The sequence below is a fragment of the Aquarana catesbeiana genome, linkage group LG10 (assembly GCF_042186555.1).
Source record: "Aquarana catesbeiana isolate 2022-GZ linkage group LG10, ASM4218655v1, whole genome shotgun sequence".
In the NCBI taxonomy this organism is placed as follows: Eukaryota; Metazoa; Chordata; class Amphibia; order Anura; family Ranidae; genus Aquarana; species Aquarana catesbeiana.
Genome location: NC_133333.1, coordinates 44,272,794 through 44,546,362, shown reverse-complemented (window position 1 = coordinate 44,546,362; position 273,569 = coordinate 44,272,794). Strand labels below are relative to the sequence as shown.

The 273,569-nt window shown below is 43.9% G+C and overlaps 2 protein-coding genes across 3 annotated transcripts; both read left to right on the top strand.

The window, feature by feature from the left end:
• Window positions 1-53,617: 53,617 nt before the first annotated feature.
• LOC141110632 (cell adhesion molecule CEACAM7-like) lies at window positions 53,618-142,694 on the top strand. The gene is made up of 8 exons (XM_073602079.1): window positions 53,618-53,733; window positions 64,321-64,623; window positions 99,506-99,781; window positions 119,362-119,478; window positions 124,809-124,888; window positions 130,443-130,475; window positions 135,489-135,553; window positions 139,221-142,694. Exons 1-7 carry the CDS (start codon window positions 53,682-53,684, stop codon window positions 135,546-135,548), a joined length of 921 nt encoding a protein of 306 aa, XP_073458180.1. The 5' UTR covers window positions 53,618-53,681; the 3' UTR covers window positions 135,549-135,553; window positions 139,221-142,694.
• An 11,149-nt stretch (window positions 142,695-153,843) lies between these two features.
• Window positions 153,844-241,919, top strand: LOC141110631 (cell adhesion molecule CEACAM1-like). Of its 2 annotated transcripts, XM_073602077.1 has the most exons (11): window positions 154,188-154,478; window positions 165,072-165,377; window positions 177,865-178,143; window positions 179,896-180,177; window positions 197,533-197,826; window positions 203,156-203,395; window positions 213,949-214,074; window positions 218,367-218,446; window positions 228,015-228,047; window positions 230,384-230,433; window positions 238,152-241,919. In XM_073602077.1, the coding sequence occupies exons 1-10, from the start codon at window positions 154,427-154,429 to the stop codon at window positions 230,429-230,431; spliced, it is 1,740 nt and encodes a 579-aa protein (XP_073458178.1). In that variant the 5' UTR covers window positions 154,188-154,426; the 3' UTR covers window positions 230,432-230,433; window positions 238,152-241,919. The 2 variants fall into 2 exon arrangements, with proteins under 2 accessions (XP_073458179.1, XP_073458178.1); XM_073602078.1 differs by lacking the exon at window positions 213,949-214,074 and having other exon boundaries at window positions 153,844-154,478.
• Window positions 241,920-273,569: the final 31,650 nt, after the last annotated feature.

Genomic DNA, 273,569 nt, shown 5'->3' with positions numbered 1-273,569 from the left:
ACACATTAAGCTGAAAAAAAAGACATAGAAAAATTAAACTTTGCAGGGATGGTGAAAACCCCTCCTACAGATATTTGCAATACATATTAGCTTCAAGTGCAACAACTTTTTAGCTGGGAGATTGTTACACTGAATTTTATATGTTTTAGTCACTATTATAATGTGATTTATTGCACTTGAAGTTAATTTGTATTGCAAATATCTGTAGAGGGGTTTCCACCATCCCTGCTACGTTTAAAAAAATTGTATTTCTTTTTCTCCTTTTGATGTGTATTACATGTGAAATCACATATCACTGGAATTATTGCAGTTGAAGTTGAAGGAGTTGTAAAGGCAGAAGGTCTTTTATCTTAATGCATTCTATGCATTAAGATAAAAGACCTTCTGTATGTAGCAGCCCCCCCAATACCCCCTAATTACTTACCTGCTCCCCTTCTCTCTGCAGTGATGTCCACGAGTGTCCTAGCTGTTCTAGACACTCCTCTTGATTGGCTGTGAGACCACGACGGCGCCATTCGCTCCCATGGCTGAGAGACCACAGCGGTGCCATTGGCTCCCATGGCTGTCAATCAATCAATCAACCAATCAGGAAAGAGAGGGGGCGGGTTCGGGGGTCCGTGTCCGAATGGATGCACGGGGCTCTGGCTTGGGTGCCCCCTGTAGCCAGCTGTTGGCTGAGGGGGCACTCACCAGGAGGGAGGGGCCAGGAGCAGCAGAGAGGGACCCGAGAAGAGGAGGATCCAGGCTGCTCTGTGCAAATCCAACTGCACAGAGGAGGTAAGTATAACATGTTTTTTTTTTTTTGTTTTTTTTTTTTTGTTTTTTTTTTAACGAGCCTTTACAATAACTTTAACCACTTCGGAAGATTTGGCTGCTCAATGACCAGGCCATTTTTTGCAAAACAACACTGCGCCGCTTTAACTGACAATTGCGCGGTCGTGCAACGCTGTACCCAAACAAAATTGACATCCTTTTTTTCCCACAAATAGAGCTTTCTTTTGGTGGTATTTGATCATCTCTCCGGATTTTATTTTATGCACTATAAACAAAAAAAGCAATTGCTCTAATAAATATCCCCAATTTTTTTTTTTTTTTAAAAAAGCTATTTTTTTTTTCTCAGTTTAGGCCGATATGTATTCTTCTACATATTTTTGGTAATAAAAATCGCAATAAGTGTATATTGATTGGTTTGCGCAAAAGTTATAGTGTCTACAAAATAGGGGATAGATTTATGGCATTTAATTTTTTATTTTTTTGACTTGCAATGGCACGATCTGCGATTTTTTTTTTTTTTTTTTATCGAGACTGCGACATTATGGCAGACACATCGGACACATTTTTGGGGCGATTGACCATTATACAGTGATCAGTGCTATAAAAATGCACTGATTACTGTATAAATGTCACTGGTAGGAAAGGGGTTAACTGTGTTCCCTCGTGTGTGTTCTAACTGTAGGGGGAGGGGTCTGACTCTAGGAGATGACAGATCTTGGTTGCTAGCTATTAGGAACTCAAGATCTGCATCTCCTCTTCTCATATCACAGGGATTCGTGTGTTTACACACACACAGTCCCTGTTCTACCTCTCGTGCCCGCGATCGCGCGTGGCCGGTGGTCATCGCGACCGCCGGTTACGAGCATTGGCACCCCCGCAGTGCAGCGCCGCGCGCATCTGCTATCCCGCTTAAAGGATCTGACGTACAGCTACAATGGTTCGCGCGATCGTGCCAAACTGCCGCAGTATAATGACGGCGGATGGTCGGCAAGTGGTTAATCTGTATGGCAAAATATCCATAGGAGGGGTTTTCCACCATTCCTGCTAAGTTTCATTTTTTTATGTCTGAAAATAAGACCTAAAAAATGAAACTTTGCAGGGATGGTGGAAACCCCTCCTACAGATATTTTGCAGTGGACAGTGTCAGTCAGTAGATCAGTGGGTGGTATGAGTAAGGTAGTGGACAGTGTCAGTCGACAATGATGGCTCATTACAGTGCAATGTGATCGACTGTGTCCAATCACAGCTGACCACAGGTAAACAAATGCCGGTCATTGCCATTTCCTTTCCTTAACGCTGTCACTGTGTGAGGAAAGGAAAACCGATAATCGCCTTTCCTGTGACAGGGGACATTTACACTGATGATCAGGGCACTGATCATCAGTGCAGCCATATCAGTGCCCATCAGTGGAGCTTATCAACGCCCATAAGTGCAGCCTCATGAGTGCCCATCAGTGCAGCAGGGATCACAGAGAGGAATTGGGAGTATTTCCGGCTGGATCACACGGAGCAGGGATCTCCCACTGTAACACTGCTTGGCAGGGGCCAGCGTTTCAGCTCCAAGCTAAGTCCCGTCTTCTGGACTGCCTCCTATAATAAACAGCACACTAGTCCAATGCCAGTCCAGGAGGCGGGGCTTGACATGGGCCGGTGTTTCAGTTCCAAGCTGTGATACAGCGGGAGATCCCCGCTCTGTGTGATCCAGCCAGAAATCCTCCAGATTCCTCCCTGTGATGTCTGCTACATTGATGGGCACTGATGAGGCTGCATTTATGGGCACTGATGAGATCTGGCACTCTGTGTGATCTGGCTGGCAATCCTCCTGATTCTTACTGTGATCCCTGTGCAATTTTTTGGAAAATAAAGAAATTTAAAAAGTGCAGTATAGTGTTATATAACTGGTGTGGTGGTGATCAAGAACGCTGACTGGTGACAGTACAAAAAAAAATGTATGTGTGTATATATATATATATATATATATATATATATATATTATAACAAAGTAATAATAATGATAAAAAATATTTTATTATTATTACTTTAGCAATATATAATATATAAAAGATTAATATATTAGACAATTATTGATATAGCATATTGTTTCTTATTATATTACTAATTATTATGTTATTATGACAATTTACTCATGATTATATGTTTTTCATTCATTATTATTACCTACAATGGCATTCCTCATGCAAAGTCCCACCTCTTTTTATCAATATATTCAGGAATGGAGGCATGACTTTATAGGTTGTAACAGGTCTCGTTCATCTCTAGTTGTCTATCAATCAACTGTGTTTACTCTTTTTAAATCATAATGGCAACTGTAGGGGATCAGAGGGGTGAAAAGCCAGCTCAGACAGTTCAGTAAAATAAAAATTGCTTTATTCAGCAAAACAAACAGAAGAAACGACAGTGGAAAAAGGGGAAATACCGCGCTCCTAACAAAATAGGTTAAACTAAAAGTGAACATAAAGCAGCAACTATTATATGGAATACATACATATAACATCAAATAGGAGAGAAATAGCTGCGCTAGACAGTGAAACCACTAGTAAAGAACAAGTGCTAAGTGAATATATATATATATATGAGTGTATATGAATATAAAAAATATTTAAAAATACAGGTGACAACACACAAAATGTTTACATAAATAAAAAGTCCAAAAGAATGTAATGTCAGAGTATCAAAAAGTGAATGTGAAACTTAATGAAAAAAAACATGAAAAAAACAAATGTTAGACAAAGTCCAAATAATCAACTAAGATAATGTGATATAAATGTGCAATCTTCCATCACCATTGAGTGCTGATCACCGTGAGAAATGCACGCTTACCGGAAGGCAAGCAAAAGACAGCTTGCGGCTAAACACCCAGCCAGGGCCTTGTCCTAAGGGATCCAGGATATACAGTTCAGAGGGCATCAAACCAGGACTCAATGCGGCCAATAAACCACTATAAACCAGATGACGTTATCTTATGACGAAACGCGCGTCGGGTGGACAGGACGTGCTGACGTCATCGTTTTTGATCTTCTGAGCGAACGGGCGTTCACATGCCAGCCGGCTGTTCATGCTCACGGTGATCAGCACTCAAGGGTGATGGAAGATTGCATATTTATATCACATTATCTTAGCTGATTATTTGGACTTTGTCTAACATTTTTTTCATGGGTTTTTTTCATTAATTTTCACATTTACTTTTTGATACTCTGACATTACATTATTTTGGACTTTTTATTTATTTAAACATTTTGTGGGGTTTTTTTATATTCATGTACACTCATATATATATTCACTTAGCACTGGTTCATTACTAGTGGTTTCACCGTCTAGCACAGCTATTTCTCCCCTAGAAGAACCGACAGGCTTGTCTTGTAACACAGGTGCAGATATAGGAAAAGTTCAGTTTCTCTAGCCAACAGGCTGATATATAGACAAAGTAGTACACGGCTCTAGCCAGAGCTACAGTCTCTGATAGGGTTTTTGCTCACCCCAGCAGATACACAATCCAGCAAAGGATCCTCTCACACAGCATGCTGCTGTGTCTCTCTCTCTCCAAACACACTGCTCCTCTTTGACATTTTAAGCTCAGCTGGCAATAAGCAGGTCTGAAGGGGAAGTACCTGCCCTCTTTAATTAACCCCTTCTTAACCCTGCCCCAGGCTGACCCTCTACACAACATAAACTACCCAAATGACCCTGATCAAAAGTTTACATACCCCAGTTCATAATACCATGTATTGCCCCCTTTAACATCAATGACAGCTTGAAGTCTTTTGTGTTATTTGTGGACGAGGCTCTTTATCTTCTCAAATGGTAAAGCTCCTTATTCCTCTTCGCAAAAAGCCTCCAGTTCCTGTAAACACTTGGGCTGTCTTGCATGAACTGCACGTTCAGGAGACTGAGATGGCCACTCCAGAACCTTCAATTTATTCTGCTGTAGCCAATGACAGGTCAACTTGGCCTTGTGTTTTGGATCATTGTCATGTTGGAATGTGCAAGTACGTCCCATGTGCAGCTTTCTGGCTGATGAATACAAATGTTCCTCCAGTATTTTTTGATAACATACTGCATTCATCTTGCCATTAATTTTGACCAAATTTACTGTGCCTTTGTAGCTCACACATCCCCAAGACATCAGCGATCCACCTCTATGTTTCACAGTAGGAATGGTGTACCATTGTTGACTCCTTTCCAAATGAAGCGTTTATGGTTTTAGCCAAAAAGCTCAATTTTGGTCTCATCACTCCAAATGACTTTGTGCCAGAAGGTTTGAGGCTTGTCTCTGTGCTGTTTGGCGTATCGTAAGTGGGATACTTTGTGGCATGTGCGTAGTAATGGCTTTCTTCTGGTGATTCGACCATGTAGCCCATCTTTTTTCAAGTGCCTCCTTATTGTGCATCTTGAAACAGCCACACCACATGTTTTCAGAGAGTCCTGTATTTCACCTAAAGTTATTTGTGTTTTTTTCTTTGCATCCCGAACAATTTTCCTGGCAGTTGTGGCTGAAATTTTAGTTGGTCTACCTGACCGTGGTTTGGTTTCAACAGAACCCCTTCATTTTACACTTCTTGATTAGAGTTTGAACACTGTTGATTGGCATTCTCAATTCCTTGGATATCTTTTTATATCCCTTTCCTGTTTTATACAGTTCAACTACCTTTTTCTGCAGATCATTTGACAATTATTTTGCTTTCCCCATGACTTAGAATCCAGAAACGTCAGTGCAGCACTGGATGAAAGATGCAAGGGTCTGTCAGGAGTCCAGAAACCCATTGGCCTATTATACACACACACTAATTACAAGCAAATAGATAACAGCATAGCTGCCAACTGTCCCGAATTTCCCGGGACATTCCCGGGACTTGGACTTCATTCCCGGATTTGTGGCGTCCCGGGAAATGTCCCGAAAAATTCGGTTCCGGTTTTTGAAACCGCCGCCGCCGCCGCTAGAGGTCGGCGGCCGGCGGAGACATTGTCTCCGCCGGCCGCCATTTTGTTGGAGTTCAGGAAGACGGCTGGGGGGGGGCTAGACGAAGCTTCTGCGTCGCCGCCCACCCCCTGCCCCGCTCCGCCTCGGCCCGCCCCGCTCCGCCTTGGCCTGCCTCGGCCCGCCCCGCCTCGGCCCGCTCCGCTCCGCCTCGCCCCGCCTCGGCCCGCCCCGCTCCGCCTCGCCCCACCTACCCCCCGCCCTGATGTGAGGGGGGGCACTGGGGACACCTGATGTGAGGGGGGGACACCTGATGTGAGGGGGGGGGGCACTGGGGACACCTGATGTGAGGGGGGGACACCTGATGTGAGGGGGGGGCACTGGGGACACCTGATGTGAGGGGGGGACACCTGATGTGAGGGGGGGGGGCACTGGGGACACCTGATGTGAGGGGGGGACACCTGATGTGAGGGGGGGGCACTGGGGACACCTGATGTGAGGGGGGGACACCTGATGTGAGGGGGGGCACTGGGGACACCTGATGTGAGTGGGGGGGGCACTGGGGACACCTGATGTGAGGGGGGGAGGGCACTGGGGACACCTGATGTGAGGGGGGGACACCTGATGTGAGTGGGGGGGGCACTGGGGACACCTGATGTGAGTGGGGGACACCTGATGTGAGTGGGGGGGGGCACTGGGGACACCTGATGTGAGGGGGGGACACCTGATGTGAGTGGGGGGGGCACTGGGGACACCTGATGTGAGGGGGGGACACCTGATGTGAGTGGGGGGGGCACTGGGGACACCTGATGTGAGTGGGGGACACCTGATGTGAGTGGGGGGGGCACTGGGGACACCTGATGTGAGGGGGGGACACCTGATGTGAGTGGGGGGGCACTGGGGACACCTGATGTGAGTGGGGGACACCTGATGTGAGTGGGGGGGGCACTGGGGACACCTGATGTGAGGGGGGGACACCTGATGTGAGTGGGGGGGGCACTGGGGACACCTGATGTGAGTGGGGGGGCACTGGGGACACCTGATGTGAGGGGGGGGCACTGGGGACACCTGATGTGAGGGGGGGGCACTGGGGACACCTGATGTGAGTGGGGGGGGCACTGGGGACACCTGATGTGAGTGGGGGGGCACTGGGGACACCTGATGTGAGTGGGGGGGCACTGGGGACACCTGATGTGAGGGGGGGCACTGGGGACACCTGATGTGAGGCGGGGGCACTGGGGACACCTGATGTGAGGGGGGGCACTGGGGACACCTGATGTGAGGCGGGGGCACTGGGGACACCTGATGTGAGGGGGGCTCCGCCGGGGACTCCTGATGTGAGGGGGGGCTCCGCCGGGGACTCCTGATGTGAGGGGGGGCTCCGCCGGGGACTCCTGATGTGAGGGGGGCTCCGCCGGGGACTCCTGATGTGAGGGGGGGCTCCGCCGGGGACTCCTGGTGTGAGGGGGGCTCCGCTGGGGACTTCTGATGTGAGGGGGGCTCCACTGGGGACTTCTGATGTGAGGGGGGCTCCGCCGGGGACTCCTGGTGTGAGGGGGGCTCCGCCGGGGACTCCTGGTGTGAGGGGGGCTCCGCTGGGGACTCCTGGTGCGAGGGGGGGCTCCGCTGGGGACTTCTGATGTGAGGGGGGGGCACTGGGGACACCTGATGTGAGGGGGAGCTCCGCCGGGGACTCCTGATGTGAGGGGGGCTCCGCCGGGGACTCCTGATGTGAGGGGGGGCTCCGCCGGGGACTCCTGATGTGAGGGGGGGCTCCGCCGGGGACACCTGATGTGAGGGGGGCTCCGCCGGGGACTCCTGATGTGAGGGGGGCTCCGCTGGGGACTTCTGATGTGAGGGGGGCTCCGCCGGGGACTCCTGGTGTGAGGGGGGCTCCGCTGGGGGCACCTGATGCAAGGACGGACTCTGCTCGGACATCTGAAGCAAGGACGGACGGCTGGTGGCAGGCGACGTGGCAGGTGACACGCTCAGGGATCCCACTGATTCTGCATTATGGTGAGTTGAATGATTTCATTTTATATTACAATGTAATAATAGAAATAATGCGCTTCAATCATCCTGACACCATAACAACCATGGTGCCGGGATGATTGAAGCATTAACACCAGGTGTTTGGAGTATCTTTATCTGCTGATTGTTAAACTTTCTAGAATACACATATTTTTATTGTGTAGGATCTGGGGCTGCTGTCCCGTCATTTCCCTCTCTCTCCCCCTCTCCCCCCCTCTCCATCCCTCATTCATTTCAGACTCTAACCACACCCTCTAGAGCCACGCCCATTTAAGCCACGCCCACAATTTCGCGTAAACCACGCCCATTTTTCGGCGCGGCGCGCTTTGCGCGCCGCACTTGTCTATTTTTGATAGGCCACGCCTGCTGGTGAATGCCCCGCCCCCTAATTATTGGACAGCTCCGCCTACAGCCACAAAAGTGTCCCACATTTTTTTTTTACAATGTTGGCAACTATGTAACAGGTGAGGATGGTTACCTTTTAATAGCCATTCAAACCCCTTTGTGTCAACTCGTGTGCATGTTATCAGGCCAAAATCACCAGGGTATATAAACTTTTGATCAGGGTCATTTGGGTAGTTTCTGTTGTGATTATGGTTCAAAAAGAGTAAACACAGTTTTGATAATAAATGGCTTCAACCAAACACTAACCATGAATGAAAGAAAAGTTTTTATGTTATCATTCATATTCTCTGAAAAATGCCCAAGAAATCATAAATTCTGCCAGGGTATGTAAACTTATGAGCAATATATATAAATACATATATATAATTTTTTTTTTCTTTAACACACTGTGACCACATTATTTTCTTTCTTTTTTATTGCTTATAGCGGTGAATGTCATTTCTATAAGCAAGCATTTTACTTAATGAAATTGATTGATTTTGTTTGTTTTGTTGTGATTGGCCAGAACTGATGGTACAGATGGGCTGTGATTGGCCCTGTTTGTACTATGTAATCATATTGACCAATCACAGCTAGCAACACAATTGTACACAATGGATGACATGAAAGGAAGCCAACCATTGTTTACAACTGTCACAGCGGTCACATGGCACTTGCAGCGAGCCCGTACACTGATCAGTCTTCGGCTGATTGACAGATTGCGCCACAGCGCTGCGCGATCCAGGAGGATGTCATATGATGTCCATCCGGATTAATGAAAGTTCCGCCCGGCTGTAATTTTGCTATAGGCTGGGTGGGAACTGGTTAAAGGTCAGTTCTTACTCAGAAGTTGCACTGGAGTTCAGCAGTTTCTAAATATGCCACCAACAATTCTGAACAAACTCCAGCAGGATGTTTCAAGCTGCTCTTAGTTGCATCTTACTTTAATTTTACGTTGACCCTTCGGGGTTGATTTAGGCCCCTTTGGCACAGGCGCCTCCATGAAGCGGAATCAGCTTGCTCAGCAGGGGATCTCTCCACTGATCCCCGCTGAGTAGGCAGATGACAGGTTCATGTCTGCTCACTGTGCAGAGTGGACATCGACTCAGTCCCACTCTCCTCTGTGGGGCAATCGGATGCCATCTGATCTGCCGGACAGATGTGGAATAGGACTACCATCTGTTTGTTTTTGGCAGACAACGTTCGATCGGATGGTGGCTGGTGGCAGCGGATGCGTCTGCCAACATCTGATGCTCCATAGAAGAGAGTGAAGGGTCCGATCAGGTCCACCTGAAAAACTGACAAGTGGACCTGTCAGACAGCCCTGTGTGAGATGGGCCTTACTAAAACTGGAGAGTGCAAAATCTGGTGCAGTTCTAGAAACCTATAAGCTTCCAAGTTTCATTGGCTTGTAATCAGCATGCAGATTTTGTAGTTCTTGTTCGCAGAAAGTGACAGGTGATGTGTTCTTCTGTATATTATATTGGCTAATATACAATGTATACCAGATGATATTCAGGATCCAGTACTATATAAATGACATTGAATATACCTTATTTCTAATAGTTATATTAAGACCACATGCTATTGTGAGGCTCTCACTGAATACTGGAATCTTTCTTTTTTTTTTGGATCATACAGTTACATTACTTGTATACTACCTTGTTCAGTCTTTCTTTTCTGTTCCCCTGTTCCAGTGCTGCCACCTACAGTTTCTCTGCTGCACTCTCACTCCTCTCAAAAACATTACAAGAAATGTTTGTGCAGCCAATGAAAGAACCAACCAAAAACATTTTTTTTTGTACCAGCAATACGTGAAACAGTACAGCAGTGCAGAAGAGGAAGCAGTGTATGCTTTCTGCATCAATTAAAATAATCTAAAAAAAATTCCACTGTAGACATATTTTCCTATGCAGTTCATAAACCATTGTTAAGTAGAAAAAAAAAAGCCTTGACACCTCAGAACCCTAAACCCAGAAGCTTTATGTAGCAGTCATAATATATGTATAATATGATGTTGCATATATGTTATCATTTGGCGCCACCTAGCAGCCAAAATATAAAAGGACTGCATCTTTATTTTCTATTACTGTTCAGAAGTTGACATGGAATTACTTTGTTTACCTCTGGACATTAACTTGACCTTCCCAGAATGCTGATTAACTCCCATGAATCTTAAGGGAACACACTGCATTGTGGGAAGCCTATAAAAGGGTTGAGAGTGGCCATCTTGGCTCTTGGACACGCATGGCCAGCCTGGGAGGATCTGTGTGAAGTCTCCAGCACAGCGCGGCCTACCTCCACGGAGCAGCAATCTGAGCAGTGGTCCTGTGATTGGACTGACGGTGGGCCAAGACTTGAAAGGAGTCTGAGGGGCCTGTCGGAGTTATCTGGGAGTTCCGGACCGTTTTATAGTGTGGAGCGGAGCAACGCAGCAGTGCTGGCTGGCCGGAGACAGAACCCTAAACATCTGAACGGAGTCCTCTGACAACACTGTCCTGGTTGGGTGAGAGGGCTGTTGCCCACAAGTTCCTTGATGCACTTTTTTACATACGTGTACACAAGACAGATTTGCTGGGACCCTTAGTTCCACAAGCAGATTCAAGAGGATTTAGTACTGAGTCTCTAGCATTAAAGTTAAAGTGCCGCAACACCAGAGCCTGGTTTTCATATTCTCAGTATACTTTGATGAGGAGTCATTAACCCTTGGATTACAAAATTATCTTGTTTGCTAGCAGAAGAAAAGAAGATAAAGAAAGACTGTTCAGTAACACAAGGCCTTGTGCCCCCTTACTATATAGGGATAGTGTGATATTATTAGAGGGAGCTACCAAATTGTTGTACTATACTTAATTAAGTTATCATTTGGTTTAGTATAGCCAATAAGTGCACAGGAAATAGGACAGTGCTCAGAGTGAGATAGATTCACTCTGACGGATATCCTATTTGCTTTGCTATACCATTCATACGTTACTTCAGACATTTTATACCTGTATTATATTCTTGTAATATAAAGTTAAGTTGACTGTCAGATTATGTTGGTCTGATGGTACAACTATTGTAATACATCCCTTTTAAAGTTATTACAGTAAACAAAGATTTACTTAAGTATAACTAAGTGGGTGTTATTTTCTTTGTATCCTCAAGCAAGTGAAGATCAAGGTAAAGACAAACAGGTATACTATATTGTGCACTGTGAAATTGTTTTAAGGTTTTGTGGTTATCAAAACACAAGGTTGTGTAGATATTTGAACCGCCAATGACTACACAAAATGAGCGCTCCTGGATAGACAAATATAAATTAAATATATAAATGTATACTCAAATAAATAAATTGCTATAGCCCTTCATTTGAATTAATGGCAATATGTTAATTGCATAGTATATGATATGTGACAATCCATTTACAGATCAATAAACTCAGCTGCTGCCATAAACACTTACTAAAAGCAAGCTAAAAACTAACGTTATAAAATGTTCACAAGATAGATCCTATAGAATGCTCGCAAAATAAATTTTGTAAAAGGCAGCGCTAACAAAGACCAATAAAGTTGACAAATGGTCCACTAAAAAAAGTCCTTCAGTTCAACTGATTATAAGGTTCAAAAAAATGTCATCGTGCACAGAAAGACTTGGTAACCGGGTTGTGCAATATCCTTCTCAATGTGTGATGAGTGGGACCTCTGTGAGTGAATTTTAGGTACAAATGGGGTGTTGAAACAGCACACATAGACCCCCTTCCGTTTTCACCATATATATCGATCACAGTTGAATCCCCCTATAGACTCAAACCTTACCTGACCAAAGCAGGTAAAACAACATGTAGGAAGATTGGGCTCGTGTTCAACGATTTTCCTCCAAAGACCTCACCGATAGCTGACGATCAATAGCTGGCAGGCAGATCAAACTACTATTTGGGACAGCTTAGGCCAGGAGGGCCCAGAGGTGAGAGCTATTAGTGGACCATTTGTCAACTTTATTGGTCTTTGTTAGCGCTGCCTTTTACAAGATTTATTTTGCGAGTATTCTATAAGATCTATCTTGTGAACATTTTATAACATTAGTTTTGTGGTTATCGCACACTATTACACATTATGGGACCCGAAGTGTCAGAGGTAGGGGTAGCTCCAAGGGTCTGGGATGGCCAGTGGGAAAACGAACAAATTAGCAGCTCCTACGGGGGTAGTGCGCTACATTTACAAGAAAGAAAACATCACCGCCTTCTGAACAGGTAACTGATGTTGATCTTCTTTGCAGGGGCCTTTTACAAAAAATAAATTAGCAGGTGATAGAGGGGCTTTAATTTAGATGTGCTTCTCTGCATTCTTTCCAGTTTCAATACATCCTTCATCCAAACCTGAGAATTGGTCTCCAAAACTGAACTGCATATTGAAGATGAGGTTTTGCTAATGCTTTGAATGCGAGAAGATACGCGTCTCTCTTTCTCTTTCTCATTTTCTATGCCTCCTGCTCACTTTAACCACTTAAGGACCGGAAGGTTTTGCACCCTTAATGACCAGGCCATTTTTTGTGATACTGCACTGCTTCGCTTTAACTGACAATTGCGCAATTGTGCGACGCTATATAGAAACAAAATTTATGCCTTTTTTTTTCTCACAAATAGAGCTTTCTTTTGGTGGGATTTTATCATATTTGCAGTTTTCATTTTTTGCTCTATAAACAAAAAAAGAGCGACAATTTTTTAAAAAAAAAGCTATATTTTTTACTTTTTGCTATAATAAATATCCCCCAAAATATAAAAAACAAATTTCTTTCTCAGTTTAGGCCGATTTTAATTCTTCTACATATTTTTGGTAAACAAAAATCACAATAAGCGTATATTAATTGGTTTGCGCAAAAGTTATAGCGTCTACAAAATAGGGAATAGATTTATGGCATTTTTATTATTTTTTTTTTTTTTACTAGTAATTGCAAAGGTGTAAAGGTGAACTTACACTTTAAGCGGTTACAACCTTCCATATATTAAAGCTGTTAGCAGGCTTTTGAAACAGATGCAGCAACCATTTTTAGGGACTATACAGTGATTAGTAGTTCTGCCACTAGATGGTATTATTAGGTACTGTATATACATGTATAATGAATTGTTCTTCTTTGTGAAACTACATATAAGATAAGATATAAGATAAGAATCTGAGGTTTGTGGTGAATTTTGCAAAGATTGCCCAGCCATTTCACGAGTTGCTTAAGAATGAGGTGAAAGGTGAAGGCTGCAAGTCAAGCCAAGTGAGACATGAGGCTCAGGAGTCGAAAAGAGCCCATACAGGAGCAGTGGATTCCTCAATGTGAGAGAACTTTCCAACAACTCAAAAGAGGCCTCAGTACTAGCCTTTGCAGACCCATCCAAGCCATATGAGCTCCATGTGGATGCCAGCCGAGAAGGGTTGATTGGGGTTCTGTACCAGGAGAAGGATGGTGCGCTTTGCTTTATAGCAAATGTGAGCCGAGTTTGACCCAGTCTGAAAAGATCTATCATGTGCACAAGCTGGAGTTTCTGGCCTTAAAGTGGGCTGTTGTAGACAAGCTGAGATTATCTTTATAGAGCCTCTTTCGTGGTGAAGACAGATAATAATCCTCCGGTGTACTTGCTCTCCTTAGCTAGGCTGGATGCTACTGGGCATCAATTACTGGCGGCCCTGTCTGGATTTCAGTTCAGTCTGAAGTATCGGCAGGACACAGGGAATAGAGATGCTGACGCTTTGTCTCGGAGACCTCACAGGGCAGTCAGAGAGCTGAAGGACTGGACTTATGTGACATCCGAAGGAGTGTGAGCCCTGTGTCAGGGTATTGCCCAAAGGGCTGTCGGAGCTGAATCCATAGGAGCCAACCCACTCTGGAGTGCCAAAGTGCTATTGTGACCTGACCCAAGTAAGAAGTGAGGTGCTTCCTCAGCTGTCCCAGAAAGATCTGAAGATGGAATAGAATGAGGATTTGAAACATAGCCTGACTATAGAAGCGTTGACCAAACAAAACCCCAGTTTACTATTAGAGTTCTGACACAAATTCCATTATAGTGCACCAAGAGTGGAACCGGTTATAGATGAAAGATGGACTTTTTTACAGGAGGGGCCCCTCTGAAGACCCTGGAAAAAATGGGAGATATTCCTCCCAGAAAAACACAAACAGTCTGTACTGGCTGCTCTTCATATTGAACATGGACACTTAGACCCAGATAGGACCTTTAGGGGTAGTCAGTGATAGGTTCTATTGGTCTATAATGAGAGCCAAAGTAGAGAGCTATTGTCACTCCTGTCTACCGTGCATCCAAACTCCTGTCTACAGTGGAAGATGACAGCAAAGAGGAGGATATAGTGCCTCACTGGCTATGGCCATTACCCAAGAAACCAACTTTGGCTCTCATGCAGTTCAGGAAGAAAAAAAGATCTTCAAGCTCAGAAGTGGAAATTGTACATCCACCTGAAAGGGTTGGCAAAGTTAAGATTGAGCTAGTCAAGCGGTATTGAGGATCTGATCAGTTTCAACAATGAAGATCTACTGCAACCTAGATTAGACAGGTCCCCTGAAATTGAAATCCCATTGGCAGATGTGGAATCAGAGGAAAGAATGGAATCTTATGGAGGCCAAGCTTGTACAAATCCTGTTAATAAAACCACAGAACTTTCTTTCCCTAAATTGGATTCAGTTCATCCCTCTTTGGAACCCTTTAGTTCCAATAGTACCTGAAATGGACTAAGACTCCACATCTGTGCTTGGATCTCGCCTATCCAACTGAGGTAAAACCTAAACCCTTCCAAGAGACTAACTTATGATGTTTTAGGAGAAAAAAATATGAACTAATACCTACCATTCAACGGCAGAATCCAGTGACAGACCCCACTACCATCTATTGGGTAGGGGGTGACTTTGACTAGCCCTCTGACACTCTGTCAGAAGACTGGCTATAAGTTAACAGAAGGTGTACAGTATCTCACAAAAGTGAGTACACCCCTCACATTTTTGTTAATATTTTATTATATCTTTTCATGTGACAACACTGAAGAAATTACACTTTGCTACCATGTAAAGTAGTGAGTGCATAGCTTGTATAACAGTGTAAATTTGCTGTACCCTCAAAATAATTCAACACACAGCCATTAATGTCTAAACTGCTGTCAACAAAAGTGAGTACACCCCTAAGTGAAAAGGTGCAAATTGGTCCCAATTAGCCATTTTCCCTCCCCGGTGTTATGTGACTCGTTAGTGTTACAAGGTCTCAGGTGTGAATGGGGAACAGGTGTGTTAAATTTAATGTTATCACTCTAACTCTCTCATACTGGTCACTGGAAGTTCAACATGGCACCTCATGGCAAAGAACTCTGAGGATCTGAAAAAAAAATTGTTGCTCTACATAAACATGGCCTAGGCTATAAGATTGTCAAGACCCTGAAACTAAGCTGCAGCACGGTGGCCAAGACCATACAGCGGTTTAACAGGACAGGTTCCACTCAGAACAGCCCTTTCCATAGTCGACCAAAGAAGTTAAGTGCACATGCCCAGCGTCATATCCAGAGGTTGTCTTTTGGAAATAAAAGTATGAGCGCTGCCAGCATTGCTGCAGAGGTTGAAGAGGTGGGGGGTCAACCTATCAGTGCTCAGACCATACACCACACACTGCATCAAATTGGTCTGCATGGCTGTCATCCCAGAAGGAAGCCTCTTCTAGAGACGATGCACAAGAAAGCCTGCAAACAGTTTGCAGAGGACAAGCAGACTAAGGACATGGATTACTGGAACCATGTCCTGTGGTCTGATGAGACCAAGATAAACTTATTTGGTTCAGATGGTGTCAAGTGTGTGTGGCGGCAACCAGATGAGGAGTACAAAGACAAGTGTGTCTTGCCTACAGTCAAGCATTGTGGTGGGAGTGTTGCCAATATTGGGGAGCTACAGTTCATTGAGGGAATCATGAATGCCAACATGTACTGTGACATACTGAAGCAGTGCATGATCCTCTCCCTTCGGAGACTGAGCCGCAGGGCATTATTCCAACATTACGACTCCAAACACACCTCCAAGACGACCACTGCCTTGCTAAATAAGTTTAGGGTAAAGGTGATGGACTGGCCAAGCATGTCCCCAGAACTAAATCCTATTAAGCATCTGTGCGGCATCCTTAAACGAAAGGTGGAGGAGTGCAAGGTCTCCAACATCCGCCAGCTCTGTGATGTCGTCATGGAGGAGTGGAAGAGGACTCAAGTGGCAACCTGTAAAGCTCTGGTGAACTCCATGCCCAAGGGGGTTAAGGCAGCACTGGAAAATATGGTGGCCACACAAAATATTGACACTTTGGGCGCAATTTGGACATTTTCATTTAGGGGTGTACTCACTTTTGTTGCCAGCGGTTTAGACATTAATGGCTGTGTGTTGAGTTATTTTGAAGGGACAGCAAATTCACACAGTTATACAAGCTGTACACTCACTACTTTACATTGTAGCAAAGTGTAATTACTTGAGTGTTGTCACATAAAGATATAATAAAATATTTACAAAAATGTGAGGGGTGTACTCACTTTTATGAGATACTGTGTGTGTGTATATATATATATATATATATATATATATATATATATATATATATATATATATATATATATAAAATATGGTTTTAGTAAAATCCTGATGTGTGCAAACCATTGTTGAAGTTAAGCTAAGGCTGATGTTGTTATAAATTTTGTGTTAACATCATTATTATTAGTCAACACAATGCCTTGTGAAGTACCTACCTCTTTCAAGGACCAAATATTTCAAGTCGGGGGAGGATGTAGGGAAATTTTGGAACAACGGCTGCAATGAACTTGTTTCCCTCTAGTGTTCAGCCTGGACATTGCGTCCTCATTTCCTGAATGCAGAGAGAGAGAGACACCACAACTAAAAGCTGGGGGTCATGGAATATGTGGTCTGGAGAGCCAGGATTTGCATTGGAGCCAGTGTTGTTGCAGACTACAAGTTCCAGCTGGCTGGGAGAGGGATGTTGGTTGAGGACATAAATAGCCTAGTCTGGGGAGGAGTTCTTCCTCTTGGGACCACAGCCTTCAGCTGAGAGCAGGGACCCGGATGCTCCAGGGAACGTGAGCTGGTGCTGCTGCCTAGACAGCTTGGGGGGGACCCCAGCAAGTGAGCATTGCACCTGCCAGCACATCCACCAACCATTGCTAGTTTCCTGTCAGCTGAGTAAATGTTGGGGATCACTCTCATCATCACCGGTACAGACCCAGCTGAATTCCAGCATCGCAAGGTGCACATTCAGGCATCCTTTACTGGGTGCAGATTCTTCAAGATCCTGTTCCGGTATTCTGTTCTCTTGAGCCTTGGTATCATCAGGATTGGTGAGCAGGCAAAGACACTTCATGAAGACACCTTTACCCCATCTCTCTACATAAAAGCTTTTATAAGAAAACACTTTGCATATTCTATTCTTTAATGGTGGTAGCCATTGCCCAGCAATTCCCACGAGCCCTTGTTGAGCTAGCTGAAGACTCTAAAGCTGCGTAAACACGATTGGATTTTCCGGCAGGAAATGTGTGATGACAGGCTGTGGGCGGAAGATCCGAACGTTTGTTGTCGGATTTTCCGAGCGTGCGACAAAAGTCCAAAGTACAAACACGCATGCACGGAAGCAAGGACGAGCCAGAAACGGTCAGTTTTGTAAACTAGCGTTCGTAATAGAGAATTAACATTCGTGACGTGGCAAATTATGAAATCTCGAAATACAGCGCACAATTCTCTTCTTCTTTAATGGGATAATAATGAAGCTGCTTTGCTGGTGATACTGATGGAGTTATTGCAAACACATTTTCAATGGCTTTTTATTTCTAGTGATATCAATAATATTATTATGCTTTTTTTTTGGGCAAGTTACCACAGCACCATTATCCTGTAGTTTTTAAGATCAAAGATACAACTGTGTTGGTGTCCCTTGTCAATTTTACATTGTATTTTTTTAAATGTAACTGCCTACTCCCAAACTGTCATTTGAAGTAAAACACATAGCCAAGTATTATTCTACACAATTTTTTTATTATGCATTAAAAAAAGAAAACAAATAAAATTAGACATGCTATCTGCCAATAGAACTTAACCAAAAAGTGCATTCTATGCATCCAAAAATATAAAAAATATAACCAATCAAATCATTATTATTCAACCAAAAAATAAAATAAAAACATCATGTATGTGTCCTGCTTCTTAATATAGGGGGTCAACAATGCCAAGAGTTGGTGAAAGCAGGGGTCCGTCATCCGGAGATAATTCCGAAAATCATCTGGATTATTCTCCTGGAGCTCCTGCAGCAAAGGCATATGACATAATTGGTCACGATTAATAAAGCAACCAATTTTTGGTCCAAGAACTCCTCCTCCTCCTGTTCCTGGACTGAACTTGGGTCAAAGCAATAACTCCAAGGCCAATAATAAATTACACATTATCTCCTCCGATTCTGCAACATGTCTGGTTGACGAACGGCCCTTCAGAAATGAAATGAAAAGCAGGAAATGAAAAGCGCAAACTGAAAAGCGCGAATCAACACTCACCAAACTTCTACTAACACAAAGCAGAAGGAGCCCAAAGGGTGGCGCTAAAGAGCTGAAAAAAACACATAGTACGTCACTACGTTCGTGTTTGTTGGCCAACAATTCCTTGCCGTTTGTATGCAAGACAAAATCCAGGCACACGCCTTCGGACAAAAGTCTGAGGTTTTGTCTGCGGAAAATCTGATCGTGTGTACAAGGCTTAAGACTCTGGACATCTACACTACAAAGACTTCTCCATCCCCCCCCCCCCCTTAATTTGGTTACTATTGTTTGGTCTTAGTAAGTATTTGTAGGGCATATATAAAAGGTGGGGGTTGGTGCTGCGCTAATCCTGAGGTCAAGTCAAGTAGCTGGGTGTGCTGGGTATGAATTCCAGCCTACACTGCAATAAGGGGTGATAGTTCAATCCTCAACAGAAAATGTAGCACTACGTAAATAGACAAGTGAAAAGTGCCAAAAACAAGTGATCCAAATTAAAAAAATCAATATAATATAAATATACAACATTGGGACCCACCCCAAAGAATTATGCAATGTGTAGCACAATATGATAAACCAATAAAATTTGTGTAGAAATATCAAATCCAGGACAGGCACCACCGCTCGTCCGGATACATTGTACCGTCCACTGTTCACTGTGTGAGTACCCTGTATGATGTTTTATAGTTGAATAAAGTCTAACTTTTATCTCAAAATACTACACTATATGGGACTTTATTTCTTCATTTTACCATGATGTTCCCTATGGACCTGAGGTCTGACTAAATGACAGCACATCATCTAGGACCCCCCTGCATAGGAGACACCAATAGCGTTTGCTGTTCTATGCTGTAACCTCAGTATAGTGAGGTAAGAGGCCACTACCCACCATTTGAGGATTTCTGCATGGATGTAATCCTGTTTTACACTTCACAGTCACCATTCCTTTGAAGTTATGCTATTTAATTCCATCTGCATGCCATGATTATGTGACACCACTAAAGAAACATTGAAGCTGACTTTTGTTGCACTAATGCACTTTTATTTGAACTGTACTACTTGAATTTTGAGCACCCCCTGCTGATTGCTGGACACTTTATTGCATGATGCACTATTGCTGAGATCACTTTGGCTATTCATTGTAACATTGTATTATGAAAAAAATTTTTTTGTTTTTTTTTTGTTTTTTTGTTTTTTGTTTTTATGGCATTGAGAGTTTCTAGTCACATATTTAAGCTACTAATCACGGTTTAATTTACTGTATCGATTTCTGGATATATATGCACAGCACTTTATATTAGTTTCAAATGTGTTAGAGGCAATCACTGTTTTTTTGGAGACTATTTATTTTGATATTATTGCTCGACCACCGGATTTGATAGTTCTACACAAATTTTATTGGTTTATCATATTGTGCTACACATTGCAACACATAATTCTTTGGGGTGGGTCCCAATGTTGTATATTTATATTATATTGATTTTTTTCATTTGGATCACTTGTTTTTGGCACTTTTCACTTGTCTATTTACGTAGTGCTACATTTGCTGTTGAGGATTGAACTATCACCCCTTATCGCAGTGTAGGCTGGAATTCATACCCAGCACACCCAGCTACTTGACTTGACCTCAGGATTAGCGCAGCACCAACCCCCACCTTTTATAGTTGCCATTCACCAGGGTTTAAGGCTGAACCCTATTCGGTGCAAGCTGCTTCTCCCCATTTAAAACCACCTTTTCAGCACTGATTGGTAGCGCAGGAATAACACTCCCCATACTGATACGTAGGGCATACAATGCAAAGAAAGATCACAGTAAGGCAAAGTTAAATACTGAAAGATATCCGTCTTAGCAATTTTTGTTATCTGCCTTAAAAATCTTAATAAAATACTTGTCTGGCGTCGTTGTAATTGCATTACCACTTAGAAATATGTCAGAACCCAGGGTTTCAGAGGTGTCAGGTGGCTTGCAAGGTCAGGGCAACCCTTGAGGACAGTCATCTTCCAGCGGCCTTTAAGCCTGGTACACCACTACAGTTTTGTTTTTTTCGTGCAGCCAAAAAAACTGCCAGCTCCGGTTGTGAGCCACTGTACCAACCACGTGAGGTTAGTCCAGCGATCTGCCCCACTGAGCTGTTGTGTTCTGACAGGGGGACGGCCCCCACGCCAGAACACTCTAATCAGCGCTCTGCGCCATTTGCTGAGAGCGCTGATTGGGAGTCGGTCGGCTGCTGGTGATGGACATTTTCCCCGTGTTTACGGGGCTGGCGCTGCAGAAGTATGGCCAAAAGAGCTTTGGCCATGCTTCTCTTTTAATTTTACTTTGTAGTTGATTAGAGAGAAGCAGTCACTTTTAGCTGCTGCCTTGCCCAAAGCATTTTTATTTTTTGCTTCAAGGGTTTTTATTAAAAATATAAACATTTTGACTTCTGTTTCAGGGGACTGGTCAGCTCATGCACATTAGTATTTTGTTTAAAAAAATAAGTGCAGTCTCCTAAAGCCTTGTACACAAGATCAGATTGTTGGCCAACAAAGTGTCAGACTTGTTTCCGAAGGGCGTGTGCCAGGAACTTGTCTTGCATACAAACGGCACACAATTGTTGGCCAACAAACACGAATGTAGTGATGTTTTACGTGGAATTTCAGCTCTTGAGCGCCACCCTTTGGGCACCTCTGCTAATGTGTTTGGTGAGCATTAATTCCGAGCATGCGTGTTTTTACTTTGGACTTTTGTGTGACGGACTTGTGTACACACAATACGAAAATCCGACAACAGACCATTGTCCGCCCAAAATTTACTAGCCTGCCATCCAACATTTGATGGCAGAAAGTCGGACAACGATTGTCTGATGGAGCGTACTAACGGTCGGATTTTAGGCAAACAGTTTGTCATCACACAAAATTCAATCGTGTGTGTGAGGCTTTAGTGTTGTAGTAAAACAACCACCTGTGCTCTGTGTGTGTTTGAGTTCATTTTGGCACAGCCTTGCTCCCTAAACCTATCATTTTGCTGGTCAGTTTTACAGTGTTGTATTATCTGCAGTCTCATACCCCACTTGCATGTTAGTGATACTAAACACACATTGTTTAATTTACATTGCCCCTTCTATTTCTGTTTGTGGATGATGGCACTGTAATTGTTTGAATAAAAAAAAAATCTAAGAACATTTCTCCCAATTGATATACAACTGCCACATGACCCAGATCTTTCCAAGCCCGTCTGCAGGGAAACATAAGCAGGAGGAGCTCTAATCATCTGCTGCTTGTCACATGTTCAAAATTATTTAAAAAATAGCCTTTGGAATACAGAGTGAAAATAAATAATTAGGCCCCTTTCACACTTATACGACTTCAAAGTCGCGCAATTTTACCGCGATTTGGGAGCAGTACTACTTTGTACGACTTTGCCACATTTTTGGCATTAACAAATGAAAACATACAGTAGTTGGTATGAATCATAAGGGGGAACTCCACGCCAAGTTTTAAATTTAAAAAAAACTGGCATGGGTTCCCCCCAGGGGCATACCAGGCCCTTAGGTCTGGTATGGATTGTAAGGGGAACCCCCTACACCGAAAAATCGGCGTGGGGGTCCCCCCAAAATCCATATTATATAGGGCGCCATTTCGTATCTTCATCACCCCCTGATAAAGATACAAAATACCCTTTGTATCAAAAACGCATAGGGGAAGGGGACAGGACGGAACGTTATACATACAACCTGTTGGGACAGATTAGCACGCCACCCCATACCGGCCGCTGTTGCCCGTTCGTCTCTGCTGTTTTAGTGTGGCACCCTTAAGCGCCTTGTTACTGTGAGTACCCATTGCGGGATTTGTTTATGATTTTAATAAATTTAGTACATACTGCACCATGAAGTCCTTTTTGTGTTGAGATATTGAGGTACAAACGGACTACTGTGAGGAACAGAGGCACCAGTGCAAATCTATCCAGGACCCTGCATATAACATCGAACCCAAAGAGGTTCTAAGGCGCATTCTGACCAAGCTTAATTGCAAGGTCGCACGCCCTAAGGTGAGGGGCTATCACCTGGGGGGGAGCACTTGTATGAGCGCACAGCACTTTAGTTTGTGCTCACCATAACACATGAATGGATTGTGGAAGATCTGTGGATTGTTAATTTGATCATTGCACAGCAACACAGCACTGAATTGCATAGAATCACATGGATGTATCACCAAATTGCATGGATGCGTTTTTTTTGTATTTTTTAACTTTTTATTGTTCGAACATTGCACTAACACCATATTGCATAGATGCAGTACTGATATGCTTGGATGCAACACTAAATCGCATGGATGTTTGTGTTGAATTATCTATTAATGTTTGAAAATTGCACAAGCTTAGTGGAATATTTGCAAAACACAGGCTTATTGGAGCACTTTTACCTATTTATTCATTTATTGAAATGTATTACGTATAATATAGTATAGTATTAATAGATTTTGTATACGTTAAGCACAATATCACTTTATTAATATTTTAGTGGAAATTTCTTAAATTTTTTTTTTATTTTGATAAGCGCAGCGTGTGTACAATTTGGTTTAACTATTTTGCATGGTTATGAGACATACGTAACGTTAGCAGCTGATCATTTGCAAAGATATACTATTTTTGAGACCAGATTTGGTCAATTACCTGGAGGCTCACAGGACTACAAATTAGCGATGTGATGTGATGGGTTTGCGCCAGACATAGCGTTTTCTTTGATGGCCAAAAAGATCAATTTTAGTCTCATCAGACCAGAGCACAAAACGTGCCATTTTGTTTTTTGCTGAAAGTAATGGCTTTCTTCTGGCCACTCTGCCATAAAACCCAACTCTATGGAGCGTATGGCTTATTGTTGTCCTATGTACAGATACTCCAGTCTCTGCTGTGGAACTCTGCAGCTCCTCCAGGGTTACCTTAGGTCTCTGTGCTGCCTCTCTGATTAATACCCTCCTTGATTTTTGGTGTGCGGCCGTCTCTTGGCAGGTTTGCTGGTGTGCCATGTTCTTTCCATTTGGTTATGATAGATTTGATGGTGCTCCTAGGGATCATCAAAGATTTGGATATTTTTTTATAACCTAACCCTGACTTGTACTTCTCAGCAACATTGTCCCTTACTTAATTGGAGAGTTCCTTGGTCTTCATGGCAGTGTTTGGTTAGTGGTGCCTCTTGCTTAAGTGTTGCAGCCTCTGGGGCCTTTCAAAAAAGGTGTGTATATGTAATGACAGATCATGTGACACTTAGATTGCACACAGGTGGACATCATTTCACTAATTATGTTATTTCTGAAGGTAATTGGTTGCACCAGAGCTTTTTATGGGCTTCATAACAAAGGGGGTGAATACATACGCACATGCCAATTATACGTTTTTTATTTCTGAAAAATAGTTTTATGTATATATTTTTCTAATTTTACTTCCCCAACTTAGACTATTGTGTTCTGATCCATCACATATAATTCAGATTTAAAAAAACATTGAACTAAAGCAGTGGCGGAACTACCGCCATAGCGACAAACACGCGGGCCCTATGGGGCCCGCAGCCGAGTGGGGCCCGGTGAGGACAGGTGGCTGAGAGCGGGCGGCTTTGCGGGCCCGTGGCCGAGAGCGGGCGGCTTTGCGGGCCCGTGGGTGAGAGCGCGGGCGGCTCCGAGGGCTGTCAGGCAGTGAGACAGCTGGGCGGCTCGGCTCGTGTGTGAGCGGGCTGGCCAATCAGGGAGCTGGCAGGCGGGGGTGCATTGAGATGACATCATCTCTCACCGCCCAGCGCCATCCCTGCAGTGCAGTTCCCCCCTCACTGTTCAGGCAGCCTCGGGAATCAGAGAGATGACATTATCTCTCTGCTGCCTGACTGATAATCTGCTGCCTGACTCTGGGACACAGCAGGAAAGTGACACAGCAAGTGACAATCCATAATGTGTGACAGGTGAAGTGACAAGTGACAATCCGTAATGTGTGGCAAGTGACAATCCGGGATGTGGCAAGTGACAATCCATAATGTGTGGCAAGTGACAATCCGTAATGTGTGGCAGGTGACGTGGCAAGTGACAATCCGGGACGTGGCAAGTGACAATCCGGGACGTGGCAAGTGACAATCCGGGACGTGACAAGTGACGTGGCAAGTGACAATCCGGGACGTGACAAGTGACGTGGCAAGTGACTATCCGTAATGTGTGGCAGGTGACGTGGCAAGTGACAATCTGTAATGTATGGCAGGTGACGTGGCAAGTGACAATCTGTAACATGTGGCAGGCGACGTGGCAAGTGACAATCCGTAATGTGTGGCAAGTGACAATCCGGGACGTGGCAAGTGACAATCCGTAATGTGTGGCAGGTGACGTGGCAAGTGACAATCCGGGACGTGGCAAGTGGACAATCGGCAACATGTGGCAGGTGACATTCTGCAATGTGTGACAAGTGACAATCTGCATCTGGTGGCAGGCGACGTGGCAAGTGGACAATCCGCAACATGTGGCGGGTGATGTGGCAAGTGACATTCCGTGACAAGTTGCATCTGGTGGCAGGCGACGGTGGCAAGTGACACGCTCAGGGCTCCCACTGATTCTGCATTATGGTGAGTTGAACTATTTCATTTTATATAACAGAACAGAAATTGGTTAGAAGGCATGGAGGTCAGCAATGTGCGTCCTTCAGGGGCTGCATACAGTATACTGCATACTTTGTTGTTCAAAATTCATATAAGCTGTTGCCTGGGTACTGTGCCACATGGGTGCGGTAATCTGTTTTTCAATGGCATTAGTTCTTTTTTTTGTGGAGGGGGCGGTTTGCAGGGGGGACCCATACAACATTTTGCTATGGGGCCCTGTGATTTCTATTTATGCCCCTGAACTAAAGGCTGTAATGTAACAAAATAGATAAAAAGCCAAGGGGGTGAATACTTTTGCAAGACACTGTATAGGTGGGTATAATATGCATGTGAGGAGTGTGGAGTGTACAGTGGTGAGTAGTTTGTGCAGGATGGTGTCAGGGCGGTGGACGGTGTCAGTAGTTCTTTATTTTTATTATTTTTTTTACTATTTTATTTTTTGAATTATTTTTTACAATCGTGGACGGTGTGAAAAGTGGACAGTGTCTGTAGTTTTTGTTTTTATTGTTTTCTTTAAATACATTTTTTTTAATCCTTTTTTTTACAGTGCTTCTGGGGAAGGGGTGGGGGGGTATGTGGTGATGATGGTGTCAGTGGGGTAGTGGATGGTGTCAGTAGTTTTTATTTCTACATATTGTTTTTTTTATAACTGAAATTTTTTTTTTAATTCACAATGCTTTTTGGGGGGAGGGGGTTGGGGCAGTGGACAGTGTTGGTAGGGCAGGGGTATGGTGTCAGTAGTTTTTTATTTTAGAATTATTGTTTACAATTTCATTTTTTTTTTATCAACCCTGTTGGGGGGGCTTTGGTGAGAAATTAGGGGTCTAAACAGAACCCTGATATCTCCCCTTTGAGACAGAGAAAGATGCTGATGACATTGATTCCCCAGTTCCTTTTCTCAGCATTGAAGATGAATAGACAGAAGACAGCAGCTCCTGTCCATTCATAAACTGAGCAAAGTAACATACGGGTTACTCTGCTCAGTTTTCACAAGACACAGGAGTGATCTCGCTCACTGTGTCCAATTCAGAAAAGGAAGGGGCTGGTCCCTTCCTCCGCTTTCAATCCTGACAGATCCTCAACACCGGCGGGAGAGGAGAGGAGGGAAGCCGACTGTGGGGGAAGAGGGGGGGGGACAGGGAGACAGAGAATAAGGGGGGGAGAAGGACATGGAGGGGAGCCGTAGAAGAACGGGGGAAGGAGAACAAGGGGGCTGGAGGAGAAGCACACATAACAGCTGGGGATGATCGATGCAGCAGGACGGACAGCTGTGATCACTGATCTCCGCGGGAGGGAGAGAAGGAGAAGCGGCTGTCAGCTATACAGGGAGATCGGTGTGCACAGCTGCCCCTCCCGCTGCACTGATCATCCCCGACTTAACCAGGGGACCATCCAGGATCAGCCCCGCAGCCGGGATATCAGGCAGCACTTGCGGGTGTCCGGGAGCCACCCCCCCAAAGTACGGGAGGCTCCCGCATCTCGCAGGAGACTCGGGATGTCTGCAGGCTGTGTCACAACCCTCCTGTGTCTTAGAATAAGAGGGAAGTGAAGCCTCCATTAATCTACATGTAATATCCTACCCCCATTGTGTTTAGCTGGTTAGTGGGCAAGGAGGAGGAGGGAGGGAGTGGGCTGTCGTTTATCACTATGTATACGCTCCCATATGTGTGACTCTATAGTCACATGGGCTGCTCAGATGTGATAGAGAGGAAATGTTCAGCATAGAAACTCACTGAAAACTGAGCATGTGCAGAGTTGCCACCGCAGCTGCAAATTGCAAAATCTCTAGCTGAATTGGGGACATGAACAGAATGTGGAGATAGAGATGAGTATGAACAGCATGTAATACAGCATTCATTGATAGTTTTTTATTATGTGGGTTTAGTGACACTTTAAAGTGATTGCAAAGTCTCTTTTTTTTTTAAAATAACTAACATGTTATATAAAGTCCACATGCGGCGCTAAAAAATACTAGTAGGAATCACTGACATCTGCTGCATTTTCATCACAGCCTCCTTGTTCAGTCCTTTCCATAAGAAAAACTTCCAATACATGCCTTTATTAGCAGTTGCATCGGCCTCTGTATATGACGTCAGGGTTAAAAAGGGACTCAGAGTTTGCATATCCGCGGATTGCAGAGCTACAGAGCATAGGTTTTAAAAGGAGAGGACTGCTCTGGCAGCTTTCTCCGGATCTTGCTATTTCTAAATGGGGTCTTGGGTGGGACGGGATCTCCAACCCTCTGTCCGGGTCTTGTGGATAGCCAGCAGGGTGTGTGCCCAGGTGCACACAGCCCATATAACAAGGGACTGGTGAGAGAAGGAAGGTGGAGTGTGAGCAGCTTGATGCTGCTGTTTGAAGAGTGGTCTGCCCTGTGGGAGACTGTAGCCTGTGTAAGAGGGATTCTTTGCCCAGGGACTGGGAAAGGTTGGCCAGCCTTGAGAGTTGGGAAGACTGCGGAAGCCAGTGAGTCCAGGGGACTGGAAAGAATCAACTCTTTTGAGAGCAAGCAGAGGAACTGCTGACAAGAGAGAGCCAGGTGGCTTGGTATGTTTTCATTTATGAGTGTTTAATGAAGTTAAACCCCTGCGTGGGATTTCTGGATGGACTTTTGTTTTATTTTTTCCCTTTAATAAACGCGGGCTCCCAGGCCCTTAACTATAAATGCCTGTCTGATGTGGACTCACTGCACAAAAATGCATCTATCCACTTGAGCTAAACACTCCAATATCACAACACACGATGTCTTCAGGCTGATTGTGCAAAGTGGGGCCCAGGCCCCAGGCTGCTCACTCCTTAGTGCCCATCAAATGCAGCCTCACCAGTGCCCAGCAATGCGGCCTCACCAGTGCCCAGCAATGATGCTTATCAGTGCAGCCTGATTAGTGTCCCCATCAGTGCAGCCTAATTAGTGTCCCCATCAATGCAGCCTGATTAGTGTCCCCATCAGTGCAGCCTGATTAGTGTCCCCATCAGTGCAGCCTGATTAGTGTCCCCATCAGTGCAGCCTGATTAGTGTCCCCATCAGTGCAGCCTGATTAGTGTCCCCATCAGTGCAGCCTGATTAGTGTCCCCATCAGTGCAGCCTGATTAGTGTCCCCATCAGTGCAGCCTGATTAGTGTCCCCATCAGTGCAGCCTGATTAGTGTCCCCATCAGTGCAGCCTGATTAGTGTCCCCATCAGTGCAGCCTGATTAGTGTCCCCATCAGTGCAGCCTGATTAGTGTCCCCATCAGTGCAGCCTGATTAGTGTCCCCATCAGTGCAGCCTGATTAGTGTCCCCATCAGTGCAGCCTGATTAGTGTCCCCATCAGTGCAGCCTGATTAGTGTCCCCATCAGTGCAGCCTGATTAGTGTCCCCATCAGTGCAGCCTGATCAGTGTCCCCATCAGTGCAGCCTGATCAGTGTCCCCATCAGTGCAGCCTTACCAGTGCCAATGGGGGTCAGTCCGCCCTGGGTGCCACACATTGGGGAGGGGGGTATCATCCCAGCGTGCCCACCCTCTCCTCCCTCGGTCCTCCTCCTCCAGAGGCCGCTGTAACAAGGTCCCACCTCCTATAATACATGACGTCCATCACTGGACTGGAGGTGGGACCTTGTTACAGCGGCTGCTGGAGGAGGAGGACTGAGGCAGGGGAGGATGGGCGCGCTGGGATGACAGCCCCCTCCCCAATGTGTGGCACCTGGGGCAGACTGACCCCCGTTGGCATGGACACCCACACTGCCTGCCACAGCTCGCAGTCCTGTAGGACGAGGCTGCTAACAGGAACAAAGTTCCTGCTGTGAAAAAGGTACAGGAACGTTGTTCCCATGCATTCCAGCAGGACTCGAGCTATGCGTATATTATAGCCTATGCCTGGAATGATTCTTTAAATTGCCCAGGGGTGTACAGTACTGCAGCATCCCCATGGCTTGGATTCTGGGACATGCAGTAGATCAGGACAAAGCAGCTGCAGGACAGATGTCCAGAAAATGGGACTGTCCCGGCAGATCTGGGACACTTGACGACTATGGGTATAGCTTTCTTTGGCTCTGAAAATTACTGTCTAAGGCTGGGTTCACACTGATGCGAGCACAGACATCACATGTGATTCGCACCACATTGCTGTGCAGATCATATACAATGTCTGTGTGATGCAAATTCAGCCATACCGTTTGTATGGCTGAAGTCGCATCCCATTCAGACCAAAATAGTGCAGGACCCTTTTTTGGTTCGCACTGGAATCGGATCGCATGCGTGTTTACACCCATGCGATCCGATTCCTGTCCAATTTCACAGTTCGCACTGTGATCTGCGAACCGATTTGGGGGAGCAGTGCAGACATCCCAACCTGACAAAACTAATTTCAGGGAGGTGGCAAGCTAATTTCAGGGAGGCGGTGCGGCGCTTTGCACCGTCCCCCCCCCCCCCCCCCCCCAACCTCCCCAATTTAACACATCTAGAGGATGATCGAATGAAATGGAATCAGTATACACAGGTTTACTTCTTCTGAGAGATATTAAAGGAACACTCTAACCACCATGACCACTTTAGTGATTTGAAATGGTCAAGGTGGTAGGAGTCAGAATGTGGGATGGCATGAATATATTAAGGTGGTCTAATGATTGGCTTCTGTCTACACGGAGGGATACACAGAGATCAAAATTTGGCCATTCCCTGCTAAACTGAATTTTGATGTGTGTTTACCAAACTTTACGTGGGTACACACATATCAAGTCTCGCGGGAGACTTGAGATGTCTGGCAGTGTGAACTGCCTGCGAGTGAGATGTGATGTGCTAATCCTCACTGGAATTATGCTGGTTCCCGCATCGCACCAGTGTGAACCCAGCCTAAGGCCCCTTTCACACAAAGGGTCTGATCAGGTCTGCCTGTCAGTTTTCCTGGTGAACCTGACTGGAGCCTCCATTCACCCCTACGAACAGGTGGGTCTAAATGAACTTGTGTCCTTTTACACCTGCCTATCTACAAACCAGTCCTCTAAAAAGAAAATGAGGGTGGACCCGCCCCCCTCCGTCTAGGGGGTGGGATTGGAGGGCAGTTGGGTGTAAACGGACAGCTGGTCCTTTTACTCCCAGCTGCCCATAAAATAGAGCGAGCCGTGTCCACTCTGCATAAACTGAGTGGACACGGACCTGCTATCTGCTCGCTCTGCTCGGATCAGCCGAAAGATCTCCTGCTCAGCAAAGCGGATTCCACCCCATGTGGAAGGAGACAGGTGACAAGCGGCTGGGTGAGATGCTGCTGCGGTGTCAGTGATCGCAGTACCAGGGACCTGGGGCAACCACCAGGGATTCAGGGCACGCATCTATTATTATTGTCATTAGGACATTAGGTTGCTATTGGAGATATCGTCATAATGTGTATGAAGAAATGGAAATTTGCTAAAGTGACCACATGCACTGTAAATGTAGAAATCATATTACCAATAAATATAAAAGTACATTTACAGTGCTTGTGGTCACTTTAGCAAATTTCCATTTCTTCATACACATTATGATGATAGATTAGTACATTATAACATCTCTAACAGCAACCTAATGTCCCAGCGACAATAATACTCATGGATATCTGCAACCTTCTTCATTTAATTCGGACAAGCGAACAAAAGCTTTACATTGCTATTTTAAAATGAGACCTGTAGATGTCTGTGACCATCCTGGACTCTTCTGCACTGTGTGACAGCAGCCACCTCGGCTCTTCCTCCCATGCAGACAGCCTCTCTCTCTCTCTCTGGCAGGGAAATAAGCTGTCTGCTGTAAGAGCCTCTACATTTCACGAAAGGAGGCACACTGTTCCCGGGGATGGAGCAGGTGTTCTGCCGAGAAAGTTCCGCTCGGCGGATAAGGACCCCCCTCTACTGCGCAGGCGCTGCGCCTGCGCAGTAGGATCCGGCGGAAATAGCCGAAGGGGAATAGGTCCAAATCAGCTGTACAAGGTGCCTGTAAGAGGGCCCCTCGCGGGCTCGCTTTGCTCACCACGCTTCGGGCACGGCCTCGCTTCGCTCGGCTCTTTTAGATTCCCCCTCTAGGTCCACTTGGATGGGAGGGAAGGAACCTGGACCCAGGGCACAGGCGCCGTGTACAGCTGATTGTCGATCTTGAGCTTTGGCTATCTCCGGCGGCTGTACTGCGCAGGGGCTGCGCCTGCGCAGTACAGGGGGGAACTTATCCACCGAGGAAACTTATTTGGCAAGACACCAGACCTGAAAAAATCCCGGGGACAAACCGCAAACAAGCTGGACTACATAGAGCTATGCACAGTCCGTACTTTCTCCCGGCTCTCTCCTCCTATCTCCCAGGGCTGAGCTGACAGATGCCGTTGTCAATCACCCACTCTTGACTCCCAGCCAGGATGCAGCTGCTAATGCGAACGACGTTCCTGCTGTGCAAAAAGTACAGGAACGTCATTCCTATGTGTTCCAGCAGGACTCGAGCACTGCGTCAGTCTCTCTGTGATGGGCTCCATAGTCCCGGGGAATGGAGCTGTCCCCCAATTATCACAGCGACAACACACAAAGTTCCCTTCCCAGTTGATGCCTCTTACGGGAAACGCGTCTGATGGAGCTGAATTCTGTGACGTCACCACATAAGCAGCCTGCAGACTAGGTCCGTGGCTGTGTGTTTGTTTTTTGCATTCTTACGTTTATCTTCTTGTAAGCGCAATAAGATACTTTTAAATAAATGGTAATTTTTACATACTACATCATGAAGTTTCTCCCTTCTTGAAAGCCCTTATGCTGGAGAGGATCTATAGCAGGATGATTGGTGGAGCCGGAGATATATGAGGAACATATTGTATTCAGGCAAAGTTAATACTTTACTAAGGAGAAGAGAAATGGGACTTTATGGGTGCATTAAAACGTAGAGATCACTCAAGAGTATATGTAAAAGTATATGCCAACTTTTATTAAATGAACAATATCATAAAACAATGCATACAATAATAGCCATACTGTAGGTGTGCGCAAACATCCTATTAGAGACAATGATTTACTGTAATCACATTCATATTTTCATCACGTTTATATTTTCTTCATGTTTCGCCGTGTGGCTTCCTCAAGAAAAAACGTGAAGAGTAATTTTTTTAACTATGAAGACCTATAATCAAAAGACAAAAGACAAAAATTAGTACAACAGGAATGAACTTGTCATATATTATTATATACATATGGCTGCAATTGCACACATGACAAGTAACACCCAATGAAGGTTAGGTTCCTACCTTTTTGACTGGGTATAGGAACCTGGATTGAATTAAAACATGAATAGGGAGTGGAATCCTGTGATGCAGTGCATCCGCACAGCCAAAAACCGCCCAAATGTTGCTGGGTTCCTCTTAGGGAGGGGTATGAAACGTTATGATAAAAAGCAATTACAAAAATGACCTGCCAATGTAAACATATAATAATCATATCAAATTAACTGGATAAAAGTGGCAGACTAATAAACATGTGCTCAACTCACTCAAACCCGACTTTTCTTCAAGAATTATATATACTGGGATCCTTGATTGCCAATAGGGGACACCAATTGACTAGTAGTTTGGAGGAAAATTACATGAATCTACGAATACAAAAAAGTATAAAGGAGGAACCCTTATCATCCAAAATTTACAATATGACAAATCCTGTTAAGATGCTCGGTTTAAATCTCAACCGTTCTTGCCTCGATTTTAAGTCAATGAATCCCATCTATGGATCAGTATGTACTCCAAACAGCAAGGAAGAGAAAAACAGAGAAGAAAAGTCCCTCACAACAGACAATGCCTACACCTATTTGAAACAAACAAGGTGAGGGTATTACCTTACTAATTATTGCTATGTCAAATAGATGGGTCTCCACAAATGCTTACTTAAGCAAAAAGGTACCTGTCGGCACAAAGCTCCCAGGGATCCTAACAAAATGGCTACTGCCATGTGGGTCCTTAAGTACCCCTCCCTGTTGTGTCAAAACGCGTGCATGGCGTCGTGCCATGATGACGCACCACGGATGCAAAAAGGGGAAGGGCCACGTGACGCGGGATGACTTTTGAATACCAAAGACCGCGCCGTGCACTCCAGAACACACCCCCTACACAGAGGGCGTCATGGTATACACGTCCATAGGGCGGAGACCAGGAACTAATCCCTGTGTGTGTGTGTGTGTGTGTGTGTGTGTGTGTGTGTAACGTCACTGCTACACACCGCACAGCCCAGAACTGGAAGACCATGCCACAGGGGCACCTCGGGGCGGGCGTGCACAGGGAGACCCCAAAATTAATTGAGGCGATCCCATAGACTCGGGTGTCCATACAGGGACCAAAAGTGAATAGCGCTCCCTAGTGGAAAAAAAATAAAATATTTTTTTTACCTTATGTTTAATAAAAAGTATACGATAACCAGCTGAGCTAAAAGAGAATTTGTTGAAATAAAAAGAATATACAATACAGACAATATATTATATTTCCCTCTGCACAGAATAATATGGTAATAAACACGGTGGCAGCTATATGGACCTGGGGACAAACAAACATATCCCAGGATATTACCGAAACTGGGGAGGGGCAGCAGAAGACACGGAGAAGAATGACACCAAGCATCAAACGAGTCCAATAGAGTAGAAAACTGCAAATTTGCCAAAACCCTTACAGTAATTGTTTATGACTAATACTCTCATTCAAACCAGGGTATTGAGTCACTTGTAGCAAATAGATCCATCTGGTTTCCAATTGTAAAAGTTTATTGTCAATATCACCCCAACGTTCATAATGGGGGATGTGTTCAAGACTAAAGAAAGTAATTGAATTAGGATCCAAGGTATGGTGTAATCCTACGTGCCTACTAATGGGCGTTTCCATTTTACGTTTAGAGATTAGGGAGACATGGTCCCTAATCCTGCAAAAAAAGGGGACGCTTCGTCTTTCCTATATAGAATGCCCCACAGCAGCATGTCATTATATATACAGCTCCAATTGATTGACAAGTGCTTCTGTATCTCGGGGTCCAGATTGTATTGCTGGGAAGGGTGACACTATTCCCTTTCAGAATGAAAGGACAAAAGTTACATTTTCACACGGATATGTGCCCGGTGTCTTGCTCTTGCCTATATCACTGGTTTTATGGTGGCTGGTCATGAAGGTGTCTCTCAAAGATCTTGATCTTTTATAAGTGATTTCGGGGTAAGGTTTAATGAATTTCAAAATCTTCTGGTCCCCAGTTAGAAGATACCAACATTTTTTTTTATATATACTATGTACTTTGCCATGCTGTCGATTGTACTTGGTAATGATTCGTGTTGATGTTTGTATGTTTCTTCTAGATTTATAGATAAGTGAGTATCTATCCTGAGTTTTTACCCTGTTAAAGGCCTTTCTTAGGCATGTCTTGCTATAGCCCCTTCTTTGGAGGCGTTCTTGCAGCAGGTCTGCGCTTAATTAATTGTTCCGGATGCGAGCTGCTTGCTTGTAGCAAGCTGCTTCCGGCTGACTGTTTCCTATACAGTGTTGAACATAGTACTCCCATCTCATTAGTAAAGATTTCCACATCTAAAAACATAATCCTTTTCTGTTTAAGAGTATTTGTGAACTTTAGGTTATGTAAATTTTGCTGTAAGGTTGGCATATAAGGGAGCACATTTCGCCCCCATAGCAACCCCCTGCACCTGGAGGTAGTGGGAACCTTTGAAAACAAAAGTGTTGTGTGTGAGGATAAAACTCATTTCCACAATGAAATCATTATATTTCCATAAGTCCAGATCTTGTTCGTCAAGAAATTCCCGTACAACTTGAACCCCGTGTGTGTGTGTGTGTGTGTGTGTGGGATGGAGTTATAAAGGGCCTTGATATCTATTGCGACCAACCAGGACCCTTGCGGGACTTTTAGTCCATCTATAATCTTGAATAATTCAGTAGTGTCTTTCACATGTGGATATAGGTACACATCTATAAGTTGACTTGCTCTTTCAGTGAGTGACCCACAGCCTGATATAATCAGTCGACCAGGGGGGTGAAGTAACCTTTTATGCCCTCTGGGTAGTGCATAAAACGCAGGAGTGGTAGGATTTTTACTATCCAAAAACTTTAAGGTATTTGAGTCAATGAGTCCCTTATGGTGTGCCCTAGCTAAAATGTCCTTATATTGTTTCGTATAATAGTCAATATGGGACATTGGTACTGATCTGTACCATTTTGTGTTACAAATGATGTCATAACACATCCTCTAATAGTTCTCTATGTCCATTATAACAAGGTTTCCACCTTTAGCCGAAGGTTTGACTATAATGATTTTATTAGGGATTTCAAAACTAAGGGAGTTCAAAACCTATTTCAAATGATTGGTTGGTCGCAATAGATATTGAGGCCCTTTATAACTCCATCCCACACACACAAGGGGTTCAAGTTGCTATGCCTTCTGTCAGTTTGTGGATGGCTGCCTCACATTGTGAGTTTGTTTACACTTTGCATGGTTTATCGCCTATGCTGACCATGAGGACATCCATACTGGCACGTCTCTGCTCTGAACACAGGATAGCTGCCTGTAATAATTCATGGAATTTTAAATTTGGGTCACTCCTGTCCTTTTATTGTAAATTTCCCCTGACTTTGTCATCCGTCTGTGTCACTCCACCCAGTGTGTCCTGGTCGCCGCCTCTCCTTGTGGTGGATCTCAGCTGCTATATCCTGCAATTCCAGAGCATAAAATGGAATGGATTCTCCCTCTCTCTGCTTCCTACTGATAAAGCGAGCCCCAAGGTCCCCTAATGCAACCGTTGGAGTGTACACTGCTTCCATACAGCTGATTATCTTGTCCAGAGAATCCTGGTGCTGGAAAGTGCAGAATTAACTTCCTTGCTTCCCCTTCAAGGGTGTTAATGACCTGATCTGTCTGCTGTGTGGGTGGAACCCCATATGACCGTATCAAGCCCTGAAATCTCCTGATTTGGTCATCTAAATCCTGATCTGGTCCTGTGTACTTAGGCAGCTGTTTAAGGTAGCAATCCTGCCAGCAATAGTGAAGCAATGGCAGACTTTTTAACTCCCTCAGCACTGCAGCCGGCTGACTCTGCCATCAAGCTGCTCCCCTCACCACTGACTGACATGGCTGATCCTGTTCGTAACGCCAAGGGTTGTGTAATGGTATCAGCCAAATGATCAGATAGTTGTGATATGAAATTTCTACTTTACTAAACAATGGAGGTCAACATAACATTGCATAGGGGATATCATATGAACAGAGGAGTGCAGTATAGAACATTAATATTAACAGTAGGGAAAACAGGAACGGAAGAAATAAGAACCATTCTATAAATGGCCACTAAATGGCAGTAGAGTTCCTGAGTTCAGTTCAGCTTCTGAAAAAGAAGACAATGGGGTTTATTTACTAAAGCTGGAGAGTGCAAAATTAGGCTCACGTATGTAGAGAAACCAATCAGCTTCCAGGTTATATTGCCAAAGCTTCATTGAACAAACTGAGGTTAGAAGCTGATTGGCTACCATGCACAGCTGCACCAGATTGTGAGCGCTCCAGTTTTAGTAAATCTCCCCCAATGTTTCTCACATGTCCACCTTTGTGAAGGATAAAGGAGCGCGCATGCCCAGTGGGAACTCCGCGCATGCTCTGAACCGCGTTGTGGTCCTCTCAACTCCGGTGACGTCACACGCCCTCGGGCGCCCATGTTGGATTACGGAACATCCATCCAGCGCTCTGCTCTCTCCTTGCGGGGAACCGCGGCCATCCTTTCAGACTCACTCTGCTGCATCCACGCCATGGACGCCGGGACTGATCCAGGAGCTGTTCCCTTTCGCAGCTGGTTTCTCCTTACTTGCTTGTAAGTGTGGATAACTTGCAAATTGTTATCATTAAATACCTGCACTCAGAGTTGCTTTTCTTTCCCTTTTTTCTCATGTTTACTAGAGAGCTGACTTCGCTCACTTGGAAAGCTTGCCCTCAGCGCTGGTCTTCACTTAGAGACATTTCAGTTTTTTAATTACAGTTTTTTCACCACACAACTTATTGCTATGGACTGCTTATTGCTATGGACTTTTTATAACAATCCTTAGCAGTTATAGCCTTGCCTCTATTCTTAGTTTATAGAATATTGAACGGCATTTTATATTGCATTTTCATTGGTCCTGTGCGCTGGCATGTATTTGTGTATATATACCTGTGAATTCATTTGGAGTCTTGTGCAAGCAGCTAGGATCCTATTGTTTTATGCATTATATCTGATTTTACTAGTGGTCTTTTAATTTATTAATTCTCTTTCTATTTTTTAAATTTGATCATGAATGTATAATTATTCCAATCTTCCCCAATTTTTCATGTACTTTTTGCTCCGCTTTTGGGATTAATCATCTTTCCTCCCCTTCCCCCTTTTTTTTTTTTTTTTTTTTTCCACTATGGAATTTATTGAGGATATAGAATTTCACAAATCTGAGATATTGGATACATTATATACTACATTACCCCCCGACTTATTTAGTAACTCCTCCAAACTCACCCGCTCTGACAGATATATCCTTTGTGGCAAATTCAAAAAATGAGAACGATTGATCCATACCGCCAACACTCATTGGTGGGATCAATTTTTTCTAAAAAAAATACCTAGAAGGAAAAATTTCCCCCAGAGGACTCAGGATTCTCAAAACCTGCACCTTCCTTGATGAAACCCACAATAGAGAATGGGAGAATTTAGCAGAATTTTGTACTACCAAATGTATAGGCATTCTTATTAGCCAAAGAAATCTGAAATATAGTGAGATGGTACATCAGATACAGATTTTATCATTGGAGATCACGTCTTTTAACCTCAAAATTCCACCCACTTGGCTAGAGACCCTCCAAAAAGAACACGAAGAACAAATAAAATTGTCTTATTCAAACTAAACTTGGCGAATTTTATAGAGATTTAGATGACTATAGACATAAGAAAATATTTTCTTGGAAAAGTAATGATATTATACCAGTTTTAATGTCCTTGTCACCTCATCCCACTAAACCAATATTCATAAAAATATCATAACACAGGGTCCCCCCCTTCCCCTTCAGGCTTCATCCCCCACATCCTCTAACATAAGGCCATTCCCTTCACATAGGCTTCCCAAATTAGATTCCAAAAAAACCTCGTCCCTATCGTCCAGCTACCCCTCTACCTCAAAGGCAAAGTGCTAGACATAAAGCTAGGACTTTGCCACCATCAATTAGAGCAGAATCTGTGCCTTCTGCACCTTCTTCCTCCACTAATCTATCTCAGGCCCCATTAGTATCACTATTATCTGAGCGCTGTGATCAGGTCCCATCAGTATCATTACCACCTAGGCCCTGTGACCCTGAACCAATTCCTACCTCTTCCACAGCCCATACGGTCAATTTTTCATTCCCACTTAAAATTGCCCCCTCCAACGAAGATAATACACACCTATTCACCCTCCCTAAACAAGAATCAGCCAATTCTTGTTCTACCATCAATAATTTGCTTTTAGGCGATTTCCAAAGTGGTGCGATAGAGAGGGACCCTCACTGCAAACAGCGCCTAAAAAGAAAATACACAGACGAGGATGTAGAGGTGGATACAATAAACCTAAAGACAAACGCAAAATTACAGAAACTATAAAAATATTCAATTTATCCTCACATTTATTTACTTCTGAAGAAATTTCCTTATTAGGCAAGGGGCTTACATTTTCACCCACTATACAACCTAATTCTTTTCTCCTTTTTAAGGACCTAAATAAATTCATCAGAAATCTCACTTTAAAAAGATTTTTTAACATCCAATCGGCGAAGAACATATCAGCTGTTAACATCCAAAATACTACATCTGCTATTCCAGTTCCCCCTCACACCATCATAGAGGACACTTCTGATAGCTCTATTATCTTATATGAGTTGGATCCAGATGTGGGAGACCCAGATCTTGGTCTAGACCTTGAGCTATTAACCCAACATCTTCAGACCTCACCCCCAGTTAGATATACCAATTTTAAACCAAAATCCGTCTTTTACCCTACCAAATCCAAAGGCCCTTATCTGGAAGCATTTTACAGAGTGGTCTTCTCAGAGTTCCAAAAACTGTACCAACAAGCAGACAATACACAGAAATACCGCTGTCATAATCTTAGCCCTGGTGAAAAGGCCGCACTCCACTCCCTTTCTAATAACTCTGATATTAATTAAACCTGCGGATAAGGGTGGTGGGATTGTTATACAAGACCGCACCTCTTATATTGCAGAAGCATCTAGACCGTCAAACATATAGAAAACTGCCTTCAGATCCCTTGCCTCAATTTAGATTGGAAGCCGAAGCATTAATCAAGAAAGCTCTCTCAGATGGAGTTATCAACAAGAATGAAGCCTCTTTTCTATGTAAAGAATTTTATAGTACACCTTATTTTTACCATCTACCTAAGGTGCACAAAAACTCATCTCATCCCCCTGGTAGACCCATTGTGGCCTCTATGAATAGTGTTACCAGCGGTTTCTCTCAGTATGTTGATTCCTTCCTACAGCCCTTGGCCCAGAATCTCCAATCTTATGTACGAGATTCCATACACTTGATGGAACTCCTGACCCCCTATACATGGCATGACAGTTACTCTTGGCTATCTCTCGACGTTAACTCATTGTATACGTCTATACCCCAACATACAGGTCTATTGGCAGTTCAACATTTTTTGTCCCTGGACCCCTTACTGAATGCTAAACAGTCTGTATTCATATAGGAAGCCACCTCCTACTGCCTAACACACAATTATTTCCATTTTGAGGATGAATTTTTTCTACAAACCCATGGTACAGCCATGGGGACCAATTTTGCCCCTTCTTACGCGAATCTGACCATGGGGTTGTGGGAGGACCGGTTTATATGGAACAATAACCCCTTTGCCAAACATCTGGTGTTTTATGGCAGATACATAGATGACATCATCGTCGTTTGGGACGGTCCTTCCTCTTCAATTGACGGTTTTGTTTCTCACTGCAACACTAATGATTTAGGTCTCTCCTTCACATCTGTACACAATGTAGACAGTCTCTCCTTCTTAGACCTCGAACTCTTTCACGACAATAATTGTATTCTTTCATGTAATTACACCAAACCCACTCCTGGGAATTCTTACTTACATTTTGACAGCTGCCATCACCCGCAGTAGGTTAATAATATCCCTAAAGGACAGTTTTGTAGACTAAGACAAAACTGTACCAGAGATTCAGACTACATCTCTCAAAGTGTGCACCTCAAAAACAAATTCTTAGAAAAGTGATATCCTGACAAATTAGTAGATAAGGCCTATACCATCTTCCTTTCAGGCAAAAAATCCAAGACCAAAAAACAGCCTGAAAATGATACCGTGCGTTTTATCACCAGATACCATGGCAAATACAAGAAAATGGAGCATATTCTCTATAAACATTGGAATATCTTAAAACAGGACCCCTTTCTCAATATTAGCCTCAGTGATAGACCTAAGGTCACTTATAGAAGGGCCCCAACACTGAAAAATAAGATAGCGCACAGCAAACTGAAAAGCACCAAACCTGAAAACCCCTTGTGCCTTATCCCTCTCACAGGTATGTACAGGTGCAATAAACCGCTATGTAAAACCTGCGCCTTTGTGAGACATGGCCAACGTTGTTTCCAACACAAGGATAAGATATATCAGTTGGAGGGATTTTATGACTGCTCTACTGAATATGTAGTTTACTGTCTGACATGTCCATGCAAATCATATGTCGGCCGCCCTATCCGCCCATTAAGACAACGTTTTGGTAAACATCGCAGGCTTATCGAGAGAGGTTGCAATGAACATAGCGTTCCTTGCCACTTTTTAGAGCACCATAATCAATCTACTGCTGGCCTACAGGTGTGGGTTCTAGAATCGATACCTCGTAATTTGTCTGAAGCTGAACGTTTTTCCAAGTTATGTGAACGCAGGACCTTTTGGATATATATCCTCGACACTCTTGCGCCCAATAGGTTAAATGAAGAAATAGAAGTCAATACCATCATATAACTACCTACCCATCCCCCCCCCCTTTCCCCCTCAGGTGTGTGTATATGTGTGTGTGTGTATGTATATATAATATATATATATACTTCTTGACTTGTACCCTCATAGAAATAATTTTTATACTATATGCACGTATACATGGCTTTTAGATATATGTGCATATATATCTTTATTTATTGTTACCAGTAGCCCTACTACTATTAGTCTTACTTCAACCTTGGTGCAATGTACTCTCACTTATATTTTAAATCATCCATATTTTAAATAATTTTTATTCACATCATCTTATTAATCTACCTACCATCCACTTTTAAGATAGATGCCATTGTTATATAACACATCTATATGTCAATAAGATTGAGTCTCTACGCAGTATAATATAACAACCTAGTTCCTCAGGTATTATTATTATTATTTATTTGAGTCCTCTACTTATAGTCACCACCATCATTTTTGGTTTGCCTTTAACGTGTATCTTTTCAATTTTTTTCTTTTTCTTTTTTCCATTTTACACATCTATTAAAGCTCTTTCCCCCTTTAGAAATCTATTTAGGAATCTCCCTAATTATCCAATCAGTTATTCCCCTTATGTCAGTGGGCCTTTTATTTTATTTGCCTTTTATTTTATTTTATTTTTAGCTTTGTTAATTGATGTTCCCCCTATTAGCTGTAGTGTTTTTTTCCCTCTATGCGGAGCTATTTAAGTTTCTTTTCCTCCCCGTCCACCCTACACTTGAAAAAGGAGCGTGCATGCCCAGTGGGAACTTCGCGCATGCTCTGAAACGCGTTGTGGTCCTCTCAACTCCGTCACACGCCCTTGAGCGCCCGTGTTGGATTACGGAACATCCATCCAACGCAGAGGTCTGCTCTCCTTGCGGGGAACCGCAGCCATCCTTTCAGACTCACTCTGCTGCATCCACGCCATGGACGCCGGGACTGATCCAGGAGCTGTTCCCTTTCGCAGCTGGTTTCTCCTTACTTGCTTGTAAGTGTGGATAACTTGCAAATTGTTATCATTAAATACCTGCACTCAGAGGCGCTTTTCTTTCCCTTTTTTTCTCACCTTTATGAAGGATGGTTCTGGAAAGCTCATGGCTGGGTGGATCTGTGGCTGGCACACTGGCACTGCTGCTGTTGTCTTCGGTCAGGAGGTTCTGGTGGATGTTGATAGGGCACCCCACTGCATGGACAGCCTCTCCACATGGACTGTAGCAATATCTTCTCCAGGTGAGTGGGGCTTAGATGCTGCATGCTCTTGTGCTCACTGCTGGTGGCCCGCACACCAGATTAAATGGGGAAGAACCCAGCACCTGGTGACAGTTCACTTGCCCAGTCACTAATGTCCCATCAGGCAGAGTCTTTCTGAGCACAGGAAGTAGGGAAGAGCCAGCAATTGTATCCCCTGGGCGTGTCTAAGAGCTCAGGGAATGCTGGGAGCCACAAGGATTGTGGGAGTTTGAATTAAAGGGACCTGCACCTGACTGTGGCTAAAGGGGCACTCCGCCACAAGTGTACCTCTGTTACCTCACTCCTGGTAACAGAATGGGGTTTTGCCGAGCACACAGTGTGGACCTCATGGGTGCTCTCACATCTCTGTACCCAGGGAGGGAGTTGTAACACCGGACCCCCTGGCTACCGGAGAACCTGTCACCTTAGCAGGTAAAACACCAACGACTGGTTGCAGTTAACTTTTTGTTGCTGGGATGCTACTAGAACCTTTTGTGTACTGCAGTAGACTCAGATCCTTGTGTGTATGTGTCAGGACCCCATGTGCACCCCTTGAGTAACTACAGACCAGACTTGGTGCAGTTAAACAACTTAACCACACTAGTCTATCTAACACTGTAGGCAACCTGCCTACAAGCTATTGAGCTGAATTATATATTTCACCATGCAGAGAAATGCAGCTGTGTCTAACCAACCTGATGGTCCGAATGCATACCTCCCAACTTGTTGAGATGGGAACGAGGGACATCTATTAGCAAAAGTATGTAGGCATAGGACACACACTCTACCACGCCCCCTTCAAGGAGAATTATACAAAAAAAAAGATTAGTTAACCACTTCAGCCCCGGAAGGATTTACCCCCTTCCTGACCAGAGCACTTTTTACAATTTGGCACTCCGTCGCTTTAACTGCTAATTGCGCGGTCATGCAATGCTGTACCCAAACGAAATTTGCATCCTTTTCTTCCCACAAATAGAGCTTTCTTTTGATGGTATTTGATCACCTCTGCGGTTTTTATTTTTTGCACTATAAACAGAAAAAGACCGAAAATTTTGAAAAAAAATGATGTTTTCTACTTTTTGTTATAAAAAAAAAATCCAATAAACTCAATTTTAGTCATACATTTAGGCCAAAATGTATTCGGCCACATGTGTTTGGTAAAAAAAATGTCAAGCGTATATTTATTGGTTTGCGCAAAAGTTATAGCGTCTACAAACTAGGGCACATTTTCTGGAATTTACACAGCTTTTAGTTTATGACTGCCTATGTCATTTCTTGAGGTGCTAAAATGGCAGGGCAGTACAAAACACCCCCCAAATGACCCCATTTTGGAAAGTAGACACCCCAAGGAAACTGCTGAGAGGCATGTTGAGCCCATTGAATATTAATTTTTTTGTCCCAAGTGATTGAATAATGACAAAAAAAAATTACAAAAAGTTGTCACTAAATGATATATTGCTCACACAGGCCATGTGGGCATATGTGGAATTGCACCCCAAAATACATTCAGCTGCTTCTCCTGAGTGCGGGGATACCACCGCCTTCAGGATTTCTAAGGGCGTAAATTTTTGATTTTACTCCTCACCACCCATCACAGTTTTGAAGGCCATAAAATGCCCAGATGGCACAAACCCCCCCCAAATGACCCCATTTTGGAAAGTAGACACCCCAAGCTATTTGCTGAGAGGCATGTTGAGTCCATGGAATATTTTATATTTTGTCACAAGTTGCGGGAAAGTGACAAATTTTTTTTTATTTTGCACAAAGTTGTCACTAAATGATATATTGCTCACACAGGCCATGGGCATATGTGGAATTGCACCCCAAAATACATTTAGCTGCTTCTCCTGAGTATGGGGATACCACATGTGTGGGACTTTTTGGGAGTCTAGCCGCGTACGGGGCCCCGAAAACTAATCACCGCCTTCAGGATTTCTAAGGGTGTAAATTTTTGATTTCACTCTTCACTGCCTATCACAGTTTCGGAGGCCATGGAATGCCCAGGTGGCACAAACCCCCCCCCCCCCAAATGACCCCTTTTTGGAAAGTAGACACCCCAAGCTATTTGCTGAGAGGCATGGTGAGTATTTTGCAGCTCTCATTTTGTTTTTGAAAATGAAAAAAGATAAGAAAATATTTTTTTTTTCAATTTTCAAAACTTTGTGACAAAAAGTGAGGTCTGCAAAATACTCATTATACCTCTCAGCAAATAGCTTGGTGTATCTACTTTCCAAAATACGGCATTTGGGGGGGTTTTGTGCCACCTGGGCATTCCATGGCCTCCGAAACTGTGATAGGCAGTGAAGAGTGAAATCAAAAATTTACGCCCTTGGAAAGCCTGAAGGCGGTGCTTGGTTACTTTGAACCCCCAAACATTATATATTTTTTTTAAAACCAATGCCCTACAGATTAAAATGGTGGGTGTTTCATTTTTTTTTTTTTTTTTTACACAGTATTTGCGCAGCGATTTTTCAAACGCATTTTTGGGGGAAAAAACACACTTTTTTAAATTTTAATGCACTAAAATTTTCTTTATTATTTTTTTGCTTTTTTATCTTATTTTTAAACTGTTCCTTTCATTTTTTTTTTTTTTTTTTAATCATTTTTATTGTTATCTCAGGAAATGTAAATATCCCCTATGATAGCAATAGGTAGTGACAGGTACTCTTTTTTTTAAAAAAAAATTGGGGTATATTAGACCCTAGATCTCTCCTCTGCCCTCAAAGCATCTGACCACACCAAGATCGGTGTGATAAAATGCTTTCCCAATGGCGCTGTTTACATCCGGCGAAATCTAAGTCATAAAATGCTCGTAGCTTCCGGTTTCTTAGGCCATAGAGATGTTTGGAGCCACTCTGGTCTCTGATCAGCTCTATGGTCAGCTGGCTGAATCACCGGCTGCATTCTCAGGTTCCCTGTTGAGACAGGAGAGCCAGAGAAAAACATGGAAGACGGTGGGGGAGGGCATTCCCTCCCACTGCTTGTAAAAGCAGTCCAGAGGCTAATTAGCCACTAGGATTGCTTTTACATGAAAGCCGACCGCTGGCTGAAAAGAATGATACCAAGATGATACCTAAACCTGCAGGCATCATTCTGGTATAACCACTCAAATTCGTGAATGGCATACCTGAAGACAAAAAAATGGTTAACAATAAAACACAGTAAACGGTAAAGTAAAAAAAATTGCATACCTGAAAAGCAAACATGATAAAACATAATAACAATAAAACATTCCAGAATAGAATACAGTAAAAAAGAGCAGAATAATAGAGAGAGAATAGAGAGAGAACAATAAAACGACAACTATTTTTTTTTATTTTATATATTTTTGTGTGTGTGTGTGTGTGTGTGTGTGTGTGTGTGTGTGTGTGTGTGTGTGTGTGTGTGTGTGTGTGTGTGTGTGTGTGTGTGTTTTTTTTTTTTTTTGTTTTTTTTTTACACTTCTTTTTTGTAACTGTAACTTTTATAACTGTAACCGGTTCCAGGTTCGGATCTCTCAAAATGCGATGGCATCTTGGGAGACCCTGTGAAAGTGTGCCTAGTCTGTGCAATGCTGTACCCTACGCTAATACTCAACTAGTGAATGGTAGCGTTCAAAACATTCACCAATGCAAAGACCAGGATTGTCAGGACAGGAGGGAAAATAATAGCGGGTGCCACGCCTATATCCGCGCTTGCTGCAGACACGACATCTTTTTTGGGGGGTTCGTTGGGTAGGGGTACTCGGGAGGACATAAAGAAAATGCCTCTCATGCAGCCGACTGCATTTGGTTGGGGATGTGAATGGGGAAAGTACGGGTGCTGCAGAAGCGATGGGTTCCCAATTAGGATTGGCGAATGCAGCAGGAAGGGCACTATGGGCATGACGGGCCTGTTTGTCTTCTTCTTGGTGGCAGCAGGACACTACTTGTGCTTGCCACCTCACCAGCTTGAACTGCACTTATGGGACTCGCCACGTCACCAAGTGTTACTGCAGTGCTGGTTTGACTACGACCGGGGTGTACTAGGCCGCTGGCGCTTGCCAGTTCACCAAAACGCTACCAAAAAAACTGTTAGCGATTGCAGGGATCAGGCCTGACTCTGCGAATGCTGCAGTTATGCGTTTAGCGTTTTGTAAGTGACAGTGATCGATCGATACTGCACTTGGGTGGGCTGGGCTGGGCTGGGCGGAGGGGCAAAACGAAGGTGCTAGCAGGTATCTGGGCTGATCCCGCTAACACTGCGTTTTTGGGAACCCTAAACTGCTGGGGACGCTAGTATAGATCTGATCGGATCAGATATTGATCCGTTCAGATACTATACCACTAAGGGAGGTGTACGGTGCGTGCGTGGGTGTTAGCGGTACTGGCGCTAACCTGACGCTGCCTGGGGCTGGTGCTTACCAGTTCACCAAAATGCTACCAAAAAAACTGTTCGCAGAGTCAGGCCTGATCCCTGCGATCGCTAACGCTGCAGTTATGCGTTTAGTGTTTTGTAAGTGACAGTGATCGATCGATACTGCACTTGGGTGGGCTGGGCCGGGTGGAGGGGCAAAACGCAGGTGCTAGCAGGTATCTGGGCTGATCCCGCTAACACTGTGTTTTTGGGAACCCTAAACTGCTGGGGACGCTAGTATAGATCTGATCGGATCAGATATTGATGCGTTCAGATACTATACCACTAAGGGAGGCGTATGCTGCGTGCGTGGGTGTTAGCGGTACTGGCGCTAACCTGACGCTGCCTGGGGTGACGCATATCACCACCAGGCGATCAGGGGGCTAAACCTTTATTCGGTAATAAACGGCGGGTGCCCTGACACTATAAAAAATAAACGAACTAACCTGCATCACCCGTCACAGTTATACGGTGATCACTGGTGAAAGGGTTAACTAGGGGGCAATCAAGGGGTTAAAACCTTTTATTAGGTAGTATATGGGGGTCCCTGTCGCTATAAAACGCTGACGGCGAACCTAAATATTTACCTCCCTAACTAGCGTCACCAGTGACCCTAATACAGCGATCAGAAAAATGATCGCTTAGTGACACTGGCGACGGAGGGTGATCAAGGGGTTAAAATTTTTTAGGGGGGTACCCTAGACCTAAAGGGGGCTAACACTAACTGCCCTACCACACTAACTGTCACAAACTGACACCAATGCAGTAATCAGAAAAAAAAAACTGCTTAGTGTCAGTGTGACGGGGGGGGGGGTGATTGGGGGGTGTAATGTGTGCCTGGCATGTTCTACTGTGTGTGTGTTGTGCACTCACATTGAAGTCTTCACTCCTCGGCGCCAGAACGGAAACTACCGAGCCGAGGAGAGATGACATCATTTCCTCTGCTGCTGTTTAGCATACAGCAGCAGACAGGGCCGGACTGGGAATAAAAACCAGCCCTGGAAATAATTTCATACCAGCCCCATAGTATTTTTATACCAGCCCAACCGCATAACGTCATTATTTTCTTGTTCACAAAAGGGAAAACCATGCATTTTAAAGCACATTTGAAGAGTGTATTATATATAGATAAGAGAGACATGGAATTTACAAACAGCAGCAATTTTTTTCAAGGCAAAAATCATGCCATTTACTGGCACATTTTTTATTGACACTGCAAAAAAAAGGTGCCGTAAATGGCAGTTTTCAGTGCAAATATCAATATTTAAGCTATAAACTGCTATTAGCAATGTGTTAAGTTAAACAAAAGTCAACCACCATATTTCTCCATTTACATGAAAGTCAGATTAATATAACCCAACACAGAGTTCCCCCATATATCAGGAGGATTCCCCTTTACAGTGCAAGGGAACTCTGACATAAAGGGGAACATTGCAGATCATGATCTAAGCGGTAACTCTGATATAAAGAAGGGGCACTGGTGACCAGAGACCCCACTTATATCAGAGTCCTCTGCATTCCTCTTTACATCAGAGTTCCCCCTTGCACTGTAAGGTGGAATCCTGCAGACTATGATGTAAAGGGGAACTCTGGGAATGTGGGGAGGACTCTGGTGACCAGAGACCACCTTCCGCAGAAAGAAAACACTAAAGTAAGGGGGTTTACTGATATAAGGGGTAAACCTTTATATCAGTGCCCCCTTACAATATTGTATTGACCCCCCCCTCTCAGGCTGACCTGGTGGCGCTGTCACTGACCTCCTCTCAGGTGCACCATGCAGGGCTCAGTCAGTCGGCTCCAGCTCGGGGGCTCTGGTTTTATTCCATAGTTTCCTCTCCACAGTCCATACATGTCTGACTTCTCCCATGACCCCCATCCCTGAGGCACTCCCACTGTTGACTCCACTCCAGACTGCAGACGTGATATAAGACAATAGATGGTCAGAGGCTGCCGATGGTACAGGAGAGGTCAGAGGCTGCCGATGGTACAGGGGAGGTCAGAGGCTGCCGATGGTACAGGGGAGGTCAGAGGCTGCCGATGGTACAGGGGAGGTCAGAGGCTGCCGATGGTACAGGGGAGGTCAGAGGCTGCCGATGGTACAGGGGAGGTCAGAGGCTGCCGATGGTACAGGGGAGGTCAGAGGCTGCCGATGGTACAGGGGAGGTCAGAGGCTGCCGATGGTACAGGGGAGGTCAGAGGCTGCCGATGGTACAGGGGAGGCAGGAGGCTGCCGATGGTACAGGGGAAGTCAGAGGCTGCGGAGGGGGGGGGTGACAGGAGGTCAGAGGCTGCAGGGGGGGCAGGAGGTCAGAGGCTGCAGTGGGGGCAGGAGGTCAGAGGCTGCAGTGGGGGCAGGAGGTCAGAGGCTGCAGGGGGGGGACAGGAGGTCAGAGGCTGCAGGGGGGGGACAGGAGGTCAGAGGCTGCAGGGGGGGGACAGGAGGTCAGAGGCTGCAGGGGGGGGACAGGAGGTCAGAGGCTGCAGGGGGGGGACAGGAGGTCAGAGGCTGCAGGGGGGGACAGGAGGTCAAAGGCTGCAGGGGGGGGGGCAGAAGGTCAGAGGCTGCAGTGGGGGCAGGAGGTCAGAGGCTGCAGGGGGGGGCAGGAGGTCAGAGGCTGCAGTGGGGGCAGGAGGTCAGAGGCTGCAGTGGGGACAGGAGGTCAGAGGCTGCAGGGGGGGGACAGGAGGTCAAAGGCTGCAGGGGGGGGACAGGAGGTCAGAGGCTGCAGGGGGGGGGACAGGAGGTCAGAGGCTGCAGGGGGGGGGACAGGAGGTCAGAGGCTGCAGGGGGGGCAGGAGGTCAGAGGCTGCAGGGGGGGGCAGGAGGTCAGAGGCTGCAGGGGGGGCAGGAGGTCAAAGGCTGCAGGGGGGGCAGGAGGTCAGAGGCTGCAGGGGGGGACAGGAGGTCAGAGGCTGCAGGGGGGGGACAAGAGGTCAGAGGCTGCAGTGGGGGCAGGAGGTCAGAGGCTGCAGGGGGGGCAGGAGGTCAGAGGCTGCAGGAGGTCAGAGGCTGCAGTGGGGGCAGGAGGTCAGAGGCTGCAGTGGGGGCAGGAGGTCAGAGGCTGCAGTGGGGGCAGGAGGTCAGAGGCTGCAGTGGGGGCAGGAGGTCAGAGGCTGCAGTGGGGGCAGGAGGTCAGAGGCTGCAGTGGGGGCAGGAGGTCAGAGGCTGCAGGGGGGCAGGAGGTCAGAGGCTGCAGGGGGGGCAGGAGGTCAGAGGCTGCAGGGGGGGCAGGAGGTCAGAGGCTGCAGGGGGGGACAGGAGGTCAGAGGCTGCAGTGGGGGCAGGAGGTCAGAGGCTGCAGTGGGGGCAGGAGGTCAGAGGCTGCAGGAGGTCAGAGGCTGCAGGGGGGGGCAGGAGGTCAGAGGCTGCAGGGGGGGCAGGAGGAAGAGGCCGCCAGACGAGTACTCACTGCGGTACTTTTAAAAATGGCGCCGATCGGCGCCATCGTCACTGCGCATGCGCCCGCATTTCCGAGAATTGCCGAGTGTGTACGGACTTTCCCGAACACGGCTAGCTCGGGAAAGCCCGTACACACTTCCGAGAGTAGCGCTGGCGCATGCGCAGTTGCATGTCAGCCTGGCAGCCCCGCGGCCATGTTTCTTTCAGGCGCCGCTGCCCTCACAGCGGCACCAGGGGCAGCCAGACAGCCGGCCCACCGGGGGATTTCCCGGTATCCCGGTGGGCCAGTCCGGCCCTGGCAGCAGAGGAATGATCCCAATGGCTTGGTGCGATCGCGAGGGGGGGGCCATGAATGAATGGCCTCCCCCTCACCTCCGATCGCCGGGGGACAAACGCCAACCGCCTCGGGCACCGGGGGGGTCCGATTGGACCCCCTGCCCGTGGGAGACAGATCACGTACAGGTACGTGATTCTGCCTGCCCGTGCCATTCTGCCGACGTATATCGTCGTGAGGCGGTCGGCAAGTGGTTAAAGCCACAAGTGCTTTTTTTTAACCACTACTATTCTTTTATACTGGCTTTTGAAATTTACAAAGCAATTTAGAAATTGGATGATAGGTTTAGCACTGGGAAACACTTTTTGAATGACAAAAATAGCATTTTATATACAACTACAGTCAGGTCCATAAATATTGGGTCATCGACACAATTCTAATCTTTTTGGCTCTATACACCACCACAATGGATTTGAAATGAAACGAACAAAATGTGCTTTAACTGCAGACTTTCAGCTTTAATTTGAGGGTATTTACATCCAAATCAGGTGAACGGTGTAGGAATTACAACAGTTTTGTATACGTGCCTCCCACTTTTTAAGGGACCAAAAGTAATGGGACAATTGGCTTCTCAGCTGTTCCATGGCCAGGTGTGTGTTGTTCTCTCATTATCCCATTTACAAGGAGCAGATAAAAGGTCCCGAGTTAATTTCAAGTGTGCTATTTGCATTTGGAATATGCTGTCAACTCTCAATATGAGATCCAAAGAGCTGTCACTATCTGTGAAGCAAGCCATCATTAGGCTGAAAAACAAAACAAACCCATCAGAGAGATAGCAAAAATGTTAGGTGTGGCCAAATCAACTGTTTGGAACATCCTTAAAAAGAAAGAATGCACCGGTGAGCTCAGCAACACCAAAAGACCCGGAAGACCACGGAAAACAACTGTGGTGGATGACCAAAGAATTCTTTCCCTGGTGAAGAAAACACCCTTCACAACAGTTGGCCAGATCAAGAACACTCTCCAGGAGGTAGGTGTATGTGTGTCAAAGTCAACAATCAAGAGAAGACTTCACCAGAGTGAATACAGAGGGTTCACAACAAGATGTAAACCATTGATGAGCCTCAAAAACTGGAAGGCCAGATTAGAGTTTGCCAAACAACATCTAAAAAAGCCTTCACAGTTCTGGAACAACATCCTATGGACAGATGAGACCAAGATCAACTTGTACCAGAGTGATGGGAAGAGAAGAGTATGTAGAAGGAAAGGAACTGCTCATGATCCAAAGCATACCACCTCATCAGTGAAGCATGGTGGTGGTAGTGTCAAGGTGTGGGAATGTATGGCTGCCAATGGAACTGGTTCTCTTGTATTTATTGATGATGTGACTGCTGACAAAAGCAGCAGGATGAATTCTAAAGTGTTTCGGGCAATATTATCTGCTCATATTTAGCAAAATGCTTTAGAACTCATTGGACGGCGCTTCACAGTGCAGATGGACAATGACCCGAAGCATACTGCGAAAGCAACCAAAGAGTTTTTTAAGGGAAAGAAGTGGAATGTTATGCAATGGCCAAGTCAATCACCTGACCTGAATCCGATTGAGCATGCATTTCACTTGCTGAAGACAAAACTGAAGGGAAAATGCCCCAAGAACAAGCAGGAACTGAAGACAGTTGCAGTAGAGGCCTGACAGAGCATCACCATGGATGAAACCCAGCGTCTGGTGATGTCTATGCATTCCAGACTTCAGGCTGTAATTAACTGCAAAGGATTTGCAATAAAGTATTAAAGAGTGAACGTTTGGATGGTTGTTAATCTGTCCCATTACTATTGGTCCCTTAAAAAGTGGGAGGCACATATACAAACTGTTGTAATTCCTACACCGTTCACCTGATTTGGATGTAAATACCCTCAAATAAAGCTGAAATTCTGCAGTTAAAGCACATCTTGTTTGTTTCAGTTCAAATCCATTGTGGTGGTGTATAGAGCCAAAAAGATTAGAATTGTGTCGATGTCCCAATATTTGTGGACCTGACTGTATATAGATCAGACCAAAATGAGGGACAAATGAGGAGGAATGAGGGACAGAGGGACAATGTTCTAAATCAAGGACAGTCCCTCAAAATCAGGGACAGTTGGGAGCTATGCCAGGTGTGCTTTGTCCACACTACGCAGGAAATGACAACTGACTACTGGTCACAAGAGGAGATAGAATTCACAAGGCTGCCTTTTTGGCTAACAGCACATTTCAGCTTGTTATATTGTATTGGCATGTATTGAAACATGATGCCCTCTGTAACCTGTGTTGTTGCAAGTGCACGAACACTGATACAATCATTTTGTATAGTTTTTGCCCGACTGAGGGTAGACACCTAAAATTATGCACCTCATCCCAAGAAATCGTTTATTCAAAAAAGAAGAAGGTTTGGGAAGGGAATAAAATGGTGCTTTACAGATAGTAATGGAAACCAGACAGATTATAATAAAAACATTTTGTATCCTTTTATATATGACAAATACTAAAACCAATAACAGGACATGGTAAGTCATTGGGTTTTATAGAATATCTCCATTATGGTGGTTAGGCACAGAGGTTTTTCAGTTGAACAAAGGTTGAATAGTCGTATGTTCCCGACATGTTTCGCCTTATGGCTTCATCAGGGTATACATGCATCAACCATGGATTAACGAACAAACTATACAAAAACAAAAAGAATTACATGAGAAAATGCATCACAGATAGACTCGTCAAAATTACAAAGACATTGATACAATAATCTTATTCAAAATCATCTTATTCCTAGATCAGTGGTTCTCAACCTCAGTCCTCATGTACCCCCAAGGAAACATGTTTTCAGGTTTTCCTTTATCTTGCACAGGTGCTTTAAATCAGAGTCAATGGTTTGGTATTTTGGACAGCTATTATATCCAAAAGAAATTCCAAAACAAGGCCTGTTGGGGGTACTTGAGGACCGAGGTTGAGAACCAATGTCCTAGATCACAATTTTGCAGTCCCTACTTCTCCCAAAAGAGGGCATATGATACATTTAAATATTAAATATTGTAATTACATACTTCCTTAAAAGTTATTACAAATACAGAAACATACACTACAGAATCTTAGACTGCTCATTGAAGACTGAAATGTGAAGATATGGAACATAGACTGTTTACGGTCTGCTTTACTTTGTTTCTCCTTTCCTCAGGTAAAAGTAATTTAAAGTCTTTTAATTACTCTTTCTTATTTTTCAATTTCTAAATTACTGAATTTCTGGGCCGATGAAACACCTGTTTCTGACAGTTTATGTTAAGCAGTGGGAAGCGATAGCTATTTGCAAACTTTTCAATGAGAGAAGATAAGTTTACATTGAATTCCAGGCGTTTGGTGATGTGTATGAACTGGACAGTTTGAAAACTATATCAGAACAATGTTATAATATAATAAAAAGTAAGTATTTGAGCAAAATGTTGTTATCTTGTTACAATCTATACAATTATTATTTTTTCTTTGTGTATGAAATTTTTATTGTAAATAGTGTTTTCTGTATGCAGAAGTAAAATTACCGTATTTATCGGCGTATAACACGCACTTTTTTCCCCTTAAAATCAGGGGAAAGTCGCAGGTGCGTGTTATACGCCGATCCCCTGCGATCCCGAGCTGTCACAATTTTAAAATCGCCGACCGCGATTTGAAAATGGCGCCGAAATACGCCGAGCCGGTCCTCGGCTCTTTCCGGCGGCTCTCGTTTACTTTCGGCCCCACTCGTAGTCCCGAGCGGAGCTATCCGAACCTACTAGGTTCGGATAGCTCCGCTCGGGACTACGAGTGGAGCCGAAAGTAAACGAGAACCGCTGGAAAGAGCCGAGGACCGGCTCGGCGTATTTCGGCGCCGGCGGCGCCATTTTCAAATCGCGGTCGGCGATTTTAAAATTGTGACAGGGGATCGAAGGCTGCACTGGGAAAGGCTGCACTGGGAAAGGCTGCACTGGGGAAGGCTGCACTGGGGAAGGCTGCACTGGGGAAGGCTGCACTGGGGAAGGCTGCACTGGGGAAGGCTGCACTGACATGGCTGTACTGACAAGGCTGCACTAACAAGGCTGCACTGAGAAGGCTGCACTGACATGGCTGCACTAACAAGGCTGCAATGATGGGCATTTAAATGTAAGTTTTTTTTCCTTCAACTTCCCTCCTAAAAGTTTTTTTTTCCTTAAAATTCCCTCCTAAATTGGGGTGCGTGTTATACGCCGGTGCGTGTTATACGCCGATAAATACGGTACATTTGCACAATTTGAGGAGAAATCATCTTTCCTGAAATTGCTGGATGGCCGCACTCAATTGAAAACAATTTCTTGTTATGATAAATGCATACAGCAAGGATAATACCACTGACGCATTTCACATCGTTTTAGCAGGTGCTTATTCATAGCTAAGTTTGAAAATCATGACAAAGACATATATATATATATGCAAGCAAGCACAGAATGAAAGAACTACTATTAACCCCATGACAAAAAAAAAAGACCAGATAATTGCATGCAGACCAAACTTCCAGCAGCAAACAACATGTTCATGGTTATTATTCAATCAATTAGGTAAAGGTATGCAATAAACCTCCTGCAGATATCCAAAATACCCATCAAATACACATATTTTAGCATAAACTCTGGAAAGAATAAATACGTGCAAAGAGACAGATAGACGTGATGATATCAGGAAAAAACTATCGGAAACATATATATAGACATGGTATCTGATCTTTTGGAAACTGTTTATCTGCCTATCCCACCCGGAATTAATGTGACAGGGTTACTTAATAGATGTTATATATGACCTAATGCTGACTGTTTAGATATCTGTCAGTCAGATGTTATAGGCTGACGGCAAAGTACTCTCCGACATGCGGCTAATGTAGATAATCGGACGCCTCCATATTTACATATAAGTGCAATAACATTTACAGTCTGGGAAGTACACCCATTATTACTCATAAAAATGGGAAATGTCCCATGATTCATTCCCCCCAGTTTTCTGGTGTTAAAAAAGAAGATCCAGTATACCTCAGTATTCGCAGAGGGCAGTGTGAACTGCCTGCGGGAGAGATGCGATGCGGGAACCGACGCTGGAATCGCACTGGTTCCCGCATCGCATCAGTGTGAACCCAGGCTAAAGGAGAAGGATCATCTCATAAAACCAGGGCTAGTGCTCCATACTTCTAGATTAGAAGCATCCACTATTTTAGAACTCAACTGTTTATTGAACCCGGGTGTATTACAAGGATGAGGATGGGTGTATTACAAGGATGAGGATGGGTGTATTACAAGGATGAGGATGGGTGTATTATACAATGATGAGGATGGGTGTATTATACAAGGATGAGGATGATGATGATGGCTGTATTATACAATGATGAGGATGACAGCTGTATTATACAAGGATGAGGATGACGGTGGCTGTATTATGCAAGCATGAGGATTACGATGAAGGGTGTATTATACGGAGATGAGGATAGTGATGACAAGTGTATAATATGGGTTTGATGATGACAGGTATATAATATGGGTTTGACGACAACGAGTATGATGATGATGGTTGTATAATATGGGAATAAGGATAGTGATGATGGGTGTATAATATGGGGATGATGATGATGGTTGCATTCTTTAATGACTGGAGCATCAGGGTGTCAGTGAGTGGGGCCACATCATGTCTCGCTGGCTGCTTTGCAATACATGATTTTGGGGATTTCTGCCATGCCATGTACTGACTACGTTACACTACATAATAGTCACAAATTGTGAGTACATCTGTCCTATAATGTATACAGCTATATACACCCACCTTCTTCCTTCCTGTATATACAGACCATCCTCCATCATCACTGACTGCAGATATACAGTACATCATTTATTTTATTTCAGGTACTTAAATAGCGCCGTCAATTTACGCAGCGCTTTACATATACATTGTACAGTCACATTAGTCCTTACCCTCAAGAAGTTGGAAGAAGGCAATCAGCTGTTTTTGGGCCTTGGGTAAGTACAGACGCTTGAGAGATCTTGGGAATCTTTGTGCTTTTGCTACACCTCAGATGCTAGAGAAAGTCAGCTGTGGGTCTAGTTAAAGGGGACACCGGCTGGCGTCCTGAAGAACTTTGTCCATCTAATCTTCTACTAAAAGGGACTCTACTCTTGTAGAAACTAAGAAATTTGTTTACAGTAACTATTACTACTGCTAACTTAAAGCTGAAGTCTTCTGTTTGCTACAAGCACAGACTTTAAAAACAAAAACATCACTACTAGACTGGTCATTGAAGAAATGTGTAATTGAGCCTGTGTGCCTGGCCTTGGGGCGAAGCCTGTGGGAAAGACCTGGACACTAATGCTGCAGCTCCTATGGGAGCTACACATATTTTCATGGACACTTTGTGTGAGCTTTAACCACTGCCTGCAGAATGACAGCCGGAAAGTGATTGTGTTATCCTGACTGAGCGTGCACACAGCGCGGCTATCTGTAATGCGATGTGTCGCTCTGACACACCACATCTCCGATCCTGGTAAAGAGCCGTTATAGGTGATATATGTGTTATATATATATATATATATATATATATGTTATAACATAACAACCACATAACATAACAATATATGTGATTAGCTGTGTCCAATCACAGCTGATCACATGGGAACCAGGAAGTGCCGTTTATCGGCTTTTCCTCTACCCGCACTGACAAGGCGCGAGTAGAGGAGAGCCGATCAGCGGCTCTCCTGACAGGGGGGTCTGCGCTGATATTTAGCAAATTGATTATCAGTGCAGACCCACCAGGGATGCCCACTACAGCCCACCAAGGATGTCAATCTGTGCCCATCAGCGATGCCTGTCAGTGCCCATCAGTGTTGCATATCAGTGCCCATTAGTGCTGCATATAAGTGCCTCATCATCAGTGCCCATCAGTGCAGCAGAAAACTTATAAAAGTTTTTCTTATTTACATTTGTTCAAAATTTTTGGTCCTTTTTATTTGTAGCGCAAAAAATAAAAAACCCAGTGGTGATCAAATACCATCAAAAGAACGTTCTATTTGTGTAAAAGAAATTATACAAATTTAGTTTGGTGGTCATTTGGTGAAGGGGGGGATTATGGTGTGGGGTTGTTTTTCAGGGGTTGGCCCATGAACCCTTAGTTCCAGTGAAGGGAACTCTTAGAGCCCTTTCACACCGGGCCGCCCATAGCGGCGGCGGTAAAACGCGGCCGAGAAAGGGTTAAAACCGCTCGCAATGCGCAGCAATTATGGCGGCGTTTTTCCAGCGGTATCCCAGCGCTGCCTCATTGATTTCAATGGGGAGCAGCGGTAGAGGAGCAGTAAACACACCGCTCATTCACCGCTCCAAAGAAGCTGCTGTCGGGACTTTTCCTGACGTCCTGCCAGCGCAGCGCTCCGGTGTGAAAGCCCTCGGGCTTTTACACTGGAGACAATGCTGCAGCTGTTTGAGGGCGGATTGCAGGCGCTTTTTTTAACGCTATAGCGCCTGCAAAACGCCCTTGGTGTGAAAGGGGTCTAAAGGCATCCGCATTCCAAGACATTTTGGACAATTTCATGCTTCCAACTTTACGGGAATAGTTTGGTTGGCCTTTCCTGTTCCAACATGAGTGCGCACTAGTGCACAAAGCAAGGTCCAACAAGACACAGATGAGCGAGTTTGGGGTGGAGGAACTTGACTGGCCTGCACAGAGTCCTAACCTCAACCTGATAGAACACCTTTGGGATGAACTAGAGCACAGACTGCGAGCCAGGCCTTCTCTCCAACATTAGTGCCTGACCTCAAAATGCGCTTCTGGAAGAATAGTAAAACATTCCTAAACCTTGTGGACAGCCTTCCAAGAAGAGTTGAACCTGTTATAGCTGGGTAAACTCGATATTGAACCCTCCGGACTAAGACTGGGATGCCATTAAAGTTCATGTGTGTGGAAAGGCAGACCTCCTAATACTTTGATAATATAGTGTATATCACTGTATTTTCCAATTTTTGACATGCTTTAACTTTTTTTTTTTTAAATGTAATGTCTGGATCTGGTTAGTAGACCATACAATTAGCCAGCAATAGATCACTGAAGTAGTGATCTGCTGCTTCAGAGAGAGGCTGGACAAAGCTGCAACAGCTTTGTCTGAGCCTCTACAGTAGTGTTGGGCAAACAGTTCGGCCCGAGTTTGGGCCGAACATTGGCTGTTCGCCCGTTTGGCAAACATGTGAATTGGTGGGATGTTCGACTGCTTGTTTGGCCCGCCGAACAACCATAATGCACTGCACCACCATACAGTGCATTGGAAGACCCTGATTGGCTGAAGCAATTAAAGTTTTGCCCAATCCAAGCACAGAGCACTGTCAGAGCCATGATTGGACACTGTCATGGAGACTTTATCCAATCATGGCTCATTGCTCTTAGTACTACCCCTCACTATAAAAATATTCTTCCCATAGCGGCCAATTTGAGTGTTATATTGACATGTAGAGAGATAGAACAAAGCTCTGTTTAGTGCAACTAGAGGGTTAGGGTGCTATAGTGGGCTATTGTGATTCTATTGTGAGTGTAAAGTATCAGTTTAGTGTAAATCAAGTGATAGCGCAGTGTGTGTGTGTAGTGCGACCGTTCATTTTTACTTTAGTGTCAGTTTAGTGTGAATCTAGTGATAGTTTAGCGTGCGTATAGTACGACCATTCATTTTTACTTTAGTGTCATTTTATTTTGTCAGGACAGGTTTCTTGCAGTATATTTCAGTGCGTTAGTGTACGTTTACCGCAGTATATTTCAGTGCAATACTGCACATTCAACGCAGTATATTTCAGTGTGTTGGTGCACGTTTACCGCAGTAGAAATTTCATAAATCTATCCCATAGTTTGTAGACACTATAACTTTTGTGCAAACCAATCAACATAAACGTTATCGGATTTTTTTTTATTGCGTTTGTTTTATAGCTGAAAGTAAGAAATATTTTTTTTTTTTTCAAAATTGACGGTCTTTTTTTTTTTTATAGCGCAAAAAAAAAAAAAAAAAAGCGCAGAGGTGATCAAATACCACCAAAAGAAAGCTCTATTTGTGGGGAAAAAAGGACATACATTTTATTTGGGTACAGCATCGCACAACCGTACAGTTGTCAGTTAAATTAAGGCAGTGCCATATCACAAAAAATGACCTTGTCATGAAGGGGGTAAACCTTCTGGAGGACAAGTGGTTAAAGTAATTTGTGCATTATATCTCCAAAACAAATGAGTAATGTAGGTTAAAGTGCTAAAATTGTGCAATGAATTGAAGATTATATTTGTTCAGTGTTACATGCATTTGATGAAATTTGCTAAGTGCCTAGTACACTCCAAATAAGCAACAACAATTGAAGTGCGTAAGTGCGCAATGAGATAAACAGAAAAAATATCATCCAATGCATATATTAATGGTAAAGGCTTTGAAATATAGGTGGTGATTTCAGGTGAAACGATAAGTATTATTAAAAGGCCAAAGTCCTTTTAAAACTGCAAAAAAAAATGACACCAGAAGAAGAGGAATGTAGAAGATGTCCAAAACACCCAAGGAAAGGTCACGCCACCCTAGTGTGACAAATGGGAGACTTGCCAAAAGCTTGTGACCTCGATTAAGGTGGTCAGTAGGGATGGGCCGAACACCCCCCTGTTAGGTTTGCAGCAGAACTCCCGAACAGGGGCCATGTTCTAACCCGAACAGCGAACTCCATTGAAGTCTATGGGAGCCAAACAGGAAAAATCTAATTTACCCATTTTAAAGGCTTATATGCAAGTAATTGGCCATAAAAGGGGTATGGGGGTCTGGATACTGCCCTGGGGAACATGTATCAATAATTATTTTTTTTAAAACAATTGTTTTTTCAGGAGCAGTGATTTTAATGATGCTTAAAGTGGATGTAAACCCAATGTCAGCCTTTCTAAACTACTGCCATAGGGGTTATCTATAAGGATATACATGCCTCCTGCATGTATCTTTACCTGTCAAATGTCTCCCCTCTGTCTGTTATGAGACCCGAAAAACTGCAGATTCTGTGGGTGGGTCTGTTGTCTGGAGCTCGGTGGGTGGAGTCGTGATGTCAGTAGACTCTCCACCCACCTCTACACTCCCCTTGTCTGTGTATTTCTAACACTGAACTTCTGCTATGATCTCTAACATCCAGTGAAAAGACAGGAAAGTAACCACATGACTTCAGCATGCTAAATCATGCTGAGGTGTGGAACAGCCAATCCTTGCAGAGCTGCTGAAGAAAGGAGTGGGGGAGGGAATTCAAAAATGATGCATGTCTTAGGCTAGTGCATGAGATGTAAATCACCTGTCACTCACAGCAAGGGGGAGGATTTGACAAAGTTTTTCTTAGTTTGTCAAGATTTTTCTCACTGAACAATAAAAGAGGATTGCTCAGAGATGGATTAACTCTGTGTGGCAAGACTGGGCTCAAATGATAGGAAATCTTATACTCTACAGTATATATAAAAAATATATATATAAAAAAAAAAATAATTCAGGTTTACATCCACTTTAAAGTGCAACAATGAAAATGAAAAATTCCTTTAAATATTGTGTCCCCCCCCTTAAAGTGCCTGTAAAGTGGCGCATTTGTAGCATATACAGAACATGCTACAGCAAAACTGACACCTCTAAAGAAAAAAATCCATTTAAAATAACTTGCGGCTACGATTGCCAGTACCCGACTATTAAACAACAAAGAAAAAAAACGGTGTGGGATCCACACCAAAATGTGAAAAAAAAAAATCGGCGTGGGGCCCCCAAAATCCATACCAGACCCTTATCCTAGCATGCAGCCTGGCAGGTCAGGAAAAAGGGCAAGCCCCCCCCCCCCTGAATCATACCAGGCCACATGCCCTCAACATGGGGGGCTCTGTCGATCAACATGGGGACAAGGTGCTTTAGGATGGGGGGCACAATTGTAACTGCGTGTCATTTTAAATGGGATTCTTTTCTAGAAAGGTCAGCTTTGCTGTAGTATGTTCTGTATATGCTACAGATGTGCCACTTTACAGACACATTAAGAGGAGCCCCTGGGCACGATATTTAAAGGAACTTTCATTTTCATTGCTGCTCTTTAAGCATCATTAAAATCACTGCTCCTGAAAAAATCTATTGTTTCTTTAATTTTTTTTATTGATACATGTCTGCCCAGACCCCTATACCCCTTTTATGGCCAATTAAAGAAAAAAAAATGGCATTATTTGCAAATATTTTCTTTACTGGCACTTTTTTTTTATTCAGCTGTCAGCAGGGAAACCCATTGACAGCTGTTGACTCATCAGTTGTTAAGGACACGGCGGCTGGCTTCCCGGACTCGTTCCTTAACAACCAGCTTACACTGAGCCCTGATTGGGTAAAGCTTTGCCCAATCAGGGCACAGAATGCACTGTGCGGCGCTCAGTGCATTGCAGGGTTTGTCAGGGCGAACACCCTGCAAAGTCGGGTATTCGGCAAATGTTCGGCCCAAACTCATGCTCGGGCCGAACCGTTTGCCCATCCCTAGTGGTCAATACAAGCCTTAATTTGAACAATCCTTCACATGGAACATTAACAACTCCCACTGTGATCATATCTGTGTGAATGAGCTCTTCAAACACTCCTGTTTGCCACAATAAGTCTCCAGCCCAGCCAGCCGGTCTCTCTCGTCACAATTGTGAGAATAGAACAAAGAAACCGACCATAGTGAAGTCCTATTTATGCATAAAATAGTTCAATAAAAGTGATGCACTTACAAATATATGTTCAAGTGTGTACAATTCATTGGGAGAGAAACAATTCCGGTCGCCAATTTTCAAAATACCCACGATGGTGGCCGCGTATGCATCGTACATTGTGCATCCTAGCTCTTCCCTATGCATTTTGTCATATATGACGTCATTAGGGGCCATGGACGCACAACGCCACCACGCTGATTATATAGGGTAAACATCTAGATTGAAAAAAGACTTCCCATGTACCTAATTATGCTGCCATAACATGTATGCCACATTAGAACAGTGCCATCTAGTGATTGTAACCTAAACTATGAGTAAAATTTAAAGAGGAAGTCCAGTCAAAAATGTTTTTTTTTCTATTAATAGTAGGTTCAATATCATTATCGTTGATATTATTCATTGTCTGGCTAGCTGATTAGCTTAGATAAGACTTTCTAAGCTAAACAGACCATCAGCTACTTCCTGTGCTTCACTGACAACGCTAAAGCTGTCTTTCACTTCCTGTGTCTTGTGTGGATGGGTCCCCCCTGTGTGGATGGGTCCCCCCCTGTGTCCTGTGTGGATGGGTCCCCCCCGTGTCCTGTGTGGATGGGTCCCCCCCTGTGTCCTGTGTGGATGGGTCCCCGCCCTGTGTCCTGTGTGGATGGGTCCCCCCCCTGTGTCCTGTGTGGATGGGTCCCCCCCCTGTGTCCTGTGTGGATGGGTCCCCCCCCTGTGTCCTGTGTGGATGGGTCCCCCCCTGTGTCCTGTGTGGATGGGTCCCCCCCCTGTGTCCTGTGTGGATGGGTCCCCCCCCGTGTCCTGTGTGGATGGGTCCCCCCCCCTGTGCCCTGTGTGGATGGGTCCCCCCCCTTGTGCCCTGTGTGGATGGGTCCCCCCCCTTGTGCCCTGTGTGGATGGGTCCCCCCCCTTGTGCCCTGTGTGGATGGGTCCCCCCCCCTGTGCCCTGTGTGGATGGGTCCCCCCCGTGCCCTGTGTGGATGGGTCCCCCCGGGTCCTGTGTGGATGGGTCCCCCCGGGTCCTGTGTGGATGGGTTCCCCCGGGTGCTGTGTGGATGGGTTCCCCCGGGTGCTGTGTGGATGGGTCTTTTTTTTATTTCTTCATTTTCTCATGAATTAGGATGTACAATGAGAGAACACTGGGTGGGAACCTATGATTAGCTCCTCCCATCCTGTATAAACTGGCTACACACGAGGAGTGCCCCTCCCTGGAAGTGATGTCACAAATCCAGCGGTGTCTTCACCCCAGTGTTAATTTAGTCGACTAAAAGGACTAAAACATTTTAGTCGACTAAAATGACTAAAACATTTTAGTCAACTAAATTAATACTTTTTTAGTTGACTAAAATGCGACTAAAACAATTGAGATGACTAAAATACGACTAAAACTAAAAGCCATTTTAGTCAAAAGGCTAAAATGAGACTAAAACTAAAATGCCATTTTAGTCCTAAGACTTAAATGAGACTAAAACTAAAATGCCATTTTAGTCAAAAGACTATGACTAAAACTAAATTGCAAATACTAAAATGTACTGGAGATTTAGTTGACTAAATACGACTAAAACAATTGCAGAAGACTAAAATGGGACTAAAACTAAAACCTAAGACTGAAATTAACACTGCAAGTTCACCCCAGCCGATTTTTCAGTCTGTTCTCGGATGTTGCCGCCACCATTTCAGGTAAGGGAAAACCGGCAGCGATGCCTTGCAGCTTAAAAGCCGGTTCCCTACTGCACATGCGCAAATTGCTTTGTGAATGGCCTGGCAGCGGGGGGGGAGAAGGAGGGGAACTTGTCAAAGCTAGGTACAGCTCCCCCTCGAAAGGTGCCAAATGTGGCAGCGGAGGCGAACAAGCGGGGCTCCACCTTTTGGGTGGAGCTCTGCTTTAACTCCTAATTCAAGGATTGTATTTTAACAAAAAAAAAATATCAGGTGAAGAGACAACTAAAAATCAGACCAGGAGACCTTGTATGCAACCATTTATTTACACTTTATTTGTATTACCCACAAATATGTAATCATGTGTTTTTCCTGCAGGTGTTGTATCTGGCACCGAGGTGGTGAATGGAACAATTGGGAAGTATATTTATTTAAATCAATCTATCTCAAATCCGGCACTTTTATTACAATGGTATTTTAAAGATAATCAGACAGCAACACGTTACCCTTCTCTGGCTCCAGAATGTAATCCCAGTTATGCAGGAAGATGTCAGATGTATGAGGATGGAACTCTGAGACTGGATAATCTGAACTCGTCAGATGACGGGACTTACCGTTTTACTGCACTGCAGCCACCCTATACAATGGTAAAGGAGGCCTTCTATGAACTCAGAGTTTATCGTAAGTATTCGCTTACTACTTAGTTGCACTATTGATGTAAGTTGTCATCATTTTTACATTGCCACTATTTAACCTTTTATGCTGCATGTTTCACATACATGCTAAAGTGCACATTTTTCTTACATAAAAGCACACATAAAACCCCAAAATACTATATTCTGTATTTTCTAGAAGCAGAGGACCTATAGAATGAACTAATGGTCTCTGCAAAATTTTTATGTCACATGATATTAGTGGCACTGTTTATATTTATTTTCAGTAAATATCACATTGAAATTAAAATTATTGCAAATCAACACAATAAAATGTCCAAATTTTTTTTTGCAAAATAGAACAAATAAATATCTGTATCCTGGACATGTTGTCACTGTACACAGCTGCTGCTCCTCTCCCTTGTCACATTGGGCTGAGAAGGATGAAGGGACGGAGAGACACAGACATTGTCACAGGCTGCATACCACTCAACTTTCTGAGATGAGAACGAGTGACATGTAAGCGGGTGTATGGTGTAGCGGCTTCACAGTGGGAATCACACGTACTGACTTTATAACCAGGCAACATTTATTACCGGAGAGATGGTGGTAGAAAGAGTATTTACAGCAGTAATGCAAGTAGTTTCACTCCAGACATGGAGGCATAGATACACAGCACAGTCACTTCTGATGTAAGCAGTAGTTGTATTCATCAGCACTATAGTCACTTCTCACTGACTGACACAGTATAAACCCAAGCACGCAATGCGTATCTGCAGGTCTTTCTAACAAGACATATAGGGGCTGATTGACAAAGCATTTGCGCCATGACTTGCGGTGCACGCCGATGCGCAAATTACATTTTCGTATTTACAAAGCATTTGCGTTGGTAACACAGCATGATCCCCCATTTACTATTCCCTTCCCGGCGCACGGGAAGAGGTGATCTGTACGCCACTATAGACCTGGTGCACGGCATCTTTAACTTCAAATTTAAACAAGCTGGAAGTGCCAATAATATGGGGGTGATGTGGGGGAGTGTAGTACTAACTGCCCAAGTCACAAATATGGTCAAAATAGAATGAGAAAGTGACTTTCTCTGACAAATACATTTAAACTGCGGAAGGTGAATTTATGCACTGCGCATGCTCAGGCATTTGCGCTTGTTCAAGTACTTTGGTTCACTGCGCCAGCAAAATATTAGTAAATGTCAGGCAACGTAAAAGCATTTGCATAGGTTGAACGGGCACACCTCTAGACTTTTTTTTATTTTTTAACGCTGGTTCACTTCGTGCGGCTCTAATGAAATGTCTGTCCGGCAAAACACATAAAAGTTCATTGATAAAAACAGCATTAAGAAAACAAACAAAATTCAGAAAAAAAAATGCGTGATGTTCCCCTGAAATTCAATACCAGGCCCTTCAGGTCTGGTATGGATTTTAAGGGGAACCCCGCGCCAAAATAAAAAAAAATGGCGTGGGGTTCCCCTAAAAATCCATACCAGGCCCTTCAGGTCTGGTATGGATTTTAAAGGGAACCCTGCGCCAAAATTAAAAAAAAAAATGTTGTGGGGTCCCCCTAAAAATCCATACCAGACGCATATCCGAGCACGCAACCTGGCAGGCCGCAGGAAAAGAGGGGGGGACGAGAGAGCGCCCTCCCTCCTGAACCGTACCAGGCCACATGCCCTTAACATTGGGAGGGTGCTTTGGGGTCCCCCGCAAAGCACCTTGTCCCCAAGTTGATGAGGACAAGGGCCTCATCCCCACAACCCTTGCCCAGTGGTTATGGGGGTCTGCGGGCGGGGGGCTTATCGGAATCTGGAAGCCCTCTTTAACAAGGGGACCCCCAGATCCCACCCCTCCCCCCCGTGTGAAATGGTAAGGGGGTACAAAAGTACCCCTACCATTTCACAAAAAACTGTCAAAAATGTTAAAAATGACAAGAGACAGTTTGACAATTCCTTTATTTAAACATTTTTGACAAACTGTCTCTTGTCATTTTTAACATTTTTGACAGTTTTTTGTGAAATGGTAGGGGTACTTTTGTACCCCCTTACCATTTCACACGGGGGAGGGCCGGGATCTGGGTGTCCCTTGTTAAAGGGGGCTTCCAGATTCCGATAAGCCCCCACCCGCAGACCCCCACAAGCACCGGCCAAGGGTTGTGGGGATGAGGCCCTTGTCCTCATCAACATGGGGACAAGGTGCTTTGCGGGGGGACCCCAAAGCACCCTCCCAATGTTAAGGGCATGTGGCCTGGTATGGTTCAGGAGGGGGGGTGCTCTCTCGTCCCCCCTCTTTTCCTGCGGCCTGCCAGGTTGCGTGCTCAGATCAGGGTCTGGTATGGATTTTTAGGGGGACCCCACGCCATTTTTTTTTTTTTAATTTTGGCGCGGGGTTTCCCTTAAAATGCATGCCAGACCTGAAGGGCCTGGTATGGATTTTGAGGGGGGCCCCACGCCATTTTTTTTTTTTTTGACACGGGGTTCCCCTTAAAATCCATACCAGACCTGAAGGGCCTGGTATTGATTTTGAAGGGGACCCCCACGCCATTTTTTTTTTTTATTTTGGCGCAGGGTTCCCCTTAATATCCATACCAGACCTGAAGGGCCTGGTATGGAATTTCAGGGGAACCCCACACATTTTTTTTTTTTCTTAATTTTGTATTTTTTCTTAATGCTGTTTTTATCAATGAACTTTTATGTGTATTTCATTATAGCCGCGAGTAGTTTTAAATAACTTTTATTCCTTAAGGGCCAGTTCACACCACATGCAGTCCTGTGTGTTTTTTTTCTGCATCAAAAACGCACGGAAAGTAGGTTATATGGTTTCCAATGGCATAGTTCACACCAGTGCTTGCAGCTTCCAGTGCGTTTCCAGTTCCCAAAAAAAAAAGTAGAACATGCTGCATTTTTTATGCACTGGACTATACTGGAACGCTGTAAAATGCATCAAAAACGCACTGGAACGCACCTACATGCACTGCAACACACTTGTCCTTATTTAAGAGAGAGGGGGGGGGGTGCCGCGCTATCCAAAGGGGTCTCAGCTTATAGGTGTTAATAATAATTCCTAGTATTCCTAGGTCACGAAGTTTTAAATAATCATAAACATAAAACAATCGTAAAAAATCGCATGGATTTGAGTTGAGATTATGCGTAGATATAATGACTCAAAAGTAGATGTGTTGATCCAGCAAGGGATATAAATATAAACACTGATGCATATGTTGATCAAAAAGTGAAAAAAAATATATATATAGATAAAAACCCAATTTCTGCATGTGTTAAAATATTACAATACAATATATCCAAAGTGCTCGTGCTCTTGTGTCTTAAATAAGAAGATCAAACTTGTACATATACTAAAGTGCAAAAAATGGGGCAATACAATAAACAAATCATATATCAAGTGAAACAAACAAACATCAAGTGAAACAAACAAGAAAGGAGATATGGTCGCCTGATCCTCGTGTTGCGACCAGTGCGACAGTGCAAGTATAGTGTGGATGGTCAACGTGAGTAGTTAAACCCACTCTATTTGTTAGTGTCAAAAATAAATTAGTAATTCAAGTGTCCAAAGAAATGAATAGTGTTCAAAACCAGTGCTCAAACACAATAATCGAATGACAGTGGGGTGTTGCTATGCAGATCAGACACTCTATGTCCTCTTCATGCAGCATGCACTAATGTAGGTAATGGCCCCTTACCTAGCGGTGCTAGGTCAACCGCATATAAGTTGTTAACTCCCGGAGTCTTGGGTCTTTCCTGCGTCTCTGCGTCCGGACTTGCTGACTCTACAGGATCTTATTGGGGGCTGGGATATGTCTAGTAGTGGTCCTAACTGGGGTTCTAGGACAGTGCGGCTCCTAGCTCCTCCTCCACATCATGTCTCCAGTGTATGTAAAATATAGGACAAGGTACCCAGATAGTGAAGTATGTTTCTTTAGGGTCACTTTATTCACATATGCAATATACAGAGTACTCACATTAGCAGTTATTTTCATAGAGCATGGTATCCTACGAGCAGCGAGCTCGCAATGTATTCAGCAAGGAAGGTAAACCAAAAACAAGCCTATTCCGTCCCTACGCGTGACGTCACCGATCACGTGACTTCTTCAGGGGATAAACGAAATAGGCTGAAGTTAGTCTTAAATAGTCTCTCCCATAGGAATAGATTGGCGGCCATTTTCTTGTAGCCGCGCCGGCCATTATTAGGTTTCCCATGTGCGCGGCCATTTTCTTGGTTGGTAAAGGGTATGGTAAATATATTCAGTGGGAGGAGGCCGAATTGTTGGTATATTTCCATGGTGATGGGGCGGGACGTCCTAATCTCATTTGAGTATCTTTCAGAGATGGTTGTTACACAACGGCAGACTCTGAAAAGGTGCAGACCCGCTGCCATGTAGTTTAAATAGAGAGCTAATCGTGGGTTCCGGTTCTGTGTAACATTGTGAATGGGGTATATATGAAATCTTTATTGTAAGTATTAAAAATAAACTTTAAAAGGAAAGGAACACTTAGGTTCTCAGTATAAAAAACTTATATAAAACTCCAGGGGTATATTTATTGGTGAAGAGGACCAGTTCGTTCTATATAAAATCTGTATATATAGAAAAGGGGTGGTAAAAATAGTGATTGATTAATTTAGCTACTTCACAGGGAGGTGGTGGAATAGGCTTATTTCCCCTATCCTGTAAACAACATACTTGAATAAGCGGGAGGTAGGAGGGGGGAGGGAAAGGGGGGAGGGGGGAGGGAAAGGGAGGGGGGGAGGGAAAGGGGGGGAGGGAAACATGGGAGAGGGGGAAGGGGGGAACAGGAAAATCATCTATATATACAGATTTTATATAGAACGAACTGGTCCTCTTCACCAATAAATATACCCCTGGAGTTTTATATAAGTTTTTTATACTGAGAACCTAAGTGTTCCTTTCCTTTTAAAGTTTATTTTTAATACTTACAATAAAGATTTCATATATACCCCATTCACAATGTTACACAGAACCGGAACCCACGATTAGCTCTCTATTTAAACTACATGGCAGCGGGTCTGCACCTTTTCAGAGTCTGCCGTTGTGTAACAACCATCTCTGAAAGATACTCAAATGAGATTAGGACGTCCCGCCCCATCACCATGGAAATATACCAACAATTCGGCCTCCTCCCACTGAATATATTTACCATACCCTTTACCAACCAAGAAAATGGCCGCGCACATGGGAAACCTAATAATGGCCGGCGCGGCTACAAGAAAATGGCCGCCAATCTATTCCTATGGGAGAGACTATTTAAGACTAACTTCAGCCTATTTCGTTTATCCCCTGAAGAAGTCACGTGATCGGTGACGTCACGCGTAGGGACGGAATAGGCTTGTTTTTGGTTTACCTTCCTTGCTGAATACATTGCGAGCTCGCTGCTCGTAGGATACCATGCTCTATGAAAATAACTGCTAATGTGAGTACTCTGTATATTGCATATGTGAATAAAGTGACCCTAAAGAAACATACTTCACTATCTGGGTACCTTGTCCTATATTTTACATACACTGGAGACATGATGTGGAGGAGGAGCTAGGAGCCGCACTGTCCTAGGACCCCAGTTAGGACCACTACTAGACATATCCCAGCCCCCAATAAGATCCTGTAGAGTCAGCAAGTCCGGACGCAGAGACGCAGGAAAGACCCAAGACTCCGGGAGTTAACAACTTATATGCGGTTGACCTAGCACCGCTAGGTAAGGGGCCATTACCTACATTAGTGCATGCTGCATGAAGAGGACATAGAGTGTCTGATCTGCATAGCAACACCCCACTGTCATTCGATTATTGTGTTTGAGCACTGGTTTTGAACACTATTCATTTCTTTGGACACTTGAATTACTAATTTATTTTTGACACTAACAAATAGAGTGGGTTTAACTATTCACGTTGACCATCCACACTATACTTGCACTGTCGCACTGGTCGCAACACGAGGATCAGGCGACCATATCTCCTTTCTTGTTTGTTTCACTTGATATATGATTTGTTTATTGTATTGCCCCATTTTTTGCACTTTAGTATATGTACAAGTTTGATCTTCTTATTTAAGACACAAGAGCACGAGCACTTTGGATATATTGTATTGTAATATTTTAACACATGCAGAAATTGGGTTTTTATCTATATATATATATATATATATTTTTTCACTTTTTGATCAACATATGCATCAGTGTTTATATTTATATCCCTTGCTGGATCAACGCATCTACTTTTGAGTCATTATATCTACGCATAATCTCAACTCAAATCCATGCGATTTTTTACGATTGTTTTATGTTTATGATTATTTAAAACTTCGTGACCTAGGAATACTAGGAATTATTATTAACACCTATAAGCTGAGACCCCTTTGGATAGCGCGGCACCCCCCCCCCTCTCTCTTTATACCATTAGATTTGGGTTTGTGTCTGAGCCCTTGTTTTTGGTGCATGCAGCTGCCCAGTGATAGAGGTTGCATACAGGTTCAAAAGTCGATTACGACTATATAACATTTTTTCCAATCTGGTAGCGCAGGAATAACCCCCGTTTTTACTGATTGATCCGTTACATACATACATTCCCGCAGCAACCATGGAAGTGTTGTCATTGTTGGAAAAAAGAAAAATAAACCTAGAGGAAGTGTTTAATGTTAATCAACCCAGCAGAAATAAAACAGGCGACTTAGAAAGCCTAATGAGAAGATTGGGGCACAATATGGAAAAACAAGTCAGCCTATGGTGGGACATCAACACCTTTGAGACATATTTGAAAGAAAGTATTGTCCCGAGGAGATTAAGGTGGGATGTCCCTCCAAACGACGGCCTAGTTGACCAGGAGTCGATTGACGAATGGTTCAAATTCTTCAACGACAAAGGCCTGGAACTCCTGAGGTTCCTACTACAAAGGAAAAAGAGGAAGACTGAAATAATCAATCGGAATATTGCTGAAATTAAGGAACAACTGGAAACTTTTAAAGAAACGACAGAATTCAAAACACTCACCACACAGCTAAATAGGGATTTAACCAAGAAGGACAAAGAGGTACAACAAAGAAAAAGTAAAAAATACATTAGGGACATGAATGATTTTAGGAATGACCAAGCCTTCAAATGGCAAAACCAAATAGGAAAGACAGAAGTCAGTTCCACATACTCAACTCCTGAGAAAACAGTAAGAATGTACCCACAGCAGATAAATGAACCCCCCATACAGAGTCCACAAAGAAGAGGCTACTATAATCAGAAAGACGGAAACGAAGGAATGACACCCAGACAACAATACCAAGATTATGGTTATAGGAACGAATATCCATATACCCCCCAGAGAGGGAACAGAAGACCCCAACAAAGCGATAGAACACCACAGAATGGAGGGAGGAGACCATTTTATGGAAAAAACAACAGGAAGCCCTATAATAACTGGCACAAACCCTCATACGATCAAAGGGACCAAAGAGGATACGCACAAGACTACAGAGAATACAGGAGGCCATACGAATACAGGGAAAATAGAGGACCAGTACACGACTACCACGGACCAAGGGGTAGAAGTCCGGGCCAAGACTACGAACAGAGAGAAAGAAGAGCACCCCAACAGAGAGACTATCGGGATTACGAACGAAGTCCGATACCCACCTACAATTATTATGCTCCTCTGACGGATCGAGGAGAAGAGAGAAACAACCAATATAGACAATACCCCCCACAAAATGAAAATCCCGACCACAGCAGGCTTTTTTTAGACAGAGGCCGGGAGAACCCTCCTCAGAGACATTTAGACGAAAACAGAAGCCAGAGAAGAAGCGACGAAAGAAGAGAGGAAAGCGATCCGGAAAGAGAGAGCAAAAGAAGAAGAGTATAAAAGGAGAAGGTATATTCAATCTGAGTGGCCAGACCCTAATGCATGAGGAAATAGGGGTTCTGGACAAAGGTTTGAAATATGCACCTTACAAGAATATGGACAAATTCCAGACGTATCTGGGAATTCAAAAATTCGTGAGAAAACTGAACATTGCCAAGTACATGGCAGGAAACCCAGTAAGGCCCAGATACATGGCACCCCATGATGAAGAGATTGTACACAGCACACTACGAAATAAATCTGTTTTTAATCCACCTGTAAATAACAACAAGTACACTGAAGTTTTTAAACAAGTTGTTTTAGATGATATTAAAGTTTTAAAAATCAAAAAGAAAGAAGAACCAAAGCACATAAAAAGCGGTATCAAGAAATTAACAAGAAGGAAAGATTTAGTCATAAGACCAGCTGACAAAGGAGGGGGAATCGTGATTTTATCCAAAGAGCAATATCATACGAGCATGACCAAGATGCTGGAAGATGAGATGACTTACAGCAGACTGCTAAGCAATCCAATGTTCAAGTGCAGGAAGGCATTAGAAAAGGTGGTGTGCCTGGGAATCAAGAAAAACATATTAAATAAAAAGGAAGCCCGCTACCTGATACCAGAATCCTGCCGAACCCCAATTATATACTCACTGCCGAAAATACATAAAAATAAGACAGATCCACCACCAAGACCCATTGTAAACGGCATAGACTCTCTAACATCAAGGATTGGACAATATATTGACGTGTTCCTGCAGCCAGCGGTCCAGAACACAGAGGCATACCTCAGAGATACCAAGCAGATGCTACAAATATTAGAAGAAATTCCGAAAGAAGAAGGACCCTGGATCCTAGCCACGGCAGATGTCTCTTCCTTATATACAGTGATACTTCACCATCAAGCATGCGAAGCCACAAAATGGGGCCTTAGACTATACACCGAATTGCCCTGCGTCCAAAGGAAGTTTCTAGTGAAATGTCTAGACTTTTGTCTTAAGAATAATTACTTCTGGTACAATAAAAATTATTACCATCAACGAACAGGAGTAGCCATGGGGGCCAAGTTTGCCCCCAGCGTGGCAGGCCTCTTTATGGCCCAGTGGGAGGAGCAAAATGTTTTTAAGAATAGACCCACTGAACTGGCCATCTACAAGAGGTATATTGACGATATTTTTATACTTTGGAAAGGCGAAGTAGACCAACTCACGAGTTTCCTGGAGAATCTGAACACTAATGACCGAAATATCAAGTTATCCTGGGAAATTAGCGAAGAGAAGGTGACATTCCTAGACCTAGACATCATACAGGAACACGGTAAATTATCATCTAGCACGCACTTTAAAACAGTGGACAGAAACAGCTACCTCCCGAGAGACAGTTGTCACCACAGGAATTGGCTGTTCAATGTCCCCAAAGGCCAACTTATGAGAGTCAGACGAAATTGTACCCACCTAAATACTTATTTGGAACAGGCAGAGCACATTGCACAGAAATTTACTAACAAAGGATACGATCAGCAATTTATAAGAAAGAAGGTATTGGAAGTAAAAAATATGGATCGAAATGAATTGATCAGAGATAAAATCAGGAAAGAAACGGAATCTATGCTAGCACCACTAATTTTGGATTTTAACGTTCAACATAAAAGAATAGAGAAAATTATTAGGAAACACTGGCATATACTCTTGGCCGATAAAGACCTGCAAGACAAACTTCCCCGCAATCCCAGATTCATATATAAAAAAGCCCCCACCCTGAAAGACAAAATCGTAAAAAACGTTATTGACCCCCCAAAGAAGACGATCTCCTTCTTCACACGCAATGGTTTTTTCCCCTGCAAAAGGTGTTTCGCATGCTTAAGAACCAAGCGTCCAAATGAAAAGAAACTCCATTTTACATCAAATAGTACTGGAGAGACATACGAGATTAAAGAGTTCATCTGCTGTAACACTGAGGGAGCAGTATACGCTCTAGAATGCAGTTGCGGCCTACAATATATAGGCCGCACCAAAAGACCCCTCAGAGTCAGGATTAAGGAACATGTAAACAACATCCTGAAGGGGTATGACAAACAGTGTCTCCAAACACTTCCTGCTGTGTCATAACAAAGACCCCACACAATTAAAATTTTGGGGAATTGAACCATATGTGAGACACTGGCGGGGAAGTCACAAAGTAAGAACCCTCAGCCAACTGGAATCCAAGTGGATATACACCTTAGACACTTTTGTCCCGAGAGGTTTGAACATTGAGTTCGACTTAAACTGTTTTTTAAGTGATTTTTAATGCGACTGTATTTCAGTGATTTTTAATGCGATTTCTATGCGATTCTTAATGCGCTTTTTTAAGTGATTTTAATGCGACTTTTTTTGCGATCCCAATGAATAGTGTACAATCTCTTCCCACTTTTTAATACATATAATCTGGATGTTGATATTTTGTTTCCCCGATGATTTTCCTGTTCCCCCCTTCCCCCTTTCCCTCCCCCCCTTTCCCCCCCCCCCTTTCCCTCCCCCCTCCTACCTCCCGCTTATTCAAGTATGTTGTTTACAGGATAGGGGAAATAAGCCTATTCCACCACCTCCCTGTGAAGTAGCTAAATTAATCAATCACTATTTTTACCACCCCTTTTCTATATATACAGATTTTATATAGAACGAACTGGTCCTCTTCACCAATAAATATACCCCTGGAGTTTTATATAAGTTTTTTATACTGAGAACCTAAGTGTTCCTTTCCTTTTAAAGTTTATTTTTAATACTTACAATAAAGATTTCATATATACCCCATTCACAATGTTACACAGAACCGGAACCCACGATTAGCTCTCTATTTAAACTACATGGCAGCGGGTCTGCACCTTTTCAGAGTCTGCCGTTGTGTAACAACCATCTCTGAAAGATACTCAAATGAGATTAGGACGTCCCGCCCCATCACCATGGAAATATACCAACAATTCGGCCTCCTCCCACTGAATATATTTACCATACCTTTTACCAACCAAGAAAATGGCCGCGCACATGGGAAACCTAATAATGGCCGGCGCGGCTACAAGAAAATGGCCGCCAATCTATTCCTATGGGAGAGACTATTTAAGACTAACTTCAGCCTATTTCGTTTATCCCCTGAAGAAGTCACGTGATCGGTGACGTCACGTGTAGGGACGGAATAGGCTTGTTTTTGGTTTACCTTCCTTGCTGAATACATTGCGAGCTCGCTGCTCGTAGGATACCATGCTCTATGAAAATAACTGCTAATGTGAGTACTCTGTATATTGCATATGTGAATAAAGTGACCCTAAAGAAACATACTTCACTATCTGGGTACCTTGTCCTATATTTTACATACACTGGAGACATGATGTGGAGGAGGAGCTAGGAGCCGCACTGTCCTAGGACCCCAGTTAGGACCACTACTAGACATATCCCAGCCCCCAATAAGATCCTGTAGAGTCAGCAAGTCCGGACGCAGAGACGCAGGAAAGACCCAAGACTCCGGGAGTTAACAACTTATATGCGGTTGACCTAGCACCGCTAGGTAAGGGGCCATTACCTACATTAGTGCATGCTGCATGAAGAGGACATAGAGTGTCTGATCTGCATAGCAACACCCCACTGTCATTCGATTATTGTGTTTGAGCACTGGTTTTGAACACTATTCATTTCTTTGGACACTTGAATTACTAATTTATTTTTGACACTAACAAATAGAGTGGGTTTAACTATTCACGTTGACCATCCACACTATACTTGCACTGTCGCACTGGTCGCAACACGAGGATCAGGCGACCATATCTCCTTTCTTGTTTGTTTCACTTGATGTTTGTTTGTTTCACTTGATATATGATTTGTTTATTGTATTGCCCCATTTTTTGCACTTTAGTATATGTACAAGTTTGATCTTCTTATTTAAGACACAAGAGCACGAGCACTTTGGATATATTGTATTGTAATATTTTAACACATGCAGAAATTGGGTTTTTATCTATATATATATATATATTTTTTCACTTTTTGATCAACATATACATCAGTGTTTATATTTATATCCCTTGCTGGATCAACACATCTACTTTTGAGTCATTATATCTACGCATAATCTCAACTCAAATCCATGCGATTTTTTACGATTGTTTTATGTTTATGATTATTTAAAACTTCGTGACCTAGGAATACTAGGAATTATTATTAACACCTATAAGCTGAGACCCCTTTGGATAGCGCGGCACCCCCCCCCCCTCTCTCTTTATACCATTAGATTTGGGTTTGTGTCTGAGCCCTTGTTTTTGGTGCATGCAGCTGCCCAGTGATAGAGGTTGCATACAGGTTCAAAAGTCGATTACGACTATATAACATTTTTTCCAATCTGGTAGCGCAGGAATAACCCCCGTTTTTACTGTCCTTATTTAAGGTTAAGAAAAAAGAGGGGGGGGAAGCACTGGACTGCATCAAAAATGCACCAAAAACGCACTGGAACGCATAAAAAACGTGCATGCAGAAAAGCACCTGGAACGCATCCGGACTGCGTTTCTATGGTGTGATCTGACCCTTAGGGTACAGTCCAGTGCAGAAAAAATGCAGCATGTTCTACTTTTTTTTCTGGAACTGGAACGCACTGGAACGGCAAGCACTAGTGTGAACTATGCCATTGCAAACCATATAACCGAATTTCCATGCATTTTTGATGCATAAAATATGCACTGGACTGCATTGGTGTGAACTGGCCCTTAAGCAATTTGGCATATTTAAAGGCATTTCTCCTTGTTTCGTTTTTGGGGTTGTCCAATTGGTGACATTGATATATGTCCCTTAGGGTGGGACCTGGGCCCCATACTCATTTTAAGGCCAATAAATAGAAGATAAGCCAGCCAAATGGGGACTAGTAAAATTGCCAAGTCAGTTCCCTTAGACTGCAATGGTATTTGTTGTATAACTTTTGCACGTTAGGCTCTTTAGTTTCCTCCCTGAACTGGGGGGTGTTTTGTCCCATCTGTAATTTTGCTGCATGCTGGATGATGTGCTTAATTTTGGACAGTGGGGTGGCTTATTTTGTGCTAGCTGCATTTGGGTTGTTCTGGGCATGCTCAGGGACTTTGGTTTATTTTGGTGGTGCTTTTTGTGTGTGAACAGCACTTGGATGTTTCTGGGCATGCTCAGAGTGTGTTTTTTGGGTTAGTAATTTAAGGACATCCTTAACAGGTGTACCCACTTTGAAGTTCAGTCTCTACATTGGGTGAACTTGCATTTTGTGTGTTTCATGGACTGTCCATGTGTTTGCAATTGCCTCATTAGCACACAAACCTATGTTATATAAAGCTTGCAGATAGCAATCTTTACTTTGCACTGAAAAGAGCCAAGATTGTGTGTGTGTGTGGGGGGGGCGTCTTGCCAAGAAAGTTCCCCCGGCGGATAAGGACCCCCCTCTACTGCGCAGGCGCAGCGTTTGCGCAGTACGAATGACTAAGGAGCCGCCGAAAATAGCCGAAGCTGAAAACCTTCAATCAGCTGTACACGGCGCCTGTGCCCTGGGTCCAGGTTCAAGCCCCACCATCCAAGTGGAGCTAGAGGGAGAATAAAAAAGTGCCGAGCGAATCGAGGCCGTACCCGAAGTGTGGCGAGCGGCCCTCTTACAGGCACCGTGTACAGCTGATTTCTATTCTATTCGGCTTTGGCTATTTCCGCCGGCTCCTACTGCGCAAGCACTGTGCCTGCGCAGTAGAGGGGGGTCCTTATCCGCCGAGGGGAACTTTCTCGGCAGAACACCGGCAAAAGAATACATTTGGGTGTCCTTATCGAGTTTCTAACACATGTATTTTCTATTTGTATTTTGTTTGTTATGTTGTTGCAAAACAGATGTGTTTTTTTTGCAATTTATTTGTTACTTTGGTTTGTTGTTGTTTTTTTTGGGTGGTGGTTATTTTACCATGAAATCTTTTTTGTGTTGGCAATTTTTGTTGTTTTTACGTTGTTCACTTCGATTTAACTGTCTGTGCTGCCTTATTTTTTAAATTCTTTCTCAAGATGATGTGCCTAATGTTGTTTTAATCCTTAATAGATGTCCATTTGTGGGTGCACTCCTTTTAACTCCTGTTGATTTACACTGCAAAAGGGTCAAACCTCAAACCTATTCTGTTATGCCGCGTACACACGGTCGGACTTTTCGGCTACAAAAGTCCGACAGCCTGTCCGACAGACTTTCGACGGACTTTTGGCGGACTTGCGGCAGACTTTCTAACGAACGGACTTGCCTACATACGATCACACAAAAGTCCGACGGATTCGTACGTGATGACGTACACCGGACTAAAATAAGGAAGTTGATAGCCAGTAGCCAATAGTTGCCCTAGCGTGGGTTTTTGTCCGTTGGACTAGCACACAGACGAGCGGATTTCTGGGTCCGGCGTAGTTACGACGTAAAGATTTGAAGCATGTTTAAAATTTAAAGTCCGTCAGATTTGCGGCTGGAAAAGTCTGCTGAAAGTCCGCTGAAGGTCCGGGGAAGCCCACACACGATCGGATTGTCAGCCGTATTTTGTCCGTCGGCGTCCGTCAGACTTTTGTAGACGAAAAGTCCGACCGTGTGTACGCGGCATTAGTGTCTCAAATTAACATACATGTGTGTATTTTGCTTTCCTTGCTTCTTTTCCAAGTCCTGTGTTTTTTTTTTTTTGTTTTTTTTTTTTTTTTTTGGACCAATAAAATTGTTTCAAATTCTTTACGTTTTATGTGTGTTCTTTTCATGCAACGGATTTCCCAGCTGCAGCTTAACTAGGCTGATTGGCATGTCTTAAAAAAAAAAATGAAAAAAGGGATTTGTCTAAGTTACTTTCCTGGTGCCTTCATGGTAGCACATGCATGGATTGTGTATATGCTGCCATGGATAGTGACCAGGAAAGTAACATTTCAGAGTGGTAAGTAGGGATGAGCTTCGCGTTCGAGTCAAACCCATGTTCGATCGTTCGCCAAATTGCGAATGTTATGGGCCGTTCGTGCCAAATTCATGTGGCGCGTCACGGCCCATAATTCACTGCGGCATCGCAGTGCATTGCTGGCTGATGATTGGCCAAGCATGCACTATGACCCGCATGCTTGGCCAATCACAGCGCCGTCGGTAGAGAGAGCTGTAATTGGCCAAAGCCAGGGTGGCTTTGGCCAATTATGGCTCAGGGGGTTTGGAACACGCCCCAAACTATATAAGGCCGCCTGCACGGCGGCCCTGTGTAGTGTGTTCCGGCGTGCTGAGAGATAGAGAGAGAGACAGTGTCATTTCATTTGAGTTAGCTAGATTAGGCAGGACTGTCAGTGAGTTAGCCGCACTTACAGTGTATTGTGTGTATATATATGCCAGGTGTTGCATATATATATACACTGTATTCAGTTTAGCTAGATCCGTTCCTGTTATCTTCCTACTGACAGGCAGGCTTGTCTTGTTACAGTATTTACAGCTACCTGAAGAAAATTGCTGGTCTTCTTTTGATCCTATTAGTACCACAGTCAGGCAGCTAGACTATTTACAGTTAGTGTAGTGCGTCCTCCTCACAGTGTTCAGTTAAAGCTACAAGTTAGTTTAGTGTGACCTCTGCACAGTGTTTAGCTAAAACTACAAGTTAGTGTAGTGCACAATGTTCAGATAAAGCTACAAGTTAGGGTAGTGCATCCTCCTCACAGTGTTCAGCTAAAACTACAAGTTAGTGTAGTGAGACCTCTGCACAGTGTTCAGCTAAAGCTACAAGTTAGTGTAGTGCGTCCTCCTCAGTGTTCAGCTAAACCTACAAGTTATTTTTTTGCGAGCTCTGCACAGTGTTCACCTAAAGCTACCTGTAGAAGGTTGGTGGTGTTTTCCTGATCCTATCACTACCGCAGGCAGCTAAATAAGCTACAAGTTATTTTTTTGCGAGCTCTGCACAGTGTTCAGCTAAAGCTACCTGTAGAAGGTTGGTGGTGTTCTCATACTACAGGCAGGCAGTTGATTTTGCTAGCTGCAGTATCAGTACATATATATATCTATCCCAGCTTAGTGCAGCTACAGGCCATTAGTATGTCTGGAAGGCCAACAAGGAGAGGCAGACAGTCACAAGCCAATAAAAGAGGGCAAGCAGGCTCTGTGTCTAGAGGCAACAGTGCTGGTCGTGGAGACGGTGCATCCTCATCAGCACTTGGCCGTGGGACACGCTTGGCCTTTTTTTCGGCAGCTGGCCGTGTTGAGCCGCAACATGCGGAAGACTTGGTCGAGTGGATGACCAAGCCGTCCTCATCCTCCTCATCCTCTCACCCATGCTCAGGGTACTTTGTCTGGCAAAGCAGCTGCCAACGCGGCCTCTTCCCTAGGCTCAATGGCATCATTGACTCCTTCCCTAGCCCCACCATGTCCTCCCTGAGGAGTCCCTCGAACTGTTTGACCACAGTGTTGGGTACATGCTCCAGGAGGATGCCCAGCGTTTAGAAGGCTCTGATGATGATACTGAGCTAGATGAAGGCAGTAACGTGAGCACGGACAGAGGGGGTGCCCAAAAGGACAGCAATCTGGCAGTCATGCTCCCCCTGCAGCAGCATACTGCCAGGTTTGCTCCAGTGATGAGGAGGGAGGGGATGATGAGGTCACTGGGTCAACGTGGGTGCCTGATAGGTGAGAGGAGGAGGCACATCACCAACGAGGCAGGATGCCCTCCAGGGGCCAGCCTAAGGACAGCACACTGACTGCATCACACCCCAAAGCTCCGCATGTGCAGGGCGCTGCTGTCTCTGCACGTTATTCCAAAAGTTCTTTGGTGTGGGCCTTTTTTGAGACGAGTGCATCAGATCGCACCGCTGCTATTTGCAACATATGTCTCAAGCGTGGCCAAAACATCTCCCGCTTGGGCACCACATGCTTGACCAGACATATGTTGACCTGCCATACAGTTCATTGGCAAGCCTATCTAAAAGACCCACACCAAAGAACAAAGAGGACCTCTCCTAGCTCCTCATTAGCTGAGATCTCCAACCCCACTTTACCTTCAGTCCTCTCTGAGACCTGCACTGAGAGGAATGAAGGTGTAGAATTAGGTGTGTCACAGCCAAGTACTTGTGGGCAATCTGCTTTCGGTACACCGACGTCAGATTGTACCAGGCAAATTTCCCTGCCCCAGCTGCTGCACCGCCGAAAGAAGTTCGCTCCCAGCCATCCACATGCCCAGCGGTTGAATGCTAGCTTGGCAAAATTGCTAGCACTTCAACTGCTGCCTTTTCAGTTGGTAGACTCTGCCCCCTTCCGTGAGTTTGTGGAATGTGCGGTTCCTCAGTGGCAGGTAACCAAACGCCACTTTTTCTCATGGAAGGCGATTCCGGCTCTCTACCGGCATGTGGAAGGCAATGTCCATGCCTCGCTGGACAGGGCGGTCAGCGGTAAGGTGAATATTACCGCTGACTCATGGTCCAGCAGGCATGGACAGGGACGTTACCTAAGTTTCACCGCGCATTGGGTGACTCTGCTGGCAGCTGGGAAGGATGCAGGACAAGGTGCAGTAGTGTTGGAGGTTGTTCCGCCACCACGCCTCCAAAATGCCACTACTAATGATTGTGACACACCTCTCTCCTCCACCCTCTCCTCTTCTTCTTCCTCCATGGCCTCTTCCGGTGCTTTGTCCTTGGAACCAGCGGTGCTCCGTAGCCATTCAAGGGGCTACGCAAGTATGCAGGCCAAAAGATGCCATGCGGTGCTTGAGCTGGTGTGCTTGGGGGACAGGAGCCACACTGGGGCAGAGGTTCTGTCAGCTCTGCAGGGGCAGGTTCAGAGGTGGTTGACACCACGCCAACTTAAGGCAGGAATGGTGGTTTGCAACAATGGCACCAACCTCCTCTCTGCCCTCCGACAGGGACAAATGACCCATGTGCCCTGTTTGGCTCACGTCCTTAACTTGGTGGTGCAGCGGTTCTTGGGCAGGAACCCGGGCTTACAGGATGTCCTGAGGCAGGCCAGGAAAGTCTGTGTGCATTTCCGGTCATATAATACCAGTGCTCGGCTGGCAGACCTCCAAAAGGAGTTTAACCTGCCCAAGAACCGCCTAATCTGTGACATGCCCACCAGGTGGAACTCAACGTTGGCCATGCTGCAGCGGCTGCACATGCAGCAGAGGGCCATCAATGAGTACCTGTGCGACTATGGCACCAGGACAGGGTCAGGGGAGCTTGTTTTTTTTTTCCCCACGCCAGTGGGCCATGATCAGGGATGCATGCACTGGCCTGTCCCCATTTGAGGAGGCCACGAGGATGGTGAGCAGTGACAGTGCATGCATCAGTGACTGTCCCCCTTGTCCACCTGTTGGAGCACACGCTGCGTGGAATAATGGACAGGGCACTTGAGGCAGAACAGAGGCAGGAAGAGGAGGACTTCCTTAGCTCTCAAGGCCCCCTTTATCCAGACAGTGTTCCTGCATGCCCGCCGATCACACAGGAAGAGGACGAGGAGGATTGTGTCAGTATGGAGGTGGAGCCTGGCACTCAGCATCAGCAGCATTTTTTAAGGGATCAGTCCCAAGAAACACATGGACTTGTACGTGGCTGGGAGGAGGTGGCTGCGGACCATGTCGTCTTTAGTGACCCAGAGGACTCCGGACCGAATGCCTCAGCAAACCTACGCTGCATGGCCTCCCTGATCCTGCAAAGCCTGCGTAAGGATCCTCGTATTCAAGGAGAAGGACCAATACTGGCTGGCAACCCTCCTTGATCCACGTTACAAGGGTAAGGTTGCAGACCTTATCTTGCCGTCGCAGAGGGAGCAGAGGATGAAACGTCTTCGGGAGGCCTTGCAGAAAGGTCTGTGCAAACGCATTCCCAGAGACTGGGAGGTTACAAACTCCTGTTTCTGGACAACATGTTGCTGAGGCTTCGGTCAGTCAAAGAAGGAGCGGTGGAGAAGGTGGCCGTCTGACCAATGCGTTCAGACAATTTTTTAGTCCGCAGCCCCATGGTATGATCGGTTCCAGCAACCATCGCCAGCGTCTGTTTTACATGGTGCAGGAATACCTAGGGGCAAGATCTGACTTGGACACCTTTCCCACCGAAAATCCTCTGGGTTACTGGGTCTTGAGGATGGATCACTGGCCAGAGCTTGCACAGTATGCAATTGAGCTACTGGCCTTTCCTGCATCCAGAGTTCTTTCAGGACGCACATTCAGTGCTGCTGGAGGCTTTGTAACCGATCACAGGGTGTGTCTGTCCACCGACTTGGTCGATCGACTGACCGTCATAAAAATGAATCAGTGTTGGATCACCACCAGCTACCAAGCACCTGATGCTGATGTAACCGAATATTTTTTTTTTGAAATCTCAGATCCCACGACTGACCGTCATAAAAATGAATCAGTGTTGGATCACCACCAGCTACCAAGCACCTGATGCTGATGTAACCGAATATTTTTTTTTTGAAATCTCAGATCCCTTCAAAGACTGCCTATGCTGATGCTGAGTGACTATCCTGAGTAATTATCCTCTTCCTCCTCAATGAGCAGGCTGATAGCTTGTAAGAACATTTTTGGTTCTGGGCGCTGCCACCAGTGCCTAAGGCCCAATTTTTCAGCCCCTGTTTAACAGGGGCGTGTAATTACAATTTTTGATGCAATACTTTGCAGCAGGGCTCGTTCCTGCGTTCCAACTAGAGTATCTGTGAGGGGTTGCAGTGTTGTGGCACCAGCACCAGTGCCTAAGGCTTAATTTTTTAGCCCCTGTTTAACAGGGGCGTGTAATTACAATTTTTGATGCAATACTTTGCAGCAGGGCTCGTTTCTGCATTCCAACTAGAGTATCTGTGAGGGGTTGCAGTGTTGTGGCACCAGCACCAGTGCCTAAGGCCCAATTTTTCAGCCCCTGTTCAACAGCGGCATGTAATTACAATTCTTGATTTAATATTTCACAGCAGGGCCCGTTCCTGCGCCCACCAAGAGCGAGTGAGGACTTGCAGTGTTGTGGCACCAGCACCACCACTACCACCAAAGGCCCAATTTTTCTGCCCCTGTTCAACAGGGGCATGTAATTACAATTCTTGACCTAATATATCACAGCAGGGCCCTGTGAGGGCTTACAGTGTTGTGGCCACAACAACACCTAAGGCCCAAATTTCTGCTGAGTATAAAGGGCAGGCCCCTACTTTCAAACATCCAACTTACAAATGACTCCTACTTGCAAACGGAAGGAGACAACAGGAAGTGAGATGAAATCTACCCCTAGGAAGGGAAATTCTCTCCTGTAAGAGTTAATATGGGAAAAAAATTTCTCCTTTCCACTGATGCTTTATCACCAATCCTTGTTTCACAAAAAAACCCAAATTTTCAAAAAACATTTGTCATTGGGACAAAAAGTGAGGTGAAATCTTCTGAAGAGGAGCACAGACAGCAAAACAAATGTCACAGGGGTGATAACCCTTCTCTATGTTTTCCAAAAAGCTTAAAATAGATTTTTTGGCTGGAGCTAAACACGTTAAAAATGTACCAGTTCAAAATTACAAACAGATTCTACTTAACAACAAACCTACAGTCCCTGTCTTGTTTGCACCGCCTGTATACTGCTGTTCAGAGTACAGAGCCTGTATACTGCTGTTTCCTTTTTTCACTTGGGTGCGGGTTTCCCCTTAATATCCATACAAGACCCAAAGGGCCTGGTAATGGACTGGAGGGTACCCATGCCGTTTGTCTCACTGATTTTCATCCATATTGCCAGGACACGACATTACATTAAAGCCGCAAGCAGTTTTAAATGACTTTTCTTCCTTTAAAAATGACATTTTTGTGCAGGGACTGTTCTAAGCATGGGAAACACGCGCCACTTTACAGGCATACTATAGACACCCCCCAGGTATGATATTTAAAGGAATATTTCACTTTTTTTTTTTTTTTTTTACTTTAAGCATCATTAAAATCACTGCTTCCGAAAAAACAGCCGTTTTTAAAAGGTTTTTTTGCATTGATACATGTCCCCTGGGGCAGGACCCAAACCCTTTTTAGGACAATACCATGCAAATTAGCCTTTAAAACGAGCACTTTTGATTTCGAACATTCGAGTCCCATAGACGTCAATGGGGTTCTAATGTTCGTGCGAATTTTCGGTCCATTCACAGGTTCTGGTGCTAACCGAACCAGGGGGTGTTCGGCTCATCACTACTCTCCACAGTCCGATTTTATATTGGATTAATTTTCATACACTCTACAATTGGTTTGTATCAGATTAATTTCATACAACCGATTCGACCAATTCATATCGGATTAAATTTCATACACATTCAAGCACAACTTCTTGCAATCATTGAAAGCACGCATCGAATCACAACTTCTTGCAATCATTGCAAGCACGTATCCAAGCACAACTTCCCGCAATCGTTGCAAGCACGCATCCAAGCATAAACTTCTTGCATTCGTTGCAAGCACACATCGAAACATAACTTCTTGCAATCGTTGCAAGCACACATCCAAGCACAACTTCTTGCAATCATTGCAAGTACGCATCCAAACATAACTTCTTGCAATCGTTGCAAGCACACATCCAAGCACAACTTCCCGCAATCGTTGCAAGCACGCATCCAAGCATAAACTTCTTGCATCTGTTGCAAGCACGTATTTAAGCACGACTCTTGCAATCATTGCAGGGCTCGCATCTTAGCATGACTTCTTGCAATTAGTACAAACACATTCCCAGTGGCACACAATCAGTCACACATCATTCTTCAGTGGCACTTAATCGGCCAGTTGTCTCCAGTGGCATCTTCATACGAGCCACTCATCATTTTCTGTATCATTTCTCGCTTAGGTCAGTTGAGTTCAGGTTCCATCCCGCACCAGGTATCGTATTGCCACACACAGCTGGCTCCTTCTCATAACACTATCAGGCTATACCTAGCCAGCATCCAGCATTTCCTGTCCTTACAGGACCCCAGAGAGTCGTCTGTGTTTACGGCCCATATCGTAAGATCCCTTCTACGTGGCATCCAGAAGCATCAGCCCATAGCTAACGGCGAACTAATAACTCCACGCAGGCCAGCCTCCCCCTTGACAAGCTGACCCGCATCAGGCCAGTTCTACAAGACTTCACCCATAGACGGGTGTGTACTAAGAAGCAGCTTCAGTCTTTCCTGGGAATGCGGACCTATCAATGTCAGAAGGTTCCGTACTACGTGGATCGGTATATCAATGATTATACCATCTATGTCGCCCTTATCACCCCAGGTAGTGACAGATGCCACAGCCTCCACAGGCTTCACTGCAATTTTTGGCCACCATTGGTTTACAAGAACATGGCCTCCAGAGACACTCCTAAACCCCGGGTTTACCCGGACTTCCTCCCTCTTCAAGCTATACCCGGTCATGGCAGCCGCTCAACTCTAGGGTCTTATCTGGACAGGACAGGCCATGGCTTTCGCCACCGACAACCGGTCCGAGGCGATTTTCTTGATGAAGCCAGGTCCGCATCGCTCTGTTATGTCCTTCCTGCGCAGGCTGGTGTAATTATCTTGGCAACACCAGTTTAATGTCCACTGTACGTTCATTCCAGGCATGTGGGACATGTCTACTATCTTAACTAGTTCGCCATTTGGCCTTCTCCCCAGTTTGCTCATACAAGCAGCCATTTACTTAGCCTACTACAGGTTCTGGTGGCCCAGCGAGTTCGCCCGCAGCAATCCCGCAGGCCAAGTTCTGTGTAGTTGGCTCGCTACCAACACCATTTCATCCTCCACCTTGCAGTGTCTAAAACCCAGCAATCAAGCTCCAGGATAGACATCCATCTCTATAAAATAAACAACGTCTGGTGTCCAGTAACCATACTCGACCACCTACTGTCACTCCTACCGGAACACTCAAACTCTAGTCCCCTATTACCTTTTCGGGCAAACCCTTGAGTGCCTGCCAGTTCATCAAACACCTGGGGGTTCTTCAAAGCAGCCTACACCTCGACCCCAGTCAGTACTCCGGTCACTCTTTAGTATTGGGGCAGCCTTGGCAGCATTTTCGGCATGGGTCCCAGACCACGTCTTTAAGAGACTTAGCAGGTGAAACTCTGCCTCCCTCGCCCGGTACGTCCCCACTCCTCAGGTGGAAATGGCACAAGCATTCACCAAACTTGCTCAATAAATAAAGCTAAAACTAATAAAACTACACCCCTACCTGAATGTTTTTGCCCCCTTATTTTGGTATACCGACCATCAGACCAGGGCACACTTTGAGTCCATTTCATGTTGTAAATCTTATGGTAAGTCTAATTGTTCATATCCGTATCGGCCATAGGGCTTCGACCATAAGTAGGAAGGCCAGTATGGTGGCCTGAATTTATGGGAGGAGCCCGGGGGGTGTTTAACCAGCCCGCTCGCCTGTGGTCTTTGTCGGTTTCCTGTGCGCGGTACCCACCCTCCCATCCCCTTTTCAGGGCATTTCTCAAATGTATTTCTCTTCACAAAATATTCATTTCTAATCTAGGGTATGCCCCCTTATTTTGGTATACCGACCATCAGACCAGGGCACACTTCAGGTCCATTTCATGTTGTAAGTCTTATGGTAAGTCTAATTGTTCATATCCGTATCGGCCATAGGGCTTCGACCATAAATATATATATATATATATATATATATTGTGACATTGGGGATTGTTCAGCTCAAGTGGATAGATGCGTTTTGGTGCAGTGAGTCCACATCAGATAGGCATTTATAGTTAAGGGCCTGGTAGCCCACGTTTATTAAAGAAAAAAACAAAACAAAAGTCCATCCAGGAATCCCACGCAGGGGTCCAAACTTCAATTAAACACACAAAATCCAAATGAAAATGCTAGCCCACCTGGCTACTCTTCAGCAGTATTGCTGCTATAGGGAACAGGCCCCTCAAACAAGCTGCTTGGATGCAGTCTTAGGCTCCTTGGTCACACACAGTTTCAAGAGCTTCAATGCACACAGCTTCTGGCTCCTTTGACGCACACAGCCTTACAGCCCTTCAATGCACACAGCTTCTGGCTCCCTGGACGCACACAGCTTTGAAGCCCTTCAACGCACACAGCATCTATTCTCACACAGAGACACTTACTAGCAGCCACTGCTCCAACTTCACCTTCCTCCACTCCCTCGTTATATGGGCTGTGTGCACCTGGGCACACACCCTGCTGGCTGTCCACAAGACCCGGACACAGGGTTGGAGATCCCATCCCACCCAAGACTCTGAAGGATCTCCAAATTACAGAGCCCCATAGGGAACTAGTAAAACCTGGAGAAAACTGCCAGAACAGTTTTCTCTGTTTCAAACTTATGCTCTGTAGCTCTGCACTCAGCCAATATGCAGACTCTGTGTCCACTTTAACCCCATTTTCATAGGGACAGAGCCTTGCTCTGCCACATACCCCCCCCTCTTGTTTCGATCCGGAGGGAGAAACACCTGCACCCACCATAGCAGTTGGGACACCTCTGTGCTGGCCATAAGCCACGTAGGCCCAACCCTTTTTTCGGGTGCGTTTCCAGGTACGTCCCACCTTGGATCTTGACAGGGTCCTATAATTCCTTATACTCTGCCTTCCCTTTCTTCTCTTGGGGTTCCTGAGCATACTCTCCTCTCTTGGGGGAACTCTGCCTTCCCTGATCCTACCTTTCAGCTTACAGAAGTCAGTTTTATCTTTCACCACAGTACTTTCAGGTTTCTGGTTACCCACGGCAACCATGTCATTATTAACAGCACCAATCATCAGATCACCAATTTTGAGATCCCAACTTCCGATACAATCAGTGCTTTTTCCAGAGTTTGTTAGGACCTGTCCTGCGGAGGGACCACACACAGGCGAGCGACTATCACCAAGCTCCACCTCACCTGCTGTCCAACACTCCATGGGCGGCAGTCCTAACAAATAACACTGACCCAAGCACAAATCATTCCTTACTGCGATAATGCCAACTGGTGTACACATTACATTGCTACAGCAAACAATACCTTCAGCACTTTCTCCCATAGTGTCTCCGGGTACCTTAACCTGTACCTCTTGGCCAGTGACAGAAAGCATCTCCACTACTGCCGCGTCCATTCTGGGCCCTCCCTTTTCATAAGGTCTAGCAGGTGAGACAGTGTCTGAGCCCTCTACTGACCACTGCTCAGCCGCACCTCGGACCGCACCAGCAAAGATGTTCTCAGTCACTGCACCAGGCGGAGAGACCTCTGATATCTCCAACAGTTCCCCTGAGCGACTTCTATACCAATCAACAACTGGAAGTACCCTTACCGGGAATCGAGAGATCCTGTGCCAAATGGTTAATAAACATTGGTTCCACCAATTCCACTCTTGGGCAAGGTTTTCCAGCACCACCTGTATCACTTGGCTCCACCCATTGGTACTACGCAGCACCACCTGGTCCAGCCGCGATGGAGACACCCAAGTGTACAGTGAGTGTGTTTTTGCCAACTTCAGCATTTCAAATAAGGTCTCTGTCATCTCTAAACATCCCATGTCTAAATACCAGACCTTTCTAGGGACTTTTCCCCTGTCCAAGACATGGAGGGGCTCATCCACTGCAGCTTGTGAGGTTGAGACATTTGAAGAGACCTCCAACTCCTTGGAGGTACCCCTCATCACAGCCTGTTGCTCCCCTGGAGCGCTGTCAGACACATGTCTCACACTTATCCCTTCTGCACCAGTGTCAGTGAGCCACTGCAGGTCATTACAAGTCACATTGTCACCTTGACACTTGAGCTGTTGGGCTGTGGACAACACATCTGCTATGCCAGCACCCTGAACAGTTCCTTCAGACTGGAGGGCAATAACCTTCACAGGGACAAACGTGTCCTTGAGCACCAGCCGATCTGCAATCCCTCCATTGGGCATAGCAGGTGTTATGTCCACCACATTATTTAATATTGCGATTGCATTCTCATACCAATTATCCCAGTCTATTGTGGTTCCATCACTTACTCTAGAAGGCCCCACAGGAACCTGGGATTCACTAGCCAAAACATCACCTGTGTCATTTCTATACATATCCCCTTGGGTTGACACATCATCTGACAAGGTAGGCTGTAATACATGCTTTTGCCCTACCTGCTCGGGGGGCGCTACTGACACACACAGCTCTGCACTTTCAGCTTTTGCAGGCTGAATTAACCCCTTGACAACTGGGTTACACTTAGGGTTGTGGGGCTGCGCCCGCACACTCTCACTGTGTGACTCAGTCTTCCTTTGCTTCACCAGAGTAGCACCACAGCCATCCTGGAACACCTCTGGCTCCAACACATGGAGACCCCATGAGACTTCCATGGACAAGCCTGCGCTTCTGGTTGTCACGGGAGATATCCTACTCCGATCATTGTCAGTGAACACATTTGCAACATTTTCAGACATGACATTAAAGGGAACACATTTTTCAATGTCATTATCACCAATACCATCACATTTGCCAACAGTAACACATTTGTCAGCATAACCATCTGAATTTTCATTACGTATAGACATAACTGCTACTTTTGTGGATTGTCTATTACCAACCACAGCCTGTGAGCCTCTCCTCACATCACCCTCTATCTTTAAAGGGGAACTCTTTCCTCCTTGGGCAGCTCCATAGCTGACCTGGGAAACTCTCTGCTCCATCACTGCAAGCTCCTCTGAAGTTTCCCTGGGCAACTCTGCAGCACCTGTCACTAGGGAACATGGCACAAGAACAGTTTTGGTCACCCCTAGTTTAACCTCTCCAGCACTCTGCTGGATTATAGCAGGCACATGCATAGTCCCCATGTTCATTTGAGTCTTTAACCTTGCTGTCAGCTGGTCTTCACCATGTGCCTCTCCACTACTCCGGTTAGCACACTGCAGCAAGTCTATGTCCATTTGCACTGCGGATCTTCCCGCTGGACACACTCCCATGTCACTAGGTTCAGTCCCACAAACTGAAACAGTCTTACCATTTTCAGTGGCTGGCATCATACCCTTCACTTGAGTGCGCTGTCTCTCAGCTGCATCCATACCAGCTACTTCCTCTGGGTGGCCACAGGACGACACTGCAGCCTTTCCAGACTCTTCAGCGTTGTTCCAGAACCTTGGGCAAGTAAAAATTCCATGCCCCACTTGACCACATTCCAAGCACGGTACTGGTAGCTGAACTTTACTTTCTTGGAATCTCCTTGATGACTGGCTCTCTGTTGCCAAGGGATACCACTGGTCATGACCATCAGCAGACAGACTCCTTGGATCCCCGACATCCCTGTTGGCCTGGACATTGCTTCCACAGATGACCATATTCCTCTTTTTCACACGCTGTTGTCCACCTGGCTTCCTGTTGCCAGGGGAAACTTCTTTCACTTCCTTTTCAACTGGGGATGACATGATTAATTTACCCCAGGTCACAGAAATTTCACACTTGGAAAAATTCTCTGGCGTGGCTGGGGCATGTGGTGAAATACCCTCTAGCCATAGAACCCTTTCCCTTGCTTCAGCAAGGATTGCTTCCTTTTTCTGTTTTGAACGCCCCATGCTTGCTGTCTTACACACAGCAACTTGCAACACACTTCACAGCAGAGAGAAAAAAAATATGTGATTCTCCTTTCACAGGTACACAACCTGCATGCAACACAGAGAGAAAAAATATGCGATTCTCCTTTCACAGGTACACAACCTGCATGCAACACAGTCCATCAAACTTCTGTGCAATGCTGTTCGCCTGGCTGCCACACACAGCTAGCAGTAGTTCCTGATGCGACTCACCATGGAGCAAGGACCTAGATTCAACCGTCTACATGCCCGCATTCTCCACCACTTGTGACATTGGGGATTGTTCAGCTCAAGTGGATAGATGCGTTTTGGTGCAGTGAGTCCACATCAGATAGGCATTTATAGTTAAGGGCCTGGTAGCCCACGTTTATTAAAGAAAAAAACAAAACAAAAGTCCATCCAGGAATCCCACGCAGGGGTCCAAACTTCAATTAAACACACAAAATCCAAATGAAAATGCTAGCCCACCTGGCTACTCTTCAGCAGTATTGCTGCTATAGGGAACAGGCCCCTCAAACAAGCTGCTTGGATGCAGTCTTAGGCTCCTTGGTCACACACAGTTTCAAGAGCTTCAATGCACACAGCTTCTGGCTCCTTTGACGCACACAGCCTTACAGCCCTTCAATGCACACAGCTTCTGGCTCCCTGGACGCACACAGCTTTGAAGCCCTTCAACGCACACAGCATCTATTCTCACACAGAGACACTTACTAGCAGCCACTGCTCCAACTTCACCTTCCTCCACTCCCTCGTTATATGGGCTGTGTGCACCTGGGCACACACCCTGCTGGCTGTCCACAAGACCCGGACACAGGGTTGGAGATCCCATCCCACCCAAGACTCTGAAGGATCTCCAAATTACAGAGCCCCATAGGGAACTAGTAAAACCTGGAGAAAACTGCCAGAACAGTTTTCTCTGTTTCAAACTTATGCTCTGTAGCTCTGCACTCAGCCAATATGCAGACTCTGTGTCCACTTTAACCCCATTTTCATAGGGACAGAGCCTTGCTCTGCCACAATATATATATATATATATATATATATTGTACATTATAGTAAGTATAAATAGAGTAGGTATCATAAAATATAATGCATATTAACCTTCCCAGGCCAATTTGCAGCTTTCAGTGCTATCGCACTTTGAATGAAAGTTGCACACTGTACCCAAACTACATTTTTATAATTTTGTTCACACAGCTAGAACTTTTCTTTAGGTGGTATTTAATTTTTTTTTGTTTTTTTTTGCTAAATAAATCGTATGGTATGTCTGCCACAATCTTCACACACAATTTTCCTATAAAATTCAGTTCATTAATCTCTTCTGCAATTTTAATTTGTTCCCCTTCTGGCTTCAGCAGTGTTCACCATCTGTTTGTGAGACTTAAAGTATACAAAACTCTACAACAAAACTGTTATACTTTGCAGCTCACCGGTCCTTAGATGTGGTGGTTGCATTGATTTTCATTTTTTCATGTTAAAGGAAAAGTATGGCAGATGAAAAAAACAAAACCTTCACACTTACCTCTATACTGCAGCATTCGTGCCAAACCTAAACTGTCCCATGTTGGCTCTAAGACCAAAAACTGAGCGATCACATGATTGTTGATCCTTCAGTTCTCAGTCTACTCCAAGCAGAAAGCAGTGCATATCAGTCAGTGTTCTTCTATGTTCTCCCCCAGTGCTCACTGGCACATTGGGTTGGGAAGGCACGTGTGCAGTTAGCTTCAGTTCTCAGCTGCTCCCTGAAAGACAGAGCCAGTTGTCAGTCAGGCTGCAGAGATGATCCTGACAGTTATATTGGGATCATTGCAGAGCCTGGAGCTGATCTGTCCCATCAGCTGAGCAGCAGTAGGTGTAGTCCTGTTACCCACAAGAGAAGTATGGCAAAAAAGCTATGTCTGCATTTCTCTTTTAAGTACATGTTCTGCAAGTACTTGAAATAGCTGTTAATCCTTATAGAAATCCCAAACAATGTAATCAGCTTTCCCAGCTATCATCTGTGAATTACATAACCACTGGTCCCTATGTTATGGAGAGAGGGAGGTGCTTGCAGTTTATATCAAAAGAGCAGCTTACAGTGAGCAGTGAGCATTCTCAACCTAGGATGGGAATTGTGTTACTGGCCATTCATGTCAATCACAACGAATGATGCCCACTGGCCTGCTGAAACAAAAATGCCAACATGGTCCAATCCCAACAACTGCTTATCTGCAGATGACAGCTTATGTAAACAAAAGGGCAAGGTCTCCTGGGTGACGTCATTGGCCAAATATGGACATGACCTGTTCTTATAAGCAGGGCCCTCTTATCCCTCTTGTATTTTATTGTATTGTAACTGCACTGTCTCTCTTTTATATTCTAAAGCGCTGCATAAACTGTTGGCGCTATATAAATCCTGTATAATAATAATGACCATAGTTGATCAATATATATATATATATATAGGACAAACATATACAAAAAAAAATACAAAAATATAGGACAAAAAACAACTACAATATGTAATGTTCGGCTCCTATTAATGAGCTGAAAGTCCCACTTTCGAATGAACGCACATACAAGGTTTGGTCCAAACCAGGAGCTCCCTAAATAATAAAAGAGTGATTCAGTTGCCAAGCGTACAGTTTGTAAGATACATTACATTTAATTAAGTTGAGAGTAACAGAAAGATTGTGTAGGGGTAGATGGTTTCTGTGAGGAATTGTATGCCCTCTTGCGAGATCAAAAAGTAATCAACAATGGTTGATTGTGTGAGGGCTGAGAAAAATCAGAAGTTCCTATCTTTCAGGTTTGGCAACTGTCAGGAATCCATGAATTTAATTTTAGTAGAGATGTGAACAATTGTTTGATGCATTTAAAAATGCTATATAAATTGCTAATTGATTGTTGTGTCTACTAGTGGATCTCTGTGCAGAGAGTGTCACACGTGTGAGCGTATACACAATGGTAAATGACACTCCCCTCCCTTTCTCCTCCAACTGCTAAACACTATGGGGCAAAATATAGTATGCAGATTGATAACATTCTCTAAGAAACTCACAAAAAGCTTAGTTTTAATATAAATCAGTATTAAATATATCAACTCTAATTGCTAAAACCTATAAAGTAAAAAAAAGAACCTTAGATGCAGATGCTGTCTGAAAAAAATGAAAACTAGTGTCAATTATCTATGACTCCACCTACACCAATAATTAATGCACAGAAAATACATTTTTCATGCTCAAGTGGTTATAAACCCTTACATATACCCCAGGGGCGGCTCGTTCATTAGGGAGACACTACGCCCCCACTACATATATACCCCACTTCCCTGTTGCAACACTGATCCTCCTCCTGGCCAATCAGGAAACAGGCATAAAATCTGTTTCCCAAATGGCCAAAATGTCTGACGATCCTATTGGACGCCTTGTGCCGGGAGGAGGAGAGAAGAGACATAGCAGAAGCTGCACCAGGAGAAGACACCGGAGCAGCTTTCCCCGAGCCCGCCATGCTCTCATCGCCCGCATCCAAGTTAAGGACAATGGGTGGTGGTGGGGGAATGTGTTAGTTAGTTGGAGAGGCAGGGGGGTAGTGTGGCCTGGGGGAGGGGGGCTGTTTGCTGCCCCCCCCCAAAAAAAAAAACCCCACCAGCTGCCACGGATATACCCAGTGAAGTGACTGGCCTTAAGTAATACACAGAGATGATGGATAAAGGGAAGAAAATGTGGGACTTTAACGGCACCACACTCAAAATAATGTAGCAATTACCCCCGAAGGATCTGCTTATTTTTGATCAGGCCTGTTCTCTGATTTCTAAGTTTTTCAATCCCCTTGACACAGCTGTAGTGTAGTATTGTAATGATCCTGACACAAATTTTAGTTCAATATGTATATTACAATTACTTATACCTAAGTGTTTGTTGCTCCACCTGTAGGAGAAAGGCAACACCGCAAGCAAAATTTGTGGTTAACCAAAAATAACTTCTTTTACTGGTCTGATATTAAAAGTAATCACAGTGACTATACTTATCACACCAATGTAGCGTGATAGTACAGTGAATATTTACAGTAATCTTGTGTGTGTATATATATATATATATATATATATATATATATATATATATATATATATAGTTCTCTTAAATAAACCCTCTCTTGGTGCGTCTCCAGGTGGGACCAGTGTTCAAAGTGACAACGTCTTAACTCTGGACACCTTCCCACCTCCAGCACACTGTAGCAATCGAAAACACTGGAATATCAACACCCTACAGTTGTAAATCACTAGGGAGGCCCCCCCCCCTGCTTTGACAGTGCAGTCTCTCTGTTATTATGGCTAAAATATAAGGCCTTGCATTGATAGAAATAGTCCTGTTATCTTCAGTCTTCTGCTAGCTAGAAAATCAATAATTGTAATCCATAGAGCTTGTGACCAATAGAATGGTGAGGAGTAATATACTGTAGTAATGACAACCAGATAGATTTGCTGTATAATCCTTCTTGAGGGAAACAAATATTCAACGTCAATTCTTAGGTAATGAAATCTAATTTGAGGTCTGCGCAAGTATGACTCTTCCCTCTGCTGTTTGTTCCGTGGAACTATCAGTCCCAGCAACACTTGACAATCAATATAAGTGTGTGTAGTGTGATGCAGACTTCTGGGTGTTAGCCCTCTCACCGCACTGGATCCAGACAGATGGATGTCTCCGCTCCACAGTTCTCAGTCTATCTGAAGTTACAGCTGCACTGCTTCGCTGTTCCGTTCACTAACGACCAGGAGTCCTCGGTTACCTCCTTCACGGGTCTCCGGAACAATCACTCTGCTGCTCCAGCACACTGTGATCTAAGGCAGGATCGCTGGCTGCTGTTCCGCTCCACAGGCCACGCGTCCCAGGAACAAGAGACCTAAGATGGCCACTCCTAGTCTTTTTATAGTCTCCCCACAATGCAGTTCTGTTATCTGAGGTTTGTGGGAATCACTGAGCATTGTGGGTAGGTCAAGTTAATGTCCAAACGTAAACAAACAGAATACTTCCATGTCACCTCTAAACAATAAATAAAAAATAAAGGTGTTGTACTTTTATATTTTGGTCGCTAGATGGCGCCATACCAACTTATTACCCTTACAGCAACACATATGACTAGAAGCAAATATTGTCAGCGCTACAATAAGTTTGTATAGAAAACTTACTGATACCATACCGGGGAAGGTAGAGGCACGGCACGGCAAGGCAGAGGCACGTTCCCCGCTGGGACATTTGGGAGCAAGTATCCTTACTGTGAATCCCTGTACAGATAATACCACTGCATGGGACAACTCTCCTAAACAGTGATTTATACTCACTGGATATTTAGTAGAGATTGGACACTTGCCATGCACACACAGTAACAGGCGTGAGGTGTTAGAATTCTGTTTCAATGATTTTTATTTAAATTTACAAGGCAATTAGAAAGTTAAGAGATTGAACAACGTATCGTATATCTTGACAAGGGTAGCTAAGAGCTTACCCTGCTAAATACCACTTACCTATTTAAAACCATAATGCCCCATCCTGCGGCTTAAATAACCACACAACACCCGAGGTGGGTTAAATGGCCAACATGGCCTTTATTAATAACCAACTTTTGATTAACAATACATAATATAAACACCCACCTAAACTTCACTATTCTCACTGAAAATGTATAACTTTATTTAAAGATCCAAGGCGGTACCAATGTATCCACAACCCTCTTTGTTTGTGTCTGAGGCCCATCTGAGTTTCCACCCTAGCCGCTATTTCTAAAGACTCAGGGCCTAAACCCAGCTGACCTCAGCCACCCCCAGGGTCCTTAATCTACACGGTCACTAGCCAGTGAAACGTTCCACTCGAGGATACCATACCTGATGGTTCCCCACCGTTTTCCCAGAATGCATCACATTCTACCACCGCCAAGGATCCCAAAATGCCCCTCATAACCATTCCATGTAGAATCCTATACCCCATACCTGTATGCAGGGTGGGAGGGAGGGAAGCTCTTGACCAGTTCAGAAGACTGTTGCAGCCCCACCGACTCCTCCTTATTTTATTAGCTCCTGGCCCCCCCCCCCTTTGCACCAAATATTAACCAATAAATAACCTTTTAATTAAACCTATATGCCACACCTTAACCTGACCTTGCTGGCTTGCCTTATCACCCTGTCATGTCCCCCTCCGCTGACTCGTTCCTTCTCAGCTACGGGCTTCTCTGTATCGAAGCACAGTGAACATTTCGGGAAGAATTTTTAACATCTTATGAGAGGTGTTAGAATTCATTCAAGGTCACCATATTTCTAGTCGCTTAAATAGGTTACACATCTCTCTATTCCCAGCTGGGACTCTGCCGATATCCGAATTTGATTAATTTTTAATTCTCAAAAGTCCTGAAGAAGCGTACATCACGCAAAACATGTTGAGCAATGAGCAACTTGTTTAGCTGGACATCACCATCCCTCAGATATCCACCCTTGGATACCTGACAACTAGGATTATATGGTTGTTCTAAGTAACTTGTATGTATTGTAATCACTTGGGGGCTCCCAGTCTGCTATTTGAGGGTTATTGGTGACACCAGCTAAATATTTGGTTTTAAGTATATACATTAAAAATAATATTTGACATATAATGTAACTCAATAAAATCACATAAACTGAGGTTACAATATGCTTTTACACATGTCGCTTTCAAATGCATACAATAAACACACTTCTTTTGCAGACAATCCCACCGCCCAAATCCACACAGCAAATACATTGCAGTGTAATGCAAATACACAATGAGCTTAAACAATACACAGACTTACAAGCATATGTGTATCACAGGGGAGAAGAGGAAAGCTTCACTGGTGTGTTACTGAAAGCCAAGTTGACTCTGAATTGATGTGAGGGTGAAACTTTATTAACGAATACAAAACACTTCCTGTTTCATTTCTTAAATGAATAGACTGCAATTGCAGTTCACAGAATAGATGACTTCCTGATAAGCATAATAATTGTTCAGTAAAACTGCTCCTTTTTGTCACAAAATTATTATGAGCGAATGGATTGCATGGGATGAACACTTTTAGGCCTGTTTTACAAGAACTTCAGCTTATATTGATAAAGCATTTGCAGAGCTTTCAGCAAATATTTGTTGAAACTTTTAAAATACATTCAGCTCCAGTTTGTAAATGTTGAACACAGGTCCTAATGAGGTGCTGATTGCCACTTTAAGCTGCTAGCAGGCTTCAGCAGTTCTTGAAGCCTGACAGTCAGCACTCCCATTAGGATTTGTACTCAATATCTGCAAACTAGAGTTGAATGGTACTTTTAAAAGCTTCAACAAAGCTCGCTGAAAGCTCTGCAAATGCTTTTCCCAAGCTTGCTGTTCACACTGCTCTTATACAAGCTGAAGCCCATTTGAAACGAGCCTTACAAATTAAAAGGTTCACACATTTGTGAAGTGGGGTTTTAGATACGGTATATAATACTCTCTATCATGAACATGTCTTATATCAATAGTAATTATTAGTTAATTTAAAAAGTAAAAACAAATAGATATATGTATGATGTAATGTGGCTGCTCTATTATTTGACAGATCCGGTTTCTGACGTAAACGTAACAAGTAATGTATCAGGATTGGTCTGGCCAGGATTAGATTCAGTGTCTCTGATCTGTTCAGCTCAAGGTACAAATGTCACTTACTTCTGGAGCCTACAGGGGGCACCACTGCCAAAAGACCCTCAATACCACCTCACAGAGAACAACAGAGTCCTCACAATCAATCCTGTCTCTGACAATGGAGCCTTCACTTGTACAGCTGCAAACTCGATAAACAGCCAGAACAGCAATGGAGTGGTCTTCAATCTGGCCTGTGAGTAAACGTATAACTTTTACATTGCTGGGTCATTTTTTTTCTCTTTAATTATTATATGGTATAATGAGAGATTAGATGAGGGATTCCAAGAACCCTCCCTCCAGGTTTGGGATTCAAGGTAGGCAGAAAATATACCTGCATAGGGTCCATCTCACATGAGATGAGCTTTAATAATCTAGCAGCCTAACATACATATGTCGCAACTGTTTGCTAAAAGGAAGCATCTATGCCCCAATGGAAAATGGGTTAAAGGATAAGTTCACCTTTTGCAAAAAAATAAAAAAATGCACATCTTTTTGCATTTATTATGTTTTTACACTGCCTGGATCCTGCAGACTTTCAGTATACTGTCTGCCCATACCTCATATGGGCAGGCAGATACTGAATGGCAGGAAGAATCAATGTTCTATGAGAGCGCTCACGAGCACCCTCACAGTTAATTGAGAATTACAAGCTGTTGGCCATGGAGGCCAACAGTAGGTGTACAGTAGTTCACTTATTCATAGAACTTTGTGAATGAATGACACGGCCATGAGGTCAGAGCCCCATATGGCCACTTTCTTTTCAAATTGTGACAGTGGGTGCCAGGAGAAGATCCCCAGCCCACTGTCAAAGGGAGGATGGGGATCGGTGGAGAGCTGCAGGAGCATGTTACATGGTCCACCCTAAAAAACGGTGGAACATGTTCCCCGAGGTGAACTTATCCTTTAAAGCAGGTGGCAGCATTGGACTAACTAGTAGCTAATGCTCAAAATCCCTTTTATAGGGAGCTCAGCACCATTTTACTTCTCTATTTACCATTTTACCTGAGATCTAATATCGTGACGTTGACTAAAAAATAAAGGTTGTCTTGAGTGGAGGTTGTTAGAGTTTGGGCCAGGAGTGCAGCTTGAGATTTTACTGGAAACCCCAAAATAATCAACAAGTTACAATAATTGGCCTAATAAAAAACCAAAAGGAAATACTGCTCTTGTGTTAATAAACAAGTGAAAGCTGCAAACACAACAGTGAAGATATTTATCACCAAAACGAATACATATACAAAGTGTTGAGCTGTCAGAAGTGATCAATCAAAATACTGTACAGTCCAAATATATGATAATAATATAAACATAAAAGTCCATTGTGAAAAAAAACAGTCCCACTGGGATGATTTTGAAAATGGTGATTGGCCTCCATGGTGGAGGGAAGGTAATTTGATCTATCTTAAATTTCTGACCTCTGAAACTACTCACCAACACTCAAATAAGATGTCCTATTACCAAAACTGAAGGACCCCCTAAGGGCAGGCGGGTCAAACATGCTTTGGGGTCTCTCCCTCTCTCTGGCAATGCTGCAACCAGGATCCTAACAGCGCACAGGGCTTGTTCAATTCATTGCGCTACCCAGAAGTAAAGGCGGATGCCATCTTACCTTGCCGGGATTGTTTTGATGGAGACATGAGCATGTTCTTTTACTTATGTGCGTAATACTCATTTTTAATAAAGGGTTCAATGTAAGGTTTTACACTATATAGTGTTTTTATTAACATATACAACACATTTGGGAATTGGTGACATCAGGGCTTTTTTTCTCTGACAATAGGTGCAGGAACTCCCCTTTTCCAAGTCACCCCTTTTCCCCACCCCTAGCCAACTCCGAGCACTGTCCCTTGGTTCCATCCCCTACCCACCTCCCAGTACCTCCCATTTTAGACAATACAGAACCAAGTATCATTTTGTGGTGCTAAGTAAATTGTATGGAATTTGGTAATGATATCAAGAAAAGCAGTAAAATAGATCCCATTCAACCAACAACAATAAATCCCCCTAACAACAATGTACCACCCACAACAAAATCCCCCCCCCCCCCCCCCCAGCAACAACAGACTCCCGGCAGCATCAACAGATCTCCGCACAGCCAGCATTACAGTTTTTCTCCATTGTTTTGGCTCATTTCTTGAAACAGAAATGACATTCTCAAAACAACATGGACAAATCTCCAAACCACTTGGCAATTGTTCACAACTGAATTGAATTTCTCACTCATTTCATCAAAATTACAAATGTCTCAGTACATGTCTCAATGTCTCAGTACATCTTTCAAATGATTAAGTACAAGTAGCCTACATTTAGCACAATTTCCAAGTGAATAGATCTTGTTGATCTAAACTGATTGTCAATTCTCAGTCTAATGGTTGTTCTCTCCAAAACGTGTCAGCGTCATTTCATTGTTTAAGTCATCACATGCACAATAGTCTGTTCAATTGTCAAAATTATTCAGGAACATAATACCATGAATACCATATATGAATCTCTTGGAACATTTGATAAAATGATTACAGCAATTGACAGTCAGGTGCAACTAGAACTTGACTAAGGGTCCTTTCACACTGGGGCAGTTTGCAGGCGCTATTGCGCTAATAATAGCGCCTGCAAACCGACCCGAAAGTGCTGCTGCTTTCATTCCAGTGTGACAGCCCCGAGGGCTTTCACACTGGAGCGATGCGCTGGCAGGACGGGAAAAAAAGTCCTGCCAGTAGCATCTTCGGAGCGGTGAAGGAGCGGTGTGTATACCGCTCCTTTACCGCTTCTGCTCATTGAAATCAATGGGACAGCGCGGCTATACCGCCAGCAAAGCGCCTTTGCAGAGGCGCTTTGCGGTGGTTTTAACCCTTTCTCCGCTTACAATAGCAGCGCTTTACCGCCGACAACGCCCCCGCCCCAGTGTGAAAGGAGCCTAACAAAGGAGGAGTCGGAGTTGGTCTCAGATGACCAATCAAACAGTATGTTTAGTTACCTGACAGGTGTTGTCCATGATTGTAAATGCTGCCAAACATGTATATATAGAGCTTGACCATGCAGGACCAGTACAATTTCTGAACATGGAGGCACCTGGCCAAGTAAATGAACAAGGGAAACTGCCTGCTCGAGGAAGAGGAAGAGGAGTAAGGGTGAGTGGTGGTGAAATAGGGGGAAGAGGCAGAGGAGCACGAAGACACCATGCTGTACCTGATGAAATTCGGGCCACAATTATAGATCATGTCATCAACCATGGCCTCACAATGGCGGAGGAAGGTCGCCGAATGCAACCTAATGTGCCTCGCTCTACAGTCTTCTCTATCATCCAAACCTTTCGCAGGGAAAACACGTATGTAGTCAGTCAATGATGGAATTATATAATGTATAGGACAGGACACTGTGCAAACAAATATGTTTATTTACTCATTTACGTATTCATTTAGTGTGTGTGTGTGTGTGTGTGATAGGCTTACAGTATTACAGTATCTTACCTCAGTGGGATGTTACGTATGATACTAACAATGACAAGAAAAATATTGTAGAAAATAAACTATGGAATAGTATGGAATAGTTTATTTTCTACAATATTGATGATACAGTTTACAGTAGTATTCCAGTCACTGTGCAGTGATGCATTGGAATTGTGGTAAAGTTACTGTAAGTAAAACAACAATACGATTACATTGGTAACTCATTCTGTACGGAATACATAAGGTATAAATTACGAATGGAGTGTTGTCCTTTGAATTCTATGTCTAGGATTGGACGACAACCTGGCACGGGTGGCTGAGGAAAACTTCTCAATGAACAACAAGAACAAGAGATCTGTAACATAGTGCTTGCAAATAATGCCATCACATTGAGACAGATCCGCACTGCAAGACAATGCCATATTCCAAAATGTCACTCTATAAGCATCTCCACAATAGCCCGCATATTGAAGAAGCATCAGATGACAATGAAGAAAATTTACAGGGTACCATTTGAGAGGAAATCTGACAGAGTGAAAGAGCTGCGGTACCAGTATGTACATGTAAGTCAGTCAATGGTTGTCCATCAAGGTAACCTTTTTACAGCTACCATAAGCAGTGGTTCCCGAAATGTATTGGTTTCAGTACCCACTTTACCTGATTTCTGAATCTAGGTAATCCAGGTATGAAAGTATTTGATTTACGTATCTGATTTATAAACATTTTGTCTAAAAACTGTAGCTTACTGTATGATGCAATTATCATTATAATCCTTATTTTGAAGAATATAACATACAATACAGTAAGAAAAAGGGTCAAAGAGCTGCAATTACAGTAGTGCCTCCCATGTAAATCTATCTAATACTGTGGGTTTTACTGTAACATTTCAGTAAGTCTACTCATTAATAATTTTTCCCCTCCCCTTTCTGTCAAATACCCCCTGTAGTACCTCTGCATAGGGTACATGTACCCCAGGTTTGGAACCACTGGAATACTGGCCAGTAATATATTGAACTTGTGTAGAACATTCCTATGTAACTGTCTGTAACTGTAGTGTATGACTCTTCTGTATGACTGATTTGATGTTTTCTTTTTTTACTCTATTGTAGAGAATGTTGGCATTGGAAGGAAATGAGACCTCTCACATACTCGTGTATGTGGATGAGGCTGGCTTCAACCTGGCCAAGGGCCGAAGACGTGGCCGAAATTTTAGTGGCCACCAGGCCACGGTGGATGTCCCAGGCCAGCGAGGGGGTAATATAACTATGTGTGCTGCCATTTCTGAAAATGGTGTGGCCACTCAATCCCCAGTCTTGGCCCATAGAATACACAGAAGCTCCTTATCTTCTTGGACCGCCTTCATTTGGATTTGATCCCTGAAAATAAGAGAGGTCTCATAGGGCCACACCTACCACAATATATAATTGTATGGGACTATGTGAATTTCCACCGTGGCCTGCTTATGAGGGCCTGGTTCACTGCTCATCCAAGGATGGATATGGTGTTCCTACCACCTTACTCTCCTTTCCTCAACCCTTTCGAGGAGGTTTTATCCGCTTGGAGGTGGAGAGTGTATGAGCATCGAGCTCAAGATCAGAGGTCCCTGCTCCATGCAATGGATGCTGCCTGTGAGGATATTACAGGAGATCAGTGTAGGGGATGCTCTGATGAAATCCGATTGGCGGATGAAACGCGTCAGCATGATGCCATCACGCTACCCATAGCGTTCCCACAGACCTCCAGATCCACCCACCAGCCCAGGCATCACTGGCCTGTAATTACAGTAACATGGCTGTTTGAAACTTCCCGGTAAACGGATCGAACGGAGGACTGAACGCTTTAGAAAACCCTGCTTTATTCACCGCATCTCCCTGGGCGTACACCTGCTACTTACCCTCAGTACGCCCTCAAAGGATATGCACAGCTGAGGACCCGGCGGAAGATGGGAGACAACTCAACTAGCCAGCTGGAGACGGCATGAGCCTGAACTCGGTCCGGTGATGTGTCCTGATGCACCACAGAGTCAACACTGGGTGAGATCTAATCTGTTTGTGTCCTGGACAGGGGACAGTTGTCTCAATCAGTGCATCCACCCAGTATGTATGATTCACTAAATGAGTTACACTGCTCAGCCTGATTCAATCTGCTACGGCTCACCATATCCTGCAAACAGGAACTCCCATTCCCTGTCATCAGCGCTGCGAAATATTGATGGCCCAGGGTGATCTTACAGTAACTGACCAGGACTGCAGTATCCAGTGACCACGCTACTGTTGAGTCAGTACAGGGTCTTCCCATTTCCGTTCCCCCCATCTTCCCCTCCTATCCCCCCGGTTCTTCTTGTTCCTAAATCTATGAGGACCTGATATCTAGGGCTACTGCATTACCATCCACAACCCCACATATCTCTCCTTTCACTTACCATCTGCTGTTATCATTTGATTTACCAGGACTTTCAGTTATCCAGCAGATGAAAATTTAGTATCTAATCTGAATTCATTCTTGTATATCTATCTTGAATGAATTCACATGAGGTGTGTGTGCAGGGGCGGACAGACCATTGAGCCACTCGGGCACTGCCCGAGGGCCCTGGGCCACTAGGGGGCCCCATCAGGGTTGCCAGCCTCAGTAAAACCAGGGACAGTATGTATAAATCTGTGTTTTTTTTACATCTGTCTGTGTATACTGTGTGTACATGTATGTGTATACTGTGTGGCCCCATAATCTCTGATTGCCTGGGGGCCCCATAATCTCCTATTGCCCGGGGGCCCCATGAGTTATCAGTCTGCCCCTGTGTGTGTGGTATATGTGAGTGGTGGCCATCTGTGTCTGTCAATGACAACGTTGTCATTTTTATATTGGTGATGGTACCTGTTTTTACAGTATATTATTGGATTGGTGTTTATAGTGTACTTTCAATAAAAAGCATTTCATATACGTTTTGACCATTGCATGTTCCTCCTTGATGAATTACCTTTCCCTTTGTTTTTTGTAGGGGATGGTTGCAACATGCACGCAGCTTCTTCCATCGTTGCATCGCAAGGGAGGATATACGCTGTAATGTTGATGAGAATCTGTGGCCAGACAGACAGCATGGATGGGCAGGAGGGTGAGGACGGTGGCCAGTGAAGAGATGTTACAGTAGTTGTGAAACTCCAGCTTTATTTACAGCATTGTAGGCTAAATGTAATTTTCCTTGTTTTTTGTTTGTGTGTTTATATTTCCGTATATTATGCTGTATACATTTTCTTTTTACTCTGATGTATGGAAGTTACTTTGTGTGTGAATGATAATGGTTACAATACTGTAAAGTAATTTTTCCTTGGCAGTATGAGTGCAATGTGTGATGTAAAACCTTGGAGGCTACTCTTACCCTAAAATCTTTTCTTTTTTTTCAGTTTTATACACAATTGTATTCAGTTAGCTAGACAAAAACTGTACAGTAACCATTGTCAATGAAGGACTGGGCTAAGACTGAAAGGTGGACATGAGGGATATTTCAATGGTCCTCTGCCTTAGAGACAAAACATCTAAACATTTTGACTTGCAGTGCTTACACAATGCCAAAGGGATGAAGCATTTTGGGGGCACTGACTATTTGAATGAGAAAGAAATTTATTTTTGACACAGGAGTGAACTGTTTTGGGAAAGATATGAGCTTTTGAAGGTGAACCATGGTGTTGTGCTGAACCATCCAGGTTATTTTGGCAAAAGCACCAAGAAAGTTGAGAATGTCTGGTCTGTTTCAAGAAATGAGCCAAAGCAATTGAGAAGAATCTTTCCCATTTTGGTAGCACTGACTCTTTATATGGGAAAGGAATATGGTTTTGAAGAATGAGTGAACAGTTTTGGGAGAGATATGAGCTTTTGCACGTGAATTATAGAGTTGTGCTGAACTGTAAGACTGTTTTGCCAAATGAACTTAGAGTTTTGAGAATGTCATTTCTGTTTCAAGAAATGAGCCAAAACAATGGAGAAAAACTGTAATAGACACTCTGGCAGCCATCAACAATAGATCCCTCCCCCAACAGTAGATCTCCTTCAGCAACAATTGACCCCCCAGCAACATAAGACCCACCCCTAGCAACAAAAGGTCCCCCACTAACAACAATAGATCTCCTTCAGCAACAATAGACCCTCCTGCAAAAATAGATCCCCTCGGGCTAGAATAGATCCCCCAGCAGTGAGCATCAATACCCTGCAGCACACCCCAGCACCCCTTGCCATTACATACAGTCAGTCCAGGAGGTGCCGGAACTGCATTCCCCCGCGTTCCCGCTGAAAAAAAGCCCTGGGTGACATACACTCTGGTTTACCTCCTGAGACGTCATCCTCGTGGCTGTAAGGATTCTGGCTGAAGCATTATCTTAGAGGGGGGAGGAGTCCCCAAAGCGTGTTTGATCTGCCTCTCCTCAGGGAGTTTTGAGCTGTGGTAAGAGGACATCTTATTTGGGTCTTGGTGATCGGCCTCTATGGTGGAGCGAAGGTGATTTGATCCATTTTTGATTTTTGACTGCTAAAACTACCCACCATTTTTAATACTATCCCTTTGGGACTGTTTTTTCACGTTTGGACTTTTAGGTTTATGTTATTTTCATATATTTGAACTGTATTTTGATTGATCACTTATGACATCCAACAGTTTGTATATGTACAATAATTGGCCTGCCTGTCAAAAGTAAAATAAATCCAATAGAAGGGCATGACCCCTTGTAATGGCTTTAATTAGGTGGTCAGAGTTAGGAATTCCAAAACGAATTAACAAGTTACATTCATTGGCCTGTCCATCAAAACTAAAAAAAAAAAAAAAAAAAAATCCAACAGAGGGGAAGACCCCATTGTAATGGCTTTAATAGGTGGTCAGAGTTCAGAAATCAAACCCAGGCCTTCAAATCACCCATTGCTGTAGAATACCTGCAGCAGTCGGAGATCAGCAAAGTGCTGGAGTTTAAAGACATATTCCATTGGGAAGATAAGCATGGATGCTGTTCTTTTTGAGAGTGTGCTTAATTTACAAGTGACCCTGTGCTGAAAAGACCACTTTACGGTTAGTTGTGTAGGATCAATAAAATAACACAGGTTTGATTTAAGTGCAAACCACAAAATGTTCCCCATTGAGCTCATGTTTGTTGTATCAAATTGGTACAGAAGTCAGGGGAATCTGTCCAATTCTAAATATAGCAGAAAACACCTGCTGTAATTCCCTAAGGTGGTGGGTGGCCAGTGCACTGGCTTGTAGTGTCCTCCTAGCACCCGAGCAAACATGTAGGTGAAAGAAAGCCAGCAGCTCGATCTTTTCAGCAATAAATGAGTTTATTAATAAAGGTGTCAAACAAAATAATACGTGTAAACGTTTCGGCATGCAGCCTTAAATCATAGCTCAATTTTGTCTCATATGCAGACGTTTATTGTAAAAGAGCATCTTTTCTACAGATTTTAGCAAGTTGATCTATGAAAATCTCTCACATGGCCCTCACCCTGTCTATGATAATTTGTGAAGATTACTTTGAGAGGTTAGAGCCTTAATCTGTTGGGAATTGAGACATTTATTTAGAGTGGAAGCACTGGCATATTTTAACCCTGGGTTTCCCATGTACTGCTGATGTCTGGAATCTGGAGTAGCAACCATGTCCCTGGAAGTACCCTGTTGCTTTAAAAGAGACTAAAGATGTTCTACAGATGTGATTTTAGTGCAGGAGAGCAAAATACTTGTGTGTGCTAGGGTTGCCACCTGTCTGGGATTCACCCGGACAGTCCGGGTTTGGAATCATGTGTTTGGGTTTCAGTCCACCTGACACCCTTACACATTATTCAGACAGGAATGTGGCTCAGAACAGGGCCTGACAGGAGGGCGAGGCGGCACTATGTGCGCCACATTACTGTTCTCTTTGGAGTGCCCAAAGGTGTCCTAGGTCTGTTACAAGCCTATAGTGTATACTAAAAAAAAAAAAAAAAAAAAAAAAAAAAAAATTCCTGTGCACCTCTAAAGTGTTTTGGTTTGGCTTGAAGAAAAAGTGGCAACCCTAGTGTTTACATGTATTGTAAGTTACCTCCTTTAGTTATTTTTGCATATGATTGCATAGGTTGACATCCATTTTTAGTGTGCAAATTTTAAAATAATGTACATTAGCTTTAGTTATATCACTAGATCAGTGCTCTCCAGATTCGTTTTACAGAGGGGAACCTTCACCTTCAGCACATGTGAACAGCTCCTGGGTGTGTGAAAACCATACTTTCATGTCCATAACTTGGCTATTTATTAAAACTACCAGGAGCATAGACAGTGGAGCATAAGATCAGCTACCCTTCTTAGGTTCCTTTGAAACTAATTGTCCCTTAATTTTATTTAAATTACTGTAACAATTAGGTTTCAGGCTTGAGAAGGGTGTTGTTACAGATCTCAAGGTTATTAAGTGTGTAAGATGCCAGTACACACAGGCAAAAGCGAGACCTCCTTGTTTTAAAACATCCTTGGCTTTGAACCCTCAATAGTCCACATGGGATTTGAACCCTCAATAGTACACATAGGAGCCAAAGCATGGGAAGTGACAACAAAATACTTAGTAGTCTGTCGTCATAGCAAACCAGTTACTTTGGTGAGGAGATCTCATCTAGAATCAACAAGATAAAAGAAGTGAGAGATTCAGCAAGCAAACAACATTGAAAATTTTAAATATCAATTTTGGAAGCGAAAAATCCTTTAAAGTCATTGTAAAAGTGGTTCTGTTATTTAAGGCCCCTTTCACACTGGTTTGCTTCACTTTTGCAGTGCTTTTGAGGCATTTGCGGTACAGTTTTTAAAGGACACGTGACTTAAAAACTGCCCCAAAAACACAGTGGGGCATTTTTAGTGTGCTTTTCAGGCGCTTCCCATTCATTTCAATGGGGAGGAGCATTTTTGGAGTGCATTTTTAGCTCCTCAAACATGCTCAGAGGATGCTGCAAGCAGGATTTTTTTCACCACCCCACAAGCGCACCGCCCCAGTGTGAAAGCATTCGTTGATTTTAAAGAGAAGCATTTTTCCTGAGCATTTTAGGTGCTTTTTTAACGCAAAAGCACTTGAAAAACACCTCACTGTGAAAGGGCTCTAAGAATTTTTATGTTTCCTATTACATACTAAAGTATTTGAGAGTGCTTATTTCTTCTTTTTTTTATATAACAGACCTTCCAGAGTCTCCAGGACACAATAATAGTAAATATCCTCAGCAATAGTTGGGCAAGCTGCAGTGATGACAGTGGACTTGGTCTCTGGTTTGCACAGTGGGGGAGATTTACTAAAACTGGAGTGTCCAACATGTGGTGCAGCTCTGTGTGGTAGCCAATTAGCTTCTAACTTTAGCTTGTAATTGCACTTTTGTTGAGAGAAAAAAACATTCTCTTCTAGGTGATCTATGTATATTGCAGAGATTTTAACAAACTTTGTTGCAGATTCCTACTTTTTGTCATTCTAAAGAAATCCCTGTGTTTTTGTCTGTGTCCATGTGAGAAAGTGAATCTATTGGGAGTGGTTTCATAATTATTAATTGGCTGTTCATCTGCAAAGCTCTAATAAGGAAAGCTGCTTGGCCTGCATCCCTTTAGCCGTGATTTCCTAATGGGAGTATCTTAGCAAAAATTACATTTTTGTTGCAGGGGATGCCTGAAATCTGATTTGTATCTTTAGCCTCGTACACACGATCGGATTTTCCGATTGGAATTGTGTGATGACAGGCTGTTGGCAGAAAATCCAATCGTTTGTAGGCTCCATCTGACAATTGTTGTCACATTTTCCACGGACAAATGTTGGATGGCAGGCCTTAAAATTTTCCGCGAACAACCGTCTGTTGTCGGATTTTCCAAGCGTGTGTACACAAGTCCGTTGGACAAAAGTCCAAAGTACAAAAACGCATGCTCGGAAGCAAGGACGAGCTGGAAGCCGTTGGTCTTGTAAACTTGCGTTCGGAATGGAGAATTAACATTCATGATGCTGTAAATTATGAAATCTCGAAATGCAGCGCACATTCTCTTCTTCTTTAATGCGATAATAATGAAGCTACTTTGCTGGTGATACTGATGGAGTTATGGCAAACAAATTTTAAAAGGCTTTTTTTTTTTAGGGATATCAAGAATATTATTATGCGGGTTATTTTTTTTTTTTTTTGGTGTAAGTTACCACAACTCCATTATCCCTTGTTAATTTTACAAAATGTAACTGCCTACTCCCAAACTGTCATTTGAAGTAAAACACATAGCCAAGTATTATTCTACACAATTTTTTTATTGTGCATTAAAAAAAGAAAACAAATAAAATTAGGGAGGAGCCTGTGACGCTGACGTCATTACGTTTTTCTCTGTGATTGATGGAACATACACAGTAAGCAGGCGGAAGCTCGTGGAGACGCCGCGATCCTTATGTTTGGCTATACGCTGTTAATGGATGGAGATTCTTGTAAGTGCAATCCTTTTAGTTCAATAAACCACACTATATTGCAATTTTACGCTATGGGAGCTTTTCTTGTTTTTGTCTTTTGAGTACCACGTTTACAACTGTGAATATCGGTATAGGTTTGTGGGTGACCTGATAATTTCCCAAATGCCTGGTGAGACCACTGTTATGGTGGTCACCTCGAGCTGGTAAGGAGCCTCATATCTCACCTGGGTGCGAATCACTTTGGATACTGGACTCACCTATGTCACATTTTTTCTGAACTTATGCACTTTGGTCATCAACTCACCTTGTTTATGGACTGTTTTGAGTTTTATGCATTGTTTATAACTGGGACTTAATTCACTACCTTACATATATTTTTTTCACTTGTAGTACATGGTGAGACATCTGTCTTTGTCTTCTATGGGAGACTTGTTTTTTTATTTTATATTTCTTATATTTTTTTCATTTATTTATTTTTTTGGTGGGTTAATCACTCCTTATGGTTATTTTTTATACAACTCATATTTAGTTTCAGCGCTGCACTTATTTTGTTTTTTGATATATTGGAGTTTAGTATTAGACTTTTAGTGCTAGCGGCTTTTACAACTCACTTTTCAATATACATTTTTCTAGCGCAGCGTTAACCCTTTTTTGGGTTGTTTTATTTTATTTGAAATAAAATTAGACATGCTATCTGCCAATAGAACTTAACCAAAAAGTGCATTCTATGCATCCAAAAATATAAAAAATATACCAAATCAAATCATTATTCAACCAAAAAATAAAAGCCTCAAGCATGTGTCCTGCTTCTTAATATAGGGGCTCAACAATGCCAAGAGTTGGTGAAAGCAGAGGTTCGTCATCAGGAAATAATTCCGAAAATCATCTGGATTATTCTCCTGGAGCTTCCACAGCAAAGGCGTATGACATAATTGGTCACAATTAATAAAGCAACCAATTTTTGGTCCAAGAAATCCTCCTTTTCCTGTTCCTGGACTGGACTTGGGTCAAAGCAATAACTCCAAGGCCAATAATAAATAACGTTATCTCCTCAGATTCCGCAACATGGCTGATTGACGAACGGCTGTCCAGAAACTAACTGAAAAGAGCGAAATGATTCATGCTTTTCATTTTGCGCTTTTCAACACTCACCAAACTTCTACTAACATGAAATTAGCAGAAGGAGCCCAAAGGGTGGCACTAAGGAGCTGAAAAAATACGTAGTACGTCACTACGTTCGTGTTTGTTGGCCTACAATTCCTTGCCGTTTGTATGCAAGACAAGTTCCTGGCCAACGCCATTTGGACAAAAGTCAGAGGTTTTGGCTGAGGAAAATCCGATTGTGTGTACGAAGCTTTAGTGTAGACTTCTGAGAAAATCGGTGAGCAAATCACACTAGCAGGAAATTATGTTTCTGGGGGGTGTTCTGTACACATTCTGTGTACAGAACAACTCCAGGTAGCCATATTTAATTGCATTTTCAGAAAATGACAGAGCTACAGATTGAAAAGGCAAGGTCATTTTTAATAACATTCAATTACAATATGACTTGAGTTGCAATTGTATACGCTATATTATTTTTCTTTATTTGTTATTTATTTTCCCCACGAAAGTGGAGGTACCCATAAGCTTTGACGAAAAAAAACTGGAAGCTGATTGGCTACCATGCACAGCTGCACCAGATTTTGCACTCTCTAGTTTTAATAAATCAACCCCACTAGGTATCATTTTACCCCAGATCTCACGCCTCTCTAGAATGCAAGGAAATTCACAGTAATTCAGCAGTATATCCAGTCTTTTGATTACTTCTGTTACTAAGGAAGATGCCGGGAAATATGAGTGCAGAGCCAAAAATATTTTTTGGAAGTCAGAGCTTTCTCTTCACTATTGATGTGACAGGTGAATGCCTCAGCAAATATTTAAAGAAATATAGCATGATGATATTCACGGTTTTATTTATTGTTGTCAAGTGTAATAATTTTACCAAAAAAAAAAGTATTCAGGTTTTTAGATAAAGGTTACCCCTAGACATAGAAGGTAAGTTGGCTGTGCAGCCAAAATCTAACTGCCCTATGGCTCCTGGGATTGCTGCCTGGGTAAATTCTTTTGTTCTTCGAAAGTGGTCCACTACAGTACCTTGAAAAAGTATTCATACCCCTTGACATTTCCCACATTTTGTCATGTTACAACCAAAGACTTAAAAGTATTTTACTGGGATTTTATGTGATAGACCAACAAAAAGTGGCACATAATTGTAAAGTAGAAGGAAAATGATAAATGGTTTTCAACATTTTTTGCAAATAAATATCTGAAAATTGTGGCGTGCATTTGTATTCAGCCCCCTTTACTCTGATACCCCTAACTAAAATCTAGTGGAACCTATTGCTTTCAGAAGTCACCTAATTAGTAAATAAAGTCCACCTGTGTGTAATTTGATCTCAATATAAATACAGCTGTTCTCTAAAGCCCTAAGAGGTTTGTTAGAGAACCTTAGTGAACAAGCAGCATCATGCAGGCCAAGGAACACACCAGACAGGTCAGAGATAAAGTTGTGGAGAAGTTTAAAGCAGGGTTAGGTCATAAAAAAATGTCCCAAGCTTTGAACATCTCACGGAGCATTGTTCAATCCATCATCCGAAAATGGAAAGGGTATGGCACAACTGCAAATTTACCAAGACATGGCCGTCAACCTAAACTGAGAGGTCGGTCAAGGAGAGCATTAATCAGAGAAGAAGCCAAAAGGCCCATGGTAACTCTGGAGGAGCTGCAGAGATCCACAGCTCAGGTGGCAGAATCTGTCCACAGGACAACTATTAGTCATGTACTCCACAAATCTGGTCTTTAAGGAAGAGTGGCAAGAAGAAAGTCATTGTTGAAAGTAAGAAGAAGTTCTGTTTGCAGTTTGAGAGAAGCCATGTGGGGGACACAGCAAACATGTGGCAGAAGGTGCTCTGGTCAGATGAGACCAAAATTGAACTTTTTGGCCTAAAAGCAAAATGCCACGTGTGGCAGAAAACTAACACTGCACATCACCCTGAACACACCATCCCCACCGTAAAACATGGTGGTGGAATCATGTTGTGGGGATGCTTTTCTTCAGCAGGGACAGGGAAGCTGGTCAGAGTTGATGGGAAGATGGATGTAGTCAAATACAAGGCAATCTTAGAACAAAATCTGTTACATAGTTACATAGTTAGTAAGGTTGAATAAAGACACCAGTCCATCCAGTTCAACCTGAGCGTGTGTGGGTGCGTATCTACAATTGTCCCTATCCCTATACATTGTGTCTCATTAAGATGCTCATCTATTATTATTATTTTATTTAAGGTACCCATATAGCGTCGTCAATTTACGCAGCACTCCACACACACATCGCACACTCACACCAGTCCTTACCCTCAAGGAGCCCACAATCCAAGGTCTATGTACACAATAATTCTGTGCTACCAAAAAGTGGAATACAAACAGCAGCTAACACAACCAGCAAGTGTAGACAATATCAAAAAACAAAATAAGTGTAGCGCTAAGAGAAGGGGTCTGAAGATGGAGTCTATAGACTGACAGTTCCAAGTTTGTGTACTCCAAAGGGACATCCTTGGAGAAAAGATAAAAAGTCCTCTGAAATGGATCTCAACAAGGGTGTAAACCATCTGTAGGGGGAGCCCACACACCACCAATGAAAGTGAAAAGGCTTACCGGACTAGGGGGACCCAACAAGGCATACGCCAGGTGGAGTCAGTTAAGCTCAGGTGGTGCTGGACTGCAGTTGGCCTGGGAGGGCAGAGTTGGTGGAGTGGCTTCCACGTGGCTACGTTCCTCGAACTTGATCAGGCCCGAAGGTATGGGGTGCAGCTCACAAAGATCGTATTCCTCAGATCAACGGTGGAGTCAGCAAAAACAGCAACAAATGGAGAGAAGGAATGGCCAAATAGTGTAAATCCGTTTAAATGGAGATTTATTAAAAGTATTAAACACTCACATGAAAGGTATCAAAAAAACAGCGCTCTGAAGAAGTGGCGACAGTGGGGTCCTACCTGGGGGGGTCCCCCCAGATGACGTCTATGCAGACGAAACGCGTCGGGTAGGACCCCACTGTCGCCACTTCTTCACAGCGCTGTTTTTTTGATACCTTTCATGTGAGTGTTTAATACTTTTAATAAATCTCCATTTAAACGGATTTACACTATTTGGCCATTCCTTCTCTCCATTTGTTGCTGTTTTTGCTGACTCCACCGTTGATCTGAGGAATACGATCTTTGGGAGCTGCACCCCATACCTTCGGGCCTGATCAAGTTCGAGGAACGTAGCCACGTGGAAGCCACTCCACCAACTCTGCCCTCCCAGGCCAACTGCAGTCCAGCACCACCTGAGCTTAACTGACTCCACCTGGCGTATGCCTTGTTGGGTCCACCTAGTCCGGTAAGCCTTTTCACTTTCATTGGTGGTGTGTGGGCTCCCCCTACAGATGGTTTACACCCTTGTTGAGATCCATTTCAGAGGACTTTTTATCTTTTCTCCAAGGATGTCCCTTTGAGTACACAAACTTGGAACTGTCAGTCTATAGACTCCATCTTCAGACCCCTTCTCTTAGCGCTACACTTATTTTGTTTTTTGACACAATCCAAGGTCCCCAACTCACATTCATGTACTAGGGCCAATTTATTTTAGACAGAAGCCAATTAACCTACCAGCATGTCTTTGGAGTGTGGGAGGAAACCGGAGTACCCGGAGGAAACCCACGCAGGCACAGGGAGAACATGCAAACTCCAGGCAGGTGGTGTCGTGGTTGGGATTCGAACCAGCGACCCTTTTTACTGCTATGCGAGCGTGCTACCCACTACACTACTGTGCCGCCCTGTTAGATTCTGCAAAAGACTGAGACTGGGGCGGAGGTTCACCTTCCAGCAGGACAACGACCCTGGTTTAGATCAAAGCATATTCATGTGTTAGAATGGCCCAGTCAAAGTCCAGACCTAAATCCAATTGAGAATCTGTGGCAAAACTTGAAAATTGCTGTTCATAGACGCTCTCCATCCCATCTGACAGAGCTTGAGATATTTGGCAAAGAAAAATGGGCAAAAATGTCACTCTCTAGATGTGCAAAGCTGGTAGAGACATCCCCAAAAAGACTTGCAGCTCTAATTGCAGTGAAAGGTGGTTCTACAAAGTATTGACTTGGAGGGTTGAATACAAATGCACGCCACTCTTTTCACATATTTATTTGTAAAACATTTTTTTTTTTAAATATCATTTTCCTTCCACTTCACAATTATGTGCCACTTTGTGTTGGTCTAGTTAAATTTATTTAATCCGTTTTAATTTTCTGAATTTGTTTCAATTATTCGTATTTGAATCAAATAGTTTTCAAATCAATTTTGAATCGTTTTCGAATTAGAATAATTTTCGATTTGTTGTCCAATTTCCAAAGAGAATAAAATAGAATAGAAAAATTGTAAAAGAACAGAAAAAAATAACAGAAAATAAAAGAATAGAAAATAATAGAGCAAAAACAGAATAAAATAGAATAGAAAATAAAACAACAGAATAGAATAGAATAAAAAAAAAACAGAATAGAAGGAATATAACCATGTCCCAAAATTCAAATAGAATCCATTAAAATTTGAATATAATGGAAAAGAACAGATTAGAATAGTATATAAAAAGATAGAATATTAAAAAACAGAATAGAATATAACCATCTTCCCATTCTAATCTATTATTTTCTATTCAAATTCAAATAGATTCTATTTGAATTTGGGGAAATGGTTATATTCTTTTCTATTCATTATTTTATTTTCTATTCTATTCTTTTATTTTCTATTCAAATTTGAATTTCGGGAGGATAATTATATTCTTTCTATTCTGTTGTTTTTTTTTTTTTATATACTATTCTGTTATTTTCTATTCTACCCTAATCTATTCTTTTCTATTTTATTCAAATTGATTATATTTGAGTTTGGGGAAATGGTTATATTCTTTCTATTCTATTGTTTTTTGAAACCTTTTCTTTTCTATTCAATTCTAGTCTTTTTTTCTATTATATTCATTTTTCTTTGTATTTGAATTTATTCTATTTGAAATTCGAATTTCAGAAGATGATTATATTCTTTCTCTTTTATTATATTCTTTTTTTATTCTATTCTATTTGTTTAATTTCTATTCTATTCTATGTTATTCTTTTTGAAAATTGGAAAACAATTCGAAAAGATTGATAGTTTTTGAATTTGAATAATTTTCTAATTAGAAAACTATTCGAAATTTGTTCAAGAACTATTCTATTTATAAACTATTCATAAGCTTCATATTGTTGCTGTCAGAAGGAAAAAAATATGCTCCATATTGATGGTGTCAGTAGGATAAATTAAGCCCCATCTTTGTGTCCGGGGGAAAAAATAAGATTCATAGTTGTTGTCAGTGGAATAAAAATAAATGCTTTTGTGATGACAGAGAGCGTAAAAAAGACTCCATAATGTTGGTGTAAATGGCAGCAAAAATGATTTGTGTTTGTTTACCAACTTAAAGTGGTTGTAAACCCTTACAGACCACTATTTGCTACAGGTAAGCCTATAATAAGGCTTACCTGTAGCTACCCAGGATATCTCCTAAACCTGCATGGTTTAGGAGATATCCCCTGTATGTGCATGTGCCGATATCATCGGCACATGCGCACTGAAGCAAAGGCACGTATGTGCCGCTTACTTCAGTGAGTGTGCCTTTGCTGGTGGCTACGTCATCGCGGCTCCAGGCCAATCACAGCACCGAAGCCGTGATACCCGGAAGTAACCCCCGGGAGTGATGTCCCTGGCTGGTGCTGTGTACGGGCACTGTAACGAGGGCTTCGATCTTAGGTGAGTATTATATAATGAGCTAGTATGCTAAGCATACTAACTCATTATGCCTTTGTCTTGCAGGTGTTAGTTTTTTTTTTTTCAAAGTAGGTTTACATCCACTTTAATCACACGCTCGTACACTGCTCCTCTCCCTCCTTGCTGATGCCGGATCCTGTAAGATAGTATAAAAAATTTGGCAGCTATGCTATTGCAATTACAATTAATTCAAATGGCCAAGTATGATAATACCACACATTGACAATTCCCCCTGAGGAAGATAGGTCATATTCCCGGTATAGATGCACGTTGGGGAGGGGACAGGATGGTGTGAGAGACAGCAGAGAGATTTCAGCACAGAAAGAACACATCGGCTCAGCAAGTAAAAATGGCTTTCGGCAATTGTATTGAGTGGTGAACTGTAGCACCCATTAAATGTGAGAACCCTATTAAAGGGACGTTTTTTTATCTGTGAATGAACATATATACTTTTTAAACGATATCACACTATCAAGTTTCCTCCGTCATACTTTCATGTGGAAAAACGTACAAGCAACCAGCCCAGGACCCAAGCACAGGTATTGAACCCAGAGTTGGTTCATAAGCGTGTATTGACCAAGCTTAGCTGCAAGGTCACACGCTCTAAGTTAAGCGCACACACTGAAGTGGGGAGCACAGGAGTGGACACAAGCACACGTGTGATTATTATCAATAGAGTCTGTGGATTTGATCTAATTGGAATGGACTTAATGTTTTCATCAGTGCATGTTATTGTATGAAGGATTTTGCACGCTAGCACTTTTAGTGCACTGGAACACTTTTTGTTTTATAATTGTAGCACTTTATAAGGACTGTTTACATATAAGTTGATACACTATATTACATTAATGCACATGATCACTTTGCTATCACTAGGTTATTTTAACCATTAGAGGATTTATATAATCTATTTTTGATTCCGTATTTATTAATTGATGTATCTAGTGGGGTTACTCACGGTTAGATTTAGATAACTCGGCACTTTTCTTTTGTATTTTAGAATAATAAAATCACTTGTATTTACTAATACATTTCATTTCTATTTTACAGCTCCATCTTCATGCCATGGACTTAGTGGTGGTGAGGTAGCCGGAATTGTGATCGGAGTTGTTGCTGGGATCGCAATTATTGAAGTCATTGTTTTCTTTGTCCTAAAGACCAAAAAAAGTATGTTATTTGTACTTCATTTTTGTAAATAATTTATTTTATTTTTCCAAAAAATTATACAAAGGTTACAACAAAAATGACCCTACTTTTTCCAAGATATTCCTTAATCCTGTACAAACATTAGCTAATTTAGCAAAACCCTGAAAGGCATATGTCAGCATATTGATAACATTCCCTAATGTGAACCTAACATTTAAGAGAGATAAAACCCAAAGTTTTAACATGGGGTGACCAAGCAAGGTCTCTGCAAGGATTTATGTGGGTTTACTCAGGTGTCAGTCTGTGTAAGCCTTAACCTCCCTGGTGGTATGATTATTTCAGATTTTTGGTGCTGAAAGCGGTACCATTATTTTGCATGGAAATTTTGCTTTTTATATTGGAGGCCTGTAATTCTTAGGAATAACGCACCTAAATGTGTCCAAACAAGAATCTAGTAGACATCCTGGGTATGATAAAGTTTGAAGCACTAAATCATAAATTATAATATAATAAATAACTATAAATAATTATAAGAAATAATAAAAATGATTCAATAATGTAATCAAATCAAAAACACTGAAATTTGCTCAGTTGCAGAATTGTTGCTGTTGTTACTTTCAGTGTTTGATGACGGATTTCCCCACAAATCGTTATCGCTTAATTCTGCAAGTGATTCTAATTTATTATCGCTATTTTCTAGCTGGTGTAAACCTGCTTTTGATGTAAAGGGACGGTTTTGTTTGCTATGGACAATCTCCAGTTTCCAGCCAATAAGAACAGTTTGTATAATATAAAACTGCATGCAGGGCACTGGGGAAACCACTAGGGACAAAGGGGAGTTTGAAATAAATTGATACATTAATGTAATCTGTAAGATTACAGTGTACTGTATATGTAGTGTGTGTTTTACTTTTTGAATTTGGCGCCGTTCTCCGTCCCCGTGCATCGCAACGCTCGCAGGGAACGGAGCCTAGGCAATGTGATAGATCAAGCGGAGGACGGCTCGCTCACACTGCAGGGAGACATCGCAGGATCCTGGGGACAAGATAAGTAAGCTCTTCCTGGATCCTGCGATGCGATCCCAAGTCTGGCTTGGGGTTACCGCTTTTGGAAAATCCACCCCGAGCCAGACTCGGGAATACCGCCAGGGAGGTTAAAGAGAAAATGCCTCAACTCTCTTAAAATGCCTCAACTCTCCAACTGTCTTAGATCGATGTATACAGTCATTTAAATCTTGTTAAGGATGTGTGAGTGGGATGAAGATCTCTTGCAAAGCCAAAGGTAAGTTTATCCATACTTCTAATGGATTAATTAAATAGCAACTGAAATTCTAACAATAGTTACATTATTTTCATCACCGTCCCCTATGGCCACTGGCCAGTTTTACAATATGCATATTTTTAATCAGCCAGAACTAAATAGATCATCTACTAAAATGAATCAACATTTTGTAACAGTGATTTTTTTCTTTATTGAAATAAAGAAGATTAACAATTTGTAGAAATACTATTTTGCAGGCAATAATAAAGAAATGGTCAAGACCAATAAATTACACAGTGCAGCATTATCTTTAGTTATGTCTATTTATTACAGTTCTCTTGCATGAAGAGTAAGGATGAGCCGAACACCCCCCGGTTCGGTTCGCACCAGAACTTGCGAACAGACCAAAACTTCGCAAGAACTTTAGAACCCCATTGAAGTCTATGGGACTCGAACGTTCTAAATCAAAAGTGCTCATTTTAAAGGCTAATATGCATGGTATTGTCCTAAAAAGTGTTTGGGGACCCGGGTCCTGCCCCAGGGGACATGGATCAATGCAAAAAAAAGTTTTAAAAATGGCCGTTTTTTCGGGAGCAGTGATTTTAATAATGCTTAAAGTCAAACAATAAAAGTGTAATATTCCTTTAAATTTCGTACCTGGGGGGTGTCTATAGTATGCCTGTAAAGGGGCGCATGTTTCCTGTGCTTAGAACAGTCTGACAGCAAAATGACATTTCAAAGGAAAAAAAGTCATTTAAAACTACTCGCGGCTATTAATGAATTGCCGGTCCCGAGTCTCCCGACAATACACATAAAAGTTCATTGATAAAAACGGCATGGGAATTCCCCACAGGGGAACCCCGAACCAAAATTTAAAAAAAAATTACGTGGGGGTCCCCCTAAATTCAATACCAGGCCCTTCAGGTCTGGTATGGATATTAAGGGGAACCCCGTGCCAAAATTTAAAAAAAATGACGTAGGGGCCCCCCTCAAAATTCATACCAGACCTGAAGGTATGGATTTCAAGGGGAACCCCGCGCCAAAATTTTTTAAAAAATTGGCGTGGGGTCCCCCCAAAAATCCATACCAGACTCTTATCTGAGCACGCAACCTGGCAGGCCGCAGGAAAAGAGGGGGGGATGAGAGAGCGCCCCCCCTCCTGAACCGTACCAGGCCACATGCCCTCAACATTGGGAGGGTGCTTTGGGGTAGCCCCCCAAAGCACCTTGTCCCCATGTTGATGAGGACAAGGGCCTCATCCCCACAACCCTGGCCGGTGGTTGTGGGGGTCTGCGGGCGGGGGGCTTATCGGAATCTGGAAGCCCCCTTCAACAAGGGGACCCCCAGATCCTGGCCCTCCCCCCTCTGTGAAATGGTAAGGGGGTACAAAAGTACCCCTACCATTTCACAAAAAAACTGTCAAAAATGTTAAAAATGACAAGAGACAATTTTTGACAATTCCTTTATTTCTTCTATCTTCTTTCTTCTAACTTCTTTCTTCCTTCATGCTTCAGTTTCTTCCTCCATCTTCTTCCTCTTCTGGTTCTTCTGGTTGTTATGGTTCTTCTGGTGTTCTCGTCCAGCATCTTCCTCCGCGGCGCCTCCTTGTCTTCATCTTCTTTTCTTCATCTTCTTCTCGGGCCGCTACGCATCCACGTTTGGATGGAAGGCTCCTGCTGTGTGACGCTTCTCCTCTTCTGACGGTTCTTATATAACGGAGGTCGGGGCCACCCGGTGACCCCACCCCCCTCTGACGCACGGGGACTTCCTTGTGGCATTCCCTGTGACATCAGAGGGGGCGGGGTTACCCGTAACGTAACGGGTAACCCCCTCTGAAATCACGGGAATGCCACAGGGAAGTCCCCGTGCGTCAGAGGGGGGCGGGGTCACCGGGTGGCCCCGCCCTCCGTTTATATAAGAACCGTCAGAAGAGGAGAAGCGTCACACAGCGGGAGCCTTCCATCCAATCGTGGATGCGTAGCGGCCCGAAAAGAAGATGAAGACAAGGAGGCGCCGCGGAGGAAGATGCTGGACGAGAACACCAGAAGAACCATAACAACCAGAAGAACCAGAAGAGGAAGAAGATGGAGGAAGAAACCGAAGCATGAAGGAAGAAAGAAGTTAGAAGAAATAAAGGAATTGTTAAAAATGACAAGAGACAGTTTTTGACATTTTTGACAGTTTTTTTGTGAAATGGTAGGGGTACTTTTGTACCCCCTTACCATTTCACACAGGGGGGAGGGCCAGGATCTGGGGGTCCCCTTGTTAAAGGGGGCTTCCAGATTCTGATAAGCCCCCCGCCCATAGACCCCCACAACCACCGGCCAGGGTTGTGGGGATGAGGCCCTTGTCCTCATCAACATGGGGACAAGGTGCTTTGGGGGGCTACCCCAAAGCACCCTCCCAATGTTGAGGGCATGTGGCCTGGTACGGTTCAGGAGGGGGGGCGCTCTCTCATCCCCCCCTCTTTTCCTGCGGCCTGCAAGGTTGCGTGCTCGGATAAGGGTCTGGTATGAATTTTGAGGGGAACCCCACGTCATTTTTTTTTTTAATTTTCGCATGGGGTTCCCCTTAATATCCATACCAGACCTGAAGGGCCTGGTATTGAATTTAGGGGGACCCCCACGTCATTTTTTTTTAAATTTTGGTTCGGGGTTCCCCTATGGGAAATTCCCATGCTGTTTTTATCAATGAACTTTTATGTGTATTGTCGGGAGACTCGGGACCGGCAATTCATTAATAGCCGCGAGTAGTTTTAAATGACTTTTTTCCTTTTGAAATGTCATTTTGCTGTCAGACTGTTCTAAGCACGGGAAACATGCGCCCCTTTACAGGCATACTATAGACACCCCCCAGGTACATAATTTAAAGGAATATTACACTTTTATTGTTTAACTTTAAGCATTATTAAAATCACTGCTCCCGAAAAAACGTCCGTTTTTAAAACTTTTTTTTGCATTGATCCATGTCCCCTGGGGCAGGACCCGGGTCCCCAAACACTTTTTAGGACAATACCATGCACATAAGCCTTTAAAATGAGCACTTTTGATTTCTCCCATAGACTTTTAAAGGGTGTTCTGCGGCTTTCGAATTTGCCGCGAACACCCCAATTTGTTCGCTGTTCGGCGAACTGGAGAACAGCCGATGTTCGAGTCGAACATGAGTTCGACTTGAACTCGAAGCTCATCCCTAATGAAGAGTTAGTTTTTAGGGGGTAACATTTTTAGGGCTGGCTGTAGACACAAGAAGGATGTTAGAAATGTGGACATGATCCAATTCAATTTAAGCAGTTTTGCAGGGCAATGCTTTCCCAAACAGGGAACAGTTGTATGTCAAATGATTGTGTTTAAATCTACTGTATGTAGACGAAAGACATGCAAAAATTTCCAGCAGGTATTCTAACCTGCTTGATTCCTATTCCTATATGTGAGCTTTAGCTGGCAGTGTCTGTAGGTAGTTCATAAACATCACACTGTTACTCAATCTAGACAAAGATCTTTGGATTGGGAGAGTCATTACACTTTATGTGCACTTTAAGATACGTGTTTTAATTAGTTAGTAATTAAATGACTCTGTGATTTGCCAAGGCAGGGAAACAGAGCAAGTCCAGTTAACTTTCCACTCCCCAGCAGCACATACGCACCTTTACTTTGCTGCCACATGGAGGTGGAAAGAAAATCCTCAATTCTGTGTAGGCACCAACAGTCATCTTGACCCTTACACAGGGCTTTCATTCCTGGTTCTAAGTGGCTCATTGGTGCTGCTGAGGGGTGCAAAGTAAAGGGTGCCTCCAATGGTAGATTAAAGAGATCAAAGTGGAGCCAATAAGAGAAGCTCATTGATAGGGCTTCAATACACATTATAGAAATATGCAGTCTGCAATTTCTCAGCATCTTTTGAAATGCTAGTAGAATGACTATTATGCTAATATTTTGCCGAATATTTTGTAAGTTAGTAACTGGTAGAAAAATGTGTAACAATTAAAGTCAGACCAAATGACTTATTCCCTTTTAGATCTGATAGCACTATAGCCAATAAAAAACATACATAGAAAACCTTTATAAATTATTTTCTTTCTCTCCTGAATTCAGAGCCCCCCCTTGGTACAATATATGACAATTCAAATGTTCCTCCACCACACATCTATTCAACTATTATTCCAGGAACTGAGGTAAGATCACCTGGACTATTCCTTTCTATAATATATATTAAATCTCTGGTTTCTTTAAACCATGTGCTCCCTCTGTAGCAACAGTGGCTGAGCTCAGCTGCTTAGAATGGCTGAGAAAATGCACTGTGCAAGCTCAGTGTGTGAATGAGCCAGAGCGTCTGCTGGGGGCACACGTCTTACATCTGGGGGGGGGGGGGGGGGTGTCAGTTACTAAGGAGTATTTCGGACAGGCTTCATGTACGGAGTGGGATAAGACCAACCATTCAAACAGTGGAGGAGTGGTATGTAATGAACTCAGGATGCTGGAATGTATTGTTTTTGTTTTTTGTGAGGAGGGGAATTGGCCATTTAAATTGAGAGCAATAACAAGTTGTCAGGAACCATGATTCATACTGAGACAGAAGTGCAGTAAAAATCACACTGTTTAATAATAATAATAATAGTAAAAGGAGAACAGAGCAAACGTGGTGAAAACATAGCCAGAGTTCGGCAACCAGAATGGATAGTCAGACAAGCCAGAATGTCAGGAGGCTAGGGATCAGCGTACTTCAGAACAGGCCAGGAAATCAGGAAACCAGAGAATCAGCGTAGTGGAACAGCAACCAGAAGGGAAGTCAGCCAAGCAAGTCTAAACAGGAACACAGGAGAGAGTCTCTTGATATGTTGACCAGACGAAGGCAGAGAGGATCTGAACTGAGCAGCTTAAATAGCCAGCAGGACTGATGAGCAGGATATCATCACCAGGTGAGTCGCTGTGGAAAAGATTAGAGCTGGCAATTAACCGATTGCTGAGTGGCCTGCTCTGAGCCCTGCCCTAACAGTACTCTCTACTCAACGACCCCTCCCCCTCGGAGGACCACCAGGTTTGAGGGGAAAACATCTATGGAAAGCACAGAGGAGGACAGGGGGCATGTATGTCCGAGGATTAGACCCAAGAGCGTTTCTCCGGACCGTACCCTTTCCAATGAACCAATGTACTGTATGCGCCCACAATACCTACATGAGTCAACAATGCACTGTACTTCATACTCCTCATGGTTCTCAACCTGTACTGGGTTAAGATGTGGCACTGAGGTGTTGAAGCGGTTGCAGACCAAAGGTTTTAATAAGGAGGTATAAAATACATTTGAGATACGCATATTCAAAGGAAGGTCTAAAGCGTAAGCCACTGGGTTAATCCTACGGAGAATACAGAAAGGCACAATAAACCGAGGTGCCAACTTCAGTGAGGGAACACGGAGTCAGAGGTTGCAAGATGACAGTCAGACCCTGTCCCCAACCTGGTAGGAATGTGCAGACAGGCATCTGCGGTCAGCATGGAGCCTGTACCTATCATTGGCATGTCGCAAAGACTCCTGGACTTGTACTCAATTGGAACAAAGACCACAGAGATGCTCTTCTAATGCAGGAATGCTCTGAGGAGCAGATGAGTCAGGCAACATGGATGGTGGGAAACCATAGTTCGCCATAAACGGGGACAATCGGGAAGCAGAATTCAAGGCACTATTGTGAGCAAACTCCACCCAAGGTAAAAGGTCTGACCAGTTGTTATGATGGTCAGAAATATAGCAACATGGAAATTGCTCCAAGGACTGGTTGGCTCATACTGCGGCCCCATTAGACTGCGGGTTATACGCAGAGGAGAAACAAAGCTGAATTCCTAACTGTGCACAAAAGGCTCACCAGAACCGGGACACAAACTGACTACCCCTGTCCAAGACAATTACCTTGGGTAGCCCATGTAAGCGAAAGATCTCCCACGCAAAAATGGAAGCCAGTTCCTTAGATGTGGGCAACTTTTTAAGTGGAATACAATGAGACATTTTCGAGAACCGGTCAACAACCATAAGGATAATTGTGTTGCCCTGAGAGTTGGGTAAGTCCACAATGAGATCCATAGAAGTGGGTCCAAGGCCTCTCTCCATTGGATATGGGTTGTAGGAGGCCCACTGGAAGGTGTCGTGGAGTCTTACATGCGGAACAAGCAGCTACAAAGGTGGCTACATCAGCATGTAGACTAGGCCACCAGAATTGTTGGAAAATGGCCCAAAAGAGTTGATTCTTCCCTGAGTGGCCAGCTGCCTTGGGAGAACGGTAAGTCTGGAGTACGGAGATTCTCAGAGACAAAGCAGCGGTCACAAGGTTTCTCAGGAGGAGCATGGATCTAAGCGGCAAGAATTTTGTCACCCAAAGGAGAAGTGAGACTGGTGCGAACCGTAGCAAGAATGCAATCAGGAGGAATCACAGAAACAGGAACCGATTCCATCTTGGAAGTGGAGGAAAACTGTCACGACAAAGCATCAGCCCTTACATTCTTTGTACCGGGTAAGAATTAGACTGTGTAATTGAAACTTGACAAGAAAAGAGCCTATCATGCTCTTCTGGGAGAGAGGCGTTTAGCCTCAGACAAGAATGTGAGATTCTTATGGTCAGTCAGAATGAAAACCGACACAGTGGTACCTTCGAGGAGATGCCTCCATTCTTTAAGGGCTAAAATGATCGCTAACAACTCTGTCCCCAATCTTGTAATTGCATTCTGCAGGTGACAATTTCTTGGAAAAGTAGCCACAAGGATGCATTGCGCTCTCAGGGGTAGAACGATGAGACAGAAGGGCACCAACTCCAGTCTCAGAAGCATCAACCTCAAGGATAAAGTGTAATGTAGGATCAGAATGTGCCAACACAGGAGCCGAATCAAAGACAGCCTTAAGACTCTCAAAGGCCTTAATGTATTCTGGAGACCAACTCTGTGGGTTACCATCCATTCTGGTCATATTAGTCAGGGACTTGACCAGGGACGAGGAGTTACGAATAAACGTCCGATAATAATTGGCAAAGCCAAGAAAACGTTGCAGAGGGTGAAAACCCATGGGTCGAGGCCACTGTAGGACTGCAGAAAGTTTCTTTGGGTCCATTGAAAAGCCAGCAGTGGAAATGGCATAACCCAGGAATTTAACCTGTTCACGATGGAACTCGCACTTTCCGATTTACAATACAGATTGTCGCATGCTTCAGAGGCTGAAAGTAGACATACATCTGTGTGGTGGCTCTCTAGGAACTTGGAAAATATGAGGCTATCGTCAAGATAAACCACCACACATAGCTGCAACAAATCTCAAAGTACATCGTTGATAAATTCCTGGAAAACTGCCAGAGCGTTGCAAAGGCCAAATGGCATTACGAGGTACTCGTAATGGCCTGTTCTGGTATTAAACATAGTTTTCCATTCATCGCCCTCCTTGATCCTCAGGAGATTGTATACCCCTCCCAAATCAAACTTCATGAAAACCATTGCTCCCTTGAGGCGGTCAAATAACTCTGTAATCAAGGGAATTGGATAAGCGTTTTTAATCGTGAAACAATTGAGACCCATATAATCAATACAAGGCCTCAGTTCACCACTCTTCTTCTTTACAAAGAAGAAACCAGCACCAGCAGGAGAAGAGGATTTGCGGATGAATCCTTGAGAAAGTGCGTCTGCAACATACTCCTCCATGGCCTTGTCCTCCAGGACTGACAAAGGATAAACCTGGCCACGAGGGGGTATGGCACCAGGTTGAAGGTCAATTGCACAATCATATTACCGGTGTGGAGGCAAACTTTCAGCTTGACCTTTGTCAAAGACATTGCTAAACTCGCGGTACTCCTCCGGCAGGGAGGAAAGTGAAGAGGTGTACAGGACATTAGCCACCTTCTGAAAACAAGTCTGGATGCATTGTGGCGACCAGGAAAGAACCTCAGCACAAAGCCAATCAAAAGAGGGGTTGTGCCTCTGTAACCAAGGATAACCAATAACCACCTGAAATTTAGGTGAGGAAATGACTTGGAATTGGATTATCTCATGGTGAAGAGCCCCTACGGCCATGCACAACGGAGCAGTCTCATGAGTCACATGGACAGGCTGTAGAGGTCTCCTGTCAAGAGCCTCAATGGCAAGTGGAGTGGCACAAAGCTGCTGCGGAATCGAGTGCTTAGATACAAAGCCAGCATCAATGAACAGGACTGCAGCCCCAGAGTCGATTTGAGCATATATCGCAAGTAGCAGCCCGGGAAAAGACATCAGGAAAGGGTTACAAATGGCAGCAGAAATCAGAACATATTAGAGTTATTTTTAAAACCTTAGGTTTTTATTATATTGTAAACAAGTTGGCACAATATCAGGCCCAAATATAGAGAAATATACAGCTTTACTAAGGTTGGCCTATTGGAAGTCACAGTGATGAAGTAATCACCACACAAAAAGATACAGACACAAGACAACAATTAAGACAATTAAAAAGAAAACATCCGGATGCTGTGTGACAACACGCGGGAAGGAGAGCAGCCTGATTGGCTATAAGTGTGAATCACAGCCCAGCCGCATGTGGCCCCAGGGGAAATCTCAATAGAGGAAAGGAGAAAAGCTAGTAAATAGTGTAGTATTTCAAAAGAGCTAAACCTGCTCAGAATATCATTTATCATCCTGATTAGTCCATCTAGAAATTAATCATGACCGCCTTATGAGCAAAAAAGAAAAGAGTTATTTTTTCAAAAGGAAGTTCTGGTTGTATGAAAACAATAGCTCATATAAGTCCCAGTATCAGTGTCAGATATAGCCAGAGTTCAGTAACCGGAACGGATAGTCAGAAAAGCCAGGATGTCAGGAAGCGAGGGATCAGCGTACTTCAGAACAGGCCAGGAAATCAGGAACTTGGAGAATCAGCATAGTGGAACAGCAAGCAGTATCAGGAACCAGAGCCCAGCCCTGACACAAGTGCCTACTGGTGTGGGAATTTTTGTTGTCCCACATAGAGATATTCTGGCATAAAACTGTACCAGAGAACATGATGTAAAAGATGAAGTAAGGATCAAAGATCACCCAGCAGTTTCTAAAAGGTCAACTGTTAGATTAGTTCACCTTTACAAAATAAAAAAAATATGCAGTTCACAGACACCATTTCCGAATTTAAAACTAATCAGATTTTAAAAGTATGCATTTGTGCTCTTTCCATGTCTGTAGGCCATTGGTGCACAAAGTGAAGCCTACCTCAAATGCATCTGATATATTTCACAGCTCCGTCCTGTCCTCTTCTCTAGAAAGGAGAAAGCCGCCATTAGGACACTGCGCTCTCCGCTGCACAGAGGAGCTCAGTGGCTGTAACTGGAGAGAGAGCACTGCTGCCGCTGAAGTCATCTGCAGTGACGACAGATAGCGCTGCGCATGTGTGAGTCTCAGAAGGAATGTGCTCACTCTTGTACCACTAGGGGCCACTTCTATTAAAAAGCATGTTGGGGCAGGTTTCACTCACAAGCACATATGGCATACAATTATGGGAGGAACATAAATGCATATTTTTAAAATTGGATTAGTTTATAGTTGGTAGTCATGGACTGAATAGAGTAATTTTTTTTTATAAACTAACCATTTAAGCGAGACAACCATTTGCCAGTGTGTGGCCAAACTGCAATAACTAGAAATCTGATTGCTATAGGCCAATGCTATTTAAATTTATGTTAAAAACTACTAATGCAAGAATTCTTATATGGTGAATGTTTTCTTTCTTTTTTTTCATAGCTAAAACCTACACAGCAAGAATCAGATTATGAAGTAAGTATCCTAGGTTATCAGTGTGCGGATTTACCTTATGGTAATAAAATAATGAATTGGTCTATCAAACCCAAGCATTATTCTACAGCTTATCTTTTGACTTCCCCAAACAAGCCAATAATTGTTGTGCATCCCTGCCCTCAATAGAGTAAAGGAATTAAAATGTCAACAACAAAACCTACTGAAATAAAGGTAAACTGCAGGCAAATAGAAAAGAAATGTTACATCGTTAAATTAGTATTAGAGTGGTATTAAATCAAAAAACAAATATGTTAAATTGCAAATTACCAAAAAAGGCTGTTTCTGTAACTGCTTAAAGCGGAGGTCCACCCTAAAAAAAAAAAAAATACATTAAAATACTCCTAAAAATGTGAAAAAAAAAAATAGAAAAAAAAAAATTTTTTACTTACCAGAAATGGCTGTTGCTAGGCAGATCATCCTAATCTGCCACTTCCTACACCGCGGTGATCTTCAGTCTTCTCGTCCTCGCGTCGTCTTCTGGGAAAGGTGGCGCGGTGTGTTCTGGGAACTGTGCGTGACTCGCGCATGCGCAGTAGGAAGCAGGCAGTGAAGCCGCAAGGCTCCACTGCCTGTTTCCCTTACTTCGAATGGCGGCACCAGAACCCGATCCGATGGGCGAATCGGCATCGGGCAGCTGACATCGCGGGCACCCTGGACAGGTAAGTGTCCTTATTAAAAGTCAGCAGCTACAGTACTTATAGCTGCTGACTTTTCATTTTTTTTTTTTTTTTACCGGACCTCCTCTTTAAAGTGGGGGTAAACTCCAATGCATGAATTTTACCTATAGGTAACCCTATAATGAGGCTTGCCTATAGGTACTGTAAATATCTGTTATACGTTCACCGTTTAGGAGATATTTAATGTAGTTGCAGCCAGTGACGGCACTGACAAGTGCGCTCTGATGGAACGGCATACCCGTCATCGTGGTTCCAGCCACTCACATAGCCGGAGTCCATGAACCTGAAAGGAAGATCCGGCAAAGATGGAAGCGCCTTCAGCGGTGACAGCGTGCCGCTGGAGGGCTTCGTTCTATGGTAGGTTTCACATAATGTGCTAGTATGTGATGCATACTAGCACACTATAACTTTGTCTTGCAGGTTTTTGTTTTTAAAAACAGCGGTTTACTACTGCTTTAAAAAGCATTACCTGGAGTTCAGGTTTAAATTGTTAGCCAAGTCTGTCTAAATCTGCTAGTGCATCTAACACTACCTTCTCCCCCCGGACTGATAATGCTGATATCCAAAGTTGCCTTGTTGCTCCTTCATCCAGAGTGGAGACACCTTAAGACAGGAAGTGTATTCCTGGACAGATCACCAGGTGAAAATTGTGCAGAATATTGAAATAATGTGCTGGAAGCTTCTTGTATACAGCAATATGCTTTGCTTTTATGGAATATCAGAACATGTCTTTTCATGGAACAGAAACAAGGAGCATACAAGTACACAGTGAGGAAAGCAAACACTTCCTCTCATTACATTACCATAGAATACACATTACAACACTGCAGTGCCACCTGCTGGATAGAAAGGTATAATGCGCATATATATATATATATATATATATATATATATATATATATATATATATATATATATATATATATATATATATATATATATATATATATATATATATATATATATGCAACTTTGTTGCTATTCTTTCAACACCCCTTCTCAGCAGCATGTGCTGTGTCAAATTACATTCAGCTTCTTTTGGACATAACTATGACATTCCTTCAATAAAGGCTTCGTGAGTGCATCAGCAGTCATCTCCTCTGACAGGCAGTATTGAATGTCAACAACACCTTGCTCTTTGATTTCAAAATTTTCGTTCAGCTTGTGAACTGTCTAATCCCATTCTTGTTCAAAAACAGGTTATAATGTCATGAACATAGATAAGGATGTATATCCATCTGTCTTCTTGATTCCTGGAGTAGAGACAGGGGTCTGCTTTACTTCTTGAGTATCCCTCTCTAGTAAGTACTTTGTTCACTTTCTCATTCCACATCCTTGCAGATTGCTTAAGACTGAAGCAATCTGAAGTTTACACACAAGGTTGTCTCCTTGCTCAAACCCTGGTGGTTGCTCCATGTAGAGGTTTTCCTTAATGTCTCCATATAGGGAAGCAGTTTTAACATCTAGGTGTTTCACTTGCATACCCTTCCCGGCTGCAACACTAAGAAGTGCTCTGATGGTGGAGTGTTTTATGACAGGAACAAATGTTTCATAGTAATCTTTACCGAATTTCTGGGAGTAACCCTTGCCAACTAGTTTGGCTTTGTATTTGTGGATATTCCCTTCTGCTTCTGACTTTACTTTGAAAGTCCACTTACTTCCTATAGTTTTGCGGTTAGCAGGGAGCTCTGTGAGTGTCCAGGTTTTATTTTCTTGAAGTGACTTTAATTCTTCTTCTGCTGCCTTTCTCTATTTATTGGCTTCAAATTTTGGCAGTTTTTCTATGTCTTCCCAGGATGTTGGTTCAAGCATGCTGTGTGTTTTGACAGTGTATGACAGCTTGCAGGGTGGTATCCCCTTTGTAGTACCAGTGGATCTTCTGACTTCTGGCAGTTCAGCAAGATCTGGTGGGGAACTTGATTTAGGTATTGTGAGTTCCACCTCCTTGTTCGCACAGGTTTGTTTTGGTCGACCTTTTCTTCTGGTTTGCTGGGCATATTCACTTCGCAGCTTTCAGGGATTGGTGTTTCTGATGATGGTCTCTCATCAAAATAAACACTATGGCTTATTGTCACTTTATCAGTCTTTGTGTGTAGGATTCTGTAACCCTTAGGCCCCTTTCACACTTGTACGACTTATGCTACTTTGCAGTCCCAAATTGTAGGACGACAAGTCATTCCCCATGATTTCCAATGACAACCATTCATATTATAAAAGTGAAGTACTAATGCGCTACTAGAAGTGTAAACGATATGAGTAATAAAGTGCTTAATGCAAGAGATAAAAATAAAGCTGCTGAACTTCTATAGTGTTGCCAGCACCAATGAATAAATGTAAAATGTAGTGAAGCAGCGCTAAATAACTCTAAACCAATCCTTAAGTATAAAGTGCTAATGGTAAAGTGCTAATAATGTTCTCACTTCCCAATGTGCAAAACAGTGCAATACAATGGCATAAAAAAAAATTATAAGTTAACAAAACAATACGGGGATAAGAGATCCAAAATGTATCCAAAGTATCTAAAGGTGATATGCAATAGTCTCTTTGGAAATAAAAATATGTGTAAAAACGTGAAACAAAAGGGAGAGGGAAAGGAAACCGAGTCCAATTGCAGGTAAAATGATAGCTTGTAGATATCCTTCTCCAATCCAAACCTTGTGTGTGCTAGCCTCTCACCTTAAAAATAGACCCCAATGGGTCTACTCGTGCATCAATAGACGTATACCACCGATGTGTTCCTTTCCTCCTCCGTGGGTATATCCTGGACAGATGATCACTGCAGTATCAAGGCTGTTTCTCCATAAAATCCAAGTTCCATGACCAGCTCCTTTAAAACATTATCAGTGAAATGGTGTACACAGGCTGCGCTCCTCCCGCCTCCATCCCTCTCCTTCTCAGATCATCCGGTACGGCCGCTCCGCTCTCGGGAACTCCATCCAGGGATCACAGGGTACTTTTTGGATTTCTATGGGCTTTAGATTCAAATTGCCCAATGGGGAACTCTTTTACCCCCATTTTCGGAACTCAAGAGGTTGTATATTTCATGACTTGCAAATGCTGGGCGTTTGACATAGTTTGCGGATCATCTTACCAACGTAAAGGATAAATGACCACATCTATTCATCCATTAATGGTAAGATGTTGACCCCTATAAGTAGACAACTGGATCTCTACCACAGATTTAATAAATCTTTAGACACCTTTATAGTCCTAGCAGTCATACAGCAGGACACTGGTGGGGGGGGGGGGTGATTGGGACAAAATAATATTGCAACAGGAAACCAAATTGATAGAACGTCTGAATGCTACACATTTGCCTGGAATTAATGAATTATTATCTTATGTCATTCCTGTAAAGACATTTGGTATCCTTATCAACATACATTAAAAGTCCATTTTTTCAACTTTCTTTATTTAATTTTTTTTTTTATTGAATTTCATTTTAGTATGCACCCGCTGGAGAGGGGTGAAAAAGTATAGTGAAGGGGCTATGAAGGAGAATATATAAAAGAAATGGGCTTTTAAAATGGTGGTTCCCATGGATATATTGAAGTATGTCACATAAATGCATCAATCATCTTTATAAAGATATAAAAAGTTTATTATTTAGTACATACAATATTTTTTCAAAAGGAGAAAAAAGGTGGGGGGGGGGCAACTGTAGGCCCATATATCTATCTATATATATATATATATATATATATATATATATATATATATATATATATAGTCAGTTTATATAAGCGACTTTGCTGTTGTTCTTTCAACAAAAATAAAGGTGAAAAGGCCTAAAAAAAGAAAACTAATGCAACCACCAAATTTAGGGATTGGTAACATCCCAGTAACTTATTTCTCCATATTTTTTGCCCAAGCATTTACAATTGATAACTTTAAAAGATGCTGGCTTCACCACCTCTTCTACTAATGTCATGGGCATGTACATTGTGTATTTTAGAAGGCACAGGTGTCAAGGGGCAGTGCCATCTCCTGAATCTGTCAGTCTGTTAGGCTGGTCATACATTGTACACTTTTCTGATTCAATTTCCTTTGAATTTACCTTCAACTATGTAGTGCAAGGGCCTGCCTGATTGCATTAACATTGATACCTTCAACTGTAGTGCAAGGGCCTCCCTGATTGCATTCAAATTGAAAGTGTCTAGGTTTGACCTCATTTTATATGGTTTTGATAAATATAAGTGGAAATTGTACAAGAAAATTATATAATGTATGGCAGTATGACTTTGCCATTGCAGTAGTGTAAACCGAACCTTTTTCATGTCATAATGACCAGAATTCTCTATTTTTTTCTTAACAGCAATTAACACAGCAGTACAGCGCCATATATAACATCCTGGAGCCCTCTACAGGGAAATGATAACGGTAATACTTTTTTCATTGTGATTCTAATATACAGCTGTCCAATAAACACTTTGTCAGATGGTAGCAACTAGAGTCACCCACCAGCTACTGTTTATTAGCAAGAGGAAAGAGTTCAGGTGTGTTCAGATCCTAGTCCAAACCATCTGAGTGATCCCACCAGGAGGCTGTCATTGTATTGTTCAATCATAAGCAGCTGAAGCATTCCGTGCCCCACATTCGGATTGTATACATGCCCCTTGTGGGTGGAAATGCCTTAATCACTTATTGGCCAGTAAAGAGACCTCTTCCTTGCTCAGATGGTTCTGGACTAGGACACAAAGAGGCTTGAGTTCATCCCTAATCAAACGTAATGTTTCTCTGGTAATTTCCCAACTCTACCCATTAACCTTCTGCTGTTTCACAGAACATAGCGAGAGAAATGAGTCCATAGTGTGTAAGCAAAGTTGCGTAATGTGATATAAGAAACCAAGGATCAAACCTGAAATGAAATATCACTTTTGGTGGAATAACTACCTAATGTAAACAGCACTGAGAAAAGTGAAGCCAATTAGAAGTCACCTTTTACTAGTGTGATTGCACTTAGCTGCAGAACCCTAACATGAAGTCCTTCAATAAGCCTTTGTTGCAGAAATGAAATAAATGTGCTATTTGCAGTTCGGCTAGTGCAACTGATTTGTGGAAACATTGCCATTACAATCAATATTACATTTGGAAATGCGGACAATGGACAGCATACTGACAGAAATAGTACCAGCTGATAGGAGAAAAACCCACGTGGTACCAATATTCAAAAAAAGGGCAGATACATATACCTGGAAACTACAGGCCAGTCAGTATAACATCGATAGTATGTAAACTATTGGAGGAGATGATAAGGGACTATATCCAAGAATTTGCTGATGAAAACAGTACCATTAGCAGTAATCAGCATGAGTTTACAAAGGGTCATTCCTGCCAGACCGATCATGGCTTCCCGCAAACTGCAAACGGGACTTCTTATGGCTTTTTTTCAACAATGGCTTTCTTCTTGCCACCCTCTCTTCCATGAAGGCCAGATTTGTGGAGTACACAACTAATAGTTGTCACGGATTCTCCCACCTGAGCTGTGGATCTCTGCAGCTCCTCCAGAGTTACCACGAGCTGCTTCTCTGATTAATGCTCTCCTTGCCCGGTCTGTCAGTTTAGGTGGACGTCCATGTCTTCGTAGGTTTGCAGTTGTGCCATACTCTTTCCATTTTCAGATGATAGATTGAACAGTGCTCCGTGAGATGTTCAAAGCTTGGGATATTTTTTTATGACCTAACCCTGCTTTAAACTTCTCCACAACTTAATCCCTGGCCTGTCTAGTGTGTTTCTTGGCCTTCATGATGCGGTTTATTCACTAAAGTTCTCTAACAAACCTCTGAGGGCTTCACAGAACAGCTGTATTTATACTGAGATTAAATGACACACTCGTGGACTCTATTTACTAATTAGGTGACTTCTGAAGGCAATTGGTTCCACAATATTTTAGTTAGGGGTATCAGAGTAAAGGGGGCTAAATAAAAATGCACACCACACTTTTCAGATATTTATTCGTAAAAAAATTGGAAAACCATTTATCATTTTGCTTCCACTTCACAATTATATGCCACTTTGTGTTGGTCTATCACATAAAATCCCAATAAAATAAATTTATGTTTTTGGTTGTAACATGACAAAATGTGGAAAATTTTAAGGGGTATGAATAGTTTTCAGGTTCACAGGTTCACTGTAGATAAGGGAAAGCCTGTGGATGTGGTGTATATGGATTTTGCAAAGCATTAGATACAGTTCTCCACAAATGCTTAATCTACAAACTGAGATCTGTAGGCATGGACCATAGGGTTTGTTCATGGATAGAAAACTGGTTACAGGGGGTGTCCAAAGGGTGGTGTTAAATAATGAGTACGCAGACTGGTCTGGAGTGGTAAATACCCAAAAGCTCTGTCCTGGGACCAATTCTGTTTAATTTATTCAAAAATTATATAGAGGTCGGTATAAATAGCTCAATCTCAGTTTTTGCTGACAACAGAAAAAAAAAACGAGCAATAACTTCACATCAGGATATAGGAACTTTACAAGAAGACCCAAATAAAATAATTACGTGGGCAACTACATGGCAAATGGGGTTTGATGTTGAAAAATGTAAAGTAATGCATTTGAGGGCTAAAAATATAAACGCAAGTTGCTCACTAGGGGGAGAACCTCTGGGGGAATCCAGGATGAAGAAACATCTGGGGGTCCTGGTAGAAGACAGACTGAGCAATAGCATGCAATGTCAAGCTACAGCAAGCAAAGCCAGCAGAATTTTAGCATGCATAAAAAAATGGAGATAAAACGATAATCCCGCCACTTTATAAAGCTCTGGTTTGGCCACATCTGGAGTATTCCAGCCAGTTCTGGTCACCAATCCTCAGGAAGGACGTGCTGGAACTGGAAAGAGTCCAGGAAAGGGCAACAAAATTAATAAGGGCATTGGAAGACCTCAATAACGAGGAATGACTACACACACTAAACTTATTCTCCCTGGATATGATAGCGATATACAAATACCTCGATGGTGATCCCAGCGTAGGAAGAAAACTATTCAGTTTCAGGTGTAAAAGGACACTGGGCCACACAATGAGACTGAGGAAAAGTGGTTTAACCGTAAAGTGTAAGTTCACCGTTACAGAAAATCTGTAAGGTGAACTTACACTGGACTCCCCCCCCCCCCCCCCCCCCCCGTCCTGCTGTACCTGAGGCCGACGATCACCCGCTAGGAGACATCAGGTTGCCGCTTTACCTGTCCAGGGATTTTAAATCCCCTGTGGCTTTCTCTCCTCTTCTCCCTCACTGACTGGATGAGTTAGGTGGGTTCTGATTGATTAGAATTAGAATGCCTCTTATACGCACCTTAACGAGGTACGTTTAGGAGACTGAGCCATGGGGATTTCAAACCCCAGGACCGGTGAAGCTGCGACCTGATGTCTCCTAGCGGGTGATCACCAGCCTCAGGTACAACAGGACCAGGGGGGATGGGGAGGGGGTCTAGTGTAAGTTCACCTTACAGATTTTCTGTAAAGGTGAACTTAGGCTTTAAGCTGCTTAGAGGGTTTTTCACTATCATGGCAATAAGGATGTAGAGCCCTCTTCCACAATAAGTGGTGTCAACGGGAAGTATTGATAGTTTTAAAAGACTCTTGAACTTACATCTTAGTGAACACAACATGCAGGGACATAGGAACTGATTATCGACATTAACACACACACACACATACCTACACAGGTTGAACTGGATGGACTAGTGTCTTTATTCAACCTTACCAACTATAAAACTAACTTTTTTCCTAATGTGTTAATTTAATTGTATTATTTGGCATACATTTAATTCAATGGCGAATGTTCCTTTTTTTTTTTTTTTTTTTTTTTTTAGAGATACCAGAATGTGCATGGTGTTAATTTTGGATGAGGATCACAATGAGATTTTACAATTATTTTTATTCTAATCAGGGGTCTGACATAGCATTTTTGGTCTAGTTTGATTTAAAGTATTTGTCATAACTGAAAACATGTATGTTCTGCTGTATGATTAGAACACTGTATATGCCAATTACCAATTATATTCAAACTATTTTATATATGTACATTCCTATCTTTTAATTAGGTTTTGTTCTGGACAGTGTCTGATGTGATCTGTTGGTGTCTGATCTGTCCTAAGTTGTTTCCACACCACAAGACATCTGCTGCTTAACCTTGAAAGAACCACTAAGGAACGTCATACCTACTCCCAAAAAAAGCCTTAAATTCTGACTACAAGAGTTTAAATGATGATCAAAAATGATGCAGAAAAAACAAAAAACATTTATAACAGAAAAATCAAATTGAGGAAATGAAGGAAACGGAAATGACATCCCTCAGGAACTCATTCATTGAAACTGTAATTATTCCTCCCCTCCCCTTTGGGAGAACAGGACTAGTGCTGGAGAGGGATGTATAATTAAAACATTCAATTATTCATACATATAAAACCAGGTTAAAACCAATTTGGTAATGCAAACATCTTGTAAACACAGGTAACATCCAAATAACCCTTTACAATATATATAAAAAATGTATAGCAGCTAGTGTAGTTAACCACTTCAGCCCCGGAAGAATTTACTCCCTTCCTCACCGGGCCATTTTTTGCGATACGGCACTGCGCCGCTTAAACTGACAATTGCGCGGTCGTGCGACGTTGTACTCAAATAAAATTGATGTCATTTTTTTTCCCACAAATATAGCTTTCTTTTGGTGATATTTGATCACCTCTGCGGTTTTTATTTTTTGCGGTTTAAGCGGGCTTGTTACCTTCACTCTCGATACCTCTGTTTCACCGGCACCAGGTCTAGGGTTCCGTTGAGTTCACTTCTGGACGATACAAGCACCAACACTTGAGTACGTTTTCAATGCTTTATTGAACCAAGTAACGAAGGAAGTAGCAGGAAAGAGGCAGGAGGGAAACTGCAGGGAAGCTCAAATACCTTTCTTTAGGATTCTTTAGAACGTCCTTTAAAGTTGAATACTGTAATTGAATGCGATCCCCTTGTGGGCCACGATCTTTGCTCACCTGGAGAGGCCTCTCTCACTTGCCTAGCAGCCAGTACATAGCACGAACAAAAGTCTCTGCCACAGACTTGCTTGGAATAAACCCGTACGCTCCTCTGCCACAGGATGTATTGGTTCGCGGTGAATGTCAGACACAGTACTTGGACCTCTAAGCCAACCCGGCAGTACTATGTAATAAGACTACTTCAGGATACGTCCTCCAACCGAGTCACTAGGCCCCTCTCCAGACCAGTACTCTGCGTGATCCTTCCATGACGGGTCCTCCCCTGGGATCTCCTCCGTTGTCCAGCTTCTTCACTCTGGATAGACAGCTCAGGACCATTCCTCGGCTGCTATGGTAGGCCCCAGACAGACTTCTAGGCCCACCCATGCGCCGCAGCGACACCGGCCTCCGGAACGGAGGACCACGAGGTGGTATTCTAACACATACCTGTCGGCCAGGAGGGCCAGCAGGTGGCTGAAAAACGACCCCTAAACATGGCGTCTGTCCCATAAATACCCTCTCCCAGAATGCAACTCGGAGGACCACCTCCACCGAGTTGTCTCCGGGACAGAGGAGCACCCATACGCTTTGACACGTTGCCTTTCCAACACCAGCTACGTCAGCCAAGCTGAACAGAGGCAAATCTAACTTCCTCTAACGCGCGCGCCCGTCAACCGCTTCTTAAAGGGCAATGTACAGGTACGTTAATCTGCCTATACGTGCCCTTCTGCCGACGTATATTGGCGTGAGCGCGCACCTGCAACGACCTCCGTGAGTGTGATCGCGGGTCCCGTGGACCCAATGTCCGCAGGGATACCCGCGATCATCTCACGGAGAGGAAGAACGAGGAAATGCTGATGTAAACAAGCATTTCCCCATTCTGCCTAGTAACAGGACACTGATCACAGCTCCCTGTAATCGGGAGCTGTGATCAGTGTCATGTCACACATAGCCACGCCCCCCCACAGTTAGAATCACTCCCTAGGACACACTTAACCCCTACACTGCCCCCTAGTGGTTAACCCCTTCACTGCCAGTCACATTTACACAGTAATCAATGCATTTTTAATTGCACTGATCGCTGTATAAATGTGATTGGTCCCATAAAAACGCCAAAAGTGTGCAATCTGTCTGCCATAATGTTGCAGTCACGATAAAAATTGCTGATCGCCGCCATTACTAGTAAAAAAAAAATTATTAATAAAAATGCCATAAAACTATCCCCTACTTTGTAGACGCTATAACTTTTGTGCAAACCAATCAATAAACGCTTATTGCGATTTTTTTTTTTACTAAAAATATATAGAAGAATAAGTATCGGCCTAAATTGAGGGAAAAAAATATGTTGTTTTTATATATTTTTGGGGGGATATTTATTATAGCAAAAAGTAAAATATAATGCGTTTTTTTTCAAAATTGTCGCTATTTTTTGTTTATAGCGCAAAAAATAAACCCCTCAGAGGTGATCAAATACTACCAAAAGAAAGCTCTATTTGTGGGGAAAAAAAAGGACGTCAATTTTGTTTGGGAGCCACGTCGCACGACCGCGCAATTGTCAGTTAAAGCAACGCAGTGCCGAATCACAAAAAGTGCTCTGGTCTTTGGGCAGCCAAATGGTCTGGGGCTTAAGTGGTTAACATATGACATACTGTATATCACAATTAGTATTTTCAGAGTTGCGAAAATCTTGTGCTTAATCTGAAAGACTTTATTTAATCTGAAAGACTTTCTGTATTTAATCTGAAAGACTTTCTGTATTTCAACAAAACAAAGCATTCACCATGGGAATTTCCCCAATTATCTCACTTCCTTGGTAAACTGCTCTCTTCTGCATACAGTATAGTGTTATGATCTGTAAATCATTAATATGATCTGTAAATCATTAATATAAAGCAAAATTTCAAACATTGCCGAAGTGATTTATTTGGGTAAAACATGTATTTTGCAGTTTTTAAAATTTTAAAGAAGAACACTAACAATTAGTGAGGAGGAAAAAAGAGGAACAGTGTTCTCCATATCAGCCTATAACCTGAATGAAAAAAACTAACAGTGCTTACCCAGCTAAACTCTATAATATATGGAGTCTTTTAAGCTTGTTTTTTTTTAAATAAAACAACATATTTTTTGTTAACTTAAAGTTCTGTAACTTAAATTATAAGTTACTGTAGAAAACCAAAAGTAGAAAAATTGAATTTTATCAATTTATTTTTCCAATCACAGCCGGTCACATGTAAACAAGGAAGTGCCTGTAATCGGCACTCCTCTCCTCGCACTGACAGAGTGTGTGGCGAGGAGAGCCGATCAGCGGCATCTCCACGCAGGGGGACATCTAGGAATGTAATCAGGGCACTGATCATCAGTGCCCTGATTACAATATTGCAAAATAGTGTCACAAATCAGTGCCCACCAATGCCAGCTATCAGTGCCCACCAGTGCCCACCACTGCCCACAAATGCCACCAATCAGTGCCCATTAGCGATGCCAGTCATTGCTGGCAATCAGTGCCGCCTATCAGTGCTGCCGATCAATGCCCATCACTGCTGTCAATCAATGCCCATCAGTAATGCCCATCAGTGCCACCCATCAATGTCCATCAGTGCCCATCACTACCGCCTATCCATGCCGCCTATCAGTGCCCACCAGTGCCGCCTATCAGTGCCCACCAGTGCCGCCTAACAGTGCCCATTAGGGATGAGCTGAAACCCCCCGGTTCCGTTCGCAGAAGAACATGCAAACAGGCAAAAAATTTGTGCGAACACGTAAACACCATTATAGTCTATGGGACTCGAACGTGAAAAATCAAAAGTGCTAATTTTAAAGGCTAATATGCAAGTTATTGTCATAAAAAGTATTCGGGGACTCGGCTCCTGCCCCAGGGGACATGTATCAATGCAAAAAAAGTTTTAAAAACTTCAGTTTTTGTGGGAGCAGTGATTTTAATAATGCTTAACCATTTCCCGCCCGGCCTATAGCAGATTGACGGCCGGGAAGTGGTTCTGTTATCCTAATTGGGCGTCATATGATGTCCAGCAGGATAACATGCCGGCGCGCATTGTGGCGATCTCGAGTGCGACATGTCAGTCTGACACCCCGCATCTCCAATAGTGATAAGAAGCCTCTGTCAGAGGCTTCTTACCACGTGATCAGCTGTGATCAATCATAGCTGATCACAGCGTGAACAAGGAAGTGCCGGTAAACGGCATTCCTCGGTTTGCGCTGACGGGAAGAGCCGATCAGAGCCGATCGGCGGCTTTCCCTGTCAGAGGGGGGGGTCTGTGCTGATGTCAGTGCCCATCAGTGCTGCCTATCAGTGCCCATCAGTGCTGCATATCCATGCCGCCTATTGGTGCCTATCAGTGCCCATCAATTCTACATATCAGTGCCTCCTTACCAGTGCCAACTCATCAGTGCCCATCAGTGCCGCCTCATTAGTGCCTGTCAGTTTTTGTCATAAAATTTTGTTTTCCCCTTCACTAAGAAAAACTTTTTTTTTCAAAAATGATGGTCTTTTTTAGTTTGTTTATCAAAAAATAAAAACCCCAGAGGTGATCAAATACCACCAAATGAAAGCTCTATATGTGGGAAGAAAATGATAAAAATTTTGTTTGGGTACAGTGTTACATGACCGCGCAATTGTCATTCAAAGTGTGAGCGCTGAAAGCTGAAAATTGTCCTGGGCAGAAGGGGCGTAAGTGCCTGGTATTGAAGTGGTTAAAGTGAAACAATAAAAGTGAAATATTCCTTTAAATATCGTCCCTGAGGGGTGACTATAGTATGCCTGTGAAGTGGCACATTTTTAGAATAGTCCCTGCACAAAATGACATTTCTAAAGGAATAAAAGTCATCTAAAACTGCTTGCGGCTGTAATGTAATGTCGGGTCCCAGCAATATAGAGAAAATGGCATGGGTCGCCCCCCCCAGCCCATTACCAGGCCCTTTGGGTCTGGTATGGATATTAAGGGGAAGCCTGCACCCAAATTATAAAAAAAAAGGTGTGGGGCCCCCAGGTCCTATATACTCTGAACAGCAGTATGCAGGCGGTCCCCGGGTTACAAACAAGATAGGGACTGTAGGTTTGTTCTTAAGGTGAATCTGTTTAAAAATGTACCTGTTCCAAATTACAAAGTGTAGCTCCAGCCAAAAAATCTATTTTTAAGCTTTTTGGATAACATAGGGAAGGGTTATCACCCCTGTAACATTTGTTTTGCTGTCTGTGCCCCTGTTCAGAAGATTTCACCTCACTTTCTGTCCCAATGACAAGTGGATTTTGAAAATTTTGGGTTATTAGGGAAACTAGGATTGTTGATAAAGCATCATTGGAGACACCTTTTTCCCATATTAACTCTTACAGGAGAGAATTTCCCTTCCTAGGGGTAGATTTTCTCTCACTTCCTGTTGTCTCCCTCCGTTTGTAAGTAGGAGTCATTTGTAAGTCAGATGTTTGAAAATAGGGGACCGCCTGTATATACTATACGGCCTGCCCTATACACTCTGCGGAAAATTGGGTCTTAGGTGTTGGTGGTACCAGAACATTGTAAGCCCTCACAGTTACTCTTGGTGGGTGCTGGAACGGGCTCTGCTGTGAAATTTTATATCAAGAATTGTAAATACATGCCCCTGTTAAACAGGGGCAGAAAAATTGGGCCTTAGGTGGTGGTGATTGCAGATACTCTTGTTGGGCGCAGGAATGGGTCTTGCTGTGAAATATTAGATCAAAAATTTGTAATTACAATACAGTGCGGCCATAGTGCAATTGTTACTACTTTTCTGGTGGTGTACACAGTACACAATACAGTGTAGTGCGGTGTTGCAAAACAAAATATACATCATGTCCAGAAGGCCACTAAAAGAGGGCAAGCAGGCTCTATGTCTACAGTCAACAGTGCTGGTCGTGGACTGGTGTATCCTCTGCATGTGGCCGTGGGGCACACTTGTCCTTTTTTTCTGCTGCTGGCCGTGTTATTGAGCCAGAACATGCAGAAGAGTTGGTGGAGTGGATAACAAAGCCGTCCTCATCCTCCTCATCCTCTGTCACCCAGGCTCAGAGTAGTTTTCCTTCCTATGCAGCTGCCAAAGCAGCCTATTCCACCTGCTGCTTGTCCACAGTCACTCCTTCCGTAGCCCCACCATCATGCACGGAGGAGCCCCCTGAACTATTCGACCACAGTGTTGAGTACATGCTTCTGGAGCATGCGCAGCGATTTGAAGGCTCTGATGTTGGTTCCCAGGTTGAGGAAGGGAGTAACGTCCTTCTTGGGCACCCCCTCTCTCTAGGTTCACAAGAAACTGGCAGTCATGTTCCCCCAGCTGCAGCATAGTGCCAAGTTTGCTCCAGTGACGATGAGGGAGGGGATGATGAGGTCACTGACTCTACTTGGGTGCCTGATAGAATAGAGGAGGAGGTACAACTCCAACGAGGCAGGATGTCCTCTAGGGGGCAGCTTAAGGGCAGCCACCCTACTGCATCACACCGCAGAGGTCCGCAGGTGTAGGGCTCTGCTGATTCCCCGCTAATTTTGAAAAGTTCCTTGGTGTGGGTCTTTTTGGACACGTGTGCAGCAGATCGCACCATTGCTGTTTGCAACCTATGTCTGAAGTGGCTCAAGCATGGCCACAACAGCAGCCGTTTGGGCACCACATGCTTGACCAGGCATACGATGACCTCCCATGCAGTCTGTTTCCCGTATACTATATTTGAGATTTAATATTTCTAAGATATGATTTGGGTTAAATGAGAGTTCTTTGACCATAAGTGAAAGCTTTAACACAATAACAACATTTATTGGTGAGTAGTTGAAAGTCTATTTAATACACAACCATCTATATATAGTCTACACCAAGTAAGAAAATATAAGGTTAAAATAATTACATGAAGGAAAACAGAGTATATTCCTTAAAACATTAATCTACAAACATATTTAGTTACGAGTAAAATGCAGACCTTTCCCATAATTACCCTTTGCACCAAGGTTCCATCCTGATGGTTGCTCTCCCATAAAAGTGTGTGTTTCCCTCCCATCTAGTCTGTGTATATCATTACATGCTGATGCCTCATTGGTTGGCATAGCGTGGCTCTTAATGGTGAGCTTCCCTATTCCTGGTTAAGGACTGGCTACATCTCCAATCCCTATACTTTGCATAAGTCAGCCCCCTTTAATGCAAATCCTTGTGACTATTCTGAGCAGGAGATTCATTTGAATTTTCCCGGGAAGTTAAGTATTGATTACGGGTTGGCCTCCCTTCATTGCATATCCCAGCATGGGATCCTTTGAAGTGAGTATGTGTAAAACAATGAGGTTTGGATCCCATTGTTTGTATACACAAGCCTAGGCACCGACTTGTCTGGTCTACCAGAGATTTCTGTGAAGATAATATGTTCCGCCCTACAAGCTAAATTAAATATATTCATAATTACAATATTTTGCAGCTATTGAGATTTCACATAAACTCATAAGGCAACAAGTCCGTTGGCAACAGCACTTGAAAGACCCACATCAAAGAAAAAGGCAGACTTCTCCTTGCTTCTCATCTGGGATCTCCAACCCTACTATACCTCCAGACCTCTCGAAAACCTGCACTGAGAGGAATGAAGGTATAGCAATAGGTGTCCCAAGAACTTGCAGCCAATCTGCTAGCAGTACACCACCATCTGATTTTAGCAGGCAAATTTCCCTACCTCAGTTGCTAAACCGTAAAAAGAAATTCAGTCCCAGCCATCCACATACTCAGCGGCTGAATGCTAGCTTGACCAAATTGCTAGCACTGCAACTACTGCCTTTTCAGCCCGTAGACTCTGCCTACTTTCGTGAATTTGTGGAATGTGCTGTACCTCAGTTGCAGGTTCCAAAACGCCATTTCTTTTCATGGAAGGCCATTCCAGCTCTCTATCCGCATGTGGAAGGCAATGTTTTTGTCTTAAAATAAAGGAATTATTCCCGCGCTAACAGGTATAAATTCTGATAACAATCCTAAGGACAAGCTGCATGCACCGAATACAGGTGCAAACCGAACCTTAAAGGGACATAGAAATATTAGATGGTGTTGCGCTAATCCTAGACACCCTTATTAAAAGACTTAGGGTGATAGTGAATAATTAAAAGGTGGTGTAAACAGCAAGGAAGTGTTGGCATCAATCATAGAAAATCGCACTCATAAATAAACATTAGCAGTGCTAAAAACAAATAGATGTGAAAAATAAAATCACTAAAAATTCACTCATCATAAATAGTGCCATTAAATAAATCATCAGTCCATAACTGTAATCATGTGCAAAAATCAATGGTGTCAGCAATCATCACATCGTAACAAGGAATCTATGTGACTCAAATTGAGTAGCAAGCAAAATAGCACATAAAGTGACAAGGTGCAAGGTGAAGAAAATGAAAAAATAAATAAATAAATAAATGTAAGCCAGTGCAATGTTCAGGGATTGTCCGGAACTATGGCAAGTGATATTAATAAATAATGTGACTTGGATAGTTTGACATGCACCAGATGTGACAGTAAAAAAAGTCCTTTTTAAATAATAGTGGTAACGTCCTAACATGCAACAGTCGCTCCGTGGTGCTTGACGTAAATCACACGGTGCTCAGCTTCGTGTAAACACACTCATGTAAGAGATGGCCCCTTACCTTAAGGCAATAGGGCAAGCGCATATAACCATGGGTCTTTACAAGGGTCCTCCTTGAAGCAATGGAGCAAGCACATATGGCCAAGAATCTTTTAAGGGGGGTCCTCCTAGGATGCAGAGACCTATCCTCGCGGTCCTAATTACAGGGGGTGGTTCCCTCGGTAATACAGGGGGATAAAAAACACGGGACCGCGAGGATAGGTCTCTGCATCCTAGGAGGACCCCCCTTAAAAGATTCTTGGCCATATGTGCTTGCTCCATTGCTTCAAGGAGGACCCTTGTAAAGACCCATGGTTGTATGCGCTTGCCCTATTGCCTTAAGGTAAGGGGCCATCTCTTACATGAGTGTGTTTACACGAAGCTGAGCACCGTGTGATTTACGTCAAGCACCACGGAGCGACTGTTGCATGTTAGGACGTTACCACTATTATTTAAAAAGGACTTTTTTTACTGTCACATCTGGTGCATGTCAAACTATCCAAGTCACATTATTTATTAATATCGCTTGCCATAGTTCCGGACAATCCCTGAACATTGCACTGGCTTACATTTATTTATTTATTTATTTATTCATTTTTTCATTTTCTTCACCTTGCACCTTGTCACTTTATGTGCTATTTTGCTTGCTACTCAATTTGAGTCACATAGATTCCTTGTTACGATGTGATGATTGCTGACACCATTGATTTTTGCACATGATTACAGTTATGGACTGATGATTTATTTAATGGCACTATTTATGATGAGTGAATTTTTAGTGATTTTATTTTTCACATCTATTTGTTTTTAGCACTGCTAATGTTTATTTATGAGTGCGATTTTCTATGATTGATGCCAACACTTCCTTGCTGTTTACACCACCTTTTTAATTATTCACTATCACCCTGAGTCTTTTAATAAGGGTATCTAGGATTAGCGCAGCACCATCTAATATTTCAATGTTTTTGTCTTGTTGGACAGGGCGGTCAGCAGTAAGGTGTATATTACTGCTGACTCATGGTCTAGCAGGCATGGGCAGGGATGTTACCGTTCCTTCATTTTGCACTGGGTAACTCTGCTGGCAGCTGGGAAGAATGCAGGACAGGGTTCAGTATTGTTGGAACTTGTTCCGCCACCATGCCTCCAAAACGCTAGCGGTGATTCTGCCACAACTCTCTCCTCCACCCCTCCTCTTCTTCTTCCTCTAAGGCCTCTTCTGCAGATTTGTTCGCTAAACCAGCGGTGCTCCGTAAGCATTCAAGGGGCTATGCAAGCACTCAGCAAAAAAGATGCTATGCAGTGCATGGGTTGGTCTGCTTAGGCGACAGGAGCCACACTGGGACAGAGACTCTGTCAGCTCTGCAGGGGCAGGCTCAGAGGTGGTTGATGCCATGCCAGCTTTAGCCAGGCATTGTTTATGCGACAATGGCACCAACCTTCTCTCCACCCTCCGACAGGGACACTTGACCCATGTTCCATGTTTGGCACACATCCTGAATTTGGTGGTGCAGCAGTTCTTGAGTAGGTACCTAGGCTTAGAAGATCTCCTGAGGCAGGCCAGAAAAGTCTGTGGTCATTTCCACAGGTTATACAGTGCCAGTGCTCGGCTGGCTGACATTCAAAGGGAATTCAACCTGCCCACCAACCGCCTCATTTGTGACATGTCCACCAGGTGGAACTCAACTTTGGCAATGCTGCAGCGGCAGCAAACGCAGCAGAGGGCCATCAATGAGTACCTGTGTGAGTATGACACCAGGACAGGGTCAGGGGAGCTTGGCTTCTTTTCGCCACGCCAGTGGCTACTGATCAAGGATGCATGCACTGTCCTGTCACCGTCTGAGGAGGCCATGAAGATGGTGAGCAGTGGCAATGCATGCATCAGTGATACTGTCCCTCTTGTCTTCCTGTTGGAGCACACTCTTCATGGAATAATGGACAGGGCACTTGAGGCAGAACAGCAGGAGGAAGAAGAGGACTTCCTTACCTCTCAAGGCCCCTTTTATCCAGATATTATTCCTGCAGGCCCACCAAACACATAGGAAGAAGAAGAGGAGGAGGAGGAGGATTGTGTCAGCATGGACGTGGAGGATAACACTCAGCAGAAGTCTTCATGGGATGGTTTTCAGTCCCTAGAAACCCAAGGAAATATACATGGCTGGGAGGAGGTTGTTTCAGATCATGTGATCCTTAGTGACCTCAGAATCGAATGCCTCTGCAAACTTTCACAGGCTTTGCAGAATCAGGGAGGCCGTGCAGCGTAAGGACCCTAGGATTCGTGGTATCAAAGAGAGGGATCATTACTGGCTGGCAACCCGTCTTGATCCACGTTACAAGGGTAAGGTTGCAGAACTCATCCTGCCTTCGCAGAGGGAGCAGAGGATGAAACATCTTCAGGAGGCCTTGAAGAAAGGTTTGTCAAATGCATTTCCAGACCACGTGAGGTTACAATTTCCTGGTGCTGGACAACGTGTTGCTGAGGCTTCGTTCAGTCAGAGGAAGAGCAGTGGAGAAGGTGGCCGGCTGACGGATGCCTTTAAACTTTTTCTCAGTCCTCAGCGCCAAGGTCTGATCAGTTCAAACAACCATCGCCAGTGTCTGCATTACATGGTGCAGGAATATCTAGGGGCAAGAGCAGACTTGGAGACCTTTCCAACAGAGCATTCACTGGGTTACTGAGTCTTGAGGATGGACCACTGGTCAGAACTAGCTCAATATGCAATTGAGCTACTGGTCTGTCCTGCATCCAGCATTCTTTCAGTGCTGCTGGAGGGTTTGTAATGGATCATAGAGTGCGCCTGTCCACAGACTCCGTTGATAGGCTCACATTCATAAAAATCAATCAGTCTTGGATCAGCAGCAGCTATCAAGCACCTGATGCTGATGTAACTGATTAATGTTTCTATGGATGTGGGATCCCTTGAAAACTGCCTATGCTGAGTGACTATCCTATTCCTCCTCAATCTTGATGATGCTAGCTTCCAACAATATTTTTGGTTTAGGGCACCACCACCACTGCCTAAGGCCCAATTTTTCTGCCCCTGTTTAACAGGGGCATGTAATTACAATATTTGATCTAATATTTCACAGCAGGGCCCGTTCCTGTGCCCAACAAGAGTATCTGTGAGGGGTTACAGTGTTGTGGCACCACCACCACCAAAGGCCTAGTTTTTCTGCCCCTGTCCCAGCAGGAGAAAGAAAGGACAAGCGTGCCCTACGGCCACCTGCAGAAGATGCTCCATGACCAGCACTGTTGACTGTAGACACAGAGCCTGCTTGCCATCTATTAGTGGCCTGTGAACGTCTGCCTCTCCTTGGTGGCCTTCCGGACATGATGGGGATGCACTGTATGTATTGTGTACTGTGTACACCACCAGAAAAGTAGTAGCAACTGCACTATGGGTGCACGGTACTGTGTACACCAACAGAAGTGTAATAACAACTATGGGTGCACTGTATGTATTGTGTACACCACCAGAAAAGTAGTAGCAACTGCCCTAGGGGTGCACGGTATTGTGTACACCACCAGAAGTCTAATAGCAACTATGGGTGCACTGTATGTATTGTGTACTGTGTACACCACCAGAAAAGTAGTAGCAACTGCACTATGGGTGCACGGTACTGTGTACACCAACAGAAGTGTAATAACAACTATGGGTGTACTGTATTGTGTACACCACCAGAAAAGTAGTAGCAACTGAACTATGGGTGCACAGTACTGTGTACACCGCCTGAAGTATATTAGAAAAAGTACACCAGGAATGGAAAGTATATAATTAAATTGTGATGTTGCGCATAAATCTCAGTTAGCAGTGAATGGTTGAGAAAGGTGCTAAAAATAATCGTGTGTGCGGCACAGTCACCAACCAATAATAAAACTTTTGACCAATAAACTCATATACAAAAAATATGCTCACATGTCTAAAAAAATAAGAATGATCAATACATAACACAATACACGTGCAAGCTCTAAACATCAAAAAAAGGGGGTGTATACAATGAATGTTCATAAAAAAGTGTTCAAAAATGATGTGCAAAGCACCCAATGTATCCAGTGAAACTAATAAATAAAGTTCCAATAAAGAATTCAAATAAAAAATTCCTATGCGTAAAACTTTCAAAAGTCTTCACCAGCAGATGAAAAATAATGTGTTGACCGTGGTTCAAATGATATCCCTTCATTGTGCTCCCATTGCTCTTACCTTGAGGGCATAAATCAAATGCCTTGAACCATTCCTAGGACAATCACCTCGGTGTTGGAGCCCACACTCAATCTGGATAGGGGATGGATTCTTGATGCAATAGGTGAATATCTCCTCCAGCCCAGTATCCGGATCCACATGTAAAGGAATAGCCTCCAATAGTGTATTACCACAAAAGACCAATTTATTAAAGATAAAATTAAGCTTACATCAAACAAATGAAGGATAAGCCAAACAAAGACCAGAAACAGCGCGTTTTCGCCACCTCATTCGTCACTTCCGGTCCGCGGTGACTACTTCCGGTTCATGGTAAACTCCCGGTTCTGGTTACGCCTTGCATCTTAGGCCTTACATCACACCCTCGTGACCTCCTCAGAGCAAGTCACGTGACTTCCCTCTGAGGAAGTCACGAGGGTGTGACGTAACGCGCAAGACGCAAGGATCTGGATACCGGGCTGGAGGAGATATTCACCTATTGCATCAAGAATCCATCCCCTATCCAGATTGAGTGTGGGCTCCAACACCGAGGCCCTCAAGGTAAGAGCAATGGAAGCACAATGAAGGGATATCATTTGAACCACGGTCAACACATTATTTATTTTTCATCTGCTGGTGAAGACTTTTGAAAGTTTTACACATTGGAATTTTTTATTTGAATTCTTTATTGGAACTTTATTAGTTTCACTGGCTACATTGGGTGCTTTGCACATCATTTTTGAACACTTTTTAATGAACATTCATTGTATACACCCCTTTTTTTGATGTTTAGAGCTTGCATGTGTATTGTGTTATGTATTGATCATTCTTATTTTGTTACACATGCGAGCACATTTTTTATATGAGTTTATTGGTGGAAAGTTTTATTATTGGTTGGTGACTGTGCCGCACACGCGATTATTTTTAGCACCTTTCTCAACCATTCACTGCTAACTGAGATTTATGCGCAAGATCACATATAATTTAATTATATACTTTCTATTCTATTTAGGTGACTAGTGATCACTTTATTGATTTTGCAGCATCTCCACGTTCTTTGTATATATATTTTATTTTTAACACCAGGAATGGCCTGCAGTCAGATATAGGCTTGGCTACACTGTGTGCAATGTGTGTGTGTGTATATGTATATATATATATATATATATATATATATATATATATATATATATAACTGGCTGTATATATATATATATATATATATATATATATATTAAATACACTGCAGCTAACTGAATAACCTGCTTGCCTGAAGTATATTAGAAAAAGTACACAAGGAATGGCCTGCAGTCAGATATAGCTAAACTGGATGCAGTGGCTATATATATATATATATATATATATATATATATATATATATATATATATACACGAGACTGTGTGTATATGTGTATATATATATATATTAATTACACTGCAGCTAACTGAATAACCTGCCTGCCTGCTCAATCTAAATGACGCTCTTTCTCCGTCCACGCCAACAACACACTACACGGGGCTGCCGTGCAGGCAGCCTTATGTAGCGTGGGGCGTGGACTTAATCCCCCTGAGCCATGATTGGCCAAAGGCACCCTGCCATTGGCCAAAGCATGCAGGTCATGGTGCACGCTTTGGCCAATGATCATACATTATGCTGTGCATTATGGGGCTTTATGCGGCGCTTGAATTTGGCGCGAACACCCCATAATATTTGGTTTTCGATGAATGGGCGAACAGCCAATGTTTGAGTCAAACTCATGATCGATCCGAACATAAAGCCCATCCCTAGTGCCCATCAGTGCCACCTATCAGTGCCCATAAGTGCGGCATATTAGTGTCTCCTCATCAGTGCCACCTAATCAACGCCCATAAGTGCCGCCTCATCAGTGCCCATAAGTGCCACCTCATCAATGCCCACCAGTTCAGCCTATCAGTGCCCATCAGTGCCGCCTCATCAGCGCACATCAGTGAAGGCGAAAAATTACTTAGTTACAAAATTTACTGACAGAAAAAAAGTAAAAAAACATTTAATTTTTGGTCTTTTTTTTTATGTAAAAAATAAAAACCCAGCAGTGATTAAATACCACCAAAAGAAAGCTCTATTTATGTGAAGAAAATGATAAAAAAATTTGTTTGGGTACAGTGTAGCACGACCGCACAATTGTCATTCTAAGTGCAACAGCGCTGAAAGCTGAAAAATGGCTTTGGCAGGAAGAGGGTGTAAGTGCCCAGTAGGCAAGTGGTTAAAGGTGGTCACCAATGGCAACCTACATATTTTTCTCAGTACAGGTTTCCTTTAAAAGTGGAAGTGACTGCAATATAATATTTTTTTGTTGGTTAGTAATTTCACCACTATATGAATAGCAGTACACACCATGATCACAAAATAAGTATAACCACGTAGCTTTCTGCCACACAGACGATAGATAACCAGAACAAACAATTACCTAGTTAAGAGTACCGAGAATTACACAGCATTCAGACTATCAGACGACGGGATGGCTTGCGCTTGGTTTTTGCTCTCCTGTGTCCTCTTGCTGCATATCGTTGGTAGGTTATACCAAATATGTTACTATATTGTATGTTATAGATTTTATAGGGACATGGCAGGTTGACAGAGACTGGTGGAGTGGTGTACACAGACTGCTGAGACTCTGAATAAAATACTAAAGCCAAAATAGAGCATCATTATATTTGTGCATTTTCTTTTAAGGTTTATTTAAGGACTTTGAACAAAGCTTAAAGCTTATGAGTTAGTTGTGAAAAATCTTCTCAAATGTACGGTATATAAAAGCTCTCACATCTGTACATATGTTTAGCACCCTCCTACATAGGGAGGTGCTAGATTTGTTTTTTTTGTGAGTGAAGGCAAATTTAGGCAGGCCAGGAGGGCTGGTGAGTGACATGTGAAGTCAGGAGGACTGGGGAGGCATGCCTGAGAGGACTGGGAGATTGCAGTCAGAGATGGGTGCAGAGCCAGTAGTGAGGACTGCAATGTTATGGGCAGTGGAGTCGAGCCTCTGCAACCAGGAGGGCTGGCAGGGCCTGAAGAGGGCTGACTGGGAGCAGTATTCCACCTATAAGACAGCTAGCACAAAAATACTTATTTTCTGCTACACCATAGGGGCCCGCAGTCCCTGCCTGCAAAGGTCAAGTTACGTGGGCCTAGCTGAGTCAGTGTTGGGCCTAACCATGTGCTAGCTGTCCCTGAGAAGCAAGATTTGTGCAAGAGGAAGAGAGAGAGAGCAATAGTCTGCAAGCAAGAGTTTTGCAGGAGGAGATTGGAGAAGTGTTGTGTACATAGTTGTCCCAACTGATTGCTGTACAATCTACCAATTGATTGACATACAATCGACTGATATATAATTTGCTGGGCATCTCATAATTCCCCTTACCCCATCCAAGTTAAATTCCCTAATAAAAAATAACAAAAACAAGCACATGGGCTGTTTTCTGCCTGAGAGAGACTGAGGAGTGAATGCCGGGCTGGGCAGGGTGACAGGTGGGCCACATCACTTAGCAGCCCCTACGGGGGTACTGCTACATATGAAATATATTTGTTATGGAACTTAGAATAGTTGACTGCATTCCTATGTCAGTTTAGAGGTATGTGATTGTAATTTCTCTCCATAAGTACGTCTATTTGGTAAATATGGCTCCACATTATCCATTTAAAAGTATTTAATTGAAATATGTTTCTAAAAACTTTATTAATTTTCTTGAAATTTGAAAATGAAAGTTATTAAACTTTAAATGAATTAACGTGTAGTTAATTTTTTCATGGCTGATTATAGTGGATCTTTTTTCCCAGTAAGGAACTACACTATTTAGGTTGATTACATCTTCCTGTCAGTAATTTAAAGGGTTAGCCTGCCAAATGTTATATTTTATTTATAGACTGAACCTGGTAAGTTAAGTCAGCTCCTGGATTCTTGTATGTCATGTACCCTCCCAAGAGGGAGCTCTCCAATTAATCTCCAGTAGTTTTTTTCCACCTGGGGATTATGATTGTTCCTTATCTTTTTACGTACTCTACCTGTTGGATATTATATATTTTATATTATAGAGTGGTAACCCCTTATGATGACTATAGCAGGTGTGCAGACCAAGCAACTCCAGGGCAAAGATATTGCTAACTATTTGAATTAAATAGACATGTATTTTTTTTTCAACCTAACTATACAATCATGCAACTAATAGGGTCCCCAAGACATATAAGAAATGTCAAGTGGTTTAACTTTCCAGTATGTGTTTTTTCTATTTGGCTGAGCACAGATTATATATAGCGCTACCTTGACAACTAATGGCATGCCTTGATAAAAGGTCCAAAAGACTGACAGTTTGTTGTTATTGAAACTGTCCCTTGGTATCATTTTACCTTAGCTTTATAAGTATTCATCTTTTTTGAAGACACAATGGGCGGATTTAGTAAAACTGGAGCGTGCAAAATCTGTTGCAGCTTTGCATAGAAACCAGTCATCTTCCAGGATTTGTTGTCAAAGCTTAATTGAACAAGCTGATTGGCTACCATGCACAGCTGCACCAGATTATGAGTGCTCCAGTTTTAGTAAATCTCCCCAATGTGGGAAGATATTTATAACATCTTGGCTTTAGTGACAGCTCATATTCCTTGTTTTATTAATGTATAACTAAAGGCAAAGGTTTTATATTTAGTATTAGATAGAGTGGAGAGGGATTAGACACCCTGTCAGGTATTATTGCTGTCTGTCTCCCCGTTAAGGAGATTCACCCACTCTATTTTTCCTGTTTACCATTATCATTGAAAGTGAAAGTAAAAGAAAATCCCAAATTTTGGGTTGTGCCCAGAAAAGTAATAGAGGGAAAATCTTCTAATGGGGACACTAGTCCTGGTGACCTGGGGGGCCCCAAAGAATTCCCTTAATTTGCAGGAATTTCTTCTCACTTCCTGTTTGGCTATGGTACAGGAAGTGAAGGGAAATATCCGCAACGGGACACATATGGGGGAAAAAGAAAATAACCCTCCCTTACTCTATCCAAATTGGAAAAAAAAATTGCCTGTAGTTCTACTTTAAGGTTAGGTTCACACTGCTGTGATCTGATTTTGATCTGACTTTCAGTGCCATTATGTAGAGCTACTTGGGTGTTTACTTGGATAAGGTCTGCACATTCTGTGGGGATTAAATCACACTGGAATCACATCAGTGTAGCTCAGGAACCTTTTCCAAAATCGCTCCGTGCCGAGTCACATTGATGTGAACTGGCATCATTAAAAACAATGTGATTTCCATTCCCATGCAATTCTGTGCCACTAAAGTCATGTCTGAATTCGCACTAGTGGGAACCAGGACTTATTCACAAAATAAAAAAGGAAACCTAATTGATCACTCACTTCATTATCTGGAAAGTAGATTACACCTATTCACCTATTCACTAGATGTGGCTGCCAATAATCCCCAATCCGCTGGATCTAAAGGTCATGGATTAGGTGGTTTATTTGTCTTAAATCCAGGGCCTTCTTTAATATCGATTGGACCCTGGGCAAAACGTTTCTTGACCCCCCCCCCCCATGCAATTTCGCTCTCCACCTGCTCTGAGACATACAATACTTAGCAGCTAGACTCAAAATCAGTCTACTGTATCGGATCAAGCTGATTTTTTTACCGACTACCAATATAAAGAGGAGTTTCAATACTGGCCACCAATGTAAATAGGGGTTTACACTGACCACTAATGTAATAGAAGCATTCACAGTAAACACTACCAATGTAAGGAGGGATTTACACTGACCACCAATGTAAGGGGGACATTTACACTGGCCACTAGTGTGAATGAAAGGATTCTACACCAAGCACCAATGTAATGAGAAGATTTACACTGACCCCCAATGTAACTGCGACATTTAACCTGCGTTCACATTTGCGCGTGTCGGGAACGCATGCAAAATCGATTTCCCGACACCACAGAAACATGCTGCCCTATAGCAGATACACAGCAGTGCCATTAATCGTTAATGACACCCTCACACATTTGCTGACATGTCCTGTGCAGCTGTGTGATTTTGAAAAAGGGTTTGGGACTTTCTTAACACCTTTGCATTCTAAAACCCATGCTAACTTCTGCACCCAAAACCTCCCCCCATCCTCTCTACTCTAACCCCCCACCCCTTTAACTGTACCTACCTCCTCTGCTCATCTTTGTACCCACCTTCCTTACCGCCATGCATCCCCTCCTTGTCACCTGTGCACCCCAAAGTGTAATTCCTTCTCTGCCTACCTCTGCACACCCCACACTAACCAGCCCCCCTTTCCCTCCACCAATTTGCTTACCTTTGCAGAAGAGGCAGATGTTAGGCTTAATGACCACAGTTGTAGGCAGGACTTTCAAGCATACCTCCCCAGTGGGCAGCATTCAGTATAGGTGATAGTGGATATGACCTCAGGGGGGCAAAATATACATATGAATGAACCTCTATTTACATATCAATGCTGCCGGTCGTCACTAATTATATATGAATGCCATTTATTTACATGTAAACACAGGGTCTGCAGGTGAGTCACCCATACACAATAGGGCAGAGTTGGGCAGCATTAGTAGCAGCACTTCACACTGAGATATCAGGACACAGCACAGGACTAAAACCTCCAGGGATAAGGGGATTTAACCTGGGATAGTTGGCAAGTATGAGGCAGTTGCTTTGGGCCCTACAACAATGACAGGGTCCAGGGCAGCTGTCCCTTTCGCCCTGCCTTAAAGACGGCCCTGCCTAAATCCCTAGAGATCTAGAAACACACACTCAACCTTTGAACTCATACCCAACCTGAGAAATTATGTAGGCTTCTTTTGGTTATCTCTTTGATTTACTTTGTATTGACAAGGGTAGCACTGAGAGTGTGAGTTCTATTGCTGAACTTTCCTGTTGAAAATGCTTATTTTCTAGCTGTTATGGTAATCCCAAAGGCTTCAATCCTTTATAAATTGCCATCCTAGAACAGCTATGCAGGACAACAATGCTGTCTTTTCTCTAACACTGTTCTTTGGGGTTAGTGATTCAAATAATTGAGGTTAGAGAGGCCAAAAAAATAGTATTTTCAGAAGGAGACTAGCAGCCTTACCCAGTACAGTACCAAGGTAAGTGTCACGTACCTAGTAGATGAGCCCGATATGCAGAGGGAGGCCTCTCTTACATCCCTGACTGGCAGCCCCTGGTAGAGTGAACAGGAGGCACGAGAGAACAAGGTAGCACAAGTGCCTGGCAGGATCAACAGCTGGTTGGTAGGTCTGGAGTTACGGATAATGCTGCAGCTGGAGGTCAGCAGACTGGGAACAGCAGGATGGATACAGCAGACTGGAGACTGGAACAGGCTTGTATCAGGAAGGCACTCACAGGATACAGAGATGAGGTTCCAGGGATTGGAACACAGGAAGGTCAGGCAGGCCGGGTAATACACAGACAAGTGGTACTGGAACAGATGCAGGAGACAGGAGGAAAGTCACAAGACAAGCCGGGTCCATAACAGGCAGGCACTGATGGACCAGAGGATAAGGCAGGTACAGGGTCATGGACATGCCAGGGTCAGATGCAGGTGGATAGCAGAGTTAGTCACAAGGCAAGTCGGATAATCACAGGAACAGATCAGATAGGCAGGTAACACATAGGGAACGCTGTAGATCAGACAGCAGAGCTTCATTGTAACAGCTGAATTTAAGTAGCCCGCCTGGCACCGGGGATCGTGCGCATGCACTCCCGTTCACGTGTGCGCATGAGCGGGCTCGCACATGCGCATAGGCAACCGCAATCGCTCACCTGCTTGAGTGGAACTGCTACTCCCAGCAAGCCTTTCCTGACAGCAAGACAAGGCAAAAAAACTAAAATCCACACCATTTTTTTTATTTCATTAATATTTATTGAAGGTAATGAAACGTGTAAGTAACATATCTCACATTTTGACATTAATACAGTGAATACACAGTGAATTAGCTGTTTATGCAGCTACAGCCACCAGGTGCTGTGTGTAGGGATGAGCCGAACACCCCCCCGGTTCTGTTCGCACCAGAACATACCGAACAGGCAAAAAATTCGGATAAGAACACACGAACATCGTTAAAGTCTATGGGACATGAACATGAAAAATCAAAAGTGCTCATATGCAAGTTATTGTCATAAAAAGTGTTTGGGGACCCGGGTCCTGCATCAGGGGACATGTATCAATGCAAAAACATTTTTTAAAAACAGCCATTTTTTTGGGAGCAGTGATTTCTTTTAATGCTTAAAGTGAAACAATAAAAATGAAATATTTCTTTAAATATCATGCCTGGGGGGTGTCTATAGTATGCCTGTAAAGTGGTGCATTTTTCCCATGTTTAGAACAGTACCACAGAAAAATGACATTTCTAAAGGAAAAATTGTCATTTAAAACTGATCGCGGCTGTAATGAATTTTCGTGTCTCGGCAATATAGTTAAAAATCATTGAAAAAAAGGGCATGGGTCCCCCCCCCCCAGTCCATTACCAGGCCCTTTAGGTCTGGTAGGGATTTTAACCACTTCAATACAGGTCATTTTCACCCCCTACCTGCCCAGACCAATTTTTAGTTTTCAGCGCTGTCGCACTTTGGGTACAACATTGCACGACCGCGCAATTGTCATTCAAACAAAACTGATGTCCTTTTTTCCCCTCAAATAGAGCTTTCTTTTGGTGGTATTTGATCACCTCTGCGGTTTTTATTTTTTGCGCTATAAACAAAAGAATTTTGAAAAAAACACAATATTTTTTACTTTTTGCTATAATAAATATCCCAATTTAAAAAAAAAAAAAAACAATTTTTTTCCTCAGTTTAGGCCGATATGTATTCTTCTACATATTTTTAGTTAAAAAAAATCGCAATAAGCCTATATTGATTGGTTTGCACAAAAGTTATAGCGTCTACAAAATAGGGGATACATTTATGGCATTTTTTTTTTTTTTTTAACTAGTAATGGCGGTGATCTGCGTTTTTTTTTGTGACTGCGACATTATGGCGGACACTTTTGACACTATTTTGGGACCATTCACATTTATACAGCGATCAGTGCTATAAAATTGCACTGATTACTGTGTAAATGTGACAGGCAGGGAAGGGGTTAACACTAGGTGGTGGTCGAGGGGTTAACTGTGTTTGCTAGGGAGTGTTTCTAACTGTAGGGGGCGGGGACTCACAAGGGGAGGAGACAGATCGGTGTTCCTCTGTATTGGGAACACACCATCGGTCTTCTCTCCCCTGACAGGACGTGGATCTGTGTGTTTATACACACAGATCACGGTCCTGCTCGGTTACCGGGCAATCGTGGGTCCCCGGCGGACATTGTGGCCGCCGGGCACACGCACTGGCTCCCGAGCAACGCGGTGGGCGCGTGCGCGCGCCCCCTAGTTGGCCGGGTAGCCCAGGACGTCATATGATGCCCACCCAGTATGGGAGATCCCATCTGTGGGTGTCATATTACTATGGGCGGGTATTGAAGTGGTTAAGGGGAACTCTGTGCCAAAATTGAAAAAAATATTGGGTCCCCCCAAAATCCATACCAGACCATAATCCGAGCACGAAACCTGGCAGGCCGCAGGAAAACAGGGGGATGAGAGAGTGCCCCCCTCCTGAACCATACCAGGCCACATGCCCTCAACATGGGGAGGCTTCCCCGTGGTGTCAGAGGGGGCGAGGTCACCCGTTTACGTCACCGGGTGGCCAGCTATATAAGAACTGTCACCCAGAAGAAGTGTCAGTCGGTGGGAGCCTCCCATGGAGGCAGAACGGTTGAGGCTTTTTTTTCTTTTTCAGTCCGTTGGGCGGTGTGGATTTACATCGTGGGACATTTTTATTTTTTTATTTCTTAATAAAGGACTTATCCCAAGCTGTCTCTTGTCTTTTTTACCATTTTTGACACTTTTTTTGTGTGAAATGATAGGGGTTACAATGTACCCTGTTACCAATTCACATAGGGGGCGGGATCTGGGGGTCCCCTTGTTAAAGGGGGCTTCCAGATTCCGATAAGCCTCCCGCCCGCATACCCCCACAAACACCGGGCAAGGGTTGTGGGGATGAGGCCTTTGTCCCATCAACATGGGGATAAGGTGCTTTGGGGGGCTACCCCAAAGCACCTTCCCCATGTTGAGGGCATGTGGCTTGGAACGGTTCAGGAGGGGGGGGCGCTCTCTCGTCCCCCCTCTTTTCTTGCAGCCTGCCAGGGTGCGTGCTCGTATAAGGGTCTGGTATGGACTTTGGGGGGACCCCTACGCCATTTTTCTTTACATTTTGGCACAGGGTTCCCCTTAAAATCCATACCAGACCTGAAGGGTCTGGTATGGATTTTGGGGGGACCCCCATGCTAATTTTTTTTTTGGTTCGGGGTTCCCACTCTTTGCAGCTATAACAGCTTCAACTCTTCTGGAAGGCTGTCCACAAGGTTTAGGAGTATGTCTATTGGAATGTTTGACCATTCTTCCTGAAGCGCATTTGTGAGGTCAGGCACTGATGTGGGGAAGAAGGCCTGACTCACAGTGCTGACGCTGTTATAGCTACAAAGGGTGGGGCAACTCAATATTGAACCCTATGGACTAAGAATGAGATGCCATTAATGTTCATGTGCCTATAAAGGCAGGCGTCCCAATACTTTTAATAATATAGTGTATATGGGCTGCCTGCACACAGCACCTGGCATAGGGCTGTCATTCTTCAGGGATTTGAATCACGTGTTTGGGTTTCAGACCACCTGAAACCCAGAAACATAATTCAGACCGGACTGTAGATCTCCTCATAATAGAGTACTACAACCGCCAAGTGCATAGGCATGTGCCTGGGCACACCCTAATCACCAGGGTTGCCAACTGTGCAGAGGATTGGCTGCAGTTGTCCAAGCTGAGTGTCTGTGGCACTCTCTTACACTGCTCAGAGCCAACACAGTTCCCTTACCCCCGCACAGATGAGAGGAGGAGGAGCAGATCAAACCCCCTCTTCTTTCCCAACCATACCTTTTTTGAATTGGAATCCCAGCAGCTGGTAGATACATTGTGGATGAAAAGTGCTGATGCCTTGTCCTCCATTCTTGGGTGAGTGAGCTCACCATCCCCTGTCTCTGACTGAAGCCTTCCCCCTCCCTCCTTTCTCTCTCCTGCCCTGAGCGAGTGAGAACATCAAGGTAAGGGGTGCTCTGTGGACTCTGATGTAAGGAGGGCTTTAGGAAACCCTGAGGTAAGGGGGAATGCAGGGAACTCTGATGTAAGTGGGGGCTTTTGTGAGCAGAAACCTTTTTACATTAGAGTTCCCCTTTACACCGGTGTCCACAAAAAAAATGCTGTGTGCCACTAAAGTGTTCAGGATTAGCTTGAAGAAAAGGTGGCAACTCTAACCTGGCAGCTCCAGCCACAAAAACAACTGGCCAGTTCAGTGTATGGGCCTCAGAGCTTATGTAAATGAGGCCAAATTGTGAACATAATATGCACTTTTATACTTGCTTACAACTGTTTAGATTCAATAAACACTATTTGAGCAGGTATGGATGTGCAGGTGGGAAGGGAGGAGGGGGGGCCACAGTACTGCAATGGTGGGGTAGGCGGGTGGGCAAGCACACAGGAGATTACCAACTGGAGAGAGAGAAGAGACTTTGCAGAGTGGTTTTGTAAAATGCCTGTTTTGAAAATGGCTGTAATGTTAGTAATGCCAGGGAGAGTTGTGAAGGATGGGTTACAATAGTGGATTGGAAGTTGCTGGTTGAGTAGGCTATTATATGGAAAGACTTGATCTTTGCCTGTTTTGACTGGGAACTGAAGCTGGCCACCCACCTTAAAATCTGCCTATACAATGTGCTTTAGATTACCATGTTGGCCATGCTTGTGGTTATTCTCCAGTCTTTTTAGCCAACCTTCAATCCCAAAAACATTCAAGGCAACATACTACTGGCTGTTTTTATACTTCTATCAATATATTTAATTAACATAGCTTGATTAGTAGGTAGTCTTGGTCAACTTAACTATTTATGTTCAAAAACTTTTACAAATAGCCAGAAAATTGCCTTGTATACAGCCATTATAGGAGAGTGATACAAATATTAGAGCTGACAGTCTCTTATGATGACCATAAACATAACAAATTTCAGACAATATTATCCGTCATAAAAGGACTGAATGTATTAAGGAAAATTCTTTTAGTAAGTCTATTTATGAAGGAGTAACCTACCACTTACCACAATATGTCTAGGGTTGAAGCTTTAAAGTTTAAAGAATAATTAAAAGCTAAACTGTCAGGCTTTTGTTGTGGTCTGTGTTCCTATTAGCGAGATTTAACCTCTCTAATGCCGGATACACACGATCGGGCATTCCGACAACAAAACTGTGGATTTTTTTTCAGACGGATGTTGGCTCAAACTTGTCTTGCATACACACGGTCGCACAAATGTTGTCGGAAATTCCGATCGCCAAGAACGTGGTGACGTACAACACGTACGACGAGCCGAGAAAAATGAAGTTCAATAGCCAGTGTGGCTCTTCTGCTTGATTCCGAGCATGCATGGTTTTTGGTGCGTTGGAATTGTGTACACACGCTCGGAATTTCCGACAAGTTTTGTTTCAGAAAATTTGAGAACCAGCTCTCAAACATTTGTTGTTGGAAATTCCGAAAGCAAATGTCCGATGGAGCATACACACGGTCGGAATTTCCGACAACAAGCTCACATCGAACATTTGTTGTCGGAAATTCCGATCGTGTGTACACGGCATTATTGTTACATTTACCATTATAACAGAAAGTGAAAGAAAATCCAGAATTCATCTCCAGAACAGGAATAAAAGAGAAATCTTTTAATGGGGACACTAGTTCTGGTGACAACCAGGGATGCTCTCACTTTGGAGAGATTTCTTCTTGCTTCCTGTTTAGGTTCTGGTACAAGAAGTGAAGGTAGATCACTCCTAAAAGAAACACAGGTGGAAAAAAAAACCTGATAGCGGGTATAACCCTCCCTTACTCTATCCAGAATGGAGTGAAGTTTTGCCTTTAGTTCTACTTTAATAGATTCCTAAACATATATGTATAATTTCTGTTATTATTACTCTTTAGAATGTTAATAATGTTGTACAACATTTCTATATCAGATTATACATTATATCTGCTCTTCCTTCCGGATATTTTTCTTACAGGTGCTGGATTTGCTTACCAGGTTGAGAATGGAATCGTTGAAGGATCTGTTACTTTTCATGAGTCTCTACCAATTCATGACAATCCTATATTAAGATGGACTTTTAAAAATGCTCTAATTGCATGGCTCTTTCCTCGTGGGACTCCTACGTGCGTTGATCAGTATGCAGGAAGATGTACTCTGTATGAAAATGGAACTCTGAGACTGAACAGTCTGACGTTTGCAGATGATGGGAATTATACCATGACTGCACGATATCTAACCACTTCCCTTACAAAAGAGTCTACCTATGGGCTCAGAATCTATAGTAAGTAATAACTGGACATCTTATTCTAAAACAAACATGTCCCCTGGCTATCAGGGTATATGAATTGCTAATATAAATGATCTCAAGCTAAATTCTAGGCAAACCGCTAAATAAACGGATGAAATCCATATATGAGAGCTGTTTTACTAGCCAAAGGATTCATAATTCTGGCCATCCAGTTCTGGGATTTATACAGCTCTGCCACACGGTCCAGACTGGCAGGGGATGAGACCTGATCTGTCTCTGCTGCAGTTTCACTTCTACTAACAGTTTTTCCACCCATGTCCAGTGACTGGATAGGGAAAGGAGCATCAGCTGACTCATGAGCTCATAAATCTGTAGCTCATCCCCCGTAGGAGCCGCTGGTGAATGAAATCACCCAAAGAAACAGGAAGAAGTTGACCACACTCCAGGATATGAAGAAATAAATATAACTTTATTGAAGATAAAAATCCATCAAAATGACATCAATGCAGACACAGCAGAGATTGACGCGTTTCTCTAATCAAATTTGCTTAATCATAATCCTGGAGTGCGGTCAACTTCTTCCTGTTTCTTTGGCTATTCATTCAGACCCCGGACTGGACCTGCACCTGAAGGTTGGAGGCAGACATTGCTCTCACCTGGAGCGGCAGACCCCTCTCTTATTGTTGGATCATTTAATGGGATCACCCACCCTGCACAGCGAATTCCACTAGAGTCAGGAAACAGTTCAGCAGCTTTGTTTTTTGTTTATTAGGGGTATTGAACTTGGAAGGGGATGGGAATATTATGGAATGCTCACTTGACTTTAAACAACTCTTCAGGGACACTTCTACTATGTATAGTCTATTTACACACCCCTCATCTTCCTCCAGCATATTACTTGCTTGCACCACAAAATCAGAGTTACAGCTGACACACTGTTAGTTAATCTAACAAAGGAAACAGTCAGATGAAGTAAAGGCCCTTTACGGGCAAGAACTGCGGACCCCTTAGTTGTATAGCAAAGTACAGTGTCCAGCTTCCATCCCTGTGACTACTGATCTCAGCACCACTTCTTCAGGCACTACCAGCCTGCCTGGTTGTAGCTGCCTTTCTCATTAGCCCACCTGGCTACTTCCCGCAGTCCTGTCAGACTGCTCACTCACCAGCCCTCTTGTCTGCCTTCTCTCTGGAGATCTCCCAGACATGCTGAGACTCTCCCGCTGTCCTCACACCTGCTCCCGTGCATCCAGGACAGGACTCCTCAGTTTGTTGTAGGCCCAAGGTCCCCCCCCAGACTGGGGGGCACCCTCAAGCACCTCCGACAGCCTCCTCAGCACTCCATCTCCAATCTTCCACCTGACATCACACTGCCCCTGTTGGGTTGACTCAGAGTATTTAAGAGGTGCCCTCCCCCTGCCAGCCCATTTGGTCTGGGATTGGTTGGACCTTCCTCGATACGCCAAGCAGCTCCTCCTAACCTCCTTCCCATTCTTCTGGAAACTTCTCCAAGGTTCCAGCAAGTGGTGGGGGGTACCAGAGGTGCTGCCTGATGGGTCATCCAGCCTCCCTGAGTCACTCACCCTGACACAGATTCAAAACACAGGCATGGCTGCCAGCCAAGCCTAACAATTTACCTGCACTACAAAAACTATGCACACTACACTAGAGGGTGCTACACTCACGCCCCCCCCAGAGAAACCAGCCTGTCCTCCTGGCTGAGAAAAAAAATAAAGGAGATGCAGAGGGAAGCTGCTGAAGCTTCCCACGACCTGGATGGGGTAGGTGCGGGCCTGATGGGCGGACAGGTGAGCGACAGGGGGGTTGTTTCGCTGATTGTTTGCTGATTGACCGAGCGACGGGGGGGTGGGGAGGTTTGACCAACCAAGTGACTGAACTGGGGGTGGTTTGTTTGCTCCCCCGCAAAAAAAATGGAGTGCCAGCTGCCACTGTGCAGGAGTATAAGCACCGTGAAGAATGGCCAAATGGGGAGAAAACAGACTTATTTTATCTGCCATTTTCCCTTTGTATTGGGGATCCACCCAACAATGGTCCCTCTTTTTTTTTTTTTTTTTATCAATTATGTTTATTCAATTTTGAATATACAAAAGGGTGAACAGTATGTGTCATACTTCAACAGGTATCATAGACTGTGATAAAAATGATAACAGCTATCAAGGTTGTAAATTAACCTACAGTTACATCACAATTGTTTGGTTTGTAGGGATTGTAAATTGTGCAAGAGATACTGTCGTCCTCCACCAGTCACCCCCATGGGAGCTTGCTGTGACTTGGCGGAGGTGCAGCCCTTACAAGTCTATACTTATTTATCTACCAGTATTTTATTCATGTTATCAACTAAACCCACAAACAAAACCAAGGAAAAGGAAATGTCAATGTCTTTGCCGGTAAAAAGAATTTTGTACCTAGATAAGGCTCTACTGGTGAATTATAAAACTGTTGTATCTTATGTACTACATAACTTACATAATATATTATACGTCTATACGGGTTGAACTCAAAACGAATCGTCAACCCGTTAAGGGAGAAACAGTGTTAGAGAAAGACCTGAGAAGAGAAAGAAAAAAAAAATTAATTGGAGAGATAAAGAGGGGTAAGGGGTAGGGAAGTGGGGTGGATGCGCTCCTGTCACGTAGCAAATGCTTCAATTACCAGATATCCTACGTATTAGTAAGGTACCTGATCCAGGGATCCCATATTTTATTGAACCCAGTGATCTTATTCTTCAAAATTGCCGAAAGGCGTTCGTTTACCATTATCCATGAAAGTTTAGCTTTTAGTAAGTAAAAAGGAACCGAGTGGGACCTCCAAGACTTGGCTATCGAAATTCTACAAATATGAATGTGATGAGTCTACGCATTGGCTTTGATACCCCTTCCACTGGGCGTCCCAACTGCGCGTGCAGAGGTGATTTAAGTAGATTCACTTGCGTGAGGGAGTAAATGAGATTATACGTGCGTATGCAAAATCTCCTCACTTTAGGACACGTCCACCAAGTGTGGAACATGGTGCCATCTGTATTACATCCTCTAAAGCACCGGGGGGATGCCCCTGGGACAAAGATTGCTATCTTCTCTGGGACCATATACCATCGTATCAATACTTTATAGTTTGCCTCTATCAAAGAGGTATTAATGAATGATTTAGATGTGTTCTGTATTATTTTGCTCCATTCTTCCGTATCTAAATCTGTAACCATGTCTTGCTCCCATTTGTGCATGTAGAACAATTTTTGGGGAGTCGAAGTCAAGATGTTATATATCTGTGATATATGACCAGTGTGCTTATCAAAATTCCTACAGAGGTTTTCCATTGGGGTGAATGTGGTAAGATCGGAGGTGTGATTCAGTGTCGCCAAAAAATGTGTTATCTGACTATAGCGAAAAAGTTCTGAATTTGGAAAGTTATATTTCTCCTGTAAGGTTGATTTCGATAAAGCACCTCTATGATCACAAAAATCTGCTATACTCATTAAACCTTTGTTGGTCCACCACGAGAAGTTTTGGGGATGGAGACCCGGGGTGAACAGAGTATTTCCAAATAGAGGGGCTAAAGGGGTGTGTTGAGACTTAAACTTATGGGTAGTCAGCAATCGATCTCACAAATCTAAGGAGAACGACAAGCTCGGGCATAATATGACCGGCCTGTCCTTCGCCTTCATCCACATGAAGTGGCTAATCTCTCTATCAGGGTATAGAGAGGATTCAATTGACATCCAGAGCGGTCTAGGCTGTCTTGTGTGGAATTTGATTAATTGGGACATTTGTGCTGCTTGAAAATATTTAAGTAAATCGGGCATACCCAGGCCCCCTCTCAGTTTTGGTGTATATAATGTTCGCCTATTCACCCTAGGTCTCCTGTGTCCCCATACATAGTCTAACAACTTTTGTCTGGAATTTCTGTAAATCTTTTCTTATTATTGCTATTGGAAGAGTCCTGGACAGATATAGCACTTTCGGTAAGACGGTCATTTTAATTGAGCACAGCCTTCCAAACCATGACGGGGGATTATTCGACCATTTTTTGAGATCCTCTAGTATTTTCCTAAATAGTGGGGGATAATTATGTTTGTACAGTGCTGTAAGGGTGGGAGTCAGGAAGATGCCTAGGTATGGCATTGTCTCCTTCTGCCATTTAAATGGGTAAGATTGTTGCAGGGCTTGAACTATGTGTGTTTGTAGAGAGACGTTAAGCGCCTGAGATTTAGAATGATTTACTTTGAGTCCCGAAAATTCTGTGAAGTGTCTCAGTACTACCTGTAGATTGGGCAAGGAGGTGACCGGGGAGGAAAGGAGTAACAGGATATCATCCGCGAACATTGCACATTTGTGTTCACGATCGCCGCATCTCACTCCCAATATATCCTGATGTTCACAAATTTTGATGGCCAATGGTTCTAAGGCTAAAATAAACAATAGGGGAGACAGGGGGCAGCCCTGTCTGGTCCCTCTGAGTATATTTATGTTTTGAGATTGATAGTCCTTAACTACAAGATTTGCTGTGGGGTCACTATAGATTGTTTTAAGTGTGGTTAGGAAGTGAGATCCAAACCGTATTTTCCTAAAATAAAGAAGAGGTAGTCCTAGAATAGGGAATCAAATAATTTGTGTAGGTCTAATGAGACCAATAATGCCCCTCTCTCCAGCCCTCTCCATCCCAACCTGAGTTCAAAGCAGAAATTATGTCAATGATGCGTCTAGTTTGGTCTGGGGCTTGTCTATGTGGAACAAATCCCGTCTGGTCGGTGTGAATATATTTCGATATGAACGAGTTCATACGAATGGTTAATATCTTTGTCAGTATTTTGAGGTCGACGTTGATCAACGATATGGGGCGGTAGTTCGTGCAGTCCCCGTGGTCTTTGTTTGGTTTAGGGATAACATGTATGAAGGCCCTGTTTTCATGGAGTGGTAATGGAGACCCCTTTCTTAGTGAATTATAGAAAGAGCAAAGATGAGGAACCAGAATTTCTGTGTATTTGCGGTAGTAGTAGCCTGAGAATCCGTCTGGACCCGGTGACTTTGACGGGTTCAGGGATTTAATAGCCGCCGCCACTTCGTTTGCCGTAAACTCTGCCTCCATCACCTCTGCATGATCATTAGACAATGTTGGGAGTGGTATGTCCCTCAGTAATTCTTCTACTTTAGTTGCGTTAAAGTCCTTAGGGGAGTCATAAAGTTTAGAATAGAATGTATTCTATTTGTATAAGTTGAGGGTTTTGTGTCACTTGTCCAGTCTGCAGTCTCAGTTTAGGGAGCGCAGGGTTATATGGCCTGGGACTGAGTTTTCTCGCTAGTAGTCTATTAGGTTTATCTCCAATTGTGTAATTGCGGTGTTTAGCCCATCTAACATATTTTTCTGCTTTTGTAGTGAGGCTCAAATTTAATGATGTTCTTGCTATATCAATCTGGTTCCTAAGATCCGTATGTCGGTTAGATTTTTGTTCGCGTGTGAGTCGATGTAACTCTTCCTATTGTTGTTGGATTGTTTGTGTTCATTCCCTCTTGACCTTGGTAGCTAGCTGTATTAATTTGCCACATATGGTAGCCTTATGGGCTGCCCAAACTATCACTGGGGAAGAGGTCAAGGAGGTGTTTTTTTGGAAATACTGTTGTATGGCTTTTTCAACTTCCTTGGCAATCATAGAATCACTAAATAAAGATTCATTTAATCGCCAAGAAGACTGTCTTGACTTAGACCATAGATCTGTTAAAACGACTTGGACCGCAGAATGGTACGACCATGCAATAGGTACTATTTTAGTCGATGATATGTATGAGAGCAACGGGGACAGTGTAAACAGATGGTCAATGCGCGAGTATGTTTTATGTATGTGTGAATAGAATGTGTAATCACGCTCTGTAGGATGGGCGTCCCTCCAAAGATCGATAAGATCGTAACTGTGAAGTAAACGTGCTAAGGTACTACTTTGTTTAGGGGTATGTTTCAAGGATGTCTTTCGGGGGTCAGACTTATCTAGAATTTGATCAAGGGAGGTGTTGCTGTCTCCACCTAGCATCACATAACCCACTAAATGGGGCATTATAACTTCAAGCATTGTGTGAAAAAAATGTAACTGTCCTACATTGGGGGCGTAGTAAGAAAGAAAGGTGACCACGCTATTATTGATCTTACCAGCGACCATAATGTAGCGGCCCTCTCTATCCCTTATCACATTAGTGGGAGTAAAGGGAACCCGTTTAGCAATACATATAGCTACTCCTCTCTTTTTATCCGGTCCATTAGACAAATAAACTGTTGGATATTTTGCGTTTAGATGCTTTGGGGCGGAAGTTCGTGAAAAGTGTGTCTCCTGTAAGAACAGGATATTTGCCCCCATTTTGTGATATTGCAGAAAAGCCTTAGTCCGTTTGATTGGGGAGTTCAGGCCCTGTGCATTGTGTGTCAGTATAGTGTAGGTAGGTTGATTTCTACAGGTCATGGTGGTTCGGGAGGCTGTACTCACGTTTTGGATGTTTCAAGAGGTCTGTCCGGAAGTCTTTAGGATCATACTCTGAGACCTTTGCTTGGTGCAGGAGCGCATCCAGGGAATAGAAGGGGTAAAGGGGAGGAAAGAAGACAGAGTTAGAGATATAGAAGCACATATAATATAGCACTGTTTTTTGTTGTAATATCAGGTTAAACCCGTAAATAAAAAAATTACCAAAATGGTATGAAAGAAGAATGGAAGAAAAAAAAAGAAATTAAATGAAAAAAAAAAGTGCACCAAAAAGGCACCTGCACACTGCATTGCAGTGTGGCTGCAGGGGTACCAAGCCCCTGTATGGTTGTTGTGAAGTTGTCTCCCCTCTTGCAGTGGAGACAAGTTCACTCCTAGTGGCATGTGGTTCACCTCCGGCGCTATTTTTCTAGCTTTAGGAAGGGACGAGCGTGATCCACCCGCCGTAAGGTTGTAAAGGGAAAAACAGAGAGGTCAACAGGCAATGTCGTCCTCCCCCTCTCTTCTTCAAGATGAGCAATAAAAAATAAAAACTTAGAACATCAGAGACAAAAAGATAAAAAAAAGGGGAGGGGGGAGGGGGATAATCCCGCGGACAGTAGCAGGATTCCCTCCTGGGGGACATAGGCATTATAACTTATAACCTGAAACAGTATCTACATTCAAGTCTGTGTAGAACAGGAATGGCAGGAATAGTCAGATATGTGTATCTGGGTTTTCAAAGGTTGGTCATTGACAAGCTATAAGGGGCTCGGTCTCTAGGACCGAAGTTTAGAGCTACTTCTTAGATAGGATTCAGGTGACTGACGGAGATTTCCTAGCTCTGAATCTTCCCTGTTGAGACCATAGGGGGGAAATAGGTCGGCTCTCGTCGATCTGGGCGCTGGTCCCTTGTGATTCTGATGATAGAATACCCAAGTCCCGGAGTATAGCTTCACCGGACTGGAAGGTAGCAAAGGAATGGTATTTGCCTTTGTAAGAAAATGACAGTCGAAATGGAAACGACCACCGGTAATTAATCTGTCGGTTGATTGAGAAGCGGCTTCAGTGCTCTCCTCTTCTGGATCGTTATCTGGGCTATGTCCGCAAAAATCTGGATCGAATGTCCTGAGATAGTTATGTCCCCGTGGTTTCTGGCCTCTAGCATAATCTTTTCTTTATGCGGTAAAAATGAGGCTTAACTATCACATCGCGTGGTAGGCCATCTGGTCTAGGGGCTGTCAGAGCCCGGTGCGCCCTATCCGAGGTCCCTCTTTTTAATACCCTCAATCCTGGGGTCGTTGTACTAGTAGTTCAGTATAAAATAGCTCATTCACCACAAATGTCCTCCAGTAAAGGACCCCAGGTTTTTAGTATCCTCAAAGATCTCACCCTACTTGCATACAACTGCTGGGGTTTGCAAGGTGTGACATGCTCCCCCTCCCTTGAAGCCTGTCCTTTTTTCTTTTCATTGACAGCACCCCATCACTCCTCCTCTGCCTAACAGGTTAAGAGGTGGTAGGCAAAGGATCCTGCTGGGTCTAAAACAGGACAAGGTCCTCCTGTTGCTGTGCCTCCAGTGATTGTTTGAGGAAGAAGGACGCTGTTCTTCCTCTCTCTCACATTCTCCACCACCCCCAATTGCTGGCCCTTCCTGCAGCTGCAGGAACATCACTACCTCTTGCTTCCTCCTGTATGCTGTTCCCTCCCTTTAAGGGCCTGGCATTCTCTTCATCATCCTTTTTTATTTTTAAACATTAAATCTAAGCATGTAAAATGATTGAATTAATTATCACTGCATTAGTACAAAGGACAATAGAAAAATACTTTTATTCCATTAGATGTGGAGATCCTGTTCTTTAAACAAAAACATAGACTCACAGCCAGGAACAGCCTCAGTGAGACCCCTAGCCTTTTATATAAGTAATATTGGTCCAATTTACGTAAGCATATCTTGGTCAAAATGTGAAATCATTTTATAATTTCCAAATTGTATTTCAATTTTTTCTAGTCCATTCCTATTATTCTGAACAATATTGAAGTTTGTAAACTTTGTGACGATCCCGACAGATATTCACTATTCCCTTTGTGAAACGTGTGACACAGCAGTGCTTCCTCAAAGCCTGCTATCCAAACTACAGAGGTGCTGGGAGGAGAAGTTGTAGGAGTTGGAGTAATTACAGGAATCACTGCTTGCAGGCAGGAAGGGACCATGGGATATGTAGTTCTTAGAAATCAAATGTAAACAATAGGGGAGAAGCTGCAAAGTATACAGGGAATCCAGGGGAAATAGACAAGCAGGTAAAACTCACAACGTGAAAGGAGAATTTTCAAGTAAGCCTATATTGACGGACAGCTACTGTTCTTTGGTCTGTTAGTAGCCGGGCTGCACCGCAGAAGGTGAGCACTGATCGCAGCCCATGACATCCCTGTCTTGACCGCAGCCATGCCACTTAACAGCCTGTGTGTCCTCTCCTGGGTCTCCACTCCAACAATGTCATCCTATCAGCATGGCAGGGGGTGGGAGGAGCTGGACATCTGGACGGAGATCAGGATGTGGGTAATCACCCTCTTATTAAATGATGTTAGGCAGCTCCCGCGCTCCATCCAGATCTGCAGCTCCCCCCACCCCCTGCCCTGCTGATAGGAGCAGAGTGTGTCCTCTCCCGAGTCTCCCGCCCCGCCCCGCCCCACCAATGATGTCATCCTAAGAACTTACAATCTAAATGCTGATGATTATTTTACATTCCACTAAGTGCATCCTGTGTAATGATGGCAGGAAATGGCCTTTATAAATCCAGTTACCAGTTTCACTGTAGATCAGATGGCAAGCAATGCTACCCATTAACCCTTTGTACTCTCTATAATGCTATTACTATCAGACATGTGCACTGCCGAAAAAATGTGTTTGTTTCATTCGTTTCCTTTTTTTTTCGTTTTTCGGGTCATTCGTTATGATCGCAATTCGTAAATTCAAAAATTCAAAAATAAGAAAGAGAATAACTAACTATTAAATTATAGGTATTGGAATTTCCTTTCAAATTTGGCTGTTAGTGAATGTGAACAAATTTATCCAAAGTTACCAATTATCCGCAATAAAGAATGCCGCATCTAAACAAATGGAAACGTACAAATTAATAATAAATACTAATAAAACATTTGTATTATTATTATTGTTAGTTATTAATATTATTTAGTTACATTCCATTCGTTTAGATACGGCATTCGTTAGTTCAGGTAATTCGTAACCTTGGATAAATTCACATTCGTTATGTTCGCTAACAGCCCAATTTGAAAGGAAATTCCAATACCTATAATTTAATAGTTAATAACCAACTAATAATAACTTAACTATTTCAGATTTTCAAATTTTCGGGTTTTCAGATTTTTGAATTTCGAATTTATGTATTTACGAATTTTTGGACTTCTGAACGAATTTTCGAATATTCTAATTTATAAATATTCAGAAAAATTTGTTAACCTGGTTTTCATTAATATCTAATGTCTCTCCACCAGGGGCGTAACTAGAAATCACAGGGCCCCATAGCAAAATGTTGTATGGGGGGCCCCCCTGTAAACAGCCCCCCACAAAAAAATGGCAGGGCTTAAAGGGCGTGTCTCAAAGGGGGTGTGGTTAGAGTCTGAGGGAAGGGATAGGATAGGATAAGGGTACACCAAACACCTGGTGTTAGCGCTGCAATCATCATGGCACCATGGTTGTTTTGGTGTCAGGATGATTAAAGCGCATTATTTCTACTATTACATTGTAATATAAAATGAAATAGTTCAACCCACCATAATGCAGAATCAGTGGGAGCCCTGAGTGTGTCACTTGCCACGTCACCTGCCATCAAGTGTCCCCAGCAGAGTCCATCCTTATATCAGGCATTCCCAGCTGAATCCGTCCTTACATCAGGAGCCCCCAGTAGAGTCCCTCCTTACATCAGGTGCCCCCAGTAGAGTCCCTCCTTACATCAGGTGCCCCCAGTAGAGTTCCTCCTTACATCAGGTGCCCCCAGTAGAGTCCCTCCTTACATCAGGCATTCCCAGTAGAGTCCCTCCTTACATCAGGTGCCCCCAGTAGAGTCCCTCCTTACATCAGGTGCCCCCAGTAGAGTCCCTCCTTACATCAGGTGCCCCCAGTAGAGTCCCTCCTTACATCAGGCATTCCCAGTAGAGTCCCTCCTTACATCAGGTGCCCCCACTAGAGTCCCTCCTTACATCAGACATTCCCAGTAGAGTCCCTCCTTATCAGCTGTCCCCAGTTACTAGTGGTGTCACTAGGGTTGGTGTCATCCGGTGCAGAAAAACATTGCGTTACCCCCCTCCCCCCATAGTCCCTCAGTACAAACCCTCCTCCATCAGTATAGACCCTTCTCCATCAGTACCAACCCCTCTGGACAAACCAGCTCCATCTGTACAGACTCCCCAGGACAACTCAGCCCCCTCCATCTGTACAGACCCCCTCCAGGAGTACAGGCTCCCCAGGAGTACAGACCCCCAGGACAATTCACCCCCCAGGAGTACAGACCCCCCAGGACTATTCACCCCCCAGGAGCACAGACCCCCCCAGGACAATTCACCCCCCCAGAAGTACAGACCCCCCCAGGAGAATTCACCCCCCAGGTGTACAGACCCCCAGGATAATTCACCCCCCAGGAGTACCACCCCCTATTCATGCACCTGGGCGTGCAGCCGCCCAGAGAGTTACTTGCTCAGACTGTCACTGACTCTCTGGGTGGCACAATGTGATAGGAGGCAGCCAGTGAGAGAGACAGCTGAGTCTCAGTCAGACAGGGATAGCACGGTGCCGGGACCCAGGACACTCCATCGGGCCTTGGTGCCGCTCAGGACTCACTGTGCTTGTCTCTGCACCTTTACAGAACCAGGAGGCAGAGCCTGGGTGGCAAGAAAGTGGCCAATAGAAATGGAGCTCTATTCATTGCCACCCGGGCTCCTCCTCTTGGTTCTTCCTTAACTGGTCTTCTGTAAAATGATGACGGAATGACGTGGAACTCTAGCAGCGGCAAGTAAAAAAAAAGGAAGTTGGCAAGTACAGTATGCATTCCTCATCCTCCCCGGGCCCCACTTGGTTGCGGGTCCCATAGCACCCGCGTGGGTCACTATGGCGGAAGTTCCGCCACTGCTCTCCACAGCGTCCACAGAATCCTCACTTATGATAATCAGGTGCTGTATGGCTCTTTCACAGTGTCACATGGCATCTTGGGTGCTGACTTTTCTAACTTATGGTTGTACTGTGTGTGTGTGTGTGTGTGTGGTACAGATTGTAACACAGTACAGCCATAACAAAGTCAGAACCCCCTAGTTATGTGGCACTGTGACAAAGCCATACAGCACCTCCTGTGCTGTGTGACTATTGTAATTTTGATTATCATAAGCACAGTGAGATGCTACTTAACACTTGTATTTTATCGGTACACACTGATCTGCCCCCCCAATCTCTTCCCTTTGACCCCTTTATGCCCAAGGAACCCATATGTGCGCCAGTATGGCTGTGGGGTTACTGCTGCATTGCAATAATATGTGCAGAATTGTATAGAACATACAAATCAATAATGACATATGAAAAATTGGATGAATATTCTCCATGCTTGTGTACCATTGTGCGTTTTTTACTATCCCCCCAACCACTCCCCTTTAACCCCTTTATGCCCAAGGAACCCATATGTGCGGTGGGGAAAAAACTGGGCTTTAACGGCCACACAACGCACATATGCGTCGCTGGATGGGCAATACACTTTGCTTTGAGGCAGGGCCAGGGGTGGGGTTAAGGAGGGAGCCCTATCAGGTAGGCTGTACGGGGCCCCACGATTTCTAACAGCGGCTGCTACTATATTGGATTGTCAAAAGTAACCATTGTTTGTATAGTTATTACAATGGTGATATTGTAAAATGAAAATGTATGCTGTGATTATAGATCTCCCTTAAGTGTTTTTTTGCAGAGCAGAGGTGTAAGGCCTTCATGTATTCCATTAAAAAGGCTCTTTCCTATGTTTCCAGTCTGAGGTTCTGCTATAACTTCCCTTTTTTCCCCATTTCCAGCTGTTCTTGGTTCTCCTGCCCTTCATTGTAATGACACGTCTAACAGTCTCATCAGTGGCACTTCTTTGTCTATCTATTGTAATGCCAGTAGTCTGAATGTCACTACTTACACCTTCTACCGGGATGGGAAGAATATCTGCTCTAAACCCCATGTGACCTGCCAGGATTCCTACCTCTACTTCCAGCCAATCACTGAGAGTGACAGCGGAAACTACACCTGCACCATCCAGAACCCTGTCAGCTCCAACACCAGCACCACCCTACATCTAAAAGTAGCAGGTACGAGACTCATTCAAATATTTATCACAAAGTAGGCAGATTGGTACCCTTTTTTAGAGTCAACGGTCATCTCTCTTGTAAAAGCAATCCTAGCAGCTAACGTGAGGGGGGGGGGCGGGGGGGAGTCCCCTCCCAATGCCTTCCGTGGCTTTAATGGGATCTCAGGAGTCCCTGAATCGGCTATGATTGGCTCTAGGCTATAGTAACCCAGGAAGTGATGACCTGACATCAATTTTGGTTTACCTGGATGTCAACGGCGCCATTTCCAAGAAAACAAAAACCATTCAAACACACCAATCTTAAAGTGATCAAATGCTTTTAAGGGCAGAGGAGGGATTTAGGGATTTTAGGACCCCAGACCTCTCCATAAAGAGTACCTGTCACTGCCTATTGCTGTCACATTCCTTTTGACAGCCATGCAAGTGATTAAATTTTTTTGTTTTTTTTTAAGTGACAGTGTAATATTAAAAAAAATTAAAGTGCCCCCATCCCCCGTGCTCATGCGCTACAACAAACGCACATGTCAGGCACGCACGGAAACATTGATCGTCCCACACATGTGAGGTTTTACGGCAAACATGAGATCATGAAATCAAAAGTGGTAACTTGTAAAGGCTTTAAAATCGTCAGCTATAGATAGTAAAATTTACTTTGTGTGTTGTGGTTGCACAAGCATGCAAAATTTTAAAGCATGACATGTTTGGTATTTATTTACTCGGCGTAACATAATTTTTTCTATTTTACCAAAAATGTTGTTATGTATTGTATATGTATTGTTGTTATGTATTGTGTATTTTGCATTCAAATTTAAAAAAGTATATTTTTTCACATAAAATTGCACAGCAGTTTTGTAAAGCAATTTTGTAAAGCAAATACCGTGTGACATAAAAAATTGCAAAACCAACCAATTTATTTTTATGGGCCTCTACTTGAAAAATATATATAATGTCTCGGGGTTCTAAGAAAATTTCTAGCAAAAAATACTGATTGTTACATGTAAACAAAAAGTGCCAGAAAAGGCCTGGTCTTCAAGTTTAAATGAGCACAGATGTAGTTGAAGGAAAACACTGCCAACTTTTCAGTGCTAGCTTATCTTGAGAACAAAGCAACAAACAAAGGTTATTAAACCTGTCTGGATAATACTTTTTCCTGTGAATGCCCGGCTGAGGGTCTATGGCAAGCATAGAGAACAGCAAGCAGATCTGGGTCAATTTTTTTTCAGGCAGATATGAGCAAACTGCAATAGATAAAGCAAATTAAAACTAAAATACATCATGGGTTGACCATAGTTAGCCTTTAACATTTTACTTATCTAATCTCTTATTTACATGTGCACAAAATATTCCCCTGCTAATGCAATAACAATCCAATGTCACTGGAATGTAATTCAAGCCTCTCAAAACAGCTTTATTTTCCTTGTGAGAATAATTGTAAATGGACCATTGCTTTGGAATAAGAACATCTGCCAGGTTCATCTCTTTTATTTCACAGCTATCTGGTTGGAGAGGCTAGGCCGTGGCTGACATTTCCATAATATGGAGGGTATGAAATTGCACCTTTTTGTCCAAAATCATAAAGGGAATGGGAAGTTTTTTTTACACATTACTCAGTTCACACACTTGTGAAGTGGAGTTTTTCATATATACTGTATCAATGAGCATCATGCTGTATAATAAAAATAATTATTAACAAAAACAAGTAAAAAAAATGAATATCTGTATGATATAATGTAACTGGTTCATTGTTTGACAGTTCCGGTCTCTGACGTGAAGTTAGCCAGTAATGCCACAGGACTGGTCTGGCCGGGAATAGATGTGGTGTCTCTGACCTGTTCAGCTCGTGGTACAGACGTCACTTACTCCTGGAGCCTTCAGGGGGCTCCACTGCCCCAGAACCCCCAATACTACCTCAGCGCAAACAACACAGTCCTCACAATCCGCCCCATCACTGCTAATGACAATGGAACCTTCACCTGTACAGCCTCCAACTGGATAAACAACGAGACCAGCAATGGAGTGATCTTCAATCTGGCCTGTGAGTATTGAAGGCTTCCATAGAACTTATTATAACTATGTCTTCTTGATATTTTTTTCGTATGCATCATCAATCGGTATCAATCATACCAGGGGAATGGATTCCATAGCCATTAGTTAGAAATTCAGCCTCTATTTGTTCTTTTTACGATATCACTAAACGTGAATAAAATCAAACATTTTTGGTTGTTGCCAGAACAGGAACAGAGGGGAAAATTTTCATGGCGACATGAATTCTGGAAAGGCACTTTGGAGGGATTTCCTCTCACTTCCTGTTTAGGCTATGGGACAGGACGTCATGGGAAATCTCCCCAATGGGACACAACCAAAACCCTCCCTTACTCTATCCAAAGTGAAAAAAAAAAAAAAGTTTTGCCTTTAGTTCTATTTTTAATTCTGTGTTCGTAAAATATTTTAAGACACCTGTTATGAGAGAAACAATGCTGACCTCACCTTTCTAAAAATGCTAATTCTTGGGATGTCATGCTGATAATCTGATTTCTCGCTTCCAGAAAAAATAATGTAAATAAAGAACTTCTGACTCTGTAGACTGATCACAGACTTGCTCTAGGCCGGTGACTCTGAGAGTATTAAAACATTCAGGTACAGGGGCGGCCCGTCCATTAAAGGCGCACGGGCGCTGCCCCCCCCCCCATCCATTGATGTCCCCCCTATCCATGCGTCTGGCCCCTTTCAGGACGCCGGATGCATGGAATCCAATGGGGGGGGGGGGTTTGAAGCACCTGATTAGAGTCAGATGCTCTAATAGGCTTCAAAATAGGGTGAGTTCGGGGCGCAGGTGATGCAAACGGAGCCCACCCTGGTGTATTACAATAGCCAATGAATATTCACTATTGTGACACTGATCCTTCTCCTGGCCAGGGTTTTGAGACCCATCACCCGATTGGCTGAAAGGACACGTGATAGTATTGGACGCATAGGAGGAAGGGAGGAGACGTACGACCACTGTTATGGTGGAAAGGACACAGGAGCCGATGCCCAAAGATGATGCCGATGCCTGCCACCTGCCACCTAGATGGGGTAAGTACCAGACCGACTGGCATGCAGCAAGTGGGCGGAGGGAGGTGGTTGTTTGCCACCCCCCCCAAAAAAAAAAAACACCAGCAGCCACTGTTCAGGTAGCATTTTCATAAATAAGGAAACTTCTGTATTTCTTTCATTAAAGTTTTACTTTAAAGTAGAATTCCTGGCAAAACCTACTCTTAAAAGCTTTCCTCTTTCCCTGATAACATCTCTTCTGGCATACCTGTGTAAGAAAGATCTGTACACTGCCTTGGCTGCAGGGGAGAGGAAACAGCACTTGACAATGACTGGTAGTGCCTATGAGCGGTGATGTCACCCATACAGTGCCTTACAAAAGTATTCACCCCCTTGGCATTTTTTGTGTTTTGTTACCTCACAACCTGGAATTAACATGGATTGTTTGAGGATTTGCATCATTTAATTTACAGAACATGCCCACAACTTTGAAGATTTTTTTTATTGTGAAGCAAACAACAAATAGGACAAAATAACAGAAAAGGTCAATGTGCATAACTATTCTCCCCCCTAAAGTCAATACTTTGTAGAGCCACCTTTTGTGGCTATCACAGCTCCAAGTCACTTTGGATAAATCTCTATGAGCTTGCCACATCTTACCACTGGAATTTTTGCCCATTCCTCCTTGCAAAACTGCTCCAGCTCCTTCAAGTTGGAGGGTTTGCGTTTGTAAACAGCAATCTTTAAGTTTGACCACAGATTTTCTATTGGATTGAGGTCTGGGCTTTGACTAGGCCATTCCAACATATTTACATGTTTCCCCTTAAACCACTCAAGTGTTGCTTTAGCAGTGTGTTTGAGGTCATTGTCCTGCTGGAAGGTGAACCTCCATCCTAGCCTCAAATCACACACAGAGTGGTACAGGTTTTGCTCAGGAATATCTCTGTATTTAGCACCATCCATCTTTCCCTCAACTCTGAACAGTTTCCCAGTCCTGACTGCTGAAAAACATCCCCACAGCATGATGCTGCAACCACCATGATTCACTGTGGGGATGGTGTTTTTTGGATGATATGATGTGTTGGGTTTGCGCCAGACATAGCGTTTTCTTTGATGGCCAAAAAGTTCAGTTTTAGTCTGATCAGACCAGAACACCTTCCTACATACATTTTGGGAGTCTCCCACATGCCTTTTCGCAAACTCAAATTGTGCCATTTTGTTTTTTGTTGAAAGTAATGGCTTCCTCCTGGCCACTCTGCCATAAAACCCAACTCTATGGAGCGTACGGCTTACTGTCGTCCTATGTACAGATACTCCAGTCTCTGCAGCTCCTCCAGGGTTTCCTTAGGTCTCTGTGCTGCCTCTCTGATTAATGCCTTCCTTGCTTGGTCCATGAGATTTGGTGTGCAGCCATCTCTTGGCAGGTTTTCTGTTGTGCCATGTTCTTTCCATTTGGATATTTTTTTATAACCTAACCCTGACTTGTGCTTCTCAACAACATTGTCCTTTACTTGTTTGGAGAGTTCCTTGGTCTTCATGGCAATGTTTGGTTAGTGGTGCCTCTTGCTTAGGTGTTGCAGCCTCTGGGGCCTTTCAAAAAGGTGTGTATATGTAATGATAAATCATTTGACCCTTAGATTGCACACAGGTGGACATCATTTCACTAATTATGTGACTTCTGAAGGTAATTGGTTGCACCAGAGTTTTTTATGGGCTTCATAACAAACGCACATGCCAATTATCGTTTTTTTTATTTCTGAAAAATAGTTTTATAGATATATTTTTCTAATTTTACTTCACCAACTTAGACTTTTGTGTTCTGATCCATCACATATAATTTAGATTAAAAAAACATTGAACTAAAGGCTCTCATGTAACAAAATAGATAAAAAGCCAAGAGGGTAAATACTTTTGCAAGGCAAAAGCCTCCTATCGCCCATCTGTCCCTGCTGCCTTCTCTCCCCTGCAACTGGCTGACACAGAGAAGCAGTATCACATGACCGGCCTGAAAAAAGGTAAGTATACAAATCTTTCTTACACAGGTTAGTCAGAAAGTGTTTTAGGGGGTCAGGAAGCATTATTAAAAGTAGTAGGGTTTGACAGGAATCTGAAGTTTCTCTCTGAAGTGTAATGCTGCCAATGTGGGCTTCCCCTAATTCTAGTTAAACTTCATATATACATTCCATTCTATTGCGTAGTCACGTAACAGTAAAAGTAGGAAAGAGAAAAACTTTTTTATCATATTATAATAAGTGAGTAAATAACATTGTTTTATAACACCCAGCACTTATTTATATGATGACAAAAAAGAGGAATGTTGTAAAAAATAATATTAATAGTAGCATAATTTGGTTAATGAGGAGATTCAACAAATGAGGATAACTAAAGAAGGTGGGATGAAAGTTCCATGAGGAATACCCATAGATGCAGATGGTATAACAAGATAATTGGAAATGAGGAAAACCTATAACCACAGAAATTGCAAAGAGATGGAACAAGAAGCAGGGCACAGACTACTCGGTTCGGTAAGATCCCAGATTGGGGTTGAGATAAATGGGGAGACAGTGTATGAAAGAGGGGAACAGAAAAGTTTCAAGCCTAAGTTTAGTTCAAAAATTAGTGGAGGTGGCGGACTTTTCATTCATCCACCCATCCACCATTTATGAATCACCTCTCATTGATGGAAGCCTAAAGTACAGCAGCTATGAATGGAGGAGAAGGTGAAAAGGGCAGGCATAGTTGTCACTCTGACGAGTGGCTATTAGAGATCCAATGATTGTATCAACCCCCATAGCACTGGAAGATTAAGATTGTTTTGGGTAGTGGGGGGGGGGGGGGGCAGATGACTTTGAATTTCATCTAAGAGACCAGCCACCAGTACCTCTGCTCTGATGTAAAAAAATAAAAAAACAAAACTTAGGCTTTAAAGTTGAATCAAAAAAGGTTTTTCCCCCTTTTTGGGACTTTAATGGCCCTAGTGATCGAGGGTAATGACTAGGGACGAGCCGAACACCCCCCGGTTCGGTTCGCATCCAGAACATGAGAACAGACCGCAAGTTTGCGCAAACTTTCGAACACCGTTAAAGTCTATGGGACTCAAACGTGAGCAATCAAAAGTGCGAATTTTAAAGGCTAATATGCAAGTTATTGTCCTAAAAAGGGTTTGGGGACCCGGGTCCTGCCCCAGGGGACATGTATGAATGCAAAAAAAAGTTTTAAAAAAACTGACGTTTTTTCGGGGCAATGATTTTAATGATGCTTAAAGTAAAAAAATAAAAGTGAAATATTCCTTTAAATATCGTACCTGGGGTGTGTCTATAGTATATGACGATGGGAAAGATCTTGCGAGCCACACAAAGCTTAGTAAAGCACTACTCAGCTGTGTGCGTTAAACACGTCTCATACGCGTGCAAAATGACAAATGTAATGCTAGTTTTTTCTTCCCATCTATATACTCTTTACTGCATTGGAGCCTGGGATCCTGTGATCTACTTAGAACCCGGGGTGGTTCACAAGCGTGGTTTGACTTTGTCTAGCGACTTGGTCACACGCTCTGAGGTGAGCGCATTACCTTAGGGGTCACCGAATCGCACCATTGCATGATCTGTGGCACTTTGAGAGTTTACACATGAACTGTGTGACACCAAATTACTTTTTGTTTTGTGTTTTTTGCACTTAGCACTTTTTACATGCTCATATATATATTTATATTGTAATGAGTATGTTTATTTGCACATTTGCACTTTATGCGTTTATATTTTGCACATTTGAATAATATTGTCATTTAGTTATGCATATTGGCACATTTGCACTTTGATGCGTTCATATTCATTTATTCATTGCACTGTAATGCTGTAATTCAGTTATGCTTATTGGTACCTGTGCACTTTGATGCGTTAATCAAATTCACATTTGAATTTGCATTTATACTTCGATGCGTTTATATGCATTTGTCAATTTTCACATTGTATTCAGAGTATTTATCTATTATTAGGTCCGCTTACCTTGTAGAGGTATTGTGTTTCCCACATCCACATGCGTTTATTTAGACGCAGTTGTTCTATCATGCTATAATTTAGTAGCATGTCTAACACACTCTAGCGCAGCGTAATCCTTTTTACGGGTGTCTATAGTATGCTTGTAAAGTGGCGCGTGTTTCCCATGTTTAGAACAGTCCCTGCACAAAATGACATTTCTAAAGGAATAAAAGTAATTTAAGCTGCTTGCGGCTGTAATGTAATGTCGGGTCCCAGCAATATGGATGAAAATTATTGAGAAAAACGGCATGGGTAACCCCCCAGCCCATTACCAGGCCCTTTGGGCCTTGTATGGATATTAAGGGGAACCCCGCACCCAAATAAAAAAAAAAAAAAGAAAAGGCGTGGCCCCCAGGCCCTATATACTTTGAACACCAGTATACAGGCAGTCCCAAGAAAGACAGGGACTGTAGGTTTGTTCTTAAGTTGAATCTGTTTGTAATTTGGAACAGGTACATTTTGTAAGTGTAGCTCCAGCCAAAAAATCTATTATTAAGCTTTTTGGAAAACATAGGGAAGGGTTATCATCACCTCTGTAACATTTGTTTTGATGTCTGTGCCCCTATTCAGAAGATTTCACCTCACTTTCTGTCCCAATGACAATTGGATTTTGAAATTTTGGGGTTTTTAGGGAAACAAGGATTGGTGATAAAGCATCAGTGGAAGAGACACCTTTTTGCCCATATTAACTCTTACAGGAGAGAATTTACCTTCCTAGGGGTAGATTTCCTCTCACTTCCTGTTGTCTTCCTCAGTTTGTAAGTAGGAGTCGTTTGTAAGTGGGATGTTTGAAAGTAGGGGCCTGCCTTATATACCCTGCAGAAATTTGGGCCTTAGGTGTTGGTGGTACCAGAACACTGTAAGCACTCACAGTTACTCTTGGTGGGCGCAGGAACAGGCCCTGCTGTGAAATATTGGATCAAAAATTGTAATTACACGCCCCTGTTGAACAGGGGTGGAAAAATTGGGCTTTAGGCACTGGTGCTGGTGCCACAACACTGCAACCCCTCACAGATACTCTAGTTAAGCGCAGGAACAAGCCCTGCTACAAAATATTACAGCAAAAATTGTAATTACACGTCCCTGTTGAACAGGGGCAGAAAAATTGGGCTTTAGGCACTGGTGCTGGTGCCACAACACTGCAACCCCTCACAGATACTCTAGTTAAGTGCAGGAACAAGCCCTGCTGCAAAATATTACAGCAAAAATTGTAATTACACACCCCTGTTAAACAGGGGCAGAAAAATTGGGCCTTAGCCACTGGTGGTGGTGCCCAGAACCAAAAATGTTCTTACAAGCTATCAACATGAACATTGAGGAGGAATAGGATAATCACTCAGCATAACAGGATAGTCACTCAGCATCAGCATAGGCACATTCATAAAAAAATTATTCAGTTACATCAGCACCAGATGCTTGGTAGCTGGTGATCCAAGACTGGTTCATTTTTATGAAGGTGAGCCGATCAATCGAGTTGGTGGACAGGCGCACTCCGTGATTGGTTACAAAGCCTCCAGCAGCACTGAATGTGCGTTCCGAAAGAACGCTGGATGCAGGACAGGTCAATAGCTCAATTACATACTGTGCAGGCTCTGGCCAGTGATCCATTCTCAAGAACCAGTAACCCAGAGGATTTTCGGTTGGAAAAGTCTCCAAAGTCTGATCTTGCCCCTAGGTATTCCTGCACCATGTAAATCAGACACTGGTGATGGTTGCTGGAACTGATCAGACCTTGGGACTGCGGACGAAAAAATTGTCTGAATGCATCTGTCAGACGGCCACCTTCTCCACCGCTCCTTCTGTGAATGACCGAAGCCTCAGCAATATGTTGTCCAGGAGGACCAGGAAATTGTAACCTCCCACGCTCTGGAAACGCGTTGCACAAACCTTTCTGCAAGGCCTCCCGAAGATGTTTCATCCTCTGCTCCCTCTGCGACGGCTGGATAAGTTCCGCAACCTTACCCTTGTAACGTGGATCAAGGAGGGTTGCCAGCCAGTACTTATCCCTCTCCTTGATACCACGAATCCGAGGGTCCTTTCGCAGGATTTGCAGGATCAGGGAGGCCAGGCAGCGTAGGTTTGCTGAGGCATTCGGTCTGGAGTCCTCTGGGTCCCTAAGGACGACCTGATCCACAGCCACCTCCTCCCAGCCACGTACAAGTCCATGGGTTTCTGGGGACTGTAAATGATCCCTTGAAGACTGCTGCTGATGCTGAGTGCTAGGCTCCACCTCCATACTGACACAATCCCCCTCCTCCTCCTCCTCTTCCTGTGTGATCGGCGGCCCTGCAGGAACACTGTCTGAATAAAGGGGGCCTTAAGAGGTAAGGAAGTCCTTGTCTTCCTCCCTCTGTTCTGCCTCAAGTGCCCTGTCCATTATTTCACGCAGCGTGTGCTCCAACAGGTAGACAAGAGGGACAGTATCACTGATGCATGCACTGTCACAGCTCACCATCCTCGTGGCCTCCTCAAATTGTGACAGGACAGTGCATGCATCCTTGATCATGAGCCACTGGCGTGGCGAAAAAAAGGCAAGCTCCCCTGACCCTGTCCTGGTGCCATAATCGCACAGGCCCTCTGCTGCATGTGCAGCTGCTGCAGCATGGCCAACATGGAGTTCCATCTGGTGGGCATGTCACAGATTAGGCGGTTCTTGGGCAGGTTGTATTCCTTTTGGAGGTCAGCCAGCCGAGCACTGGCATTATATGACCGGTGGAAATGCGCACATCCTGTTTGCCCGGGTACCTGCACAAGAACTGCTGCACCACCAAATTAAGGACGTTAGCCAAACAGGGAACATGGGTGAAGTGTCCCTGTCAGAAGGCGGAGAGGAGGTTGGTGCCATTGTCGCAAACCACCATTCCTGCCTGAAGCTAGCATGGCGTCAACCACCTCTGAGCCTGCCCAATTCAGAGCTGACAGAATCTCTGCCCCAGTGTGGCTCCTGTCCCCTAAGCACACCAGCTCAAGCACCGCATGGCATCTTTTTGCCTGACTGCTTGCATGGCCCCTTGAACGCCTACGGAGCCCCGCTGGTTCCGAGGACAAATCTATAGAGGAAGAGGCCATGGAGGAAGAAGAAGAGGAGGGGGCGAAGGAGAGAGGTGTGTCAGAATCACCACTAGTAGCATTTTGGAGGCGTGGTGGCGGAACAAGCTCCAACAATACTGCACCCTGTCCTGCATCCTTCCCAGCTGCCAGCAGGGTCACCCAGTGCGCCGTGAAAGATAGGTAACGTCCCTGTCCATGCCTGCTTGACCATGAGTCAGAGGTAATATGCACCTTACAGCTGACCGCCCTGTCCAGCGAGGCCAAGACATTGCCTTCCACATGCCGGTAGAGACCCAGAATCGCCTTCCGTGAAAAAAGTGGCATTTGGGAACCTGCCACTGAGGTACCACACATTCCACAAATTCACAAAAGGGGGCAGAGTCTACAAGCTGAAAAGGCAGCAGTTGGAGTGCTAGCAATGTAGCCAAGCTAGCATTCAGCCGCTGGGCATGTGGATGCCTGAGACTGAATTTCTTTCGCCGGTTTAGCAACTGGGGTAGGGAAATTTGCCTGCTACAATCGGACGTTGGTGTAGCGATAGCAGATTAACTGCAAGTACTTGGCATACCTAATTCTACACCTTCATTCCTCTCAGTGCAGGTTTCTGAGAGAACTGAAGATATAGTGGGGTTGGAGATCCCAGCTGATGAGGAGTAAGGAGAGGTCCGCCTTGTTCATTGGTTTGGGTCTTTTAAGTAGGCTTGCCAACGCACTGCATGGGAGTTCGACATATGTCTGGTCAAGCATGTGGTGCCCAAGCGGCTGCTGTTTTGGCCACGCTTGATATGCTTCAGACATATGTTGCAAACAGTAACGGTGCGATCTGCTGCACACGTCTCAAAAAAGGCCCACACCAAAGAACTTTTGGAAAAACGTGCAGAGTCAGCAGCGTCTTGAACGTGTGGAGCTCTGCTGTGTGATGCAGTCAGTTGGCTGCCCTTAAGCTGGCCCCTGGAGGGCATCCTGCCTCGTTGGGGATGTGCCTCCTCCTCATCCTCCTCCTTTCTCCTATCAGGCGCCCACGTAGAGTCAGTGACCTCATTTTCCCCTTTCTCCTCATCACTGGAGCAAACCTGGCAGTATGCTGCAGCTGGTGGAACATGACTGCCAGTTTGTTGTCCTTCTTGGGCACCCCCTCCCTCTGGGCTCATGTTACTGCCTTCCTCAATCTGGGTACCATCATCGGAGCCTTCAAAACGCTGCGCATCCTCCTGCAGCATGTACCCAACACTGTGGTCGAACAGTTCGGGGGACTCCTCAGGGCATGATGGTGGGGCTAGGGAAGGAGTGACTGATGACATTGAGCTGATGGAAGAGGCTGCATTGGCAGCCAAAGTACTCTGAGCCTGGGTGACAGAGGATGAGGAGGATGAGGATGGCTTGGTCATCCACTCTACCAAGTCTTCTGCATGTTGTGGCTCAACACGGCCAGCTGCCGAAAAAAAGGACAAGCATGCCCCACGGCCACGTGCTGAGGATGCACCGTGTCCAGGAATAGCAATGTTGGCTGCAGACACAGAGCCTGCTTTCCCTCTTTTAGTGGCCTGTGAGCATCTGCCTCTCCTTGTTGGCCTTCCAGACATACTGTAATTGATTTATTTGTAATGTATTTGAATAGGTACACCAGGAATGGCCTGCAGTGAGATGTAGCTGCACAAAGCTGGGATGTGTATATATATACTGATTCTGAATATACTGCCGCTAACTGAATCAACTGCCTGCCTGTAGTATATTAGGAAAAGAACAACAGGAACAGTCTGCAGCTAGATCTAGCTAAACTGTATACAGTATACTGAATATACTGCAGCTAACTGAATGAACTGCCTGCCAGTAGTATATTAGGAACAGAACAACAGGAACGGTCTTCAGTGAGATCTAGCTGCACAGGATACAGTACTCAATATATACTGCAGCTAACTGAATGAACTGCCTGCCTGTAGTATATTAGGAACAGAACAACAGGAACGGTCTGCAGAGAGATCTAGCTGCAAAAGGATACAGTACTGAATATACTGCAGCTAACTGAATGAACTGCCTGCCTGTAGTATATTAGGAACAGAACAACAGGAACGGTCTGCAGTGAGATCTAGCTAAACTGGATCAAATGCCTGACTGAAGTAGATTAGAAATAGTACAGCAGGAACGGTCTGCAGTGAGATCTACCTAACTGAATAAACTGCTCAAAGTAAATGAAATGACACACTCTCTCTCTCTCTCTATCTATCTCTCTATAACGCCAGCAACACACTACACAGGGCCGATGTGCAGGCGGCCTTATATAGTGTGGGGCGTGTACTTAACCCCCTGAACCATATTTGGCCAAAGGCACCCTGCCTTTGGCCAATTATAGCTCTGTTTGCTTACGGCGCTGTAATTGGCCAAAGCATGCGGGTCATAGTGCATGCTTGGCCAATCATAAGCCAGCAAACCACTGCGATGACACAGTGCATTATGGGCCGTGACGAGCTGATCGAATTTGGTGCGAACGGACCATAATGTTCGATCTTCGTCGAACGATCGAACAGCCGATGTTCGAGTCGAACTCACGTTGGACTCGAACTGGAAGCTCATCCTTAATGTAGACATAAATAATGGCTGATACACAAGAAAGTCAACATAGCATGCAAAAACTCTTATACTGATAGGTCCCGGACTCCCATGTGGAATGGTGAAGTCCAGGGGCCAAACCCAACATGTTTCAGAATCCCTTCTTTTTTCAGGGGTGTATTTGTGGATGAAGAGTATACACAATGTTGACAATAATTTATAAAAACAAGAACAGAGTAACAGCCACAGACACCATAAAAGAAGCAAAGTCCATCCAGAGAGCACTACAGAACCATAAAATCTCACTGCACCAGCAGGATACCAACCAGGCTCAGCAAGACCAGATATTGGAACACCCCTCAGTAAGCCAGGTATACAGCAGAGGGATTATGTTATATCCAATTTAGTATCAGGGAGTCTGCTGGTATGGAATCTCCCATAGAGGAGCGATGTGTGCAACCCACCCTGCGGTGCAAAGGAAATGAATGTTGATCTCCAGGCAAAATGCTAAATGCAACACATGAAACACTTACATATGCGGTTTTATCTGCTAAAGTATTTGTAATCCTAGGCATTTAAAGGTTGTTCTCAGCTGGCTGCTGTGGTAACACATGATAAATAGAGTTTGGTAATACACTGTATGGGCATTGGTGTGTTGCCATGCCAATCGTTTTAAAAATGCACACCAATGCACATGCACAATGCACTCGTGCTGCAACTCACTGCAGCACACCACACCACAATGCACAATGAGCACTGCAAAGCAATGCAGCAGAACCTATTTTTTTTTGTATGTTGAGGTGCATTGCACCTAATGCAGTGTACCGTGATGTGCTGCAAGTGTGAAAAAGTATGCACTGTGTATACTGTGTGCGTGTGTATGTATATGTATGTATATATATATACACACATATACATACAGTGGGAACGGAAAGTATTCAGACCTCCATACATTTTTCACTCTTTGTTATATTGCAGCCATTTGCTAAAATCATTTAGGTTCATTTTTTTCCTCATTAATGTACACACAGCACCCCATATTGACAGAAAAACACAGAATTGTTGACATTTTTGCAGATTTATTAAAAAAAAAAAAAAAACTGAAATATCACATGGTCCTAAGTATTCAGATTCTTTGCTCAGTATTTAATAGAAGCACCCTTTTGATCTAATACAGCCATGAGACTTTTTGGGAAAGATGCAACAAGTTTTTCACACCTGGATTTGGGGATCCTCTGCCATTCCTCCTTGCAGATCCTCTCCAGTTCTGTCAGGTTGGATGGTAAACGTTGGTGGACAGCCATTTTTAGGTCTCTCCAGAGATGCTCAATTGGGTTTAAGTCAGGGCTCTGGCTGGGCCATTCAAGAACAGTCACGGAGTTGTTGTGAAGCCACTCCTTCATTATTTTAGCTGTGTGCTTTGGGTCATTGTCTTGTTGGAAGGTAAACCTTTGGCCCAGTCTGAGGTCCTGAGTACTCTGGAGAAGGTTTTCGTCCAGGATATCCCTGTACTTGGCCGCATTCATCTTTCCCTCGATTGCAACCAGTCGTCCTGTCCCTGCAGCTAAAAAACACCCCCACAGCATGATGCTGCCATCACTATGCTTCACTGTTGGGACTGTATTGGACAGGTGATGAGCAGTGCCTGGTTTTCTCCACACATACCGCTTAGAAGTAAGGCCAAAAAGTTCTATCTTGGTCTCATCAGACCAGCGAATCTCATTTCTCACCATCTTGGAGTCCTTCAGGTGTTTTTTAGCAAACTCCATGCAGGCTTTCATGTGTCTTGCACATGGAGGAGAGGCTTCCGTCGGGCCACTCTGCCATAAAGCCCCGACGGGTGGAGGGCTGCAGTAATGGTTGACTTTCTACAACTTTCTCCCATCTCCTGACTGCATCTCTGGAGCTCAGGCACAGTGATCTTTGGGTTCTTCTTTACCTCTCTCACCAAGACTCTTCTCCCCCGATATCTCAGTTTGGCCAGACGGCCAGCTCTAGGAAGGGTTCTGGTTGTCCCAAACGTCTTCCATTTAAGGATTATGGAGGCCACTGTGCTCTTAGGAACCTTAAGTGCAGCAGAAATTTTTTTTGTAAGCTTGACCAGATCTATGCCTTGCCACAATTATGTCTCTGAGCTCTTCAGGCAGTTCCTTTGACCCCATGATTCTCATTTGCTCTGACATGCACTGTGAACTGTAAGGTCTTTTATCCCCTTCCTGCTGACCGTACGCAGATATGCGTACTCGGATTTCCGGGGTTATACTGGGATGATGCCCGCAGCTGCAGGCATCATCCCAGTACCGTTGTTTACAGCGGGCGATCGGCTACCCGTGTATAACAACCGATGCGGCTAAAAGCCGCTCGGCTGTTATACCAGAGGAGCGGGAGGGGACATCCCCCCCTCCCGCCGCCTCCCGCCGCTGTTACCGGGCCTCCCGTGCGATCGGCGGCTGGGGGCGGGCTGGAACGAAGCTGCGAGCGGCTTCGTTCCAGCCTACTTGTTGTAAACGCGGAAGCGACGTCATGATGTCACTTCCCGTTTACTCGGCTGCCAATGGCGCCGAATTTAAAAAAGTACACAGTATTCAGAATCGCCGTTTTCGGCGATCTGAATACTTTGCAGTGTAAAGGAGGGATGGGGGGTCTTTTAGACCCCCCATCCCTCCATAAAGAGTACCTGTCACCACATATTACTGTCACAAAGAATGTTTACATTGCTTGTGACAGCAATAAAAGTAAAAAAAAAAAAAAAAAAAAAAAAAATTTAAACACAATTTATAAAGTACAAAAATAAATAAAATAAATAAAAAAAATAAATAAATTTTTAAAGTGCCCCTGTCCCCGCGAGCTCGCGCAGCAAAGAAAACGCATACGGAAGTCGCGCCCGCATATGTAAACGGTGTTCAAACCACACATGTGAGGTATCACCACGATCGTCAGAGCGAGAGCAAGAATTCTAGCCCTAGACCTCCTCTGTAGCTCAAACCTGGTAACCGTAAAAAATTTTTAAAGCGTCGCCTATGGAAATTCAAAGGTACCGTAGTTCGTCGCCAATCCATGAGTGCGTGCAATTATAAAGGGTGACATGTTTGGTATCTATTTACTTGGCGTAACATCATCTTTCACATTATACAAAAAAATTGGGGTAATTTTACTGTTTGGATTTTTTAAAATTCATGAAAGTGTCACTTTTCCAAAAATTTGCGTTTAAAACACCGCTGCACAAATACCGTGTGATAAAAAATATTGCAACAATCGCCATTTTATTCTCTAGATTCTCTGCTAAAAAAAATATATATAATGTTTGGGGGTTCTAAGTAATTTTCTAGCAAAAAATACGGATTTTAACTTGTAAACACCAAATTTCAAAAATAGGCTTAGTCATGAAAGGGTTATAGACAGGTGTGTGGCTTTCCTAATCAAGTCCAATCAGTATAATCAAACACAGCTGGACAAAAATGAAGGTGTAGAACCATCTCAAGGATGATCAGAAGAAATGGACAGCACCTGAGTTAAATGATGGGTGTCATAGCAAAGGATCTAAATACTCAGGACCATGTACTATTTCAGTTTTTCTTTTTTAATAAATCTGCAAAAATGTCAACAATTCTGTGTTTTTCTGACAACACCAAATTTAACACAAATGCTCCCCATTCACACCTGAAACCTTGTAACACTAACGAGTCACATGACATAGGGGAGGGAAAATGGCTAATTGGGCCCAATTTGGTCATTTTCACTTAGGGGTGTACTCACTTTTGTTGCCAACGGTTTAGACTTTAATGGCTGTGTGTTGAGTTATTTTGAGGGGACAGCAAATTTACACTGTTATACAAGCTGTACACTCACTACTTTGCATTGTACTAAAGTGTCATTTCTTCAGCGTTGTCACATGAAAAGATATGATAAAATATTTACAAAAATGTGAGGGATGTGCTTACTTTTGTGAGATACTGTGTGTGTATGTATGTATTATACATATACAGTTAGGTTAAAATATGTTTGGACATAGGCACAATTTTAGATTTTTTTAAGGTATTTACCAAAACTTATTCAAGCTATAGTTATAAATGGGCTGAAGGTGCACATTCTCTGGTTTAATTTGAGGGCATGAACATCCAAATCAGAGGAAGGGTTTATGAATTACAGCTCTTAAGAATAGCTACCCCCCCTTTTTCAAGGGACCAAAAGTAATTGGACAATTGAATCAAAAGTTTCATGGCCAGGTGTGGGCTACTCCTTCGTTATTTCTTCATCAATTAAACAGGGAAAAGGTCTGGAGTTGATTCTAAGTATCGTATTTGCATTTGAAATCTATATTGCTGTAAACCTACATCATGCGTTCAAAGGAGCTGTCCATGCAAGTGAAACAGGTCATTGTAAGGCTTCAAAAATGAAACAAATCCATCAGAGATGGCAGCAACATTAGGAGTGGCCAAATAAACAGTTAAGTGCATTCTTCTTTCCTCAGAATGTACTAGTGAGCTCTGCAACATAAAAAGGCCTGGATGTCCACGGAAGACAACAGTGGTGGATGATCACAGGGTCCTCTCTATGGTAAAGAAAAACCCATTCACAACAACCAGACAAGTGAAGGACACTCTCCAGCAGGTGGGCATATCATTGTCAATAAATAAATAATTTAACAAGTGATAGCACCAAACAATAAAAATTGTGAAAAACAAACAAAGAAAAAGCTGCCCCTTTTCAAGTGACTAAATCAAAACATAATATAAAGGTCAGAGCTAATTCAAAATTGCATGAATAATATCAAACATAAACCATAAACAAACAAATAATATAGTAGAAGGGAAAATCCTTAGGAGTCCATACACCAAATAGAGTAGTGCAGTAACGAGTCAGTCTTGATTAACTGTGCTCCACCATCACTCATGTAAGAAAGCAAACTCACCAAACAGCATGAGTAAAAAACTATAGGATTTCATGTTTCCACGTGGCTAGCTTCCTGAAGATGTGGAAACACGAAATGCATTGAGGCTGCGGTCTCGCCCGCACTGACTTCACTTCTGGTATGCTTAGTTCCTATCTCTGGAGTGTTGGAACACACGTTGAGAGTTTGAGGAACGGCCTGTGTCTCTGCTGCTTGCTGTACATGTTAGTGCTAGCAATAGCATACTAGCACCTACAAATGTAAGTGCAAAACTCAGCAACCCATTTCCAATATTGTTCAGGCTATATTGTGCTATGTGATGCTTTTTGATTGATCAAGTTTCTGCCTTCATATGAGTTCAATGATCTAATAGTTGACGGATACCTCTCCCAAAGGACTTGATTCCTATAAAGTTTTTTATTCATGCTATTTGGTGAGTTTGCTTTCTTACAAAAGTGATGGGGTAGCACAGTTAATCGAGACGGACTCATTGCTGCACTACTCTATTTGCTGTATGGACTCCTTTAAAGGGTTTTTCCCTTCTAAGGATTTTCCCTTCCACTATATTTATTTATTTGTTTATGTTTATGATATCACTCATGTAATTTTGAATTAGCGCCAAACTTTATATTATGTTTTAATTTGTATCATTGTCAAAGTCTACAATCAAGAGAAGACTTCACAAGAGCAAATACAGAGGGTTCACCACAAGGTGCAAACCATTCTTAAGTCTGAAGAATAGAAAAGCCAGATTAGACTTTGCCAAAAAACATCTAAAAGCTCGACCAGTTCTAGAAAAGCATTGGATTTGGACAGATAAAACTAAAATTAATCTGTACCAGAAAAACGGGAAAAGAAAAGTGTGGAGAAGGCTTAAAACGGCTCATGATTCAAAACACACAACGTCATCTGTAAAACATGGTGAAGGCAGTGTGATGGCATTGACATGCATGGCTTCCAGTGATACTGGGTCATTGATGTTTATTGATGATGTGACAGAAGACAGAAGCAGCCAGATTAATTCTGCAGTGTTTAGAAATATACTGTCAGCCCAGATTCAGACAGATGCAGCAAAGTTGATTGTATGGCGCTTCACAGTACAGATGGACAATGATCCAAAACACACTGCAAAAGCAACCCTGGAGCTTTTGAAAGAAAAGAAGTGGAATATTCTGCAATGGCTTAGTCAATCATCTGATCTCAACCCAATTGAGCATGCATTTCACTTGCTGAAGGCAAAACTAAAGGCAGAAAGAACCACAAACAAAGAACAACTGAAGACAGCTGCGGTTAGAGCCTGGCAAAGCATCAGAAGAAAACCCAGTCTTTGGTAATGTCCATGGATTCCAGACTTCAGGCAGTCATTGCCAGCAAATCATTCTCAACAAAATATTAAAAATTAACATTTTATTTTATGATTATATTCAATTGTCCAATTACATTTGAGCCCCTGCAGATGGGGGGACTGTGTATAATAATTGCTGCAGTTCCTAAAACTTGTACTTAATGTTTATGTTCAACCCTTTGAATTAAAGCTGAAAGTCTGCACTTCAAATTAATTTGGATTGTCTTGTTTTAATTTTATTCTGGTGGCATACAGAGCCAAAAGTATGAAAATTGTGCCTGTGTCCAAATATATATGGACCTAACTGTATATACACACACAGAGTGTATGTATGTGTATATATATATATATATATATATATATATATATATATATATATATATATATATATATATATATATATATACACACAATTCTTACTGTTGTAGAGTTTTTCCACCTTATTAGCAGGGGAACCAACTGCCCACTCACTGTTTTGAATTGCAGCATTGGTCTCGGCGGTGACATTAACCGGTAACATATCAGGATCATACATTTGGGTTGGAGAGGACTCTGTGTCTTTAAATTGCTCAGCTGATGGATCGAATGTCACTTTCTTCTGGAATCTGAATGGAGAGCCATTACCCAAGGATTCTCGATATCAGTTATCACAAGGTTATCCTCTATGCTCCAATCTCCTCATCAGCCCCGTCTCAAGGAGTGACTCTGGACCCTTTATCTGTGGAGCATATAATATGTTGAGCATTAAGAACAGCAGTGCCCTGAACCTCAACTTGGCCTGTGAGTAATTTTTCTTCACTGAACATCCTTATTTGTATTTTATGTTTTTATTGCAGTGTCTACCTTAAAGTGGTTGTAAACCCTTACATATACCCATTCAATTGACTGGCCTCAGGTGATACACAGAAAAAAACCAAATCCTCAGACAGGTACAACTTATGTAGATCTGCAGCCCTCTCTTCTCTACAGACATTCAAATGCAGGAAATTTTACAGCTTGATGAGCTTCCAGAAAGCAAGGGGTGGGTAGCTGAAGATACACTCTGCAGAACTTAGTGAGATCTGATTGGAGGGAGGGGACACACCCTTCCCACAAAGCACAAAGGAACAGAGCTGAGGCTGTCAATCACAGGATGTGTGCTGGAGCTCCCTCCCTTGTCTCCTTTTTTTCTCTTGGTGTCAGGAAAACCTTTAAGAAATGACTTATGCAGATAGCAGAGGAATGAAGCAGCAGAGAGAAATGACCCTTCATGCTCTGGATTGAGGCAAGTACACACTATAAGGGGATATGCTTTGTTCATATTTCATGTCTGAGGTTTATAACCACTTTAAAGCTGATGTTTAGATATGGAATGGAATTTTACATTGATTCAGCTGGAATCAATGTAAGTATGTACTGTATTTGCCATACGTGTGGTATCCCCATGAAAGCTGGAAATCACTGTAGAAGACACGGCTACTACAGTGATTGTCACTGGGTTTTGTGCCAAGCGGCAGCCTGACTATGTTGTGAACACAGGAAGTTGCTTGCTCAGCATTAGCACTATTCAGAGAACACTGCATTTTCTCAATTATTACACAGCGTTCTCTGATTGGAAGAAGTAGAGGCTGTGACGTCACTGTCCTGCCTCTTCACCTCGTCCAATCAGTGAACACTTCATTGAGAAAATGCAGTGTCCTTTGGTGCCTTGTAAAGGTGGAGTTCTCTTTTAAGACACTTGAATATCTAATAGTACTGCTCCTCCTTTTCCCAGCCATCATACTGTATATAGTACTTTAATGGGCAGATGCCAAGACAAATGTAGGTACTTGCACTAATTTAATTTAAAAATACTTTCAGTTATTATCAGTGACAACATATATTTATTAAAAAAAATGATTTATATACAGCGGGTAAAATAGGAATTGAAGCGTCACCATTTTTATAGGTAAATATATTTCTAAAGGTGCTATTGACATGAAGTTTTCACCACAAAGAAACCAAAACAAATACGTTCAGAAAGGAAGTTATGTGTAATAGAATTGAATGATAAAGGAGGAAAAGTATTGAACATGCTAACTGAAATGTTATTTTGTGTAAGTATTGAACTTCGTACAAGATTCTTTGTCAGTAATGACAGCTTCAAGACACCTCCTGTATGGAGAAACCATTCACATGCATTTCTCAGTTGTGATTTTGGTGCATTCTTCCACACAAACAGTCTTCAAATCTCAAAGGTTCTGTGGGCCTCTTCTATGAACTCTGATCTTTAGTTCTTTCCATAGATTTTCTTTTGGATTCAAGTCAGGTGATTGGCTGGGCCATTCTAGCAGCTTTATTTTCTTTCTTTTAAACCATTTGAGAGTTTCCTTGGCTTTGCGTTTGGGATCATTGTCTTGCTGAAAAATGTCCCCCCTCGTTTCATCTTCATCCTCCTGGTAGATGGTAGCAGATTTTTATCAAGAATGTCTTGGTACATTTTTCCATTCATCATTCCTTCAATGATATGAAGTTTGCCAGTACTGTATGCTGAAAGACAGCCCCACACCATGAAGTTTCAATCTTCAAACACTGTTGCTATGGTGTTTTTGGGGTGATGTGCCATTTGACCTCCAAACATGGTGTGTATTATGGCATCCACAGAGTTCAATTTTGGTCTCATCTGACCAGACTATATTCTCCCAGTATTTCACAGGCTTGCCTAAATGTTGTGCAGCAAACTTTAACCACCTCAATACAGGGCACTTTCACCCCCTTCCTGCCCAAGCCATTTTTCAGCTTTCAGCGCTGTCGCACTTTGAATGACAATTGCGCGGTCATGTTACACTGTACCCAAATGAAATTTTTATAATTTTTTCTCCACAAATAGAGCTTTCTTTGGTGGTATTTGATCGCCTCTGTGGTTTTTATTTATTGTGCTATAAACAAAAGAAGAGGGACAATTTTGAAAAAACACAATATTTTTTACTTTTTGCTATTATAAATATCCAATTTTTTTTCTTTTAAAACAATTTTTTTCCTCAGTTTAGGCCGATATGTATTCTTCTACATACTTTTGGTAAAAAAAAAAAAAATCGCAATAAGCGTATATTGATTGGTTTGCGCAAAAGTTATAGCGTCTACAAAATAGGGGATAGATTTATAGCATTTTTGTTTTTTTTGTTTTTTACTAGTCATGGCGGTGATCTGCGATTTTTATTGTGACTGCGATATTGCGGCGGACATATCGGACACTTTTGGCACATTTTTGGGACCATTCACATTTATACAGCGATCCGTGCTATAAAAATGCATTGATTACTGTGTAAATGTGACTGGCAGGGGAGGGGTTAACACTAGGGGGCGATCGAGGGGTTAATGTGTGTCCTAGGGAGGTGATTCTAACTGTGGGGGGAGGGGATTGACTGGGGGAGGTGACCGATCGGTGTTCCTATGTACAAGGGACACACATCGGTCTCCTCTCCTCTCTGACAGGACGTGGATCTGTGTTTACATACACAGATCCACGGTCCTGCTCGGTTGCTGGGCAATAGCGGTTGCCCGGCAGACATCGCGGCCGCCGGGCATGCGCATCCGGTCCCCAGTGACGTGGCGGCGCTCGCCCCCTAGTGGCTCGGGAAGGCGGTCACGTCATATGACGTCCGCCCAGAACGAGAGCTGCCTCGTCCCGCCGTCATATGACAGTGGGCGGGCAGCTACTGGTTAAACAAGCTTCAATATGCTTTTCTTTAGCAATGGAATCATGCATGGTGAGCATGCATACAGACCATGGTTGTCGAAGAGTGCATTGCTTCTTTGAAACAATTGTATCCACTAATTCCAGGTCCTTCTGAAGTTCTCCACAAATGGTCCTTGGCTCTTGGACAACTCTTCTGATAATTATTTTCACTCCCCTGTCAAAATTCTTGCGAGGAGCACCTGGTCATGGCCGGTTTATGGTGGAATGATGTTCTTTCCACTTCCAGATTATGGCCCCAACAGTGCTCACTGGAACATTCAAAAGTTTAGAAATCCTTCTGTAACCAATGTCATCAGTATGTTTTGCAACCGTAATCTTGTGAAGGTCTTGAGATATTTCTTGTGTGACACCTTTTTACAGGCCATCAGTTGAGACTGAACCAGCTGATATTATTTTGCACTGACAAGGGGCAGGATTGCTTTCTGATAGATTTCAGCTGGTGTCTTGGCTTTCCATGCCTTTTTAGCACCTCCCTTTCTTCATGTGTTCAATACTTTTTCCCTATGTCGTTCCATTTTATTACACATAACTTTAATTTCTGAACTTATTTGTTTTGGTTTCTTTGTATATATGGATTGCATGGCTTGTTACTGACATGTGGTGAAAATGTCATGTCAATATCACCTTTAGTCCTCATGCACACGGACTTTTTACAGCTGCTTTTTTGAGCTTTTTTTGCAGCTTAAAAAGGCCTGTCTATGTTAGTCTATGGCTTCATGCCCACCTAGGCGTTTTTGAGCTGCAAGTGGCATAGGCGTTTTTAAGCTGTAAAAAAAACCCAGGACCAGTGGGTTCTGAGAGACGTTTTTCAGCTGTAAAAATGCTCTAATGCTGAAAAACGCTCAAAAACGCTCAAAAAGTCATTCACCAGCGTTTTTAACGTTTTTGATCCATTGAAAAAATAAAAAAAAAAATTGAAAAAAAAAAAAAACGCTAACGCGGAAAAATGCTCAAAAACGCTAAAAACGCTATTGCAAAAAAGCTGAAAAAAGCTGAAAAAAGTTTAAAAAAATCACTGCAAAGATACTGGCGTTTTCATAACGTTATTTTAACAGCCTGTGTGCATGAGGGCTTAGAAATATATTTACCTAGAAAAATTATGACATGTTCAATACTTATTTTACTCACTGTATCAGGGTTCAGTAGGGGAGAGTTATTACCCTTGTCAGTTTTTTTACCATCTGTGTCCCATTGGGGAGATCTCACTTCCTGTTGTGGCAATGGGACAGAAAGTGAAGTGAGCGCAAGTCTTTCAAAAGTGAAGGAATCCCTAGTTGTTACCAGAACTAGTGTCTCCATTAGACATATTCTCTCTGTTCTGGGGCAGACAAAATTCTGGAATTTTCTTTTGCTTTCACTCTAGGTCAGGGGTCTCAAACTGGTGGCCCTCCAGCTGTTGCGGAACTACAAGTCCCATGAGGCATTGCAAGGCTGACAGTTACATGCATGCACAGTCAGAGACATGATGGAACTTGTAGTTCCGCAACAGCTGAAGGGCCGCCAGTTTGTGGCCCCTGCTTTAGGTGATAATGGTAAACATCACAAACCGAGAGTGAAAATCTCCCTAATGGGGACACCAATATCAATAAAAATTTGACGTGTTCTAATCTCTCTCCACTTTGCCATTAGTTTTACTTTAAGACCTCTACCTGAGGCACCCACCTGATGTCAAGGGACTGGTATTAGCATGAGGGGAGACCCTTACACTTGTGGCCCTCCAGCCATGGGGAGTATCCAGGTTGTTGTTGGGACTGCACCCTAAAAGGGAAAAATGAAAATGCAAAATGAGTAACACATAACATATGGGGGTTATTTACGAAAGGCAAATCTATTTTGCACTACAAATGCACTTGAAAGTGCAGTCGCTGTAGATCTGAGGGGGAAATGCAAGCAAAATAAAAAACAGCATTTTAGCTAGCGCATGATTGGATGATAAAATCAGCAGAGCTTCCCCTCATTTCAAATCTACCCCTCAGATTTACAGCGACTGCACTTCCAAGTGCACTTGTAGTGCAAAGTGGATTTGCCTTTCGTAAATAACCCCCATATGTCTCTAACCATATAGATTTGGTATAGCCAAGTGAAAAATTCTGCAGTTAAAGTGTACGTCCTGCTATTTTTTTCTTAGTTTTGGATAGTGGAGGAAAGGTAAGAATTCCTGTTGGGTTTTGTTGGAGAGATTTCTCCTCACTTTCTGTCCTGCTGAAAACATTTCACAAGACAGGAAATGAAGGAATTTGTCTACAGCTACATAGACATAGATATAAAGTGTGGGATTATGTTTAGTAGAATAGGGGAAGGCAATTTTTATTACGGTGTCCCTTTTGGAGACTTGCCATCATTTCTTATCTGGAAAAACTAGCCGACTTGATATCATTTCACGTTTCACAGGGAACCCAGAAGCATCCATGAGTTGTAATGCAGTAAACATCAGTGGGAATGCTGAGCTTGGCTGTTCCTGGCCAGGAGGACATCCAGCTGCAAATGTATCTCTGATTTTCAATGGAGTGTCAAATAATGGACAGAACAGTGTAACCAGGGTAATGTCCAAAAGTGGTAATTTCCAAGGATCAAATCTAACCTGCTTTGGAGATCAACTGGGAAGAACTTCTCAATGCTCATTGATATTTGGTGAGATTCAGAGTATGTAAAACATTTAACCATTGTCCTGGTTTATTTCTCGTCATGGGTGTACTGGGCTGATCCTGAAATTCGGAGAAGCTGCTTTATTAATGCCTACATTGAAGTAGAAAATTCAAATAAATAAACGCAAGGGATGATACTTACATTTAATCAAGTGTCTCTTGTGCTGGTGCCACCTTTCATAGTTGAAATTCTATAACCTCTGCCTCCCTCCCACCATAGACTTCCAGTGCTGGGGGACCTGTGGCAGGCACTCATGAAGAGTGCTGACTATGCTCACTCTTTCCACCTCCCCTTCCCCCCTTCAAAAAAGCTGTACTACAACTTCTATGAATAAAAAGCACTCCATGAATGCAGTAGGTGGACCTTTCATTTATCCTTCCATCCAGGGCTGGGACAAGGGGTGGGCAGGAGGGGCGGTTGCCCTGGGCACTGTGGTTTCATGTGAGGTGGGGGGGGGAACTGCGAGGAGAGTTGTGGTGGGAGTGGCAATTTGGGGGGGGGCAGCTTCAGGGAGTAAGAATTGCTAGGAGTGGTGGTTTAGGGGGATTTGTGTTGGTAGGGGAAATGGGAAAGAGAATTTGTGCTAGGAGGGGGGATTCGGAAGGCTTGTGCTAGTAGAGGTGATAAGGTGAAGGGGGAGGGGAAATTTTTGATTGGTGGGAATTTGTGCTGGGGGGGTGTACGTGGAGGGGAGATTTGAGGGGTAGAGAATATGTGCTAGGAGGGGGGACTTTTTTTGGGAGGAGTATTTGTGTTGGGGGGATTTGGGGGATGGGGGACTAAAGACGCATAATGCTCATATATCTTGGGGGGGTTAGGGGGCGCAGTTTGCCATGTTCGCTCTGGGCTCTAGATGACCTTGTCCTGGCACTGCTTCCATCTTTAATTTATAGAATGCATAGGGCATATTTAGGGAATGTCAGATTTTCTGCATTTTTAAAAACATTCACTGCAGCCGTATCTTTCAACTGTATGTGTTTTTTAAATGATGGTGATTTTAAGTAATATATATTTATAAAGCAGTGAATATGACTATTTTTAAATTGTTATTATAAAAACATGTTTATTCTAAAAGCAAACTTTTTTTTTTTTTTTTAATAACAAACTTATCTTCTTTGTAATGGTTTTGCACAGAGCAGCCCTGATCCTTCTCTTTATAGGGACCCCCGCCAGCACACCTGGTTCTTCCCCCCTGCCGAGTGCCCCCATAGCAAAGCCACTTGCTATGGGGCACTCGTGCGTGCTTGCTCCCGATCCTTGCTCTGTGTGTCTATAAGAAAGAAAAAGAAAATCTTAAAGGAAGAGAGAAAAAAACTGGAGTGAAAAAAAGAAGAGAAGAAAAGAAAAAGGGAGAGAGACTAGCAATATTTCACTGGCTGAATCCCCAGCTCTTCCCACCTGCTGTGAGCAGATCTCGCTGGACTCATTAGCATTTAATTTAGGAAATTTGTAGTTTAAGTGATTGCCCACTTGGGTTTCCTGAACAACAGCGCCCTCTTCTCAGTGAACTTTAGCAAGTTAATGAGTGATGGGGAAAAGACTGTTGCATAGATTACCTCTGACTCAGGTCCGCTCATAAGTGCAGCCTGCAGTAGTGAAAGCATTGGCATATATGAGCCCTGGGTTTCCCATATATTGCTGGTATCTGGAGTAACAACAACCATGTCCCTGGAGGAGGCATCCTGTTGATTTATGAGAGACTAGAGATGTAATATAGGTAAGATTTCAGTACAGGAAAGCAATTTACTATGTTTACATGTATTGCAAGTTATGATGTCTCCTTTAGTTTTCTGCATATTATTTGGGTGTGCATATAAAAAATAAATATATAAAAATAAAACACTGCACTATAGGTAAAACAATATTAGTGAAACAGAAAAAAAGCAGCCAGCACATAAAAATAGGATACCTATACATAAGCTATACATAAGTGCAGTGCTTAAAGAGGAACTGCAGTCTGCTCATATTATTTGTAATAAAAACATCTTTGCCATTCTGAAGCTTCCCTCCAACCACTTTGTATATTATTTTATATGTACTGTGATTCTGTACTTGTCAAAAATGCTGCATAAATCTCCATAAATCTCCCTCCACTAAGTCTGGCTGCAGCCATTTTAACTGTGGGCAGCTGAAGCTGCTGCCTGTTCACTTCCTGGATTTACATAGACACACAGAGGCAGACCTCCAGCTCTGCAGCCCTACAGCTCTCATTGGCCCATTTATGACTCATCCCCCTCCCTTCCTGGCAAACGCTCACGAGAGTGAGAGAAAGCTGTGCATGATGTCATTAACCTAGGTTAATGACCAGACAAGAAATAGGAAGTGGGCTGTATAAGGCAATGTTTCTCAACTCCAGTCCTCAAGGCGCACCAACAGGTCATGTTTTCAGGATTTCCACTATTTTGCACAGGTGATTTGATCAGTTTCACTGCCTTAGTAATTACTAAAGCTGTTTAATCTGAGGGAAATCCTGAAAACATGACCTGTTGGTGCGCCTTGAGGACTGGAGTTGAGAAACACTGGTATAAGGTATTTACTGGCAGAAAAAAATGTTTTACTATCCAAAGTTAAAACAACAAGAGCAGAGGATTTAATAGATGGAAAGTTGAAAAAAATAACTGAAGGTCTGTTTTAAGGTGACATTATGTCACCAAAAGGTGACAGATAGTCCACAGTTCAATATATAATAAGCAATAAAGTGAATAAGAAAAAAAATATATAATAAGTACAATGTGATCCTCCTCATAATAAGTGCAATGTGATCAACTTTCATATACAATATAAGCACATGTCCTCCACCGACAAAGACTGAGGCTTACCAAACTGAGGGTGATCCTCATAAGAGAAGTCAGACTGCACTTGTGGGAAAAAGTCCGCTGCGCACAACATCTCAGTTTGCATCCAAATAAACTCTATCTCACATAATAAACATGGTAGAAAACATGTAAATGCAAAATAGACTCCCAATAGTTTAAGTCTAATTGGTTTCTTTATTAAAATACAACTAAAAAACACTCGCACATATGGTTTGTAAAATGGCATCCAGAATCCTCAGTAAAGCAAGCATTCAGGGTGAAGTCACAGCTTCCTGAGGAAGCAATAGTCACATTATTACTTATTATATATTGTGAACTCTGGACTAGCTGTCACCTTTTGGTGGGACTTTATGTTTTAAGGTTATCTAATCAAGTTACATTAAAGCGGTTGTATACCCGCACCTTTTTTTAAACAAAAAAACCTGCAAGGCAAAGTATACTAGTAATGAGCTAGTAAGCACCGCATACTAGCTCATTATGAAATACTCACCTTAGAATGAGGCCTCGACATCTGATCGTGGTCCACGCCGAGGGAGCTGACATCTTCCCTCAGCGTTTCTTCCAGGTATCGCGGCTCTGGCGCTGTGAGTGGCCGAAACCACGATTAAGTCACTTCCGCACATGCGCGCGGGAGTCTTTTCCCGGCAAGGTCCGACAGCATCTGCCGGACCTTCAACTGGGCCTTTACAGCGCATGCGCCGCTGACTTTAGCGGCTGCATGCAAAGTAAGTATCTCCTAAACCATACAGGAGATATTAATTTTACCTACAGGTAAGCCTTATTATAGGCTTACCTGTAGGTAAAAGTTAAAAAATAGGGTATACAACCGCTTTAAGCACTGCACTTACAGTATGTATGAGTATATTTAGAAACTATGTACACTAGCTTTCGCTGGATCTGGAGGGCACTGAGCTGGCAAAATGTTTTACAGAGGGAAACCTTAACCTTCAGCATATATCAACAGCTTATGGGTGTGTGAAAAAATTACTTTAGATTCCATAACTTGGCTATTTACTAAATCTACCAAGACCAAGGACAGTGTTATGGATCAGCTACCCTTCTTAGGTTCCTCTACAACTAACTGGTCATTCATTTAATTAAAATTCTGTAACAATAACCTTTCATGTTTGAGAAGGATGCTGTTACAGATCTCCAGGTTATTAGGTTTTAAAGATGTCAGAACCGGGGGCGCTCTCTGCCCGGACACATCGGCCTCTCAACAAGCACTGTAAGAGGGTATCCCCGTCCCCCACCATCACCTGCTGACTCCCGCGCGTCTCGTGGAGGGCAATGCTCATGCGAGCATCCAGCTCGAGATCCGCGGACCGCATACTGCCTGGGGCCTCCCCGCCGGATGCCATGTCTGAAGCCCCGGCCTCGAGTCCGGACTCCTTCTCCCAGCTTGGAGCTGAGGACCTGGAGCAGTCTCCCACCATGAGGAGAACCCGCTGGCGGCCCCGCTCCAGCAGCCGTCACTGCGGGATGCTGATCTCCTCTCCCGCTTTAAGATCATGCTGCAGGCAGAGCTCTCGGCAGCAACTACCAAACTGACCACATACCTCACTAAGGAAATCAGGGAGCTCGGCTCCCTCACCAATGACCTGGAGGACAAGATGGATGCCTCTGCCACTGTCCTGGAAAACCACGAACAGGACATCTCTGACATCAAAAAGCTGCATGTGGCCCTATTACGCCTGTAGGATTTTGAGAACAGGGCTCGCAGGGGCAATCTGCGCCTGCGGGGCATCCCTGAATTGGTCATGGACCTCCTCACCTCCACTGCCACGGCTCTGTTCCAGGAACTTGTCCCAGCTATCTCCATCGACAGGCTGGAATTCGATCGCATCCACGGGCGCTCGGCCCCAAGAAATCAGAGGGACCACCCCGCGACATCATCATGAAGTTCACCTACTACCTCACCAAGGAAACCCTCCTGCGTGCGGCTCGGGACAAACCCAACCTTACGTTTCAGGGGTACCGCTACCAAGTCTTTGCGGATCTTTCCCAGACCACAATTGTGAAGTGGAGACAGATGAAGCCTTACACCTCAGCTCTTCAGTCGCATCAAACCCGGTACCGCTGGGGCTTCCCCTTTAAGCTCTCCTTCTCATACAATGGTCGCAGCTACACGCTGAGCTCGCCAGACGAAGCACAGTCTGTCCTGGACTCTCTCAAGCTGCTACCAACTGGTAAAAGCGCCCGAAGCCCAGCCAGACCAGCTTCCTCTCAACCCCCCACCAACCTCCCAGGTCGCACGTGGGAAACGGTCAAGGGGCAAAGACGCCCCCCCACTCCATCTATGGCTGGCTCTCAACGTTCTGATCCTGGTTGACCTCTGAAACTGTGAGTCCTGTCTTTATCTTTTTCCTTTGGTCCCACGGACCTTCCTGTATTTTACCAGCCATCCCATGTAAGTGATGGTTGGATCGGACCCCTCCTCCTGCGGCACATGATAATGACTTTCTCTATTTCCACAAGCCCACTGATGGCCAAACTTTAGTTAGGTTGTGTGCCCTCCCCCCACCACCAGCCTGCCTGGACCCAACTTGCTGGTGAGGACTTTGATGTCGCCCCCCCCACCCATGTTTATGATTATCCTCCACTCCTCCTACCCACTCTGAATGACAACCTCTGAGCCCTTTCACTCACTTTTTCATCCTGTTAGATTCAATTGTGCTGCTCCGGGACTTCCGAACTTATTAGCTTACTCTCAAATGTGCAGCACCTGACTTTTATTGCCACTCACCACCCAAATTACCTCCTCAGGATCTTCACTCCAGACTTCCATGTTGTAATAACACTACGGACTCCTTAAGCTGTGACATTGCATCCAGAACCCCACTGTTTGATTCAAATCACGGGGTTTCCCCCCGTCTTTTTAAACGTATGGTCCTGAGGATGCACGGCACATAGGTGCTCGCCATGCTCCCTCCCCCCTTTTTTCCCCCTCTCCCTTCCCTTTCCACCCCCTCCCTTTCCTCCGTCTCCCTTCCTTCCTCCCTCTCTCTTCCCTCCCTTTCCCCCCCCCCCCTACATTTCCTGAACCTTACTCTCCCTCCCCTACCTCCTGCATGTTCTTGACTGGGCCTCAGCCGGCGAAGTTTCTGTCCCTTATCTTCTTGGGGTTCTCGCTTGCGATAGCGGTTGGTGGCCGGCTCCAGGAGACTTCTGGGTGGACCTCATAATAGACCCCATTAGCCGGCTGGCTGGGGGTTAGTCTGACTATATGATGTACATCTCCAGAGTTGTTAGCCAGTTATGTTTGATGATGTTTCCAGATAATATTGAACTACATGTTTATGTTGTGCTTAATTGCTGTAACTCATTTTCAGGTTGATAATCAATGACCAGCCGCTTTTATTAGTCTGCTGGGACTCTCCAGGAGCCCGCTTCCTGATGGCGCTTAAGCCTGGTGGCGGACTTCCGGAGATCCCCTGACGGACTTTATGTCTGGCCCCCTCGGCTGGTTGGCTGGGGCCCAGTTTAACTGCATGGTCCGAACCTCAAGGGTTGCTTATTCCATTTGTGTTTCTTACTGTTATAAGACAATTCTATGTTAAAAGTTCAAATAGCAATTTCTCGCTATAACTCATTCTCAGGTTGACTATTCCTTCTTTTTCTTTTCCTTTTAATTGGTTGACTCAACCAGTTACCCCCCCCCCCCCGAACCCCCCTCTTCCCCTCTTCCCCTCTTCTTGCTGTATTATGAGCTATTATGACCCAGAGTGGCCATGTGTCCGGCGGTGTAGCCCCCCCGCCTTACACGTCTTACTGAAGATGTGGTCCACGCTCAGCGTGGCGTACTTGGTACATTTTTGTATTTTTGTTTTTTTGTCCTTCCCCCATCTTGCCTCTTGTCTCTTCTCTTGCACCCTCCCCTGCCTTTCTCTTCTCTTGTTCCCTCAGGTTGGAAATCCACAAAAGTCATTGACCAGGGTCCCTACTGAACTTAGCTGCCGCTGCTGGGCTCCATCACGTGAGCTAACCATCATCTCCTCGCTATGACGCAATCCCCGTTGAAGTTTTACTCCCATAACATCCATGGTTTTAATTCACCAGTAAAACGGTCCAAGGTGTTTTATCACCTAAAATCTAGCAGGATTGATGTAGTGTGCTTGCAAAAGACCAGGTTTTCCTTCTCTTCTGTTTCAAAATTTGTTTCCCCTCACTTCCCTACTTTTTATCTGGTTTCTGCTCCCGAGAAGCAGAGGGGGGTACTAATTGCCTTTAGATGCAACCCCCTATTCTCATGTTCCAAGGAAATAGCAGACCCAACCGGAAGATACCTACTACTCCAGGGCACTTTAAATGGCCAGAATGTAACCTTGGTTTGGTACTATGCCCCCAACCGCTTTCAACACAAGTTCTTCTCAAACCTTCTTAATGTCATAGCTCAGGGAACCTTATCTTGATGGATGACTCAAACGTAGCTCTGGACTCCGCGATGGACAGGAAATACTCATCTGGATCCTCCCCCTCCCATGACCCGGCTGTGGAAAAACAGATGAGATCCCTGGTGCAATCCCACGGCTTGGTGGATTCCTGGCGAGAGCTCCATCCCCGAGACCGCGACTTCACCTACTACTCCAATCCACATGATAGCTTCTGTAGGATCAACCACATTTTCATTCATTTAGGCTTCATCTCCAACATCCATAAGATTACGATCCCCCTTCCGCGTGGTCGAACCACATGACCCTATGGTTTTTCTGCTCACCCTTTGAGGTTTGACCCGCCATACCTTTCAGTGGCGATTAAATGACTCACTCACACTTACATCACAAGACGCCCTCCTTGAGATCCATACACGACTCCAAACATTCTTCAAGGAAAATGTAGGCTTCCGTGTCTTTGCCCATCTCTCTGGGAGGCCCATAAGGGTACCATGAGAGGCCACTGTATACAATTAGCATCCTCCCGAAAACGCCATAGAGAAAAGCGGACCCAGGAACTTACAGATCCCGGACTATACTACCGCAAGTTTTCTCCCCTCTTGCTCTCCCTCCTGATGGCCTACATTAATTGCATGAAACAAGGTGCTCTGCCCTCCACCGAACTCATTACGCGCACACATCTCTGTGATTACTAAGACCACCGAGGAGGCCTATGAACCCCAGGCGTTTCGCCCAATTTCCCTATTAAATGAAGACGTGAAACTTTTAGGGAAAATCCTGTGCTTTCGCATTAACAAATACTTGCACTCCTTGGTTCATAGAGACCAGGTTGGCTTCATTCCTGGCCATCAGGCGGGGGACAATGTCCACTTGATCACCTTACTGCAGCAACGCAAAATCCCCGGCTTTCTCCTTTCGCTTTATATATATAAAGCCTTCGATACTCTCTTGTGGGACTATCTGCGTTACGTACTACAATGTTGGGGTTTTGGAGATTCGATTCTGTCGTGGTTGTTGGCCCTTTACACAACCCCCTCTGCCTCAGTCTGCTATGCTGGTTGCCTCTTGCCCTCCTTTCCTATCTCCAGTGGAACGAGGCAAGGATGCCCTCTATCCCTGGTCCTTTTTGTGCTTGCCCTCGAACCGCTGGCCATTGGACTTAGGGCAGACCCTAATATCATGGGCATCCCTTACTCAGGTGACAGCTATAAATCGAACTTGTTCGCTGACGATGCCCTCCTGACCCTCACCAACCCTATTGTCACCCTACCAAACCTCCAGGCCCTCCTAACCCGCTTTGCCACTATTTCAGGCCTCCAAATCAACCCGCACAAAACAACTGCCCTGAACGTTACTCTCCCAGGTCCCCTAGTCTTACTTCTCCAATCTTCCTTCCCCTACCATTGGGCAAGCTCCTCACTGGACTACTTGGGCTTCAAGTTGACCCCCTCTTATGCTTCCCTTTTCTCCGTCAACTACTACCCACTCTTGCTCACTATCACAGCTCTCATGGCGTCTTGGCAATTCCCCACTTTATTCTGGATTGGCCGTATCCACGCGGTCAAGATGACCATTTTACCAAAGATTCTTTACTTTTTTCGAACTCTTCCTGTCCGGGTCCCTGCCTTTTATCTGCGGATACTTCAGAACAGACTCCTCCCCTTTATCTGGGCACATAAATGCCCCAGGGTTTCCTGCTCTACTGTCTATGCTCATAGGTTATAGGGCGGGCTGGGCTTTCCGGACGTTGCAAAGTACTATCAGGCAGCTCAAATTTCCCAACTCTCCATGCTCCAAGCAATGTCTGACATCCCCCTAAGGGTTCTTTTGGAGGTACCTAACTGCGCGCCAGTCCCTATCTCGGCCTTAATGTGGCTACCCCCTAAAATGCGACCGCCTTCTGCCAGCCCCCTCATGGTACACAATCTGAAATTATGGGACTTGATACGATACTCAGGCAAACTTATGTCCCCATTCCTGCCGCTGCTTCCCCTCTTGAATAATCCTTTGTTCCCACCAGGCTCGGAACAACACTACATTTTTTCATGGTGGCCTGCCCATGGGTTCTCACTGGTTCGTCACTTTCTTCATACCCGCGCCTTCCCCATGTGGTCCTCGATTCAAGAAACCCATGAAGATCCGCCTGCCGAGCTCTTCCGTTACATTCAGCTACGACATTGGATTACTTCCCTCCGGCGCCTTGGCTCCTTTCCATATCAAATGACTGCCTTTGAGCACACCTGCCAGCATTGCCCAGGAGCTCGCGGCACCATCTCTATGATCTACTCCTTACTAACTGCTGGCAGCTCTTCCACTATCCTTTCCTATGTGCTTAAATGGGAACGTGACCTGTCCCCATAGATTTAGCGGACTGGAGTAAGGCCTTGTCCAGCATAGCAAAATGCTCTTTTAACACTGCCACATTGGAGACTGCCTATAAGTTCCTTCTGCGCTGGTACTGGGTCCCAGCCCGTATCGCCAAGTCAAACCCATCATGCAATGACAGATGCTTTTGGGATTGTGGTCAATGAGGAGATGAACTGCACACATGGTGGTCTTGCCCCCATCTTGTAGAATTCTGGTCAAGGGTCTTTGGCCTACTATCCTCCCTATTTCATGTCCCCTTCCACAAGGACCCCAAATTTGCATTACTCCATTGCCCGCTCCCGGGCCTTTTTTCTCACCAACAGAAACTAGCCACATATTTATTTATCGCTGAAAAAAGGAACAATAGCGAGGGCTTGGAAAAAACCTTTTGTCTCATTCGCAGAGGTAAAGAATACCTTGACGACCCTTATGATCCACGAAAAAATGTCCAGCATCCTCCATGACTCCCACGCAAAATTCCTTAAGGTGTGGGCCCCGTGGCGGTCCTACGCACTCCCTAATCTAAATCCGACTAGTCTAGATAAATTAAAACCTAAGTTTCGCTGAATAAAACAAAAACACTACTACCTAAGAATAAAGGATGGACAGACGATTGAAAGGTACGCCCCCTCCAGTCATAGATCCTGTTTCGGTCAAGCTGTAGTATGGCTTCTATAAATGGAGCAGCAAAATGGAAATGGTGGGCATAGTAAAGCTCTCTTGATGAGAAAGCCCCTTAGCTGTATTAACCCCCATTACACTGGAAGATGTTGGGGGTGGCATCAGAGGAAAATGTTTTATTAGGACTATCCTGTCTTACCTGCTGTTCTCCCTCTTTGCTAAGGCCGGATGCTGTGGAAACCACTGTATGAAAAATCCGAGGACTATCAGTGGACCACATCTCTGTCAACAAAAACAGAGAGAACTTTTATTCATCATTAAATTTTATTTTATTTTACAGCTCCAACTCCACGCTCTATTTCCCATGGACTTGGTGGTGAGAAGGTAGCTGGAATTGTCATTGGAGTTGTTGTCGGGATCACCATCATTGAAGTCATTGTGTTCTTTATCTTAAAAACAACAAAAAGTATGTTATCTGTACTTTTTTTAAATTCTTTATTTTAATTTTCCAAAAAGTAAGCCAACAGTCACAACAAAAATTGACCATGCATACTCCAAGATGTTCCTCAATCTCTTATAAACATCAACTAATTTAGTGAAATTCTGAAAAGCACATGTAGGCATATCAGTAACATTCTCTGATGTGAGCCTAAGGGGCCTTTCACACAATGCGGTTAGTAGAAAATCTGTGAGAAGATCCCCTGCTGATTCAGAGTTGAACGGGATGGATGTCAGTTTTTTAACATCCATGCCCATTCAGCTTGTGTCCACTTTTACACAGCAGACATGGGTAGACCCATGATGGCTCTATGGGCGGCTGGATGTAAATGTTTCTGTGTATTTACATCAAGCTAAATCCAATCCATCACATTAAGGTCTGGAAAAATTTAAAAAGGACACAGTCCTTTTCTGTTTTTTCTTTATTTCTCGACTTGAAGGTAGGTGGATATAAACAGACACAAGTCCATTTACATCAGCCTCCCATAGACCCACATGGAACTTCTGATGAGGTCTGCTTGAAAACAGTTCCTGCATGCTCGTTCGACAGAAGCCAGTCTTGAGATGAGAAACTGTATACACGGGCCAAAAGTTAGCTGGTAACTGCCAAACTGACCATTCTTTGGCCTGTGTGTACTTGGCTTAAATGTTTTTCATCCCTGGAATTCGGATTTAAGCCCTGTTCATGCTGACAACACATAGCATTTTTGTATAATGAGTGTTGTCAGTCCTCCTAGTTGTCTTTTGACAAACTACTCAACCACTCCCACTCTCAGATAAAGGCAAATTTTTCTGTAGTCCAAGATGAGAACTAGGAAGGCACTTTAAGATAACACAGGGAACCTCAGTGGCAGCTGGCATTTTTTTTTTGGGGGGGGGGGGGGTGGCAAACAATGCACCCACATCCACCCCCCCCCCCCCCCCCCCCCCGCCCCGGGACAAAAAATAGGCCCGGGTATTTTGTAATGAGCAGCCCATGACATCTTAACTGACCCCTTCCCCACTCTCCATCCTGACGGATCCCCCGGGAAAGGGGAGGGGGAAACCCGGCAAAGTTACAGGGGGTGAGGGGGACAGGGAAAGAGCAGGGGGGGCAGAGAGCACAGGGAAGAACCTTGAGAACATGGGGTGGGGCGAGAGCACAGGGGGGCTGAAGAGCACTGTGGGGGGAGGCAGAGAGCATGGGGGGCGGAGAGCACAGGGGAGAGGCAAAGAACACAGAGAGGAAGAGGAGAGCACAAGGGGGCCAGAGAGCATGGGGGGGCTGGAGAGCACAGGGAGTGGGGGGTTGGAGAGCACACGGGGAAGCAAAAACACAGGGTGGGCAGGAGAGCACGGGGGCAGAGAGCACAGGGGGGAGGTGGAGAGCACAGGGGGGGAGGCGGAGATCACTGGGGGCTATAGACCACTGGGGGGAGGCGGAGGGCACAGGGGGGCAGCAGAGAGCATGGGAGGAGGTGGAGAGCACAGGGGGTAGGCTTAGACCAAATGGAGAGCACTGGGGGAGAGGGCACAGGGGGGTACCATAGAGCATGGGGGAGGTGGAGAGCACGGGGGCGCTGGAGAGCACTGGGGGGGCTAGAGAGCACTGGGGGGGCTAGAGAGCACCAGGGGGGAGGCAGAGGGCACAGGGGGGCAGCTTAGAGCATGGGGGAGGTGGAGAGCACAGGGGGAGAGACGGAGGGCACAGGGGGGCAGCGTAGAGCATGGGGGGAGGTGGAGAGCACAGGAGGGAGATGAAGGGCACAGGGGGCAATGTAGAGCATGGAGGGAGAGCACAGGAGGGAGGTGGAGGGCACAGGGGGGCAGCGTAGAGCATGGGGGGAGGTGGAGAGCACAGGAGGGAGATGAAGGGCACAGGGGGCAATGTAGAGCATGGAGGGAGAGCACAGGAGGGAGGTGGAGGGCACAGGGGGGCAGCGTAGAGCATGGGGGGAGGTGGAGAGAACTGGGGAGCTAGAGAGCACTGGGGAGAAGTGGAGGACACAGGGAGGCAATGGAGAGCATGGGAGAGGTGGAGAGCACAGGAGGGAGGTGGAGAACACAGGGGGAGAGGCGGAGGGCACAGGGGGAGAGCACTGGGGGGCTGGAGAGCATTGGGGGAGGTGAAGAGCACAGGGGGAGAGGCGGAGGGCACAAGGGGAGAGCGTAGAGCATGGGGGGAGGTAGAGAGCACAGGGGGAGGTAAAAAGCACAGGGGGAGAGGCGGAGGGCACAGGGGGGCAGCGTAGAGAATGGGGGGGTGGAGAGCACAGGAGGGAGGAGGAGAGCACAGGGGGGGCTGGATAGCACTGGGGGAGAAGTGAAGGGCACAGGGGGAAGCTGAGAGCATGGGGGAGGTGGATATCACAGGGGGTTGGAGAGAACATGGAGAGAGGCAGAGGGCCCAGGGGGACATCAGAGAGCATGAGGGAGGTGGAGAGCACTGGGGGGGATAGAGAGCATTGTGGGGGGGGGGTAGAAAGCACTGTGGGGGGGGTAGAAAGCACTGTGGGGGGGTAGAGGGCACTGTGGGGGGGTAGAGGGCACTGTGGGGAGGGTAGAGAGCACTGTGGAGGCAGCAGAAATAAGCAGGATAGGAGGAGCAGTGGGGTGGCTGCATATAAAAGAATTATTCACTCCATTTTCCTCCCGCAGTACGTGAAAGCCTGCGAGAGGGAGAGGAGCAGAAGCATGCATTCAGAGACTGTGGGAGGAAGATAGAGAGAATGATTCTTCTATATGCAGCCACCCCCACTGTTCCTCCTATTCAGGTTACAGGGGACTGCACTTACGTTCTCTCTGATCCGGCTGCAGCAGGCTCCTCTCCCCTTCGTGGTCACGCCCACCGGCACCAACAGCTGAACTATACTGGTGACCGTGGAGAGGTGTCTCCTCTAGCTCCTCCCCCCTTCATGTTTCTGTTCTCCTCCTGACTGGGACAGGACCCGCTTCTTGATTGGCCAGGAGGAGAATCAGTGTGACAATAGCGAATATATTCATATACACAACTGGGTGGGCTCAGGGCGCAGTGCTCTGCACCCCGAGCCCACCTTTTTTTGAAGCCTATTAGAGCCTCTGGCTCTAATCACATGCTTCAAAAAAAGAAAAAAACCCAATTGAAATCCATGCGTCCAGCGCCCCGTATGTAGATTAGGGGGACAGACGCATGGATAGGGGAGGCGGCGTCCGTGCGCCCCTAACGGGCGAACCACCATTGGGTAATGTGCATAGGGTCCTGGGCAGCTCTGAATTCCTGACAAGGTCAAATAGATATAACAAGATGCCTCCAATGGTATACTAAACAGACCAAAAGGGAGCAAATAAGAGAAGTTCATTTTGGTGGCTTAAATATTTTTAGGGAATGTGGTTTATGGGGAATATGTAGTCTGCTGTTTCTCAGCTTCTTTTGAAAATGCTGGTAGCTTTACTTCAAGGTGGATGGGGGAATCTCTCCAGCTGAGGCATTGTATTCTGACAATGGAGAGACTTCTCTGTCAGCTGTAGATGGCAGCACTGATCAATCGAGAAAAACTGTAGAGGGTGGTTGTACAGATGTTGATCGGTAGATCGACTTCTGTACAACGACTGTCCCCATACATTCATCAGAATTTGGTTGGTCTTTACTGGATCAGCCGAATTTCAATTAATGTATGGCCGGATAAGTTCATCTTTGGGATTATGTTACACGTTCCACCCGATTCAGGGTGGAACATGTTACATGATCCCAGTGTTGCCCCCCCCTCCTGTGGCAGCAGTACAGGAAGAAGTTCCTTGTACTAGCTGGCACTGTTTGCCCACACAGCCGCGTTATTCACACACAGCTGTGTGTGTGAATGAACTACAAGCGCTGACATCCTTAGCAGTGGCCGGCTTGTAGTTGTCAATGAACTACCACAGCGCTGTGATTGTTCATTGAGTCATCCGGTCAGTGAATTTTGGCTTACCCATACGCGATGTATGGGTAAGCTGATACACTGACAGTGTGAAGGAGAACTGCATGGCATCAGAAACCTGCTGATCGCTGGTGCAATGCTTTTCAGGCTCCAGTAACAAAAAATTTATAAATGCACTTTTTTTTTTTTTTTACCTGCAAAAAAATGTGCCTTTTATTATTATTTTTTTTTTAAAAGTGAACTTATCCTTTAACATGAATATTTGTAAGTCAGTAACTTAGAATAAATGGTGCACAACTGAAGTCACTGATAGCACCATAGTGAATGAAGCCATATGTAAGAAACATTTCAAAATCAACATTTTTACTTTCTATCTTGACTTCAGAACCCCGCCTTGGTACAAAAAATGAAAATTCAAATGTACCTCCACCACACACTTATTCAACTATTATTCCAGGAACTGAGGTAAGATCTCCTTAACTATCCATTCAGTAATATATAGAACAGGGGCGGCTCATCCATTAGGGGCACACAGGACCGTCACCCGATTGGCTGAAAGGACAGGCGATCCTATTGGATGCCTAGGGGGAGGGGAGGAGACGCATGACAGATGGAGGAAAGGACACAGGAGCCGCTGCACGAAGCCTGCTGCCTAGATGGGGTAAGTGTCAGACCGACCAGCAGACAGTGAGAGGGGGGGTGTTAAGGTGCCGCCAAGGGGTTTTTGACACCGCCCGCAAAAAAAAACACCAGCCACCACTGATATAGAATCATATACGGTATCTAGCACCCTGATGGTTAGGCAGGGCTGCTAGTAAATTTACCTGCCAGGTATAGTTGCCTTGGCCAATTGTTAGGGATCAATTGCTCTCACTTTAAGTCTGGAATTGCTGCACTTCTCTCCTTTGTCCCTGGGTGGCCGGGTACCTGGTGACATTAGATAAGAAAAGGGCGATGCAAGGACAGATTAGGAGTATATGGGGTGTCTCAGCCAATGGGCAGTGGTTTTCTTGGCCCCTTGGCCTTCTGGGAGAACCTATATATTTGCGTGGAGTCAGGTGATCAAGGTTCTGTGCCATCTGGACAGGTGTCTGGGTGGATGTGTTGTTGGCTGCCCGGGCTGCTAAGCCGGAGTTTGGGCCTATCCTGGGTACATCTGGCTGCTAGGCTGTCTGAGGGCCTATCCAGAAGCAAGAGAGCAGTGTAGGGTTGGAACTGCGGCTTGCAGTCCAACCAGAAGTGATGGTTCTGCCGGCCGGAGAACCTGTCATGATCGGAGGCAGAGGGGAAGCTGTCACCACTAAGGGACCAACCACCTTGTTACCAGGGACCACATTGAGTAGCTGAAGCAAGTACTGGAGCAGTATTCTCACCAACCGGGGACGGTGAAGAAACGGGAAACTTCAGCAGGTGCCAAGCCAGGGCCTCAGCCAGTGGGGTGACGCTTGAGGAGTATCTAGAGTGCCAAGCCAGGGACCCAGCAGGGAAGCGGGGGTGCTGCTTGTGGAAGATACTAAGTAAGACGTTTTGGAAGAGCTCACGGGGTTCAGTGGCAGTGAACCAGCAAATATAGTGAGAGAGACTGGGAGCTCAGTGGGCTGAGAATCTACAAGACGTTATCGTAGGAGGAGTGAAGGAGTTAGTTACAACTTGTGTTAGGAACTGTTATAAGACTGTTGCCATAGGAGACGGCGCTCCGAAACATGCAGATGTGATGTCTTGCTGAATGTCTTTCCCTACATGGCTGTCTACCTATAGAAGTCTCGGAGTCTGCTAATTAACATTGCAACTACTAAAGGGTGTCCTGGCCCTGAACCCTCACTCCCACAGTTCTGTTTAAAAGACAATAAATTTCTTTGCATTCAAGAAGTGTCTGGCTCCCATGAATCTATTTTGCACTTCACCCAGCATGATTTGTAACCCACTCTACAAAGGATGTCAGCTATCCCTAACTCTAGAGGTTCCCATTAGACTAAAGGAGGCCTGGGACCTTGCTACATATATTATATGTTATTATATTATATTTGTAAAAGTATATATTATCCCGCTTTATTCTAAAACTTCTTTCGGCCACCCCAGTTACAAAACATCAGAGTTTTTTTTATAAGGTAGAATGAGCTCATGTTTTCTGGCTATAGTTGGGGATTTTCAGAAAAGAAATATTTAATAAGAAGGGGGGGGGGGGGGGTAATTTTACCACAGGATTTGAGCTTTGGAACAGTGGCGGCCCATCCATAAGGGTCGCCGCCCCTTTAATCCATGCGCCCAGCCCCTAATCTACATGCAGGGCACCGAATGCATGGATTTCAATGGGGTATTTTTTTTTTGAAGCACATGATTAGAGCCTGAGGCTCTAATTGGCTTCAAAAAAGGGTGGGCTTGGGGCGCTGAGCACTGCGCCCAGAGCCCACCCAGTTGTGTGACAATAGTGAATTAATATTCGCTACTGTATTCCTGATTCTCCTCCTGGCCAATCAGGGAGCGGGACCTGTTCAGCCAGGAGGAGAAGCCCCGGCTCTTCTGGCAAACTCCTAAGGCAAGGCCTCTGATCGCCGCACCCTTCCCTTCCATCTCCCACAGGGGGGGTGGGGCCGGGGGCTGCAGCGGCGGTGCGAGTGAGGGGTGCAGGTTTGTTTGCCGTCCCCCCCAAAATATTGAGCACCAGCCACCACTGCTTTGGAATGTTAACATGGTGTCTTATTATAAGTAAAACTTAAAAGAGAAGTGTGGGACACACACATACTCACCTATATGGAGTCAGCAGTGATGCAATGTTGCAGCTATCCTCTGCCGCTTTTACATCGGGAACTGAGCGATCTAAGATCACTGATTGCCCAGTTCTTGAGTTCAGGCTGAGCGTCGGGCTGCAGAGGGGGTGGAAGTGGCTGGCTCAGGCTCGCAGTGGTGCACTGAATGGCTGATCCAGCTGCCAGTCAGGCATCTCGGCAGATCCCAACATTTTTGTAGGTGTCCCTGCAGAGTCTGGACTGGCTTTGTGATGTCAGCTAACGGCAATCTTTAGCCCGCTGTCAGCTCAATCTGGGCCACAGGAGTGCAGAATTAAGTGCATTCCTGTGACCCATAGGGGAAGTATGACCAGAAGAGCTTTGGCTATATGTCTCCTCAATGGGTGTATCAGAAAAAATCTTCTCCTACCAGACATGTAAGACATGGGGGATATTCTGGGGGTTGTTTACTACAACTGGAGAGTGCACAATCTGGTACAGATCTGCAGAGAAACCAATCAGCTTCTAGGTTTTTTTGTCAAAGTTTAATTGAACAAGCTAAAGTTAGAAGCTGATTGGCTACCATGCACAGCTGCACCAGATTCTGTGTGCTACAGTTTTAGTAAATGACCCCTTTGTTATCACCCACATAGATATTCTGGCATATAACCAATGCTTTGTCTTCAAGGAGAAAGCTTTTGTATAGCATGTGCACTGCACTTTGGTCCAAAGATCACAAAATTACTCATTAGTTTCTGCAGTGACCAACTGTTATTAAGAATAACAATTTGCCAATATATTGGCAGTAGGGATAAGCCTGCGGTTCGAGTCGAACGTAAGTTCGACTCGAACATCGGGTGTCCATTTGTTCTAAAATGAACCGAACATATGGGGCGTTAGCGGAAAATTCAAATGCTGCAGAACACCCCATAATGCACTGCAAGATCGCAGTGTATTAGCATCTGATGATTGGCCAAAGCATGCACCTGACCTGCATGCTTTGGCCAATCACAGCTCGCTCTGCTGAGAGAGCCATAATTGGCCAAAGGCAGAGAGTGCCTTTGGCCAATTATGGATCAGGGGGACTAAGTCCACGCCCCACGCTATATAAGGCTGCTTACATAGCGGTCGTGTATAGTGTGTGAACGGAGATAGATCATGCTAGATTAGGCAGGCAGTTTAGTTAGTGGCAGTGTATTTGATAGATATACAGTCAGGTCCATAAATATTGGGACATCGACACAATTATATTGTAAAGCGCTGCATAAACTGTTGGCGCTATATAAATCCTGTATAATAAATAATAATTCTAATCTTTTTGGCTCTATACACCACCACAATGGATTTGAAATGAAACGAACAAGATGTGCTTTAACTGCAAACTTTCAGCTTCAATTGAGGGTATTTACATCCAAATCAGGTGAACGGTGTAGGAATTACAACAGTTTGTATACAGTTGCAATAAAAAGTATGTGAACCCTTTTGGAATGATATGGATTTCTGCACAAATTGGTCATAAAATGTCATCTGATCTTCATCTAAGTCACAACAATAGACAATTACAGTCTGCTTAAACTAATAACACACGAAGAATTAAATGTTACCATGTTTTTATTGAACATACCATGTAAACATTCACAGTGCAGGTGGAAAAAGTATGTGCACCCTTGGATTTAATAACTGGTTGAACCTCCTTTGGCAGCAATAACTTCAACCAAACATTTCCTGTAGTTGGAGATCAGACGCGCAACAATGGTCAGGAGTAATTCTTGACCATTCCTCTTTACAGAACTGTTAAAGTTAAGCAATATTCTTGGGATGTCTGGTGTGAATCGCTTTCTTGAGATCATGCCACAGCATCTCAATCGGGTTGAGGTCAGGACTGGGCCACTCCAGAAGGCATATTTTCTTCTGTTTAAGCCATTCTGTTGTTGATTTACTTCTATGCTTTGGGTCGTTGTCCTGTTGCAACACCCATCTTCTGTTGAGCTTCAGTTGGTGGACAGATGGCCTTAAGTTCTCCTGCAAAATGTCTTGATAAACTTGGGAATTCATTTTTCCTTCGATGATAGCAATCCGTCCAGGCCCTGATGCAGCAAAGCAGCCCCAAACCATGATGCCCCCACCACCATACTTCACAGTTGGGATGAGGTTTTGATGTTGGTGTGCTGTGTAGGGATGAGCCGAACACCCCCCTGTTCGGTTCGCACCAGAACATGCGAACAGGCAAAAAATTTGTTCGAACACGCGAACACCGTTAAAGTCTATGGGACACAAACATGAATAATCAAGAGTGCTAATTTTAGGCGTATATGCAAGTTATTTTCATAAAAAGTGTTTGGGGACCTGGGTCCTGCCCCAGAGGACATGGATCAATGCAAAAAAAAGTTTTAAAAATGGCCGTTTTTTCGGCAGCAGTGATTTTAATAATGCTTAAAGTGAAACAATAAAAGTGTAATATTCCTTTAAATTTCGTACCTGGGGGTTGTGTCTATAGTATGCCTGTAAATGGGCACATGTTTCCCGTATTTAGAACAGTCTGACAGCAAAATGACATTTCAAAGGAAAAAAAGTCATTTAAAACTACTTGCGGCTATTAATGAATTGCCGGTCCGACAATACACATAAAAGTTCATTGATAAAAACGGCATGGGAATTCCCCACAGGGGAACCCCCGAACCAAAATTTAAAAAAAAAATGGCGTGGGGGGTCCCCCTTAATTCCATACCAGGCCCTTCAGGTCTGGTATGGATATTAATGGGAACGCCGCGCTAAAATTAAAAAAAACTTTTTTTTGCATTGATCCATGTCCCCTGGGGCAGGACCCAGGTCCCCAAACACTTTTTTATGACAATACCATGCATATGAGCCTTTAAAATTAGCACTTTTGATTTCTCCCATAGACTTTTAAAGGGTGTTCCACGGCTTTCGAATTTGCCGCGAACACCTCAAATTGTTCGCTGTTCGGCGAACTGGCGAACAGCCGATGTTCGAGTCCAACATGAGTTCGACTCGAACTCAAAGCTCATCCCTAGTGCTGTGCCTCTTTTTCTCCAAACATGGTGTTGTGTGTTTCTTCCAAACAACTCAACTTTGGTTTCATCTGTCCATAGAATATTTTACCAGTACTGCTGTGGTCTTCCAGGTGCTCTTGTGCAAACTGTAAACGTGCAGCAATGTTTTTTTGGATAGCAGTGGCTTCCTCTGTGGTATCCTCCCATGAAATCCATTCTTGTTTAGTGTTTTACGTATCGTAGATTTGCTAACAGGGATGTTAGCATATGCCAGAGACTTTTGTAAGTCTTTAGCTGACACTCTAGGATTCTTCTTCACCTCATTGAGCAGTCTGCGCTGTGCTCTTGCAGTCATCTTTACAGGACGCCCACTCCTAGGGAGAATAGCAGCAGTGCTGAACTTTCTCCATTTATAGACAATTTGTCTTACCATGGATTGATGAACAGCAAGGCTTTTGGAGATACTTTTATAACCCTTTCCAGCTTTATGCAAGTCAAAAATTCTTAATCGTAGGTCTTCTGAGAGCTCTTTTGTGCAAGGCATCATTTACATCAGGCAATGCTTTTTGTGAAAAGCAAACCCAGAACTGGTGTGTGTTTTTTATAGGGCAGGGCAGCTCTAACAAACACCTCATCTCATTGATTGGACTCCAGTTGGCTGACACGTCACTCCAACTAGCTCTTGGAGATCTCATTAGTCTAGGGGTTCACATACTTTTTCCACCTGCACTGTGAATGTTTTCATGGTCTGTTCAATAAAAACATGGTAACATTTAATTCTTGTGTTATTAGTTTAAGCAGACTGTGATTGTCTATTATTGTGACTTAGATGAAGACCAGATCACGTTTTATGACCAATTTGTGCAGAAATCCATATCATTCCAAAAGGGTTCACATACTTTTTATTGCAACTGTATGTGCCTCCCACTTTTTAAGGGACCAAAAGTAATGGGACAATTGGCTGCTCAGCTGTTCCATGGCCAGGTGTGTGTTATTCCCTCATTATCCCATTTACAAGGAACAGATAAAAGGTCCAGAGTTCATTTCAAGTGTGCTATTTGCATTTGGAATCTGTTGCTGTCAACTCTCAATATGAGATCCAAAGAGCTGTCACTATCAGTGAAGCAAGCCATCATTAGGCTGAAAAAACAAAGCAAACCCATCAGAGAGATAGCAAAAACATTAGGTGTGGCCAAATCAACTGTTTGGAATATCCTTAAAAAGAAAGAATACACCGGTGAGCTCAGCAACACCAAAAGACCCGGAAGACCACTGAAAACAACTGTGGTGGATGACCGAAGAATTCTTTCCCTGGTGAAGAAAACACCCTTCACAACAGTTGGCCAGATCAAGAACACTCTCCAGGAGGTAGGTGTATGTGTGTCAAAGTCAACAATCAAGAGAAGACTTCACCAGAGTGAATACAGAGGGTTCACCACAAGATGTAAACCATTGGTGAGCCTCAAAAACAGGAAGGCCAGATTAGAGTTTGCCAAACATCTAAAAAAGCCTTCACAGTTCTGGAACAACATCCTATGGACAGATGCGACCGAGATCAACTTGTACCAGAGTGATTGGAAGATAAAAGTATGGAGAAGGAAAGGAACTGCTCATGATCCAAAGCATACCACCTCATCAGTGAAGCATTGTGGTGGTAGTGTCATAGCATGGGCATGTATGGCTGCCAATGGAACTGGTTCTCTTGTATTTATTGATGATGTGACTGCTGACAAAAGCAGCAGGAAGAATTCTGAAGTGTTTTGGGTAATATTATCTGCTCATATTCAGCAAAATGCTTCAGAACTCATTGGGGCACTTCACAGTGCAGATGGACAATGACCCAAAGCATACTGCAAAAGCAACCAAAGAGTATTTAAGGGAAAGAAGTGGAATGTTATGCAATGGCCAAGTCAATCACCTGACCTGAATCCAATTGAGCATGTATTTCACTTGCTGAAGACAAAACTGAAGGGGAAATGCCCCAAGAACAAGCAGGAACTGAAGAAAGTTGCAGTAGAGGCCTGGCAGAGCATCACCAGGGATGAAACCCAGTGTCTGGTGATGTCTATGCGTTCCAGACTTGAGGCTGTAATTGACTGCAAAGGATGTGCAACCAAGTATTAAAAAGTGAAAGTTTGATGAATGATTGTTAATCTGTCCCATTACTTTTGGACCCTTAAAAAGTGGGAGGCACATATAAAAACTGTTGTAATTCCTACACCGTTCACCTGATTTGGATGTAAATACCCGCAAATTAAAGCTGAAAGTCTGCAGTTAATGCCCCTATCTATCTATCTATTCTGCATTTACTGTAGACTAGATATTCAGTGTAGACTCTATATTCAGTCAATGCAGGCAGTGTAGTTTATATAACACAGTGTATTGAAGTGGTTAAGGGGAACCCTGTGAAAATATAAACATTTTAAAAAATGGCGTTTGGGTCCTCCCCAATCCATACCAGGCCATTCAGGTCTGGTATGGATTTTAAGGGGAACCCTGCGACAATTAAAAAAAAAAATGGCGTGGGTGTCCCCCCAAAATCCATACCAGACCCTTATCTGAGCATGCAACCTGGCAGGCCACAGGAAAAAAGGGGATGAGAGAGCACCCCCACCTCCTGAACCATACCAGGCCACATGCCCTCAACATGGGGAGGGTGCTTTGGGGTCCCTTCCAAAGCATCTTGTCCCCATGTTGATGAGGACAAAGGCCTCATCCCCACAACCCTTTCCTGGTAGTTGTGGGGTTCTGCGGGTGGGGGGGCTTATTGGAATCTGAAAGCCCCCTTTAACAAGGGGCCAATAGATCCCGCCCACATGTAAATGGGTATTGGGTACATAGTACCCTACATTCACCCAAAAAGTGTCAAAAAAATAAAAATGACAGCAGACAGTTTTTGACAATTCTTTTATTAAAAAAAAAAGCGGCCCATGATGTAAATCCATCGTCAATCATGGCGCAGACGGTCCAGAGAAAAAAAAAATGGAAAAACTCTGCCTACATGGGAGGCGTCCCGCCGACTGCCGTCTTTTCGCGGTGACAGCTATATATATAGTCAATGGCGGGGTCACACGGTTACATCACCGGGTGGCCCTGCCCTTGGCTATATAACAGCTGTCAAAGCAAAAAAGATGGCAGTCGGCAGGACGCCTAACAAGGAGACGGAGTTTTTCAGTTTTTTTGTTTTTTTTCTCTCTGTCGGCACCGTGATTGACGATGGATTTACATCGCGGGACACTTTTTTTTTCAAATAAAGGAATTGTCAAAAACCGTCGTTTTTTACTTTTTTGCAGAATGGGTAGGGGTACAATGTACCCCATTCCCATTCACATGGGGGGAGGGCGGGATCTTGGGGGGCCCCCTTGTTAGACTCCCGCAACTACTGGGCAAGGATTGTGGGGATGAGGCCCTTGTCACCATCAACATGGGGACAAGGTGCTTTGGGGGGGACCCTAAAGTACCCTCCCCATGTTGAGGGCATGTGGCCTGGTACGGTTAAGGAGGGTGGCGCTCTCTCATCCCCCCCACCTTTTCCTGCGGCCTACCAGGTTGCATGCTTGGATAAGGGTCTGGTATGGATTTTGGGGGCGACCCCCACGCCATTTTTTTTAAATTTGGCATGGGATTTCCCTTAATATCTATACTAGACCTGAAAGGCCTGGGGGGGAACCCATGCCATTTTTTTCAATACTTTTCTATGTATATTGTCAGGATCCGGCAATACATTACAGCCGCGAGCAATTTAAAATTACATTTTTTACTTTAGAAGTGTCATTTTGCTGTGGTACTGTAAAAAATGCGCTACTGGGAAAAATGCACTACTTTACAGGCAGACTAGGGGGACCCCCCAGGCATGATATTTAAAGGAATATTTCATTTTTATTGTTTCACTTTAATCATTATTAAAATCACTACACCTGAAAAAATAGCCGTTTCAAAAACTTTTTTTGCATTGATACATGTTCCTTGGGGCAGGACCCGGGTCCCCAAACACTTTTTATGGCAATAAACCTTTCAAATGAACACTTTTGATTTTTCACGTTCGTGTCCCATAGATTTTGATGTTCGTACAAATTTTTTGTCTGTTCGCATGTTCTGATGCAAACTGAACCAGAGGGTGTTTGGCTCATTCCTAATGGCCACACTGCATTAACCAGAAATCCGACAGATTGCTATAGTTCAATGCTATTTACACAACAAGAATTCTCTTTATTCTGCTACTGTATGTTAAAAAAAAATACCAACGCAAAATTACTAATAATGTACTGAATATTTTGTTTCTTTTGCTCATAGATAAAACCTGGAATGCAACAACCACATTATGAAGTAAGTGTTATCAGTGTGCGGATTTACCTTGCATTAATAAAATAATGACAAGCCCCTGCATTATTCTACAGCTTGTCCTTTAAATCTCCCAACCAAGCCATACATTTTTGTGTATTCATGCCCTAAATAGTCGAAAGAATTAAAAATGTCAAAAACAAAACTTACTGAAATAAATAAAGCTGAACTGTAGGCAAATGAAAAATAAATGTAACTCATCAAAGTAATATTAACAACCTTTTTTACAATAACATATGCAGCTCAACCAAATAAACATTTCTCAGCAAACTATTTCTCCATGTTTTTGTCCAAGCACTTACAGTTGATAGCTGCAAAAAGATGCTGGCTCCAGCTCTTTTAGCGCAGCTTCCCCTAAGGCCCCTTTCACACTGGGGCGGTGGGGGCGTCGGCGGTAAAGAGCCGCTATTTTTAGTGGCGCTTTACCGTCAATTTTGCGGTGCTATTCGCCTGCTAGCGGGGCGCTTTTACCCCCCCCCGCTAGTGGCCGAGAAAGGGTTAAAAACCAGCCGCAAAAGGGTTAAAACCACCACAAAGCACTGCTGCAGCAGCGCTATGCTGGTGGTATAGCCGCGCTGCCCCTTTGATTTCAATGGGCAGGAGCAGTGAAGGAGCGGTGTATACACCGCTCCTTCACCGCTCCAAAGATGCTGCTAGCAGAACTTTTTTTAGCGTCCTGTCAGCGCACCGCTCCAGTGTGAAAGCCCTCGGGGCTTTAACATTGGAGAGGCAGCAGCGGCTCTTTCGTGGCACTTTGCAGGCGCTATTTTTAGCGCTGTAGCGCCTGCAAAGCGCCCCAGTGTAAAAGGGGTCTTACTTTCAGGCGGGAGCAGTTAATCTGTTTTGGAAAAACAGGCAAGTAACTTGCTGTTTAAGCTTTTGGGCTGCTTGTACTGATGCTCACAGTGCTGCAACACTTGGCTTCAGTTCCAGCCAGGAGCGTGTTCACAAGGATGGCTCCATACTGTAGATCAGTGGTTCTCAACCTCAGTCCTCAAGTACCCCCAACGGGTCATGTTTTCAGGTTTCCCTTTACTTTGCACAGCTGCTCTAAATCAATATCAATGACGTGGTATTGATAAGAATTATTTTATCTAAGGGAAGTTTGGCAAGACATGGCCTGTTGGGGGTACAGGACTGAGGTTGAGAACCAATGCTGTTGATCACTACAAGGGGATGGAGCCTCCCTACAACGGTTGCTCAAATGACCACTGTCCCAGATTTACTAATAGTAGAGCAAAGGCAAGCTTGATGGCAAGGCAAGTATAAAGAAGCTACTTACAAAACAAGTGCTGATGTCAACAGCTAAAATGACTTTTAAGTGCTTAGGGCTTAATTACACTTTAAAAAATTCAGGTACTCATACTAGAAGTTTTTAAAAATACACTTATTTCATTAATTTATTTTAGCTTCCTGTAATTCCCAGTGCAGCAGCATCCAGACAGGGAGAGGAAGAATCAGTATTCTGAGCATATAAGGCTCTAATTTGCATAGTGCTACCAGTCTAATGCCCCGTACACACGGTCGGATTTTCCGATGGAAAATGTCCGATCGGAGAATGTTGTCGGAAATTCCGACCGTGTGTGGGCTCCATCGGACATTTTCCATCGGATTTTCCGACACACAAAGTTTGAGAGCAGGCTATAAAATTTTCCGACAACAAAATCCGTTGTCGGAAATTCTGATCGTGTGTACACAAATCCGACGGATAAAGTGCCACGCATGCTCAGAATAAATAAAGAGATGAAAGCTATTGGCCACTGCCCCGTTTATAGGCCCGACGTACGTGTTTTACGTCACCGCGTTTAGAACGATCGGATTTTCCGACAACTTTGTGTGACCATGTGTATGCAAGACAAGTTTGAGCCAACATCCGTCAGAAAAAATCCTAGGATTTTGTTGTCGGAATGTCCGAACAAAGTCCGACCGTGTGTACGCCCTATAACACTGTAGACATACTTACAGGAGGCAAACAGCTTAGGGAATACCTCAAAGTACTGCTGCTGCTACTCTTCATCATTTAGTAAGTAGATTGGGTGGCCATGACCAAGTGATTTCGGTTATTGTCTAGCAAGGGTGCCTGGACACAAAACTGGATAAACAGTATTATAAATACATTTGCAGGTAAAACAGTTCACATACATGTATCTCATCTGGAAATGAGATGTAAACCACAGGCCATAAGTTTTACAGCTCACATGTAAATTGGCAACATGTTTGAACCCTACAAAATCGCTACTAGGTATGCTGAGGGATATTTTATTTTTGGAAACCTTTCTCATGTCATAACTAAGTTCTCTACTTTTTTTTTCTCTATACAGAACAGAGCCATGTATAGCAACCTGGAGCCCTCTACAGGGAAACGATAATGGTAACGGTAACATTTTTTACACTGTGATTAAATTATGCAGGTCTCCAATAAACACTCATTTCAAATTTAGCAGATGGTAGCACTTGGAATCACCCACCAGATTCTGTTTATCTGCAGTAAGGTGCTCCAGCTAACACAGTATTAAACCCAAAAACAGAAAATGTAATATATTGCAGTTTACCAATCGTAAATTGTGTGGCTGCATATTTTTAGTTTTTCTTATTTTTAGTTTGTTTTTTTTTACCCGATGATCCAGCCAGTAACATACTTCATGTCTTAGTCTCAAACTGGAACCCTGCAGCTGTTGCGAAACTACAAATCCCATGAGGCATTGCAAGGCTGACAGTTACTAGCATGACTTCCACAGGCAGAGGCATGATTGGACCTGTAGTTTTGCAGCAGCTGGAGGGCCGCCAGTTTGAGACCCCTGTCTTGGGGTATGCTCCTTTATCTATGGAGGAGCACTGGAGTCGCCTTTGGACAGCAGCATTGTCTGGAGAGGGTAGTGTTAGATGGACTAGCAGATTTAAATTAATCTTACTTAAGTTACTTTTTCTTTTGGGATAAGGGTTGTAACTAAATGAATAAAAACTGATTATTGTAAGCACCCAGAGGAACTAAAAGTTAAAAACGTAAACACTGTGAACAGGTAGGGTCTTTATTTAAAAAAGAACAGTGTATCCATCTTCTGCAATAAAGTACACTTACCTGCATATTCGAAATCCTCTGTGGACTGAGCTGCACATGCGCAGCTCAATTTATATTCCGGCACACTGGCAGTGCTTCTTTTAGTCATAGCCATTGAGGAGGGCAGGGCTGAGCCCCATTCTGTGTGTCAATGGACACACAGAAGGGGGGGGGGGGGGGGGCGAGTGCTCCAAATGGCTTGCTATAGGCACTCAGCAGGAGGGAAGAGCCCAGAGTGCTGGTGGGGGACCCAAAACATGGAGGATCAGGGCTATTCTGTGCAAAACCATTGCACAGTGCAGATAAGTATAACATGTTTATTTAAAAAAAAAAAAAAATCCTTTAGTATGACCTTAATGTTACTAACAGACTGTTTCGTATACAGTATGTCATTTTTATTTTGCCTTTAGTACCATGTTAGGTTTCCAGCTCTACCCATTTATGTACTATTATTTCACAGAATGTAGCAAGAGAAATGAAAGTTCCTGGTGTGGAGGCCGAGTTGGGCAAACGTCCTAAGATCCCTTTCACAGGGGCTTTCTAATCAGGTCTGCCTAGTTTTTCAGATGGACCTGTTTGGATGCTCCATGCAGGTCTACACGCAGACAGATGCAAACTGATTCCGTTTACATCCACCTACCTCCGAGTCCATATAGGTCCAAAAAAATGGAAAAGGACTGCATCCTTTTCTGCTTCTCTGATGAATTGGAGGTAGCCTGATGTACATGAACACAAGTCCATTTGTAACCGGCAGACCATAGATCCAACACGGGTCTGCCACAGTCCACTGTCAAAATGTGAGTAACAAACTAAATGGGCATGTATGCCATAAAACAGACATTCATCTCATTCTGCTTCAATTCAGAAGAGGATCTGCTCATTGAAAAGACCCTAGGTGAGGAAGAAACATGAGGAACTACACTGCATCTGAGCACCACAAACAAAAGACTCTTTTTAATTCATATTTAGTATTCAAAGCAAACTCCACTCATCCATCCATGTTTCCATGCTTTATTTTGCTGAGAAATCACTTTTAAAACCACCCCTAGCATTTCTGACCGTGACCATCTTGAGTAAGGGCAGATGATTTATGTAGCATTTACTTCCTTGAATCCATCTGCCTTATAGCTTAGGCAAGGTTGCAGGAGGGTGTGCTTAGCTGAAAAAACCCCTCCGCCCTCCTGAAGACTCCTGGGATGTATGACATCATTTGCCTAGGCATGGAAACCATCAGGTAACTGAAGAAATGAAAATAAAAAGCTTAAAAGAAGTTAACCACTTTGGCCCCGGAAGGATTTACCCCCTTCCTGACCAGAGCACTGCATTGATTAAACTGACAATTGCGCGGTCGTGCAACGTTATATTCAAACAAAAGTGACGTCCTTTTTTCCCTTTTTGTCTTTCAGGACAGCCACTATGAGAGATAAGCTCCTCCTCTTCCCTAGGAAACACTGCACCAGCCCATAAATTCTTACTTCCCCCTGCCGGACCTTATTTATTAGTGTTTCCTCCGGTGGGAAGACACTGTGCATGGGACCAGGCCGATCAGTCAGGGAGGTTGTGGCCATGAAAAAAAACCCTCTAAGGGAAGCAGGGGCTTCCAGGGAACAAAGGTGCGGTACATACCCAACATCAGAAGCCACCCCATCCTCGTCGAGTGCGGCAGCAGGATGCGGGGGACCCCTATCAAGTCCACAGGGCCGCAGCAGGGAGGCAGCTCCGCTCTCCCTGTACACAGTATAGGCCACATGTTTTGAAACCAGTGGGCTGGACAATGGGTGACGTCATTTCCAGTGCTGGGCACAGGCTGGAGAAGAGTCGGGAACACGCACAGGCAGCGTGAGACTCTGTAGCAAGCAACCACCTGCAGTCATAGCGGATGCACAGACGACGCACAGTGACACTACCTCCAGCCCTCCTAAGGTAAGAGCACCCTGGAGAAGGGTCCTCTCTATCTAGGATTACCCCCTCTGGGTGGTCGGGGGGGAGGCTCAGATCCCCACAGGCTAAGAGGGTCTAGTGCACTCCCAGGGTTGTATACTGACGGATTAAAGTAATATTTTTTTCTGCATTTTTTGGGTACATGTATTTCAGAAGCTACAGAAAAGTCAAAGTCGATGCATAGCTCTAAAAGGAAGTGTGCCTCCTGTAGAGACATTCTGGGGGAATCGTGGACAAAAGTTTTGTGTAAAGACTGCATAGACACCCTGGTTAGGGAAAGGGAATCAGAACAACAATCAGGATTATAGCCTCTGTAAAGGAGCTCTCGTCTACCTTTTCATCATTTAAATCTCTTTTTGAAAATTTTCAACTCCCCACTAATCCCGCTCCCCAGGATACAACCCCGCCACAGGCTCAGGGCTCTGCACCTGCCAAACCTACTACTACAGTTATGGTAAAGGAAGTTTCAGGCCCTTTCGAGGTGGAGCATAGGCAACCAGACAGTGCCACCTCTGACTCCCAGGAGAAATCAGAGGGAGAGGACCAGGACGGGGAGTCCAGGAAACCCTCTAGATATAAACTGTCCCTGAAGGAGGTAGAGGACCTCCTGGGGGCAATTTACATAACCCTCAGTATTCAGGTGGACAAGAAACCCCTGACACTCCATGATCTAATGTACAAAGGCTTGGGGAACAAAAGAGAAAAGTCTTCCCAGTACATGAGGTACTGGTTGAAACAGTTAAAAAGGAGGTGCAGGATCCCGAAAGGAAACCATTTTTCTCTAGGTCCCTAAAGAGAAGGTTCCGATTTTCGGAGGATCCCGTGTCCATTTGGAATAAAAGTCCCAAACTAGACGCCACCTTCTCCCAAGTCTCCAGACATACTGATCTGGCATTTGAGGACATGGGGGCTTTGGCGGACGTCATGGAGAAAAGGATAGACTCCCTCCTTAAAAAGATGTGGGACTCAACAGGCAATTTAAAACCATAAATGGCTGTCATAGTTGTGGCCCGCAACTTAGAACATTGGCTCTCCCAGATTGAAGAGCACATTGAAGCAGATACTGCAAAGGAAACTATTCTATCTTCTTTCCCCACGATTCTGCGAGGAATTGCATACATAGCGCATGCCTCGGCAGAGACGGTCCGCATGACGGCCAGATCAGCGGCCCTGGCCAATTCTGCCAGAAAAGTCCTCTGGCTGAAAACCTGGCCTGGCGACAGCACCTCCAAGGTCAAGTTGTGTGGGATACCATTGACGGGAGACAGAAAAAAGTCCTTCCCACCTAAGTGGAAAGCCCCAGCACAAACGAAGAAGGGGTTTCGCCCGCAAAGACGTAGGGAGGCCCCAAAACCAGAAGGGCAAAAGAAAACTTGGGGTCAAAGAGGCAAGGGCAGAGGAGGGGCGATTTTTCACCCTCCTGAGCAGCCCCAAAAAAACCAATGACCCTCCAAGCACGGTGGGAGGAAGACTGGGGGCCTTCCTCCCTCAGTGGGAGACAATCTCCCCCAACCAGTTCATCCTGGGGGTCATAAGAAGGGGGTACCTCCTGGAGTTCACAAGACCTCCCCCACAAAGATTCCTTGTAACGCATTTACCCAGGTGCATGGCAAAGGCCAAGGCTCTGTCAGAAGCTCTAAGGGATCTAGAAGATCAGAATGTAGTTCGCAGAGTACCAAATGTGGAGAAAGGAGAGGGATTCTATTCACACATATTTGTGGTGAAAAAACCCTCGGGAAAATTTAGATTCATTCTGAATTTAAAACCCCTGAACAGGTCGATTGACTCCATACGGAATCCCTTGTAGGTAATCTTTATGGTCAGAGCCCTGTTACCCCACAATTCAGGTGTGGTCGGACAACTCGTCTGCTATTGCCTACGTAAACAAGCAGGGTGGCACGAGAAGCGGAGTCCTGTTGGTCTTGGCCCAGCTCAGAATGTCTGTTGCTAGGGCCAACACTCTCAGCAATTTTCCTGAGAGGGGAGAGGAACGTGATAGCGGACTTTCTCAGCCGAAAGAAGCTGAGGCAGGGTGACTGGGTCCTCAACCAGGAGGTCTTTAATCACATATCAAAAAGATGGGGACCTCTGGAAATGGACCTCTTCGCGTCCATCGACAACGCTAAAGCCCTCTGTTTTTTCTCCCTAAATGGAGGGGAGGGAGCACTGGGGGTGGATGCGTTGACCCAGAACTGACATTTCAAAACATGCTATGCCTTCCCACCTCAGGTATTGTTGCTGGCCGTTTGGGCGAAAGGTTTTGCAAGCTGTAGTCCCACCCTAACTGGTAAGTGCTCGTCTATCCTCTCTAAGTGGCTGTCCTGAAAGACGAAAAGGGAAAATTAAAGTTACGCTTACCGGTAATGTCTTTTCCAGTAGTCTTTCAGGACAGCCCTAGTTACCCACCCGAAAGTTTGGAGGGGTCTTATAAAAGACCAGAATGCAGCATGATAATGATATGTGATAGTATGTTATTAATGTGTTCTTGTGTCTCCCCAGCTGGTGAGGTGATCTTGGAATAAACTGAGGTCCGGCAGGGGGAAGTAAGAATTTATGGGCTAGCGCAGTGTTTCCTAGGGAAGAGGAGGAGCCTACCTCTCATAGTGGCTGTCCTGAAAGACTACTGGAAAAGACGTTACCAGTAAGCATAACTTTAATTCTTCCCACAAATAGAGCTTTCTTTCGATGGTATTTGATCACCTCTGTGGTTTTTATTTTTTGCGATATAAACAAAAAAAGAGCGACAATTTTGAAAAAAACGCATTATTTTTTACTTTTTGCTATACTAAATACCCCCAAAAATCTATAAAAAAACTATTTTTTTCCTCAGTTTAGGCCGATATGTATTATTCTACATATTTTTGATATGAAAAAAAAATCGCAATAAGCACATATTGATTGGTTTGCGCAAAAGTTATAGCGTCTACAAAATAGGGGATGGTTTATGGCAATTTTAATATTAATTTTTTTTTATTAGTGATGGGGGCTATCTGCGATTTTTATCGGGACTGCAACATTATGGCAGACACATCGGACATTTTTGACACTATTTTGGGACCATTGTCATTTATACAGCGATCAGTGCTATAAAAATGCATTGATTACTGTGGGGGATGGGCTACAACACACATGACAGCGATCAATGGCGCCGATGACAGGGAGCAGTGATCTCTGTCCTGTCACTGGGTAGAATGGGGAAATGCTTTGTTTACAAAAGCATCTCCCCGTTCTACCTCTCCGTGACACGATCGTGGGCACCCGGCTAACATCTAGTCCGCTTCTTGAAGGGGACATACCTGTACGCCGTTTTGCCCACCAGTGCCATTCTGCCGACGTATATCGGCGTCCGCTGGTCGGGAAGCGGTTAATATACTTTCCTATCTATTTACTAATCCTAGAAGCATAAAGATTAAAAATAGTCAATGTTGATTGAGAGAGTGAAGTTCCACTTGAAATTATTTTTGGAGTGGATTAATGTTTTAGTAATGCAAATTGCATGAGAAAAGTGCAACCAATTAGAGGTCATCTTTCACAGTCTGAACAAAATAAGGAAAAATCTTGCGAGCCACAATAATCCAATGCTCAATGTGCATAAAACGTGAAACTCAGAAAGTAAAATATATAAAAATATATATATATATATATATAAATATATCTAGCAGCAAACGCAGTTCACGCATTCATAATCGTGCAAAAAGTGTAGAAAAGAGTTGTTTGCGCTGCGCTTGATAATCTATTATAACTGGTATCAAAAATCACTAATAAATAAAAATAAATGACAAATAAATGAATACAATTTTCCACATAAGAACTTCCTATGTATAGTGTGCGCATTAATTTCTACATTGTGCATCCATATCAAACAAAGTGCAATGTGCATATACAATAACGCCAAAGTAAACTTAATCCAATGATGTATTTAGACAACATGCAATATCTCGCATGTAGTGCAGCATGCAAAAAAAAAAAAAAAAAATCAAATAGCATAAAAGTGCTCAGTGCGTCTTAAACGCTATCAATATAATCTGTGCTTAGTGATCTCCAAACTATAGTGTCCATAAAATGTCCAAATTAGATGTGCATCTGTGTTCAGCAAAATCCAAAACATCCAGTGCAATGAATTTGAGTGTTGCAAACAACCTTGGTGTATTCTGGTAACCCCCCAAAGTAATTGCGCTCACCTCAAAGCGTGTGACACAGTAGCTAGCTATGTCAAATCACGCTTGGTAGCCACTCATTGGGCTCTGCAAGGTATGTCAGATGTGATCTCCACTCACTCTGGGTTGAAAGGGCTCCATAGACATCCAATCATGAAATGAAGAGAGACCACATAGTGTAATACTATCAAACACTATTTTATTAAGATATAAAACCACTTCCCACAGAGGGGTACTCACATTCTCCTGGTGCTGCTGTGCACCAGGAAGTTCTTATGTGGAAAATTTTATTCATTTATTTGTCATTTATTTTTATTTATTAGTGATTTTTGATACCAGTTATAATAGATTATCAAGCGCAGCGCAAACATCTTTCACAGTCTGACTGCACTTAGCTGCAGAAACTTATCATGAAGTTATTTAATACTCCTCTGTTGCATCAGTGCAATAAACCTGCACTTTGCAATTTTGCTATTGTAACTGACTTGTGGAAAAATTGCTAATACCATCAAAGGTAAATGTGTAAATGCTGAGGAAAAAAAACTGCAAATATACCATCTGTGAGCTGATATATTCAGTGAATGAAAGAGTCGATTTTTTTAAATTGATTAACTGACTTTTTCCCTAATTTATTCATTTCTTTATACATTGTGCATTTTCTATTGACCAAGATGTCCTTTTTATGTAGAGATATGAGAATGTGCATAAGGATGGAGACCACAATAAAACTTTTTGAAATAGAATATAAATAATTTTAGAGTCTGACTTTTTCTCACCCCTTCTTTGTATCTCTAGACTGGTTTGATATGATATTTTTCTGAACCAAAACATACATGTTCTGTTGTATAATTAGAACTCTGAATATGCCTACAATGCTAAATGCTGATTATATTCAAACTATTTCATATATGTACATTCTTATATTTTTATTAGGTTTTGTTCTGGATGGTGTCTGAAGTGATCTCTTGGTGTCCGATCTGTCCTAACCTGTTTCAACGCCACAAAACATCTGCTGTTCCCTCTACATTTAAGGAACTCCATCTCTATTCCAAACAAAAATTCCCCAAATGTTGACTATGGGGGCCTTAAAGTGATAATAAAGTCTTGTTTTTTGGGGGTTAAAATAAAATAACAAACATGTTATACTTTTCTGCTCTGTGCAGTGGTTTTGCACAGAGCAGCCCAGATCCTCCTCTTCTTGGGTCCCTCACCGACGCTCCCGGCCCCTCCCTCCTGCTAAGTGCCCCCCAGAGCAAGCAGCTTGCTCTGGGGGCACCAGAGCCACTGCTTTGTGTGCCCATTCAGACACAGAGCTGTGGTTTGGTCCTGCCCCCTCTCTCCTCATTGGCTCACTGAGTTTGATTGACAGCAGCAGGAGGCAATGGTGCCCTCTGCTGTGTCTCAGACAATCAATAGGGGGAGTCCCAGAGAGCCGAGGCACTCGTGCACATCGCTGAATCGAGATGGAGCTCAGGTAAATATTAGGGGGGGTGTTGCACAGAAGATTTTTTATCTTAATGCATAGAATCAATGTCTTTAGAACCATTTTAATGATGATCAAAAAATGAGGCAAAAAATCACAACTGTTATAACAGAATAAATCAGGATAGAAAATTGAAACGGTGTCACCAGAGAAACTTCCAACAAATCAATGCTTATGAAGTCACTTGTTGAGACTGCTATGCTAAGTATTTCTATCCTCCCCTTTAGGAGAACAGAACTACTACTGGAGTGAGGTGTATCAATTAAACATTCAATTATTCATACATTTAATACAGGTTAAAAACCATATAACAACATGGTTTGGGGAATGCCCAGGAAAAAATTGAAGCCTACTTACCAACCAGTTCGCAGACAACCAAATTAGCCTGTCTAACAGTACGCGTTAAAATCAGGGGTTAAAAAACCATATAACTAGATCAAGAAGAGGAGAAAATACATGTATATTTTTAAGAAACAATTTGTGTATTTTGCTGCCTAAAAAGTCCAATTTTCTTTTTACATCATATTAAAATCCATTCGTAAAAAAAATCCATAAGATGAATTGAGTAAGAGTTTGACATAACAGTACACCAGGTGTTACCATCTCTTCAGTCATGATTCAAAATGTTTTACAGCCCACTGCTGTGGGGAGGGCGACTCCACAATGTTAGTGCTAAATACCTGACTATCCCCTTTTAGTCCAAGGGCTATCAAATATGAACCATGGATGGTTGGTACCAGATTAGGCTCCAATTAATTCTTAATCCTCTCAATATCAGGGATGCCCCTTACACAGAAAAAGGGACAGGTGGACGAGTCCTTCATGAGCCCTCCAAAGCCACCACTTCAAGATATATCTCAAAATATCCTTCCTCTGTCTTCCGGTGATAATAAACAGCATCTGATGAATAACAGCCCTTGGAAATGGGAAGAAAAGAGGAGAAAGGATGGCCCATCAATCTCCTGCTCTCCATGGTCATCACGACGGCTTCCTCTGCTCTTTGCAGTCATCACGGCAGCAGCTTCCCTTACCGCTGCTTTCCACGAGCATCATGGCGGCTTCCCCTTCCCCTGCTCTCTGAGGTCATCACGGTGTGAGCGGCTTTCGCTTCTCACTGCGGGGATCATGGCGGCATCTACCGCTTGCTCCCTCCTCCTTGGTGGCCAATCGAGACGCTTCTCCTTTTGGTCAATTGGGAAATGGGTCTCAGACCCGCTTCCTGATTGGCCGGGAGGAGGATCAGTGTTTCAATAGCGAATATTCATTTGCTATTGTAAAACACCTAGGTGGGCTTGTAGTACAATGCTCTGCGCCCCGATCCCATCCTATTTTGAAGCCTATTAGAGATTCTGGCTGTAATCAGGTGCTTCAAAAAAACACCCCGACGTTGAAATTCATGTGTCCGGCGTCCTTCATGGGGGGGGCCAGACACATGGATGGGAGCCGCCACTGCTGGTGCATGAGTGGAAAGTACAGTCTGCTACTTTTGGCAGCCTGTCAAACTCTATGAAAAGATGACAGCTGTTGTGCCTGGCCAGTGCCTGTACCTTCTACCTGCACCTAAATGCTGGAGCTTCATGCATTGCGGCTAAATGGCCAGTGTGCATGAGGCTTAAGAGCCCTTTCACACTGGGGCAATGCGGGCACCGGCGGTAAAACGGCGCTATTATTAGTGCTGCTTTACTATCTTTTTAGGGGAGGTATTCGGCCGCTAGCGGGGCAGTTTTACCACCCTGCTAGTGGCCAAGAAAGGGCTAAAACCACCATAAAGTGCTGCTGCAGCAGCGCTATGCCGGCGGTATAGCCGCGCTGCCCCATTCATTTCAATGACAAAAGATAAAGTTGTCTCTTACTTTAAACAAAAAATTGTCAACTCAGAGAGACATTTCCTATAGTGTTAAGAAAGTAAAAATGTCTAAACATAGACTATGATAGAATAATGGAATCTCAATAAAATTATAATTTGAGAATATCTAAAGTTTTAAATAAAAGAAGCGTTAAGGAATTGTCGCTCTCATATTTCAAGTAAGAGGAAGTTCCAATGGTTAATAACGTCATAGAAACATGAAATATAATTGAAAATGACGCTATATGAACCTGATGAAGAGAAAGGAAAAAGAAAGGTAGGATAGCGAAAGGGTTAGAAAAGAAAGGAAAGAGGAGAGAGGAAAGGAAATGAAAGGGAAGGGATCTCCGAGGTAAGGCGTGTTTTCAACCATGTATTAAATATGAGAAAATGAAAATGCATGAGAAATTTACCCAGGCATCAATAAGGTTGCATCGAAATTAGAAGGCAGAGAATGTGTCGTCCAAGGAAGCCATATATTCTTGAATTTAGGAATTTTGTCATGCGTTATAGCCTCTGTTTTGGCATGAACCATGGCTTGATTAATTCTATAATTAGTTTCAGTTAATATCAGGGTACGAGTTTTCCAGGCTTTAGCAATTGTTTGTTTCACAGCTGTAGTAATCTGCAGCATTAGCTTGAACTGATTTTTAGAGAGAATTGTCGGTTTTAAATTCAAAAGCGCAATCAAGGGATCAGGAAGGATGGACACTGCAAATAATGTCGAGATCATGCGGAATATGTTTTCCCAAAATCTTTTGACAATTGGACAGGTCCACCAAATATGAAAATGTGATCCAGGTTCAGTACAGCCTCGAAAGCAAGAGGAGGAGTAATTGGGGGCAAATTTCGCAATTCTAGTAGGAACTAAGTACCAACGTGTAAGTACTTTGTAGTTGGTTTCTAAATCAGCTATATTTTGAGAGGAGGATTTTGTAGTAGTCCAAATCTTATCCCATTTTGTTGTTTTCAATGAGAATCCAAGATCAGAATCCCACTTAGCTACATATGTGGGTGGACTAGAATCCGATTTAGAAATGAGTTGGGCATAAATGTTCGAAATAAGTCCTTTTGTATGGGGGTCATGTTTACATATGTTTTCAAAGTATGATAATTTATCGAGTGCAAGTCTTCCTTGGATATTAGGCATATAAAAAATTTTAATCTGAAGATATCGGAAAATTTCCGAGTTTGGAGTTCGTGACTATTACTTAAGTTTGTGAATGTTTTAAAGGAATTAGAGGAAGTAAGATCATGTAATTGGGTCAATTTAAAGGTGGTCCATTTTTTAAAGGTTTTAGGAAATTTCCAGGCAGGATAAAAAAGAGGATTTTTAAGGAACAATAAGAGTGGATTATGAGGAGATTGTAAACCACACAACAATTTAAATCTGTCCCATAATGCAAGGGATTGTTTAGTTATCGGATTTGTACGTTTTTTCCAGCAAGAGGGCTGTATCCACAGGAGATTGGATATTGATAATGGGTCATAATCTATAGACTCCAGAGCTACCCAAAGTGGTATTTCAGTTGTCGCATGGTATTTAGGTATTTGTGCCAAATGAGCCGCATGGTAATAGGTAGATAATTTAGGAAATCCGAGACCACCTTTAAGTTTTGGAAGATATAAAGTATGTTTAGGTAAATGGGGTTTTGAAGAGCCCCAAACAAAGGTTGTTATTTTACGCTGCATTATTATTAAAAAATATGTTGGGACCGAAATAGATAAAACCCTGAAAAGATAAAGAATTTTAGGTAATATCTTAATAACATTAATTTTACCAATCCAAGATATAGGGAGAGAAGACCATTGAGTTAATAAGTTGGTAATCTGTCGTAAGATAGGTGGAAAATTCATCCTAAATAGTTCAGAGAGATGAGGCGTAAGATTAATTCCTAAATATGGAAGACTGTTAGTAGACCATGTGAAAGGGAGAGATGTTTGTGCCTGTTGTACATCTTTAGGGGGATAGGGAGATGTTTAGTGCCATAGATTTTTGAGGATTAATGACTAGACCAGAAATATGAGCAAATTGATCAAGTTTTCGGAGAAGATTAGGAGCGGAAATATGTGGAGAGGACATATAGATTAAGATGTCGTCTGCAAAGAGACAGGTTTTGTGATAATGTCCAGCTAAATCAAGGCCTTTAATTGAGGGATCAGAGCGAATTGATTGGGAAAGGGGTTCAATGAGTAAGGCAAATATAAGTGGGGATAGTGGGCAACCCTGTCTCGTACCTCTGCAGTCAAGTGTCAAGTGTGGTTGATTTATACCCTGCATATTTGACATACGCCTTGGGTTTATCAGATAAAGAAGAGATCCAACTAAGGAAATGAGGGCCAAATCCCCAGCATTGTAGGACATAGCGTAGATCGGGCCACAAAACTGTATCAAACGCTTTTTTGATATCTAGAGATAAAAAACAAAGTGGGATTTTCCTTAATTTGGCAATATGCATCAAAAGTGCCGCTCTACGTATATTATCCCCCGCTTGACGCTTTGGGATGAAGCCTACTTGATCTCTATGTATTAAAGAGTCAGCTATATTATTTAGGCGAGTTGATAAAACTTTTGCTAAAAGTTTGATGTCTAAATTAAGCAGGGAGATGGGTCTGTAATTAGAGCAAGATGTTTCATCAGAGTGGGGTTTAGGTATCATTGAAATAATTGCAATTAATGTTTCAGTTCTAAAGGTATGTCCGATTAATAGGGAATTAAGGGCTTCAGTCAATACTGGAGCTAGGATAGAAGCAAGTTTTTTGTAATACAAGGCTGAAAGGCCATCTGGGCCTTTAATCTAATTCATCTAATTTTAATTTTGTTGTAGGAGAGGGGTTAGATTGGAAAAGCACATGTGCAGAATTAAATTCTGCTTCTAGTTTTTGCTGCTTTAAGCCCTTTTCTTTTTTGTGAAAAGAGGCCTGGCGACTACAAACACCTCTAATCACCGGTTTATGTGCCTCCCAAAGTGTCATTGAGGAGATATCAGGAGTAACGTTATTAACCAGATATTCTTTTAAAGCCTTTTCCAAAACTAAGGAATGAGATGGATGTGATAATATAGAATTATTGATAAGCCATGTGGGGTCATGTGCTTTAGGAATTAAAGAAGTGAATGTTGTTAGTACAGCGCTATGGTCTGTCCACGCAAATGGTATAAGTGAAGAGGAAAGGAGTTCTGGGGTCATAGCAATTGCGATCAATATGTGATCTATTTGGGAGAATGACTTATGTGGATGGAAATAAAAAGTGAATTGCTGTTTTGTGGGATTATTTTCACGCCAAGAGTCTAATAAAGAGTACTGTTGGAGTAGCTGTTGGAAGGTATGCTTTCGCGAATTAGAGGTAATAGGTATTGGGGATTTGTCTAAGAACGGATATAGGACTTTGTTTGAGTCACCACAGATTAACAGTGTGCCCATTTTGTGGGTATAAATCACATGTAGCAAGTGGGAAAGAAATGATGTTGGAGTTTTGTTCGGGGCATAATAAGATACCACTGTAATTGGGGAATCGGATAAAAACCCCATTAGTATCAGGTCTCTCCCTTCAGGGTCTTTAATTTCTTTTTGGAGAGAGAAAAGTGTTGTGCGATCAGGGCCGATCCTAGGGTCACCGGCGCCTGGGTGCAGAAATATTTCTGGCGCCCCCACATGGGCGTGGTCATCTTACCAACTCCTCCCCTTTACAAATGTTTCTATGGCAATGACTCAAACACAGAGATGCTCTCCTAAGAACTCTTTGTTACCCTAGGATCCTCCCATGATCTTTTAACAATAAAAAAAAAAATACAGGAAGAGCTTACACTAATGAGACCTGGAGGGGAGTCTCTCTGATGCACACAAAGAGGGCTTCTGTTAGAGAGTCTGTTAGAAAGAACCCCCAGACATAGTACAGGAGATGATCAGAGACTGCAGACATAGATCAGGAGATGATCAGAGACTGCAGACATAGTACAGGAGATGGTCAGAGACTGCAGACATAGTACAGGAGATGGTCAGAGACTGCAGACATAGTACAGGAGATGGTCAGAGACTGCAGACATGGTACAGGAGATGGTCAGAGACTGCAGACATAGTACAGGAGATGGTCAGAGACTGCAGACATAGTACAGGAGATGGTCAGAGACTGCAGACATAGTACAGGAGATGGTCAGAGACTGCAGACATAGTACAGGAGATGGTCAGAGACTGCAGACATAGTACAGGAGATGATCAGAGACTGCAGACATGATACAGGAGATGATCAGAGACTGCAGATATTGTACAGGAGATGATCAGAGATTGCAGACATAATACAGGAGATGATCAGAGACTGCAGACATAGTACAGGAGATGATCAGAGACTGCAGACATGATACAGGAGATGATCAGAGACTGCAGACATGATACAGGAGATGATCAGAGACTGCAGACATGATACAAGAGATGGTCAGAGACTGCAGACATGATACAAGAGATGGTCAGAGACTGCAGACATGATACAAGAGATGATCAGAGACTGCAGACATAGTACAGGAGATGATCAGAGATTGCAGACATAATACAGGAGATGATCAGAGACTGCAGACATAATACAGGAGATGGTCAGAGACTGCAGACATAATACAGGAGATGGTCAGAGACTGCAGACATAATACAGGAGATGATCAGAGACTGCAGACATAGTACATATTGGCCGATCGGCCCTCTCACCTGACCCAGCGATACAGCAACGGTTCCTCTGATCAGGAGTCAGCTCACTCTGAATTGCCCATGGTGACTCCGCTGTATTCCTGCAATGACTCCATTCCTTTCAATGCCAGCGATGGCGCTAGGCTGTGTGGCTTTCCCTCTGGTGGCGCAGGGCAGTGGGGTTCTCTCTCTGATGGTGTTCTCTCAGCACTGTCCTCTCCCTCTGGAGTCCTGGGTGTACTTCCCTGAAAACTTTCCCAGGCTCCTGTCTCTCTCTCTCTCTCTTTCCCATTCAGCTGAGCATGTTGTGTGGGCTGCAGTTTCCGTGTTACAGTGGGGCTGCCAGTTCTCGGGACTATATGTCCCACAATCCTCTTCTCTGCTCCTTTTTTCTTTTCCATTAGTACAGACCCCCCACGACAGACCCCCCTCCATTAGTACAGAACCCCCTCCAATAGTACAGACCCCCATATTAGTACAGACCCCACCATTAGTACAGATCCCCCCTCCATTAGTACAGACCCCATTAGTACAGACCCCCCCTCCATTAGTACAGACCCCACCTCCATTAGTACAGACCCCCTCATTAGTACAGACCCCCCCATTAGTACAGACCCCCCTCCATTAGTAGAGACCCCCATATTAGTAAAGACCCCCCCTCCATTAGTACAGACCCCATTAGTACAGACCTCCCCTCCATTAGTACAGACCCCCCTCCATTAGTACAGACCCCCCCCTCCATTAGTACAGACCCCCCCCTCCATTAGTACAGACCCCCCCTCCATTAGTACAGACCCCCTCTCCATTAGTACAGACCCCCCAGGACAGACCCCCTCTCTATTAGTACAGACCCCCTCTCCATTAGTACAGACCCCCTCTCCATTAGTACAGACCCCCTCTCCATTAGTACAGACCCCCCTCCATTAGTACGGACCCCCCAGGACAGACCCCCTCCATTAGGACAGACCCCCTCTCCATTAGTACAGACCCCCCAGGACAGACCCCCCTCCATTAGTAGAGACCCCCATATTAGTACAGACCCCACCATTAGTACAGACCCCCCTCCATTAGTACAGACCCCATTAGTACAGACCCCACCATTAGTACAGACCCCCTCTCCATTAGTACAGACCCCATCTCTATTAATACAGACCCCATCTCCATTAGTACAGCCCCCTCCATTAGTACAGCCCCCCTCTATTATTACAGCCCCCCCTGCACTAGTACAGCCCCCCCTCCATTAGTACAGCGCCCCCTCCATTAGTACAGCCCCACCTCCATTAGTGTAGCCCCCCTCCATTAGTACAGCCCCCCTCCATTAGTACAGTCCCCCCCTTCATTAGTACAGCCCCTCCATTAGTACAGCCCCCCCCATTAGTACAGCGTCCCCTCCATTAGTACAGCCCCCCCCCTCCATTAGGGTACATATATACACCCGGGCGGCAGCTGAAGAGGAGAGAACAGTGTGCAGCCAGCCGCGCCGCCCGGGTGAAGAGCAGAGGAGTTTAAAATAGGCAGGAGTGGGAGACACAGAGCAGAATGTGTCGGGCACATACCGCTCCTCCGCTCCCTCCCCCCCCGCGCGACATCACTGTGCGGCTGGTCTCTCTCCACGCAGAGACCAGCCGCTCAGGAGGGAGGGGCTTGAGCAGCACACACAGCGGCGGCGGCGCCTTTCTTCTTTTAACACCGGCGGAGAGCGCCGCCGCCGGACGCAATCAAGAGGAGGAGGAGGAGGGAAGGGAGCACTCCGGCGCTTCAGCGCCCCCACCTCTCTGGCGCCTGGGTGCACTGCACCCCGTGCACCCCGTCTAGGACCGGCCCTGTGTGCGATGGATGGCTACCAATACTCCTCTTTGTTTGGTTTCAGCCGAAGGCATAAAAACTTAAAAAGTAAAAAAAAAAAAAGTACATTTAAAGGAGCCATAAGAAGAGTATAAAAGACATATGGTCAAAATTAGTCTTTACAATTTGTGTTGCTACACTTACCTCGGAGAAGAGTAAGAACAAGTAGAAGAGTAGGAAGAAGTATGTAAGATAAAGGAGGGGGTAAGGTTTATATAGACAATCGACATTAAGTTTAATTATGCGGATAAGTAAGAAAGTGGCGTACTGGGTGCGCAAAAATACGAACCCAGAGGCCTAATAGCTATCCAGGGAATTCCCCAAAATTAACAGGAAGGAAGGATACCCAAAGATAGAGAGATGGGGAGAGCAGTGACATTCTCCCGAGACCACGACAGCTAAAACATATATGAATAAAATAAAGTATACTAACACCCAAAAGCGGCTATAATAAGTGATAAGTAAGGGGATAGGGAAAAAAAAAAAGGGATGGGGAAAAAGGGGGGCGAGAGAAAAAATAAAAAAATAAAAAAGGGGGGATGGGGAAGGAGGGTGAGAAGGAGTAAGAAAACATTGAGTTGAAGCATATTACAGATCTATGTAGGGTATAAACTTACGTACCAGGTTTGTTAACCATATAATTAATAAGGGCAGGAGGGAAGAAAAAAAGGGGGAAGGAACTATAAATTTGGTACACAAAAATTGAAATATCTAGGAGAATTGAGGTTAAGGGTTAAAAATTAGCTCTATGCACTCATAATGTTATCAATTAAGGATGAGTTGAGGGTAAAGATGTTAACATTCGCCAACACATCTAATGGCATAATGAAAAAAAAAAAGGGGGAAAAAGCAGAATATGCTTGCAAAATAGAGTCCAAAAAAAAAAAAATAATATATGGATCTATCAGTCCATAGTATCTGCCAGGTCTTTATCAGGAGAATTATGGCGACTGCGTTTAGATGAATTTTGGCGACTTCTGTCATCTTTGGCATTAGAAGAATCTCGTGATGGATCAGGTGTAATACGACGGCGAGGACCACTTGAAGTAGAGGATCTATCTATGAGATGTAGATTTTGAAAGGTATTTTGCAATTCATCATAAGATCTGCTGTATTTGGTACCTTGATAAGTAAAACGTACAGAAAACGGGAATCCCCATTGATAAGCTGTTTGATTTTGCTGAAGGATTTGAAGAAGAGGTTTTAAGGCTCGCCGTTTAGCGACTGTAATTGGGGAAAGATCGGTGAATAGCTGGTAAGGGTGACCCTGAAAAGTAAGGGAGTCTTTTCCTCTTGCTGAAGCCAAAATTTGCTCTTTGGTGCGAAAAAAAATGTAACTTTGCAATTATATCGCGAGGTGGACCTTCAGTTTTGCGTGGCATTAAAGCCCTATGAATTTGATCAAATTCCAATCGATCAATTGGGATTGACCGCATTAATTCTTGGAATAAAGCAGTGATGGTTGATTGAAGATCAACAATTGCCTCAGGAACTCCACGGATGCGCAGATTAGAACGGCGTGCTCTATTCTCAGAATCTTCCAGACGAATTTGCAAAGTGAGGTTTTCCTCTTTAAGCCTTTCCAATTCACAAACATGGGACTGTACATTTGTTTCCACATCTTCTACTCTATTTTCAAGGTCTGATGTACCCTGGCCTAATTCTCTGATTTCTTTAGTCAGGCTTTCTGTGATATGCTTTGATGTCTGCTTTAGTGCCTTTTGTAGCATCTTTTCAAACTGCTTTATAATATTAGGATGTAAGGTGTCCATTACTGCAGTTTGTGAAGAAGCAGTATATTCAATATCAGATTCAGCTGTATCATCCTGTGGCCGCTGTTTCTGCCTCTGCTTAGCAGCACGAGAAGAGCTTGTGTGAGGTGAGGGGGGAGGTGCCATTTTAGACATAGCCCTGGGTAGAGTTTCTCTGGAATTCTTCTTTAGTATACTTTTGGGACAAGCCCCGCCAAACACCATAATGTGTCCCCTTTACCTCAGTAAGGATATGCAGCTCTTTGTATACTTCACCCGAAGCCGTGCGGGTGTTTAATCTGGCCGCAAAGTCCCGGGAGATACAGAGCTTCAGAGGGACATGTCTGCCTCCGGGCTTTGCTGATTTATACTTCACACACAAGGCCACAGGTGTACAAATTATTTTTTTAAATGATATCCATCACCAACTTCTTTTTTAATCAACTCGCATGTCATCCACATCTGTTTCCATATCCAAAAACAATACCTAGCATGCAGCCATTAATATACAGTAACAACATATATCACAACTAGTATTCTCACAGTAGTGAAAATCTTGTCTTTGTTTACTGAAATAAAAAAAAAAAAAAATCTTTTCGATCAAAGTAGTCATTTTAGGAGTTTCCCAAATTCTGTAATTTATTGGTAAACTTTGCTCTCTGTTGTATACAGTTACAGTATATGATCTGTAAATTATTAAAATAAGGCAAAATTTCAAACTTTGCTGCAAAGATTTATTTGGGTAATGCATGTATTTTGCAGTTTTGAAACTTTTAAAGTAGAATTCTAGCTATTACTTTTTTTGTATAGACTTGGCAATACAAAAATGGCAGCAAGTGCTCTGGACTGATGAGTCAGAATTTGAAATATTTGGCTGTAGCAGGAGGCAGTTTGTTCGCAGAAGGGCAATATTTGGTTTTGACTCCTCACTCCACAGCACCCATAACTCCCAACTGTCCCTGATTTTGAGGGACTGTCCCTGATTTGGAGCAATGTCCCTCTGTCCCTCCTCATTTGTCCCTCTTTTTGGTCTGATCTATATAGATGTATATAAAATGCACTTTTTATCTATCAAAAAGTGTTTTCCAGCGCTAAACCTTTCATCTGATTTCTAAATTGCTGCATTTGTAAATTCTAAAAGCTAATATAAAGGAATAGTAGTGGTAAAAAAAGCACTTGTGGGTTGAACCAATCTTTTATTTTTTGTACAATTCACCTTTAAGGGGACGTGACAAGGGGTGTGTCCTATGCCTGCATACTTTTGCTAATAGGTGTCCCTCATTCCCATCTCAAAAATTTGGGAGGTATGGAGCACCTGCTGCCATTCTTTTGCACCCCAACTCCTATTTTTTTGTGCATAGGTCATGGAAACAAAGCTAAGTAACTATGCATGAAAACATTAGAACTGGGGTGCAGAAAATGGCAGCAGGTGCTCTGGACTGAGAAGTCAAAATGTGAAATATTTGGCTGAAGCAGGAGGTAGTTGGTTCATGAAGGGCTGGAGAACAGTACAATGAGTGCCTGCAGGCAACAGTGAAACATGGTGGAGGTTCCTTGCAAGTTTGGGGCTGCATTTCTGCAAATGGAGTTGGAGATTTGGTCAGGATCAATGGAGAATTTCAGGGAGATACTTATTTATACCGTGCCATCAGGGAGGTGTGTGACTGGCCCCAAATATATTCTGCAGCAGGACAATGACCCGAAACATACAGCCAATGTCATTAAGAACTATCTTCAGCGTAAAGAAGAACAAGGAGTCCTGGAAGTGATGGTTTGGCCCCCACTGAACCCTGATCTCACCATCATGGAGTCTGTCTGGGATTACATGAAGAGACAGAATGATTTGATGCAGCGTATATCCATACAAGATCTGTGGTTAGTTCTCAAACATGTTTGGAACAACCTACCTGCCAAGTTCCTTCAAAAATTGTGTGAAAATGTATCTAGAAGAATTGATGACGTTTTGAAGGCAAAGGGTGGTCACCCCAAATATTGATTTTATTTGGATTTCTCTTCTGTTCATTTATCTTCTGTTTTGGTAATTGATAAAAATAAACTATTAATACTTATATTTCTGAAATCATTCTTAGTTTACTGCATTTTATCATAACTGCCTAAAACTTTTGCACAGTAGTGTATACATTTATGTTCTTTTAACCACTTTCCAACTGCCTACTGCACGTTTACTGCGGCAGGTTGGCTCTATTGCGCGAAACGACGTACCTGTACGTAATTTTGTGCAATAGTCACTGGGCGGCGCTGATTGGACACAGGGGGTGCCAATCAACGGGTCCACCGGCCACCCGCAATTGTTCCCCTGAGAAACAGAAAGGTGATCTGCCTATGTAAACAAGGCAGATTCTAAGCAGGGACACCGATCTCTGTCTTCATCCAGTCATAGCAACCCCCACATAGTTAGCAAGCATCAGCTAGGCACACAGCTAACCCTTTGATCGCCCCTGATGTTAACCCCTTCCCTGCTAGTGTCATTAGTACAGTAACAGTGCATATTTTTAGCACTAATTACTGTTATAATGTCACTGGTTGCCAAAAAAGTGCCAAAAGTGTCAGTTAGGTGTCCGGCACAATGTCACAGTCCCACTAAAAATCGCTGATTGCCACCATTACTAGTAAAAAAATTAAATTAAAATGCCATAAAAATATCCCATAGTTTGTAGACGCGATAACTTTTGCACAAACCAATCAATATACAAATGCTAGTTTTAATCTTTTACATTGTAAGCACATTTGTATCGTGGGGGATGTTCTTATACCAGTAAGCAGTATAACACTATGGAGAGCCTCCCCTTATGTTTCTACATGATACATCGGTGTTAATAAAATGTCCTGAGCATGATGGAGTATGACTAGCTACAGTTGGGGAGCGGATGATCACGGTGAAAGAGATCACAGGCTATACTAATTCTTACTTTTGGTAAACATATATACAAAAGGGTCTGGCCACGTGGTGATATGGTGAAGGTCTATCATCTTATGGACAGTACACTCGATTTGAATTAGAAGCTCTCTTCCACTACAGTCGTCACTCACTTGCACGGGACTTATCACAGAATGATGTGGGTGGATACATTTAACACACTACATATTTAGTTTGGTTTATGGCACCTGGAACTTTTTCCTATTAAATCATTTTAAGTTTCATCTTGAACCCAAATCATTGCTGAGCTTTTATAAGGATCAATATTGCTTTACATTTTTTTTCTCTGCTTGATCTTTTTGATAATGTGATGTTACATTTTTGAACCTCAGAATTGAGGTACACCTTTGTACCAAAGAGTTATTGTTGAACAATGGATGAGTATAGCACTTAATGATACATCATAAGTATGAATGAGTATTCATAACAAGCGCTGTTAATACTTCCTTCTCTTAAGGCTGGATTCACACCTATGCATTTTTAGTGCTTTTTGCATTTTGCAGATTTGCACTACAGAACGTGTTCCATAGGAAACCATGTTATATGGACTGTAGTACAAATCTGCAAAATGCAAAAAGCACTAAAAATGCATAGGTGTGAATCCAGCCTAAGAAAGTATATATTTATTGCATCATAGTTTTTGGTTTATAACGGCAGCTAGAAGTGTGTTAATTATCTCCTTCCATTTGAGCGCCAGGTTCAGAGTGCGCTACTATCTCTGATATTTTCTTTATTATTATTAATTTGTTACGTTACATGTGTTCAGATGGAGCATTCATTATTTCGGATAATTCGTAACTTCAGATAAATTCGTATTCATATTCATTGTGTTCACTAACAGCCAAATTTGAAAGTAAATTCCAATACCTATAATTGAATAGTTAGTAATAGTAATTATTAGTTAGCTGTTGTTTTGCATTTTTGAATTTTCGGATTTTTGTTCTTTTGAATTCTTGGATTTTTGTTCTTTTTTCCGAATTTTACATTTTCAGATTTTCGTTATCTCAAATTTTGGATTTTCAGATTTCAGATTTTCGCTCTTTCGAATTCTCAGATTTTCCAATTTCGGATTTTCGTTGTTTCGATTTTTTAAAATTTCGGAAAAAACTTGTTTTCATTAATTCAAATATTTCCGAATTAAGGAATTTGTCGAATTTTGTTGAAAAACAAATTCGGAACAAAATGAATTACACATGTCTACTGGTCAGAAGCTGCGTCAGAGACAGTTTGGACAGTGTGCTGAGAGTACGAGGGAGAACATTCTCAGCACATAATTTCAGGTCACTGTAGATGCAAATGTGCTGTGGCAGGGCATTAAAACCCATTTTCCCTTCTGCTGCATATATTCATTACATGGTAGGCAAGAGATTAAGCAAGATGCATCATATTTCGTGATCAATGGGCTAATGCATGTGACATACGTCCAGAAATCTTTTTTAAAGATAGACCTTATAGTTTATTTAGAGATGTCACACTAGGGATATTACACTCTGCCACATGGATTCCATGTTTGTGCAGACAGTCTAACACAATATTTATATCTTCCACCCACAGCTCTAGAAATTCTGTGCATCCAAGGCAATAAAATTACAGGAAAAATTCCAGCTTTGAAAAAAAAAATATATAAGAAATATAGTTGCTACATTTTGTATAAATGCTAACCCTCTGGAGTAAAACAGATTGGGCTCAATGTCTTAACGCATAAAATAGTAGTTAGAGGGTGGGTAAACCTGTGTAATTTAGAGCAACTAAAACAGTGAGTGAAATAGAGACAGGTTCCTAATAACATTAGAACAACCAAATTTTGCTCTTCCATCTAGAAACTAGTAACTAATATCAAATGTGCAAATTTTATCCTGCGATTTGTTCCTTTTCCAAAGGCACTAAAATTATGTTTCATGAATATTTATGAATTCAATAAAAGCTTCTATATTGTGTAAGGCAATGCTATATAATCAAACAAAAATAAATAAAAATGTAAAAAGTTACATGCGAACAGTAACAAAAACAATAAAGATTTTAATTTTAGTGCACACAATTCAATATATTACCCACACCTTGTTTCCACCCAGGTGGGTGGGTTCTTGCTTTTTTACAATTCAATATATTAGTCCTTTATATTTTAGCCACAAAAAGGGGTAAGTTGCATCATGTAAATACAGTGCCTTACAAAAGTATTCACCCCCTTGGCTTTTTACCATTTTGTTACATTACATTACAATTATATGTGATGGATCAGAACACAATAGTCTAAGTTGGTGAAGTAAAATTAAAAAATATATACATAAAACTATTTTTCAGAAATAAAAAACTGATAATTGGCATGTGCGTATGCATTTACCCTCTTTGTTATGAAGCCCATAAAAAGCTCTGGTGCAACCGATTACCTTCAGAAGTCACATAATTAGTGAAATGATGTCCACCTGTGTGCAATCTGTGTCACATGATCTGTCATTACATATACACACCTTTTTGAAAGGCCCCAGAGGCTGCAACACCTAAGAAAGAGGCACCACTAACCAAACACTGCCATGAAGACCAAGGAACTCTCCAAACAAGTAAGGGACAATGTTGTTGAGAAGTACAAGTCAGGGTTAAGTTATAAAAAAATATCCAAATATTTGATGATCCCTAGGAGCACCATCAAATCTATCATAGCCAAAATGGAAAGAACATGGCACAACAGCAAACCTGCCAAGAGACGGCCGCACACAAAAACTCACAGACCGGGCAAGGAGGGCTGTCATGAGAGCCATGTACCTGAGGTGAGTCTGAATTAGTGGGGAGGCCTCCCTTGCACCTCGGGTCCTTGAAGCCTCTGGAGATGGAGACCAAGCACCATGCAAGTCTTATGCCCCGTACACACGGTCGGACTTTGTTCGGACATTCAGACAACAAAATCCTAGGATTTTTTCCGACGGATGTTGGCTCAAACTTGTTTTGCCTACACACGGTCGCACAAAGTTGTCGGAATTTCCGATCGACAACCACGCGGTCACGTACACCACGTACGACGAGACTAGAAAAGACCGGTTCAGAACCAAGCGCGGCACCCTTTGGGCTCCTTTTGCTAATCTCGTGTTAGTAAAAGTTTGGTGAGAGACAATTCGCGCTTTTTCAGACTCGTGGCTTTCAGATCGTTTTCTGCCATTCAGTTTGTGCTTGTGGGTTTGTATCTGCTCTTCAGTGCGTGCAAGCAAGTTCCGCGTGACTTTAAGTAGTCATTGTATTCTTGTTCGTTCGTTACTGGTTTTCAGGTCGCTCTTCACAGGCCTTGCTGTTCTTCAGTGCGTTCTGTTACTTCGTTCTGAGCAGCCGACCGTTTTCTAGGCATGTTTTGTATGCGTACTCCTCGTAGAGTTCGTGCTGTGCGGGGGCTTGGTGTTGGGGTCCTGACCTTGACACAAGTCCAGTCCATGAACAGGGTGGGGAGGAGTTCATGGACCAAGAATTGGTTGCTTCAGCGTGACCAGTTCTGTCATATGCCTTTGCTCCGTGAGATCCGTGAGAATAATCCTGATGATTTCAGGAACTTTCTCAGGATGACGGACCCCGTATTTCACCGTTTGTTGGCTTCGCTGACCCCCTATATCAGCAGTCAGGATACCTGCATGAGGCAAGCCATCACTCCGGAGCAGAGGTTGGTCGCTACCCTGCGGTATTTGGCCACAGGGAGAAGTCTGCAGGACCTCAAGTTCTCGACAGGCATCTCACCCCAGGCTCTTCTTTGTGGACATTTACTGCTTGTGTTTGTTTGAGCTGACCCTGACAGAAATGTGTGGAGTGCAGAAAATGTCGTGATTGTGTAACCTTATACAAAGCACTGTTGGCTGTTATTTACTAAATGCAAAGACACTTTTCACTACAAGTGCTCTTGCAACTGCACTGAAACTGCACTTGTAGTGCAAAGTGGATTTGCCCTTAGGAAATAACCCCCATTTTCTCATAAAACAACAATTACATCACCCCAAAAGTGTTGTAGCGTTGAGACAATAATCCACACATTCTTGATGAGCAATCTTTTTAATACCTGCACAATCACATGTGCATTTACCAAAGGTTTTTCTGACCAACCAACATGTTTGTTGTATAACAATTTTTGTGGTGTCATTATCCAAAATTAAAATGTGCATTTTATAGAAAACAGGCCTGTGTAAAACCCACAAGAAAGACACAAATCTTGATCTTACAAAGTTCACATTTGGTAGAACTTGAAGGCAATATCAGACATGAGTATTTAGGAACTGTGTTTGATATTGCGTTCAGATGGGGGGAAATCACCCCAGGAAAAGCCAAATTTGGAAGATGCACACAAATTTTCCAATGTCAACATGTGCTATCTGCCATCACGGGGGATCAAGGGACGTGTTTTGGGGGAGCAAGCCCTTCCTCAACGCGACTTTATAATTGAGGAAGGGGTTGCACCCCCAAAACGCGTCCATTGATCTCCCGTGATGGCAGATAGCACATGTTGACACACTGTGTGCATCCTCCAAATTTGGCTTTGGGAAAAATCACAAAAACATTTCGCACAATGTAGCACACAAAAGAAGAAAGTGATTTGGAGGGGCTTTAAACTCGCCCCAAAACATCAATGATGTTTTTATATTTTGGAATAACATCATTGATGTTTTGCTTGATGTTTTCCAATTGGAAATTACACCCCATGATCTCCCCGATCAGGATCTGGGCACTTTCGGATGTGAAAGGATCTTCATCCACAACCTCACGATCACCTAAAAAGAGAGGAACCCAAAAATAAATTAGGTCTAAAAAATATGCCACCATCCATCTCTTATCTGAGCCTGTGGTCGCAGACACTCACCTGTTGTGGTGACTACTTCCACCACGTCTTCTTCCTCCTGCTCATCTTGTGTTGGGGGGATTTCCCCTTCTTCCAGAGGGGGGGGCTCTGGTCTCCTCGGATGAGGGGTGTCCTCCAAGTCTTTTCTCCCCTATGTAAAACAAAAATGGTATACTTAACACACAGATATTTGATGGCAGAACTATAAAGATGAAACATTGCTTGGAAGTGGGGTACAATTGTCTATTTTAGCTGAGTTCCAAGATGTAGCTTTTTTAGTGTCCTTTGTCAAGCTGCAATACTTTACATGTTTGGTACAAGCTTCACAGATGTAGCCCCCCCCTATAGTATACACTGGAGCACCTGTGTGGCCCCCTAATAAAAATGGCGTTCTTGTGTCCCACACTAGTGCTCCAGCGTCCAGATGTGTAAACAGCTGCTGAGTGTCCTCTCCTTATACAGAATCTAGTTTGCATTTCATTCTAGTAACAAAGCCATCTACACAACCCAATTCTTTGAAGACAAGTATGGGGCCTCAAAATGCTGGCCAAATGCATATGGCCTAAACAATGGTATTTTATCGTCCGAAATAAAAATGTGTGATCCGAACGAATAATGTGCCCATGAACATGAAAGTTGCCATTTTAAACTGTACAACAGTTCCTAAAAGCACATGGAGCAGCACGAACGTAATAAACACAAGAACAATAGGAACACAGCCCAACTACTTACTTTTTTGCAGCACTCTCTGGATTTTTCTGTACTGCTCATGTTCTCGTAATTTCAGGTCCGACCACCGCTTCCTGAGCTGATCTTTCGATCGTCGTACCCTGAATTTCCGGTGCAGACTTCTGACCACTTTCGCCATGATCTTGGCCTTTCGGACATTGTGGTTGGGGTAAGGCCCATACTTTCCATCATAGTCGGCCTTCTTCAGGATGTCCACCATCTCCAACATCTCCCCAAAGGACATATTTGAGTCCTTTAATCTCCTCTGGATCGGGACGTTTCAGGCTCCGGCCTTTCCTCCTCCTCCTCATTGCTGTAATTAGCACTATCCTGCTGTCTATATCCGCCATGTGCTCTTCCTCCACTGCGCCGAACGAAAAGGGGCGGGGAATAGAATAGAAAGAACGTCGGGGCGGGCGGAGTTATATGCATGCGCAGTGTGTATAAATCGTAACGCGCGCGTCTTACGTACGATCTGTGAGCGGAGGAAGGAGCATCGGAGACGCCGATCGTGCTAACGAAGGTAGGATCTAAACTTGGGCCTATACTGCTTCGAAATGGAAGCCTATATTGTAACAAGATTAGGGGAGTTTGGCCTGACATTAGGGTTTGTCTTGTGTTGTGTCTTGCAGAGAAAATGGATGGGTTCAACGACCACAATTTCCTGCCCCTGTTTATTGACAAGTACAGGGAGCTGCCCTGTCTGTGGCAAGTGAGACACCCCCACTATAACCATAAACAGAAGAGGCAGGCAGCGCTGGAGAAACTGCTGGAGTTGGTGAAGCCGGTGGTCCCCACAGCAACCATCCCTTATTTAAAAGCTAAAATTGGATTGTTTGGGGGGCGTGGCCTGGACATGGCGAGGTGAGGACGCTGTGCTTCTGAGCTCCCGGCTTCATCCAGGCTGACCGAGCCTACTATGCTCTAAAACCTACCCGAAGTGCGAGGCATGTACCCGAGGAGAAGGAGGACAAAGGGGAGAGGTAAATCATCCAGACAGAGAGACTCTGGGGGAACTATCGACCACTTTCTCACTCAACCCCGGACTCCCACCCCGGACCCCAAGATGGCGGAACCGCGTGGAGAGACGAGCGGCATACAAGGGAATCGATCGGCATCCCCGGCTGCCTCAATGGACTCGGACTCCTACTCGGATGTTCCGGCGGCCTTGCAGTCCGGATCGGGGACCCCCCTGCTGAACTCTAGAGGCATTGGAGGAGAAGCGGAGCTATGGGCACTGCTCAAAGCCCTCCCCACTAAGATGGACATAGAATCCCTCATTGAACGCCTGGAAACACAACACCGCAAAGACATGCAGGAAGTGAAGGGAGAGCTGAACACACTATCCACTAGACTGACGGCGGGGGAGACCTCAGTGACATCCCTGGAAAAACGGGTCTCAGAATTAGAACACCTCCAAGAAGCTCATGTGGACGCTGCTACAATGCTCCAACTATACCAAGAAGAAATGGAGGACCGCAGCAGACGCAACAACCTTCGTCTGCGCGGCCTCCCAGAAGCGACAGGACCTGAAGATTTAGCTGCCACTGCGATCGCTATATTCCGCAAGCTTCCAGGTGATTCGCTCCCTCAAAATATGGAGTTTGACCGCATCCATCGAGCGCTGGGTCCAAAATCGCAAGACCCTAATAGACCGAGAGACGTCATCTGCCGCCTTCATCATTATTCCCACAAAGAAATAATCATCCGCAGAGCATGGGAGGCAGGAGACGTGGACTTTGATGGAGCGGTGGTCAAAATTCTACCTGACGTCTCCCGAGCCACCCTACAGAGGAGAGCTATGTTGCGTCCAGTGCTAGAGATAGCCCGCAGACAAGGAGCCACCTATCGCTGGGGATATCCACTCTCAGTGCTTTTCAAGAGAGGACAAAGATCATTCCAGTTACGCTCTCAGAGGGACTTACCGGCCCTTTCTATATTTCTGGAGACAACCCCCATCCGGATACCGAACTGGCTGAGGTTCCTTCCCCAAACGGGGGGACGACCAGGCCCACACTCATCGCAGATGAACCCTCAGCCGAGGCCGCAGAGGCAACACCGGAGATCCCGTCCACCAACACCAGATGGGACACGTGAGTCATGAGGGGTTACTGTTCTCCCCTGAGGCAGGACGCTCAGTTTTATTGTTTTTCTCCTGCCTGTTGAGATGCCCTCTGACCGAGAACAAAGTACGCCCCACGATTGATCCAAAAGACTGCCTGTCCCTTACCAGGAACACTTTAAAAAAGCTGCAGGGATGATTACACCTCACTCCTCTGAAAAGAGAGAGTTTGAGATGCATAGGGACTGGCTCAGCCACCTATATAACTGTCTACCACCGAGCTCTCACCCTCCCCCTGTGTAAGAGACGGGTGAGCCTAGAAGATTTGGGGGATTTGCCCCCCGGGGGGCTTTGAGGGAGGGGGCTGAAGGGGTGAACCCAATGTTTGCATATGCTGAAGTGGGTAGTTTTTTACCACCTGGGTTGCCGCGGGAAATGATGAAGCCCCCCCCCCCACTCTCCTAATCCACTGAGAGATCCGGAGAATGGTTTACGTTTTTTCTACTACAAGGATTTTGTTACTGATTTCTATTTTTCCTTTGTTTACGTTCTATTACAGCTAAAGGCACAGTTAAGTGATGCAATGCTCTAGATATCTCTATACCACAGGTTGCATAGATGTATAAGATGATGAGAATAGATGATGTTTTTCTGAATATTAGTGCACAGGCTTTATCATGCCAGACCAGCTGGCCAGTTTAAATAATAATTCTAGAGTAAATGACAGGCTAAACTGAGATAAATTGAGCATACAATACCTATTTAGATTTCCTGATAACTAGTGTAAGATGAAGAGCTGGAATCCACTCAGACAGATACTTAAATTTGATGAATAGAGGTGCTAGGCCAGCTCTTGATAACTACATTGCTCAACACATTTAAGTAGGTCTGCATGAAACCCCGGGGGTTCTGTTGCTTGGATGCGTGCCCTCGAAACGCATCTGCAGCCCGAGATCCTCGTTCCACTGTCTCTAGATGGCCTAGACCTGCCCGAGACATATATGCTCCAACTTGCTAAACTAATCCATATGAAGAACACGGGGACTACTTATGTATCTCCTAGGGCCCGGGCCAGTCTGGATGGGTCGGGAGCACCCCTCTTTCGCCCTCTCCAGTCACTCCCCCACATAGGCCAGCACATCTCTCGACTGAGGTTCGTAGAGCCGTGTAAAAGCAAGCTAATAGCTTGCAGTAGTGTTACCCTACCTACCCCCCCCCTTCTTCCCAGCCTCCCACTTTACTGACCTGATATAGCTGAACTTTCCCTGACACAATATAGTGCCTTTAAAGACACGGTATAGAGACCTAATACAACTTACCAACAGCTAGGTTTTTATCCCCAGTTTCCGACACCCCTTTTCCCTCCTTTCACCCCCCCTTTTTTTTTTTTTTTCTCTCTCCCCTCTCCCACCCCGTCTAGTGCTCTGGTTGAAGATGGACAGCCTGAAAATTTTTTCGGTAAACGCAAAAGGCCTTAACACACCGGAGAAGCGACATATTCTTATGAACGAGTTAAGAAGAGCCAAAGCTGACGTGGCCTTCATCCAGGAAACCCATTTTAAAGAGGACAAATTGCCAGTCCTTAAAAATAGATCCTTCCCACTGACATACCACTCTACTAACAGGACTAAATCTAGAGGGACCTCCATCCTCCTGTCAAGTAAAATACACTGGACCCTTAAGGCCTCTATGGTGGATAGGGAGGGCAGGTACACATTTATTAAGGGTCTAATTGGAGATAAGCTCCTGACGCTGGCGACCATATATGCCCCAAATGAAAACCAGGACAATTTCATACAACACACCATTTCTAAACTAGCCAAATTTTGCGAGGGCCAACTGATACTAGGGGGAGACTTCAACACACCTTTAGCTCCTAACGTAGATACTTCTTCAGGATCGTCCTCTATATCGATTAAAGCCCGTAAACACATTACCAAAACCCTACATGAACACCAACTCATCGACGTGTGGCGCCTCCACCACCCGGGTGAGAGGGACTACACGTTCTACTCACCCCCCCACAAAATACACTCAAGAATAGACTTCTTCCTAATTCCCCATAGCCAACTACATGCTGTTAAGGAATCGACTATAGGCCTGAGGACATGGTCAGACCATGCTCCGATAATGTTGTCCTACGCATTGTCGGACGTCTCCACGCATAGAGCTCCCTTCTGGCGTCTCTATGAGAGCCTTTTGCAGAGACCGGAGGTCCTAGAAGAAGTGAATAGAGAACTGACAGGTTATTTTCATACAAACACGACAGCTGACTGCACCCCAGGCTCGATATGGGAGGCCCATAAGGCGGTTATCAGAGGGATATTCATAAAACACGGCGCACGGATAAAAAGAGAGAACGAGAAACAGCTAGAGACACTTCTTAACAAACTTCACATCACTGCGTCGCAACACAAAAATTCACCAGACCCACTGGTAGAAGCCGAACTAAACTCCACCCGCAGTCAAATAAATGACCTACTTGGATATAGGGCTAAGGCAACGTTACAAAGATGTCGCCTCACTACTTATGAGTCGGGAGACAAATGTGGACGGATACTAGCCAGAGCAGTTAGAGATCTTAAAATGAAAACATACATCCCCCATATCAAAACGGCAACTGATACAAAAGTCAGTCTACCACGTCAGATAGCTAATTCCTTTAAGGAATATTACGAAACTCTTTACAGCCTACCGTCCACACCAAGAGCACAGTCGAGGATGGAGGCATATCTGTCCTCCAGCCAGATTCCCACACTGACACCAGAAAATATAGCGGATTTAGATTCCCCAATCACGCAAGAAGAATTGACATTAGCACTCAAATCTGCCAAACCTGATAAAGCCCCTGGACCAGATGGCCTTACCCTCCCGTATTATAAAACGCTATTCTCTGCCCTTAACACTCACATGATATCCTTTTTTAATGCAATAGGACCCCAAACTGCATTCTCACATGATACCACACGAGCGCACATTACGGTCATTCCAAAAGAGGGCAAGGACCCTCTAATATGTAGTAGTTATAGACCCATCTCCTTGTTAAACACAGACCTCAAACTATTTACAAAGATTTTCGCGTCCCGTCTAACCCATCATATGCAATCTTTAATTCATTTAGACCAGGTGGGCTTTATCCCCACCTGGGAAGCTAGAGACAGTACAATCAAAGTACTAAACTTGATACACATAGCCAACCAGACCCATGAGCCCTCAGTTTTCCTAAACACGGACGCCGAAAAAGCAATCTTCTTAGGGAATTTGAAGAATTTGGACATATCTCCAATCTTAAAATTAACTACAACAAATCAGAGGCCGTGGGTATAGAATTATCACGACCTACTCGGCAAACACTGTGCTCTAGTTTTAACTTTAAATGGACATCCACAGCTCTGACATATTTAGGTACTTTGGTCCCAGCAAATCTTAACCACATCTTTAAACTGAATTTCCCACCCTTACTAGTTAAAACAGGAAACATACTGACGTCTTGGGGTAAAGGCCTACACTCCTGGTTCGGGAGATGCAATCTTATCAAGATGAGCATCTTACCCAAATACCTCTATTTGTTACAAGCACTCCCAATCGCGATCCCCACATCATATTTTAGAAAGGTACACAGTCAATTCCATAAATTCATTTGGGCAAACAAGAAATCGAGATTACCTCGCACACTCCTATCTATGCCCAAAGCTTCCGGGGGCCTCGCTGTCCCGGACGTGAGGAAATATTACCAGGCAGTACACCTGGGCAGAATTATAGACTGGTGTCGCCACCAAGACCTTAAATTGTGGACACACCTAGAACAGGCCCAGGTGCAAATACCCCTGCAGGGAGCTCTGTGGTGCTATGACCACCTTCGAATACAAGACAAAAGACACCCACTGATAGGGACGACACTCCGAGTGAGCTCACAAACCTGCCAAACGCAGTCACTATCATCAGCTAGCTCCCCACTCTACCCAATTATAGGAAACCCGCAATTTTCTCCTGGTCTAGACCCTCGGGTTAAAAATGCCATGTTGAGCCTAAAACGCATACAAGCACGACACTTTCTGACAGGAGATTCATGGCCATCCGTGGAGACATTAAGCAACCAAACAGGCCCCTTCAAGTTATCATTTTGGACGGCTGTCCAGTTGAGACACTTCCTTGTGTCTATAACTAACCCCCAAGGGTTCACACAACCCCTAACGGCATTTGAAAACTACTGCTCAGAGGAGGGTACACTCGCAAGGACGCTGTCGATAATGTATAACCTCCTCATTACCCCGACGGACGACACACATCTAACCTTTATGCGTAAATGGGAGAGAGATTTGAGTTGTACCTTTACATCGGACCAGATTCAACGTGTAGTGAATTTCTCGCTAAAATCCTCTATTTGTACAAAAATACAGGAAACTAACTATAAACTCTTGACAAGGTGGTACCTAACTCCCCAAGCCCTACATACCTTCTACCCGAACGCCTCGGCACTTTGTTGGAGATGTCGGGTGGAGAGGGGCACATTGCTGCACGTATTCTGGTCCTGCTCAAAACTCTCACATTTCTGGTCCACCATTAGAGCAACCATCCAAAAATTCACGGAATACAATATCCCCAATGACCCGGCCTTTTTCTTGTTGCACGTAAACACTATATCAACTAAAAGGTACAAAAAGTCCATAGTGCGACACTTAGTTAACGCAGCTAAATCTTGCATCCCACTCTATTGGAAAAAGCAAACTCCACCAACCGTGGCGGAGTGGGTTCGGAGGGTGGAGGAGATTAGTAGAATGGAAGACCTGGTACTAACGGCGAGACACCAGCAGGAAAAATATAAAAAGACATGGGCAATATGGCAACAATTTATTTTATCCTCGGAAGGCACCACCCTTAGAACCGCCTGATAAGCTCACTTCTCCAGATAATATAGAATCTGAGGCTGTCCTGAACCGACCAGAGCCCCCCCCCCCTCCCTATACCCCCCCCTCCCACCCCCGCAGATCCTTCCTTTTCTTCCCCTTATCCCCTTTGTCTATCTAACCCTCTTTTTCCCGATGTATATCTATGATTTCCTCTGCTGCCCCTCCCCTCTTGGGTACTGAGGTTCTACCCGAGTGGGATAGAAGGCGAAGGGAGACTAATAGAGAGAAATGCTAAATGTGAATTTTATCTGCTGACCTTCTACTGTAAGAAATGTATTAATATATATGATTATTCAGGAAGGCAAATGAATATCCCTCTCTTCATTTTCAATGTATGTATGCATCGTACTGTATTGTATTGTCTCAGCCCAGGTTGGGCCTGTAAAAAAAAAAAAAATAAATAAATAAAATCTATATTTGAAAAAAAAGCTAAAATTGGTGGCCTGAGGAGCACTTATCTTAGGGAGCGCAAGAAGGTCACAGATTCCCAGAGGTCCGGAGCTGCAGCAGATGACATTTATGTGCCCAGGCTGTGGTACTATGAGAGACTGCGATTTCTGTCAGACCACACTGAAGTCAGGGAATCCCTCTCCACTCTTCCTTCCACTCTTCCTTCCACCCCAGCTGAGGCTTCCGATGTCCAACCTGGGCCTTCCAGCCAGGAAGAAGTGGAGGAGCCCAGCTGGAGTCAGGTATAGCATTCTTCGACAGATTTCTGGGCAATAAATAAATGATGTTTACTAGATGTTATTATTGATTATTAATTGCTGATTAAAAAAAGTGTTTTACATATCAATAGACAGTAGTGGGCACCCAAAATTGGGACAAGAATGCAAAATGCTGGGCTCAGAAGGATAGTCTGTTATATTTGTTAACATTGAATTTGCAGCAGTCAGGAGGTGAAAATTGTGTGTGATTGATGTAAAAAAAAAATAAAACTATGTCCCTTTTTCATACACAGGAAGACCTCAGCCAGGAGGAGGCTGTGGAATGTGGCAGTCAGGAGGAGGCGGGGATTATTAGTGTCAGCCAGGAGGAGGCGGGGATTATTAGTGTCAGCCAGGAGGAGGCGGGGATTAGTGGCAGCCAGGAGGAGGCGGGGCTAAGTGTCAGCCAAGAGAATACTGGGACAAGTCGCAGCCTGACTGAGTCTCAGGTTCCTCCCCCTCCGCCTGCCACATAAACGAGCCAGGAAGGCCACTCCCAGTCCTGTGCAGGATTCAGCATACAGGCTGATCCAGGAGGCTTCGGCGTCCCTCAGAGCCTTCCTCAGTCCTGAAGAGGCCTTTGCCTGCATGGCTGCCACCAAATTGCTGGGCATGCAGGAGGGCCAACGCAAGATCTCTGAGGACCTGATTTATAAAGTCCTTCGTAAGGGGGAGAGTGGGGAACTGACACACAAGACGGATGTCATTGAGATCGACGATCCTCCTCCTCCTCCTGCTGCTACAACTCCACCACCACAGCCACCGCGTGGAAGGAGGCGTGGAAAGAAGACCAAAGAGTGATGACCCTGAGTTCAGTCTGGTCTGACAGAAGATGCAGTCTCTCGTATGACCACAGCCTGGGGACACAGATGTCATCTGCTGCTTTCAGGATCTCTGGGACTTCTGGACCAGACTGCCCTCCCTTAGATATGGACTCCTCAGGCCACCAATTTTGCTTTTAATTAATTGATGTCTGCCCTGGGGGTCCAAGGCTTCGCCCACTTCTGCAGTTTCTCCAGCGTTGCCTCCCTCTTTGTTTATAGCTGTGACCCCTTAATAAGATATTTTTAGGTAAATGCTACTCTCCTGTGTGTGTTTTCATCCAAAAAGGACAGTTTGTTGGTGACGATTCAGGTAAATTTCTAACATAAAATGTGAAATTAACAAGGGACAACAACACCAATCTCCTACAGATTAAATAGAACAACATATCAATGGTGTTGTGGGAACTTGTCACAAAAAACACACAAACATTTTCGGGAGTACAAATCAAAAGCACCAAAAAAAAAAATTAAAAAAGAGAAACACAAAAAAAGATTCTGCATTAAAGTCAAAAAAAAAAAAAAAATATGTTGTCAGATGTGAGAAATCAAAATATATTGAGGGAATCCCGATAATTAGTAACGAAAGAAGTTTGTGAGAAGTGTGTGTGAATATGAGCAGCAAAACGACTTAATTCTTGTCACATTATAAAGAAGAAGAGAGTGCGCTGTATTAAACCATTTTTAACATTGCAGCGTGACGAAAGTGCTGTATCCATTGCGAACGCTAAGTTTACCAGAACGAGCTGTCCCGTGTCAGAATTTCTTCTGAGCATGCGTGGCACTTTGTGCATCGGAACAGGCCACACACGGTCGGAATTGACACGTTCGGATTTTGTTGTCGGAAAATTTTATCTCCTGCTGTCCAAATTTGTATGTCGGAAAATCCGATGGAAAATGTCCGATGGAGCCCACACACGGTCGGAATTTCCGACAACACGCTCCGATCGGACAATGTCCATTGGAAAATCCGACCGTGTGTACGGGGCATTAGTCCGAGATCTGAGCTGAGGTCCAGTCCAGTTTGGCAACGAAGTATAAAAGGGTTAATCAGAAGAAGAATGGTCGAGATAAAAGCCGGGGTCGGTTCCAATCTGGCAGCTAAGTACAAAAGGGGCAAAGTAGTAGAATGGTCAAGGTACAAATCCGAGGTCAATGGCAAGCAGCAAACAAGAGTCGTCAAATAGGTTTCCAGGTCACAACAAGTTCAGACAGATCTCACACTAGCACAGGAACAAGGGGGGCTGAAGATAATCCAGCAATTTGGTAGTGTCTGGGCTGGGCTTATATAGGGAAGTTTGAGGTCATTTCCTGTGCACCTCCTGAGCATTTTCCCACCTTTTTCCATCAGGTTGAGGTCACTTCCTGTGCACCTCCTGGGCATTTTCCTGCTTTTTTCCCATCAGGTCTTCTGCGTAGGTGCTGGTTAGTGCAGTGAGGCGTCTTTGGCGCATGCTCAGTTGGCACAGATTTCCTCTTGTGGCAACGCACCATTGGTGCATGCATAGTAAGCCCTGGACTCATACAGAGCCCCCCTGAAGGGGCGGCCCCTGGACACCCGTCTGGGATGAAGCTCGCTGAATGAACCGCCGAAGAAGATCTGGAGCATGGATATGCGACTCGGGTTCCCAGGAATTCTCTTCAGGGCCATAACCCCTCCACTGTACCTGAAATTGCCGTCCGCGGCCCCTTTTACGACAGTCCAGGATGGGCTCCACCTCATACTCCTCAATTCCTTTAATCATAGAGGGAGGCGGAGGAGGGGCCCCACATTCCCCAAAGGGGTTCAGCGCCATGAGCTTCAGGAGGCAGGCATGGAAGACAGGGTGGATCTGGTAAGTTGAGGGCAGTTTGAGTTTGTAGACAACAGGGTTGAATCGGGACAGGACAGGGAAGGGCCCAATGAACTTAGGGCCCAATTTCTTGGAGGGACAGGCCAACTTCAAATGCCTGGTAGACAGCCAAACCTTGTCTCCCAGTTGAAGATCCAGGCCCCCCTGCTGCCTTAGGTCATAGATTGTCTTGTAATCCAGCTGTGCCTTGGCCATGGTATCCTTTTTTAGCTCTAAGTTGTGTAGAAACTCCACTCTGTTCCAGACAGCCGGGACCAAAGCAGAAGCGGGGAGGACAGGGGAAAAAGAGGGGTGGTACCCCAGGTTGGCATAGAACGTGATTGCTTAGTGGTAGAATGTATTGCGTTGTTGTTCGCAAATTCTGCGCAAGGAAGTAGGGACGCCCAATTATCCTGGACAAAGGTGAAGAAACAGCGAAGGTACTGTTCAAGAGTTTGGTTCGTGAGTTCTGTTTGCCAATTGGCCTGAGGGTGGTAGGCCGAAGAGTAATGGTTCTCAATGTCTAGAGCAAGACAGAGCTCCTTCCAGAATTTAGAGGTGAATTGGACCCCACGATCCGATACAATATTGCTGGGGACGCCATGGAGGAGTATGATCTCCTTGATAAAAGCCCGAGCTGTTTCTGGGGCAGAAGGAGTGCCAATCATTGGAATAAAATGAGCTATTTTTGTAAGGCACTCTACAACAACAAATATGGATGTAAACCCATCAGAGAATGGTAGCTCCACTATGTAATCCATGCTGATCTGTTCCCCGGGGTCTGGAGGGAACAGGCAGGGGGCATCGGAGACCCCATGATGTATTCTTTTCCGTTTTGCTATGATTGCATACTGGGCAGGAATTGAGGCAAGCGTAGCAGTCTGCCTTGAGGGTAGGCCCCCAAAAGGTTTTCAAAAGCAGATCGGTGGTTTTGGTCACCCCAAAATGCCCTGCTAACTTGTTGTCTTGGCAGAGTTTGAGCACAGGAACTCTCAGTTGAAGGGGCACAAACACAGCATGGTCATGGAAGAAAAGTCCATCCTTTTCTTGCAGATGTTTTCCAGAGGGCAGTTGGTTATCTGATGTGGGATACATGCGGGATAGAGCATCAGGTTTACAATTCTTGGAATTATAATGTAATGCAGTACTCCACGCTGCCTAAAATATTAGCAGCTAACACAACAAACAGAAATTTTGCTCAAATCCGAAAAAGTGCATAAGTGTAGCACTGAGCTTGGTTAACACAGCTCTAACATGAGCATAAACAGAAAGATGAAATAAATAAACCACAGTGAACTTATCTATATATATATATATATATATATATATATATATAACACATGTGACATGAAGCATATATGTGAAAAATCAAAACCAAGTGCAAAGAAGGTAATGTAGTCCATAGAGAATCTCAAAGATCCACAATGTGCAGTAAATCAGGGGTAATCAACCCCCGGGCTGCGGCCCACTGCCGTGCCGTGGTCTGTTTGCAGCCGGGCCACGAAGGCTGCACTGTTTGACGAGCGGCGGAGCGAGCAGAGAGATGACATCATCTCTCACCGCCTGCCCGCCCGCATCACCGCTGTTCAGTGCTCACAGCGGGGCCGCTATACTGAGGCAAATGTGCAGAGAGATGAGATCACCTCTCACCGCCCACCTGCATCGCCGCTCTTTCACACTCACAGCAGGGCTGCTATAATGTTGGAGGTGAGGCGGGGAGCAGAGAGCTGAGATCATCTCTCACTGCCCGCCCACATCACTGCTTCTCCGCCGACACAGCGCGGAAGTACACCAATACACTGCTGGAGCTGAGGCAGATCATCTCTCACTACCTGCGCCACCCATTACCGCTATTCTCCCTCACTACCCACTACTCCAGGCTTGCCTCTGAACAAATGCGCACACCTGTGCTGCCACCACTGCAGTGACAATCTTCCTGTTGTGGCAGGCGACGTGGCAAATGACAAGCTGCATCTGATGGCAGGTGACGTGCCAAGTGACAATCCAAATCTGGTGGCAGGTGACGTGGCAAGGAACAAAATGCATCTGGTGACAGGTGACGTGGCAAGTGACAAACTACATATGAAGGCAGGCGATGTGGCAAGTGACAATCCACATCTGGTGGCAGGTGACGTGGCAAGGGACAAAAAAGCATCTGGTGGCAGGCAACGTGGCAAGTGACAAGCTGCATATGAAGGCAGGTGACGTGGCAAGTGACAATCCGCATCTGGTGGTAGGTGATGTGGCAAGGGACATAAAGCATCTGGTGACAGGCAATGTGGCAAGGGACAATATGCATCTGGTGACAAGTGATGTGGCAAGTGACAATCCACATCTGGTGGCAAGGGACAAAAAGCATCTGGCGGCAGGCAATGTGGCAAGTGACAAGCTGCATCTGAAGGCAGGCGGCATGGAAAGTGAAAATCCGCATCTGGTGGCAGGCAACATGGCAAGTGACACTCTGGCACATTCTGCGTTATGGTGAGTTGAACTATTTCATTATATATTACAATGTAATAATAGAAATAATGCGCTTCAATCATCCTGACACCATATCAATGATGGTGCCGGGATGATTGAAGCGCCAGCACCAGCCATTGCCCGCGAAAAGCCGCATACGCCCCCCGGGCCTTGGCACAATTTTCTTCAACAGCGCCGGTCCCCGGTGCCAAAAAGGTTGGGGACCACTGCAGTAAATGATTGCAGTCCATGTTGAGATAGGGTGGTTTTGATCACCACACACAAAGGCAATAAGGTAGGTGGGAAGTAGAAACACCAATGTGATGGGGCCACCACCAGAATAAATGCAGGCTTACCAAAAGGTTTGAACTCAAGAGAACATACGTTTCTATGAGTCAAACAGGCTTATATTGTCAGCCGACAATGGAGATGAAACCTTGGGGGTCCTCCGTGGTTATGGCCTGGAGTTTCTTAGACCTTCTTAAAAAAACCTGTCCATACAGGTGGTTACATGTCAGGAGAGGATAGCCCATGAGAAATGGAAAGAAATGGCCACATAGCGTAATTCCATAAATAAGTGAAGGACTCCACTGCCGCCATTGTTTTATACAAAGCGCTTGTAATCACTTCTCAAATGTAAGTGTTCTACCTTTTAATACATTTTAATTGTTTATAGAATTACGCTATGTGGCCATTTCTTTCCATTTCCCACAGGCTATCCTCTCCTGACGTGTAACCACCTGTATGGAGACAGTTTTTTAAGAAGGTCTAAGAAACTCCACCACCATGGAGGACCCCCAAGGTTTCATCTCCATTGTCGGCTGACAATATAAGCCTGTTCGACTCATAGAACGTATGTTCTCTTGAGTTCAAACCTTTTGGTAAGCCTGCATTTATGGTGTTTTTGGTGTTTCTACTTCCCACCTACCTTACTGCCTTTGTGTGGGGGGCCCTGTGCCCCCACACCCCAAAGCACCTTGTCCCCATGTTGATGAGGACAAGGGCCTCTTCCCGACAACCCTGGCCATTGGTTGTCAGGGTCTGCGGGCAAGGGGCTTATCGGAATCCGGGAGACCCCTTTAATAAGGGGGCCCCCAGATCCCGGCCCCCGCCCTATGTGAATGAGTATGGGGTTCATCGTACCCCTACCCATTCACCTAGGGGAAAAAAAGTGTCAATAAAAAAAACACACTACACAGGTTTTTAAAGTAATTTATTAGGCAGCTCCGGGGTCTTCTTCCAACTTCCGGAAACCGGGAGAAGAGGCCAGAGAGAGCGGAGAAGAACCGGACACTGGGAGAAAACGCCGGAGAGACCCCCAAAGTTGGAAGAAGACCCCTGGACTTGGAAGAAGACCCCAGGAGTCGGAAGAAGACCCCCAGAGCTGCCTAATAAATTACTTTAAAAACCTGTGTACTGTTCTTTTATTGATGCTTTTTTCCCTAGGTGAATGGGTAGGGGTACGATGTACCCCATACTCATTCACAAAGGGTGGGGGCCGGGATCTAGGTGCCCAGATTCCGATAAGCCTCCAGTCCGCAGACCCCGACAACCAATGGCCCGGGTTGTCGGGAAGAGGCCCTTGATCTCATCAACATGGGGACAAGGTGCTTTGGGGAGGGGGGGCGCTCGCTCGTCCCCACCTCCTTTCCTGACCAGCCGGGCTGTGTGCTCAGAAGAGGTTCTGGTATGGATTTTAGGGGGATCCCCACGTCATTTTTCGGTGTAGGGGGTTCCCCTTAAAATCCATACCAGACCAAAGGGCCTGGTATTCCCCCAGAGAGGAATTCCCTCTCGCGCCCGCCGCAGTAGGAAAATGTGTTTTTCCTAATGCAGCCAGCGCGAGATGTACAGTACCCTGTCGCCGAGAACCAGCGCGATCGGATCGCACTGGAAACATTCTCACGGCTGCGTACTGTAGTTTTTACAAAAGTCCGATGCTTTTGTGTACACACGATCGGACTTTGCTCCATCGGACTTTTGTTGCCGGAAAGTTTGTGCGTTTGCACAGCCAACAAAAGTCCGATGGAAACAGAAAAAGTTTGTCCGATGGAGCGTACACACGGTCGGATGTTGCTCCAAAACAGCTAATTTGCATGTTTGTTGTCAAAAAGTCTGATCATGTGTACGGGCCTTTACAAGGGCATAATTCAGAGAGGCAGCACAGAGGCCTAAGGTAAACCTGGAGGAGCTGCAGAGTTCCACAGCAGAGATTGGAGTATCTGAACATAGGATGACAATAAGCCATACGCTCCACAGAGTTGGGCTTTATGGCAGAGTGGCTAGAAGAAAGCCATTACTTTCAGCAAAAACGAAATGGCACGTTTTGAGTTTGCGAAAAGGCATGTGGGAGACTCCCAAAATGTATGGAGGAAGGTGCTCTGGTCTGATGAGACTAAAATTTAACTTTTTGGCCATCAAAGAAAATGCTATGTCTGGCGCAAACCCAACACATCACATCACCCAAAGAACACCATCCCTACAGTGAAACATGGTGGTGGCAGCATTATGCTGTGGGGATGTTTTTCAGCAGTCGGGATGCGGAAACTGGTCAGAGTTGAGGGAAAGATGGATGGTGCTAAATACAGAGATATTCTTAAGCAAACCTTGTACCATTCTGTGTGTGATTTGAGGCTAGGATGGAGGTTCATCTTCCAGCAGCACAATGACCCCAAACACACTGCTAAAGCAACACTTGAGTGGTTTAAGGGGAAACATGTAAATGTGTTGGAATGGCCTAGTCAAAGCCCAGACCTCAATCCAATAGAAAATCTGTGGTCAGACTTAAAGATTGCTATTCACAAGCGCAAACCATCCAACTTGAAGGAGCTGGAGCAGTTTTGCAAGGAGGAATTGGCAAAAATCACAGTGGTATGATGTGGCAAGCTCATAGAGACTTATCCAAAGCGATTTGGAGCTGTGATAGCCGCAAAAGGTGGCTCTACAAAGTATTGACTTTAGGGGGCGAGGTGAATAGTTATGCACATTGACTTTTTCTGTTATTTTGTCCTATTTGTTGTTTGCTTCACAATAAAAAAAAATCTTCAAAGTTGAGGATTTGCATCATTTAATTTACAGAACATGCTTCACAACCTGGAATTAACATGGATTGTTTGTGGGCAACAAAACATGAAAAATGCCAAGGGGGGTGAATACTTTTGTAAGGCACTATTTTATTCTATTCTATTGACTTCCTTCTCCATCTGCATTGCTGCTGCAGACGAGCGCCACCTGCCAGGGAGAAAATAGATTGCACCAACCTATAAGTGCCCCTCAGCAAGCTAGCTGTTAAGGGGGCACTCGTGGTCGCACGCTACTGAGTTAGGCTATGTGCCTGTGCGAATCCATTAAGTTTTGCATTTAGAACCACTTTAAATCAATCATAAATACACTCATTTATATCTATGTCTTCAAATATACAATTGAAACCAATTAAAAAAACGATAAACAATGTATACATTTTTTTTTAAGTCAGAGACAGCCATGCAG

Excerpts from the sequence above, each read along its gene's own strand:
- LOC141110632 (XM_073602079.1), top strand. The coding sequence starts at position 53,682 with ATGGAACATAGACTGTTTACGGTCTGCTTTACTTTGTTTCTCCTTTCC. Across the intron at positions 53,734-64,320 it reads TTTGTTTCTCCTTTCCTCAG|GTGTTGTATCTGGCACCGAG; the intron begins GTAAAAGTAATT and ends TTTTTCCTGCAG. Across the intron at positions 124,889-130,442 it reads CTATTATTCCAGGAACTGAG|CTAAAACCTACACAGCAAGA; the intron begins GTAAGATCACCT and ends TTTTTTTCATAG.
- LOC141110631 (XM_073602077.1), top strand. The coding sequence starts at position 154,427 with ATGGCTTGCGCTTGGTTTTTGCTCTCCTGTGTCCTCTTGCTGCATATC. Across the intron at positions 203,396-213,948 it reads TCAATGCTCATTGATATTTG|CTCCAACTCCACGCTCTATT; the intron begins GTGAGATTCAGA and ends TTTATTTTACAG. Across the intron at positions 214,075-218,366 it reads TATCTTAAAAACAACAAAAA|AACCCCGCCTTGGTACAAAA; the intron begins GTATGTTATCTG and ends TCTTGACTTCAG.